General features: G+C 43.3%; 1 protein-coding gene across 3 annotated transcripts; it reads right to left on the reverse strand.

Annotated features, from left to right (window-relative positions):
* Nucleotides 1-362: 362 nt before the first annotated feature.
* unc5a (unc-5 netrin receptor A) lies at nt 363-191,935 on the reverse strand. Of its 3 annotated transcripts, XM_064326453.1 has the most exons (17): nt 191,558-191,935; nt 191,347-191,408; nt 83,675-83,896; nt 57,550-57,693; nt 54,231-54,334; nt 51,641-51,821; nt 45,639-45,806; nt 36,988-37,152; nt 31,979-32,200; nt 30,230-30,529; nt 26,857-26,944; nt 26,318-26,486; nt 20,023-20,256; nt 13,208-13,357; nt 10,867-11,031; nt 8,584-8,762; nt 363-6,019 (listed from the first exon to the last, which is right to left on the reverse strand). In XM_064326453.1, the coding sequence occupies exons 2-17, from the start codon at nt 191,390-191,392 to the stop codon at nt 5,854-5,856; spliced, it is 2,703 nt and encodes a 900-aa protein (XP_064182523.1). In that variant the 5' UTR covers nt 191,393-191,408; nt 191,558-191,935; the 3' UTR covers nt 363-5,853. The 3 variants fall into 3 exon arrangements, with proteins under 3 accessions (XP_064182523.1, XP_064182521.1, XP_064182522.1); XM_064326451.1 differs by having other exon boundaries at nt 191,347-191,935; XM_064326452.1 differs by having other exon boundaries at nt 32,012-32,200; nt 191,347-191,934.
* Nucleotides 191,936-288,358: the final 96,423 nt, after the last annotated feature.

The following is a 288,358-nucleotide window of genomic DNA, read 5'->3' on the forward strand; positions in this document are numbered from 1 at the left end:
AAATGGTAACGGATATCTTGAGCTGAGAGGTGACAGCGCGAGTCCATTCGCCGGAACCGCAAATCTCCAAACCAGGAAATAAATCGCAAGGATTTTTTTATCAGAAGCCTAACGAATTGGATATACCCACGTCCATAATGTCCATAATGATTCAACTGGTCAAAGGCATGTCTGACTCTCGAGATAAGTGCCTGAAATGGAGACAGGCCGGCAAGTGCTTAACGCCTTGACTGAGCATTTCACAAGCATCCGCTGCATCATGAATCCGTCCATCAAGCTTTCAGACGTAGACTTAAGTAAATTATTTGTTATCACAAATACATAACGGACTTCTGTTTTCAAAGCAAACAAATCAGCCCATGTTTTAACAATATATAATTTATTTACATCCATTTCAGGTTGAATTACTATACATACCTTTCTGAAATTTTCATATATATATACATAAGGCCAAGTAAATACTTGAATGCACTTAGAAACGAATTTTCAAAATTCTACCCACAAATTCATATTTGTCCAAAAAGTACAGAAAACCTCCCTTGACGGTTTTCCACTTGCACGAAACTTTTGACGACATGTAATTTACACTGACAGAAGAAAATAAAAACGAAAAAAACTATACAAACGATACAATTGCATAAGCGCTGTGGCAGATAAATACAGCATTTTCGACTTACAGAAAGGCAAGGAAAAATTCCGAATTAAGAGAACATTCACAAATACATAATTCCAGTATTCTCAGTATTTTTCTAAAAAAATGTGGCGGGGGGGGGGGGGGGGGGGAAAAATAAAGGACACACAACACATAACGGCTATGAATAAGACTGAGAAAATGTACTGTCATTGAAATAAATTGGCTTTTCAGTCCAGATGGGTGACGTAATAGCTGAAATCCTTGGTAGCTGTGCGTCCACGCCATGAAAGAGTCTACCAACTGGTTGTCGTGCTGTGGAGGATGTGCCGTACATGGAAAGCACCATCCGGCAGTTTAATAACAGGTAGTGAGGAAAGATTGCACCACGAAATAAGTTACTTAGCCGTGTGTGCCACCGTACGCGTAGAGAGCTTTGATTTTCAAAGTGGAAATGCACAGAAGCATGTGTGTTCCGAAGCATGTCATGGAAAAGCCAGAGGTCCACCTTACTAAAACAAAATTCATAATGCTGCTTCACGCTGTACAGTGGTTCTGTATCAGTATGTATGAGCGTGACCGCGCATTTCTATCATACCGTTTTTTAAGCATCTGCATTCATCTATGGCTTAAGCAACTCACTGGGCAGGAGTAGAACAGACCTTTTATACATTACTCCCTTTCACGCTTTCCGTGTGTGGTATCATTCGATGCTGATTGATCTTCAAAATGTCTGGTAACCATGTATGATATTGATACATGTATGTATGTACAGCCTTAGTACATAATTAAAAAAAATGAGTACAAGCGTCCGGCAGAACAGTCTAAACCCTTAACACAGCATAAATAATCCATAAAACGGTATATCTCCAATGAACAGTAGGCAAATACTTCACATGTTATGCGTTGACAAACACTGCGCCAGATATATTTTTTTGGTTACAACTTTCCATATTAAAATATCATTTACATTTCTTTACAAAGATTGACTTATTAAACGTTTGTATTACTGGTTAAATGCTGGGTAAGATAGTGCTCTCATGACGTCTGAGGTTTATTGTAAAAAAAAATATGAAGGGAAAACTGTTGTTTGATTGACATGACTAGTGACGCGTTTGTGTAAAGATGGGCTATGCAGCTGGTAGGCGCAGCATAAAGGTACAAGACATTTATCTGTCTTGTTTTGAAATGCAGAAAACGATACCCCTATACCAGACTACCAAAGATAATCTTAAAAATGAGCTCAAATGTAATTTCATAAAACTTTGGTTACCAACAATTGCTCATAAATGTACTGCGTTAGTGTCTTACTAATTTAGAAAAAAACTGTTATTTACAAAGCTCCTTAGAAGAAAGTCTTGCATTTCCACATGGCAAAGTAGTTACCAGGAGGGTGTTTAAAACCTGCATGAAGTGAAAGGCTACGCGATTCTTGCGGTTTTCTGCTGCTGGCTATCTATTCCCACGGAGACTCCGAGATTTACAGCTACACGCGCCGTAAACACTTTGGGGGTAGTCAATGAAAACAAACTTTAAATAAATCATATTAAAAATTAATAAACTATCGACCCGTGTTGTTTTGCTCAATGTGATTCACGTTTGTTTGCAGGAAATTACTTCATCCATTCACAGGAATCCAGATTCCATTATATGACCCTTGAAACTTTGTTAAACCCCCAAAAGCCATTAACGTTATATGGCGCAATGCACAAGCAAACCGCAAACTCAGATAACTGGTAATTACAGTACTCAATAACATAAAAACAAAAGCTTTAAATGGCTTTACCCATTTGTATAGGGAAAACTATTTTAATGCCGCACATTGTCATCCTGAACTCCTCTCCTCTTCCACATTCAAGAAACCGGACAATCATTTTACACAAACCACCGAGCCAAAGACAAGCGAATCCTAATCTAAAGCAAACCACGTTGACAAAGAAAGAAGCTGTTCTTAACATAACGTGACGATATAAAGCCACCGTGAACATAATTTTCTTTGCTTTCTCCTCTTTTCACCAGATGCGTTAAACACGACAAATTTACACGCACTGAACGTGTTCGCGTGTGCACACAGATAGAGAAATTGTCATATCTACTTTTACACGATAGCAATACAATTTACGCACTCGGAACTCACTAAGGCGCGGTGAAGAAAAATAGTTCAGGGTTACAGTGAAGTTGGGAAATGGCCTGCTCTCCTGCGAGATGGTTCCTTACTTAAATCAAGATAATATCAGTGTTGTCTGTTCGGGGCAGAGGCGATCTGTGACGCGATCGCGACAAATGAGGTCAGCCACTATAAATTTTTATAGCGGTCTTTAAAAATAGTCAGTGCCATCACATAAAGAGCAAAACTTTGCGAACTTGAAAATTACATTGGGTGGCGATTGAGCCTGGCGACGTAGAGGAAAAAGTAAAATAACTGGGCCTGGACGAACAGGAAAGAATTTGCAGTCCACAATACAACCTGTATTGCCTTGCCACCACTGTGACCACGCTGTGCATGTACTGCTACACGTGTGACAGTTTTTGTGGGTCAGACGCTATTCTTTGTCTGGCTTTCGGATTACACTGCTGGGGACTACAGGTCTGAGTAATACAAATTATCCAAACTATGCTGTTGGTGCAGGATCAAAAAAAAGAAAAAAGAACAACACTGAAAATAAGGAATTTATGTCCACACGATGCTTGCGTACATATGTGTATGTGATATGTTTTACAATGTGCACACACAGGCAATGTTTCCATCGAAAATGTTCCAAACAAAGTCCTTGTGGACTGAAACGTCAAACGTGCACGCGATTCCCCCCCACCTTGTTCTATTACAGCATGCCTGCCCCCACCCTCTAATAAAATATAATAGAGTAGCTTTCACAACTGCTAGATTTTAACTGTGAAACAGGCCTTTGAACAAGTGCCTTTGCTACCCACTACACGCGAGACTCGTATGCACCGACCATGCAGGGTGAGGGAAGCCAGCACCTGTCTGTCTGTTTGTTTGTCTCCATTCTCACATCTGCTGGCGGGCATTCATCACTGCGACCTGAAACAGACAGACAGGGCTTACTGTAAGGACACAACCGCGCTGTCTTTCTCTGTCGTAACGAATGAGTTCGCCTTCAAAGGTGCGGCTTTGTGAGAAATTTGCCGGCGGAAATAAACCTGCCATCAGCCGCCTCCCAATTACGTGAGGACTATCGCTCATGATCCACTGTTATTGTTGCTTCTGTTTCTCTCTGAATTATTAATAATGAAGGCTTAAGACCAGAATCTCAAATCCTTCCAACATTTGGCTGCATCCACAGTTCCAACTGTACGGTGTCCCCACAGAAATAATGCAATAAGAAAGAAATTCATATTCAGAAGTGTGTTATGCTGCATAATATTAGCATTTGAATGTTTGGTGGACACCCTCCAGCCAAAGAGCTACATTAGAAACAAAGTAAATTTTAATATAGAAAAACAAGCAATGGTACATTTGGTAGCATTGCATCTGAAATTAAAAATGACTTGCTGCTATAATCGATTCAAAATAACCTCATTACATTACATCCTAGAAGTCATTTCTCATGTTCTCCTTGAGAAAACTTTTAAGAATAAAGGAGGACAGAATTACATATTTTATTATGAAAAATATTATAATACATATTACTGAAACATTGTAAAAGATATTAAACGTTCAATGACAAATAAACCACTGAAACTGCGGGTTATTTATGTATTTCTGTAAAACTGAAATTAACCAGCACCGAGGAGATGAGACTCGCCTTCATTCGTTTGTGTGGGCAGGAAAGAGAATTAAAAAGGGATTTTCAAATAGTTGTTCAGGAGACTTTTAAGTAAGTCCAGTAATTAGGCTTGTCCCCCTCGCGCCCCCAAAATGTAACACTGCTTTCATTGTCACAGGGTTCCCAAATTGGAAGTCACACAGGCTGCTGCAGTGAGCATGTGACACACATACCAGACTGGATAAAGCTTTTAGAAAGGCAGGGGCATTTCACAGATTCTCAGATTAGCGTGCCCGTGCACTCGGTCTGGCTCCAGAGCCGTAATGGCTGCTTATCTGGGGCCAGTTGCCCAAGGCGGCCGAGTTTAAACAGAGTCAGACCTGGACTCTGACTCAAAGGCCAGAGGCCTGCATGTACTGTAGGCAGCATGACGTTTTTGTCATTTGTGACTAAATACTAATACCTGTACTTAATTCTGAGGCAACGTCAAGGATGAATATTGACTGAATGCAGGCCTATGGATTCATATGGCCTGCAAAAAATTTGTAGAGTGATGCAGTTGCTTCTGTCTGGACTCATTATAATAGCTACAAGACCCGAGGGTTCAGCTGCAACACAGCTGCTTAGAGCCCTACAGAAATGTTTACTGTGATTCTTAGGAGAAATCCATGCACAGAGTGACAAGGACAGTGTGTGCATTCATATACAACCACAGGCACCACCAGGGAGTTTGGGCCCCATGAAAAGACCTCACTCAGGCCAGAAAATTCAATGTTCTTATATTTCCCTGTCAGTCAGGGCCCATGGAATTGTCCTGCATTACCCTAGCTAGTGTGGAAAAAACCCAGAGCAGGGGTCCTCAACCCTGGCATTGGAGAGCCAACTTTTCTGGTTTTTGTTTTCACATTAAAAACCAGTAAGCAATTTAGACCTAATTAACCAGGTGAGGTAACTTAATAATCACCTGCTTTAACTGATCAATTAAGAGCTGAGTAACAATGAAAATGAGCAGATCGCCTGGCTCTGTATAGCCAGGTTTGGGGACCCTTGCTCCAAATGACTGCAGGGTTCACTGCAATCTGTGAAATGCCCCCCCCCCCTCCCCTGGGTTTATTAGTCATGGGAGTGGAGGGAGTGGGAGTGATATTCAACCGATACACTTACTTTTTTGGTAAAAGACAGAACAAATGTATAAAAAAAGAAAAAAAGCTTGGCCGAGTCGTGTGTCTCACTCTCTCCCTCCCCTACATACATTCCCCCCCCAACACTCCTCCTGCCCCCGTGCTCTTGATTAAAAACACCTCGCTGACAGAGTTACCACAGGTGTCTCCCAGACATGGGCTCCGCTTAGGGGTTTCGTGTGAGTTATTTCGAGGTCAGGGGGCGGGGGTGGGGAAAGTCGAACCCTGTACTTGATTTCTTCTCCTCCTCCTCATCCCGTTGGTGAGTTTGCCGTCCGGGCTCCTTCGTCTTCCTCTCCGAGCGGGAGGGGGGTTAGCACTCCCCGTCCGTCACCAGGAAGATCATGGCTTCCTGCTTGCCGATCTCGGCCATGACGGCCGCCAGCTGGTTGAGATTTCCGCTGTGGAAATGCTGCGCTTCCCACAAGTCCAGGATCACTGAGGTGGGGCTGGCTTTGGACGCAAAGAAACTGAGGTGCCTGGGAAAGGAAGAGAGACCAACACGAAGCCGCTGTCAGCACTGTTGAATGGGCCACTCTCACTGGGTGCGATGCATAAGTGGTTTGTAGTGCACTGATTGGATGGATGTCATGTTCATGTGTGATTATCTGATTGGAGGTGATGTTCAGATCATATGTGACGCTCTGATTAGATGTGATGTTCAGATTAGACGCGGCATTTATTGGATTGACATTCAGATTTTATGCGATGCTGATTGATACCTGAGGCCATTGGATGTGACTTCAGATTGTATGGATGTCTTAGCTGTGATGTATTAATGTAATGAATGTATGTATGTTGATGTGACTTTCAGATTTTATATGATGCTCATATTCTATGTGACTTTAAGACTGTAGGCGATGCTCTGATTGGATGTGACTTTCAGATTGCATGTGACTTTAAGACTGTAGGCGATGCTCTGATTGGATGTGACTTTCAGATTGCATGTGACTTTAAGACTGTAGGCGATGCTCTGATTGGATTTGGCTTTCAGATTGTACGCAATGCTCTGACTGGATGTGATGTTCAGGTTATATGTGATGTTCAGATTGGTCCCTTTGGTCCGGATGTGCTGGGGAGCACTGGAGCGGAACGTGTAATGTTTTTGGGACCGGGGCTCTTCCTAATGGGTTTTCCCTGTTCTTTAAATGTCTCAGGCTTTTAGCACCATCACTCACCACACAGAAACTGAAGGACCAGGGGAAGCCAGAACAAAACAAGCTTTCCATTTTCATACACACTAAGGAAGAGGGGTTTCTTTTTTTTTTCACTTTTTCGTGAAAGTGTTTGCTTTTGCACCTGCAAACCGGAGGTAAAAAGAGAGCTTGGTGATTTCTGATATCTTGTCTGAACAGTGACTGAAACCAGCCCAAATCTGTGAAGAGCACCTCTGGGCAATGTGAACACATTCTGGGGGGGGGGGGGAGGTCATTTATGGGGCAGTATCTCCTCTCCTCTGGGTGGGATGGTGGGAGTTTTTGTCTGGCTGCATGACCATCCATATATGTCTACGTCCCCCACAAAGCAAAGCCATTCAGATCTGCAAGAGCAGCCACTGGAAACGTTTCGCTCATTGGTTGGTATATATATTGTATATATAGTAAGGTCCATAATGTTAGGGACAAAGACTTTCTTTCCTGGATTTGTTTTCCTTGGCTAAGCAGACTCTTTGTGATTTCTGAGCTCAGGAAGAAATATGTTTTTATGTCTCTCTCTCTCTCTCTCTCTCTCTCTCTATATATATATATATATATATAGGGGTGGATTAAGTTCAGGTCAGCTGACATTTTTCATACATCTCAGTGAGGAAGTATTTTATGGGGTGCAAGGTGGACACAAACTGTCAGCATCCCGCTAGATAAAGACAAGGCCGTCAAAATGCTGAGTCGGCACCATCTGCTTCTTGAACGCGCCTGACATCAGGTTTCTGCTCTACTCTAACCCCGTCCTTTATTACAAATCATTTGGCCCGGTTTAGGCTGGTGTAAAACAGTGGCTGTCATGGAACGGAAACAGGAAAACATCTCTCTTATTATTATAAAACAATAACAATAAACCTGGCCTGAGAGAATGTGGCTGAGAGAAATGGTGAATGGTGATTAAAAGAAAGGACATTAAAGCCCCGTTCACACTGGAGATTTTTTTTTTTTTTATGTACGGAAAAGCAATGCAGGCGGTGAGTTTAATCGGTGAAACTTGAGCCGGAATTGTCCTTAGAATTCCCCTCTCTGGTGGAGCAGCCGGCTTGCGGAGATAGCACTCCCACAGGATAACATTTAAATCCTTAGCCAGCTTAATTATTCAAACCCTGTACTCGAGCTGATATGTCCTTGAGGCCAGAGGCTTAGAATCCCACCGTGTCTCTCTCTGTGTAGGCTGGGGATAGGATTTTAAGCATAACTTAATAGGAGCCCTACATTTACCTGTTGGCACATTGGGCTTCTTGCATAATGTCACAGTTGAATTGCATCCATAAAGCTCTTTTCCCCATTAGTTTATTTATTTATTTATTTGTTCATTTATTTATTAAAGTTGAATAAATGTTATTAACTTGGAAAAAGGAACTTCACAGCAGATACTGAAGACGGCTAATTGCACCTGCCCAGCACCAAAAAAAAAAAATCATATATAACTGGACTGTGTGTGTAATTGGACAAACTGAATCTAAGCCCTTAATTTCACAGTTTAATTGGAATATAATTAAACCTTTATTAAATCAAAACAGTGACAAATCTTGAAAATACTAATTTATTTATTTTGTTGGCGTTTCTTTTGAGCTGCGCTCTCATCTCATCCACCACCTGGAATGATCAATTAGGCTACACTCGCAGTATAGAGATTCAAAGATTTGTGTGTTGTCAGATGAGCACCCCCGATCATTTTCATGAGTTGACACCTATGTATGTAGCTAGCTACTTAGCTAGAGGTGCTCCGGAAACAGAAAGCAGTTTTTTGGTATAGAGATGCTAACTCTCAGTAGGGGCAATGAGGTGGGTGGGCGAGGAGGGGGGGAGGGCAGTTGAAAGAGGGGCAGAAGGCTCACCTGTCTAGCTGGAGTCTCTGCGCCAGCAGTCTCCAGTCGGCTCCGTGTGGACAGGGCGTGTCCAGGCTGCTACAGATCTTCTGTCGGATCAGATATGGAATCTGGAACGCGCTGGGGCCCGCCAGAGCGGGGGCGCTGTTGTCCATCATCAGGAAGTCGGCGTCCATCGGCCTGGTGTCCTGTTCAGGGCACAGTGTCAGTCAGAGTCAGCGGCCAATCAGGTTCTGTCTGTGAATAACCAAGAGAGCGATTAGCCAATCGGCTCCTCTCTGAAGCTGTGAGGATGTGCACACTGTGGTCAGGATCCGTTGACAGTGAATATAGCCTGTAAAGTCAAACAGCATTAGTTTAAAGATAAGAAAAACCACTGGGTTCTGAAAGTGAGTTGCTGTGAAATAATACAGACACTATATATAAAACTAGAATTGCACTCAAAACCCTAACCTTATTTCATATTAATATACTTGCTCCAGCTGAAATGTATAAATAAAGACTATGTAATTTATACATTTATATCCACTTTGATAATAGTATATATAATAGAACTTATACCAGTTCCTTTTCCATTTTCCAACAGTTACACCAGATAATTATTTTCTTCAGCAAAAGCACATTTTTCTTGCACATTTCAATGTCTAGTGTTGTATATTCAATATTATGTGTTGTGTGCATTTGTATTTGTGTAGATTGTATATCTGTATGTTTTTATTTGTAACCTGCCAAGGGACCGCAGAAGAAAATTAGCTCAAAGCTAAATCTGGTACAATACATCAACTGGTAACATTTATGTGTAATATTGCACATGGTCCCTAATAAATAAACAAAAAAAAAAATGTGTCAATTCATTCCTTGCAAGAACTTCCTATCTGTAAAAGTCACTGCGTTGTTTCTGAAAGTTTCACTGATTGGTTAAATGTGTCACACTGTGGGATGCACTCCACCAGAGACACCACTATTGTTTAAGATTATTTTCACAGATACAGTTATACATATTTTAGTTTTCATAGTGGCGTGACCAGGAGTACAATCCTTATAATTTATTGACCTCTGTTTAATGAGAACGGTGAGGTGAGGACTCGCTTCTCTCTTTACAGAGGTTACCTGGGAAACAAGACAGGTAGGCTGGGAAAAGGAATGTGTGGCCAATCAACTGTAAGGAGGGTGATAAGGTTGCCAGATTGAGAGCAAACCAGAATTTGATGAGGAATTGGGTTATTCCATAAATAAGTGCTATGCAATCGTTGATGACCACAGCAAGTCATGATCTGCAGTTTTAACGTCCTGTCTGAAAGATGGCTGTGAAATTCAGCAGCTTAATAGTTCTATCTTCACAGGGTCTCAGTAGGGGCTCTAATGGTATACAGAAAGAACCGTTCTAACAGGGCTCTTAGGCGCACCTGACAGATACTGACTTAGGTATCCCAGCAGCATGACTATTCAAATGTGACAATGACTTCAAACGACTTCAAACTGCGCCTCTGTTCCAACAGCAAACGGGTTCAAACCGTGCCCCCGCTCAACACCCGAACCGCTTTGAACAGCGTCCCTATTCAACACCAAACAGTTCAGACCCCTCTCCGACACCACACAGCACGGGCCCTTCAGCTACACCCGCCTCTTCCCTGATCTCTCTTGGGGGAAAAAAACAGCTCTTAGGGTCAGCGAGGAACCTGGAGAACAATGAATAAATAAGTGTGGCGAAAAACGCTGTTTTCATTCTGCATGCCAGTTATGATTTATAGAAATACCAAACACACCGAGTTCTCACGGCTCTGCAAACCGGTTCCACGTCTCCGCTTTAATTAAAACAGCAGTGGAGCGTCCAACAGGAATAACTAGCAGCCCTCAACGCGGGGAGGAAACTCTTATGTGAGAGATGCTTTTCTGGCCTAAACTTATTAAACTGCGAATCGAAGTTTGCTTTTTTCTACCTGTGCTGCTCTCTTTTGAATACAGCAAGCAAACATTGAATGAGATACTTATTATGACTCGATGTTTTCCAGACGGGGAAATTGTATTGAGCCGGCTCCATTCTGTTTTCGGATTTTGCCGGAAAATTGCTACATGTTGGCAGATATGATGCATTATGATTTCAGCCTGCTTCCCGTTGTGCAGGTAAAAAGATAAAAGAAGAGGGAGAAGAATGAAAAAGCTAAAATGAGCTCATTCTTCCACACGGATTCGAGCAGTTGTTTCTGGATTAAATCGAGCGGACCATGTGACACGAGGCGTTTAATTCACGGGCCCGTCGGGCCCCCAGTTGCCGTGGAGAGCGGGCGTTACCTTGGCGATGTTGAAGTCGAGGTTGAAGCTCTGCCCCTCCCCCTCCACCTGCCACACGCAGAGCTGGCAGGTGAGTTGGCACGTGCTCAGACTGAGGCGCTCCAGGGTGAAGGTGCAGTGCAGGCTGCGTTGGGAGCCGCTCCAGATGTGGTAGAAGGGGATCTCCTAGGAGACGGGGGGGAGGGAGTATGTGAGATCTGAGGATCTGTGCCTTCATTATTAAATACCTCGGTTTCTAAGGTCTTTGATAATGAAGACATTACAATACATTACAGGTATTTGGCAGACGCTCTTATCCAGAGCGATGTACAACAAAGTGTAAGACACAAACCTGTTTAGTTTTTAAAGGTATTATCTTTTTAGCCAAGTCTGTACCTCCATTATCAAACAATTCAGAAACTAAGCAGGTCTGCAGCATCATTATCAAATACCTCAGAAATGACACAGGTCTGTACCTTCATTATCAAACAATTCAGAAACTAAACAGGTCTGTGCCTTCATTATCAAATATCTAAGAAACTAAGCAGGTCTGTCTCTTCATTGTGAAATAACTCAGAATCTAAGCAGGCCTGTAGGGTGTAAAATAGTCACTGGCTCTACTCTGGTAGTGTGTGGCCTGTAGGCTGGTTGAAAGAGTGAATGCAGTTCTGCATCTGTACTGCATGCTCAGCCTCAGGCCCCTGGTTGGTGTGGGTTGTATGGCAGTGATGCCAAAGCACAGTAAATCTAGCAATTCTATAACGGGGACAAAAAGGATAACCCCACCTCTGTGAGCTGCAGCACCCCGCATTGTGTTAACATTTCCATATTAACATTTCTAGCAGCAAGCGCGCCTTCTCCTCTCTCTGGTGGGATTTAAAAACAGAATCCGGAGCCTTCTACTGGGTTCTGTCCTGCTCACAGGAACTGCAGTGCAGGACAGTGTCCAACAGGGGGAACTCTCACACAGGCCAGCAGACGGTGGTTGGGCAATTTGGATGCGCGAGCTTGGATTTGCGTGTATTTGTTTAAGTGTGTGTGCGTGTGCGTGTGCGTGTGTGGTGGCACCCGGGGGTGCTGTTTCTGCGCGCTCAGGATGATTCTGTCTGCATCTGTTTAAGTGTGAGATAGCGTGCTCAGGTAGCGGGAATCCAGCCCGCTAAGCTCTGACTGGCCTGCTTTACTGGAAGCACACGTCAGGCGGGGGGTTGGATTGAGTTCACTGAATTTAAAAGACCTGAGTGAGCGATGCTGCCAAGGTCACCGAGTCCCTCAATGAAAACATTCAGCGCCCGCCTAGGCAACGCTGCCACTCTTCACACTAAAAAATTAATTCATCAATTAATAAAACCACCCTAAAATCAGCTTGCAAGGTTAATTACTATTATCATGAGTTGTTTTAACGATGATAATCCTAAAATATGCTGCAGATGAGTATGCTTAGGCTGGTAAGTGAAATTACGTAAAAATGCATATATCACACAATGTTGTGCTCAGGAAACAGCTCCAATGGGTAAATCCGCTCCAAAATGGCACCTGCTCGCTGTCTAGAGACCCATCATTGGTGGAATCACTCACCCACTCATTCAGGTACTGGACCCATTTTACCCTCTCGGCTCCTTACTGTTTTTGTATAGAGTAATAAATTATTTCTCTTTGAGGACAGAACATTTCCTCTCTTCATTAGCTTACTGATTTATAGCCTGGACAGGGCTTGCCTTCAGTGATTTACGTTTTATTAATACGTATAACATGCATGTTGGTGCAATGACAAACACAACAACAATGCAACACAAATAGATGAATACAGATTAGCATTGCGCCTGAAGTCCCCATAACACCTCCAGGCACTTTATCAGTCACAAAAACAAGCCACTCTGTCATCCAAAAACACGTCCTGTTAGCTGTCTACTACAGAGCTGTTTATTCAACCTTGGATATATGTAAATGTGCTTCACAAATAAAATGTACTATGATGATGTTTATTATTATTATTATTATTATTATTATTATTATTATCATTCATCTATATCCTCTTATTTCTGGTCAGGGACACAGGGAGTGCTGGAGCCTACCCCAGTGTGCATTGGGAAAGATATTATTATTACTATTATTATTGTTGTTGTTGTTGTTGTTGTTGTTGTTGTTGTTGTTATTATTATTATTATTACTTGTAGTAGTTGCTGCAACAATAGTTATAGTAGTAGTAATTATAGTAGTAGTAGTAGTAGTAGTAGTAGTAGTAGTAGCAGCAACAACGATAGTAGTAGTCATAGCAGTGGTAGTAGAATAGTAGTAATAGTAGTGGTGACATAGTAGTAGTAGTTGTAGCAGTAGTAGTGTGTTGTTAGCTTGTGCGTACCTGGTATCCTGCCATTAGCTTGCTCCTCCAGTGTGTACGGGGCATATCGTGCAGAGACAGGCGCAGGTTGTGGTAGCTGTCTTTAAAGAGCAGGACCTGGGGCTCCTCAATCAGCCTCCCACCCAGCTGCTTCTCCATCTGCATCACCTCCTGCCCAAGACCAGACACACACATATCAGGACCGCGCCTATTACGACCACACCCATCAGGACCACGCCCATTACGACCACACCCATCAGGACCACATCTATCAGGACCACACCCATCAGGACCACATCTATCAGGACCACGCCCATCAATACCATACCTGTTCAGCCCCACACCCTTCATGCAGGACCACACCCTATAGGACCACACCCCACAGGAGCTTGGGCAAGGGAAAGGGCCATGGGAATGGCACATCTCTGAGTCAGGAGAAACTGCAGGGTGTTGCCTCACTACTTCAGTCGGTCCGCTCCTTCTTCCACTTGGGAGAAAACAGGTGGCAGCTGGGAAAGTTGTGACCCACCCCCACCATCAGACGAACAACATGTCTTACACTGCACCCTGCCCTAGTTTGACTTTCACTCTCTTCCCCACTCTCGTTTGAGAATGCGCGTCAACGCCCCCTCTATGCATTGCAGCTTAAACGACCATCTGGAACTCGAGAATAATGTCCAACAGTATTCCGTTTTTCATTCAAATGCAAAAAGAAATTTCAGCATGCAGTTCCATCACCGTGCTTTCAGGACAAACATATGGCTGGTTTCAGACTCATTTAAGAATACAGGCCCTGAATGACTGCACTACCCCCCCCCCAAAAAAAAAAGAAAAAAAAGAAAAGAAATACGCATGCAAGATAACGTGCGATAACATGATTAACTGAAATAGCTGTTTGGAGGACTTGCAGACCTTGCCAAAGAGCAGATGACTCTCCTCAAGCATGAAACTAAATTGTAGCGAGCGGCAAGAAACAATTATTGTGAATGTAGCGGTAAATAAATATACCATGGGAAACGGCAGGAACAATGGCTCACGAACGTGCGAATTACGCATGAATAATTATCACACGTTTGATGGAGGTGCACCTGATGTGGGTTTTCCAATGCCGATCTGATTGAGACGGAGGGTCTCGGCGAATTCCATCCACACACCACCAATTCAATTTTCTGCTCTTTTTACCCCGTCTGAGGTGGAATGATTTCAATTAATATGGTAAGAAACCTGTTAATTACCAATTAAGGAAACTGCCTTCTTCTCTTTTTTTATTTACAAGATGCGAACCGTCTTTGTCTGAGCTGGTTCGTGGCATGAGCATCTTGTTTTTGTGCCATCACTGGCAGCCAATCACAGAGCTCCGCAGGTATTTCTGTGCATCTCTGGGCCAGGTTTGTACGCCATCTGTTTTTTTGTTAGTTTTTTTTAAAGAGGGATATTCATCTCCATTTTCATATTTTCATCATGCTATTGATGAACAAGTTTTCAGATAAGAAACAAAAGAACAAGCAGCTTGTCTAAATCAAAATGTTCTACCTGTGCCCACCTCCACCGACAAAATCAGTGAAAGCTTTTAGTTTTTTTGTTGCCATATTTATATTTTACATGGCAGCAATAACTTTTTGTCTTGTCTGCCTGTTTTGTAAAAGTGTCTTGGCAGTCAGCCATGTTCTCCGTGAGAAGGACTGATCCAGAGCTCTGACCCAAAATGGGGTGAGGTGGAGGGGTGGGGTGGGCGGGACTCAAGGGCCATCTGAGGAAGGAAGAGCCGCCACCTCGCCGTCCCTCTAATCAGCGATTAGCGCTGGGGTCAGAGGTCGCCTCTCGCCCCCTCTGCATTTGTCTTGCTTCTCGCCCTGAAACCGCTCGTTTCGCGGGGTCAACGACGGCGGCTAATGGCGAAGGGCGGCCAGCTCTGGAGAGCTTCTGCGAGCACTTCTGAAGTGTCTTTTTTTTTTTTTTTTTTTTAAACAAAGTAAAAAAACAAGTCTCTTTTACGGGCGCTACGAAGAGCGGGCTCGTTTGACACGCTTCCCCGCCGCAATTATTCTTTAGCCCAGATGATATCGTTACCGTCGCAAATTGCGGCTCGCGGACTTTCTGACCGGTCCCTGCCCTATCCGCGGGGCCGCTAATGGCCGCGACAGAAGAAACCGTCAATTATCCTGTTACGAATATCCAGGAGCAGAAACGCCAATCGCCCGCTGGCGCTCGCTCTCCGGGTTTAACGGCGCGGGACGGCGGTGCGGGGGAGGCGGAAAGCTGGCGCATTTTTCCGGGGCTCCGTCTTCGCGAGTTGCGCCCGAGACGGAGCTTAAATACGTTTGATTTCAGCATATGTTTCAGGCGGAGTGAATAATCACCCAGTTTATGCCCCATTATCTTTTCCCAATTACTACGTGATGAAGTGATTCAGTAAAAAAAATATAGCACAAAATTTCAAAGCAAGGATTCGCTATTACCATATGCAAATGAACCGAAATTCTGAACACAGATATCGTCAGACCGACAGCAGTCAATCTACACACTTGCATCCATAATCGAATGCGTGCAAACTCATGCATGCACTCACTGACCCGCATGTGCATGCACTGTATGCATACACCCAGCCACACACACATACACACACACACACACACACAAAGAGGCAGGGTTAAATTCAGCGCAATGCAGCGTGGTGGGGAGAGGTGGTACCATGAACGGGGATTAATTGCTTTTTGAAGGAAGAGAAGCCACGCTACAATTAAGACCAAACCAGCCCAGCACATCCGCACAACAAAGAACTTAGATACAGGCAGAGAAACAGAGGGAGGGAGGAAGGGAGAGAGAGGGCGAGAGAGAGAGAGGGATAGGGGATAGAGAGAGAGATGCAGACAGAGGAGGAGGAGGGGTACAAAGAGACGGAGAGAAAGCAGGAGGGGAGAGAGAGAGAGTGGGAGAAGAAAAAAAAGACACAAGAGGCTTAACGTTCTTGTGTCCAAGTCAGGAGGGTGCCAGGCTTGGGGGCCCAGATAACAGGATTAGGGCTGGATGGCAGGAGGCCCGCCGCCCACACGGCCCCTCACGGGTCTCCCACTCAGCCCATTACAGACCTCCCACTCCAGCAGAGAGCACCGTCTGTGCTCCTCTTCATACCCAATCAAGACTAATGCCTCGCGTCCTCAAATGGGAGAAACTGTAACTTCTTACCTCCCTCGGTTTTTTCCCTGAACGTACGCTACAGCAGGGACTGCCTGCAGGGCCACTCAACTCTGATCCCGGAGGGCCACAGTTCCTACAGGGCCAATCCGCACTGGTCCCGGAGGGCCACAGTACCTACAGGGCCAATCCGCACTGGTCCCGGAGGGCCACAGTACCTATAGGGCCAATCCGCACTGGTCCCGGAGGGCCACAGTACCTACAGGGCCAATCAGCACTGGTCCCGGAGGGCCACAGTGGCTACACGGTTCAGGTGTACAGGTGTGGGCCTGACAGGCAGGGCATAGCAGCCCTGGGATGAAGTGCAGTGCCAGTCAGGGAAGCTTTTAGAACATTCTCCCACTGAGTGATCAGAATGTGATCCCATCAGGGTGAGAGAAAATGAGCTTCGTTTTCAACATCTGAGCCCTCAGTGAGGAAGAGGAGGAGAGGAAAGCATTGTTCTTCCAGGCAGGAACTACTGCCAAAATTACGTTCATGGATGCCATTCTGCAAAAAATAAAATAAAATAAAATAGGCAAACGAATGGAAAACACTCTCTGCTCAGCTAAACATTACAGAGGCCTTGAGCCATGAATGACAGCTGCCTGGCCTATGGAAAAAGCACAAATGTTAGACGGCGCATTCTGAATCCTTAAATACAAGGCACTCCCTGAATAATGTTGCTTTATGTTCCCCACGGTGCCTTCGGTAATGACATCGGCAAACGCCACGGCCCAATGAAAACGCTGCTGCCCGCTGCCACCGATTGGCCGATCCAGGCGAGACACCACCTGCGTTGCCGCGGCAGCTCTTCAGCCCTTGTTAAGCAGCTGGTCCGGGGGGTTTATGAGATATTTAGGGGTATGGTGCATACGCCCCCCGCCCCACCCCCTCCCTCCCCGATACGAGGGGCAGCTGGCGGCGAGAGGGGAACAGCGTGACGCTCGCAGTTAGCGGGCGGCGGCGGCGGCTCCCGCGTCGGGGGCGCTTTGAAATATTCATTTTATGGGCCTCGCAAGAGCGGCGGCGGCGTTGGTGGCGGCGGCGGCGGCGGGCGGGCTGAAATACCGCCGGCTCCCCGAGAGAGGCCAGCCCCTCGCCATCAAACGCGGCGACACGGTTTTTAATCTGTCTTAATAGGGAGATGAAAGGGCTGGCTCGGCGTGCGGCTGCAGGCCCGACGCAGGCCCGACGCAGGCTTCTGGGCGGGCGCAGGGACGGCGAGCGGCGAGTATTCCAGCGAAACCCTCTGGGAGTGACATCATCGCACCGGGACGGGTACTGAACGCATTGGGACCTGAGCACCGAGAGAGGGGTGAGGGTTGACAAAAACGCACAGTGTAAAAAATAAAAAACGAAAGGGGAGAAGAGAGCCCGTCAGGGGAAGGCGTCTGAAGTGATGCGTACGCCTTTTCTCCAGCCTCCTACAGACGGGCTCCAGATGGACGGCGTCTTCCGCGAGCAGGCGCTGCGCTCCTTCAGCTCGTTACCCTTCCACGGAACAGCGCAAGACCGCGGCTCCGTCAGGCGTCCCGCACCGGGGCGAGCGCTGAACGTTCGACGGGAAGCGACGTGCCGGCGCGGCCGAAGACAACAGACGAGAGCTCGAAAGAAGAGGCGGGAGGAAAAACTCCCCGGCTGCTCTTTCTTTGCATTTCAGCCGCATGAATATTCAAACTCTGCCCCGGCGCCGGGGATGATGTTTATTAATACGGAGAACAATGGAAGCATTAATTCGGAGATTTATCTCACTCTTCTCCTTCTTTGTAATTATGCTTTAAAAGGGTCTGCACTCTGCGGTAATGACACGGCGGTAAATTAGCGGGTCTTTGTTCGGTGATTGCCTCAGTGCACAGTCTGTTAATCCCCCGGCATAATTTACCTGCTTCCACCACAAAATGGCAGGAACACCCTCATGGATGTGTTAATACGGAGAGGGAGAGAGAGAGAGAGAGAGAGAGAGAGAGAGAGAGAGAGAGAGAGAGAGAGAGAGAGAGAGAGAGAGAGAGAGAGAGAGAGAGAGAGACAGAGCGGGATTTTGCAGGATGAGAAAGCCGTCTCCTGGGGGGTCAGGAACAAGAACAGTCTGAGCCGCAAAAGCAAACTTATTTTTAGACAAAAAGCTTCGGAGTGTCTCACCGGGCCGGGCGGACAAAGGAAAGTGCATATTACGAGCGCCGTGGCAACCAAACGGCCCATTTTTCAGACCCCCACCCACCCCCCCACCCCCACTTTGTTTCGGAGCCACTACATTCATGTCTCGAAGCTTGCTGGACCAGCCAAATACATCATTTCTGCAATTTTCGATTCCATAAAAACACCCAAACAACAAAACAAAGGCAGGATTGATAGAGAATACATGGCTTATGTGGCCTGAGTTGTCGCATTAGTGAAGACGGAAACAAATATTTAACTTTGGATTTGATTTTAATCGCGGTTTCCAAATGCGTCCTGCTGCACCAAGATCATTGTACACAGGCCCTTATATACACTACATGGCCAAAAGTATGTGGTCACCCAACATCCAACATCTCATTCAACATTATGGCCATTAATATGGAGTTGGTCCACCCTTTGTTGCTATAACAACCTTCACTCTTATGGGAAGGCTTTATATTAGATGTTGGAGCATTGCTGCAGGGATTTGCTTCCATTCAGCCAGAAGAGCATTAGTGAGGTTGGGCACTGATTAGGCTATTAAGCCTAACCCCCAAGGTGTTGGATGGGGTTGATGTCCAAGGCACGGTGCATGCCATTCAAGTTTCTCCGCACCATTCTTGACTAAACCATTTCTATATAGACCTCGCTGTACGCAGGCGGGCATTGTCATGCTGAAACAGGAAAGGGCCTTCCCCAAACTGTTGGGGAAGCACAGAATCATCTAGAATGTGATTGTACGCTGTATCATTAAGATTTGCTTTCACTGGATCTGAGGCCTAAACCATGAAAAACAGCCCCAGACCAAGGGGTGTCCAGATACTTTTGGCCATATGGTGTATATAATCACAAAACAGTGCCCTCTAAATCTTTTTACTTGTTTTTGTTATTTATTTTAATTGTACTCATGAACGTGGCTGTGCCTTGAGTGATATCCCTCACACATGCACATTCTGTGAAAGACCTTCAGTGAAAGTGGCAGCCAACGGGGAGGGGGTAGTAGTGAGAGAGGGAAGGGGAAAGGGCTCGGGGAGGCAGTGTTTTTCAGTCACTAATTAGCCATGCAAAATGAGATCTTGACAGCTGATTCACAGCCAGCCTGGAGGGCAATGCTAACTCTGCCTGGTAAAGGAGAAAACCTGGCAAGCGTTTCAATTAGCAGCACGTATGTGTCCAGGACACACACATACATCTACACACACCTGCTTACGTGGACATGCAAATGCACGCACACACACATGCACTCACACACCACACGCACACACACATGCATGCATGCACACACACACACACACCCCACACACACATACACACACACACACATGCAGGCACACAGACAAACACATACACACACACTCCACACACACATACACACACACACACACATGCAGGCACACAGACACACACATACACACACACCCCACACACACATACACACACACACACACATGCAAGCACACAGACACACGCACACGCTGCAGTGGCAGATCGTAGCCCCTCACCTTCAGCACGTCCTGCGCGTCGTCCATGCAGTAGACGCGGATGCTGTACTCCAGCGAGGTGCAGTGCGCGGGGGCGAACACCACCAGCCTCAGCCGCTTCCCGGCGGCCATGCTGAGCGACTCCCCCACCAGGGCGAAACGGCCCAGCTGCTCCGTGAACACCCGGCACGTCTCCGTCTCCAGCTGGCAGAAGAAGGGGTCGGAGGGAAGCTCCTCCCCCACCTGCAGCACGTCCTGGCGACAGAGCGAGGGGGGGGGGGGGGCGGGGTCAGGAGCCGCGTTTAAGTGCCGCTTCTCGAGGGGCGTCTACGTACGTCTACATTCCAAGTACCGTTATATCTCAAGCCCCCGTACTCTCCACCCACAGACTCCATTATCTACCCATAAGAATGTTTTACGATGAGAACGCACCGTTCAACCTGTCTAAGCTCATCATTTTCTCTGCTGTCTAGAACCCTGCTGTTCATTTTGCCCTTGGCTATGCCCGGTATATACAAGGAGCCATTTCTTTCCTCCACCTTAAATTCAATAATCAATTTAGACCTTAGTAGCCTGGTGAGGTGAGTTAACTGTGTAATAAACTGCTTTAATTGACCAATTACAGCCTGAGTGTAAATCCTGAACACTGTACCGCTCTCCAGTGGATGAATGAATGAACACCACTGTTCTGAAAGAGTGAATGCCTAGTGGTGCACAGCCATTGCATTAGAGGACATCACTACAACCTCTCCTTCTCCCCATAGCACCCCATCACAGTCATGCTACAGCTTCTTATACACTTTCGGCCATCAGCTAATTATACTGCTGTTGAGCTGCTGCTGAACCTACAGTACCACAGCATTACAGTACTTCTGCACGCTAACGCTACACTCTATTTACTGCTGATAGTGCAGGCGGGGAGAGAAGACTGCTGGACTTCTGTTCACTGCTAGCTTCACTGAACACGGACGCCCTCAAACAATTTCGGTGTCTGTCATTTTAATACGTCTCACTACCCTACCCACAACACAACCGAGAGATCCCAGCAGCCCCCCCGGCTGCCCCAGACGTTCACGGAGCAACAGGGACAGAATTCTATCGGAGACGCTCCCTAAAGAATGCCGGCGCAGCGCTGGTGCCAAAATTGGAGGCGCAACCAAACAAACATGTTTACTTCCTGCTCACACAGCTCCTGGCTACTACACCATCTGGTGTGTGTGCGTGTGTGCGCGCGTGCGTGTGTGTGTGTGCGCTTGTGCGATCGCTTCCTCGCTAGATTCGATTATTCCACCACTCCTGCGAACACAGACAGGACCGTGCGCTCTGTACCCCTCCCTCTACAGGACCCCCGCTGTGAACCGTGCAGGGGAGGGTGAACAGGCAAGATAAACCACAAGCAGAGCGCCTCCCAGTGGAGAAGCGGGCACGCCGCAGTTTTACGGTGCTCGGCGGTACTGGCGGGGTGCTCGGGGCCCGCGCTCTTCGGGGTTTATCAGGCTGGTAACGGGACGCGTTACACGCGCCGTACCCGCGGCGCTAAAAAACGAGCCGGCGCAGGCACTCATTTTCCAGCTCCGCGCCGCTCGTTTTTTCCGTCCCCTTCCGGAAGGTGATCCCACTTATTACCGCCGCTGCTTTTAAGGAAGGCGCTGTCAGACCGCATATACGCGCGACCTTGCCTCTGAATAATGCGCGGGTCGCTCAGGCGGAGACGAAACGGCTCCCCACAGACTTGTGGGTATACAACAAGTCCGCGGAGGAAAGAAAAAGGGGGAAGGTAACGTCCTCGTCCGACTGCGTCCCATTAACCACGACTTCCTCTCTCGCCATAAACCTCTCGCAACGCTTGCGGCAATACGCAAATTAATTCTAAACTGACTTCAGCTGTTAATCACCTCTAAAATCTTGCTCCTACTGGTCTGCCTGCTAAGCTAACAGGAGGGCAGTCTTCTTTAGGCTACCTGCTATGCATCAGAAAACTTAAACAGAGCTGGAGGGGGATGCTCTATCAGTCAGAATGATTATGTCCTTGTTTGGTCCGAGGTCTTGTTATTCTGGAAAAATTTTTTGAATGTTCAAGAGCAATACACAGTGAATCTGTATATAACGTTTTTCATGATACGGCTATGCTTTTATTAAAACAGTCAGTAACACTTGAGCAATACTCGAGATGGGTCTTCATGGAACATGGAAGCTTAAAATAAAATGTAGCATATATAAAAAAACATTATTCACATAATACAGACTTGGGCCTTTAGGAGATGCTCTTATCCAGAACACTGTTTTACTGAAGCAATCTGGGATAAGCACATTGTTAACGGATGAAGTGGCAGTGCCACACCTGGGAATTGAACCAGCAAACTCACTGTTACAGGCCCAGTTCCCTAACCACAATACTGCTCTGGCACTAGCACAGATAAACGTCACTGTGTCAGAGCGCTTGGATCATGTTTTTACCGGCCGCCTGTGTGCTAGGCCAGTGGAATGAGTCTCCCTGCTGTGATGTCACAAAGAGAGAGGTCCCACTGTGATGTGTCACATGATGTGGTCCCTGATCGTCAAGCAGGTGAATGTCACTGAGCTTCTGCCAGTCCCCCGTGCGCCAGTTCTGCAGGATAAAGTTTCCTACCTTAATAGCACCATCTCCTCTCCCGCCGAAGAGCTCTCAGGTTCTCTTTAATCTCAGCAAACTGCTCGCTCAGCGACTATAAGACAGATCTGCCCGCTCTCCAGTTAGCCCGGCCATTCGGCTGCATCAGTGTCCTCAGCACAGAGGATACAGCCGTACACCCAGGCGTTGGGAAAATTTTCAATTACCGTAAGGAATCACTGGAGAGGCCCCGGCTCACCCCTGTGCCGCCGTAGAAGTCGGCGGGAAGCCATTTCCCCTCCCCTTCCCTCCCCGGAAGCATTAACTGTACGAATCGGCCTCCATCTCCGCAACAACGCCCCAGGGAGTGGTAAAGCCTGTTGTTAGGGGCGCTATAATCGCTGCTTTCAAATAAGCGCCCATGATTAATGCCGCGGGGTGGCGGAGGACCCCCCCTCCTCGCGGAGTGATACCACGTGTGAACCGGAGGCCGCCTGGGGTTGCCGGGGTGATGGGCGGGGGACAGGAGCGGGGATCGTTCGGGTAACGGCGGCACCCTCCCCCCCCCCCCCCACTGCCCCCACCTCTCTCACACTGTTCTGAGATCAGCTGCCGAACCTCGCTCTTCGTTTCTAATGAAAACGCTCGCTCCCCCTCGGAGAGATGAGGAACCGCTGGGTATCTCGACTCCTGCTGCTTCTGGACGTCTGGCTATTCGGAGGAAGTCATTAAGCACTCGCTAAATGAAACCCATGAAGCGCTTTGCTTAATATGCGCCAAGGACATTACAACCAGAGCAGCCGTAATGGAATTAACTACATTTATTATGTATGAAAAACTAAATAAAATATACATATAATAACATTTCTACCTGAAATTAGACAACGGATAGGGAGGAAATCACCCCGCGGCTATCTTCCTTCTTGGACGCTCCACAGTCCAGACCTGCTAATGTGTGGCGAAGGCAGTGTGGAGTTAACGGCCGCCCTGGTTCTCTCATTAAATCATGGTTTGTAGGGAGCCTTTCGGGATCAGTCATTCCTGTGATATTTTAATGACAAGCCACCGGATCCCAACCTCGCTATAATAGTAGCAGCATAGACCGTAGCCACCGCTCACATCAGAACACCTCCTGAGGACACCAGCACATGCGATGCGGTACATTATTCACACATGGTAATGCAGCGGATTCTACAGCCCCTCAGCTCTGCTCTGCTCTGCTCCACATAGTATGAAATAACGATCCCAAAAAGAGATCCCGCAGTGATGTCGCAAAGAGCTCCTACTGTGACATCACCAATCGCCTCTGCCTTTACATCATAAAGCTCTCCTCCTGTGCTGTCAAAAACACTCCTACTAAGATTCCATGAAATGTTCCTACTGTCCTGTCACAAACGTCACAAAGATATCACAAAGGGCTTTGCGGTGCGTCTTGAGGAATCCATAATTTGATGATGGTGTGTTTGTTCTGACTCTGTCAGCAACTTGACTTTGGATGTGACGTGGAACGGAACAAATGCAATATCCAGAAATAAAATGCATGGACATCTGCAAAAAGCCCTCAGTGTCCTTGGAATTGATGGAATGCAGCCGTAGATGATGGAAATAAGGGTATCTGGCAAGCCGCTTGATATCATTTTTTTTCCAGCTGGCACTATTAACCACAAAAAAAAGATAATAATAAAAATAACAAAATAAAACAAAAAAAAAGAAGATAAAATTACAAAACCAAATGTTAACATGTACATAAATGCATTGTTAAAAAATATAATTATTACCTCAGTATAAAGGTGTGTCACTCACAAAATAGGAAGTGGAGTTGTTACTTTATTGTGCACTATAGAAATACTACAAATTTATTTGGGGGCTATGCCAATAGCGTGGCAGACCATGCGTCCTACACCATGAGTCGAATCACATTTTTATTTTATAATGCCTGGACCCTGGACGAGTGGGTGTGGCCGTGTAGGGTCATCCCCGTCTGCCGCTCTGCCAGTAGCCCAGAAAAAGACCCCGGGGAAGCTCGCGACTGTGATCCGCGATCGATAGAACAACCCGCTGTCCTTCGTCAGCCAAAGCGGCATGGGCACTGACGCCTCTCTCCACTGCGCTGCCCTGACGCCTCCTTCATCCTCATCGTTTTTATTCTTATTAATATGGTGGAGAGAACGGTTCAATCTTAATACAGACGCTCCATGCCTCTCTGTCCAGTTCTCTTCCTCTTCCTCCCTGGCTCTCTCAGTCTCTCTCCCCCCATTTCTCTCTCCTTCTCTGTCAGACTCTTCCCCTCTCTTATTCTCCCCCCCCTCTCTCTCCGTCATCGCACACGTTCTCCGTTTCCCTCGCTACCATGCTAAAAATCTGCATTTCCCAGTGAAATAAATGACTTTCGCCAGCGGGCCAGGGTTCCATCTTCTGTAGGACAAACTCTGATTTGTTATCTCCCTCTCCACCCCTGTCCAACCTGTGGCCTAGGGGCTATATTTGGGGCGGCGGATGATTAAAAGCAGCCCTCCGAGCGGCATCTCAGACAGCCCAATTCATCCTGGAGACGTCCCGCCGCTGCCCCACCAAGGAGCCTGAATAATTTATACACAATATCCAACATGAAAGAAGACCCCCCTCCCGCCCCGACCCGCCCGCACCCCCCGCCAGCCCGTCCCACCAGGAAGCCAACCGCTTGCTATCCGCGCGCTGCGGCCTTCAAAAAAACTCGCCCCGCCTAACCTCCGGAGAGAAACTGCACAAGCATAAAAAAAACTGCACGTGCCCACGCGTGTGCACGCCCAAACGCACACACACACGTGAAGGACGCGCAGAAATTCATTCCTTGTTCATTTGAGCGAAAAGAGAAGGTGCTTGTGGTTGAATCAGTGCTCAGTGAGCAGCCGTGTCCTGATAAAGCTGTAGCAGTCACCTTTGACCTGGATATAAATTTAACACTGATGAGCACCAGGGCTGACATAGTTCAAACTGCTCTCTGATCTGCTGCGCCACTGTTAAAACCATGACCTTTAGTACAGGAGTGGAGAGTGAGGCTCATTAAGATGCTATCAGCTGACCTCCCGTTTGCCCTAATACAACTGACCTCGCCTGCTCACCTCCCATGAGCCCCAATAGGGCTGACCCCACCCACTCACCTCCCATGAGCCCCAATAGGGCTGACCCTGCCCACTCACTTCCCAGGAGCCCCAATAGGGCTGACCCCGCCCACTCACCTACCAACTGCCCTAATAGGGCTGACCCCACCCACTCATTTCCCATGGGTCTGAATAGGACTGACCCTGCCCATTTAACTCCCATGTCTCCTAATAGGGCTGACCCCACCCACTAACCTCCCATGTTCCCTAATCGGGTTGATCCTACCCACTCACCTCCCATGTGCCCTCATATAACTGACCCAACCCACTCACCGCCTATGTGTCCTAATAGGTCTGACCCTGCCCAGTCACCTCCCATGTGCCCTAAAAGTGCTGGCCCCGCCCACTCACCTCCCATGTGCCCTAATAGTGCTGGCCCCGCCCACTCACCTCCCATGTGCCCTAATAGGGCTGACCCCGCCCACTCACCTTCCATGTGCCCTCATAGGGCTGACTCCACCCACTCACCTCCCATGTGCCCTAATAGAGCTGACTCCACCCACTCACCTCCCACGTGCCCTAATAGAGCTGACTCCGCCCACTAACCTCCCATTTTGCCCTAATAGGGATGACCCCGCCCACTCACCTCCCATGAGCCCTCATAGGACTGCTTCTTCAGCCTCATGGCCCAGTTTTCCGGGTTGGCATCGGAGCAGTGGTCCATGCTGAGGATGACAGGCCGGGTCAGAACCACTCCGGGAGGGCCACAGCTGATGATGGGACTGAGGAGGGTCTGGCAGCCGGCGAGGGGCAGTCTGTAGGGGGGAGGGGGGTTGTGGGTTCAAATCCCCGCTTGGATATGATTGTGTCTTTGAGCATAATACAAAAACCCTGACCTGATCCAGTAAACATGCTTCTGTCCTGGATAATACAACAACTGGGGGCTTAACAGTGTTAACCACATTCTGCATGTTCAGAATAATATATCATTTTGATATCATATCAAGTTTTAACTGTAAAAGCATATGAAGCCTTTTTATTGGTTCACACAAATATGTGATTGACAGATTGATGTTGCACCCCACACACCCATTCATGGAGGTCCATGGAGCCTCAATCTCCCATAACCAGCTGAGTTTTCTGCTCGCTGAGGAGAGAGACAAGCTCCGCGGCGGTGAGACCTACCTGATGTCCTCCTTCCTGTGAACGGTGAGATAAACCTCGTAGATCTTCCCTCTGGGAATGGCCTCTGGAGGAATGAGCAGGCTGATTCCTGCAGGAAGAGAGGGCAGAGTGGCAGGTGGCCTGCTCATTGGGTCTATCAGTGAGATCCAGGTCGGGGGTGGGGGAGGAGGGGCGGGGGTAGGTTTAGCAGGGTGAGTGGCAGGCTATTGTCATTTATTTGCAAAGAGGCAGCCGCGGGCTGCCAGCAAAAGCGAACGAGGCGGCTCCATTGTGGGAAGGTCAAAGATATCCGTAGCAGGTATATATCAGCATATCTGCCCGGGCTCCCCATTACTCGGGCCCCCCACCCTGAGGAGCGTGGGGCCCTTTCATCAGGTTTCCCTCCATCTTAAAAATGGCCTGAATGACAGCGCCGTGTGGTTAGATGACAGGGCTGCTCTGAGGTCTCAGCTGGGCTAAAACGGCCCTGATTCAGGCCTTGGTCACCCAGGGGCCACTGCTGTGAGAGGGCATGTAAACCTGTGAGAAAGAGGGTGAGGGGTGGGGTGTGTGTGCACTCTGCCCCTTCAGTCGAGGACACGGTGAAATGCATGGTGGGACAGGGCAGGGAAATTTGAAAAACTCCAGAGGAGAAACGTCTCTGTACCGTGTGTGTGTGTGTGTGTGTGTGTGTGTGTGTGTGTATGTGTGTGTGAAGGTGTGTGTGTGCATGTACCTGTGTATGTGTGCATGTGTGTGGTGTGTGTGTGCATGCGTGAGTGTTTGCATGCATACGCTTGCAAGTGATGGTGGATGTAGTTTTCTTCGTGAGTGCATTTGAGTGCATGACAGAGTCAGCATGTATATGTGTGTGTGAGAACACGAGTGTATTTATGTGCCTGTGTGTGTGCTAATACGAGTACATCGTGTGTTTGCAGGGCTGAGGTTAAGCCTGTGTGTGTGCTTTCAGTATGGGTGCGTTGTGTTTACGCCTTCATGCTCATGTTTATGCTTGTGCGTGCATTTCTGTGTGATTGTGCATGGCATCGGTTCATGTGGGCCTGTGAACAGATTGTGAGTGTCTGACTGCTTCGGTGTGCATGCGTATCAGTGTGTGCACTAAAGGCTCACCCTGTGAGGGGTCATATGGCTCCAAACGCATACTCAAGGCCCGTGCGCAACACAGCTGAACACTGCCATTGGCAGACCTGTTGCCAAGGCATTTAAGCAGTCCCACTGCCGTAAAATGGGAACACGTCACCAGTCAACCTCAAACTGCTCCACCGCATTCGGTCTTTCCAAGGCTTTGCTTCCTCACTCTCCTTTAAATATAGTCCTAAAGGTATGGGAAGCTTAGATGTGGAGGAAGTGAGGTCATCATCTGGACACTCATTGGAGTGGAGCACCTTGGGATTCAAAAGGTAGCATAGAAATAGCAAAAAGGGTCCTGATTGAGCAATAATAACAAAAAGAAAAATCACAGAATGGATATAGTGCCCGTAATCTATCTCAATGGGGATGAATCACCCCAGACTGCAACAAAGTGCAACATCTATCAGCAGACACTTTGAACAAAAATGGCCACCACATTTTTCAGAAAAGAGGAAAACATTCAAGAATTGGCCGCAAGAAATTTTGCCGCCTGACATGAAACCTGGCCCGGATATGGGGGGGACTGTCTACTTGTGATAAGCACCAATATACTCTGGGTTTTTTAATGGGAGCAGGGAGTGCAGCACCTCAATTTCACGTCATTCCAACAATGCTTTCTCTGACAGCACAGCGCTGCCACCACTGCACTCGATTTATACGTGGACCAGACAGGACTGACCCTCATGGACCCAGCAACACCTCTTCCAGCAACAGCTTCATTTTTTCCAGTAGGTTTCCCATCCACGTACTGACAAAGTGTGCACACCTGATTACAGGTCATAGGGCTGTGTGGCTCCTCCTCCTAGGTTGAAACACGTTGCTGTTGCTCAGTTGGAGAGACGGCGTCTGAGGACGAGGGTCAACAGCCGTACGCGTCCGGGGGATTCGGGGACGCTTGAAGGGCCCTGGCTCCATGAAACACGGCTTCTGCCGTATCCTCGCACTCAATCTTCCAACTTTATATTTTCCCTCCGCCCGAACCACGCGTCCTTGTTTACAACAATGCCGCCGCTCGCCCGCTCGCGGGCAACAAGGACGGCTGCCAGCGGCGTCTGTACAAATCGGCCATCACCGCGATTCTTCTCCCGGCTTCGCTGCAATCAGCCGCGCTTTGTGCATGAAAGATGGATTCGAGAAAACAAGCGAGCTGTCTTGTTTGGCGGTAAAGAATAATTTTGCGCCGGCCGGGGTTTTTTTTTTGGAAGATGGATGCGGAGTCCACTCGTCTCCTGCAGGTGAGGCGCTGGAGTAAACGATGGGCGTCTGTCACAGAGCGCGGATTAGGGTAGGCTGTGCCTCGGAACCCAGATTCGGCACTGCTGTCGCGAGACTACCATCAAACAAGGTACTTAACCTGAATTGCTTCAGTAAATATTCAGCTTTATAAATTGACAGTAAAAAAAAACGCAAACTATACTGTTGCTCTGGGTAAGAGTGTCAAGTGACGGCAATGGAATGCAATCATGGCAATGAAAGAACTAATGGAAAAATATTGTCCCACGAAAAGAAAGCATCTGACCCAGGGAGGCTGTGCAGTCTGTGGGACTCTGCAGGGGGTGGACTGAGAAAATGACTTGTGGTTGTTGGTTCTATTGCCAATCTGTGGAGCAGGAAGAAAGGCTGGGACGCTGCTGCTGCAGTTACGTCAGCAGAATCACTGGGCTCGCCGCACTAATATGTTTCTACGAACAACATTCCGTCTGGTCCCCGACGCCGCCGCAGCGCGGGCGCGTTTAAGTCAATAAAAACCCCCCCGAACCACATTCCGTCAATACCGCAAAATTAAATACAGTAAAAGACACAGAATCCGGCTCCCCAGAGACACGGGATAATCAGACGAATCCTGTCGCCGGTCTCTGATGAACACGCCGCACGCTCCCCTAAATGAAGCCCTATCCAAACACAATAACGCAGTGCAAAATGGTCCTGTCAAGAAATTCATTTAGAGAGAGGCAACACTCCGGATGGCAAAATGCACTACACTGACGTGTGCGCTCGAAAGCAAAGTGCGTTAAAATACCTCTTAATAAAACCTGAGGATCTGCACTTTAGCGACATGTGCATTGTCTGATTGCAAATCTAAAATTGTGGAGTACAGAGCCAAATCAAGGAAAAGAAAATGTCTTTGTCCCAAACGTTATTTAAGCATGCGTGCGCAAGTTTGTGAGTGTTTGTGTGTGTGTGTGTGTGTGCGCTCGAGTGTCTGGCGTGTGTGTACGCGGTGACATTACGCGTGACTCACCGGTGTTGGGGATGGTCAGCCTCCCTCCCAGGAAGTTGAAGGTGCCGTAGGAGGTGTTGGCGGTGTCGCGGGGCAGCGTTTTAAAGTAGCCCTGCGCGGACAGCCGGTTCATGAGCTCGGCAGGGTCAGACGACAGCTTGCCGTTGTGCAGCGTGTGCGAGCCGTTGGGCAGCGGGTCCAGCAGGGGCCCGTTGGTCACCGACAGCTTGCCCGAGGTGTCGTGCCGCGATCTCAGGCTGCCCTGGTAGCTGCTTGTGGTGGTGGTGAGATCGGGCTGGATGGTAAGCAAATGGGAGTTCTCTATTAGAGCAAAAAACAGACAGACCACAGTGAAAATCACCCCGGGGTACCGACGGCCAAATGATAATACACCGGACAGCCAAATCAAACAGTCAGACAGCTTCTCTCTCAAGGACATACAGAGACCAGAGACTCACACTCACACACACAGACACTCGCACCCACACACACACTCACAGACACACACACACCCATACAATAAAACACACACACACACACACAATAAAACACACAAATGTATGAAAGCACACACACAGGGATTAGAAGTCCATTCTTCAGCTCATACATTAGTTCTTCCTCATCACCCTCTTCAGAACCCAAACAACGTCGGGGAAGATAAGCACTTCACCTCCAAATCCAAATCTATCAGCTCACGTCTACCCTCCTTTCTCCGCTCTCTCACTCACCCTCTCACTCGCTGTTGTACTTCAGTGCAGGCCAGGTCATGGTGTGTTAAGCCAATGGCATCGTACCAGTGCAGATTTTAAGAATTGAAATTCCTGCCTTCCAATAAATCATAACTCACTGCAAAACTGCTGCCACTCAAACACTGCGGACAATAATGAGGGGAGTATATCCCTCCTTCCGATGCATCTTATATGGACTGAGCAGAACAGCAATGTGCAATACATTAATGCACTATAACTCCAAACTGCAGAACTGAGAAATGTATAATATACTGCGCCTTCGTACCGCAGAATCATTTCATTATTTCCTGACTCAGTCTTGCAGTCACTTCTAAACCATCTTATTCCAGAGAAAAAAAGAGCCTTGGGTATAATAAATCCTCCCTAAATACTGACAAGGGCACCGACCTACTGACGAATAAGCACCAAGGCACAGACAGATGGGCACACACAGGGACACAGACTCACTGACAGACACAGGCATAGACAGACAAGCACAGACTGACAGGCATGAGTGCAGATGTACAGACAGACAGTCAGGCAGAGACAGATGGGCACATATACACTGACAGACACAGGCATGGACAGACAGGTAAAGACACACTGACAGGTACAACACAATCTCATTGACAGACAGTCAGACAAAGACAGATATTTACAGACTCATTGACAGGCACAGAAACAGACAGGCGGGCACAGAGTCTGACAGACGGCCACAGACTCTGACAGACACGGGCACAGACTCTGACAGACGGGCACAGACTCCGGCAGATGGGCACAGACTCATTGACAGGCACAGAAACAGGCAGATGGGCACAGACTCATTGACAGGCAGAAAAACAGACAGACGGGCACAGACTCGGGCAGACGGGCACAGACACCGGCAGACAGGTACAGACACACAGACAGACAGGCACAGACTCTGACAGATGGGCACAGACTCCGGCAGACAGGTACAGACACACAGACAGACAGGCACAGACTCTGACAGACGGGCACAGACTCCGGCAGACGGGCGCAGGCGGGGCGGAGGGTATCGTACTGCAGCGTGGCGGCCGGCGCGGTGCCCACGCACCTGGCTTGGCGGGCTTGGCGCCCACGGGCTGGAAGCCAGTGGTGAGGATGGAGGAGTCGGCCACGTCAGCGTCCAGCCCCTCCTTCTTCCTCCGGTACACCAGCACCACCACGATCAGCAGCAGCGTCAGGCAGATCGCCACGGCAACGATCCCCACGTACAGCGCCACGTCCTCAGGGCCCGAAGCAGCTGGTGGGGGGGTGGAGAAGAATGGATGAAGGAAGAAAGAGAGTGGGGGGGGGGGGGGAATTACATTATATCAGATTAGAATGAACTTCCTTCCTGTGGTGGCAGGTACGCAACACAGAACAGACACCCCACATAAAGTCTTGAAATGCTAAATAAATTATAGAATTTAAAAAAAATAAAAAGGAGGGAGATGGGTTAGAGAGAGAGATCTATACTCATTCCTTGGCAAATGGTTTTGTCCAACATGACCTACTGTACAGTCCAATGGGTTACATTATCATCAATAAATGATGTTTCTGTTACATTTATATAATAAAAAGCTATATGAATGTATTAAAACCGCAATGTAAATGTCATATAAATGTAACGACTGTCTTCAGAAAAAGCTTCAGGACAGCACTATGAGGCTCTCACTGGCTTGGTGCTTCAGACACATTTAAAACGGGAAGCACTGCAACCGAAAGTCAACGTGGACATGCTCTCCCAGCGACAGGCTTCTGGGCGGCGCTGGCTAGGTTAGCGAGCTGGCCAGTGCCGCCCCACATCTCGCGGTAATCCAGGGCTTTGCGGCGACTCTGTCGCGTGTTCAGAATACAAATGCTGCAGGAAGTCTGGAGGAAACGAAGAACCCAGAGCTTTCAATGGGATGGGGGAGGGGGGAGTCGCAAGGCGAGGAACGTCGAGGAGGACATTCTATGGTGGCTTATTAATGCCAAAAATCATGAAATTTACATGCACAAAACTCTAGGAACCATTTTGGTGACGGAAGTCCACCTTTGAGTGCAATACTGTAGCCTTCGAGGAGAAATCCAGGTTTTGTGCATGCACATAATCTGAAGGAGCACACAAAATTATTCTCCGAACACAACTACTCCTTGCCCTCAAAGTCTGATTCAGCTCATCCACTCTATTTTTATATTCGATATTAAATTTTTTTGACAAAACAAAATAAATACAACTAGTTTTATATATATATATATATATATATTGTAGTATCTTCTGGAAGATTTCATTGAAAATGACTTTCTACCAAAGTACGCCAACTGTGTATATCTGTCTCAACTAAAGCATGCCAGTATTCTGGGACGCGGTGTCAACATTGTTTTAACACATTGCTTCAGCAGCTGAAGAGAGAACACTTACAGAGATGCCTCTACAGAGAGTAAGAGAGAGAGAGAGAGAGAGAAAAAGAGAGAGAGCTCTGGAACCTGCCATGTGCCAAAAATGTACTTGTACGAACGTGTGTGTGTGTGCGTGCGTGTGTTTGTTCATTTTCACGTTTCAGACAATCTGTTCACACCTTCCTGAGCACTGTACCCAGCACACCTGCCCGGAGAGGCAAAGTGCCTTCTGGGTAACCTGGCGGGCAGTCTGACTGCCAAAAGGGATGAACTAAACTGCCCCAGCGACCTCACAAAAAAAGCCCACCCCCCCAGCACTGCTGTTCTACCTGACCACAGCTGACAGATCCTCTTTGTTTCCTTTGTTGGGGATGCAGTGTTATCTCTGGCTACTTATCAGCCAATCAGGGCCCAAGGTGTTATCAGACCACAGAGATGCCTTTTAGACCCAAAGTCATCGCAGATTATCATCCAGAAAGTCAATAACTCAAAGTGCCATTCAGCTTTAATTGGTGCTGCTAATTACGTTCCATAATTGGAAGATGGATTCTGTCTTGCTGGCCTCTTTCCGTGATGCCTTTTCCCTCCAGTCGCCCCCCTCCCTCGCTCCATCCCGCGCTCAGAGGAAGGATGACGGTGTTTCTGGTCCTTGACCCCATTCAGCTGTCATTCATCTCAGTGCTATCTCTCCGCACCACACACCTGACACAGACATGCTCCATTTTATGATGGACATTGCGCTTCCCGCACCTCTTCAAGGTTAGAGGCGGTTTCTTTTCCCCAAACTTTGGATTGGGGTACTTCTGGACAATGCAGAGCTTTCTTGAAGCTATTCTTCATATAGCACCTCCTATGCAGAGACTCTCGATCCCCCATTGGACATTTTCTTGAGTCCTTGGGATCTGTTGCTGTGTACTAATCCTGGCAGTTGTAGGGCTATTAGGTACACAGTTCTCGGTTTCACACTCCCTGATGACCAGGTGACTGATGTTAATCCACCATTCCCCAGGTGCTGTTGATTTCAATCCCCCACCCTTTAAAAAGCAAGGCATGGGGAAAGGCTGGCAGTGGAACATGCTGGTAATGGCATCATCATGGGATCACCATAGAAGCATCACGTCATTAGTGGCATGGGTGTGTGTGTCCATCACCAGACAAAGTGTTCAACAGTGGGTTCAACAGTGAAGAAAACAACTGAGAAACCTGAGAGAACTAGTTAACCAATCAAAGAACTGCCTATGTCATGCATGACCAATCAGGGCAGCCCACAACTAGAATTAATGTTGGGCCACAAACACCAGGCCACCAGTGCGTATGTGGCCAGTAATATCTATACGATCATTAAACCTCTTCAGTTTGGGAAGCAGTAAACTGCTGCATTGGAGAAACAGCCAAAGTGGACGTGTTTTTTGCAGAGTGCATCCTCTGCCAAAACGTCATATTTATTTGCTAAGCATGGAAAAAAAAGTCCAATTAAGCAAAACGCAAACAGCAGGCTTGTCTTCTGTGACTTGGATGTTTGCCTTTAAGAAGACCGAGCGAATCAAGCCATGACGCTTGAAGCTGTCCTGATGCAGGCCCTGCTCCCGGCACTGTACCAAACCACACAAATACAAACTGTATTTGGTTATGAATCCCTTTCATCCTTTCCTTCTTTTAGCTCCTCGCACCCGGCTGGGATTTGACTACTGAAGTCGCCTCAGATCCCGTAAGCATCTCCCCACCCTGCTTGAATGCTGGGACGTCTTATCTTCTGATCTCACTTCTCTGTGCTGTATCAAATGGACTGGGTTTGTCAGACCACTCCAGAGTATGCAGACTGTGGTTTTGTTTGACACCGTGTCCCCTCCCCCCTCCAGTGCCCCCCAGCCACCAACCAACCCCCCCCCCCCTCGCCACCCGGCAACGCTGGCTGACGAGATCACAAAGCCTGCTATGATTAGACACGACACCTGACCTTTTCTGGTTAACGAGTAGAAGGGGAAACGTCTCAGTGGTCAATCAACGGATTCTCCATACTCCGGCAGTCAGACATACAGGGAAGGGTCGCAGTGTAATTATGATTCACAGATTGTCAAGCAATAATAATAAAGAAAAAAAGATGACAAAAAAGATGAATTGTGCCTCTCTCCCTTTTTAGACGAAGTGACGTTCTTCTTGCTGGTGGGGGGTGATGAAATCACTTCTGCGTTCGTGGAGAAAGTGACTCATTGGCTGATCAGGCTGAAGAACGCGCGGCAGACTGGCAGGCAGTCAGGATGTGGCTGGCGTTCTGGCTAATTGAAGCTGTGCGTTGTTCTACCTCTCACTCTACAGCCTTCTGCCATTGTTCACACAAGCCCATCTGCTCCCAGAAGAATGAGACCACTACGCTCAAGTTCAGGATTATTTATACTGTAATATCACCCCAAGGAGTACTGTTACACTATTGTAAACGAGCATGTGTGTGTTAGTAGGTGTGAGGGAGAGTATGCATGCATGTGTGTGCGTATGCGTAAGAGGGAGTCAGAGCATACGTGTGTCTGTGTGGCTGTGCAGGTATGTATGTATTTCTGTGCATGTGTCTGTGTCTCCATGTCTGTATGCATCAGTGTGTGTATGTGTGCATGAATGGTCATGTGTGAGTGTGTGTCTGTGTGTGTGTGTGTGTGGTCATGTGTGTGTGTGTGTCATGTGCATGTGTGTGTGTGTGTGTGTGTGTGTTCAGCCATAACCGGTCTTAAGACATGCTTCTGACATTTGACCTCTTGACACTTGGCTGATTGGTGGGATCTAACCTTGCTGGGTGCGATCGTTATTCTTGGGAGCGGAGTCTGGATACTGTGTGAATCGAGCCCAAACAAACGGTCTGCTTTGATCCGTGGGGACGTGCCGGCTCCTCTTTGAAGTCCATCTGCTTAACTGTAAACCCTGCGGCGCTAACCGCTAATTTCCCCATGGCAGCCATCATTTGAGGCTTGCTGGTTTTAATTTGCACAATATGGAGGTTTTTAATGAGACAGTGGCTAAATATGGCGTGCTGGCACTTTCCTGGCCACCTTGAATGGACCAAAAAAAATAAAAAACTGAAAAATAAAAAACCCCAAAAAAATACACAAAAGGTGTACTGGGCGATAGTACAGTTGAGATATTGTGCCAATTTACAGTACACATTAATTACTTGACAAGCCAAAGATGACTGTTATGTCAGGATATTGGAATACAGCCATTATGTCTGTGTAATCCCTGTGGTTTAAGGCGTTTTTTTGCAGTTGAGTGTCATTGAAGTAAGGAATATATTCACAACATTCATGTTGTTTGCTTCAAAAAAAAAAAAAAAAAGAGACAGCATTTAAAACTCACTTTCTGTACAAACATGGTCTCCCGTATCAGAACTGAAGACATTCAGAATGTAGTCCTTTCAGTCAAGGATGTAATTTTTCCAATCATCCCCTGGTAGTAACTAGCGTGTTCCTGTGAGTGCGTGCTTATGTGTGCGTGTGTGTATGTGTGCCTGTGTGTGTGCGTGTGAGTGTGTGTTCTTGCATAGGTGTGCGTGTGTGTGTGTGTTTGTGTGTGTGTGCCTGTGTGTGTGTGTGTGAGTGAGTGTGTGTTCTTGCATATGCATGCGTGTGTGTGTGTGTGTGTGTGTGTGTGCGCGCATGTGTGTGTATGTGCAGTACTCACTCTGAGGGCAGAGTTCACTGGTGCAGTTTACAGACTGCAGGTCCAGGCCGTGGCAGTCTCTGCCTCCTGTCCCAGGCGCGGGCTGGCTGCACTCTCGACTCCTCCACATGGTGCAGTCTGCTCCACAAGCTGACCACTTACTCCACCCACTCCAGCCTCCATCTACTGGTAAACAGAGACCACAGTTACTACTCCACCCACTGCAGCCTCCATCTACTGATAAACAGAAACAACACAGTTACTACAATACTCACTCCACCCTCCATCTACTAATGAACACCAACATCACAGTTGCAACTACACCCAGTCCAGCCTCCATCTACTGATAAATAAAAACACCACAGTTACTACTACACCCACTCCAGCCTCCATCTACTAATGAACACCAACATCACAGTTACTACACCCACTCCAGCCTCCATCTACTGATAAACACCAAATTCACAGTATCTCCGTCCACTCCAGCCTCCATCTACTGATAAACAAAAACACCACAGTTACTACTACACCCACTCCAGCCTCCATCTACTAATGAACACCAACATCACAGTTACTCCACCCACTACAGACTCATCTACTAATAAACACCAACATCACAGTAACTACACCCACTCCAGCCTCCATCTACTGATAAACACCAAATCATCTCCACAACCTGTCCCTCCTCCCCTACATGTTTGATCCTTCCCACCTGTAAGAAAAGCCTTGTCACACACACAGGCACACACACAGGAATACACATGCTTGCTAAATCTAGCCTGTTGTAGGGAGACACTGACACACAAGGTCAGTGCTACAGGAAAGTAAAGAGCGGTAGCTCAGAGCCCCGCCCTGTGTCCATGCTCCGTCAGTGCCAGAGATTACAGCCTGTCTCTGCAAACCCATTATCCCCACACAGCAGCACCAACTGTCTCACCCTTCCCATGACTTCCCACTGGGAATCCCAGCATCAGGGAGGGGAGTTACCACAGGTAGGGCTCCCCTCTGTTCCCCCTCCCTTCCAAGCTCCAAGTCACGACCCACCCCCGTGCCGCCACATCGTCACGGAAACACGCAACATGCACCAGAGGCTAAAGAGAGGGAAACAGAGGGATGAGGACGGTGGGGCCGGAGGGAAACGAGGGGCTGCTTTATGAGGGGTTGAGGGGGATATACTGTAGATTCAGGACGATGTCAGGACGATGCCATCCGTACTACGGAGGAAAGCTGAAAAGCCGACGTGGTGCCAGACTTTTGAAGGTTACTGGTGGGCTAATGTGAACACAGACCATAATGAGCCCCCAGAGGTCACACACGGGTGTGAGGTGAGAAAAGGATGAGAGAGAGAGAGAGAGAAATAGACAGAGAGAGCTTTGGATTCTGTGTGATCTGCAGCATGAAGAATGTACATGTGAATGGAGTGTGTGTGTGTGTGTGTGTATGTGTGCGTGCATGTGTTAGTGTGTATGTATGTGTGTGTTTGTGCATTCAAACTCCTGTCTATGTTGTCAGATTGATAGATCAGTTCATGCCTCATAAGATGTTATTTTTTTTATGATTTTCAATTTATCTCTATTTAATTTTGTTTATTGCTTTGGCAACATTGTTTTTACCTTGAACAATCAAGTCAATAAAGCAATTTGAATGATCAGTGGTTCTTTTGTTACACAATTATCTTTATAGGCTTTGGTCACATGCATAAAATATGTCATGCCAATAAAGCATTTAAAACTGAATATAGAGAGAGAACAAGAGTGGGAGAGATGGGGAGAAAAATATGGAGACAGCGGAAACAGAAAGAGAGAGAGAAAGAACGAGAGAAAGGGGGGGGAGAGAGAGAGAAAGGGGAGAGAGGGAGGGAGAAACGAGAGGGAGAGAGAAAGAGACAGAGAGACAGAACAAAGCAAGAGAGAGCAGAACTGGAGCAGCAGGTTACAGAGCTGCTCAGGGATCCCACCAATCAGATAGGAGCTGGGTAAGGTGCCATTCATTAACCCCATCTGCCATGCTGGTCAATTTACTGAGTAGCAGGCAGGATTTCCTTATACAAGGCCGGAGTCCACAGTCTGTAAGCACCAGAGTTTGGGATGAAAAAAAAATCTCTTTCATTTTTCATTTGGGGTGAGGGGAGGGGCAGCAATCCACCCGTGACGGCCAGCATTTTAAAACAACGGCGTAATGAATAATACAGGTGTCTCGCCATCCCCACAAAGCTCCTGGCAACAGAGGGGATGAGCGACACGTTAGCGCACACGCGCTGGTGCGCACGCGATCGAGGGCGTGGCCGCCCTGCGCCGCGGCGTGGGCGGCCGCTCCTGCCCGATCGCCGGGTCGCCGGGTCTCCGCTCGGAATGTTCCGTCCGGCGGAGGGAGCGTAACCAATCAGGTAATTGGCCCTGTTTGCCGTTAAGTGGGAACCCGACTGCCAGGCTGGCAGGCTCTCCACTTAGGCTGATTACCCGAGACGGAAGCGTTCGCTTCATCAGCATCCGTCTAACACGCGTAGCCATATTTCAGGGGGGGAGATAAATAAAGAAATAAATAAACAAATAGGTAAATAAATAAGCAAATAAATAAAAGGAACAGGGACAGCGTTTTGCTTGGCGTACGACGTGATGAGCTGATCTTGTTTTTCTGCCACCGAGCGGAACTAACGAGCACATAAGTGACATCTCATAAACAGATTTAAGCACAGCAGCCGGGAGAGCCACCGTAATCAAACGACGATGGTGCGAGCGTCCCCGTCCCAAATTAAAGAAAGCCGGAGCCCTGGAGGATCATGGGAGACGCGCTACACCACACCCCCTCCCCCCCCACCTCCCCCCCCCCTCCTTAACAGATTCCTCCTGCAACGTGACAAGCCCCCGAGAAAGTGTCACAATTTAAATTTTTTCCCCGTCTGGATTTTTTTTTCTTCTTCTTCTTTTGTCACCGCGCTCGGCAACGCGGCGGCTCTGGGTGGAAACCGCCGCTGCTTTCCAATCACGCAGCGCGGCGGGTTCCCAGCGTCCGGGCCCGCGCCTTAATGCAATAACCCAGCGGTGCAGTCTGGTCCGGCGGCCGGCCGAGGGGCGAGGGGGCCGGAAAGCTTTTCAACCACGCGGCGGGGGCGAGCGCTCGCGCTCCCCTCTCCCCCAATCACCGGCCCCGACCCCGGCCTCTTCTCCTGTTGCTAGGCGCTGGCGACCGAAGGAGGCGGGCGATCGGTTTCGGGGGGGTGCGGCGGCCTTTCTCCCGACCGACGCGGCGACCCCCTCGGCTCGGAGGCCGGCGCCGGCGAGAAAGCCCCGGAAAGCGGCGTCGGAGGCGCTGAGGGGGGGCGGCCGGAGAGCGCCCCTGTTTAAGCGGTTTCACCTTGGCCTGTGCCAGCCCGGCCGCATCCCAGCCCCACGCTGCGAGAAGCCGGAGGAGAAATGACCCGAGTGCAAGTGAGAAATAAACGCTCTGACGCCCTGCCTTTTACGTGAGTGTGCCAGGCCGATTCATCACGCGCTGCCGCGCTGCTTCCACTGCGGCGCGGGCGTCCGGCTGCCTTTTCCCTCGCGAAAACGAGCCCCTTCCCCGGCCAGGAATGAGGCTCGGAGCTTCCGCGCCTCCTGCGCTAACGGCGGACCGCGTTCGCCTTGTGCAGCCGTGGCAACGGAACAGGAGGGAAGAGGAGGAGCGATAGAGCAGGATAGAGCAGACGCTGGTACTGAGCAAGCGGAGGGATACAGCAGGCTAGATCACAAGGCGGGCGCTGGGTTAGAGCGGGCTCTAGGACAGAGCAGGTGCTGGGTAATTGCAGGCTGCGGGATAGCGCAGGGGCTGGGTTAGAGCAGGAGCTGGGTAATTGCAGGCTGTGAGATATAGCAGGGGCCGGGTTGGAGCAGGATGTAGGGTAGAGCAGGTGCTGGGTAATTGCAGGCTGTAGGATAATGCAGGTGCTGGGTAATTGCAGGCTATAGGATATGCAGGTGCTGGGTTAGAGCAGGGTGCAGGATAGAGCAGGTGCTGGGTAATTGCAGGCTGTGAGATAGAGCAGGGACTGGGTTATAGCAGGCGCTAGGTTAGAACTGGTTCTGTGTTACAGCAGACTATACGACAAGGCAGGTGCTGGGTTAGAGCAGGCATTGGCTTAGAGCAGGTGCTGGGTTAGGAGCAGGTGATGATTCTCATTCCCTTACACCTTGTGTGTGTGTGTGTGTGTGTGTGTGTGTGCACGCGTGTAAGAACGTGTCCTATCGTGTACCGTAGCAGGCAGTAGGGTTGGGGTTGAAATGTGAAGCTCATTAGAGCAGAGTGTGACCCAATGCACAGTCAGCAGTGACTAGATGGGCTGGACCTGGCACAGGGCTGCCCTAGCACTGCCAGGCAAGCAGTTATATCCACCGGCACAGCTGTTTACAGAGCGCAGCCGTGATTGATGCCCTGTTTAACTGCCCTGCCTCCACCTTCACACCCCCAACCCATAACCCCAAACCCTACCCCTGCCAGAGAAAGAGGGGGGAAAACATCTGTGCTGTGATAATACCACTGACTGCACACACACACACACACACACACTCATACATACAGACACAGACACTCACACAACAAATTGCAGCACACGACACCTAGCACACAAACACACACTCATGCACACACACAAACACCAAGCCACCACAAACACACACTCACACATACACACACACACAAAACACACACACGCACACTCACAAACGCACACAGGCACACACACACACACACACACAAGCACACACATGCAGCTGTCATCAATATGCAGGTGATGAGCAATGTTATCCATGTTTGAAAAGGACGTGTGACTCATCTTGCTACAGGCCACAACTTAACAGTCTAACTGAAATATTGAACATTAAAACCCACTCAAAGCAAAGACCAGGTCAGACCAGACTTTTCAGTACGTGACCCTCCAGTCAAATGGCAATTTAAAAATCAGTATCGTACGTGAGTTGAAAAAATAAAATAATATCACTGTTTAAATGATATTAAAGACAGGCCAGGGAAGAGCATACATGACAGTAAACAGATCCAACGTCACACATTACACAAGGCAATGCGTGTGCTTTGTATTAACCTTGTGATAAAGACACTTAGGAGCCATATATCATCATTAGTCACTGGGGTGCGCTTACAATTTCATCCATTTTTATTTTGACTGCTTACTGAAAGACCATAACCATGGACCCAAAGTCTCTATTACAACGTTTGGGAAAATATATGCCGTAAGAAAAAGGAATATGTCTCAATTTTTTAAACAATGTTTTTTTTTTTCTGAAATCAGAACCATGGAATGTAATCCTTTTGTGAAAACAGCAACAGGTTCAGTAATACTGTGGAGCTGTTGCTACTCAGCCAATCAGAAAAACACTCCCCCTTGCCAAAGACACAGTGAAAATTCACCCCCCCCCCCCACCACCACAAACAGGCTGAATAGATGATGAGGCTTACAGGGCTGGCTGGGGGTGAAAACCGGAATGAACCAGTAATCAGCAATGTTTCTGCCATCAGTACAAGCATAACTCAAATCGCCATTGATTCCATTGACAGCCTTGACGCGTGAATGAATTATGCTCGTTTCTTTCCAAGGCGCCACGCTAGCGTTAAATAAATGACCTTCACGGAGAGCCGCGGCTCACGCTTCAAGGTCACAGGAGAAAATGCTCGCCGAACATGAGGACGGTCTCTGCTGTACGGAAACTATAGAATGCGGGGTCATTTTTATAGCGTATACTTTTTCTTTTTCTCAAAAAAGATACATTCCCTCCCAATCCACCCCCACCTGCCATATTGTTTTATTTGTGGACTGGTTTCTTCACCCACTTGCTCACTTGCGTCGCTCCGTAAATGATGATTTATGCCAGAGCTGAGCAGGAAGTGCGTTTTGATAAATCGGAAAGAAGTCTCGGATGGTACGGCTGTCTGGATGTGTCCTGCATGCGATGACAGATGGGAAATGAATGTGTGTGTGTGTGTGTGTGTGTGTGTGTGTGTGTGTGCAGTGCATGCATGTAAAAAAATTCCCTATTGTGTACCATAGCAGGCAGTAGTGTGCAGAGTGTGTGCGTGTGCATGTACGCTTGCGTGCAGGTGTATGTGTCTGTGTGTGTGTGTTTGCACGCATGTGTGTGTGTGTGTATGTACCTGTGTACATGTAGATGTGTATGACCGTGAAAATACACTTGTGTTTGTGTGTGTAAGTTGGTTTGTCTGTCCGCACTGTTGCAAGGTGGATGAGGAAGTAAATGTATGCACAGCAGCGTTCCAGGGTCAAATCCAATGTGTTGCAATATTTTTATATGAGGTAAGAAATAATCACGCCACATTACAAAATTCAGCTGCGAGCACCACGACACTCAGCACTAATCGCACCACACTAATTTATATCCACCTTAATGGCATTACACCAGTCCTCATTATGCCAAACTCAACCCTAATCACACCACGCGACAATATTAATCCCAAATCGTACCGCACCACAATATTCGACTCTATTTACGCCACGCTGCAGTCGCTCGACCCAAATCGCACCTCACTGCAGCACTGAACACATTGCGGAGCTCAGTGTTAGCGGCTCGCCGCCCAGCCCTATTCAAACCGGCCCAAGGCCCCTTTCCCTCTGATGCTCGCGCTCCCGCTCCAGTTTCTCCGCCGCGCTGCCGTCGTCCTGTCCCGTCCCCTCTCTCTCTCTCCACCGGCGTCTGCCGTCGTCGCCGCCGCCGCTCCTTTAATTCCCCGCAGCGCTGTCGCTGGAAGTCGCTTTGCTTAAAGAGCGATGTTCGCCGGGGCCCTTATTGAATTACGGCGCGTGCGATCGGGGGCCCGGCTGAGTGCGCCGTGAAAGCCGAGACCCGCCTGAGTGGAGGAGCAGCTCCTGGCTGTGACACGGGCTTCGATTTTCCCCCGCAGTCTCGCTGCTCAGCCCTGGAAGCTCTCTTACCAGCCTGCGTCCCCCCCCCCCAACCTCCCCCCAACTCTGCCCCAACCCCCATACCCCACCTCTACGCCATCCACCCCCTCCCCCAACTCCGCCCAACCCAATACCCACCTCACCCATCCACCCCCCCAACTCCGCCCCAACCCCCATCCCAGACCCCACCTTTACACCCCCCCTCACCCCCCAACGTCTACACATGCAGTAAACTCCATTGCCCCTCCCACTCCCCCGCCCCTGCAATTTCCTCTGCAGGTCGCTGAGCCCCGGATATCTGTTACCAGCCAGCAACGCCCCCGCTTGCTCCTGTCTGTTAGCACACCCCTTTCTCACAGCCAAACCCATCCTGTCCTGCTACTCCACTCGCTCCCCCACACCCAAACCCAACCCTCTGTCCCACACAATCCCCCAGACCCAAACCCAACCCAATACCGCCGTCCCACACCCTCCCCCAGACCCAAACCCAACCCAATACCGCCGTCCCACACCCTCCCCCAGACCCAAACCCAACCCAATACCGCCGTCCCACTCTGTCTGCCACACCCAAACCCAACCCAATAGCGCCATCCCACTCCTTCAACCCACACCCAATACAACCGTCCCACGTCCTCCCCCACACCCAGACCCAACCCAATACCACCATCCCACTCCCTCCCCCACACCCAAACCCAAGCCATCCTGTTGTCCGACTTCCTCCCCCCTTTTCCTGTGATACTACTCGTGTACCAGTGAAATGCCAACTGCAACCCCATAGTTACCAAGAGACTGCCGCCACCCCCACATTCCACAGCCCCCCCCCCCATGCTATCATTTGGCCACGTGTCTCCCTAAGAGAGGCCAAGGCAGGCCCTTAAATGAGGTTGCCTGGCTTCCATCACAAACAGCGAAGGATCAATACACACAGGCCCCGGGGGGAGGTGGGGGGGGATCGAAGATGCTTTAACTCCTGATGTGTTGACGTGCAGCATGACTTCCTTTCGGACTTTACCTGTGTACTACAGCTCAGAGCGCACGCTGATCTCACCTTTCTACCATCAGCATTCTGGGAGACAACGCAGGGAGAACCAGCCGCTGATTATCCCACAGGGCCGAAAAAGCTACGGTGGGGTACCTCAGCATAGCCGCACGGAACTGTCCTCCAGCCGGGCGTGCCAGCTCAACATAGCAACAGGACTTGCGCAGTCGGGCATCTCAGTACATCAACAAGGCCCCTATCATACGGCAGGGCACCTCGGCATAGCAACAGGGCCTCTATCCTACAGCACGGTAGCTCAGCATAGCAACAGAGAACTAATCTATAGCAGGACACCACAGCATAGCAGCAAGGCCACTATCATACAGCATGGCACCTCAGCATAGCAACAGGGCCCCTATGATACAGCATGGCACGTCAGCATAGCAACAGGGCCTCTATCATACAGCATGGCACCTCAGCATAGCAACAGGACTTCCACAGCTGGGCATCCTTGCTATTTGCTCTTTTCAGGGGAGGGCACATTTTGTAGCTATTTAGCAAATCAATCAATGAATCTATCTCTACTGGAAGCATAAAAAAGTGGAAAAAGGAAATAAAAGATCTGCAATCTGCGGAGAGAGATGGCACGCCCTTTCCATTAAGCAGTCGCTTGAAACAGCTGGCTTTTCACAGAAGGAGCGTGCCGTTTTTAAACTGAAAAAGCAAGCTGTTCTATCTACGGCTGTCCACCAGGGGGGGCCACACGGAGGGTATGTGTGTTACCTGGACAGGTGGCAGTGCAGGCGCTTTTCTGGATGTTCTGCCCCTCGCAGAAGGTCCCGCCGTTCAAGGGGGTGGGGTTTGTGCAGCTCCGACTCCTCTTCTGAAAGCCCCGCCCACAGGTGGCGCTGCAGGCCGCCCACCCCGTCCATGTGGACCAACCGCCGTTGACTGCCGGCGGGCAAAGGCCCGGGGGGGAAAAGTTCGGGGGGGGAGGGGGGGTGGGTGGAGAGAGCAGCCAGGATTACCCGACAAGCACAAGACCAGTAACCGCGACGGACACCGCCACTCACACGCCAGGGAGAACAGCGACGGTGGAACAGCCACTTCCTGCGCTCGTATGGAGGGGAATACGGGCCTGCCGGGGTTAAAGGTCACGCTAGGCCCTGCCGTGGCTGAAGGTCACCCCCGCAAACCCTCGCCTGCAATGGGCTGTGCAGCACGATGGGTGCATGACTCTTTGGAAAAACTGAAATGGCTCAAATAACCCTTGAATGGCTCCAGTCAATTCCCTGTCAGTATTTATTTATTTTTTTGATAAATGGCCATTTTGTCACCTTTCCAAAACAAACGACCCTGACCTCGCCGGTCAGTGATTCTATGCTGTTGACGTGAAGAGAGATGACAGAAAGACTCGGCCGAACGGGGGAAGTGGCTATTTTTTTTAACAAACGTACAACTCACCAGTTCAGACCGCAGTACAATACAAGCCTCACCCGCACCATATGCCTGTTAACTGCTCTGGTACCTGTGGCACTGCCGTGGCTCCAGGTGCAAACTCCCCTGGTAAATAGTGTATTTTCCCCCAAATTTCAAATGAATTGCTGGCTTTTCTGATAATGTCTCCACCGCAGAGTCATTTTAAGAGCAGTGCTCTGTTTTCCTGGTCTTGTCGTTTGTAAAAGGAGAGGTTATTATGCAGATTAAGATTAATTGCTACAGAGTCCCTGGACTATGAAGGGGGGGGGGGGGTTACATTGTGCCATCAAGACAGTATTATTCTCCTTAATGATGGGAAATGGACCTCTGAGGAGACGTCTTTTTTAATGCTAGTTAGCTTGGGCGAAGCGCACCTGCCGCGGTAACGTGTCAGGCCTAATGAAAGCAGCCGCAGCGTGGCTCCGGCTCTCCGAAATAAACGGCTTCAGAGGGAACGCCAGACTCACCGGCAGGCCAACAAAAAAAAAAAACTTAATTAAAACGATTCAATTTTAATACCATCTTATTAAAAACAGGCAATGCGGTGTAGTGTGTGGGGGGAGGGGGGGGGGAGGTTGCGGGGAAGCGATTTCACTGACATTTTAATCTGTTTCTGCTCGTTTACAGGTATTTACCTAATTTTACAGTCAAATCGAGCCGCTCCTCGTGCCGCTGCTCGTGCCGCTGCTCGCACGTGCGTTCCCGCTACAGGGACACCATACATCATCACGGTAATGCCATGTGTTTTTGCCCCGAATCAAGCTGCCTCTACTTTATTTTTTATTTTTTTATTTTTTGTTTTTTCTCATGCCGCTGCATACATTCGGGTTGCTTTGTTTGCATGTGTGTGAAATATCTAGGACATGAATTCATTTCATGCAGCCAGGGAGAGAGAGGGAGAGCTGGAGCACGAAGCACATGACTGTTACCCACACAACCAGCCGACTGAGCGTCTGTGTGGATTCTCCTGAAGCATCCTACAGCAGCAGCACAAATAACCTAAAATGAATGGGGGAAAATAGGGTGTTTTTCCCTCCCCTCCTAATGGACAATTAAAAAAAAAGATTTATGTTTTTTTTTTTTTTAGCAATGCACCCTACAATGTACACTCGAGTACATTATATCAAAACTGGCTTCATAAGTGTGTTTTTTAAAAGCAGAGCCATAAACTTATAATTATATCCCATAAAGATGCGTCTGAGAGAACTTTGTGCCAAAGCCATTTCGGGCATCCTCCGCTCTCCAGCTGGGCTCACGTATGCTGTGAGATGTCTGAATTAGGTTCCTCATTAAAACAGAAAAAAAAAAAATGCAAACCTAATGAAATTAATTTCATTCTGTCCATCAGGTACATTATCGTCCGGTTTTTTTATTTCCTGGTTTGAGTGAGTAAGTGGGAAAAGGGTAAAAAGCGGACGCATGCGACTCCGCCCGCCCTCCATGTTACGGGCGGATGTAAAAACCACTGCGCCGCGTGCTAATCATCAGAGTGCAGCAGCGGGGATGACATCACTGCTGCGTGGATGGGAATTAAGAGTTATTACGGAGCTGAACAGGAAGGAAGGGAGTGATTCATGAAAAAGAGTAAGGAGATGGTGGGGGGGGGGGGTGGGGGGGCATGGACTGAGGGATAAAATTTCAACTTGTCAGTGTAGTAAGTAGTTATCGGAGACAATCCCCTAATGGGCAAAGCTCTTGCCTGTTGCCAGTGGCTCCAGTGATTTGAGCTGACCAACGAGATTTGCTATGCAGAGCAGAAAGCCTTTAGATTGGCTCAAAGCTTGACACTGTCCGACAAAGCAACAGCCAGTGACAGTTCCATCCACTCCAGGGTGCATGAACTCTCACTCCCCCATCAGCAGACAGAGGCTATATGTTGGGTGGGTGAGAGCTGGAGTAGCTTTGTAGGGAGAGATGAAACCTATAGAATGATGGTAACAATGGGCTTGGGGAAGCAATTCTGAGATGCAAAAAATGAATAAAAATAAAACCCGACCCAGTAACTCACTCTAGCCAAAACCTCAATGCGCATCCATGGAGCAGTTTCGTTCCCCTGTCTCATTGCATACAGTAACTTTACCCTCCTCACATGATCTTGACTTTCGAGTCAGACACATAATTTTTAATTACTGGGGTTTGCGCATTAGGAAATTACAACTAAGCAATCACTGCCTTCCCCCCCAGCCGGTTGCCTCGGCTACAGCACTCCCACTCACGACGGAGCTGATTAGTGGTCTCGGAGCCCTAAACACTGCACCGGCTCACTCGCTCTCTCCCTCTCTCTCTCACTCGCTCTCTCCCTCTCTCTCTCACTCGCTCTCTCTCTCTCTCTCTCCTCACTCGCTCCTCTCCCTCTCTCTCTCTCTCTCTCTCCCTCTCTCTCTCACTCGCTCTCTCCCTCTCTCTCTCACTCGCTCTCTCCCTCTCTCTCTCACTCGCTCTCTCCTCTCTCTCTCTCTCACTCCTCTCTCCTCTCTCTCCTCTCTCTCCCTCTCTCCCTCTCTCCTCTCTCTCTCCCTCCCTCCTCTCTCTCACTCCCTCTCTTTCTCTCTCTCTCTCTCTCCCTCCCTCTCTCTCCTCCTCTCTCTCTCTCTCTCACTTGGTGCCAAGCACCAGTCTAATTTCCTCCTCTGTCTCCCTGCAGTTCCCCCCCCCTGCATCATTTCGTTACCCATTTTTTTTACACTTTTTTTTTCATTTCCCCGCGACTGATTGGCCACCTCAGCGAGGCAAATGGCCGTGCCTCTCCACCCCTGATTACCTCTTAGCGCGGCGGCCCGCCTCGCTAGCCGAGCTTGGTTAAAATGCATCTGTGCCCTCCTTTTTTTTTTTTGTGTGCCCGCGCTGAAAGGGAGCAATCAAAACAAGCCGTGTGGCACCAGCCTACACCTACAGATCAGGTGGAAAGACGCTCCTGAAGGCTTTCATTAGTACACAGCAATTTCCAACACCGAGCCAGGAAAGGTGGGAGTTTGGCAGGTGTGAATGAATATTAAGGGACTGGTGAAGAAGTACTTTTTCGAAACAAAACCATCTGATTTTTTTTTATATTTTTGTTTTGTTATATTCCCCACCTCCCCGAAGTCGGCTTTACAATAGAAACAAATTGCTTCATTATTTCACAAACAGTGTGATTCTGAAGAAGGAAATTGGAGTGGAACGGTCTTTCACATTACTGTACTGCCAATCTGCCAAGGTGACGAGCTTTACGAACCAGGGTGGTGTTTGAGGCAAACAATGGTGTAATAAAAAGTACATCAGACCTTTTGTCGCTCCACCTTCCAACACCCATAAACACATCGACTCAACTACAATCAAATCTTTAGCCTGAAATTAACAACACATTAATCTATATTGCTTAATTATATGTTTTCTTCTGTTACGCTTCCAAGTGCCGATTACCCTTTCTAGCAATCCAGCCCTTTGGTAAAATACATGCAACTATGCAACCCAGTAAAGCTGAATCGTTGCACACTCAAAATGAAGAATAACATTTGTGTACTATAGGGTCAGTCAGTGCTGGGGGAAGGGTGGTGTGGTGGGGGTTGAGGCTGGAGTGGTGGAGGGCACTGTGTCCAGTATTCAGTCAAGGGAATGCATTTTGTGCGTGTGTGTCATAGTAATTGAACAATGTTTTTAATGCTTTATCTCCTTAAAAAAAAAATCCATTCACCACTGTCAATTTGGGAGGTTGGAAACTTTTACTCTTCCCCGAAGCACACCACAGTCTACTTAATGGGCTTGTAGAGATATGATGTAGAGGAAACACTTCATAAGAAGCTCAGCAGGTGGACAGCAGGCACCCTATCAATCAGTGGGGTTCACTAGTCAGCTGGCCAACTGAAGTCCTCCCATCCCTGAGCAACACCAGTGCCAATTTTGTGTTGGTCGGTCAGCACAAAGCACCAGACTATGGGGTCCACCCATGCAATAGAACAGTGCCACAACAGGATGAGACATCCAGCAGCCCACAATTCATCACTGTTGCATAGCTTGATATGTTTTTCAGTGTGCCAGGACACCAGGGAAATCCCAGCTGATACAGAGCTATTGGGAATCCCAGTCACCAACAAACCACTTAACCACTGCCACTAAAACTGTGCTGAATGCTCTATATATTCTGGGCATCACTAAAACAAAGACACACGTACAAATACAAATAATTAAACAGAAGCATGGAAATGCCACTTTGCAGGAGGGTTTTGTGATAAAAATTTCATTTTCATTTTTCATTTTTAAGGCAGCAAGCTCTCCATTGAAAAGCCAAACCTGGTCTCGAGTACCTTAATTAGCACCTACATGGTTAGCCCCTCAGAACCCAACGCAAACACCCCGACGCACACGTGTTCCTGCTCATTCCCAGGCACATCTACAACCAGAAAATGCACCGTTCCTTTGCATTTTAATAAAGGTCAGCCAGCTTCTAATCCAATTAATTATTTCCTTTTCTGCTGTTAATTCAATAAGAGCACATGTGTCTGGACTGCTAGAGGGGCAGGTTTTTTTTCTCAATCAGGCATCGACCCCCTATGAAAGACTTACAGTGGATCGGAGGTCTGTTCGTTGGCTTGAAAATGATTACATTATGGTAAAACTGACTCTGTGTTAAGAAAAATCTGGAGTATGGAATGGGCCGGGAGTTAGTGGTCTTTCTTTGGGGGTTAGTACGCACTTTTTGTGGTTGGTTGTGGGTTATGTGGGTTAGAAGGGGACTGAATCCAGACCTCTTCAGAGTATGTCAATCAATCATCTTTCATAACATCAATCAATCATCTTTCATTTTTTTAAGGCACTCCATGGAATTATAGATACAATATGCTGTCACATTAGATGAACATGCTTTCAGAAAAGTTGAATTTGTTGTCAGTTCAGTTAAATGGGCTCATTTGTTTAACTGAGTACGTTCATCACTTCAGATGAACTTTCGTTTTTGCTAAATTGCTACTGGCTCTGTAGTGCTGCTGCTCCTTTCTTTCGCTATTTTGCAAGTGTTTGCTAAAAGAATGCAATGTAATGTTAGTTTGTTGTTTTGTGGTTAGATGTAGGTTAGCCAGGAATTATTCGGAGATTGGGGTTTAGTTGGTCGAGAATAGCTTACAGATTGTTTAGGGGCTGATTGGAGGTTATTTGGGGGCCGGGATAGGGGGAAACAACAGCATTTTAAGTATTTATTTGCATGTGCTATACTTACAGTGCTTGTTAAAACCCTTTTATATATCATGACTAATCAAGCATGGCCACTTGAGTGAGTGTTATGGGCAGTGACCACTGGCTGACCTCTGGTGTCGAGGTGTGAGGAAACATACCATAAACAATGACCGTGGCGGAGGAGCTTTTGCGGCGTGCCACAATGTTTTTAGCCACGCAGGTGTAGTTGGCAGTGTCAGCCAGGCGTGCCTGTTTGATGATGAGGTTGTGGTCCACGGTGATGTAGAAATTGGGGTCGCTGGCAGGGTCAACCACCTCTTCATTCTTTAGCCACTCCACCTGGTCGCACACAAGCAGAAGGTCAAAGATGAAAGTTCTGCACACGGTCAAAGTTTCAGCCAATCATGCTCGCTCAACAGACCAGTCCATCTAAGGGGCAGCTTGAATTATTTTTTCCATTTTAAAACATTCAGATTCTCAACAGTTCTGTCATGAACAGAACATAGTGAGAAGGTCTAATATACTGAGGTGGTACCTTGGACTGTCCTCCATTAGTATGCCAAATTTCACAAAAATCCACCAGACGGATCTAGGGGCTGCCAAAGACTTCCATAGAAGAAACATAGTAATAGTGAAAAAACCTATCGTGCTTGGCCCCTAATAATAATAGAAGAAAATACATTTTTTTAAAAGAAAAAATTATGTTAAAGAAAGAGAATCTGTGCATTGGTTGGGGAAAACTTAAACTGCTGGAGTTCTGCTAGGATAGAAACAGATGTGATGAAATTAGACACAGCAGGAAAGCATCCATTGTGCTGCTTAAGGAGATGTGCATTTACAAAATTACATGAACTAAAAAGAAACTACAAAGCCCATGCAGGCATGAAGTTCACTCCACCACTGGGGAGCCAAAGCGGTGAAAGTTTAAACTTCTCCTCCAACTTTCCATTAGTTTTGCAGGTTTGAAACCGAATAAAACATATGGGTGCAAGGAGAGCCCAGACAGGTTCAGTTAAAGGAAAAGAAATTTCTGAAAACTGAAAATAGTAAAGAAAGTTTTATAACTACATGCTGAACAAATCAGGTCTTATGAAAAGTGTCCCCTGTGCAGATTTCACTAGTTTAAATAAAAAACAGTATGTCCAATCTGTGATTGGGAGCCATGCTGGTGTTCACTAAGTGTGCACTAATGATCAAGAGACATGCTGGGGTTAAATCTGTGCTGAAGATCAGGAGCCGTGCTGGGGTTGAATCTGTGGTAATGATCACGAGCCATGCTGGGGTTAAGTCAGTGCTAATGATCAGAAGCCATGTTGGGGTTGAATCTGTGGTAATGATCACGAGCCATGCTGGGGTTAAGTCAGTGCTAATGATCAGAAGCCATGTTGGGGTTGAGTCTGCGGTAATGATCACGAGCCATGCTGGGGTTAAGTCAGTGCTAATGATCAGAAGCCATGTTGGGGTTGAGTCTGTGGTAATGATCACGAGCCATGCTGGGGTTAAGTCAGTGCTAATGATCAGAAGCCATGTTGGGGTTGAGTCTGTGGTAATGATCACGAGCCATGCTGGGGTTAAGTCAGTACTAATGATCAGGAACCATGCTGGGGTTAAGTTTGTTCTAATGATCAGGAACCATGCTGGGGTTAAGTTTGTTCTAATGATCAGGAGCCGTGCTGGAGTTAAGTTTGTTCTAATGATCAGGAGCCATGCTGGGGTTAAGTCTGTGCTAACGATCAGGAGCCATGCTGGGTTAAGTCTGTGCTAACGATCAGGAGCCATGCTGGGGTTAGGTCAGTGCTAATGATCAGAAGCCATGTTGATTCTGAGTCTTTGGTAATGATCAGAAACCATGCTGGGGATAAATCTTCACTGGTGATCAGGAGCTATTCTGGGGTTAAGTCTGTGCTAATGATCACGAGCCATGCTGGGGATAAATCTTCACTGGTGATCAGGAGCTATTCTGGGGTTAAGTCTGTGCTAACGATCAGGAGCCATGCTGGGGATAAATCTTCACTGGTGATCAGGAGCTATTTTGGGGTTAAGTCTGTGCTAACGATCAGGAGCCATGCTGGGGATAAATCTTCACTGGTGATCAGGAGCTATTCTGGGGTTAAGTCTGTGCTAACGATCAGGAGCTATTCTGGGGTTAAGTCTGCGCCGATGACCAGGAACCATGCTGGGGATAAATCTTCACTGGTGATCAGGAGCTATTCTGGGGTTAAGTCTGTGCTAATGATCAGGAGCCATGCTGGGGATAAATCTTCACTGGTGATCAGGAGCTATTCTGGGGTTAGGTCTGTGCTAACAATCAGGAGCCATGCTGGGGATAAATCTTCACTGGTGATCAGGAGCTATTCTGGGGTTAAGTCTGTGCTAACGATCAGGAGCTATTCTGGGGTTAAGTCTGCGCCGATGACCAGGAACCATGCTGTGTTTAGTCTGCAATGATGGCCGTGCCGGATGCACAGAAACAGCTGGCCGGAGCGGTCTCTGCACAGCAGAACTGCAAACACGCATGAATTATTGATGCCACTCAAGAGCTGCCAAATCATGAGTGAAATCTCCAAATCCAATTCCGCTCCATCTCTCAGGCCACAATAAAATCACAGCGTGCGGATGTCACCGCCGGCAAACGCCACGGTAAATCAGCAGCGGACAAAAGGGCGGGTCTGTGCAGAACGATCAGTGACGTAATCATTCTGGATGCCCTGCCCCCCTCACCCGCCCCGCCCCCCCTCACCCCCTCACCTCCGCTGTTGGCACGCCTTCAGGGGGATGGCACCTCAGTAGAACCTCCTGGTCCAGCGCTACTTCCTTGCCCAGTGGCTCCTCTTCAAAATTCTTCCGCAGATCTGCATGCAAACAGACGTCATACTTATTAACAGGGCGGGTGTCTCTGCATACAATAATGCTCCTGTATTCAAGGTGTTTGGCTCTTCTCTTGGCTCTGGATAGTGTGTGAGTGTGTATGTTTATGCTTGTGTGTGCGTGCATGCACATGTGACAGTCTATGTGTTGGTGGCTACAGCATGTGTGTGTGATGCGTGCCTGTGTGAGTGTGTGTGTGTGCCCATCTATGTGTGTGCATGTGTGCCTGTGTGTGTCCCTGTGTCTGTATGCGTGTGTATGTGTGCCTGTGAGCCTGTGTGTGTGCATGAGTGTGTGAACCTGTGTACCTGTCTATGCGTGTGGGTGTCTGTGCATGTTTGTGTCTGCTCACTGGTTGTCTCGTGTAATCTCTAAGCGCCATTGCTCTTCACTGTCAAAACATCGTCTACCTAACATTCTACCTAGTCTTCCCTATCTGACATTTTTGGGGTAAAAAGGGTCTTCATCGTGAGCTCTATCTGTTTACGCTCTCCCTCAGCTCCAGGGGGAAGTCTGGGCCCACAAACGGGAGGGCGGGGCCACGCGGTGCTTCAGGCTGACTGCGCTGATCCCGTCCGCTCCGCGCGGTGCCGCACATCTGGCGGTTCAGGGGACCGCGACAGAGTGAACCCGGGTGCGTGCGGTCAGGCATCGCTAGGCACCCACTCATGGCGCATATCCCACATCAACATTCCACAATCGCATGCACTGTGCTCGCGTGTCCTTTATGTTTCCACGCGACGGAGAGCAATGCGGTGGAGTACCTGTGACCGCCTGGTTCTCAGAAGCTGATAAATTGTTTTTTACTGCACACTCCAACAGCGATTAACAAGCCCACCCTTGCCAGACCCCTGTGCTATGCCCTTTGCCTGAGCACGCACTCTGAAAGAGCAAACAAATTGTTTCACTTTTACTGAGCAGGCAAATTTGTTGCATAGAAGAACAAACAAAATGTTGTCGCTGGTAGCCCGGCAAGTTTTCGTTTGTTAACATGCTTCGCGGTATCAGATCGGGGATCTGAATTCCAGAGCGAGGGCGAAAAACGAGAAGCATTAGAGAATGAAACAGGATAAAAAGATGACCTTCACCATCCTCTTTGTAGGCATAGCAGAGAAGGCAGGATTAATGGCGAGGCTATGGGCCACATCAATAGCCTCTTTGTGTTGTTGACTTTGCTCGCGTCTAAACGCGAGCAAATAGGAGAGGCATGAATATCTGCAGCGAGCGAAATGGATTGGTTCCCCCCCAAAGCGGAGTGAAAACGCTCCCTGGACCTGACGCAGTTCCAGACGCCATGCAGAGACGCTGTTGCCGCTAAATTTAATCCCAAAAACAGATGCTGGGCCCATCCAGAGCGATCACGGTCACAGGAACCTTAACGAGAGCCGAGCGCTCCTTGACATTTAAATTAATTAAAGTGGATATAATGGGGCTGCGAGGGACAGAGGACGTAATGCTCCTGGAAGGTTCAAGGATTATTCGGGTGTCCTCAAATCTCACATCTTCATGACACTGTGGGAACCGCACACACACACACGCACACAGACACATTCACACACATACACACACGCACTGTACAGCACAGGTGCGCTCTCAGTCACGCGAGCAGGCGCACACATGCACATACACAACCACACACACACACTCACACACACTCACATACTTATGTACATATGTACACACACGTGCGCAGACACACACCCTAATACATACATAAAGCAGTCTCACACACATACAGTACATATACACACTCACAGAGTGGTACAGAGAGCACTTTGTGTGTGTGTGTATGTGTGTGTGTGGGTGGGTGTGGTGAGTGTGTATGTGCATGGTGTGTGTGTGTGTGTGTGTGTGTGAGAGAGAGAGAGAAAGAGAGAGAGAGAGAGAGAGATATATATATTTAAATATATTTCCGTTCTTCTCTTTAAAATAATGTGTATTTACGAGTGGATTAATAGAGGGAGCGCCGTAAAGCACAAAGCCGGCCTATAAATGCCAGCCTTTAATAATGTATCCCGGGTTACGGCAGAGGATGTCTCTCTGTGTTTGCCGGGCAGATTTACGGCCACTGCAGGGTCATAAATCGCAAATCTGTTTTTATCCCACGTTACTTTCATTACTTTTCTCAGGGCGGACGTAGCCTGACCACATCCTTTCCCTCTCACTGATCTCCTCTTTTGCAGGGCTCCTTAGATTCCAGCTATACAGCCCTCCCTCTCTTCTGATAATTAAAATACACCCAGGGAAACTCAGCTTTATTTCAGCTTAGGCTCTCAGCCTCAGTTGTTCTGAACGCAACACGTGCTCATATCTCTAAGTAAAACACAAATACATGATCTCTCTTTATTATTTAGAACTGAATCTACTTGGTACATGCGTCTGCAATCGCAGGTCCATCCTGTCAGCTGCAGCTGTTCTATGTCAAGCAGGGAGAGCAAAAACTAAACCATGCTCTCCTCTGGAGCAGCTGACCAGAGGGGGCGCTAGCGTGCGGCGATGTGAGGACATTCCTGCCAACTGGAGTGCCTCCTCCCTTGAATGATGAGGTGCGGGCATCAAATGGAGCAATGCAGTGTGTACAGTGTACTCTTCTGCTCCCAAACATCACGTCCTCGCGCCCCCCTGTCCCACTCTCCGCCCAGCTGGCGGTGAATGTGGCACTTTGAGCTTTTCACACCTTGAGCCATCTGCATTTATATTGCAGCCATTTTGTTTGTGAGAAGCACTTCGCTGTGAGTGTGTGCAGAAGGCTGTTTCTTCTCTCCCCCCTTGCCCTAAAGCTCAATGCAAATGCACCCTTACGCGGCGCTCCTTCAGGGTTTCAGCCAAAACATGCCTCCCCTACCCTGTCCACAGCACCCACCCCCCCGCCCGTCCCTGCCAAGTTAGGCTCCCACACAGCCCGACAAAAATCACTCCAGTAAAAGTCAAACTCCTCTTCAACGGAAAGAAATGTGAAGATTTGAGGGAACAGACGTGTCCTGGGTTAACAGACTGCCCACTTCCCTCAGCGCACAAAACCTACACTCACTAAATTGTTTTTTAGAGAGCAGCTCTAAATAGCTGTAATGGCACAGGTCAAGGGCTGATGGACAGAGTTTTTTTCCTTCGCTCTATTTTGACGTGTTTCACGGTCATCAAATCAGAGAGGATGACAGGACAGGACTTAAAGCGGAACTGAGGCCGTGGGGGTACTCACAGGCTATCCGCACATATGCCTTTTGGCTCTTCTGGGTTCCCGTAGTGCTCCAGGCCACGCACTGGCACCAGTAATCCTCCAGCCCAAACACCTTCTCCACCTGCTGTCGAGAGATGTCGATTTTTACCTGCATCACTGGCAGTCCTGTGAAACAAGGGGGGGGAGAGAAAGAGAGAGAGAGAGAGAGATGTCAGGTACACAAAGCACCATGTTTCACCGCTCTAACCAGATAGGCATCAGTTCATTAAAGAAAACAGGACAACGGGCATTGGCACCAGAGAAGCAGGTCACACTCTGCTTGGTTTAAAAAAACAGGGCACCCCGAACGCACTTATTTTCCCGCTGTGAGTGTTTGCTGCCATCGTTTAACTTCAGCCTTATGCAGAGGGCATTTAAATTTCCCACAGAGCTCAAGAGCTCCTGTCAAAAGACCCTTTTCTGATTGATAAGTGTGCTGTCACGGAGCGCCCAACACGGACCCAAAAGGACAACAGCGGCTTAACATTCTGCCGTTCGCCTCCCGCTATAGACCGCTCGCTCCTCAGGTAAAATGGCTCACAGCAAAATAACGAGGTTTATCGTCTGCGAGGAGACGGCACGGCATGGGCTGTATGTTTCGGAGACTGGGGAACCGAAATGGCGTGCGGCTCGAGATGGACTGTTTCCCCGTTTAGCCCGCAAGCAAAGTCACCTCTACGCATTGGAGGAAGGGTCACGTTTTTCGGATAATCAATTGCCGTTCGCAGACAAAGACCCCGCTGCATCTTTCCAGTCGGCGCGCTCGCTGTCACCTGACAGCGCGCGGGATTCTCGGCAGCATTGCCGTGGAAACGTGTCAGTTACAGGAACGACTGTGGTGACTCTGTTGCAGTTCCAATACCCTGCTAACAAAAGTGCCAATTAAATCACTCTGGGAGAGAATCCCAGACTCCGCAGTCTGTCGGAGCCCCGACGACTGACTGGATTTCAATTTGTGAACCTGCCAAAAAAACTTTGATTTAAATACGTCAGGCAAGGCTGGCTTTGTGCGCGAATTATATTAGTGTGTGTTCTGCAGATTTTAACTGATTTATGGGTTTAAGTGCTCTGGAACAGCCTTTCCCAAATGGCAGGAAACAAAACAAATAGGAAAATAAATAAAACAACTCGCAAACTGACATGCTTTCCCTGTCAAATTACGCAAGCATTTGTGAACTTTTCTTTCAAATAAACAAAGGCGAAAATGGTTAAGAAACTCATAATCAGGTTTCAGATTTTAAATCCCTTTTGAAGCGTTGCAGCTGCACTTTACTTTATACAAATATATACATTCACATTTCATCACTTAGCAGATGGCTTTTCCACACTGACTTACACAGATTACATTTTTATACACAATCCCTTTACACAGTTGGGTATTTCAACTGAAGAAATTCCGGCTAAGTACCTTTGCTCAAGGGCACAATGGGCAACGTTCCAGCCAGGAATCGAACCCGCAACCTTTGTGTTTTGCATTACAAGTCCAGTTCCCTTACCGTTATATTACCATTATATTCACTGAACACATTAAGAGGTCATTGTTACATTAAAGATTAAAGGACACTGCTAAGGGCATCTGGACACACAGAGGTTATTGAGTGAAGAAACACAGACGCAAAGTATGGTATTTTTCACGAACTTCTGGGATATCTCAGGCTGAAGAACTTAATAAAAACTCTCTCTCTCTCTCTCTCTCTCACACACACACACACACACACACACACACACAAACACACACAAAAAACATAAAACATAATCACAAAACATCTCTCTTAACAGCTGGGATAAGGCCACAGCGAGTGCAATTACGCACAATCAGCAGCACGGCCAGGCAGACAGATGCACATGTTTCTGTGTACTTTCATGTTGCCTGGCTAGCAGAATAAATAATCGTATCCCCATAACAGCCTATTAAAACTGTGGGAGCTCCAAATGAGCTGAAACGGTAATGTGTGCTCCGTTCTGGAACAATGAAAAATGCCATGTTTGTACTGTACGTCTGGCACGCCACAGCAGCCAAATAAGTTCAGTACTGGCAGTCAGCTAGCGAGCTAGGTAGGCAGCAAACAGAATGATCTGTGACTATAGCCAGGCTTCATGCACACATATAAAAACAGTATGACGCGGATAACTGATATTTTAACAGATGGAATTTGGTCAGGAGAAGGACTCAAGCAAATTTAAAACTCCGAACTAAGTATGGAAAAAAGAGAGTTTCACAAAAAAATTCCTGTTACAATGACAATGCATTTCAATATCGCATGCAATGTTTTTAGTCAGAGTACTGGATATATATAATTCCTACAGTCCACAATTCTAAATGCATTTTTCTCTTTTAATAAAATTAATTATTTATTTATTCATGCAGGAGCATTTACAGGAACTATTTCTATAGTGCTTTAAAACCTTTGAGAGAATATCATGTTTTCTAACCTTTCAAATAAATTTTATGGGCATAGAAGGCTGGCACATTCAATTAAATTTTGACAAACATGCCCTAGCAGCCTCCACAACCCTTCCCAACATGCTTTGCAAGGTGTGTGTACACAAGGCAGAACAGAAGAACGAAGGCTCCTTACTCCAGGATAATGGCTACAAGGCCATACACAGAGGATTCATCTTCCTAGGAATGTAATATTTTCAATAATGTGTAAGAACCATAATAGTTGAATTAAGCTACACATGCAAAGGTCATACACTGTATAACAATTCACTTTCAATATTGGATTCCAGTAGACTGAGGTCAAGGTAAATGCTGGTGTTCCATTATACACATGCTGCATGCACACACGCGCATGCACACATGCACTCACGCACTCACGCATGCATGCAGTATGCTGCTTGATGCCTCAATTTGCGTGTATACAAGACACAGTACATTGTACTTGCAACAGGACTGATGATTTGTTTCATAAAACCTTTGGCAAAAATATGATTAAAGTAAACAGTATTATTTTTTGCTAATGAATAGCTTTGGCTAATTATAGTCTGGTGTTATGTATGACAACCATGTGGCTGACTGCAGAGTTAGGGAGGCAGTTTACTAGATGATTCCTCCTCTACCCACCAGCAAATGTCTTAAACTCAAGCTTACAGCAAAATCCTCCACCTATACATATTCACGTGCAATGTGCAATGGGGGCTAATAAAGGCAAACATTAAATATAAATCACTTCACATTCAAATGTAATCAACAACTGATCGCCATGTTAGAATACTGCACTGAGAAAAAGGTAAGTTTAACCAAGCATTTTTTTTTGGGGGGGCGGGTGCTATTTCGGCACCAGTTACGGTTTTTCACAAGGACTGCGGATGTATGCGGCATCTTCAGAATACAATGATCGCCCGGGTGTCTTTGACAACATGATGCTACAGCAGACATGGCTTAGCCGTCCAGAATCGCAATCATTGAGCCTAACTGACCTGACTGCAATCCCACACATTCTCCACTGACTTAAACCCATTTAGACCTAAGGCGAATAATGAATAATGCATTTCGCCTTCCCAACGTGTATTTCAGCGAATCACGATGCATTTCATCGGTCACGTGTTTTGAAAACGATGACAGCATCTAAAACGCGCTCACGTCGCATCCGGCTCTAAAGGGAGAAGCAGGCAAACGTCGCTCCCGGCAAAGGGATATACACGCAAATGTTGCATCAGGCCTTAATGGGTTAACAGCTAATTGAGCTTCAACTCTATCTGAATTTTATTTTTTATTTTTCACCATATCCCGGTCCGCAGTGCTACGTGCGCTGACGCCGCGGGGCAGAGAGGTGTTGGCGGTAATAAGGGCGTGTTAAGCGATTTTGGCGTGTTTTTCGAATGCACCCCCCCGCCCCCCCGGGAGAGTAAGAGGTCTCTGAATGTGCTTTTCTTTCCACCTTCAGAGTGGAGACTGCGGAGGCTGTGGAGCCTCGCGGCCTTGCTGTCATGGAGATGCCTTCCCTGTCAGCCTCCAGGCGACCGGGCACGGCTCGCCGGAAGCAGGCTAATTATCTGCAGGAAGCCACGAGCCGAACAAGCCGCAATTATCCACCGCAACACTCCGCGCACCGGGGAGAGAATGTGTGAGTGTGAGTGTGTGTGTGTGTGTGCATGTGTGTGTGTGTGTGGAGGGGGGTTCAGGTGCAACAGCTACACCAGTACTTTCATTTCATGTATTTAAATAATAAATTGTCTTTCTTAACCCGATGTTGCTGGAAAAAAAAATCCTCCAGGACAAGCAAAATAAATGTACTATAAGGAGAGATTGAGCTTACTTCGTCCATCAAGAAATACAAAACCTGTGATGAGAACAGGCATTTCAGCTCAAACAGGCTCATTTTATCAGCTGTCGAGAACAGCGGTACTCGATTTAGCCCCTGGGGACCTACAGCTGCAGGGCGGTTGCTATTTTTTTGTTTTCACCTTAAGACCAGAGAACCAATTCAGACCCAAAAGCCAGATGCAGTCAGTTATCTGTACAATTAACTGCTTTAATTGATCAATTAAATGCTGAGCAACAATGAAAACCAGCAGACCCTACATTCCTCCAAGGGCAAGAGTGCTCCAGAATGCATCCAAATCTGTGTGAAACCTGATTTTGAACACCCCAAGGGGCTCCGTAGCCACTTTGAGCCTTGGAAAGCTGTTCCACACATCACTAACTGTTTGTTTAGAAAAGAAAATACTTCTGACATCACTGCAAAACCTACCTTTATTTTACACCAGTGCCCTTTGTTCTGACCACAGAACTGGAATATATTCAGTAGTCTGCTTTATTCATCCTTTAAAAAAAATTGCAATAATATATATTTTTTAAATCCAATAACTAATCATTAATTCAATCCTTAATAGTGATGAGGGTGAAACCCAGCTTCACCGTGACCATGTCATAGTGGTTTAAAGACTTTTGAAAGATCAAACGCTTTTTCCAGTTTTTTTGGCAACAATTAATTTGCAATCAATGTCCCTCTCCAGGCAGTCACCTTTTGTGTGTTCTAATGAGAACAGAAGGCTGTCCCTCTTGCAAGCCTATGTGAGTATCTAACCCAGGTCCATGATTTCAAGGTCGACATTTTGTCTTGGCAAACTAAACACTGTCAACCGCACAATGCAATGCTAGTTTAAATAAGAATATAGCCCAAAACATATTTCATAAGAACGGTAGTCTTAATAATCATAGCAACAACAAAGATTACTGCTGTTATTGTTGTCACCGCGGTTGTTAGGCTGTGACATGCACAGTGTGAGTGAATACGTCCTGCCAGGGCATGTAATGAAAGCTTGGTGCGTGCCGGGCTTTTTGTTTTCCTCATCACACTACCTCGCGTAGAACCTGGTTCATTTTTTACAAACTAATAAGAAATCCAGTGGCAGCTGGAAAATTACATTTCTCAGGATAAACATTTATGGGGAGTGTTCAACTACCACGGGAGTGTGGCCAATGGGATATTATCTTTTCTGACCTTTCTTGTTCAAAAATCGGGGGTAGATTCAAGATTACGACAACGTGCGAGATGTAAGATTTCGCGTCTTCGGGGATTTCTGAAGCACATTTTCGATTCAGGGTCCTCGCGGTCATGTCGGTTTTTCTCCCCCGGATGTTTCCATCGCTTTCCGCGTGACGCTGAACGTCAGTCCTAAGTGCGCTGGTCAGATAGCGTTAGTGTTCAGAGGCCTGTCAGACCACAAACAGCCCAAAGACACGGTTATTTTATGAACTCTGCCTGCCTGTCTGACGGTACAGTAAACTGCTTCTCATTACAGATTATGGTGTTGCTATTTCGTCTACAAATCCTTTAACGACTCACTGTTACTTAAACAGCTGTTCGATATCTTCACAAGATTACATCATTTTCATTAAACAAGAAGAAATATTTAAATTTTATTGTTTCTGTAAAAATAAGAAAAAAGAAGTTTAAAACAGTAACAATCTTTTTTTTCGAAATTGCAAAGGATTTATATTTATATGAGTAGGCAAACCTTAGTTTTCACCTCTTCAGTGGGGAACAAAAAAAAAAAAAGCTGCAAAGTGTGGTTCACGATAATGATAATGGTTTTGAAGCATTTTATAATTCACAGCTGACAACATCAGTAATGGTTTTTGACATGGTTTAACTTTCTCCATACTCAATTAGGAAACCCGCTTTCTAATGAAAATAATGTTTCCGCTCGTTAAAAGGGTCCATTTTCACCTTTTCCCAGATGATTTCCATTTTCTTCACTGACAACTAAATGATCTGATATTTAATTGAGAAGCAGATAGGAGTATATGTAAAAAAATAAATAAATAAATAAAATAAAAAAAACATTATGTGCTGTACTCACCTCATATTTAAGTTTTAACAGACATGTTCTTATAGACATTGACATACAGGAAATGGACTGCAGCAAGTACCAGTTATAGAAAATGGATCCAAATTTAGAATCACTCTTGAAATGCATTCTCAAACCGCACTAGTAAGAAGTATAACATGCTTGGTAAACATACTTCGGAGGGGGGGTTGGGGGGAGGGGGGGGGCTAAAATGAGGATGGATTGGGTGAGTCTTTTCCCACCCCTGCGAAGAATGCATTTCTACTATAAAAGTAGTCCACTGTTTTCACGTTAAATGAAAACACTGCGGTTTTTACACTAACTGCTTGACATATCTTTAAGACAACGAGCTTTGTTGTTTCTATTTCTTTGAAACACGCAGTCAGTTCCTTTGTGCAGAATTATATTATTAAATGTGAAGTGTACTGCATGGTTCTGTCTGTTGATGCATTTAAAGAGCTTTTTAATAGCAATGTCTTGAACACGAATTTGATTGCCCCCATTTTGGCTGTTTTCTGCAGAGCATGTCATTTGTTAATTTGAAGGGTTTTCTTAAGGTGTCTAAATATAACGATTTGTGTAAATGTGGTAATTGGCCACACGGAAAGCGATTAGCTGGATATAACTGACACACTGTTAGTGACTGGCCTTCATGAGACAGAGGTATGAATACTGAATGTGTCAGTAATTTATTACCGACTTTCTTTTGCATAGACCTATTCTTACTGCCTGGAAATACCCAAAGGATTCTACGGCATGTTGTGCAAACTGTAAGAAGTCCAAATACCAGATGACACCAACCCAATCTAATACATTTGTAGTCTCCGTACAGATGACAGCAGGACTTGCCATAATTTTGAAAATAAAGAGTTCAATCATCGCAGATGATTATATATATATATATGAGCTCCATAATGTTTGGGACAAAAACTTTGTCACATATCCTTTGCATGCAATGACTGCTTGTAGTCTATGACCAATGAACATCACCAGGTGCTGGGCATCTTCTCATGTGATTCTCTTTCAGGCCTGTACTGCAGCTATCTTCAGCTCCTGCTTGTATTAGGGGCTAGTTGCCTTAAGCTTTCTCTTCACCACATGAAATGCATATTCAATTGGATTCAGATCAGGTGAATAACTTAGCCAGTCAAGAATTTTTTAGCTTTCAAAAACTCCTTTTTGCTCTAGCAACATGTTTGGGATCACTGAGTTGCTGCAGCATAAAGTGCAATCCAATTAATTTAATTTGGAGGCATTTGGTAGACTTCAGCAGGCAAGATGCTTTGGTACCCTTCAGGATTCATTCTACTGCTGCTCCCAGCAGTTACATCATCAATGAACACAATGAGCACAACCATAACACCCCCTCCCCACCTACATGTTTCACAGCTGGGGGGGGGGGTGCTTTGGATCTTGGGAAGTTCCTTTTGGCCTTCACACTTTGCACTTGCCATCACTCCAATACAATTGAATGCTTGTCTTACATGTTCACAAGATCTTTTTCCAGAACTTTGCATCCTACAGCAAGACAATGATCCCAAACAAACTGCCAAACAACAAAGGAGTTTTTAAAAGTCAAAAACTAAAAACTTATTTACTGGCCAAAGCATTCACCTGATCTGAATCCAACTGGACATGCTTTTCTTATGGTGAAGAGAAAACCCAAGGCAATTAGCCCCCGGACAAGCATATGCTGAAGAAGACTGCAGTACAGGCCTTGCAGAGCATCACCAGAGATTCTCAGCATTTCATTTACATAACATTAGCATGTCCCAATCATTATGGTGCCCTGACATGTTTGGGTGGCGTGGGGTGTGGGGCTATATATAAAAAGTTCTCTAATTTCCACATGGTGAAAATAGTGTATAAAAACACCCTTCAATAAAATATGTGAATCTTTAACTTTAACCATGCGTGAACAAGGACTGATTATAAATGTAAATTTGTGCAGTACACAGCAAAATCAAGAAAAAACTGTGTCTTTGTCCCAAACATTATGGAGCTCACTGTATGCACACACACGCACGCAAATCATTTTCTAATATATTACTGACACAAGAACACTAGGTTAGAGATGTATTTACACCACTTGACGATTTATTTGAACTGTAGCACTTTTACTCAAGTAACCGTATACTAGTATAACTACTTGAACATACATGCAATTACTTGAACATATACGCAGCAGATTCAAAATGCATCTGTCATTTTTTTAAATGATTTTGACTCATTCCATTCAATGCATTATCAGTGGTTAGCTGCCTCCAACTAACCATCTTTCAGAGGAATTATATCGCATTGCAGTGTATTGCCCTCTCTACCGCGCTTTCTGAGAATGGCAAAAATACGTAACATCGCAGCACGCATGTTTCATTTGATTGATTGCACCTGCCTGTAACGCGGTTGCGTGCTCTGTTAAAACAGTAACCCAGACAGCGTGGCGTTTGATGGAATTACCCCACTGGGAGAGGGCGGCCCGATGTCGTCCCGTAGAAGCCGCCACTGCCGCCGCCGCCGCGAGTCCCTCTGTGCCTCGTGGTGTTCGCTGGGAATGATTGCAACTCAATTTATCCGCTATTTCAGCTCTTCCATCAGACACAGGGTGTTATTAAGCTCTCTCTGTCATTTTTTGTTGTTTGTTCTTAGCTTATCATTTGCCGCGACAGCCCTCTATTCTCATTAGAACACACAAAAGGTGACTGCCTGGAGAGGGACATTGATTGCAAATTACCGTTGCCAAAAAACTGGAAAAAGCGTTTGATCTTTCAAAAGACTTTAAACCGCTGTGACAAGGTCACGCTGGAGCTGGGTTAAACCCTCGTGCTTTTGAGGGAAAAATATGCGTCACTCCTAGCAAGCCACAAAAAAAAAAAAAACTCATTTCAGAGATACGCAGACACAGAGAGAGCAGAGAATTCACTCCTCCTGATCCATGCAAGCACGCTGCAATGATACACAAGTCCGCACTACATTTACCCAGGCCAGAACCCCAATTTCCCAGGATCTTTCCAGAAATTCTTTGGCATTGTTTGAGATGTGAATGGAGCCCAAACCCCCCTTGCTGCCAGGAATTTTAGTTCCTGAAATGTGACAAATTTTACAGCATTTTTTTTTTTTACAATATGAGGACAAAACATTAAAAAAGGGCATTTCTCGGTCATGGTCAATAATTTCAACTGTGCTTTGCACGAAGATGTGCGACGTGAAGTTTAAGGCAAATCTACAGCTGCTCGAGTCATTTAAACGAGTGACAGGGTCAGCAGACATTTTGCCGTACACACTGAAATACCCGCTCAGCACTTGTTGTCACTGGTAATATAGCCGATCCACGAAAGAAAACATCACTATTCGCCATTCTTACTTTGAGGTTCTTTCTTTCTTGAGCTGCAGCGGCAACATGCAGTACAATGCAGGGACACAGCCTGACTATGGCATTTCGGCCTTGGGGAAAAAAACAGGGGCGAGGCGCTTCCCAGTAGAGTGCAGCCGGGGTTTATGGAGGCCACACTCCACTGGACGGTATGACTGATAGATATATGCATATGCGTCGCTAAGGTCACAAACTAATAACCGTCTAATGACCAGCTGGCAATGGATTCCGGGGCGCGTGCTCTGTGCCGCAGCGTCCTTGAGCCGGTTGGCTAAAGAGCCATATAAATGCATAATGTTTCGGGGCGCGAGGGATGCGTGCGCTCTCAGGCGACGGCGTCTCCGCGGTGACCGCATCGCGCCGATGGCGGCGATAAATCAGCGGCCGAAGGCGGAGACGCGGATCATGGCCAGGAGCCAAGCGAGGCTGCCGTAATCCAAACGCGCCGAGCCCCCACCACGCTCCAAACGCACTGCAGGCAGGCCGCCATCTTCTAAACTTACTGCAGGCCGCCATCTTCTATACTTACTGCAGGCAGGCCGCCATCTTCTAAACTTACAGCAGGCAGGCCGCCATCTTCATAACTTACAGCAGGCAGGCCGCCATCTTCTAAACTTACTGCAGGCAGGCCGCCATCTTCTAAACTTACTGCAGGCAGGCCGCCATCTTCTAAACTTACTGCAGGCAGGCCGCCATCTTCTAAACTTACTGCAGGCCGCCATCTTCTAAACTTACTGCAGGCAGGCCGCCATCTTCTATACTTACTGCAGGCAGGCCGCCATCTTCTAAACTTACTGCAGGCAGGCCGCCATCTTCTAAACTTACCGCAGGCCGCCATCTTCTAAACTTACTGCAGGCAGGCCGCCATCTTCTAAACTTACTGCAGGCTGCCATCTTCTAAACTTACTGCAGGCCGCCATCTTCTAAACTTACTGCAGGCCGCCATCTTCTAAACTTACTGCAGACAGGCCTCCATCTTCTAAACTTACTGCAGGCCGCCATCTTCTAAACTTACCGCCGGCAGGCCGCCATCTTATAAACTTACTGCAGGCCGCCATCTTCTAAACTTACTGCAGGCCGCCATCTTCTAAACTTACTGCAGGCAGGCCGCCATCTTCTAAACTTACTGCAGGCCGCCATCTTCTAAACTTACTGCAGGCCGCCATCTTCTAAACTTACTGCAGGCCGCCATCTTCTAAACTTACTGCAGGCCGCCATCTTCTAAACTTACCGCAGGCAGGCCGCCATCTTCTAAACTCACTGCAGGCCGCCATATTCCAAACGTGCTGCCTCCGCCACACTCCAAATAAACACTCACAACAAATTGCAGACACAATACCTTCATAATATTCCCAAAAACCCACGTGGTTTATACTCCAACAATGTTCCAAATGTACCACCCTTATCATATACCAAACACACCATGCCCCCCCCCCCCCAACATGCAATGGGAGTGCATGCGCTCTTTGTGTGACTGCCACAGGTCAGCAAACCTCAATCCCCCTAACCCCCCCCCAACTCAACCCCTCGCATGACGAAGATGGGCTTCACAGACTGCTAAATGCTTGAGGGGAGGTCACTGGCAGGCCAACAACAGTGAAACAAACAATTCAGAGCTTTTGTTTTGGATTTAAATGTTTTTTTAAAGCTTATTATTATTATTATTTGCCCCATAACTTCTTTTTCTCATGCCTCTTGTCTGTGTGTTAAATGGCCATCCCAGGAACCGGCGAAAATTAGCTAAAAAAAAAAAAAGAAAAACACTTAATACCAAGCATCTGATAATTTTATTGCATGCTGCATAAAAGTTAAAAGGGTTCATCCCTACCAAGCAAATTAATGAATTTCCATTTAGCGAAACTTAATTGAATCCTTTATTTCTGGAGAAAAAAAGGCTAAATGAGAAAGTAGCTGGGCTAATAACGTCCGTGCGGGTGAGCAGGAAGCCAGCGCTGTTCCCAGCTGCTTCCTCTTCCCGCACTCGACGGGTTTGCACCCCGCCCCCTTCCTCTCCGCCAAAAAAAAAAAAGAGAGAAAAAAAAACTTAGGGGAAAACAGTTCTGCTGGAGTTTCGTGACGTGAGATCCCCACTACCCAAAAAGCAGGGGTGCGAAAAGAGAGAGCAGTTCTGGGGGTGGGGGGAATCGGAGGGAACTGTGAGCGAGACCGAAGGTCAGCAGCGGGGTTGCCTTGTAGCCATGGCGATGAACATCTCTGAGATTAACCTGCTTCCGGAGACTGCAGGCCTCACCCGAAGGATTGCGGCCTCCTGTTCCGTTTTGTGTGGCGTACCAAAAACAGGAGCAGCCAAAAAGTTGTTCGCTCAACAGATGTTTGCTCATCCATGTTTTATTAATTGGGAAGTGAAGGTGCTATATATCTTAGCGGCCCGCTCCGTCACCCCCCCCGTTCCCCAGTGAGGAGACGATCAGAGACGGGTGACAACGGGACAAGATAGTAAGCGTCTCTCAGGTCGTTCTCCAGCGCAAGGCTATGCAGGCTTCTTTTGTCTGCGAGAGACTTTATTTTCTCCCTTTCTAGCTCTTGTTTTCTCACCCATCCTGACCTCAATTCCACGGGGGTCATTTGCTTATTAGAGGCAGGCACTGGAGCGGGCGGCTTTGAATGCGCTTCTATTGTGACCGGGGGAAATTCAATTAGGCTCTGACAACTGGGGCGGGGCACGCGGCTGCGGCCCCGCATTGGCTGTCGGGACGTACGCGAGGGGAGAGGCCGTGTGTCTGAGTGCCAATTCAGAGAGCTCCTTCTCCTGAAAAGTGGAAGACTTGCCCTTTCGACCCCAGTAACCCTGCTACATCATACAAGAAAAGACCTGACAGAGCCAACCGTAAAGTACTAGCACTTCAAATCATTCGTTAAAAGCTAAATTCCTTTGAAAACATGTCATGCCCTGCATGGAAATCATTAAATCTATGATAGGTTGAATATATAAAAATACAAATGCATAGAAATATCATCAGAGAGGAAAAGTTATTTTTCTTACAGGTAAGCTGGTGTCTGAAAATGCGACTGAAATGCTGCGTGTGGATCAGTACGTTCTTGGCTCTGGCTTCCGTGCCAGGAACAGGTGGAACAGTGGATGATGTGGGCCCTGGGGACAGCGGGTTGGGTGCGTTGATCCAATCATGTTGCAGTCACAGACTTTAAAGGCCCTTTAATGTCCCTGAACATAGCGATGGAGGGGAGTTTAGCTGTACCTGAGAAAGCAGATGAAGCTCAAGCGTCTGTAATTAGTGTCAGCCCTCCTCCGCACCAGGCCTCCTATTAGGAGAGAAAATCTCTTGGCAGCGACATCACAGACTGCACAGACTGGCGTGCACATATGTGAGTGAGTGTGTGTGTGTGTGTGTGTGCGCGCGTGCATGCGCTGAGGCAGGTGTGAGGTCAGGTTCAGGATATAGAGCTTATTTTCCAGGTCAGGGACTCTGCTTCAGTTACGATGGGCCTTTAGCCCGCTTGTTTGATTGACGTGTCCATTTTACACGCGCGCGCCTGACTCAAGGGCACCAGCCAGGCCCGGGAAGGCTCCGGATTACCCACATCGCACCTGTGACTCATTACACAATACCGCAGCACAGGTTGGCCTCCCTCTGTCCAATCAGACCAGCCCCAGGTCTGCATCCTGCCAGTTCAAGGCACGGCCCACGCAAAAACACACGCTCAAGCATGCACACGCGCACAAACACACACACACACACCACAGCCCTGCACCTAAATAAAACATACAGCACCAGCGATAGTGGTCTGTGATCAATAAATCGGGTGAAGAGTTGGCTCACACATGCAGCGCTGCCAGGCCTGTCTGTACTGGTAAACACTTTGATGCTCCGCTGTAACCATGAATAATTGACCTGTTCTGGGAGATGCTGCGATTTCGTCAGAGCGCTGTAACAGTTCACAGGGAAGGAATTGGAGACGATCAGGGAGAAACCGTGCCGATAGGAAGCGCCGCGAGAAAAGTCGGGTTGAAAAGTCGAAGCTGTGGAGCGAAGCAGACACATCGCGGGTTCAGGTTTATGCAGCCGGGAGGACAGCAGGCTGCTTAATTGGACAGGCCCGCGGACGGCACTGAGCTCCGCGGCTAGGGGGGACTGGGGGGGTGGGGGGAGTCTGATCCCAGAGGTCCGCAGGTTTGGAGCAAAGCGGAACGAGTTTTGCTTGCTGTAGCTCTGGCTGGCTGTGGGAACCCCCGAGGGACGGCCAGCTGGGAACCAGAGACCGGGGAACCGGGAACAGATGAAAAGAAGGCTGAAAAAAAAACAACCTGCAGACGGACGGAAGCTTCATGCGCTTACCTGCGCGACTGCTCAATTACTGCAGGGCTCGGAGCGCTGTCTGGCTGGGGAGAAACCTGCGCTCGCTGGCCTCGAGCTGCGGCTTCCTCCCCTTCCAGCTCCTAGCTGTTCATACCAGCTCATTCCTGCTCTAACCCGCTCCTGCCTGCTCACCTGTGCAAGCCAACATTCAGTCCTCTCCTCTTAGCCACGGGAGCATGTATGGGGCCAGCCGACACGTTCAAGGGCGCGCTGTTCTGATTGGCAGAGGTGTGCACCCGACACAGCTCACCTACCTAACCTCGCTAATACGTCCGTCCATGCTCCGGAGAGACACCTCAGCGCATGGTTAAGCAGTGCCCACGAGAGTCCGCGTTCACTTAACCCAAAAAAACCACACAAACACACCCAAGGAAATAATGCAGGAGCTTTTAATCCTTTAATTAATTACTTTTGGGGGCAGAAAGGGAAGGAAGGGAAGTGATTTAAAAAAAAAAAAAGCTCCTACCATAGCTGTTAGTGACATTAATCATAAGAAGCTCAACGCAGACGGGGCCTGCATCTCTAATGGTTAACAGCAGGAAGTGTTTTTAAAAGTAGACGCGGCTTATTAGATCCCTGGGTGCTCTTCGGTCTTTAATAAGGAAAACAAAATTACGGACAGGAAAAATGACCCATTGTGCTTACAGAGCATTGCACAATTGGGGCACCGGAGAAAGAGATTTTAGAGTCGAGAAAATGCATCACATCTGAGTAGACCGTAATGACAAACGCGGGGGTCCTCAAAGGCCACTCCGCGAAAGAACCTGAACACAAAAGAGTGATAATCCGCGCATATTAAGGCAAATGTAAACGCAAATACAATACAAATGCAAAAAGGTAAACACAAATGAAAAAGCCCATGGCAAGCCTGTTTGTGCTGATCACCACTCATGCAGCCCATTTCTAAATGATGTGAGCACACCGCTGGCAGTCGGAAGCCACGCCTCGAGCACAAAGACATCATTATCACTTTCTACTTTCGGCTAAAAATGTTTGTAAATCGCTCACCAACACAGCGTAAGTACACAGAGGAGGGCGAGGGTATCGCTCTAACAAGACACGGGGCACATTGTTTGTTGGAGCACGTTTGCTAAAGCTCCAGAACCTGGGGGATTTTTTAAACCAAGAACAAAAGCCTTCACTTCATCACTCATGTGAGTGTGAAGCAGTCATAATGTACGACGCATTCCCAGATACAATGCCCCGGGCATTTACTTGACTTTACTGGCATTTAGTGGATGCCATTATCCAGAGCGACTTACAATGAAAGCGCAAGTGCAAAGATCAGAGATCGAAGCGCGGTAAATCCCTAGAAGCACAGACACGATTGACAACTTGTCAGCTACCCTATTGAATATTAAACTGAGAAACAAAATCAACAACAAAACTACCCGAATGAACAATAAATTACATTAAATGAGCAACAGCAAAGAACCACAAGCAAGTCATTATTTAGAGCAGTGATCTAAGGCAGAAAATCCCACTTTTTCTTGCATCATTTGTTCCTGACACGTGTTCAAATGTTTTACAGTCTATATGTGAAATTAAATGTTCAAATGATAGCAGTCTGTGCACAGATTTGAACTTATACTACTTTCTCTTTGTTGTTCTCATTGTGTTATGATGCCGATTAAATGTATTATTATTATTATTATTATTATTATTATTATTAATAATAAGAAGTTTAATTACATGGCCCCCCATGACCCTGGCCAGGAGTAGGCAGGCTCTATAATGGATGGATGGATGGATGGATGGGTAATGATAATAATCACATAAACTAACAAGTCCGGAAGAAGAAAGGACACACTGAGCGTGGAAACAGTGCAGGATACGCTGCTGTCTCCAGATACAGACGCACTCCTGTTAGCAGAGAGCGAAAACCACGGTCATACATGACAGTGGTAGCCAATTATCACTCATCTAAATCTTGTAAACACCTGAGAGTATGATGAAAAACAGCTTGCCGTCTATTTCCAGGCTGCCGGGTACCTTTATTTCGCGAGAATGAATAAATAACGCAGCAACATGACTTCATCTTGTCTATCGCGCACGCACTCTCTCCCTCTAAGGGGGTAATCCAGGGCAAAAACCCGAAATAAATAATGACAGCAGGTCTATATAAAATGTCTGCCTCCTGACAGAATATGCAGATTTCAGTGCCAATCTGGAAACTGGCGGAGTTATATGCAAGCCAGGAGAGAATTACATAAAAATGCAAATATGCATTTGAGCTTTTGCAAATGTGTCTGTAATATTTAAAACACAAATTAGCTTCAAATGAGACAGCAGCACAAGGTGTCATATGCACTGAAATCAAATTTCAAAGCATTATTTTCTTTTGAATCTGAGTCTCGGATATTATTTACTTTCCTTTTGTTCTTCTCATACAGATACTTATATTAAGAGGCAATTGCACTGTTAAAAATATATGTAAATATATAACATAATATCACAGTTGAAAAATTCACATCTTACAGGCAACTAGTTTGACTATTTATCGATTTATAACCAACTTAATATATTTTGTTTATTTATCACAAACATCTTCCAACACTGTACACAGGTCCATTAAAATGGTCTAATTAAAGGCTAACTCGATAGAAGGCACCCATATTCAAATCCCATTATTTACAAATTGTTCTTACAGAAACACCTGAAGACTTAGCAGCATAGCAGCAGAAATGGTACAGTCTACACTTTGAACATTGGACTTGTATATTACTCAATATCATAATTATTTTCACTTTATTTTACTTCATCAATGTACTATCCCTGTGCTAACAGGCATACATAGTATAGCCAGCTTCATGGCGCATTCTAACTTTGGGCAGTCAGGAATTAAATTCAAGATAATTCCCCTGGCTTTTCAATTAAGATGTTAATGTTAAATGTTAAATGTTCAATGTTCAATAAAACATACACAGTCTACTCTATGCGCTTTGAAGGCTAATAGGCATATGGGAAAAGTTGAGCTGTTGCAGGGAGTTAGAAAGAAGTGTCTGTTAATCATTTGTACATCCGAGAGGCGGAATGCCACATAGTGACATCAGAACAAAAAGGAAATGGAGATCTCTCTCTCTCTCTCTCTCTCTCTCCCCACTCTGAAACTGTATCCAGACATTTTTTTCAACATGTTAACATTTTAAGAAATTTTTTTTTCTGAGAGTAACTTTTTACAAGTGTATAACTTTACTGAGATTTTTTGGTGAAGTTACACTGCTATAACATAATCTGTCAAAATGCAAAAACATTTGCAGATACTGATCTCTCGGTGTGCAAATGAAAATCCTTCTAGGCTAGGGAAACCAAATAATTGCTTTTTCTCAGGAAATGGAAACATCAAAATACCAACAAAGTGCATAAAATTCACAAGTGTACAAAAATAATGAATAAATTTGCATTTGATTGCAATGAAATATAAAATGCTTGCGCTTTTGGTTTCCAATTCTGGTTAAAACCCTTGAATTAAAAAGAATATTTGACAGGTACTATGGAGATCATGAATTACAATACCTGCCTCTTCACACTGGCTTAAGAACCTGCTTCTCAACACCTGTTTTAAAAATAGTAGAGTGAGGGGGAGTAGGGGGAGACAAGACTGCTAAATAGTCTATAGAGAATTTTGATTGGCAGAGGAACTCACCGGATGACAGCTGAGTCTTTGTGCATTGGCCCCACAGTGCTTCTTGTACAGACACATTCACACTGTGTTCAAACAAATATCAAATCACAGCGCTCCTCACTGTCAACCGCAAGTAAACCAGTTTACAAAGAAGCATGCATCTTCTACACCAAATTTACCTTCCCACGCACCACAAACTAATGTCTGACAGCTTCTGCACGCACGCACGCACGCAAGCACGCACACAAGCACGCACGCAAGCACGCACACACTTGTATTCTCCATTACAGACATCTGGGATATGTAGTCTTGACTGAGGGGCATTGAGGGACTAAATAGTGACAGTCCTGGTAAAGGCAACTCTGTGACCCACAGCATTAGAGAGAATTATTCATGGAACCCGGAACCAAGTTACACCAGAATGCCCTTGGCATGAACACTATACAACATGGATTAGCCATTACTATCTATGATCATGGTTTGGTCTCCCAGGCGATGCTGTGAGTTAATGCTGCCTGGCGATGCTGCAAGCTAATGATGGGAAGCTTAATATGGGAAGGGGGTTCAAAGGTCAAGGTTCAGGGGTTAGGGTCACATCCGCAGAAGCACTCTACCTGTTTGGAAACAGCCCTGCCATTACTCAGTTGAAACAGACTTTCCTCAGTTAAGACTTAATCATCATTCATAATAAAGTGAAAGAGAGGGTCAAAGACACAGCTGCTGCTCCTGTTTCATCCTAAATCCCCTCCAAATGTCTGCGTGAGGACACAGCCACCGCGTCTGGGACGGCAGAATCAGAAAATGGCCTGAATTCAGATGAGTTCTCCTGGGAGCGCCGCGCAGATTTGCACCCTTCCTCTCTTAATTATGGTTTATTTTATCTGACACGTTAACATATGATGATACATCTCTTTCTCTCTCTCTCCCTTTCTGTCTCACTCTTTCTGTTTCACACACACACACACACACACATTAATCTCTAGATTCCTCTCTCCTTTTTATTTCTTCCTTTCTTACTCTATCTCCCTCATTCCCTCGGTCCCTCTCCACCCACCCACCCCCCCATTACATATCTGTATCTGTTAGTGTGGAGGGGGTGGAGTTAAAGTGTTTCCTGTGTAATTTGTCCACTCGTATGCTCGCGCTTGCGTTGTGGTCCGTCTGAGTGCTGCGCACGCTTCGGGAGAAAGCCACTCCGGCCCCCGTCTCAAGGTCACTGCGACCTTCAGAGACTTTCAGATCGTCTGAGGAATGCCAGCTATCTTCTCTCCCTCTCCTCGAAGCTATTCCTGCCTTTCGGAGTATTTTGTTACATTATTACATTAATAACATTATTTATTTAGCAGACGCTCTCATTGAGAGTGACTTGCGCAGCTGACATTTATGCTATCCATTTGTACAGCTGGGTATTGGCTGAAGTAATTCAGATTAAGTATCAGTGCTCAAGTGTACACCGGCAGTGCTCAACCTCTGAAAGGAACCTGCGGCCTTGGTCATAAGCCCAGTTTCCTAAACACAGTGATACACTGCTGCCCCGTTTCAGCACCTGAAGTGTGGCTGGATGGGGGGGGGGTGGCGGGGGACAGGCCCGCGTTAGTGCACGAGCCGGGGGGAGGGGTGGCGGTGCACCAACTCCATATGCGATCCCGGGAACGGTTGACCTTCCCTCTGTTCTTGGGACGGCGCTGCCAAACACCCCTCCCCCCCCTCCCCCCATCTCCTCCGTCAGCCCCCTCAGACAGCCTGAAACACAAGCCACGCTATCAGCGCGCGGCTAATTCTGCATCGCCAATTAGTCCCTCCTGCCCCTGATCGATGGGTGGCAGGTGGAGAGGCCATTACCTTCCTTTAGGCCAGCGGCCCGCTCTTCCTGCCTGCTCCGGTTTCCACCGGTTCATTAAAAACTCCGGCTCATAGACGTATTGGATTTTGCTTAAATTGTGCCTTGATTGTTCTCCGATACCCCATTAAAGATCATGTTTAATCACGGACGGGGGGCCTCTGTATCGCCGACCCGCGCCCCGCCACGCTCCAGCATCGCGCTCAGGTTCACCGGCTGAGGTCCTGAGTCTTACAGCAGCGCGTGTTCCAGTACACCCGCCTGCCATTCCACACAACAGAGAAGTTTCCAGAAAGACACTGGGGGGATAGAGCTGGGGATTGACTGAAGGGCAATAGCGAGCGACTCACTGGCAGGTAGACGAGGGACACGGTGCCACACAGTTCAAGCCCTCTGCTCTCGTCCCTCTGCCCCTTTCTAATCTATCAGATATAACTGGAACTCACAAAAGACTGCCTCTGTCTCTCTCTCTCTGCCCGCTCCCCAGGGTCTGGTTAATGGGAAGTAAGTGGATGACATCTGCTTTGACACAATCTACCTCAGGCACGTGCGCCAAAGGCTCCCAGCTTCAGCCAATCATCACTGTCATCTTCCAGTATCTGCCAGCCCTCGGCCAATCGGAGAACTCTGTTGAGAACAGTGGAAACGTGCTTGACTGACACAAGTAGAGCAAATGGAGGGCGACCGAACACGACGACCCCCAGCTCCCAGCGCAAAATCCAAACACATCGAATGAAAAATGCCCAAGAGAGCACACATAGCATGCGTATGACAGCCAACGTGTCACACCTCACATAAAAAGCAATTTCACAAGCAAAGCCCTTGCAGAACTTTAAGTTAGCATGTTCCCCAGAAATTACTTTCCTGCCGCAAACTTGTGTCTTGTGTTTGCAGTCATGTAACTTACAAGGACTACATGAAAGACAATAAAAAACAACTTTGTTTCACGGATGTACAGTGCAAGGAAACTCTCAAATTTAATTGCTTGCCAATTATCATGTAGTTCAGTCATGAACAGTGGAATATTTCTGCTTAAGATCACAAGGCAGGTTCACTGTTATTATTTTTACTGCCAGGCAGATGCACAGAGGAGCTGGTTAGCCACCTGTTTGGTATCAGTGTCAATGCATGGAAGAGGCCCAGGTCACAAAAACACTGATTCCAGCAGAAGGCTTTTAATTAGTAATGAAAATGAATTTCATAATCACAACAAAAACATTTCCCAGCATGAACAGTAACCAACTGTTCATTTTTCTTAAACCTTAAATTCATATTATCATAGTTCAAATATTGTTTTTTATTGGTTTTCTGTAACAAACTTATTTTTTTATAGTGAAAGTCGAAAATATACTCATCAGTCATCTACTTACCTCACTCATTGCTTATCCATATTGTCCATATGCTTTCTGATATATTGTCTCTAAAGCTGTTATATTAGTGTATAAAATTGACTGATTAATTTAGTACCCAGCTTAGCTTGACACTCAAAGACAAAGAAATGTTCAGAAAATGAACACTCATCATATAGTAACCAAGGACAAGAAGCACTACAGATACACTAGCTTTCTGGTAGAAATTGGGTTCTTTCGGTCATTATTTGAATGTGAAAGGAGTCTTTATGGTTAATAATGCAGTTTGAAGTCTGTCCTATTTCCAGCAGGTTCATCATTACAGATGCAGTGAAGTGGGGAAAAGTTAAAGTCTTAACTGCAAACAACCTCTTTAAGGCATCCCCCTTGGACAAACCTGCTAAAATCTGTCAAGTCACACGTAAGTCTTCCAGCCACTTCCTCTCTTCATGATGGGCCAAACAATTGACTGACATTTGAAAAGCAATGCAGGGAGACAGTACAACCGTACACTCCCGGTCCTAATTCATGCAAATAGCTCCTCAGCATTGATTCCCCATGACAGGTAGTGTCTTTATGTGGCTTGCTAAAGACCTTCTGCATTTCCTTATTTCCATATAAAACGGGCATACTGCCGCAGTTTTTCTGGGAGATGGGAGAAGTTGGGGAGAGTGTGTGAGTTTGGATCTGGGAGGGGCAAGGCCATCAGCCCAAAAAAAAAGAGAAGAAAAACACAGGACACATAAATAACTGGGGACAGATAATGAGGACTGATAGACTCCGGAGGACAGGTCGATACCGCTCACAAACCCCACATGAAGAAGGACAAATTGGGAGATTATTCTCCGGTGAAGTATGTTTTACAGATGCGGAGAGAAGGGGGCAGTGGAGGAAGGGGAAGGGGATGGGGAGAGGGAGGGGCTGCGATCTGGAAGGAGAAGGAGGGATGAAGCCGTAGATAATCTGCCTGGGGGGGGATCAGGAGTTATGTGCGGCCCGCGAGAAGCGCCATTCGTTCAGCGATTGCGATCTGGGCGTCTGAGCGCGAGACAGAGAGCGTCTGAGGCACGGGGAGGAGGGGAGGAGGAGGGGGAGGGGGGGGGGAGGGGGCGCTCCATTAGGCCATCCGCCAGGGCCATGTTTCACTCAAACCGCCATCAGAGGGAATTTAAGCAACTTAAGCCTGTGTTGGCTCTCATTCTTATCAATTACTCAGCACATGGGTGAAGAGCACTGCTCAGTGCAACAATTTCTCTAAGGAAAGCAATCTTTAAAAAGCAAATTACTGAGCACCCAACAAAGTCAATAAAAATCTGCAATGCTATATATATATATATATATATATATATATATATATATATATATATATATATATATATATAGTGTGTGTGCGTATAGTATAATATACTGTATTATATGTGTGTTTGTTTAGTAAATTCTGCTTATATTTCAGCCTCCATGCAGCCTTCCACCCCTCTGATAGGAGCTGAATGATTAAATTATATAGATATTGCATATTTGCATTGCAATGGCATAAGGCTGCTGCCCTGATCTACCAAAATAAAGCATATTTGATGACTGATCATGGACTCATTATGGACACCAACCAAGAGAAAAACAGAACGCTGTCTAAGACACATTGGATAAATGGCCATACATAAATGCAAAATGTATACAAAATGTAAGTTCCCTGAATAGCAGTTAAGTCCGTCTTTCTGTCCAAAAGAATCTGTTTGATGCAGTTGCACAGATAATTCTTTCCTTAATCGTACTCTCTGGGGTTTTTGCAAAAAGCCCCATTCATATTTATTTATTTATTTACTGGTTTATTTTTCAGGGACAATGCACACCAATCAACAGTCAAACTGTAAATGAGCCAGAGAAAGGCTAGTTTTCATCTGCTGTCCCTGGCCAGATGTTTAAAAGGCAGCCTAAAATTTCAAATAAAATATAATTAAAATGCATGTGTTACAAAGATAAAAAAACAAAATAAATGACTCGAGAGAGACAATAAAACATGAAGAGACTAGCAGAAGATTAGCAGACAATGGCATGTAGACAAAACAAATGCACATATAAGCATAGCGTATATAAGACACTAAAGCAGTGCGGACACAATAACATAGACTATAGCATGTGTCGGTCAGAACAAACACACCTACAGTAAAAGCACATATATGACACTGAAGCACATAGCACACACATCAGCACGGACAACAGCACACACTGAACAAGACAAATGCACATACTAGAGGCAAGACAAGCAAGCAGGACAAGACAGTTGGCAAGATGTCAGCAGAAGCAGCGGCTGTAGTACTAATGTACAAGTCTGGCTATTAATAAGCCATAATTTTAGCTGCCCTGCGAAGGAATGGTAAGTATTAAGCTCTCTAATATGCGCTGGTACTGAATTCCATTCCTGAGATGCCTTAACTGAAAACACAGAGTGGCTAAAGGCGATTTTTCTAATGGGTACAACAGAGCCTCCTCGAGCTGAAGCTCTGGTTGCCAGATCACACTGTTCCCAGATCAGTCTTCCCCTAGTCCTGCTCTCTGGGATGTGATGCTGAGGGCCTCATTCTTACTGCATGCTTGGTAATGTCCCTTAAGACCCACCTCTCCTGCTTCAGTTTCTCTGACCGTAAGACACTTTCACCCTCCCATCTTCACTCTTCTGAGCTGGAGCTCCATCTGGTCTTCGGCAATGATTTTCTGGTAGCAGGTTCTCTCTCCTGCAGTAACCTGCACCATCACGTCAGGCGTCTAATTTTCACCACTATTTCAATTTCCAGAGTCGACTCCACTTCCTCTACAGTAACAGGTGGTGCGTGACTTCACAAGAAGGAAGGTGGGGGGTGGGTGGGGATTGGGGGGGAAATGAGCAGTGCGGCAGTGATTGGTAGTTGTGGTGGGGGGGTGGGGGGTGGGGGGGTGGTGAAACAGATGATGTTCCAAACCTTCTATGCTGCCACAGGTAACCATGTGGACCTGAAGGACATGGCTCTACTTGGTGACACGACTCATTCTGTGACTGCATTCCCATGCCGGCCACTAGATGCTCCCATTTCCCCAGTTAATCTATATATCTGGCAGCGGTCGTACCAGAGCAAGAGGCCTTTCCTAAAGGAACAGTATTCCAATAAAATAATATCTTTAAAAACATCTCTGCAGGACTGACAAAAAAAATCAAGTGCCCATGAAAAATGGGAAGGAAATTTGTATTTTATTACGATAAGGTAGACTTAAAAAACCAATAATAGACATTCTTATTTTAAGATTATCTTGTAATGAGAAAATGTATTCTCTCAAGAATTGCATTTTTTTTTTTTTACAACAGATCTCATTCAGATTAATAAAAACTCTCAAGCAGATCACTGAGGTTATTGACTCATGCTTTCTTACTTGTAGGCTGCAGCTGTGCATTCTTGCCAATAGACGAACACCCTTTAGAGCTGGAGTTTTTATTAAAATGGCAAAAAAGGAGAAATGTCAGCTTTTGAAGAATTCATTGTGTATGTAGGTTCCTGCCGCTTTCTCCTCCTGGATAACATGGAGTGTTTTAACGCTTCTGCTATGTTACAGAAATATTGCAGTGATACAGAAAAATTTTATCATACTGCAATCCTTCACCGATTCCCTATGGTTACCAGATTGTTGACTCTTTTAATATGCATCCTCTCCCCTGTCCCATTCTAGGAGGTTCTTGTTACTAGCCAGACTTTCTGGTGGTGTGTTACAGTCTATGAGCAGTCACAAGAATCCTCTTCCCAACAGCTTCCCTACACCCATCCAACACACTCACTACACCCTTCTACACCTTCCTTACCTAACCCTTCCCCCTCTCTCACTACCCCGCTCCCCCACCTCTACGAGACTGCTGTGCCATATATTTTTCATTCCTGCCATCACCAAGGAAACTCATGTTACAGCTCTAAGGGTCTGTAAGGAGCTGTGGGTTAGGTGACTGAATGGAGTTGCAGTTAAAGATCCAAAATGGAGCCCTGGGGATCAACAGGTGGCCCAGTTGCTGCAGAGGACTTACAAGCCATGAATGGCCATCATGCTACTGCAACGCATAGCTACAATTCAAACAGTTCCACATCACTAAAAGCTGGTGGAATGCCACAGCCACTGGACGTGCAAAGCTCTCGGCTGGCTTCAAGGCTTATTCATGCAAAATTTTCACATGAGCAGATCTGTTGATGACACTGCTCAAGTAATCCACTGAATCTTCACTCTAAGGGCATAACAGAACCCTTTCTGTTACGAATATGCACAGTGACAGTTAGTACAACCACATACCCAGGGAGGACAAATGTCATGAGTTTGACTTTTTTCCCTGAACATGATAAGGCTTAAAACTGTAAACAAACAAACAAAAAAAAGATGTTCTCTTTAAATAAAAATATGTTTAAACAAAATATGAGTAGCCTACTCGAAATGTCACATTGATAAAAACGTAAAATGAAGAATTAGGAAGGAGGAACTGTAATGGCAGGTACTCTTACTCAAGGCTGTTCTAATAGCTCTTGTCACATCTCCTCTTCACATAAACAAGCAAAGTGCGAATGCGCCTGGAGTTATTATCTCTCCCGGCTGTGTCAGCTACATGTTCGCTGTTTCCTGTGATCTGCCTTCATGCTATTTGTGAATAGCAGGTTTTAAGTTACAGTTCCGTAACGTTGTGAGTCACTGCTCGCCAGCGACACATGCATCTGTTACCGAGGGGTAAACAGTCGCCGTGGCCCCTCCCTCCCTCCCTCCCTCCTCCCTGCCTCCTTCCCCTGGCCACGCGCGCTTCTGCATGGGCGGCCTTCCGCGGGAGATAGGCCCGCCCCCTCCAGAGAGACGCGCTCAGTTGATTGCCGGAATGTTCCGACGGGCCGGGGGCTCGCTGGCAGATCAAAATTGATCAGGAGGGTAAAAGAAAAACCACGGCTCGACGGGGGTACCAATTTTCCTGAACCACACTGCTTCCGTTACAGCAGAAAGAAGGCTTTTAGCAGCAGATTATCCAGACATGTGACGGCACCATAGGAGCCACACAAAAGAAACAGGAACGGAAAAATACTCTCCCTCAGAAATGTTTTCTTTTTTTTTTTACTGTAGAGAGGAGGAGAAAATAATGTAAAACAGCACAAATTTTTATGTGACATTCATGGCCCCTCCCTCCCGCCCTCCCTCCCCCCCTCCCTCCCTCCCCTCCCCTCCCCATCCGTCCCCACCTGGGACGACCGCCAATCCGTGCGGCCGTACGCGCGAACTCGCGCGTGGGCAGAGACGTACCAGTGGCGGGATCTACGGTGCGCTCGATCAGGTGGTCGTCCTGGTGAACCCACTCGCCGTTGCATTTGAAGTAGATCTGCGTGGCGGGCGTGGAGCGGCAGGTCAGGGTGACCGGCTTGTTCTTCACGATGTAAACGTCGTCCGGCTCCACCAGGAAGTGGGGCAGCAGGTCTGAGAAGGCCGCCGGCAGGGGGTTGGTCGCCGTGGCGACATGCTGGGAGTCTGCAATGGAGAGAGAGAACGAGCAAAATCAAGCATTCAGAAGTAACTGTATATATTCAACTTTGCACTGCAGTTAGAGACTTGCATTCATGAATTATTTTCACTGTTACATTTTGTGACAGAAATTTTATTGCAGAAAATGTATTGCTGCTCATAGTTCATATTGTGTTTGCCCATCTATTTATTTTAAGTAATTTGCAATTACATACTCATTTTTGTTGTTTGGAAGTTACTTCTACGACAAAGAGAACTATAAATCCATCTGGTGGACCACAATGGAAATAAATCCTTGATGTTTCTGTGTTATCCTTGACATTTGTTACGGTATGTAGTGCTCTTGCCTTGATGCACAGCTGTACATGTGCTTTTAGTCATCCATCCATCTATCCATCATCCATCCATCAATCCATCCATCCATCTATCCATTTTCTAATCCACTTATTCCTACTCAAGGCAGTCTCCCATCCAAGTACTATACAGGCCCGACCCAGGTTAGTTTCCGAGGTCAGACAAGATGGGGGCATATTCTGGCCATAAGCCCTATCAATTATGCAATAAATGAATTCCTTCCCAGAACAGCGAGAGAACATTTCATGCAGACTATTTCGGTTGCAGAAATATTACTACACCAGCTATGAACAGCAGTATTATTGTTGCAACACAGGGCCCAGTCAGAACCCAAGTAGCAGAGGCTTTGTGTACAGAACTGTCCACCAGAAAAGTCTGAATGAACACAAGTTATACGGTTAAATAATGTTTATTAGCCCAGTATCTTCCATAAAGGCAAACTGGCTCAATTCAAATTATGAGCTTGTATTTATAAAAAGGCCACAGCCGGCTGAACAGCTGTACCAGCCCATCAGCTGTTGCACACTGATCCACACACTGTAGTGTAGCCTGCCGAGTGTGTCTTTGAGAGATGGACAGCACACACAAGTCCCTGAAATTACATTACATACAGGAGCTATGGTTGTGCCAGAAGTAATGGGGATTACAGCAGCATTCTTGCAGGTGGCGAAGGGTACATAATGCATGAAATAAGGCGCATAAAGGTTACTGTGCAGAGCTAACGTCACACGAAGAGCGCAGAGGATCATTCACGCAACAGAGAGGTCCCTTACAGCAGCGGCAGGGTAGAGAGGGAGCCATTCCATAAACACACACACACACAAACACATGCTCTCTGTTTCTCACACACACACACACACACACACACACTCTCTCTCTCTCTCTCTCTCTCTCACTTACACACACACGCACTTTACACACTGGCACACACATACAATAAACAATCACCCAAGCACAACAGATACACAGATGAATGTTTTGAATCCACAGAAAAATGAAAGGATTCAAACGTGTGCTACCTGGATGATGATACCTCTTCACTGTAAGGCAACAGCCATGCACCTAATCATTGCCTGAGACCTCAATTCAACAAAGTCCTTCATTTTCATTGGTAGTGAGGACCTGGGGAATCGATGTGGACAGGGAATGCGAGACAATGCATGACATTTACTTAGATGTATAATTTGAGGTTGAATTTTCCCTGAGCTGGCCACTGGCAAACAGTACACACTTTGCAGTCATTTAGGGCCACAACCATCCTTAGACCACACAAATTCAAGTTTTGCTTTTTTTTGGAGCACTTTGGACCCACAACAACACTCTTGCTTTGGGCCACCAATACCCTTGGGCCAGCACAGCATTTTCCACTGCTTATGAAGCTCAATTGCAGGTTTGATTTTTAGTGGTGATTAATGTGCACAAAGCTCAACTGAATCTGAATTTGCAGCCTGTGTTGGAGCTGCATATTCTCTTTGCATAATTCATATCACAGTGCCATGCGCGCACAGTTTCTTTCTAATTACTCCAAAATAAATTTGTAGTTTTGCAGCATATGCTGTCTTCCGACCATATTTCAGGATGCTTCACTCCTCGCACAAGGATACATTTTCGTTTCAGTTCAGTTAGCCCAAAGAAATGAATTGAAATTCAACACATTGACGATAAAATGCCGATAATATCCTAGGTGGTTTTTATAAACGAATTAATGAAATTTCAGTTCATTTCCTGATATGACTGAAGTGGAAATCAGCAGAACTTCAGCCGAGGTAGGAAATACTCTCCTCTGAGGTGTTGCCTCTGCTCGGGTTAAAGTGCATTAAAAAGGGAAGCTGGATGTGACAGATTAAAAAAACAAAACAAAAAAAAAACAGGAAATGCTATAGCCTACATTCTTCCCTTGGTTAATGAACAGCCCCCTATTGGCCCAACCCATTGCTCTCCACCACTGTAATACTCATCATTGTAACTCAAATGCGACTCACACACTCTGTGAAACTGTACCAGAACTAGAGATGTGCGGGGCAACAAAAATCACATTCATATCATGGCAACATCACGAGGATGCCTGTGCTGGGCTTGTCCAGCAACAGGTCTGAAAAAAGCAAGGCTGCTTTAAGGGAAAAATTAACTGGTCCAGATACGGCTTTCCTAGCACATGATTATGACAGCTTGGTTTGTTTTAATCCCAGAAAACTCACCACACTGACCTGCCTAATGTTGAGCACATCGTTGCCTGGAATTAGGCCTCATAAAATGCAGTACTCTTATGACAGGTCGAGTAGGAGTCCTGTGACACCCATACTTGAATTTCTCTGCCATTTCCCGCTCTTTCAACTCTCATATTAACTCAAAAATGTTTTATTTATTTTTGTTTTGGAATATTGCATCATGCTTAATATATTCTCAAGACTGAAAAGAAAATGATGCTTACAAATATCTGTGAAGACTTCCACACAAGCACATTCAAACACATACAGGCACACACTGACATGTGTGCGCACACACACACACACACATGCACATATGCACCATAGCACAGAAGTTCTCTCTCTATGTTTTTTTTAAAGCCTTCTGTGAAGAGGTTTTATGAAGAGCAGAGGGGCCTGTAACTGCCTTGAATTGGAGAAACTCCATCCACCCACACGCACACAATTAAGACAGACATCTAATTAGGAAAAGAAAAAAGATTAAAAGGAAATTAAACTGCACCATTCCACTCAAATTTCGTTAAACGAACAAAAGATGTGCGTTCGCGTGGGGGGTCGCTTGGTTGGAAGGAAAGAGAATATTTTCTTCTTGTTCCCAGACATTAAAAAACAATTCTTTTTTTTATTAATGACATTTAAGAAATATGACAGCATCATCCAAATTATGTTCTAATTAGGCAAATGAAGTTAGCTCAGCACAACAACGATTTCTGGGCTGGCTTCCAGAGATTCAGGACCAAAGACAAGATTGCTGAATGACCCTCAATCACCTCCCAGCCTGAAAATAGCCTAGTGGTGGGGAGGAAGCAGGTGGGGGGTGGGTGTGCCATGATAATAATTTTTTCGTAGGATATAATATATACAGAAATATAGTATACTGAACCGACAGCACTGAATAAATTAGCTACGTACAGTGCATCCTTTGTCTACCATGAATAACAGGTCAGAGAGATCAACTGTTAAAAGACAATGTGACAGCAGACCTAATGAATAACTGATAATGTAAACGATTAATAATTGAAAATAAAGGTTTTTAGGTTCAAATACAAAAGCAATAAACAATAGGAAGAATTTTAAAAAGATACCTAAAATATAGCACAATAATAATACAATAATAAAAAAATAATTACGGAAAGGAGTGCATTCTGCACTGCTAGCTAATTTTTATGAGAGCATTTCCATAGCAGTAACTCGAGGTTGCTGCGTAAAGACCACTGGACAGCGACCACTAAAGTAACGGCACAGCGGCTGCTATTTCTGCTGCGCGTGAATAAATACAGCGTTCAAAATTAATTAGCCTATGTCACACACATAATGAAACTCTGCCCAGCTGAAGCTCCTCCGATTGGCACCTCCCACCTCCAACTGTCCCCTTCCTCTAAACGCGGTAGGTGAGGTGTTGATGGGTTTCTGTCGGAACACTAACTCTGTCGTGTCCCATTAATTGAATTCTGTTCGCTAACATGTCGTTCTGTTGGTGCAAGTGGGAACACGGCGTTTAAAGTGTTTTCTCAGTGTGTATTACCCATTGTCATTGACTTTAACAACAAAGAGCAAGCCAACACCAGCACGCTGGGAATTTAACTTCTTTTTAATTATCCAGTTAAGCAAAGCTAGAGAAAACACGATCTCTTCAGTGATGCGGGACAGACGGCGTTGTTGACTTGAAACAGAAGAAACTCAAATGTCAGTGTGTCGGAAATGAAACGTTTCCTACACCCTTCACCTGTCCTCAAAATCTCGCTCTACTCCCAGTTCTCTAAAAAAGCTCATGCGCTAGCCTAACGTACCGTTTACAATCAGCTCTCGGAAATGGGCCGTCAGGCTTGCGAGTCATAATTATAATAAATGACTAGAATAACTATCCAAAGATAATGGGACACAAAGACGTGTTCTGAGTACCAGAATACTTTGCGCGTTGACGAACGCCAGTACAACTGCGCACGGACAGGTGTTTTGAGCACCGAGCTCAGCGGTCTCGATATTTTGACAGGCACGTTAGAATTCTCGATCAGACAAAGGAAAACATGGACAGAGACAGCTGCAAATTAAGCGCGTACGCGGGGCTTCTGTTCATTGCTTTACCTGTGTAAGAACGAGCGTAGAATTTGCAGATGGTGACAGTGACACTGCCTACACGTGTTACAGCGCACTCCAGACGACGTGCGAGTGTTTTACGTAGTCTTTAACAATATCTTACAGGTATTTAAAAATGCATGAATGAAAATACAAATTGGTTAAAAAAATAAAAAATAAAAAAACTACATTGTGCCTATATAATAAATATGTCTAAATAAATAAGACCAGGTAGCAGTTTTGACCATTGTGCTCGTTATACTTAAAAAATGGTAGAATACTGATGTTTTCAAGGGAATTAACATGATTAGAACACAGTTGCTATGCCTAATTAAGACAGGTCCGCGCACTCAAGTGCGTAAAAACCGGCCTACAATGTAAATATCTGCGATTTTTAATAAAATTAATACAATCCTTAACCATGAACTAGATTTATTATAAATCCGGAAAAAAGTTCTGCGAATAAGCCTATGCAATTAGGATGTGCACAAGCAGGAGAGAGAGGCTGTGGCCTGTGCGACAAGACCCGGTTCTGTATTGATCAACAGGGAATTGCTTGCACGTTAGCAAGAAATGCCACGGCAAAACCTGCCCTATCAGTCACTAGGGAGAGGACTAAATCCCAAAATAAATACCCCCTTTTAGTGGAGAATAATATTAATTTACTGCCTGGGATCCAATACCTGTGACAGACTTTACATTTATGGCGTCCTACATCATTTCCCTGTTCCACGGGAGGCGAAGCAGCGTCTCTCATAATGAAACGGCGGTGTCGGCGCTGACCTTTCTCGTTCCCTGCAGTTCGTTCAGAGAGCGCCGCTCGGGTCAGGGACAATATAACACCAGCCCCCGCACAAAGACATTATCCGGCTGGCACAACGCGCGTCATATTAATGTCATCCTTCCAGCTTCCTCTGTCATCTCCTTGCCAGCGCGTGGGGCTGCTAATTCATCAGAATGAAATACAGGGAGTCTCCGCGCGGCAGGCGCTGAACCCCCGCTAATGCATCATGTACGCGTTTAACTCTTAATGAAAACTAAATGTTCTGTGTCCAATGAAGGGCATCTATCACTTCGCACTACCCTGCCACACACGCTTTTTTGTATCCCTATTACAGTACATTTTGGCAAGGCGGTGAAATTAAAAACATAATTTTGTAATATACCCCTCTCCAATCCTGCAATCACCAACCCTAACTTAATGACTAGACATCAAACTGCGTTCCACTTGCGGTTGCTCTAATGATCGAACCGAAGACCAGGAACGCAGCAGTACGATACTACCTTTCAGAATTCCATTATGGTCTAAAGCGCCCTTATTTAGTTTAGGCCCTGCAGGAGGCGGCACGTTTAATGGGCTTAGTCGTGGTTACAGCAAGCAGGTCTGCATGGTGACATTTTTGCATTTCTTCTAAACGAAGAATGCGCCCAAAATAAATAAATAACAAAAAACAAAAAAATAATAAATAAAAACGGGGCGGAGGCGCGCTCTACCCTGCCAGACTCATTATGTATAGTGCTGCTCTATGAACGAGGAGACCCCCTGTCTTAAGAACGTACAATGAACGCAGCGAATGACTAACACCGCATTTAATTGCAATTTAGGACCGTCTACTCTCCAGACAACTCTCCCCGGCACTATTTAACTAACCTGTCTTTCTGTGTAGCTCTCTCTGCCTAATGTGTCTGCACTATAAGGTAAACAGATTTAACGCAGTGCAGGGTAATTCACCACTACATATGTGGATGTTGTTGACAAAGCCTATTGAGTGCTTATTAAGTTATTTCAAGTTTTACCATTTTTAAAAGGTTAAATACATAAAATATCAACCAGTTTTAGGCATCCAAGCCTAAATGAAATGCTGCAATGGGATATGCCACTGAAGATTTGACCATAAACAAAAAAACACAAACAATCCAAACAGCTAGTATCAGTTGAGAGAAAGGACATTAGGGAGAGGTTGCAAATCACAGAAATCTTTTTTTTGTCAGAATGATATGATAACAAATAATCAGAATTTTCTACCCTGCTAAAAGCCATTCAGTGCTTTAATACACTGCATTAATGTAACACAAAGAAGGATTTTGGCCTACCAGTCTCGCCTGTTTATAGTGAGTAAGGCATTAAAAGTTCCTTATAACTAACGGATGCTATTATGTGACTAATTAGTAAAGAGTCCCGCTGGGCTCCAGTTTGAAGCCCTGTCCATTAATTGACCTTTAGTTCTCCTTATTGGACACACCCCGCCGTGCACAAAGCACTTTATGTTCCAACTCAGTACGGTTTTACTCCACTGTCAAGAGCGCACCCTCGTGCTCACACGGTTCTGTCCACGTCCTTATGCAGGCTCTCACTCCTCTGTATTCTGCCAGAGTCTTTCCACCTGACAGTTCGTTTATGGAAGCTTAACTGGGTCATGCAAAGCTTTAAATCCAAGGAGTTCTAAAGGCTTGACAACATTAAATCTGTGGGTCGTGCGCCAAGGCTGAACCGCCCGGCTGCGTTTGGAGTATGAGAATAAACCCAATCATATGGCTTTTGTAGGCCTCCATTTTTTGTGGGCGACATACTGTGTGTATGCATGTATGTGGTTGTCATCTCCCCTTGCCTTACTGTGAGTTCTTAGCTAATCATCTCCAGTTGCATGTCCAAGCTCAACCATTAGTTCTAAAAACTGATGTGGCCTATGACAAGTTCAAATGAATGTGAAAAACCCCATGGATGGAAGTAAACCATCACCACAGGGTTCTTCTTCAGTTCCTACAGTTGTATACAGTTTTTATTTGTTCGTTTTAACACGTGTGCCTGGATAATGCGTACAGTCTGCGGACTGTTTAACTAAGATGGGGGAACACCTTCATTACTGACACAAGCAGCTCCTTGGTAGTCTGACCACACACTCGCCAGACAGCAAGGAAAGACAAGTGAGGGAGAAGGATGATGCAGAATTCACAAACACGAGCAGGCAAGCACACAACGCACACACTGGAGCCGTCTTACAACGGGAAGTGATTTTTAAATCTGCTGCTGCTACTACTACTACTACTACTACTTCAACTAATTCTTCTACTACTACTACTACTACTACTACTACTACTACTGTTACTGCTACTACTACTACTACTTCAACTAATTCTTCTACTGCTACTACTACTTCTTCAACTAATTCTTCTACTACTACTACTGCTACTGCTATTGCTACTGCTACTGCTACTGCTACTACTACTTTAACAAATTCAGGAATATACCCACTCGACATAGGCGACATAGCTCAGGAGGTAAGACCGATTGTCTGGCAGTCGGAGGGTTGCCGGTTCAAACCCCGCCCTGGGCGTGTTGAAGTGTCCTTGAGCAAGACACCTAACCCCTAACTGCTCTGGCGAATGAGAGGCATCAATTGTAAAGCGCTTTGGATAAAAGCGCTATATAAATGCAGTCCATTTACCATTTACCACTCTTATCCAAATGTATTCCTATCTGACTGGCAGCAGATGGTTGCCTTCTTAGAGAACCTTGGTTTTGGTTGCCAGTGCCCCACAGCAATCAGGAGGAGATGTGCACAAGCTGTCGGTGTGCTGACTAACGCACTGTCCAGCACACATTCAAGGCAATGAGCAGATCCTCTGCTAACTGGCTTGTCCTTTCTATTTCTGTTCCCTGCTTGCTCTAGGGCTTCCGGAACCATCCCAAATATCTGCCCAATACACAGGAGGAATGTCTACAAAACATCCACCATCCAACCACCCGACTCACTTGGATCTAATGAATTGGAAGCCAGAATTGGGCTAAATAATTATTGGAAATACTTAAACCATGAAGACATCAGTAAAGAATCCAAAAGATGATGGATACTTCAGAAAGAAGGGTCCATTTCCACTCACAGTGATTTTAAAAATATTTTGTACAACTGTAGATCTTTGTTGTCATGAATCTGCATGAGCACTTCTCCAAATTGTGACTAGAATCTAAAGAGTTAAAGCCAACCGAATGTGTGTTTGGCCCCGGTCTCCTGGTAACACATGCAACGCGTGAGTTGGCGACAATAGCGAAATCTCCCCAAATCCTGCGGCCTTGGCTCGGTTAATGACGGGAGCTTAGTAATGCAGACAACGCTCAGCGATTGGCCCGTTTCTGAACGGGAGCGGGCGCAGGTTCCTGGATGAGGCCTTTACACGGTCATTATTTAAAGTGAAGAACGGAGCAAGAGGAAGGGATGGAGGTGGGCATCTCTCCTAAACGGCCCCTCCGCACCTCCGTGCCCTTTCAGAGCCAATTAAACTGTTTTATCCCTGCTTCGTCCCTGAGGGGAGGCGTCATTGAGCAATCGGTGGGCATAATTTACATCACAATGATGAATGACAGCTATAACATGCATTTTATTACACCATCAGCGCTCTACAATGTCTTTAGCAATTAATTTAATTAAAACCGCTGTCCGGAATATTAAACCATTTCATGTTCCGGTGACTTAACAGCGTACCCACATTGGTTTTCACATTAAAACAGCTTTGCTCGCAGAATGTATTTTTTAATGGACTTTTTTTTCCTCCCACGCCCCCCATCTACGCACACACATACACGCACGTGCACACACACACACATGCACACACACAAATGCGCTCATGGACACACACAGGCACACACAAATATGCTCATGCACACACAGACACACACACACACAGGCACGTGAATACACTCTCACAGACACATACACACAAACACGTACATACCCAACAAACATAATTACTTCATTATTTTTGCATTCTTTCTCGCTTCCAGCTGGAAAGGAAGAGCTGAGTCTCGGGCCAATGCGACATGTTGGACGGGCTTTACGGTACAGAATTGTTCCTTAAACAGCCTTTCATGAACAGTGAGAATAGCATGACAGTGAATGCATTCCACAATGTAATCTACCGGCCGTTTGACAAATGCATGCTTTCTCCAACATAATGGAGGCCTGTTTAGCTCTCGCTCATTGCCAAAACACAGAATTGCTCCAGTTTCCAGCCTCTTCTTTAAAATATGCTGAAGTAGCAACAAAGGATTCCCCCCACCCCTCTTCAATCAATATTTTCTCCGTTGACTGTGTAAAAATCAGATGGGGATACACACTGTACTTTCAATGTATTGGTTTATTTGTTTCTTTTGCTTGTGTTTGATATCACTTGAGGGAGGGAATAACATTTAGATTTTTATAAGCTGACAAAAGAATATCTCCCTGGATTCCCTTTTTATTTTTTTTCCCTTCTGTGGTATGAAGGAGCATTGAACTTGATACACAAGGCTTGCTCAGTCGTCTCTGATTGCTGTCTCACACTAGCACTATCTGACATGATATTTCACATCTTGAACCATATTGAGGTGAGATTCCCCCTTCACTGAAAAACATGCTTTAAGATCATGAGGTGAAAAGAGATATAAACGTAAAAAAATATCAGGACCTGTTTTCATTGAAATCATGTCCTCCACGCAGATGTGCTTGTAAGGCTGTCGACTGGATGCTGGTATATATGACAGTGTCTCGATGAATGTCTGCATGTGTGTGTGTGTGTGTGTGTTTACGTGTTGATGTGTACGTGTTTATGTGTGCCTATACGTGTGTATACGTACATGTGTGTGTCTATGTGTGTGAGCGTGTGTCTATGTGTGTGTGTGTGTGTATATGCACATGTGCATTTGTGTGTGTCTGTTTTTTACAGTGCATGGATGCATATGAATGCGCACATATGTGTGATCCTGTGTGGGTGAGGCACAATGTGTGTTAGTAAAGATCTTCTGTGGCAGGTATGCTGAGGATGGATCATTAAAGAGATATGAGTATATGATAATGAATCTGAATTATATTCAGTGCCTTTATGTGGATATTCAGGCAGACAGCCAAGTCATGATGACAAAAAAATGAACAAACACATACACACACAAACACACACGCAATAATGTCCATGGTGAAATAAGTAGCCATGATATTTTCTAAACATTACATGAAGTGCTAGTAGAAGTGAGAACTTGCTAGTAGAAGTAAATGAAGACAATTAGCATATCCTTTGGTTACTCTCTTGGGTAAAAATAGGCAGCCGTGATATATTGTATTTACAGTAACCTATTCTATTATGATGACAAGAAGTCTATGAGATAAAACTGAGTGAAATGCTAATCCAAGGATTCAATATAAAAAAAAACAGAAACAAAAGCACAGTAGCCTGTTTTCCATTCATAGAACTGCAACGAGGAGCAAGTTAGCAAAAAGGAGCAGATTTTTATTTGATTACAAAAACCCTGAGGCAAGAACTCCAATGATTACATTGCAGCATGGAAGACCCGTGAGCTCTTCGTTCTCTCTTTCATATGCAACATTATTTGGTGTTTGTTTCATTATGACTTGTGCATATAGACTCAGAAAAAAAGAGATTAAGGAACAAACCAACAAATTATTTCTGTGGTCTAACTTTTCAGGAGTGATGCTAGTGCAAACAGTAGGATTAGCTAATACCACAAACTATAAAACGGGTTGTTTCGATCCGGGATGCTGATTGGCTGAGACTGTGTTCTACAGTGATTGTAAATCAGATGCTGTAACAGCTATTCAAACAGCCTGTTTGTGAACAGTATCACACAGCGCACAAACCGTTACTTCAAACAGTACTGCAAAATGAATTATATTCTGCAATCAATTAATCAAGTTTCTATATGCTGAAACATATAGAAACATTTTATAAAAGCAATATGGCACAAGACATCATGCTGTATCGTGAATACAGTTACAGCTAGAGAGGGTTGTCGGCACATCACTCCATTGTGCCTAACAACACCCCTGTAGCCGTGAATGAATTCACAATACAGTACAGACTCTCATGCCGTATTGCTTAAATACGGCATTACGTTTCATTGCCTGCATTTAGCAGACGCTCGTATCCAGGGAAACACTCAGCAATTCGCTGACAAGACAACAGAGCACGTCACTTCAGGAACGTTACAAACTACACCACAACTGACCACCAAGAATTGACTCAAAGCCTGATCTAACCAAACACAGTCACTGACCATGCATCTGATAAGATGAAGCCTTCTCACTTGGCAACTGTTTAGAGATTACATTCTTACAAGAAAAATGTAATCATTGCTAAACAGTAAGGGTGTAGCAAGGGTACACGTGTGAGGCACTTGCTTGGACACCTCCCGCAAAGCTTCGCCCAACAGCACCATGTGTGAACAAGACACGTATAAATCAATTACTCTAAATGCTTTATCATTTTAGGTACCAGTACATCTCCTGCAGATCACTGATGAGAAACATGTGTGTTTACCAATATTTTAGAGCAACTTGCTTTTATAAGATGGCATGTTTTGGTTACTAACTGTATTTTGTTGTAAATTCTCAGGGATATGCAGGAGTGTAATATCCTGTACCAGCATCTGAAATTAGTATTTCAGATATGTCTGACCCAGGCCTGATGCAATCACTGCAGTTTTCTTTTCTTTTTTTAACACAAAAGGTGATTGATTTCCATTTAATTTTGCTGTTGATATACTGTTGTCGGAGGGGCATTTAAAAACATAATACAAACCCCCATTGTAAACGCAGAGCCTTTGTAACAAAATTTCTACCCTTTTGGTAGTGAAATGAGTCCTCTTTCAGCTACTTTACCACAAAGAGCACATAACCAAATCCAAAAATGAATGCTGTAGTTCTAAATGTAAGGTTACATATTTCCCCCTGCCTGTTTCCATTGCTAGGCATACTTATGTTAACATCAAAGTGTTTCTTCTCTATTGGAGAGGGAATCGTAATGGGGATAATAAAGTTTTTTGAGTTTAATCCAGACATTTCTCTTTACCTGCTCTCTCTGTCCTAAATTGGCATCAGAAAGAGTTCAAAACACACGAGCTAGCATGCCGTCTTTACCCCAACTATAGTGGAGTATGGTATAATGCATTAGTCGGCAGGATGAAGTGCTACTGTTTTTTTTTAACCAAATGCTCCTATCCAAACGCCTGGGTTAATGGAAACAGTTTTTAAAAAATGTATTTATTCTTCTAATACGCTTTCACTGGAAAAAAACATGATTTCCCAAACTCAATTATTTATAGACCGCAGCAAACTCAATCAAAAAAAGTATAGGTTTTCAAGGTAGGCTGTTGCTGCTCACTTGTTAACAATTGAAGACTGCAAAGACATTTTGAGTCTTATCTTGTATTGCTTCACTGCATTCAAAGCCACTAACATTCAGAAAGAGAAGAGAAACTCGTGTTTGGTCGCGAAATAAAGTTTTATTTTGCGTTTATTTTTGGAATCAGTATCACAATTGCATTCTGGACTGGCTGTCTCAAGTTTTCCTTATGGGTTCATGGTAGGTTTGGCTAGGATTATCAAAATATTTTTTGGCTTCAGTTTCGAGTGTGATTGTGAGCTAGCCACAGTAGATAGTTGGTAAGCAAGGCTAGTCTGCTGTGTTAGGTAAGTAACTTTTTATGGTGGTTCTCCACTAACCAAGTCAGTGAGTCTGCTGTTAGCAGCAGAAGCGGGTGCCTTTCATATCACTGTTCATTCACCAGTTTCAAGAGTGTTCTTCACTTTTGTGATCATTATAGTGCGAAATGTCACTGGGAAACATGATGTAAACAAACGTGAAACGTTCCCCCCTCCATCCCAATGCTGATGCCAAGTTGGAGCTTGCGTGTTTGTGTATGTGCGTGCATGTGTGTGTGTGCGTGCACAAGCGTGCCTATCACAAAGACACACGCTGGGTGTTTGTGTGTGCCCACGCGTAGTTCTGGAGCCCCTTTTCAGCCTGCATAACACACGTGCGAGTGCGAAGTCGCCGCTGAAGTAAGTGTTGTTTCCGGCGGTGGGGAGCATTAAATAATCACAAGGTGATTGCAGCCTATCGGAGGCGTAAACAATCCCAGACAACTCCCAATTACGCTCCGCCCGGAGCATGGCCGGGAATGCCGAGCAGACGCGGGAGGCCGGCAGCAGCCCAGCGGACGCGCAGCGGGGGGAGGAGATTATTAGAAAAAAAAACTAAAAAACACACCAGAGAACGTGAGAACGACACCGAAACGCAGACGGCGAAGGGGAACCGTCGCTTTCTGTCTGGAAACTTCGTCGTTAAGCGTTTATGTAGGCAGGTTAGGGTTTGGCGGGGTGAGGTAAACGCGTCCTGTGTCTTCACGGAAGCGGAAGACAAACAGCCTGTCCGCCGAGCAGGAAGGAGCTAAACCGCCTCAGACCCGCGGTGACGGAGGGCAGCGGCGGTAAGTTTGTCACTTCTGCAAAGGGAGGGACGGGTTTTTCTTGCGTAGAATACACGCTGCAAAGCCAGCGTGCGTCATTTCTGGAAGGCCTCCGCTAGCCTCGGCCCAAGTCTGCTTTCCTGGAGTCTCACTTCACTAAGCTTCACGGATCGTCATTGAGCTTCATAGAGCCTCGCAGAGCTTCATAGCCCTTCACAGAGCTGCATAGCCCTGTGAAGACACTCACAGAGGATACAGGCGATGGGGAATTGTTCCTGTAACTCTGCGTCATTGAAAAAGGGAGGGGGCAGCCACAGTAAGCAACGGTGGCAGGGCACGGAACAGAGACGTGGGGAGGGCCCGTTTCCGAATATAGACCCCGGATCCGTTGCCGCAGAGCGCTCCCATCGCTGGCTGCGGCGTGAGCAGAGTGCTGCAGAGGCGCGAAATGCTAATGAGGACCCCGGCGCCGCGCAGCAGATGTCTGCATATCTTACTCACCGCTCGCTTCGTCTGCTCTTTTGTTTCCGCTCGCTCTCCGTGCGCTCTCTCTCTCCGCGCGCTCCCTCTCTCCCTCTCTCCCCGCCCAGCCGGGCGTCAGACCGACCCACGTGCCCCCCAAACGCTGACTCCTCCCACCTTCTGCTGACCGCCACACCCGCCGCCTGCCCCGTATCTGCGCTAACCCTACGCCATGTGCTTTCCCGTACACCGGTCGGCCTGTCCTGCCCTCTAACTGCACGGTGCTCCACCTGTACACTGCTCTACCAGTACACACAAATGAAATACATTTCTAATAGTTTCTCCAAAATGGCTCCATCAGCTAAAAAAAAGAGAAAAAAATTACAATGCTTGACACTGGAGCGGTGAGAAATGAGATAGCAGAAGCGCAGCACGGCTTAACATGCATGTGCAGCCGGCTATATTTCCCCTTTTAAACAATGCTCATAAGCAAGACAAACAAGCTGGTTCTGAAACGGGACCAAGGGCAGTCTTGTGATGCATGTTTCTGTCGTCTCCATAAATCTTCCCCCTCCTGGGTGTGTATTGGATTCCCAAAGACAGCGATTTTTAATGCATCTGCTTGAATCACGGTTGAGAGTACAAATTAGATGCGACTGTCAGTGTTAATCAATCATTTTTAAAAAATGAAACAAAAAAAAAAAATCAACATTCAAGTGCAATTTACAGAGCTTGACTTGTCTTATTGATTTGCCCCAGTTTTCCTCAGTGGCTTTCTGACTGGAAATCGCGATCACAGGGCGCTGTGATAAACACAATCCAATGGATTGATTGATTGATTGACTGACCGACCAACCGACTCTTTTTCAACATCTGACTGACATCAAGACTGACATAAATGGGAAAACTCAGAAATAACAGTTACTGCACGTGTGCGTGCACATGTATGCAATTGTGTGTATGAGTGTGTGTGTGAGTGTGCGATTATGAACGTGTGTGTGTGTGTGCGCAGGTGTGTACAAGTTTGCGTGTGTGTACATGTGTGCCGTGGGGGGCAGGATTGGGGTCCTGGTGGTAAATGATGTTCCCTGTGGTGTTATGCACCCACTTGTTTTCATTTACAGCATGTCAAATAATGACATTTGTAGGACAGAGCTTTGGCCGCGCGTCCTGTAATGTATGACACTGGCGTTAGCAGAACCGAGTGAATCAGGAATGCTCAAGTGTTTGATCACTGTAAATTAAAACACATGCATAAGATATCGCATAAAAATGTAAATATGAGCATGAATACGCATACAATGAGTAATGACCAGGAACTTAAATGCAGTGGAACGGTCGTGATAAATAAAGTCATTCTTTAAGAGTAACACATTAAAATACAACATGACAAGAATCGTGCAAAAAAAAAAAAAAAAAAATAATAATAAATTCCTCTGGCCAGACCATAGCGTCCTTAAGACTATATTCATATATACTATTACAATCAGCCATCGTTATGACTCTTCCTCCAGGGCAGAGCAAGGAAGTGAAGTATAACAGCATCCGTTGATTGGTTATGTATACGCATTCTTTTAGCAAAGGGTAAAAGTGTGGTAGTTATGGCGTGAGGGCCCATTCTGGTTTCATCACTTGACAGAAGGCTATTATTTGAACATTCAGACAATCTGGGGAGCTAGGCTCTAGAAGTAGACAGAGACAGGGCCCCAAACCATTGCTGAATATTTACCCAAATACACATCCCAGTACACTGAGAGAGGGCAGTGACAATGACCATGTTTTTTTTTTGGTGTTTAGCACTCTGGGCTATCCAGCATATTTGTCCGGGATATCCGTGGGTAAACCCTTGTGGCCTCCCTCTACTTGACTACATACTAACCAACCACCCCCCTCCCCAGCCAGAGTAATAAAAATGTTACGTAGCTTTCAGTAACGTAATTATATTCTAGTATCATTAGCAACAATAGAGCTGGTAGGGACACACTTGAAACAGTGAGTATCATTAGTTACAACAGATTGAGATGAAAAGTGAACAACAACAATGCCCATGTCTAACATATTCTCCCATTGTCATAAAATGAAAAGAATTATTTTATGCAAAGCTTTCATTCCTCAAAGCTTGGTTAATAATATTATTACATTTTTGCTGTGTGAAAATAGCGGCAGGCATTAAGTGATATTTGCCAACTGTCCAAAATGTCCAGTAAAATATCCAGAAAGAGATACACGTGTATGACAGCCAGGTCCCCATCTTCCTACCCCATGCAAACGCATGCAGGAAGAATCATTGTTAAAATCTGTCGCTCAGGGCCAACAGAAAACTAAGGGTAACAGAAAAGTTGATTATAGAAAGTGAGTGGGAGTGGGCACTGGGGAGAAAGAGAGAGAAAAAGAGGAAGATAGAGAGGGAGAGAGAAATAGAGAGAGAGTGTTGCCTGAAGTCTTTGACATGAACGGAACCAATAATGTAAGGAAACGGGGGGGGGGGGGGGGAAGCAATTTAGATTAAGGTCCTAATCCTTTATCTAATTATTGGTTATCCCTGGAGCTAAGATGAGAGCCTCCACAGAACGCACTCCAGAACAATACTCTTTTTCAAAGGACAGCACTCAAACGTGCCTCTGACTCCTCGTGAAAAAAAAAAAAATAGAAGAAATAAATGATCGTAAAAAATCTCAACGGCTCAGATATGAAATGACTCGGTGTGATGTAATCCCCCACGAGCCCCTCACATACTCTTTTTGTCCTGTGTTTTGCTCACTGTCAGGTGGAGAAGCATGTCTAAAAAGTAATTAACCCACAATGTGATGAGATGGGGTCAACCTAGAGTTTCAAAAGTGTACTGTTGGAGTGAAAGAGAGAAAAATCGTTCTCCACCCCCTCACCTCACTTTTTAAATAGGGGTTACTCCAATTCTGCTTGCCTTAGCTTTAGTCCCCCCCTCCCTACCATCCACCCCCCACCCTGGTTCTCAGCAATTCTTAAGTGAGAGCCAGGATGCTTTTTCCTTAACCGATTTCCTACCCTCCTGCATTTGTTCACTGGGGTGGAGTCTCATATAGAAATTTTGCTACGTCATAGGACATTATTATTGTACAATTTCCTTCAAAGTCTGCCTCTGTATTGCACTCCCCCTTCCTTCTCTCCACTGTCACTGATGTTTACTGAATATTGTGAATATCGTAACCTGCAGTCACCATAAGTCTCCAAAAAGCATGAAAACAAGTTTGGCATGGAGATACATGCTGTGCAATCAAATGCTTCCTCCTAGCCTTTAAAAGGCATTGTGGTAAAATGACGTCTGGCATTTAATTAGGGTCTGAAAATGGTGGCCAAAAACATCAGAGCAGGATTAGAAAAGCGCCCATCATATGATCTAAAATGAGAAAGAACTAATGGCACACCTGTTTGGGCTTTGCAATTATGCTAATTCAGAAAAATACTGCATCAGTGCAAATTTCTCTGTGAAGACTTAGCACACAAGGGAATTTTCAGCAAACATGTAAAAATAACCTCACAATTGTTTTCTTTATGCAAGTCTCAGCAAATTTCTTGAAAAATATAAATATGTACAACATGTACATGTTTAATTACGAGAAAGAAAAGCAAGCTGAATAAATGAACCTATCACACTGAGAGATCCATGTGATATATTGGTTGGCTTGCTGGATCTGGACTCAATATTGCGCGTGGAAAAGATAAGGATTAAAGTGACAAGAAAAAAAGTGAGCCTAGTCTAGACTTTATATTGCACATGGAAAAGATAAGGATTAAAGTGACAAGAAAAAAGTAATTGGCCAAAATGTTCTTGTGCTTTGTCTTTATTCTTTAGAGAAGCATGAGCACATCAGTTAGAGAATGTTTCTTCTCCTCCTACTCCTACTTCTAATCCCCCCATCATTAGCCTCAAATGACTATTTAACATTCACTGTGGAGCATCAAAGCTCAAGAACCAATCCTTCAAACAGATGTGGACATGCACACAAAAACACACTCACACGTCTGCACAAACATGTAGGTGCATACTGTACATTCAAGCACAGGGGATATGTGCCCACAAGGTCAAAAAGAAAGAAACACACAAACATATGTACATATACACTGTGCACAAACATACGCACATTTGCCCATGTGCAAACATACCCACATACACACATACTGTACATACATTCACACACATACATATACATTTGTGTGCATACACACAGACACATACACACTCACATGTGCCCTCATGTACATGCATGCACATGAACACACACACACACCACACACACACACACACTCACATGTGCCCACATGCACACATACACACACACACACACACACCCGCCCACATGCACGCACACGCTCACATGCCCGCACACTGTCTGACGTGCAGCTGAGTTGATAGCGAACATGCATGTCTGAGGCACTCCGGGTTTCTTTCGGTGGATAACTGTACAAGTGCACAGAAGCGGAGCTATCAAAGGCCAACACTGTCAGAACGTATGCAGCATGTCCGTCTGCCGCGGCAGTGAACTTGGGCTTATCTCAAATGAGAAAGAATGTGCCGTGAAATCTCCTCTTCCGAACGAACAAAACAACCAGAGGAAAAAACCAGAATCGCTTTGTTCCTTTATTCTCTGTACACAAACACGGTCGACTCGCCTTTCCCCTAAACAATGATACGGGCTGCAATCTTTAGGCGTTTATCCTTGACCGCACGCTCTGTGTTCTGAGAGAAAAAAGGGCCGCGGTCCTCTGGCTGGAATGCGATACCGACGATGTGAAAACCCAACCCCCAACCGCCCCCATCCTCGCCTTAATGGCAACATGCAAATGGAGCCCGCTCCTTCACGCCGCTCGCTGAGCGCTCTTTTCTAACGCTCTCTCTGATGTCCCGCTACATTAAAGATAGTGCGCCGATACGACTAAGGAAGGAAATAATCTCCAGACTTCAGCCGTGCTGTCAGACAGCCCAGGGCACCTCACTCCAAAGAGCGTGCGGTTTTGATTAACCTTTCAAATTTGCTTTTATAAAACGGCCCCCTCGCTCCCTCTTCCCCTTACCCTTTCCCTCTTCCTCTTCCTCCTCCTTCTTCCTCCTCTCCCCCTGCACAGCCCTGAGATTTAGTATATGCAAAAACCATAGCTGACAGCATGGTTCCTCAAAAACTACAACCGGGGGGTTCAGATCCGGGAGGCCTATGCTTACCTCATGTGAGACCACCACTTCGCTGAGTTACAGGAAGTTCTATATATATATATATATATATATATATATATATATATATATATATATATATATGCACACACATACACGTGTATGTACATATACATATAAATCAATCATTCTCAACCTACACATTTGCATATGTGGGCTGCCCAATTTGCAGACTCATAAAGACTTTTTATTTTCCTGTCAATGCAGGAACCAAAAGAAAGAAAGAAAGAAAAAAAGATCCTACAAGTGTCTGTTGCAGTGTCACGTAATATTTCTTGCTTTTGTTTAGCTGACAGGACAAGAAAGAGGCTTTATTAGCCAGCAAATCGGGCAGCATAATTACGCAAAAGTGAGGAGCAAGAAACACAAGTCATCAACCGCACGAAAGAGGTCTCATTCAACAATACAACACAAAGAGAAGCTTTCTGTCTTTTCAAACAAAACATTGCCTATTTATACATGAATCCCAGCGTCTTTATATTACGTGCCAATACGCCAACCCTGGTTGCAGGCCCTAAGGTACAGAGTATCGCCGCTTGCATTTCTCTTGGTCCCTTCCTCTGGCTGCTGGTAAATCATGGTGCCGCACACAATTTAGATGATCAAATGGCATCCCGTCCCACTGAGGCTTGGGGTCTAAAGGAGCAGCCATGTAATGCTGATGTTTGTCTCGGGCTGTCACTCGCTCTTAGCTCTAAGCTGCATCTGACAGAGGCTGCTGCTGTAAGCTTGGGAGTCCTGTCCTCCGTGGGAATGAATGGGTTAAAATAATAACGAATAACAAATAAATAGAAAGTACATAGCACTAATAGGCCATTTTGGAGAGTACATCAAATTTACGTCACGGCAGTTGCACACGCATTGTGGTGGCAGAAAACAGGCAAACCGATAAGGAGAGAGTTGGCTAAGTCCCTGAAACGCCGACAAAAGTATTGTTGTGCTATTGCCCGTCAAAGGAGAAATAGCAAAAAATAGGGCCTTCTTTTTCACTGAATACCATCGTCGAGTGCCCCATTTGAAGCAAAGCGCAGACATTTGTGGCCGCAAGCCATTAAAAGAACAAGCTGATGGTATCATGTTGTCCTTCTCGTCTCTGCATTGCCCATTTCATATCAGGTAAAGTTTTCTCCAGTGCTCAACACACACAAGGCCAGAAATGAATGAAGCAGGTTAATGGTTAATGGAAATGGTTAATGATAACTAAGCATCTTCCACACAGTTAGCATTAGCAGGCTAATTCATAATGGGAAACACCAACATTACTGTGTAGACAGGATTGACTTGTAAATGCTTATGACAAGTTTATAACGTCATTCAGATTATAAGGCAAACACAGAATTATTAAACTGCCATGTGGAACTATGGTATATAGGCTATATATGCATAGCCATCTGAGAAATGGCATACATATCACGTTCCCACTTTCTAGCATGAACAAGCGATAACTTAGCTAAGCCTAAATTAACCCTGCTTTCAAGTGATGTCGGGTTGTACTTTTCTCCAAGTTGGGAATATTCCAGAACTCCGCCAATTTGTGTTGCATCTAGAGTATTAATACGTGATTATAATACATAAAAATAAAAAATGAAAATCCAAGGCCCAGATCCATAGTTGTAGACAAGTGTGCAAATGCTCACCATAAAAAACTCCAGGGTTTGTTTAATTTTAAATTTATGTTCAGAAGGAAGGACCACACTACAGCATATAAGGGAATCAGTGATGTCATTTACTCATGTTTCCAGTTTCCACATCCCTCCTTTTCCCCATCTCAATTTAGCATGTATCCAGATTCCTGAGGGGTTGCGAGACTGACCAGTTACAAGCTTCAGAATGTTGCTCCAAGACTCCAAACCAAACACACTGACTAACCTCCCTACCATCTACACTAACTCTAACTCCAGCATTCATCCAGCTCCTTATCATTTATAAAGTGTGGCTCGATGTGATCCATACCTTGTGGAACTAGATATAGCTGTCTGATTTTATGTTGATGTGTACACTGATATTGTGCACTCAGCTCTGTGGAGCATTTAATTACATTTATTTATTTAATCAGTTTCCTAATGAATTCATTAATTAGCATTAATTGAATGCAGGTCTGGGTTTAAAATGGCCTAACAGGCATATGCTGCTAACCTCTTGCAAAAGAAGTGAATCCTATGGTTGGTGCAGTCACAAAGGTATCAATTTACACAAGTAGCTGAAGCTATCTGTGGCCATTTTGGCTCAAAATGTGACAAGCACTCATGGGAACAGCACCCTGTCTGCCACCTGCCTCTGATACACAATGTCCTCATTCACCGTGTAATGGCCATCACAGTATGCCAACAAGAGCACCCACAGGAAATGAACCATATATGATTGGCACCAAGTTGGCACTTTTTTTGTTCCTTTTCTTTTAAACCAGAAATCTTTTTTTTAAGAGTCATTTTTGAGCCCAGCTATTTAATGGTACTGTATGCGCCCTGACAGGAAAATAACGGGTCACCGAACCATTGTGGCTTTAAATGAGGCTTTCAGAAAATAAAAAAAAGCATTAAAGTTAAGTGCAGAGACTTGGCTACATATGCAAAGGACTCTAAATCAACATCTCTCACCTGCTGGTAGAAGCGAGGTGCACGATCAGAAGGCTTGCTGACGTAGGTCGGGAGATGATACGAGACAAAGCAGTAACCAACGTTGAGCGGCTAACGTGCTAATCACCAATTAAGAAATATTTCAGATAAAAAAAAAGTAATATCTTCAGTATTTTCTCTATTGTTCAAAACTAAATTCTTATTTCATTTTTACTGTGATTGTGTATTTTGGTTAGCAGCATTGTTGACAATGTATTATTATTATTATTATTATTATTATTATCATCATTTACTGCCATCTAAAGGGTTAAACTATTTCAAAAAGGTATGTGACTCAAGTCTGCTAATGACTCTCCCCAAAAGATGAGCTAGGGGGCCTGATAGAGAGGACTGAGCTATAGAGAATGATTATCTACACTCCCCCCCCGAAACTCTTTTCTTTCTCCTCCCCCCTCCATACCCCCAGGGACTTGGTTATCTCTCCTCTTTTTGCAGACAGTGATGTTTTGGGTGCTGAAACTCAATTTATTTTTTTTCTGCACTCGGCTGTCACATCAGTGACAGGTAATTTATGGCACCCGCACTGGTTAACCGATCATGTATCGAGCAAAGTGGGGGGGCGGGGGGGCGGCGGCGGTTGACTCTGTGTTTAAGTAAAAGGCTTGACAGGTGCGTTCGGGAGTGCATTAGCTACTCCAGGCGCAGTTTGCTCGGACTCCGCCTCTCTCTGCCTGCAGTGGCAAGAGGCAGGATCAAGGATGGAATTGCAGATTCCTATCAGAGTGTGGCACTTCTCCCTAATAGACACGAAAAACCATCTACACAGAGCAGAGCCTGCACATCTCCACTTTTAAACTGCCATTATTTTTTATACTCTTTCATCTTTGGAAAAATAGATTTAACGGAAAAAGAAATATTTCAAGGCCATTAGAGCAATTGCATTTCTACCCCCACCCACCACTACTCAACCAACAACTGTCATAAGTTTTTCCAGGATCCATCACATAAAAATTTTCAATGAATAAAAAAAAAATATCAAAAAAATACTTCGCTGCACAAACACCTTTGCGTTCAGCTGATTCATCTGGCTCCTTCCCCAGATGTCTGCACTTTACACCATTGTTCTATTGAAATTTCATATTTATTTAATATGTGAAATCTTAAATATACGCTTGCACACATTTTGTTTGATCTCTATCCTCAGCTGAGACTGTTAGTTAAAAGTCTTTTTTTCCCTCTCTCATTTTTAAAAGGAGGGCTTCTCTATCTCTGTCTTTTTTCAATTCATCAACCCTAACCCAGTTCTCTGTTGTGTATATATATGTATATATATATATATATATATATATATATACCCATATGCTGAGTCTTTTGATTGCTTCACAGGGGCTAGTAATTGACAATGCATGCTACCTCTGTCCTTGTTTGGGCAGCTTCTGATGGAAATGCTCTACCAAGTTTATCTTGTTGGGGAAATGTTCAGGTGATATTGGGTTGGGGATTAGGAGTCATGGCTTCATGCACATGATTCCATTTGCACATCATGCACCAAATCTCCAGGGAGAATGCATTGATGTGTTTACTCCCATCAAATGCAAAGACTCAAATGCAAGATGGAATTCATCCAGTTCACTTTGCCAGTCACAGGGGAGAACTGCAACCGGTGAAAGACTGATTCGGATAACCCGCCCCCCCCCCCCCCCCCCCCCCCCTCCCCCTGCCAATCCCAACACAAATACGGCTCAGAGCACCTATCTATACCAAACCAAGGTAAACTGTATAATCCAGCGCATTACCCAGCCTGAACCGCAGGGGTCCTGGGTGGAGTTGGACGGATGTGGTTCTGGGTGTGTGTGTCTATGTTGGGGGTGTGGGGGGGGATGCAAGTGGGTGGATATCAAGCTGTGAACCGACCTCTAAATCCCTCCTGCAAATGCTTCCTCATCTTAGTGTGCCTGTCAGCCCGAGAGGAAATAAAAACAACATATTTATATTTTGCTACAGATATCATAAGAGCAGTGCCTGTATGCTGTGTAGGCCTGTCACACTACAAGGTTCTCTTAATTGATTATAAACCATTTTTATTGAAACTGCATATGGAACTGCACTTTTAGGTTTATTTTCTCTCTCTCTATCTGTGTTTGTGTGTGTGTGTGCATGTGTGTGTGTGAATAAGAGGGGAGAGAAAATAGATGTTCATTGATGGTCATGAATCCTCTTAATCTCAATGAAATATTGCACATGGCAAGATCTACGCACAGGCACATGCACACGTACACAAACACCAGAAGAAAACAGTAGTTTGAAACCTGTCCAATTCCAAAAGAGGAAAGCAGTAGTTGGAAACTGTCGACCAATCACATGAGCGAAAGAAGCAACGGTAGTGACCAACTCCCCTTTCCTCACTATTTGAAATGCCCCTTCCCCCCACACGTATACAATATGAGTTGATGTGTAATTCATCATGTTAAACAAAGAAGTAGAAGTTCCCAGTTCAGAAAGAGGAGGAAAAAAAACAACTGCTGTAATTGTCTCTTTGGAAGACAAAGGAAGTGATGAATGGACAATTCTTCCACTGTTTCTACTTTCTAATTTTACACGAGTATGAGTTTCAGCCTGTACTTCCGTGACCTTTTCATGCTTTCCTCTCATTTCAGAATGGGTGCATATGGGTAAGAGTATTCTCATCATGGGAAAATGCATTCATGGACAATATCTGAGGCAGTAGATTGTAAAAACAGCCCTGTCACTTAACAGATTGGCAACCAGTAATCACTTTCATATTTCCTCCAGACTGCTGAAATGCTGCTATTTGGTTCCCAAAAACCACACGGACAAAGAGAAGACGTGGAGGAGCGAAAGAGAGGCAGAAACCCTACAGATTTTTCTTTCTTCTTCCAACAAATTCACCGAATGCAATAGGCCTAGACTTATTTCAGCAGACCTCATGAGGGGCAGAATTCTCCGTGACCTTGGCCAACCTGAATAGAAAGGTGGGGAAAATGGGTCTGCTTTATGACAAAGTGAGGGAGCGAGCGTCCAGTGGGCTCAATCAAGGCTGACCCCAGGAAACCTGCTATCTTGTCTGACATCTTCAGAGTTCACAGTGAGATGAGGCAGAGGGGGAAAGGGTGTGTGTGTGTGTGTGTGTGTGTGTGTGTGTGTGTGTGTGTGCCTGCATGCCTGTGTGCGCGTGAGGTTTGTTTGCAGCTCAACAACTCTACCTGAAAACTGCAAATGTATCTGATGAAAGTAAGACCCAAATGGCAGATAATAACTGCTGCAGTAATTATATAAAGCCCAAAAGATATTTCATAACCGCGGGTAACTTCAACATGGACTTGAGTAATACCCCATAAAAACTACCCATATATTCTGTCAGGCAATTTTTATGTATAGCTTGAGCAGGGACCCCAGTTATAATTAGACTCCTTCTTCTGCACATTTTCTACCTCAAAGCAGCTCAAACCTGTGAGTAAGAAGAGGTATTAATATTGTAAGAAATCGTTTTGGTGTGTCTATGACCAACCCATGTGTGTGTGTGTGTGTTCCTGCTTCCACAGAAGGCCAGAAAATTGGTCTCCTGGCACTGAAAGCCACGTTTAATCCAGAGGACATCTCTGCCATTCTGAGGCTGGAAGCTTTTCATCTGAGACCAGACAAAAGCCGTCCACCCAGACTTTGATGCCCAATCTGACCCCTGACACAGACGAAATTGGGAGGTGGCGGGGTCAGACATCTTCTCAAAGGCTAAAAGTGGGAGTGTATTTGAGAAGCATGCAAACTCAGCCAAAATCAAACTACAGCCGAGCATGGTGATGCACACAAACGTGTGTGTACTCACTGCGACTTCTAACTGTTTGTTTAGTGTCACTCCATGCCAGTGGGGGGTGCAGATTCAGATTCTGCAGTTGTGACAACCACAGGAATCATGGAAGTGAGGTTTAACACACCAGATGCAGTAAACAACAATGGCTGCAGTAAAGGAGTAGAAACTTTGATGGATGGACATTGAATATTTTGAAGTTGCTTTAGATTATTTAGCGTTGTAAAAAAAAAGTGTGTATGTTTGTCTGCTCAACCAGATGGGGAGGCGAGATGCAGGCAATCCAGATATGATGTTTCAAATGTGATTTTTTTTTTTACATCAATTGCACACAATCTATGCATTAACGTTGGTGTGTGAGCATCTCGGCTGGTTTGGCCAGCGGGGATGTGCTCAATGCGGAGTTCTGGTTTCTCCACAAACGTGTCATTTTACATCATTTTGTTTCTATGAACTAGCAAAAGTTTGTTTCCACAGCAGATGTATTCCCCGCATAAAAGTAAGGCTCACTGCCCCTCCTAATGCGCAGAAACACAGATGCAAAACAAACGGGAACACAAATGGGGAAGCAGCGCTGGTCTTCCTGAACCCAGGCTCTTTCACCTGACCCCTGGCTACACCATGCATCCTCACAGCAATGTTAAGTGCCTTTGTGAGTGGGGAAACAGGGGTGACAGTCTGGCACCATATCAGGTTGGCAGGATGGGGCCAGAGGTTGCGGGTCATGTGCTGACTGTGGCCAATCCTGCACCTGCACCAGCGTGCATTGTAAATCAGGACACTGCCGCTGCACCGCCACAGTAGTCGTTTAATCACAGACCTCCATATGTCTGGTAATAAGGCAGGTGCAAATGTTCCCAGGACCTTTATGGTGGCAGTGAGCAACTGAGCCAGTTGCTCATTTACAAGGCTCAGGTCCCATCTGTTCTCCCATTGGAGGGGTAGCAAGCAGGGGGACTGGTCCCACCCCACTTGACCTTATAAGGCTAGATTGTCCCCGCCTACGTCAGACTGACTCTGCCTCCCCATCTCTGAGAACAACAGTCCCCCCCCTTAATAAATGATTGACTGCTTGTGTCAATCAACATTCACAGTACATAGTTCCAGCAACACTTTAGTGACAGTCATCAGCTTATTTACATAACTTTCAGACTTGATATCTTAATTGAGTAGCAATGTTGGCAGGAGGAAAGAAAAAAAGAGTTTAATTGGTTATGTCGTAATAGTCTTAATCCACCGCCTGCCTTTGAAGGCTAATTGTCTCCCTTTGATCCAGCATTGCAAAAATACATACATAAAACATAATTCTGAATTTAAAATAAATACATAAACAAACAGTGGCCTTTAAGGTACCGAAGCAATTGAGTGCCACACAATTCAGGTCTTTAGTGCAAGTGCACCAAAGACAAAAGGTCTGGAATTACATGGTGGCCATGGTGGTGTAGATGCCCTGCACTTTGTCTGTGTTGCACTTTAAAAATGGCTACCTGAATGGCCATGCGTGCCTTACTGTAGCTCCCTCCAGATGAGGGAAAAAGTTGGGCTGTGTTCCCAATGAAACTTTGCCAAGGCAAAAGTGACCTTGCCCCAAAAATGAAGAAATTTGAGGCCTGAGAGAAAGAGCAGCAGACTTGCTTTATTATGAGGAAAGGGAGGCTATTAGGAAAGATCCAGCCTGTGAAAAGAAATGGACTCAGTAAGATGCACTAGAGAAATGGAGATAAGGAAGATAATGCTACAGTTTGCAGATATGAGAATTGAGAGTATGGGGAGAGAAAGAAAGTGAGCGAGAGTGAGACAGAGTGAGACAGAGAAAGGGATAATGAGGATGAAAGGAAGACGGCAGGGGAAAGGGGGAGAGTAAACGAACGGCACGGGTACGTCGTTGAGGGAGTGTGATAATCTCCTACAATGGAAATGACAAGGAATCAATGGAAGGCATTGGCGTGCGTGCCGCACTGCAAACAATGGAGGAGTGAGTCACAGTGTGAGATTGGATTAAAATGATGAGCGAACCTTTAAACCAGGTGCATTTCTCAAGGCCCATCGATCTGTCAGAGCGAGGGGAGGAGAGGGGCGGGGCGAACCGCTCTGCCGCAGAGCGATTGCGTTTGTGGACACAAGTCCTTTAAGGTTGATGGAAAACATGCCAGGAAGAAAATCAAAATTTTTTTATTTACTTATTTCAATTTCTCCTCTCCCTCTCTTGCTCTTTATCCCTCTATCTCTCTCTCTCAGTCCCTCCTCCTCCCCCTCCTCCCCCTCCTCCCCCTCCCCCCCTCCCTCCCTTCCTCCCTCTCTCTCACGCTCTGTGATTGCTCAGCAGAACTGGAACTCTCATATTCAAATTCCCTGGCCTGGCAGCACCTTCTCCACAATGTGTCAGAGATGATGAATACAGTCTCATCTATTACAGCGCAAACCTGGCTTGTTAAGTGCCAGCACTTAAATTAACAAAGGAGAAGGCTTAAAGTCACGCCGAGGGAGGACCAGGAGCGCGCATCGAGGAAGATAAGGCGTGGCGCGGAGCGCGGCCGGAACGTCGAGCGGGACAAACGGAACCGTCTCCTAGACACAAACATCGTTTCCGTGGTTTTTTGCATTCCTCCAAATTCCACCTGCTTTATCGTGTGGGTTTTTTTTTTGTTTTTTTTTGCAAATGAGGAAAACTCGTTTCTTTTTTTTTAGGTGTGAAGTCAGAAATTAATTGAGGAAAAATAAGCCCCACTGAGCGAGCGAGAGAGAAATTATAGCGGTAAACAATGGCCACTTATCCCCTGAAATTACCCAGCGGTCCACAAGCTGCTCAGCGAGAGACACTCCATGCTTCCACACTGGAGCGTGTTGTTTCAATCAAGACTGAATGAAAATGGAATAAAAACAACAAACATTATTATTTTTGAAGATTTTAAATGATCTGTTTGCGCATTTCGACATCAATAACGGATACGTGACTCACGTCGAAGCTAATGCGCTTGGATACAACAGATGCGACAGTTTTTCTTTTTTTCTCCCCCCAGATCCACAGGTCCTTAATCTTGAGAGGACACCAGAGAACACTTCAAGATCAGGCCAATTTGGTTCCTTTAACAAGGCCTGCTGGGTGGCTCATCCTGTTAGGCACAGTGGTAGTGCGTGGATGGGACCAGGATCAAATCCGCACGGTGCCAGTGCTGACTGTGGCTGGTGGTCCTGCAGGGATATACATAAACAGTGCCAGCTTTACCCTGGATTACGGAGGGTTCAATCAGCTGGGTTCCCCAGCTAATCACTCTATAGCGACCCCCACTGATCGATCACGAGACTGCGGCCTACTTACTACAGCTGCACAGCAAGTGTCTTCCTCCGACGCACGTCTGCGCAAATTTGGCTTCGTCACGCGCGCCAAAAGAGGGCGCTCACACGTCCAAACTCTCCTGTACAAACCGCAGCATGGGTGGCTGTGTACGATTGGGCCATTCCAAATTTGGGTGAAAAGGGGGAAAAAACATGAAAGAAAGCCTCCTGAGAGAAGATTGCTGGAACATATTTGGAGTCTCGTGCTCCAGTGGATGTTTTGACATGTCTCATTTTCCCATTACATCATCGTTCTGCACTGTTTGTATATGCATATGTGTGTAAAAGGGAAGATCGTTTCTGTGCCTGTAATGTAGCAGGATTTTCACTCTCTGGGTGACCTGCCTTTTCAGCAAACAGGTGCCAGTGAATTAATGTAGGCGGCAGATTTGTTATTACTGTAGATCAAAACGTTTTTTTTTATTTAAAGAATTCATGCTAATCACTAAGCAGATGTTGCAGAGTCCTGCTGCCGGTTAGCTGGTTAATTAGCACCGCTCCCGGGCAGCAGAGGAAATTCAAATGAAATGAGAGACAGGCACGCTGATTCCCCGCACCGCCATGGTCAGGCCCCGTAACCTTTCGAACAAACAAAAGACAAAGACGTGCAGCGATAACAAAAAGCTGCGCTCTCCGTGTTCACGGCCGACACGAAGGCCTGAAGCCCCACGCCCCCCCCCCCCCACTGCGGCACTATGACATCCTTCATTCCCCCCCCCCCCCCATGACATGATTAATAACAATGAGAGAACGCTGTCTTCAGAAAATCGTCCCAGACATCTCGAGTTGCGTAGGTCTTTAGTTGATTTTCAAACAGGATTACAGAAAGATCCCACGTCTCCATGCTCTGCTCTTTATTTTCCAAGCTTTATTTTGCCCGTGTTCAATGGTGGCGGTCTCCTTTGATGTTATCAGATATTAACAGACAGACAGAGCTGGATGTAAAGAAGAAAAAAAAAAAACTTTAATCTGAGGTGACAACAGGAAAATGAGAAACCGGGAGTGACATGGCGTTAAAATTAAAGCAAGCGATGCAATATGCAAGGCACAGAAAGCTTTATGGGTGTGCCAAGCCTAGTAAGTGCACTGAATAAAGAATTGAGATGTCTGCCTTTAAAAAAAAAAGCATTACCTTCAGTAATTACCAACTGAAAATACTGTCTAAAGAAACACCGGGTTTAAAGGTTCTGGTTTCAAACGACACATGAAAATGGGGGGGACACAGTATGGAAACTGAACTAGAGCAGCTTTTGGCTTCAAAAATATATTATAATCTGTTTTTGCTTACATCTGTCTTTTTGGAAAGAGGGATCTGAACTGAACAGGAGGGGAAACATGGGCGAGACTCCAGGCAGCTCGTGAAGCCGTACCTACACAGCTGGATTGAAGGCTGTACTGCCCATTAAATATCCAGCAAGTGAGATTCTAAGTGAGCATTCAGCAGCCATAGAGGCACGAATGCAAAATTACCAGCTTGAGGGAGATGAATGCAGTGTGACACAATATCTAATCACATCTGCTGTCACTGGCCATTAAAGACCCCTGCCCTGCATGAGCAACTGGAAGAAGACCATCTTTGCTTTCTAGTTTAGTGGCCTTTTTTTCCAGGATTAAGAGGTGTCACAATTTATTTAGACCTTTTTACAAGGTTACTGATGTTGTGCGTGTGTGTGTGTGTGTGCGTGTGCATGCGTGTGTGTGTGTGAGGTTGTGTGTCAGTGTGCGTGTGAATGCAGGGGTGTGGTGTGATGCGTGTGGTGTGTGTGTGTGTGCGTGGTGCGTGTGGTGTGATGCATCATGCGTTGTGTGTGCGCAAGGTTCTGTTTCAGCTTAAAAACATGACCTGAAAACTGCAAATATAAGAAGCGAGACCCGAATGGTAGTTAATAATTGCTGCAGTCATTTTAAGAAGCCCGAAAGATATTTCATAACTACGGGTAACTTCAACATGGACTTGAGTAATATCCCATAAAAACTACCCATATATTCTCTCTGACAATTTTCACATACAGCCTGAGCAGGGACTCCAGTTATAATTAGACTCCTTCTTCTGCACAGTGTCTACCTTAAAGCAGCCTGAACCTGTGAGTAAAGAGAGGTATTAATATCATAAGAAGTCTTTTTAGTGTGTCCATGACCAGGCCATTATTACTGCCTACCTCGTCCAAACTGAGGCACAATCATTTCAGACAAGGCGATGAAACAGATAGATTTGCCCCCTGCAAGCACCCACAGAAACTACCTCTCTATTTTTTCCCCTACTAAGTACACAGGATTTTTATGGAGAGTTGCCCGTTCTCCATTAAAGATCTATTCCATCCTCTTCCCTGCTAGTTCAAAGCTGGGCTCCTTTCAGAATTTACTAGTGAGGCCCAATCGCATTCCGGAAAAGCGGCGAATTGATTTTCCGCAGGGAATCATTCAAGACAAATCCACACCAAATGAAAAATGGGGTTGAGAAAATGAATTGACTTCCACCACGTTCCCCGTTGCAGTCGTCACTGCCACCCTGGCTGATCGGAGAACCGCCACAGAGAGAGCTAGCATCTTTCCACAAAGTGCTTTGTTTCTGGCCCAGTGTGCTACAATTACAGAGACTGTAAGCAGAGGGACTTGGTATTGGGTAACTTGAGGGCCAAAAAGAGAGAGAGAGAGAGAGTCCCAGGTCCACCTGTGCACACTAAGGCAATACCATAATGTTAAAGGTAGCTGAGTAAAATCAAATAAAACATTCTAGTTGATTTCACCTAACTAAAAAAAAAAAAAAAGTTTTAATTCTAGCAGATAAAATGACTGCTATGTCCCTTTGAATATTAATATACACAACGACGTGACTTTGGACATCTGTGCCGACAGCTCTCAAAGCTTGTTCCAGATGCACAGATCTAATGCTCACTTATTTATGCAACAATTCATGCAGCGATCAATGGCAGACAACTCATTTAATTGTCAGACAAATAGACTGAGTGAAAATGGTAAAAAAAGAAAATATAAGATGCATGAATAATTGATTGTGGTACGTAATCAGCGAGATGAGAAAAGTGTACAGTACTGCAGAACTAATGCCCCTTGTCGGCCACCAAGGTGTCATGACTACATGGCTATAACCATGCAGCTTGTGATTCATGGGATTTCAAGTAAACATCATTGACTTCACTCAATACAAGGCTAGCTTTGCACGCGAAACCTGACCAACTTTTGAAATCGTCTTTGAGCTTACTCGGGACTGTGTGCGTATGGATTGAGAGATTCTACCTGTTTGTTCTTCATTTGAAACGGGACAGAATATATGAAGGTCTGCTCACAGCACTGTAGGAGAATGTGCTACGGGGATTGGGTTTTGAGGTTACCGTGCTTGCTCTCCATGTCAATCGTTCTGTAGTGAGATATGTATGAGAGAGAGAGAGAGAGGGGGAGAGAGAGAGAGAGAGAGAGAGAGAGAGGGAGAGAGAGAGAGAGAGAGAGAGAGAGAGAGAGAGAGAGAGAGAGAGAGAGAGAGAGAGAGAGAGAAGCACTGGGACTTTGGGATTAGCTCCCGTTCTTTGCTCACTTTGTGCTGATTGCTAGCAGGGAGAGAGGTCATTGATTGCACACCTCTGCTCCAAGCATTTTCAGTTCCTATCAATAGTACCAAAGCACTGGAAGTCAGGAAACAGCATGAGGCGATTGTTGAAAAGATGAATTATTGCTGAAAGCATATTTAATGGTTTTTTCCCCCCTACTTTGAGATGCTGGCCTAGATTTGCTAGATGCAGCACACAATGACATACACAAATGAAAATCTTTTCATCTTTTGCTTTAAAATGATTTTCTTTCTTTAAGTTAAAATTTTCTTGCAAAAGTTCTTAGTACAAATAATCATGTGTATAACTGCTGACTAACTGGATTTCAACTCAACTGCTCTGAAAATATATTTGGAAAAATAGGAAAGTAGATATACAACTTGTAGCAGTTGTTACGTGATCCATCATTGTAAGCTTTGTTTTGCGAATTGTTGCTATGGTTTCATGGACTGATTGTCCATACCGTACAGTGCATCTCACAGGACGTACGTGAGTCTTGAAAATGGAAAGGGATGGACCCTGATGTTAATGCAGCGGCTGAACTAACACCTCATTGCTGATTCTACAGGACGTGAACAGGCTGCTTCCCCAGGACTGCTTTAACTGAAAGCTGGTGGAAGCAGAATTAAGCTCCCTCCTCCGGGAGCCTTCAGCGACGATGTGTAGAATATGCTGCTCTCTAGGGCTGCAACTGCGGGGCTGGAAAAAGGGAACAACGCTGTCTTCTAAAAACATTCAGCCGGCCTTCGATGCCATGCACTGCATCTGCTGAGCCGGGGTGTCCGTGTGTTTAACAGGGACCATGGAGAGCCAATCAAGATGGATCTCGTTTCCTCGGTGGGGGGAAATTGACCAATGGAGCAGCCCGGGTTACAGGGAGATAAGAGGTTATTTAACAAGGGCCTGTGGAGCAACATTAAGGACAGCTAAGCTTTGGGGATGTTCCTGCCGTTGTCGGGGGCCTGGAACATCCATCTGCACGGTGCTGGCCAACGAATCGATAGATAAGTAATCTGCCGTGGCGCTTGGGGGGGGTGGGGGGGAGGTGGGTAGTGTGAACGTGATGCATCGCTCATGGTAACTCCAGAAAGCACCGAGGAACTGAGCGGGGGAGAGAGCGGCGCCAGATCCATCACCGGCGACTCGGTTATCGCCGCCGCCGCCATCGCACTGACCTCGCTGACCAATCCGGTGAGGCTGCACCACGAGGACCGGCGTCACAGGAGATCCCGGCAGCAGGCTGACGAGCTACCACGCCCAACACAAGGCCCTTCCCATCCCCGGAGTACCGTGAAAGCCCTCCCAATAGCACATACACATTATTGTCCGTTATCCAAAACCACATGCTTGCCCAATCGTCTCCGATATATGATTACTGTTGTCTCCCCCGGCTTGCTCCTTTGTAGTTAATGACCCAGGAATCCCTGCCACGGTGCGAATCCGGCTGGATTTCCTTTGGGGTTTTCGGGAGACGTGGGCTGACTCTTTATGGCGTGTTATAATGTGCTAACGTGCTTACGCGCTCGAGTAAACAGGCGGGATCTTTGCGTGCATGCCCATCGCGCTTCGTCCACGCCGCGAGAGCCGAAACGCACCGATAACACCCTTTCAGCCCGGCGCTGCACCTGTACGCGCTCGTCACCGCTTCGGCGTGCTTCACAACGGAGCAGAACCGACCGTGTTTACCTGACTTAACGCCCCTCCTTTCATCTGTACTTCTCAGTTCGGACCCCTTTGGTCCTGGATTTAAGTACACAACTGCGGATAAAGAGCTGCACTAACCAACAAGAGCGGTGAGGTGGTATTAGTATGGGGGAGGTGGGCGTGGGCGTGGGGGGAGGGGAGTGAATCTTATACTTCACAGCTGGTATTAAAAGCATGCTATGCCACATATACCTGCATATTTTAGAGAGTGTCAAGCGTGTGCACCTTAAGCTGTTCCCCTGAACGGCTCCAGTCGGAACAAACTGTCTGTTATCACATTTCCTTTTTTCAGCCTGAAGCTGAAAATAAACCATCATCTGCACTTAACTGACAAAATCTCTAATCTGCGTTTAATACCTTCACACTGCACTTGGTAAATTGTTTCCCAGATGTTCCAGTAGATCTTCGGCGGATAGTATTTTATGCCCCGTTAAAAGTCTATGAACAATAAATGTGCCAAATTAGCACCCAATCAGGCGATACTGAAATCTTATGCAGACTTCACGATTGGTGACCTGGATAAGCATGACGGATGTAACCGGGGACGTGGGCGTGGCCAGAGATGGACGTAGGCAGGTACTTCCCAGTGTGTGCAGAGACTCATAAAAGTCTCCTGCCTGATAAGTGTGCTAAATGTTTGATGAATGGACGCATTCTGTCAAAAGTTATTTGTGTGCAGAAAAAAGACTTTGGCAGCCATACTTGCTATGTGACTGGTGAACTATGGTGACAGAAGATATTTTATGCATATCCTGGGGCTATGATTTATTACACACCGCAAATCAGACAAAAGATATGCATACCAGAAAACAAAGAAAAAGGAAAACTGAACTATTAGCAGTTAAAAGATATTGGGCCAGATGTACTAAGCCTTTTGTGACTAATTTCAAGCATGGATAAAAAGCATTCTGCCCCAGAAATGTGTGCTAGGTATCAAACAGGCGCACAGGGCTGGAAGCGCAGTATGTGTGTCATCTATACGAGTTATCACAAGGTGCTTATCTCTTCTTAAATGCATATACATTTAAGGGAAGATGGGGGAGGACATGTGTATAATACATAAGTGTGGTGGAATATGTATTCTATTTAATTTACTAAAGTTTGCACAATTAACAAGGATCAATTTTTTTTGTGAATAATTAAGGAATAATTACGGCTGGATGTTTGTCATGGAAAATATTGACTAACGTTGCGAAGCAGTCATGGCAAACTGTAAAAAAATATTTATTGAATTAACGAATAAATCTCATTTGCAGCGGTGGGAAATGATTAAAATAACATGCACAACTGTAGTGACAGTAACAAGTGCTTGAAGTTTCAAAAAATCAGTGGACAGTTGCCACTAGTAAAAAATACCAGTAAATGCATTGATGGGCTGGTGTATTTAATTGCTTTTGTCTGTCAACAAAGCATACTCAAACTGCATTACTGAAACAATACAACAACAGGGTAACTGTGTGTTTGTTTTTATTTATTTAAAGTTAAATTTGGTACAAATTGTAGCCTACATTGCAAGGTTTGCGTCTTTGATTAAGCGTCTGTTGCCACGGACACATTAAACGTAGCTACAGGAAAGGAGCGAGCAGCATCAACACTGTTGACAGGGGCAACACTGTTGTACATTTGATTACAATAACTGACTGTTGGCTGCTTTATAGTTACCATCCAAAACTGCCTACAAATCACGAAAAGCACTAAAAATTGGGAATTTTTAAGATAAAACTCATGGAATCAATGACACCTTCAACTTCTGTGACAAACACACAGCCATAAAAATAATTAATAACTATAATAATAATAACTCTCCTGGAAGAAATGAGATGACCTAGAACCTCCCACACAATGTTCCCACTCCATCCCGGCAACATTACATTTGCACATCTGGATTCATTCAGTGACAATTGCTTCCACAGCTGGAATATGACAGTCCACATTTTAACATCATAACATGTGCTACCCAAACTTGAATTGACACTACATGAACAGTCACAGACTCATTTTCATTGGCAATGTTCCAGTTGTGATCTAGTAGTCTATTTAAGTTTAAGCACAATAAAAAACAAAACAAAAAATCAAAACCATGGATCTCTTATTATTATTAACTTATTCAAGGCTATAAAAGTTGCATTTACTCGCTATGTTAAAGTCAGACATATTTGAAACAATATTCATTTTTACAAACACCCTCCATGTGCAGCTACTCAGTGGAAGCCCACGGAGGAGAGGAAGCAGTGCGTGGTTTACGCGTTCGAGTACACGGATGCAAGTGCTGCTAGCATAGGGGATCACACAGAAGCACAAGGAAAAAGAGGCAGGGGTTTATTTGTACAGCCTAAACGGTTCCAGAAAGTGCGTAAACAGCCCGGGCCCCGTGGTACACGACGCCGTTTCCCAAACGTACCCCCTCTTTGAGGCGCGGTTGGAGACGCCGGTGCGCATCGACTCATTTCCGGCACACAGACGAACAGATGTTAGGGATTCTCACCAAGAAAAATGAATATTTAATTTCTGCTGTAAGTAGATTACCGAGCCCTGTGTGCATTCTTGGTGGTGGAGATGAGGAGAAAACAGGAGCTTCCCTCAACAGGCGGCATGAGTGGGTTTTCTTTGCCTGAAGTGTTTGTGTTTAGATAAATGCTTTAAAGTTTAGAACTTCCACTGCTAATTGCCTCCTTCATTCCCGGATGTAACACATGTAATTAAAGACTGCACGCTGACTTAAACAGATACATGCACTGCAATGCGCTGGAAGCAGAAATCTTCCTTACCCCCTTTTTTTTTTCTTTTTTCTAGTTCTTTTATTTTAGAACAAAAGTAATGTGCCTGACACTGTCTATAAAGGGAAAAGGTCAAATCTCCCACTGATTGGTCAGCTGTTACATGAGGAGGCCATGCTTTGATTGGCAATTGGCCAGTAAGGATGCTGGTCTACTTCCAGTTGCTAGACAGGGCAGCATTTAAATACATATTTTTTAATTCAGCCATTTACCGGCAAAAACATAAACATTTTAACTGTCTGTCATCCATTAAACAGATCAAGTTAGCATCAAGTTTTTTTCTCTCTTTCTATCTCTCCCCGCCATTTAATGCAGCTTGTGGAATCAAGTTCGATAAAGTGAGCCTGCGCTCTGTAAAAGTGTCACAGCAGATAACAGCTGGACAAAGGCCCCGTTGGGGAATGCTAAATCACTCTCTAACCGTGCTAATGCCGTGCTCTGAGGGTGATGTATTTCTAGTGTGGCTGTAATAGCAACTGTAAACTAACTCCCCCGCAATTGGCCACTTAGTGTGTTGCTCAACACTAAAAGTGCATAGCATGAACTTCTCTACATGGACAACAACAACAGAGGCAATTGCAGTTAATTTTAAGGGGGGGGGGGGGGGGGGAGCTTAATGTGCGTGTGTGTGTGTGTATGTGTGAGTGAGAAAGAGAGAGTGAGAGAGTCTGTATACATTTGTGCATCTTTGTGCAACTATAAAGTCTGAACTCTATAAGTGCACCCTATCACACACACACACACACACACAACCAAACACACACACACAAAAGCACCTCCCAGAAATACATATATGCGCACACATGCATGCACACCCGCACACATGAAAAAAGGAAGAAGCCTGAGCATATCTTTGCTTTGCCAGCACAGTTGCTATGATCTAAAGAGCTCTCGGCCATGGTAAACGGCTCACCCACACTGTTCAAAGATTCTGGATAGGGGTCATCACTGCACAAGCACCATAAATAACACACACACACACACACACACACACAAAAACTAAATGAACAGTGTTCGAGCTTCTGTTAATCCTGTTGACATTTTTGGCTTCCCTTAGTTTGCGAAAAATCAAACAACTATGAGCTGAAGATTGCTGGCACTTCACCCGCACAACAGAGGCTACCTAAAGCAACACTACTGAGAATAAATAAAGGTGGAAGACGGAGGCTTTTAAATCATGCCCTTAGCAACTGTTCAGGACCAGGGCTCACCCTGTTACAGTAGATTGAGTTACTCCAACTGCACAGGTTAAATGGTTCTGCACGGAAGATTAAAGAGGAAGCCGACTCGGGTGTCTGAATAGGTTATACAGAGAGACACAGAGAATAAACCGCCCTTAAGACGAGGACCAGGAAGAGCCCGCGTTTGTGGGTCCCCATGCATGCTGCTGCTGTCAAAGTGGACCAGAACACGACCGCGTAGACAACAGGGGGAAATGCAGCTGCGAGTACAACCACTGGGGAAACAGGACTGCGTCCATGACTGCAGGGGAAATGTGACCAAACACATGACTGCAGAAGAAATTCTTTTAGTCTTGGAAAAAATACTTGTTCTCAAAGACTTCCCCGCATGGAGGGGGGTGTGGGGGACCAAAAAAGAACAAAAAAAAAGGCTACCTCACTTAACATATGACAGTGCAGATAAGAAAATGACAAGTTTCACAATAGCAGGCATTTAAAAAGGCTGAACAAAACAAAAACTAAATCCATCTCTAAGTGCTGTCCCCTTCAGAACCGATGACCTCCCCCTCCCCAGCCACCCCCCATGTGCGCATCCCACCCAGTCTCAAAGAAGCTGAAAGGAAAATTGCAGTTTTCTATGGATTAGACCAATTGAAGTATCGGTCTGAGTTTAGATAATGCTAACTGGCCTGTGCTATTGTCCTAGTCCTACACATTGCTGTTCCTTTCATTTTGTAGCTGAGGATATTGATTAGCAAACTCCACTGGCTGTCGGCAGCATGTGTTTGGCAGTAAATGACGGCTGTCGTGGTTAAGATATTGAGAATACGAACAAGTACAGCCAGTACTAGGAGTTCACACATTTATGCTTCTGTATATATGCTGGTTCCTCACATATCTCACCCTGGTGCATGCTGGTTTCTCACAAATGCCGCCACCCCCACTCCGCTGCCCGCGTCCAGCTCATGCAAGAACCTGGACGGAAATTTACTGGAACGCAGTCAAGTACAAACATCCACTGATTGTGATTTTTTAATCCAGAGGTGAAAGCTGACACACCCACCGGCAGACGGGTCTCCGCCCCCTGGTCTTGGAGGGACTGACTCACAGAGACACAGCTCAAGGTCTCGGCCGGCAAAACGTCTCATTACCACCCGCCGCTACACCAAACATCCACTTGCTCATTTGCAGAGTCAGAGATGTGTCCATATGGCCTCGTCCAGATGGCAGGAAGGCTCAGGCAACAGGAAAGTCATATATTGAAATGAGGGAAAAAAAAAAAAAAAGGCAAGAGATCGGGGAGAGTTTTATGAATTCTGCATTTGAACTCCGCCCACTCTGTGGCACGCACGGGCCGTGAAAAGGTGACGGTTTTTCCGTTTTTTTGCACGTCGCTGTGCCGACGGGTAGCTCCGCCCCCCCGGTGTGACCTGTGCAATTTTCCCGGAAGGCCGCAGCCTGGCAGCGTTTGTATCCGCCTCCTGCCCTCCATTAACAATCTGCGGCGTCAATTAATAAACCCTCTCGCGGCGACGGTTTTCATACATCGCGGGGTTCCAATTACACAGTTTTTTTCCCCTTCTTTCTTCCGCCTTTCCCCACCTCATTAAAGCAAATGCAAATGGCTCAAGGAAGAAAATGTGTCCACTCCAAAAAAAAAAAAAAAAATGGAACGGTTCAAGTCTCCCCGAGGACACGCGGTCGTCCGTGGCCTGACCGCGCCTTCACCTTCAGGGCATGTCTAATGCACGTGGACGTCTGCCACGCGGCTGGACTTTGAAAACTTGGTCGCCTTCCAGCTCTCTCCCTCCTGATTCAGTATGACACTAACAGCTCTTACAAACTGCGCTTTACTACACCGCCTCCCTTCCTCCTTGAAGTAACTGGAGATAGCTGTTGATGGATTTGAGCAGCGGTGTTCCTCCAAATAGGTACTGACAGCGTAAAACTTATTCCTTATTTCTTATCATGCATCTATCGTGCTGTCAACCCCCCAACCCAATGCTCATAAAAAATGTATTCTCTCCTGCACTGGTTTATGAAAGGTACAAATAAAAATGTTGACATCACAGAAACCAAGTGCGAGTTAAAAATAAAAAATGAAATGGTAAACACTAAATGTAGGCAAAAAAAAAGTTGAAAAACTTGTCAAACAGAACAGGCAGCATTTCTGCGAAGACACAAAATCCATAATTAGATTGATACTTTAACTACGACCATAAAAACACATCTTTGCACTGACGAACAAGGGCAAAAGCAGAAGCTAGAAAATCTCAATGAAAGACTTGCCAGTTTATCGATTCCTTACATATTTCAATTAGCAGTCTCCATTTAGAGCTTGCAGACGGACGTCAGATTAACTGCGAATGGAGACACTATACATCAGATCAATTCAGATAACCCATAACATGTCAAGCATTCATCTACAGCATCTGTGTCTTATATATAACGTAGCACTGGCAAAACTCTTGACAGGTGCATGTTAAATGACTCCACAGTATGGCCTGAATCTCAACTAATTATAATCCCACTGATTTTGCTTACTCCAGTTGTGAGCATACTCTGAATGAGGTCATAACGGTGTACTGATATGAATCTTACGTTGTTATAGGGGGTGGGGGACAAGAATACAGTGATAACAGTATACATTCAGGGGCTCCATATATATATATGTATATATGCAGAGAGAGAAGAATGAAGGTGGGAGGGTAGAGAGGTATAGAGAGAGAATGAACAGCAGGTATTTGTGTGCTTTTTAAGACAGAAGGGAAATGCAGAGTGCGTCAGGTACGGCGCGTTTCTAGGACCTGACTGAAAATTCGCCCCCTTGGGGCCTCCAGGGCGCCCTCTGTGGGCCGTCCTTGACGTCACCGCGATAATGCGCTCCAACAACCCCAAACACACCAGCGGCCTCAGAAACACAGCTGTGTGTGTCCGCTTCAGGGGAGTTCTGCCAGTCCCAGTGTTCAGGCACACCGCCCAAAGCAGCTTCAGCAGATTACACACACACACACACCAGGTGAAGCTTTTATTTGTGTCAATGATTCATTCTTCTTATATAAGGGGTCAAAAGTGTACCGTTCTTTTAACAAAGTCCATTGCTTTGCGGTTAATTTAATTTGACCTACTATGCAAAAAAAGAAAAGTAGGCCTGCTGTATAATTTCAAATTCCTCCCTGAAGCGAAACTTTCTGTTTCATTTTCCCACGCACTGAAAAGGCTCCAGTACATACGTACTGTAAGTGCAGTACAAAATGGCCAGGGGGGTGTTTGACAAACACAGAAGGACTCATGGACAAAAGCGTGTTTCCAGTAAGCGAAGCCCTGCAGCGGCTATACACAGCTCCCATTTTACAATTCTGCACATTTCCTCTGAGCTTGACTGGGGGGGCTGGCCAAATTGGGCCTGAAACAGGACACTCTACTCTGGCTGAAAAGGGCCCTCGACTCCTGACCCTCGGCCCTCCACCGCGTGCTTCGCGTGCGTCGATTTACAATGTGCTGCACGCCTGCAAAAAGCGCAGAGGAAAGCGCTCGAGGGCACGTAGTCTAAATTCGAACCGCGTCTCGTCGCAGGCCTCCGTCGTTCGGCCTGCAATGCATCGTGGGAACTCCCTTGTATTCCACATGCTGAGAGAGGACATCCAAAAAAAACACTCGCAGACACAGAGGAGCATCTGCGGTAAAATACAACTCCGCACTAACACTGTAAATGACTCTTATATGCCCATAATCAGGGCTTTACTGTTATTGTTCCCAGCAAGTCATCAATTTCCATCACACAGCACATTTGGCTTGGACGACGCAGAGCATTTTGACGGGGTAGAAATTAAAATAAAGAACTATTTTAAAATAAAAGGGAACACATCTTTCTTGCTGGTGTCTGGCAGCACCGGAGGGGCACCGAGCAAGGAGATGTGTAAATATATGTCTGCCAAAATTAACCAGTGTGACTGCAGATGAAAAGGGTTTTAAAGCACATCACTGCAAACCACCACTCCGGAAAAGAACTTTTTCATCTGTGGAGGGATGTGGCGGGGATTATTCTTGGCAGAGAATTAAAAAGAGGGAAAAAAGAAATACACATTAGAATTTATTGAGAATAAATTTGAGTGCCCTCTCTCCAGTCCACTGACAACGCAGCTCTTTAAGATTAGCAGAGGAACAAACATTTCTTGGGGGAAAAAAAGATGAGAAAACGGCCAAGTTGAGAGCTAATAGGACTTGAAGTTTGAAGCATGAAGTTTAAATCTTCTCCTTGCCTACATTCAGTGCGCTTTCATGTAATAAAATCCTTATCCTGCCAGAGAGCTGCGGATGTCCCCTTGTTCTTGGGCTGGGTAATGAGTAATGGCCGTCTCTTACTAGGCAGATTGTAGCCCAACCGCTTCATCTAATCAGATCCAACCGGCCCACGCCACAACTCCGAAAGCTCCCCTCCCCAATCTGGCCCTCTGGGACTAGACAGCCTCTCTGAAAATGCAGCGCTGTTTATTAAGCAGCTTTTATTGAGATTTAACACCCGCTAACCCCACCCACTAGTTGCATCACCTGCTAGCCCCACCCACTCGTTGCATCACCTGCTAACTCCACCCACTAGCTGGATCACCTGCTAGCCCCATCCACTAGCCTGCCTGCCAGCCCCCTGTCCCACCCCCAGACCCTTCAGCTCTGTGAAAGCTTGTAGTGCAGAGGCGTTAGCTCTCAGTTATTGGCTGGGGACCATTTTGCGCTGTAATGATGCTGTGCCATATTTCTAACAACCTGGCAATGGACACACTGGCTGTCCTGCAAACACACATATGCAGATGCTCAAACACACACGCTCACGCACACACACATATGCCAGACATTTTAATCCCCCCAAACACAGACACACACACACACAATAGGTCTAGTGTTCTCCCACACAAACACACGCACACACATATCTGCAGAGCACACAACCCTCTCTCTTTTTAACAAAACAAAAGGATTTCCAGAATACAACCATCCGCTCTTCGCCACGTCGATGCCAATTTCATGATGCGTTTAAATACTTTAAACCACAACACCCCCCGTCCATCCTCCGTGGCCCCCTCCTGCAGTCTCCTCCATCTGCTGATGTGAGCTGAATTTCCTCTACCTGGATGACAGGTATTGTTATACCTCAATCACTGCGAGCTGTCATTTCCAAGCTGCGGCTCGGGTTCTGGGCCTGTCGGCCGCACGCGGGGGTGTGTGTGTGTGTGTGTGAGGGAGAGAGAGAGAGAGCGTGTGTGTGTGTGAGAGAGTGTGTGTGTGTGTGTGTGTCTGTGTGTGGGGGGGGGACTCCAGTATCTAATTCTGACCAACAACGACCTTAAGGCCTTCGGGCTATGAGCCGAAAGGCTTCCTTTCAGCGCTCGAACATATCCAGAACAGGCCTGCAGCCAGATTCTCACCATTTTATTTTTAAAATATAATAGCTTGCAAAAAAACCCTTTTCCTTACATTTTATTTTTTCCCACCACATGCGTGCCAGTAATGAAATGCTTATAATAGCTGCCAGCTATCAATCAGCATTCAGCTCTTATTCATAACCGTCCAGTAAATATTTTGACACCATAGAGACTGACGGCGCTATATATAACGCTACTTCCCCGGACCTGGTAATGGTTCCGTTATTGCCGTGAAACGTGTTTAAGTGTGGACGTAATGAAAATGTCCGAGGCCGAATTTGTGCCGGTGAAATCGAGGCTTCACGGATTCGGCTCGTGAACGCATTCTTCTGACCTCAGCAGAAGCCAGCAGGCAGCGCTCGCCTCATACGCTTCCGCTGACCGCCTCACAAAAGGAGGTCTTCCGTGTGATTATTTTACGGTAAGAAGTTCATTACTTCACGGAAGCTATGAGAGCCCATTCATCTGCGATCTGTCTGTGGTAGCGGGGAGAGGTTTCTGAAACTGCCCTCGTAATTCTCTCCGCAGTAGAGATATTACAGCTGCTTAAATTATCCAGGCAGAATTTAGGGGCCAGGAGCCTCAACCATGAGCAGCCGATAGGCTCCTCGGAAGTCACAAACGTGAGGAGAAAACGAGCACAAAAGAATAAAACGATCACTTGATAATGTGATTTGGTATAGTTGGAGACGGCTAGGATTTTATGGACCTAGTCCTTAATTCCAGAGTTATGAAAAGTTATATTCCCAGGAAAGTTCAGTAATAATGGCAGCACCCACGGACCCTCTTAAATCATCACCCACTGCTGGCAGAGTGGCCCTCGCCTGCCTGTCAGAACAGTGCCACCTCCCCATCAGTCACCCCATGGGAAAGATCTGCCTCAAAATCCAAAATGGTGTACATCTCCCAAAAAAAACTAGATGAGATTTCACTAACATAAGATCCCATTTTAAAAAAAAAAGACAAAAAAAATAAAAACGAGCCTATGAGAAGATCATTCTTTAATAAATTTGTATTTGCTGTAACCAACTGACAGTATGATCGTGTTCAGCTTGTCGTTCTGCAAGAGTGCTGGAACAGCAGCAGGGCTGTTTGATTATTATTATTAATACTCATGTTATGATTCGTATTCCTACAGATAATAATAATAATCATCGTCATCATCATCATCCTACTACTGCTGCTACTGATAACAATAATAATAACAATACTAATAAAGACATCAACATACAGATATCTTCACTCACAGGGATATCTGGTCCAACTACAGGGCTCAGAAAAGCAGTGAAACAAATTAAAAGCAAAGCCCCACAATGTGTCATGCATTCATTTGCCGTCATTTTTGTCAAAGCTGACCTGCATTGAGCACGCTCAGAGCAAAAAACGCTTTATCTCCACGATGCACAGCACCAACATTCATTTTTAATGGATCCAGCTGGTTGGGCAGGTAGGACAAACCACAGCAAGAAGAGAGACATTCATGAAAATCGAAGGGAGGGAAAATTTTAATTCAGTGGATGTTTTTTTTTTCCCCCTCTATCACAAAAGGATTATCTTTCACCTGCTGAAAAATGCCAACTCCCCGTTCTTTTATTTTTTCCTCTTTTTACTTCCGGTGATGTACACACTCTTCTGCTTATTTAAAAATAATCTACAAGCCAACATTGGCCTGTTTAACCCATATATGACCCAATGATGATTTTTTAAAAAAAGTATTAAAGTATTAAAGGATTAAAACTATTTTAAAGAAGGGTACTAAGTGCATCAAAATGGCAAACCACCAAAATTCAGTGAAGGAATATGCACATATTTCATATGAAAGAGTAAAATATTGCTGAATTTGCCTATTACTTTGTACTGCATGAACCCAAATGCTTGAAAGTCACATTAAAGTATATTTCCTTGGCCAGTACATGTGCGTCTGTGCTCGAGGGTCTCTGGCCCTTTGAGGATAAATCAGCCATAAATGTGGCCCACTTACAAGACTTGGTCTTCCACAAATGGTTTAACGGCTAAAAGGCTTTTGGTGCACAAGGACAGCTGGATTAAGCACATGACATTAGAGTGGAGCTCTCTTCTTTTTACTCTCAGCCATTTCATTGACAAGCAAATCACAGAAACGCAGCCGCAGTACTGCCCCGCACAAAATAAGGATTTACACAGCGCTGATAATCTGTCTGATGAAACTGAGGATTTAAATTGTTGATGATAAATATCCCCAAATTAGCCATACGGGTAATGTGCACAGTGTACGGTACCCTACACAGAAACAAGGCTCTGTTCATATCCTCTAAAGCTACAGTGCTAGACATACAGCGTGAGCCAAAATACCAATTATCCCCAATACTAGTTATCAATAACATGCAAGCAAATTACGTGTACCGGATAAACAATTCAGCTGCTCTGTGCCTGACGAAGTCCAGATACAGGCCGGTGTTTGATGTCTTTTGGCCGTCGTGACATTTAAATGACAGAAAAATAGAGGAGTTTTGGAGGGCTTAGGTGGGTTTTCCATTAAATGCCATGGTGGGCGTAAAACGAGGCTTCTTACAAGCGTCTTTTATTAATCTGTAAACAAAAGGTATCCGTCAGACTTAGCAGCAAAGTAAACTTTTATGCACATCGTTTACCCTAGAGTGCGTTCTTTTCATTGTGTTTGGAGTGTCAACAGCATGCCGGTGTAGGTCAATGTACACATTTTGTCTTTGAAAAACAAAAATGGTCAAAGCGCTAAAAACAAGGTTAATAGTTTTTTTTGGAATAGAGCGCATACACACATCTTGACATTTTCTTTTCCTCACATAGCGATGGAAACCCAGGTGGAGCCACAACAGAAGGATGTTGATATTTTAAGATTAGTCGATATCCCGGCCGACTCTTCCATAAAGCCAATCATTTCTTAATACTACTAAAATCCTTTCCTCTGCAGGAGTGCGGACATAAAAAAGGTCAGCAGCTTCGAGTCCAGCGAGCATGGTGAGAGAGGGATGAGCACGGTCAGAATTTGTTCACGGGGAGATCAGCAGATAGAGAGGGCGAGCGAGTGGGGAGTCACAGGAGGCTTGTCCTCTGGGCTGTGACTCATCCCTCTCCACCTCCCCACCTCCACCCCCCAGCCCCTCCCGCCTCCTCACACCAATGACCACCCCCACCCTGCTTGATCTGGCTCCACTCCTCAGAAACTGTACCACAGGACATAATGAGAGCTCTGGAGAGTAACCTCTGACTCCCCCCCCTCGCGAAACTCTTCCTTCACCCCGCTAACCCCTCTGCCTTTCGCCGCACACATTATGGAGGAAATCTGAATGGGTTCTCGACACCTGAGGCTTGTGGCAAAGTCATCAGAGAATCATACAAAGCATGTCACACTCCAGCTGAAGCCCTCTTCTAGAGCATATGAAGGGCAGTGTGCCGGATGTACTGTATATGTGGCATATTCTGAGAGAGAGAGAGAGAGAGAGAGAGATGTTTGGTAAAGCATCGATTCTCAAGCCATATGGATAATATGGGCTGCATGGACGAACTACAGTGGGCTAAATTGAGAAGACGGACATTGCACAAACCTTTTCCCATAAAAATTGCCTTAAGATCATCAATAATAAGAATAATAATAATAATAATAATAATAATAATAATGTATAGCATTCAAAATGTTAGTTGGTGACACATGAATTGTCTATTAAAGATGAAGCACTGATGCAGAGAGCGAGCGAGCGAGAGAGCGAGATTGGAAAGGCTCCTGCCACTGGGGGGTAGTACAGAGTTATGAGCCGTGTCCTACCCCCCGTCTGCGGCATCAAGGTGCATGGGCTCCCTCCTCGGTTGCCCGCTCCTGGGAGCAAGCAATTTCCCCACTCCTTATCCTGCCTGCTTCCAAAGGCACAGTTATTATTTTGTCATTCTGATATTTTCAACAGGCAGAAGCTATTTCCCCAATATTCTCCTTCTTTCTCTTATCTCCTGGTTTTACATATTCTTCTTTCTTATGTGGGAAGGTGAGGGTGTCATTTATTTCCCTGTCTCTTTTCTCTTGGTACAGGGCAAAATTTACAGAGGTTGCTCCTGGCTGCGACTACTATAAATTTTGTCCACACACACGATACACGCACACACACAGACAGACAGAAAACACAGACACACACACACACACACAGTGTGCGGTCTGAGATATGGAGATTATGGATAAGAAGCCTCAACTGCCACTATGACTATATTCCTTGATTTGTTTCAAAATTTTTTGACCATTAAAGGCAGTACAAACTGCTTGGTAACTGCTAATCATTGGCAGTTACCAAGTGCACATGTGTTCAAATAGACCTATCAAATATTTCCATTGATAAAACAACAACAACAACAACAATAATAATAATACCCTCTAGGCGAAGGACAAATACAGTCATCGATTTTTATATCTCAGTTGTTTTTAGTGTTTATAAAACTGCACGGTTTTATTTGTTCCTGTCACTCTGCGCATGCCATCTTTAGCTTTGAAATCTCCCCATCGATCAGGCTAAAAGCTCTAATCTGATTGTTAAAAGAGCTGATTTGACAAAGCCGTTATCAGACTGATTAGAGTGCCGGTCAATATCGCATTCTGTGGTTTTTGTGCTGGTTTTAGAGGGCAACTCTTCCAAGGATGCAGTTCTGTGTCATTAGACGACCTTTTCACGACCGACTGGGAGGTGAAAGATAGGCTAAACAGAGCACAGACCAGAGTCGTTGGCCTAGGCAGGTCTGTGCGTCCGACACTACAGTAACGGTACAGGAAGATGCTAAATAATAGTACGTGTGTAATAATTACTTGTGCAGGACGTAGTCGTACCTGCCACGCGTAAAGGCCAGTACACTTAACTGTCATTGATGCAGACGTGCTGCTCGGCGGTTTGTGCTCAAGATGAGAAAGACACACGGGACACTTTCGGCTTCATCCCCGGAGCGCACATCTAGGGCACTGTGCGAAAGCGCTGCGAGGATGGAGCCTCCGGAGGGGGCTCCTTTATTTATTTGCGATGCACGGTGGGCGCAGTTAGCTGTCTATTCTGCTTGCATCGCGACAGGAATGAGAAAGCGGAACCGTCTCAAGTGGGTTTAATTGGAAGCAAAATAAATACTATATGGTAGCCTGCGCTATCACACAGACGACAGGGTGCCAGGAAGATCTGAGCTTCGAAACACAAAGAGCGTTTCATCGAAGCCGGAGGAGCATGATCAGACTACACAAACAACAACAAAAGAAAACTGGGAACCTAATGAATAAACGCGAAGAGGGTGGACCTGCGCGTAATCGGTCGGTAGCTGTGCAGAGTTTGTGTGTTTCGCACAGCAGCGTTCATTAGCAGTTCGATGCAAATGCAGACTGAAAGGCTGTCACTTGCACTTCATTTCTGATCTTCAGATGGGCGGAGGACCGAGCTTGCCCCAACCCCCTGTTCACCTGGACAGAAATGGGCAATTAGGATGCCTCTGACGAGTTACCTTTCCCGGGCAGCAATTATGAGCCCCAAAACGACATCTCATTACCGGCATGAGCTAGGTCCTGGAGCTTACACCGCAGCGTTCTCATTTTTATGCCATTCATTAGAAGCGGCACTTACTGTACCTGTAAATTCAACTCTTTCTTCTTTTGTCTGTTTTTTCACCCCCACACCGCCACACAGTCATTAGATACAGTTAGTGGAGAAAAAGACTGGGCAGCTTTCTCTCCGTATTACGAACTCTCTACTCAGTTTCTGTGGCAGATCTGTCTCCCGTACAGCAATATATCTTTAAAAAAAAAAAAAAGGTTTCTGACAATCGATAGATGTACTCGCAAAATTCTCTCCACAATTAGCAGCTACTGATTTTCATTTTGTTCTGCAATGTAAACAAAAACCTCAGCTTGCTTCAGGTGTGGCATTTCTGTAGCCTGGCACATGTAGAAATATTAATATCCTGCTCTTCTATCCAGTTGTTTTAGATTGGCTATGGAATAAAGCCCTGTTCCTCATCTGAAATGGTTCCGGTGTACACAGCTGTGTACAAATAACGGTCAGACCTTTTGATTTAATTTCCCAGCCTGTAATACTATTTTGTCAGCACAACAAACACTTTGTGGTGTTCTAAATTAAACGAATCACGTGGCTTTCACGAGATTGCTGAAATGGTAATGTGCACTACGTTCCCTGCTGTGCCCCTCACAGGCAATTACTGAATCACAGGTTTTACTTACTGTATATTAACATCATTATGCATTTGCTTAAACTTCAATATCGACAGCGAAAGTGTGGGGAAGGGAGTAAATTGTGGGCAAGTGGATTCATTTTATTTAAATGTCATCTTGATTAAGGCTGCAGCAAACACGTCCTTACACAACTGTGCATGGTGCAACAAATGAATGTCATCCCACGCACTTTTCAGTAAAAGCCTCGAACCTAATAATCAAAATGCATAACCTGAAGTCAATGTCTGTAGGGTGTTTGTGTGTGCAAAAGAGAGAAAGAGAAAGAGAGAGATTAAGTTTACTCTTCAATAGCTTTACAAGTCTCAATGTAAGTGTTTATTTTAAATGCATTAATGTGTGCCCAATCGTGTACCACACACAATAAAAACAAATGACCTCAGGTACAAATTAAATCAGGGAATTATTATGCAAAAATTTACATTGTTAAGTCCGTAAGTGAACCTAATTCATTTTAACTGTTTAACAGTATGGAGTATATTGCCTGCTCAAGTGAGATAAAAATGGTATCACTTTTTAATGCCTAATGTTATTTGCCTATAGCTTTTGCTGGTGTTGTTTCCCTTTCTTCATTGTACCATGTGCATACTTATGGACCAACTGCTCAATAATTAACCAAACAAAAAAATCCCACTCTCTCATGCTGTGTTGACTCAAAAGCAAACAAACAAACAAAGAAAAATACAATTAAACTTTTTTGGGTATTTATAATATGTATATAATAATGAATGCAGAAAATGTCAGTCCTTAACAGAATCAAATAACTAAATAAATGTAGTTAAAGTGCTAAAGCTTGGATATTGCCTGGCAATTTCGGCATAACTGATTGAGCGGTTTGGGCTGGCATGGCAGACACCACCTACATGAAAATCAAACCAGAATACAATTACTGAATTTTGTGTGATTACTCATTTTAATACATTTTCTCATATAAATGGCAGTAAATTGGTGAGTTCTGTGGCTTGGAAGGCCACACCCCTTAACCTAAGGGAAGTTCAGTGCCTTTTTGTCAGCTTTCCCCCAGTATGCATACGTCAGCGTGAGCTCTGAAATGGGCGAAGTCATGTGGCACGCTGATGGCGGCGATGCCCTGCGACTGCCTTTCCTACCCTGACTGCGTTTCCCTGGTATAATCTAATTTCCTGTTTTCCAGAATTGCGATCACAGCGGAGAGAGGTGGCAGAAAGGGGGGGATTAAAAAAAAGAAAGAAAACAAAATTTCAGCAACTTTTTTTCCCCCTCTAGTGTGCATGAGACATGGGAGTTGTCGGCACCGCACGCCTCTCAGCCGACTCGCCTGAGCGAGCACGGCCTTCTGGGGATGCTCGACTACGCTTCCCAAGAAGTCTTCAGTCATCAGTTTCCCATCACCTCAAAGGGACACATGCTATCCAATCACGTTTCTGGCGAGGGCTGAAAAAAAGAAGACAAAGCCGATTGCAGTCGAACTTGCGCGGCGAGCGACATTTTGGCACGGACTCCGGGCGGAGGAAATGGAACGGTTTAAAAGCGTGACGTTAAATAAATCTCCTTTTGTAAACTGACACCTGTGCAGTGGAAGCTATTTGCTACGAGGAGGAAAAACTTTACGCAACAAATACAAGGGCAGGGAAATAAACAGTTTGTTTTGAGACTCGAGAATCTAATTTCAATCCAGGCCATAGTCCCAGCAGCAGGTTGGCTTTCTCACGTACTCCACCCACACGGCAGTGAACACCCCCCCACCCCACCCCCCAACATTTGGCACCCAAAGGCAGGTGGCATGTAATGTAGACCATATGGCACTTGCCGAAAGAATAACATAGAAGAATTAGGTGTAACTGGCTCAGAAAATCCCAAAGATGGAGATCGATGATAGCCACTTATCACTCGAGGACATGCAGAGTTTGTTATTTAACTGGCAAGGAACCACGACCATTTGCACAACACAAAGAAAAAAAAAAGAACAAAATCAATATTTTTCTCCTTTTTCATTGAGCGTGGGGTTGGGGTTGGGGAGGTGGGGCAGAGGTAAACAGCTGCAAATTAATGGCAATTACTCTGAATTTTCAATTCGATTAATCAATGAATAGGAATCACAAATAATACATCCAGCTAGAAGAGAAGGCTTAATGTATTATGAAGCAAATTCTCCTAACCTTTACAAATTATTAGGTGCCTGTGCACGTATATCACAAGGGACCCTCATTTGTTTCAGCGAAATAAAAATAAGGCCAGAACAGCACTTACTCCAAAAAGCCCATTCCCACAGTAGATCTGGAACCAGTCAGGCTCATTATACCCCCGTCCCACAGTAGATCTGGAACCAGTCAGGCTCATTATACCCCTTTCCCACAGTAGAGCTGGAAACAGGCTGGCTCCTTTCACCCATTTCTCACTGTAGAGCTGGAACCAGGCTAGTTCATTATTCCTCATTATGTGAAGAATACAGCCATGCTTCTCAACAACAGCCATGCCACTCATGTTACATGTTCCTCCATCCAGCACTTATTCTGCCTTGTATCACTGTCTTGATATTGTAGCTTGTAATGCCTCCTAGTTTGACTTAGCATAGGTTAGAGTAATATTCACTGTATGATCTGGACTTAATGTGTTCATGGCTATGAATAACTGTACAGAATGAGTATTGTACCTTATCGGACCTGTGTTTTGCAGTCGCTTTGGATAAAAGCGTCTGCCAAATACATGTAATGTAATGTAACACTGGTGGAAGGAAACATGGCTGAGACCCAAGTAACAGGAAGGGGAAGGAGCTTCAGTAGTGAGCTTCCTCCTCCAAAAACAAACAAACAAACAAAAGTCTTTTAGTCTTTCAGAGAGCATGGTATCATGGGTGCATAGCCGACCTTAAGGGACTGTGTTCCAGTCACAACAAGATTCACATCATCTCTACAGAATTCAAACGGCATCCATCCCCTAATAAATATTGTTAGCCTGCATGCCCACTTGTTTTTTTCTTCCCTCAAATGTGCTAAATTTGATTGGATAGAACAGGAGGCCTTGCTTTTTTTGTTGTTGTTGAGACATGTCATTGAAAAAAATAGCCCCACCCCAGCAACTCTAATTGATGCCCCATTACCCTTTATAGAACCATAAATAGTCAGCCTCGGTAGCGCTGCCCTGCGAGCAGGCCGCGTGCCTCGCCTGTCTGGAACTGCATCCGCTGACCTCACCCCTTACACCGAGGCCTTTGTGATTTAATCAGATGTACAGTATATCATTTTTACGGGTGCAAGAAGTGTTTCCACAGCAGTTCGATTGTTCCGTTTTAGGAAGCAGTCACACTATTGCACTTTGCATGTTGGTCGATTGCATTTAGCGGCCGGACACTAGATAGGATTAGAACCAGTATAAACGGCTGGATATTGGACAGTACTGGCCTGGTACCGATTCTACAATTTAACAGAATTTGGCTTGTCTAATACTACATTTTGTCTAAAGATCTGAAACCATTCGGTGAGACAAATATGCAATAATAGAGGAAATCAGGAAGGCACGTATACTTTTTCACAGCACTGTATATCGTAACTGAATAATTAATAGTCGGTACTCTAACAACCAGAAGGGTGATGCTGATTTTCCAGTCATTACACGCTGTGATTTGGTGGGAAGAAGGCTGCCTTTATTCTCAGGCCTAGGGCCATTGCTCTCCAGGCTTAACGATGGACCCAGGGCTGGCCGCCCGTGGGCGAGTTGGTAGGAGGTATCACGCCTGCGGGGCACAGCTGGCACTGGCAATCCCTAAGCAGAGATGCATCTCCACGGGTGCAAGATGACTGGACACCGCTGGTGCGCAGGGACATCTCCCCTGGTCCACCAGTAACAAAGTCAGCACGCTAAAGTTGGCGGGCTTCACGTGGATCCCGATTTATATCGGTTCAAAGAAGGCGTGGCCTGGAGGGCTGATAGGATATGACATCGTGCTAAACATGTTTCTGCTGCTGTCCTCCGCATGATATTTAGCACAGGTTCATTACGCGTGGAGATGGATAACGCTGTGCCTTCCCTTGGGCTAACTCAGGCAGCACACTGCATGAAAATGCACATTCATCAGATTTATTATTTTTTGCAATGCTCCTGCACAACCAGTACACCGGACAGGTGTCGAAACAGCACACATAGGCACACAGGCATGCAAGCACACACACACACACACACACTCCACATTTCCTGTGACAAGGCTGATGGGACCCAGGCTGTCTGATATAGTCTGATATAGCATGTGGTAAACCTATATAACAACATCAAATACTACAGATTTAAAGAGTTAATTACAAAATTTGTGATTCTGGAGCATGTATGTAATGTTTATTAATTAACCCTTATATGCATACTGCATTAATGCAAATAATTGGCACCCATGCAGAAAAATAATTTTGCCACTAGCAAAATGGCATGATATTTAACTAAAGCAAGATATGAAGATGCTCTCGCTCACCCAGTAATGAAACACTAAATGGCACAATGACTCACGTTATATCACTGTTAGGCGACTATGCAAAGCCAGTTGCTGTTTGGAAATGAAATGATCTTGTTTTTGAATTTTTAATTCAAGCTGTTGAATATTTTTTAGAAAAATGTTTTGATTTTGTTTGCAATGGAGGCATCATTAATAGATACTTTAACGTGTTTCTGAAGTAAGCATTACTGAAAATGGAGCTCAGGCATGGGTGCTCTGTGGTTGAGGGAAGTAACTGCGCGCACATTTTTCTGTGCGTGTCCATGCTACAAAGAGCATGCATTTGGCATTACGATGGATTGGTTAAAAACCGTCCCAATATTTTTCAAAGAATCTTTACTCGATGTCAGAGTGGTGGTATGGTATAGAAATTCCCCAGAGCTCATCTGACAGTTCTGTCACAACCAAAACAGGCTGTGTCTGCAAACTTCTTTGGGAAGCCGAACACTTGTCGTGTTCGTGACAGTTATCCCGTTATCCAGTGCATTGCTCCCTCTCTCACTCTCCCTCGCTCTCTCTCTCTCTCAGTCTTCCAGCAGAGCTCTCCTCATTTCTCTTTAATTTAGAAACGCAGTTCACCCACTGCAGAGCATTAATACCACAGAAACCATTATAGATATAATATAACTAGTATAGAACACAAATACCAGAGACAGGGGCGGAGCTAGCCTGTCATACATACGGGTGCGAGACATGATGATAACACCCCCCTCCCCTTTGCCTCACGTAAACCATATAAACCCTGAACATGCTGCATCAGTATTAGGCTGGTATGCGTCTGTTCTGGCTCATTGCTCAGAAGCAAATTTGAAACTACATTTCAGTGTGTGCATTGGAACTCAGAAATAACATGCAGCAAGGGTGTAATTTGCAGAGGTTACAACCCCCCAATATAACAAAACAGTCCAAATTTTCTTCCAGGGGGGCATGCCCCCATAGAGGGTTGCACTTTTCGGGGTCCATGAATTTCAACCCCCCTTTATTCAAACAAAAGTTGCGCCCTTGACATAATAGCGTAGGTCAAAAAGTAAAGCAAATGTTCAAACATTGCATTACCAGAAGGTTTTCTTAATTTTCTCTTTGATTTTTGCGCCAGATTTATACTATATTAATTCCTGTAAGGTTTGTTAGCCGCAGTGTCTTGTGTATAGTTTAATGGTCACATAACTTACTTGTTTTGGTGTAGCTAGTCCAGGATTGAACTGGGAAATAGCCAGTTAGGCTTGGTGTTCTGTTGTGTGGCATATTTGCATAAGGGCCACAGTTTATGTATAAAAAGAGTATGCTGCCAGCTGGCATGGCCAGTTCTACAATTACGTGCTTGTGTTTGAAGCTGCATTTTCTTGTGAAATAATAAATGAGCGCAATTGCTCAAAGCTTGTCAACATTCAACAATGTGTTTCATGAATTAGGCCTAAGTAGTGCTCGGGTACTGAAGGGCCCCCCCCCATGGCTGCTCATAATGGTGCACTGCACCCATGACATCCTCGCTAATTCTGCTTCTGACCATAGATATCAAGACAGAACAATGATACCATAGATACTACTACTGTACAAGGATTCCATAGGTACATGGATATTGCACATTCTAGTAATGCACAAAGATACCGAAGAATAGAATAATAATTTTGATACCATTAACTGTATAGTACAGGGAGCATTGATACCATAGACACCAAGGTCATATTGATTCCATAGATACAAGAGGTCATACAGTAGATAAAACGTTTTGTGTGTTTTCCTGTTCTGTATGCGCCACACACAGGATCCTCACAGTCAAAAGTAAACATGTAGGTTTTATGTTAATTTGATGCTTGTTAATTATGTTGCCTACGGCTGTGAATGTGCAAGACGCATTTCCGATGAGGGCACAAAAATGCTCGTTTCAATTATATCCTGTTTTGTCAAGAAGAAAAATAATTAACAAGAACAAACTTACCTTTACAGAACCAGTACAATCTGGATTTAACCAGAGTAATTAACCGGCTATATGAAACCATAAATTCAACATTTGGTTGTACATTTTAAAGGGGAGAATTAAATTAAATTGAGAGTTTCCATTTTATTATGATTATATAACTGTCATTTTGGTACAGTTTATCCTTTATTGCTCATTAGTGCTTGAATTATATCCTTTATTTCTACATTTAATGATATTCTGGGATTTCGTCCAAAATGCAACACACAATTTATGCTTATTGTCATGTTTTTATTTTATCTTGCAGGCCATGTTCTCATCACTTCTCAGTAGCTGTGTGTAACTTGAAGTGTTCACCTCTGAAAACATGAACACGCCAATATTTACTGCACCACTATTTATTTTACTGTGTTCCCTCTCCTATTGTGAGCACCGCAAGCCAGGAAGGACGACCCTTTTGTGAAGGGGCTGATTATGAACAAAATTGGATTGATTGGGGAGACATTACCGGTTTTTTTGCAAGTTATGACCGATGCAATTATTTATGTACATATGAAGACGGCAGCGAAAAGGGTTTTAATGAAAAGGGTATAACTTGGTGTAAACAGGCGTAAAAGCGTGCAAATGGGTGCAAATGCAGATCTCTCGCTTTTCTTTCGCACTTAATTTTGTCATTTTCAGCAGAAACGATTCCTAAAAGCCTCAGCATTCGCGGGGCAGTAAACAAAGATGGCTCCTGAGCACACATTAAAGACAAAAAAAAAGAACAATAAAGGAGGTTAGTGACTGTGAGCGGAGTGAAGAGTGCCGAACGGCCCAGGATACGGAGTTTAACCACCGCGCTCTCGCGCACACACACCCCCCCCCTCACGCCACCGGGGCGGCGGCACGGTCCGGGGGAGCCGCGGTCCCGTTCTCCTTCACCCGCTAATCACAGCCTCGGTGGCAAAGCCGGGCCACTCCTGCTAATTACCCAAACATGGGAAGAGCGGCCTCTCGGCCCTGATAAAGACGCGTTTTAATGCCATTAGCGCCAGATGCTCGTCATCAATCACGCCTTCTCTGCGGCGGCCGGACCGCCATGCACAACGCCGGCGATTACAATCCATTAACCACCAACATCACCCCCCCACCCCCCACCCCTCACCAAGGCAACGACGCCACTGCCACAGCAGCTAGAATGCAGTGAATTGGGGCGAGAGAGCGGTGGGCTGGGAAGTGTGGGGGAGGCGGGAGTAAAGCGGGCTGTTTAAGATTACATCCTGGCAGGGGGGAATGTCACCAGCCAGGGTAATTTTCCAATTTGTGCCCTGGATGAGCAGAGCGCAGGGAGGGCTGGCACAACACGCTCAGTGTTCTCCTAATGAACTGGAGGCTGTTTCCTCCTCTTTTTTTCTCTCCCCTCTGCTGAACTGGGCATGCAGATGAGGTGGGCCCCGTCCCCAGGAGCCGGAGGGCAGGGTGGGGTGAAGGCGGGGCGGTGGGAGGGGGCGTCTGAGAAAGGCCAGAGGGGCTTGTTACAGAGGCAGCGGCTCGCGCTCCAGCGTTAGACCGACTCCACCTAGCCCGCCACTCTCCTCTGTACTCCACTGCTTGACCATCTGTGAGGAGACAGATTTGGCTCATTGAGCACTCCAGTGCAGCTTCATCATTACAGTGTCTCCCTCCCTCTCTCCCCATCTCTCACTCTCTCTCAGCATTTCTCTCTCTCTCTCTCTCTCAACGTTCCTTTCTCTCTCTCTCTCTCTCTCTCTCTCTCTCTCTCTCTCTCTCTCTCTCTCTCTCTCTCTCTCTCTCTCTCTCTCTCTCTCTCACTCTCTATCTGATTCACCGTGATGTTATGTGATTTAACTGCGGTGTACACTGTTATGTGCAACTGGCAGCTCGGGCGGAGCCCTGTAAATTCCTCAAATACGGTGGGATAAATGAGAACACACACCAGTGATATAACACAGTGTAAAAATATCTCCTGAGTGCCACAAATAATCATGCATTTGTGAGGAAATCTGCCCTAAGACAAACTGAAATGAATTGGAATCAGCCTTCAAATCACCAGTCATTGATACTGCATTCAGTTTCTTAGGTTCACCTAGAAGTACCATCAAATCTTCCCAGAACACAACATAACATTGCTTGACCTCCTGGGTGTGCCTCTAGCAGAGGATAACAAATTGGTTTGATTTAAGATTCTACGGTGGCCTCGCTTGTCGATATCCTCATTGTATATGGAGAGACTGAGTCTGAGGCTGCCACTGTTTTGCTCATGCAGAGCAAATGAGAGCATACAGATGCTTTTCTAAATCCTACGTGCAGAAAAATGAGAGCAATTAACATCATCGCCGGCACAACAATACACCCTGATGTCATCTGCTTTTTTCAAACCTTGAAATACATTTACTTTCTATAATCTCTCATCCAGAAAGATAATTAGCAATGAAAGGTGGCATCAGTGCTTTTCAATGCCAAGTCGCGTTGCACTTTTTACCTTCAAAATGTTTATTAATTTTAACGTCAAATGAAATAAAGCCATCACTCAGTGTTACTTGACAGCCCCAATAGCTTTTTTTTATTTAAAAAGAAAATCTTGGCAAGTGTTAGCAAAAACACTTTGTGACAAGTGCTGTAGATCTGCATGTGTGCTATTCCATCCATAATTTTGCATTTATCTGCGTACATTAATGGGTGCTTTCCAAGCATGTTCCTCTGCAGAGGGGTCTATTAATGGATGAATGAATTGGCCAGTCAAGAATTTTCCAGTTTTTGGCTCTGAAAAACTCCTTTGTTCCTTTAACGTTATGTTTGGGATCATTGCCTTGCTGTAGGATGAAGCACTGGCCAATGCATTTGCTTGAACTTGAGCAGATAAGATGTTTTTGTACACTTCTGCAGCAGCTAGCAGTTACATCATCAATGTAGACAAGTGAGACAGTACCTGCGGCAGCCATACACGCCCAAACCATAACACCCCCCACCACAATGTTTCACAGATGCAGGGGGGTGCTTTGGATCTTGGGCAGTTCCTTTTGGCCTCCACACTTCTCTCCTCCTTTCACTCTGATACAAGTGAATCTTAGTCTCTCCTGTCCACAATACCTTTTTCCAGAACTCTGCAGGGCAGCTCTTTTAGGTCCTTCTTAGCAAACTGTCACATGGCCATCCTGATTTTGCAGCTAACTAGTGGTTTGCATATTGCAGTGTAGTATATACTGTATATATATGAAGATGTAACCAATGAAAAGGGTGTTGGAGGTACATTAATTAATAGTTACCTTTCAGAGAAAGCATGTTTTTTTTTTCTGGGAAGCTCTCAGAGAGGCACAGGATGGACAACATACTGGTACCTACTACAGCCTTTCTTCCATTCCAGATACGCTGTACATTGGTATAGATTTGTAACCTCATATAAATTTAAACATCAGGCACTGTATCATATCACACGCTTCACACCATGCGAGCAAATGATAAAGGGTGAGCTGATCCGCTGCGCGCTCAAATCAAAGGTTTAAAAGATGCATCAGAGTCAGCAAATAAAGAATGAATGAGACACAGGTAGCGAGCGAGAAAAGCAGAAACAGGAGGAGGAGGAGGGGAGAGTAGAGAATGTGGGAGAGTGAGAGACACTGAATTTCTTGGCACTAGAGCAGCCAGCCCAGTGCAGGAAAGCGTGAGAACCGAACGCATGGTGTGTAACAGGCCTAAGAGCTAAGCCCCACCCCCTCCCTCCACCCCTCCACCACAAGCCCCCACTTCCCTCCTGGTCCGTTGTGACCGCTCGCTGTTCTGAGAACGGCACAATGGAAAAGGGGCCAAACCACAGGATGCCCAATCCCTATTCATAATTCCACTGCATCTGTCCTCGCAGCACTGCTTATCTATGTGGGAATATCAGAGCCATAAGCATACGCACAAGATATCACGCTCCACAGGGAGAATGAGGAGCAAAACAAAGGGGAGAAAATAACTGCAATCTATCATTCTGTAAGAAAGTTCCATTTCTGCTTGCTCCGCCGTTCCAAAGCAAATATGGAAAACAGAGCCGGATTCTACCGCTGCTTTAAAGATTACTGTCATGATGGCGTTCTCATTATCGTGACCGTTATTTGTTATGTTTTTAGGAAATGGGGAGTTAATGATGTTACACTACTTTTTTACAGGCAAAAGCAGCGCCCTACTGTGTGAATATGCAAATAGTCCAGGAGGCAGGAAGCCAATGCGCTTTCATCTGCGATGCTGAGCAGAGAAGCGCGGAGGAACGAGAGGGGGATGAACTGAAATAGGCATCGGCAGAGTCGGCTCCCTCCGCATGACACTTCTCACACACGCTGTCCGACACAATGCCACGGAAAAATGATCCTAATGACATGGACTCTGAGCATCACGTCTGCTCGTCTTTCTCAGGTAAGAACAGACGAGGTGCCTCACTGTTAACGATCTACCTTCTTAGACAACAGGCCGAGCCATTTCAGTGGCCAGTGACAGATGAAAATCTGATTAGGAGAAAGTACCAGAACACAATTACAGTTTAAAGTAAAGAGGGAGGGGGGAGGCAAGGAGGGAGGGAGGGAGGAAGACAGAAAGAGAGAGAGAGAGGTGTGAACGTGTGCATACACATGCGTGAGAGAGAGAAGAAGAAAAGGAGCTCCGTTCCTGTTCGAGACTACATCATTTAAGGAATGTATTGGTTGCAGAACAGAATACTTCTTGAAATTTGTCTTGCTCATAAACTTGCAATGCATTTTCCACATAAGGGCTGTCCACGCTACAGCCTACTGCATTAGGCTGAGAGAAGAATGTGATCTTATAATAGCAATGCGACCTTATCAAAGTACTGCTATGCACAGAGTAATTGACCCAGAACAGAGCTGCCTCTCCCGGACTTTAGTTCATAGATCTAGAATTGATCCCCCATCTCAGGAAGGCCAACATCTGCCCCTTTCAGATAAAAACAGTTTTCTCTTTCTAGCTCCCTTCTTTTTCTCCCTCGCTTCTCCTCTTTCAATTTCTCTCTCCCTCCCGCTTGCAAATCCTCATCCTTCCCTCCTGGAATGCAGGGTGAGGGAGATGCAGTGTGGGTCCTGGAGAAAGACGATAGATAGACACAGGCCACAGAGGAGAGCAGGGGCACAGAAGAGGATCTCCGCCTCTCCAAAACAGATTGTTTTCTCTTTGTCCTCGTTCCAAGCCCACCGTAATTTGGGCAAGCAAATGGCTACTTCAGAAGAGAGGCTGCTGTCTGCGGCATTGTCGCCGGGCTTCTGTGAAACCGGCAGGAAGCAGCGGGATTACTTTTTTCCCCCTTTTTCATTCACCGAAAGCAGCGCGGCATCGGAAGGCCCGGTCCCAAGAACCTTCCAGAATGTCATCCTCTGTTTCTCCTTCACAGGAGAGGAGGGATGAAAGAAGAGCCCTTCGTTGGGATGAGGGCTTTCATACTTCTGTGTACGCCCCCGTCACAGCCCCCCCTCCCCTGCCACAGCCTACTGTTCTTACATGTACGCGAGTACACCCCTACTGTTCTACATGTACACGAGTACACCCCTACTGTTCCACATGTACGTGAGTACACCCCTACTGTTCTTACATGTACGTGAGTACACCCCTACTGTTCTACATGTACCGAGTACCCCACTGTTCACTGTCCGTACACCCTACTGTTCTACATGTACGCGAGTACACCCCTACTGTTCTACATGTATGCGAGTACACCCCTACTGTTCTTACATGTACGCGAGTACACCCCTACTGTTCTACATGTACGCGAGTACACCCCTACTGTTCTACATGTACGCGAGTACACCCCTACTGTTCTACATGTACCGAGTACACCCCTACTGTTCCACATGTACGCGAGTACACCCCTACTGTTCTACATGTACATGTACACCCTGAGTACACCTATGTTCTACATGTACGCGAGTACACCCCTACTGTTCTTACATGTACGCGAGTACACCCCTACTGTTCTTACATGTACGCGAGTACACCCCTACTGTTCTTACATGTACGCGAGTACACCCCTACTGTTCTTACATGTAGAGTACACCCTATGTTCTACATGTACGAGTACACCCCTACTGTTCTACATGTACGCGAGTACACCCCACTGTCTACATAGCGAGTACACCCCTACTGTCTACATGTAGCGAGTACACCCCTACTGTTCTACATGTACGAGTACACCCCTACTGTCCCTTACGAGTACACCCTATGTCTACATTCAACACCCTACTGTTCTACATGTACGCGAGTACACCCCTACTGTTCTACATGTAAGCGAGTACACCCCTACTGTTCTACATGTACGTGAGTACACCTCTATAGTTCTTACATGTATGTAGTACCTGCCCTTACTGGCCCTACTACATGGAGCAGAAATCGTTCTTACTCAGCGCACCCTATTTTCATGAGCTATTTGCTCCTGAAAATCGATGTGTGCTAACTGGAAAATAATTCACACGTACTAATTGAAATGCATTAGCACACTCCTGGTTTTCTGAACTAAGGAGTACGTGTGCTCCTTGGAAAAAAATGTTAGGGTAGAGCCCTGCCTTCTGTCCAAAACTGATCCATGGGATCGATGTGGTCCTGAAGACGTGAGGCGAACGCGAGCTTCGTCTCCATCGCATCAACCACGACGCTTTATTTACTCAGTACCAGCGTCAGGCCCGCGTCATCTCGCGTCGTCTCGCGTGCGTGAAAGGAAACAAACCGCGACGTGTTATGCATACAAGAGTAAACCCCAGGTAGTGCCTTCATAAAGGCATGCAAGGCAGGTTCGTTTAAACATTCTGCTGCATACGAAACACACGGTGAGAATTGTTCAACGACAACGTTCTAATAGCGCCCATTTGTGAACAGCTGTTGGGCATGGAAAAACACCAACGGATTCCACTGTCATAAACTTTATATTCATTATTAATACTACCCGTATTCATTATTAATATAATGTATTTGGCAGATCCCCTTAGAGTAAATAGAACCAAGGATGGCGTACAGTATAAATAACGATGTAAGGCGAGTCTGAGTATAGCAAGTCTTAGCATGAGACTAATCCACTTTACATTCAGCTTCCCTAATACATGTGTAATTACAGTACAGCTACAGAATTAGGGATTACCATGCAATTAATGTGCATGTACACTACACGCTTAATGTAAAGTCTGCATTGCAAAATTATATATATATTTTTTAGAACCACATACATTTACTGTATGGAAGAAGGGAAACAAACGAAACAGCTGGCACTTGCAGATGAGATTATAGCAATTAAATGTTCTAACTGCAGTCAGATGTTTTGTGAAAAACACCACTTGAAACTACACTGTGTTTGTGACTGTAAGTGCAGTGTTACACTGGGAACCTATCTCTGTATTTTAGGTTAGGTTGTCTTTGCTCAAGAGAACGATGGCATTGCCTAACAGTGCATCTGAACCCAGGACCAGATCCTGAACCATTACACAACACTGCCATCCTTATCAGTGTTCAATCGACTCAATTCTGCTGCTCATTACAATGTAATTACATGAGTATTAGGGCCAGTTTATGTAAAGTGGTTCCCTTCTGATGGCGATCAAATGAGACACACCCAAAACACCGCTATCTGTGATGTGCTTCCAACCCACTAGAGAAAAGAAAATGGCCGTACTGTTGCTGCTGAAAACTGTGGCACACTGTTTATATCTCTTTGTCCTTTTAATCCCAGGATCTCCCCTCTGACAGTACACTAATGAAAAAGTCCTGTCTCAGTGGCTACTTATTAATTTCCCATATTATATTTATGAACTATGTTCATGAATTTCCACAGTTAATTGAAATGCTAACGGGGGAGGGGTTTACATGTATATCCTAGATTATTTCCCCTCTCGCTCAGCACGAGGGGTTGTCAATATTGGCCCCCCCTCCCCCGTTGGGAAGTAGCAATCTACACAGGACGCTGCATAGCTAATCTGCACGTGGCAAAGTCTGCACGCAGCGAGTGGGACTTAATAGCTGTGGAGAGCACCTTTTTAAAACAATCACCCAGTCTAACAGACAGGCCTTCATCCAATTCAGCTTTTCTTTTTCTCTCTCCATCTTGGGCTTTTTTTGGGGGGTCATCGGGGTGTTTGTGGGGGAAACAATTGAATCTGCCCGTGTCCAATTTGACTTAATGCAATATTATCGAGCCGTAATAACGTTAGCTCAACGGAGACCCAGCTGAGCCGCGCGTTAGCTGTAGTTTAATTAAAGTGTCACACGTTAACCTCTCCGGTGGTTTCTTTTGCTCGCAATTAAAAATTACAGATCATTAGTTCACAGGTTTGTTGCAATTTTAGAAAAGGTTAATTAGATTCCAGATGCTCAATTTGAAAAAAAACTCAAACAAACAACAATAAAATGGTTGTCTCATCCTCGGATCCAGCTGGCACATAGAGGTTTAAGACAAGTGTGGGTTGAAACACCTGATTAATATCTTACCTGATTAATATCTCCTTGTACTGGGCTGACTAAAATACCACCCTTCACTTTTTGGTTGAAAACACAAGGCAGGGTTTTTTTTCAGTTTTGAGTGTCTCCTCACTACCTTCATCGAAGTGTTATAGATTTTTTTTGGTGGGAAAAGAGATAGAACAGACTAAAATGGTTAGCAAACTACAGTTAATTACTTCACTATATTCTATTCTGTTTGCAGAAAGATTAAAAATGTGCCTTTAATTCACAAGTAGTTATCACAATCGTTATCAATTCTAAGCTTTATTATCACTTCCATGCTTTAATAACATTCACAAAAAACTTGCAGTTTATCTCATTAAAATATAACATTTATTTATAGCAAAATTACATTCAGTTTATCGTGCTTTTATTTGAAGAGGTCTCAGGGCCTTTTGTGGGACGAACTTCTAACTTTTCGAATGAGCAGGGCTAGTTACTGAATGACAGAGGGTTTATTTTGTTCTTTAATTACCATTCAAAAGTGGAGGGAAAAGTGGTTATCACGGTCGCGATAACGATCGACCAATCCCAAAGGACCGGTAATGTCTCGGTGAGCTCAAGGGGAGTTAAATGATCTTTGCGGCCTGTTTCCGCGGCGGTGGTTTTGGCACGCACCGTGGTTCCCGTGGATACCCGCGGCTGGCATCTGGGCTCCGTTTCAGCTCAGAAAGCCCCCGGAACGAAGGCTCGTCTGAGGAATAGCCCACTCCCAACACGCGGACATGCTACGGCTAATTCAAGGGCATGGGAAGCGAGAGTTTCACAGGAGAGAGGGAAAAAAGGCAGTCCAAAAATAGCACCCAGCTCCGCAAGGCTTTAGCGGAGTTGAAGCAGGTCCAGCAGCTCGGGGCACCCGTGGCGTGGGACTGGACCTTTCGGTGACAGGTGCACTGTTAGCGGGGGGATCTGGGTAAATGTTTGCTTCCACGGTTCGAGAGGGCCGGGCGTTGGGCAGGGCCCTGATTTACGATGTGGCATTAACTTCCTATTGAGCGCAATTAAACGGAGCAGGAGGACACGCAGAAACAAGACCCTCAAAGGAGCGTGCCATGCTCACGGTCAGGAAGGAGGGCGGGCGAGAGGGAGAGACCCAGCGAGGAAGAGAGAGAGAGAGAGAGACAGAGAGAGAGAGAGAGAGAGAAAGAGAGAGAAAGAGAAAGAAAGAGAGGTGGGAGGTGGGATTTGGGTGAGTGGTAAGATCAGGAGGAAGATTTATGACCTGCACCGGCCCAAATCTAATCTCTACCGAGGAACAAGATCCAGCAAATAAACAAAGCCATTGTGAGGGTGCTAGAAGGCTTAATTACTGAGCAGTTTTCACTAAGTGTCCAAACTACCTTCTCTTTTCTGTTAACCAGGACTCTACCTCCACAGCATCAGTGCACACCTGACTCCAGGCTGAACACCCCCCAACTCTCCATTTACATAGCTCTGCATGGGAGCTACTCTTCAAAAAAAAAAAAAAAAGTCTAAAAAGAAGAGCTAATATCAATTTGCTAGTGCATAATGTACAAATAATTCATGAACAGACATTTGCATTCATTTATTTATGTATTTGAAAATTGAATTTATATATGACCCAACAAGTGACTGGTTGTTACTGGTTTAGCACTGAGTTTTCTTTTATCAAACTCTCTCAACCAAGTCCTTCTTTAAAGATTTTTCTTTTTTTTTTTGGAAAATGTCCAAACAGTCCTGAAACAAAGTGTAGGTCTCATTTTAATAAAACACCAACAGGACTATCACTACTCAAGCCTTCAATTTAAAATCTCTTCTGAGTCTGTAAGTCTGGCACAGAGACAAGTGACTCAAGCTATCAGCTACCTCACAGAAACTACAGCATGCTGTATAGAAACATTCACCGAACACGGCTAATGCAGTAGGCTGTAGCATGGACACCCCATAATTGGGAAATGGATCGCAGTTTTATGAGGAATACAATTTTAAAGAAGTATTCTGTTCTGCCAACCAATACATTCTTTATGTCTCTCTTTCTCTCTCATACACATGCACATGCACACACATGCACAAACACACACACACACTCACACACACAAAGGCATCATAAAACCCTGAACAGAGTGTCTGCCCTCCGCACAGTAAAGACCTAAACTTGCAAACAACTAATTGAAATGTGTAGGAGACCACAAGAAAATCCATCAGGGTGCAAACAGATAGAGCTGCATCATTCTCTCCTCTCCGGCGCTGGTGTATCGTTCACACTTAGAGGAGGAATCATGTTCTTGTTACACCACTCTCCTCTGAGCACAGCACATGAATTAATCCTGCTATTTTGACCTGATGAACTAAATCAATGAAAAAACAGCCAGGTCCAGCAATGTATCGAATTTCTACCCTGCCCTTCACATTTATGGAGATACTTTCCAATAAACCTGCCACAACAGCAATAACCATAACATATATTGATAATGACAATATCTCGACTGTGTGTGTGTGCTTGTATGTGTGTGTGTGTGTGTGTGCGTGCGTGTGCGCGTGCGTGCGCGTGCGTGCGTGTGCGTGCGTGCGCATGCGACTGGGGGGTGGTGCTTGGGCCCTGTCACCACCCTTCTGCATTACTCTAAAAACACATTTGTTGTACATTTATTCTGAGTCAGGTATAAGTATTCTCTAGACCAAAATGATAGCAGTGAAATCCAGAAAATAACTCCTCATCGAGCCATTAAAGCCTCCTGCTGTAATCCAGTGTAATTAATTATCACAGATACAAACAAACAGCAGCTAATAGAACACTGCAAAATCCTAGAGGTCTACTAACGGAAAAAGAATGTTTTTTTAAATTAAGTTGCAGAAAGATGGCAGGTGGGATTGTTTGCTCATTAAACTGTGACATTAGTGCCTTGTTTGTTTTTCCCCTTTTTTTGACACTTAAACAGGAAGCTATTTTCTTCCTTTAATTATAATTCCAACAAGTTTACTGGAACAATTACTGGCGCATCTTCCTCAGTTTCTGATTGGCTCATTAACATTCCTGGTCTGGGGAGGTGATGGCTGCCATGCAATCCAAGCAATTACCCATCAAAGACAGAAATAAGAATGTGAAAAATATTTTAATTTGACAAAATGTATAAATTCCAAACCAAGGAAGCGGCTCGAACCAAACAAAATGCTGTGGACGACGAACGGAATGCATCCCCTCACTGTACGGAACACAGTCTAGTGATGGGGAAGAACAAAAAACAGGTGGAGCCTCCACTTTTTCCTCAATGACTTGCTGATCTGAATTGGTTGCAGCGCCAGCATTATGACGCAACTGAATCGGTCAATTAGTGACTGACAACACATTCATGACCCTTTATGGTGCTCAAGAAGCCTTTATCCCCACCGCACACTAAGACATGCACACTTGAAATCAGAGGACATCTGAGTGACCGTCAAGGCTAGAGAAGCTCAACAATAAGAGAACACAATCAGTCAGCAGACCACTTTATCACAGGCCACATCCAGTCAGGCGCTCTGTGGCTTCTTTTCATTTATTTGTTTATTTCTGAAGCGAGTCGAAAATGAAATAAAAATAGAAATAATAAAATAAAACAGCCTACAGTGTGATTTGAGGGTTTGAAGAGCAGAAAGGCCAGGCCTTTGAAGTTTGGACTCTGCAAAATGAACCAGATTCTACTACCAGCCCACAGTCCAATAAATCCACCCAGTGAAGCGGCATGATTCCACATCGCACTGAATCATTTTCTCTGTGCTGTGTTTTTTCCTCCCAAAAGTGGCAAGTGGCTGGCTAAGGTTAAATGCGGTGCATCTTAATATCAAAATTAGTAAAAAATAAAAGCAGGGTTTGGGTGAGATTTCAGGGGGAGGGGGTTTTTATTAAAGATGCAAGTGCTGCAGAAATATTGGTTCAGTTGAGGATGAATAGGGTCAGTGTGGGTCAGCGTGGGCCAGGTACCTCCCCCACTCCAAACAAAAACAACAAAGAAAAAAGGAAGAATCAGAATGTCTCCAACCAAATGTGTAGGGTTTAATATAGAAACATCTTCAAAGACATTTTCTAAAGATCATCATTCTCCTCATAAAACATATATTAAAAATCACAGACTACTGAGCCCTTAAACTGATTTAATATCTTTCCACATTTTCTCACATTTCTGTTCTTCTCATGCCTGTCACGTCTCCCTCTCGGTATCTGTGTGCTCATTAAATGCAGGGCACAGCAGTGACACAGGAGAGGCCCAGGTAGACTAACTGCACTGATGGCTGCTCATACAGTCTGACTCCTGATTGGCTGGACGGTAAAACCTGAAATATTAATGCTGTCATCTCCTTGGCCTCGCTAATATCACATTCCTGTCCTTTTGAAATCAAATAAATGTTTTTATTAGTTCCGTCATATTCATGGACCACATTTGGTAAAAATGTAGACTGTTATAAAAATGAACTCTGCACCCTGCCCCACCAGATGTCCCGAGCCATCTGTCAATTGGATAGTGGTTCTATGGTGTTTTCTACAGTCTCGCATACAGTATAGCAATGGCTGGCCTCTGACACTGTGATTTATCAGTGAAGTGGTGTGTGGTGGAGAGCTGAATCAACAAGGCTGTTTTCAAGGCATTATCTGTTCAATCCTGATAATGTAATCCTATTACATCCTATTAACTGTTTACCTCCCTTTTACAATATAAAAAAAAAATATATATATATATATATATATATATACACACACACACACATGTGAATGAGAGTACATAAACATACATTGTATCCAAGTTTTTCCACAAAGGGCAACATCATCAAAAATCTACTATTGAATATGTTGCCGCTCACCTATAAGAATGGCAAGAAGACAATAAGAACATGAGCTACAGTAGTCTGAATTCCTTTCATGTTTTTCCAACCTACTTCAGGCTTTAAATCTCATACAATAGCCAGAATCCACTTTTCCTCCCTCTCCGTCTTTCTCTACAAAACCATACCGCTGTTATACATCCCCTAAAACACATAAAGACTCCGTGTCCAAACAACTTAGGTAAGTTGCGGAATTGCTTTACGTTTTGCGCAGTAAGCTGGTTTGTATTTCACTGTGTTTAACCAGCATTTATATCCATTTTATCAAACAGAAAAGATGCAGCCCGACAGCTTCAGAGCGAAGTCAAGGGCCTGGAGGCAGTCAGGTATGAATGAAATTGTAATAAAATACCTATTAAATTATTACTTATAAGATTTGGAGAAAAATCCATAATTAAGTAAAAAGCATGCACTGTGCTTTAGGACAGCCACCTCTACGTGCTTTGAAGACTGATGCGCAGGTGGAAAAAAAGCAGACTCTTTTGCAGGAAGATACAAATCAATAGCTTGTTCATCACTAGTGTTATTAGAGAGGCATGCTACACAGTGACATCAAAGCGAGAAAGAAATGAAGATCGCCCTCCACAGATCTCTGCCAAAACATTTGGGGAAAGAAAAGCATATTAAATGATAGATCTTTGGAAGTTAATTATAATGGTGTTTAATTATCGAAACAACCTCTGGGACCTCAAGGACTCCCCGGAGCAGAACCTTTCGCACCCCGAACGGGAAAGCGACCCTTCGCCTGGAGAAGCGGCGGGTTTGAGAAATGTCAGCGGCCTGTGCGGGCCTTCTGAAGCCTCTGATGCTCCGCGGCCGACTGACGCTCCGCACGGATATAAAGTGTGCCGGAGACTCAGCCCCAGGCCCTGAGTAATAACCAGCCGCGGTACTTGAATGGAGAGAGTCTGTTTATGGTGCTCCACTCCAACCCCCGCCCCCCTCCCCAATCCCCCCCTCCCCAATCCCCCCCCCGGGCTCCGGCTCAGTGCTGATTGGTAATTTGGACCAGCGCCCTGCAGGCTATCTTTTTACTACCGAGGCAACGAATATGTCTTTATTCCGCAGTTTGGGCCAAACACCCATTCTGTAGTAAATTGATTAGATGGGCAGTCCTCCCTCTGCAAGGAACTAGGCTCCGGGCATGTCCCACTTGCACCCAAAGTCTATTTCCTGTCTGTTTTTGTTTATTTAATCTTCTTTTTTTGGGTATGTTTTCTCCCCCCCACAGCAAGGCTCGGCGACAGGAGAAGCACATCGATTTCAGAGCAACATTTCTTTACAAACGCAGCTTTGAGACACTGGAAGCCGTTCAATTAACTCATATTTTCCAGACGTTATAGGCATAGCAGAAAGAGCCGTCCACTCTCTGGACTTATTTGACCATAAAGTGAGGAAAGGACAGGCAATCGATGCAGGTAAGAGCAGGACGTCGCACACTTGTACAACTTCAGAGCGACGACACAAGACCAAAAAAGGATTGCCTCCCGCTCTCTGACATGGAGATGGTCGCTTCTGCTTTGCAGTGGAAACGGATGTGGAAAGCCTGCATGTCTTACATCCATAAGCCTCAGCAGTGTTTCAATGGCTGCTTAGGATGATTTTCAGTTGGACAAACCCCACAGCTCTGGAGGCAGATTTCTGATATTTAACAGGCATGAAGAATGGCAGCCACAGAAAAGCTGAACTGACAAGACACTTATCTGCAAGTCAGCGCTGACTGCAGGGAAGGCATTAAACACACACACGCACATATACAGACACACAAGTTCAGACATCCTAACACACAAAAAGGCACGCACACACATGCATGCGCACACACACACGTGCGCACACACACTCACACACTCACGTGCACGCACACACGCACATGCACGCATGCATACATGCACACACACGCTCACACACATGTGCACACACACACACACGCAAACACATGCGCAAGGTTACAGCTGAGGAGAAGAGGCTGATAGCGTGTCAGTGTCAGACAGACCCAGCTTCATATCAGAGAGACGCTCAAATAAATCTGATTATGGGCAGAATCAGAATCCCCTCGGGATTGTTTTATCTGCTCTAGCCTCAGATAACCGCGCGGAAACTTCCCGCCACCAGCCCCGGCGACCACGCAGCTCCTTCAAGGCTCCTGACACTACAAGATGCCAGAAAATCCATTTCCTGTGAGATGTCATGTTTATTCCTGCCTAACCCTTCAAAGGCGGTGCAGACAGACCGTATAAAGCCCCGTAGCTAGGCACCGGCAGTCAGCTAATGCCTGCCCTGCTAACAGGATCATCCCCACCACATGTCGACCTGGCAACAAGACGCTTTGCATTATGTGGGTGCCAGGTGTGGCCATCCGCTACACTGAAACATCCGTGATTTCATTCACCTCAAAGGTCAAAGGTCAAAGGTGAGCACATACATAACTGACTGTAAATATGCCCTATTTTAGGGTCAGATAGAGGGTCTTATTTCTGGATGTATGAATGAAAAGTCACCAAAAAAGTCACCAAAAAAGAAAAATGAACAAAAAGTACTATTGAAAAGAGAAGAAAAAAAAGAAACAAAAAGTGTTTTAAATTGTATAGAGACACATCGTGCTTTAAAACAACACCTTCCTTGGGAGCAGAGAGGCAGAGGGACAAAGTCAGCTTTTCAGCTCCAGATAAAGGACTCATTTGCTACCATTTTGCCTGTGGTGCTTATCTTTGAATTGAAATAAGGTCAAAAGAGAAACAGGGCTTGTAGTCTATGATAAGACTCCACCAGAGAATCAACAGTGAGTGACCCCCTCCCACAACAACCCCCCTCTCAAAAAAAGAAAGAAAAAGAAAAAGAAAAGCCTCCAACTTTCTGAAATGGGGGTGCTAAAGTTGCCCCTTAATATCAGTCTCACTAACCCCTAGAACTGGCAGAATAAACTGCAGTAGCTGTGAATAAATAAGAGAAAAGGGCAGAGGAAATGCCAGACTTGAGCTTATCTGACCCAAAAAAGGGAAGGAGAGATTTTCCCTGGGGACCCTGATAAGGAGAGGCGCTGGAAATACGGTGACTTAAGAGAAAATAAATAAACAAAAACCATAAATCAAAAAAAAAAAAACGCTTTCCGTTTTAGTTTTGTTTTTGTTTTTATATGTCTACTTCCATCGATTTTTACCACCATCTAGAATTACGACGGTGGAGTTCTAACAAACGGAACTGCGTGGGCTAATCAAAGATTTTTCTTTTTTAATTTTTTTTTGCGGGGGGATTTAACTTTTAATTCCACCATATGCTGCGACGGGCTCAGACACTGTGAGACGGGAACCGAGGTGGGCAGAACAGAGCGGAGAGGAGCAGGGCTGCAGAGGGACTGAACTGCAGAGGTGGGGTTTAAAGACGAGGGTCCACCCGGGGACAGGTATCGCTGGGGCCCCAGACTGACTTGCGTGCGGGGGCCCCGGGCCGCCTCACATCTTGCTGCAGACGGGGGGGGGCGTGATGGGGAGGGCGGGACGTGAAAGTGGGGGGGCAGTTCACAGGGAATTTGCGGCAGGATTTATTTATTTTTCTTCCTTGGAGGGCAATTCAATGACATCTGTCCACTGTTTGTGTGCAGCTTTTAACTGGGAAATACTTAAGTTGCAGCCTCTGTTAATCACCATGGTGACAATGACCCTTCTCACTCTCCAATCACAGGGCATTCCCACAGCATGCAGGGAAACCATGATTTACCATTATGTACTGAAGCAGAACAATAACACTTGTTTTTTTTTTCATGCTGACACAACCAATGTGAATATCCAGCTGAATTTATATGAAAATCATTCCAATCTGAAGTCATTATTTTCCCATAAATGGGCAGAGGACCAGAGGCGGCTCTGGTCGATCAGATTCCTCAGAGCCTCCGTGCAGCTCAGCCAATAGAACGCAGGCTGAGAACTCAAGCAAAGACCCCACGTGTGTGACACCTATACTGTTCACTCCTCTGAACAGAGGAAGCGCCATGGAGCCCGTCCCACAGGTTCAACCCTGTGCAGCAGATTTGAACCTACAGAGGCCCTATCAGAACCCCTCCCCCCCCATGACCCACGAAGAAGCAGGGCGCTGTGATTCAGGCGGCTCCTGCTAACTGTCCACTTTACTGAATTCAGCACTCCGGTCGGGAAAGTGGGCGAGACACGCGCACGTGAAGCGTGAAGATTAGCAGCTGAAAGCGCAGGTCTGCTACAGTCCCGACCACCGTCCCACCGGCAGTGGGGAAACGCACCTCCCGATCTCAGGGACAAGCTAATGGGCCGAACCGCGGTGATTCTGCCAGATGCTGAGCAGGTGTGTGGCCTCAAAGCAGGTGTCAGGACAGAGCGGAGCCAGAGTGCACTTACGCCACTCTTGTTTTTTTATAATTATTTTTTTTTCGTTGTTTATTCGGTTTCTTGTTTTGGCTGTAACCGGTAAAAGCAGGCTTGGAGACCATGGGTTTCAATTTTTTTTTTTTTCCCATCGACCAAATGTTCTGCATTTGGCGTCGAAACACAGCGAGGCAATCACAACTCTCATGAAACATAAATGAATGGCCACAGATGGACTTTTTAGAGAGGTCAGACAGGGGAATGTAGCAGATGAGGCCAGGCAATGCAGTGTGCGAGAGAGAATGGAATCAGCATCTGATTATGATGTCACAACAAAGACAACGTGCCCTATTTATGATGTCACAATAAAGAACCTACTTCCCTCCTACCCTGGCAGGGGTGCATAAGTGACAATACACAATAGAATGTTATGCTCCTAACTAAATTAACCTCAACACTTTGGGGAATATAAAACACAAAGCACTTTACTCTCACTGTAAACTCTCGGTGCGAAATATGAAACATCTCACAGGAACGTTCCGCACGCGCTCAAACGTGTCACCTTGGTGGGCCGCCGCGTCGGTCTTTGCTCTGTGTCGTCGCCGCTTTAATGATGGAAGTGACCCTGGAAGGGCGGGTTGTCAGGTCATTAATGACGGTTAATGACAGCACTCTCTAATTGCGCGAGCCAGCTCTTTTTCCCCGAGATAACAGAGCCCGCAGAGTGACATAGTGATTAAGGCTACGGGCCGGGGAACCTGAAGGGTGTAGGTTCGATTAACGTTGCCGTGCCCTTGGGCGTGCTGCTTAACCCGAACCGCTTCAGTAAATCTGCGGCAGAGCAGAATGAACAGACAGCATGCAGAACACGAGCCAGAAGCAGACCAGTCCACTAAGCAAATACATCATTTAAAAAAATAAACTGAATACTGAATAAATACAAGTCAGACACAGGGTGAGACGCATAAGCACAACATTCACAACCTTTGAAAACAGAGAAAGAACAAAGAAAAAACAAAAATGAAAACAATGGTTTAAGGAAACAATGTTATTGGTAAATGGTAAATGGACTGCATTTATATAGCGCTTTTATCCACAGCGCTTAACAATTGATGCCTCTCATTCGGCAGAGGAGTTAGGGGTTAGGGGTTAGGTGTCTTGCTCAAGGACACTTCAACACGCCCAGGGCGGGGTTTGAACCGGCAACCCTCCGACTGCCAGACAATCGGTCTTACCTCCTGAGCTATGTCGCCCCCTATTATTATCGATTTCATTAATACCTATATATCATTATTTACACCTTACTTATCATAGCACATTTAAAGTTGCTAAAAGCTGCATTGCAATGATCAACACCAACTGAGCGCAGTTAACATTTTATTTTTAACAGCAAGAAATAAAAATATTCTCAATAGCACTAATTTAGCAAACTTGCCAGAAGTGCTCGAGCACTGTCAAATCTACCCGTGTCCATTTAAAAACGGAAGTTCTTGCATAGATTAAGTTATTAAAACAATTTTATGAGCGTCTCTGAACTGCTTTGAGAGACAAAATCGTTTAACCATGTATATTTACAGGACTCCAAGTGCCTCCGTGAAATAAACTAATAAGGCAGAACTAGTAAGAAAAGCAGTCCTCCTTTTTCTGTGATACGCTTTTCAAAAACACCTTTTTTCTTCTTTTTGCTGAGCTTGGAGGTTAATGTACTGTTCCCATGTACACAAAAAGCTCTGAATTTCACATGCGTATGGTAGATTTCTCACTGATTAATGTACACAGTGTTCTCCAGTAAGTTTGAGGAGAATCAGATTCCCTTTCTGTAGGAGAAATGAATTGGGACTGCTCGTATTGACCTCCCTCTATTCATTCAAGTCCATTCACTCAACGAGTTCCATTTCTGTTTGGCTCAAAGGCGTCTAGCGCGGCTCGACAGACCTGCTGGCGTTCGGCCTCAGTAACACATTACCCCTTGTACAAAATGAGGGCCGGTGCTTAGCCATAATCCGCTTTAGGGTTAGGTAAGCCTGCGCCCCTCCTGCAGGCCATACCGCGGCTGAGATAGCCGTGACCGTAGCAACCCGGTGAGACGCGAGTAATCGCACGCGCGCGCCCCGGAACACCGGGCGAGCGACCGCCCGCTCGTTTGACCCCTCCCTCCCACGACGCTGGTGGCCAGTGTTTATCTCCGTATTGACTGGGCCTGTCTTGTCCTGTGCGGGTAAGTGTTGTCTCGTATTGTAAAAAACCGCTGTTCCCCTGCATCTGATAATTACGTGCCGCGCCGCTCTCGTTGGCCGGAGAGACCGCCACACAGGAAGGCTGATAAGCCATCAAACGGGATCAATGGATAGTGGGAACGCCATCCGTTGGGGTGAGAGGGGTGTGGGGAGCGGGGGGGGTGTCTCCAGAAAGGTTGTGACCTTTAATGAATGGCATCTTGTGCCGGCGTGTTTAAGTGCTGGAGCGCACAAACCCATGGGACGCGATTGGTCGAAACTGTCATGTTATGTCCCGTACGGCATCCTAAGGGTAGAAAAAAAAGGGAGAGAATGAGAGAAACTGAGGAGAAAATAACGTGATTATCTGACATTGATGCTAAGCTTGAGCACACACAAACACACACACATTCCTGCACACGTGCATATGCACACACAGAGAATGAAAATGGTGGGGGACAGGAAAGGTCATCTTCACAACAGCTGTGCAAAGATGACCACACTCAGGAAGGACTTGTGTGTGATGACCAGCAGAGGACCGTAGCTACGGTTGGCAGATTTAGAATTAGTCAAAACTGGACAACATGCACAGCTGGAAACGTGATCTCGAACAAAGCCGGGAGCTGTCAGGACCTGGGGGGTGGGGATACATGTCGGGTCAGGGAGTCACTGACACGTGAATTCATTACAAACTACCGCTAAATTTATTCCATCAATTACTAGGGACCACAAGCAGGACACGTTCAAAAACCCGGATGCTGGGCAATTCTCACCACAGCTATGGGCCTAGAGTGATAAAATACCTGCATCCCAGTTCTCACGCCTTATTCTCTGCTCACAACACCCAGCCTAGTGTAGTATGATCAACTGCCAAACAGACAAACCAAATTGAAAAATGTAAAATGATTTAAAAATATGACGTGGTCTGTCCTCAAGAACAGCAGTTTGGGCCCTCAGAACAGTGAGAGAGATCTCAGATCCCAGAATCCTTTGCTGCAGAAATGGAGATCTGCTTTCAGTGGATCACTCTGGTAATGGCAGCATACTGCTTGGATTCTCCACCTCCTCTCCCTCGCCCCCCCTGACTCCCTACCCCAGGAGCGCTGGTCCGCTGTGGAGGAGCACGACAGGCCCAGTTAATGCCTCGTTCATCATCCCTCCGCTCTCGTCCCTTCTTCAAAGTCTGAAAGCCTAACGGCAATGAAAAGCCCATTGATTGCCACAGCTTCCTTTTAAATGTATTGGCTTTTCCCCTTCCCAACCTCTCTCTTTCTCTCTCTCTATCCACCCACCCACCAAGCTGCTCAACAGTAAAAAATTAAAGCTAGATTATCGGGGGACAGCCACTGATGATCCGGCATGCCAAGGTGCATCCTGGGAAAAGCAGGTAGCAAGACACGGCCAGCACTCCTGTAGTCTACTCTTCTCCAGGGTCCGAAAATCAGCAGTGAAATCCTGCACCTGCTTGCGCTCATGCTGTCCAATGACATTTCTTTAATCCGTTCTAATGAAAAGATAATTGGCTGCATTAGATTTCAAGGAGAAAACAAACTTTAAATGGCAATTATAAAGGATCTAATGAAAAGTTATGTCATGAAGCATACGTGTACATAAATGTCACACACACACACACACACACACACACACACACACAAGCTTGAAGACAATACCTGACCTCTCTATCAAGAGATCAGGAGCCTGGAAAACAAGAGCAATCACTGCTGTGTTTTTAAATTAAAGATAAGGAGATAGCAGGAGACTGCCAGCCCAAAGGAGTCTGGGAATTAAGAGGGGAAATTTATCAGCCAATCTCTGAGCCGGGCTTCTAGGGGTCAGGGGTCATTCTCCCCACGCACTTTAATTATTGTCAACTCCTCCTCTTTCATTGGCTGCTTGGCCTGGTGTTTGGTCAGAGACAGTCGCCCGGGAAACCCATTACATTTTCGATTACATCTCATTTTACCTTTATCTACCTTGGTAAACCACAGCTGCACTATTTTTATTTATTTATTTTGTTTATTTTTGTTGTATTTTTTATTTATTTTTTACATCAAAATAACACAGGTTCAAAGATGCCCCCGATAAGGGAGACCATTAACTTCTTGAGAGACAGAGAGAGAGAGAGAGAGAGAGAGAGAGAACCATGATACATTAAAAGCACATCTTCCAGAGGAGAAGCACATCCAAGGACTGTGCTCTCCGTGGATTCAAATAAATAATATGATAAAATCAATCTCCAGAAGCAGAAGAGGAAAAAAAATCACTGTTCATTAGCTTTTTATTAGCTTCTCATACACCTTACAAAATGTTAACATTTGCATAATCCTGCAGCCGGATCAAAGCCAGAAATATCAATATATCACACTAAACTTTTGACTATTTATGATCCCTCTTGCATTTTCCAGGAAAATTCCAGGCTGTTAGCAATTATAAAACTGAATAAATTACAACAGTATATACTGTAGCAAAGAACTGTTTAAAACTCAACACAGGTAATATCTAATGATTTCAAGACATCAAGTGACATCCTAGTTGTAAGCTATTAGTATAGTTTGATAAAACATATTTAGGTCAGTTTGCATTGCAGTCATTTAAGTTTGTTTTGTGATGGCCGAAGTTCCTCAGTGTTGCTTTTAATGTGAACGCAGCTCGCAGCTGAAGAGTTCCCAGTTCACCATAAACCTGCTCAGTTCTACAAAGAAAAACGTCAGGGACTGAGAGAAGCAAGCAAGCCAGCTTCTACATCAGGTCCCAAATTCCCTACTCTGGAAGGGAAATGATCTAAAAAGGGCCAACATACTCCGCTATATCTGTGAGCAACAGTAATCGAGGGAATTTTCTGATTTTACAGTTTAGAGTTTAGAGCTTAAGATCTCACACACACAATATATGCAAAATGCACTCATACAATACAATACATATTCATCTTTAACACAGCCAACGCCGTCGCCACAATGTAGCTCTGAAAAACTGCAAAGAGAAAAACAATGAAGGACAAACAGGAGACTGCTTCCATATGGACACAGACAGACACAAAGGGGGGGGGTGGGGTGGGGGGGGGGGTGGATGTCTCCAAATCAGAGAGCATTCCAGAGTGAATCGCAACAATAAAACAATCAAATAAATAAATCACCACAGATGACGAGACAGAGCAGCTGAGAGAAAACTGGATTCTCACTTCAGCAGAAACAACAGGATTTGCGCCTGCATTACACGACGAGAAGAAAAAGCCAGAGTGACCAGGTCCATTCCCCAATTTTGGGGAGGTTGTCCTTTGGTACCACCCACTGTTCCTGGGCACAAGTCTCTGGAAGAAGATGTAGAGGAAGCGGGCTACACTTTGGTCTCCCCACAACTTCAAGACAGAATAACCAGGATGCACAGATGTGATGTAAAACAACAGGGAGAATGCTGGCACAACACTGGCACAGCGCTGGGACAGCACTGGCGCAGGAAAAAGCAGAGCTGCCCTCAAGATGGCACCCCAGAGGCCGTGACCCCTCCCGCAAAGCTCTCAGCCAATTAGAGGGCACTGTACTGAAAAGGCTTTTCCCACCCCCAAAACAATAACCCAGGTCTACCACTCTTCGTGTTCTTCTACATTCTCAATCCCTCTCACTGCTTCTCCTCTCTCCATCTAACTCTACATTTCTCCTTCAATAATTTTTTACTTTCACCTTTTCTTTGTGGTTACAGCCATCTTGAAATGCACTTGAACATTTGCACTTGAACAGTTACACAGAAATAAGGTTTACTTGAAATGCACTACCTTTCAAGTGTCACATGTTATAGAGAATTAAGATTGATTGAAGACTGTATTTTCACCCAAACTTGTCAACATACCCCTCAACCCTAGTTCCTTAAGTAATTTACATTATTGTAAATGAATAAAGTGCGCTGCCAATTTCTCTTTGAGGAATTACAGACCAAAAGGGAGGGGAACTCAAACAAAGTCAACCATCTGACGGCCTTGCAGAATGCCATTAATTTCTCAGGCAAAAACGAGGCCCAACGTGGTGGCACGCTAATGAGCTAGCCCGGCAGAGAAACACAAGTTGGGTGGTTCAGCTCATCGTTTAATCCAATTTGCTTGCGGTGTCACATGTATTGTGAATTAGTGCGGAGAAAAAAACCATTAGCGCTGAGCCAGTGTGAATCACCAAGTTCATTGTTGTCGTATAATTTATTCTAATTTTATTTTGTAAATGCATTCAAATCAAATCACAATATGAAAGCATAAAAAACAGAGTCATTTAATATGGGATTTATTGACCTTTACGAGAGAGCTATTCAAGTTTAACACAAACTTTATTTATGTTAATGACAAGCACCATACTGCTCTGTACTCTTCTCATGTCTAACTGATGAAGCTAAGCAGGGCAGAGCTTGATTAGCACTCAGATGAGATACATCCTGGGATACTAAGTTTCTCAGAAACTGTAGGGTGTTGGTGTGCCAGTAAAGAGCACTCTACCTGATCCAAATAGAAAATCCAATACCTTAGCACAGCAACGGGGGCACTCTGCTGTAGAAGGTTCCATCCTTCGAGACATTAAACCCGACTCACCGTGGTCATTAGAGATTCGATTGCACTTTTCAGAGGACTAGGGGTGTTAACTCCGATGTCCGATGTCGAGGGGATGGGGACTGGGCAGGCGGTTACCATGCAAATAAAGTCAAACATTTTCACTTATTGCTTTTTCCACTCAGCAGACTCCTTCATCCAGGCCGAACCACATAATCCATCCTTTCATCCCTTTCTACAGCCGGATATTTGCCAAAGCCATCCAGACTCTGTGCTAAGGGGCAGTAGCCCCTCCAGAAGCACCCCCATTTGAGAAACAAACCCTCTATCGTGCACCCAAAATAATGTGATGAAATGATAAAGCCTTCTCATCCAGTGTGTCTAAGGCCATTTACATTCATATACTCCATTTTTACAGCTTGATATTTTACTGAATTTTTTTGTAACATTCCCAAGGGCACAATGGCAGTGTTCCATTTGGGAATTAAACCTGTTTCTTTGAAACTATAGCAGAATTAGAAACCCAGGGTGATTTTGCGGTAACCTATCTTTGAGCAGGACACTGCCAGCTGTACAGGCATTGGGCCATTTCAGAGCTGATAAGGGTGATCTGATTGGTTTGATCAATACTGGGAGTCATTAAATCAGAATCAGACAGAATTAAATCTTTGACAGATAGCCAACGCTCTGGGACACTGACCTTTGATGTCAATATGTTACCGGCTGACTTCAGGTCTAGTTACACCACAACCAAGGAGGACTCAGAGTTGCAAGGGAAAAACATTTTCCTCACATAGATTTTATTGGAGAAGAAAATAAAATCAACCAACACATAGCAGACCTACTGAAAAATACCAGGCCATTTTATGCGATGCTTGACTGTATACATTTGAATGAAAAAATAATTAAACTGGTTCTAGAATTTAACATATTAGATGTGCTGGACAGTAAAATTAAATAGTCTACATGAAGCAATGGAAATAATGAATAAAATTTAATAAAATGTTTCATTAAAAGCCCACACTCAGCACAACTATATCTAAAAATACTGCTTAATTAAATGGCACAATGTCAGAAGTGGCTCCAGTTAAATACCTTAATTTGACTAAGGAATAGTGAGCTCTTTGATATCACAGTCAAATATTTGCACACATTCAGGAGAAAACTGGAAAAAAAAATCGAGAGAAAAAAGCAAAAAAAAGAAAAATTAAATGACAGCTTGTGGTGGAGGTGAAGAAAGACCTGGAGGAGTAGACTTGTGGAGAAAAGGTGGGTTTTTTTTTTTTACAGTAGGAGAATAATGAATTGTTCTGTGTTCGCCACAGAATCTAATCTAACTTAATACACCTTCACATGTGATCTAGCTGATACCAGAATTAACTACAGCTTTGCACAAAGAACAAAAAATGTTAACAGTTGTGTTGTGCATTAAAGATAATCCTTGGAGTACAAGAGATAAAACGGTCCTAGGGAGCATGTGTGCAAGCGCATTCGCATTTGTCTGAATGTACGTATGTGTGTGTGTGCTTGTGCGTGGGCACATGAAACATGAATGTGTGTATGTAGGTGTGTAGGTGTGTGTGTGTGCAGGTGTGTGTGTGTGTAGGTGTGTCTGTTTGCGTGCACGTGTGTGTTTGTGTGAAGGTAGGTGTGTGTGTGTGTGTAGGTAGGTGTAGGTATGTGTGTTTTTGTGTGTGTGTGCGTAGGTAGGTGTGCTTGTGTGTGTGTGCGTGTGTGCGGATATGCCTGTGTTTTTATATTTTGGGTGTGGGTAATTTTGTATACAAGGATGTACATATACATTCTGAGGCCCATTGCAATGTGGTGCAGGCGTGACTGAAATACTCATTAGCAGAAAGGCTTGTTGTCCCTTCCCTCACTCTGCCCTGATTGCTTCCACCCTTCCACATTATGGATTTAATAGAAAGATGGAGATTTAAGGCCAGCTGCACATATCAAATGGAGAAGGGCTTCCTTCAGTGGGCATCGGGGCCTTTTCTTCCAGATTCCATTACCCTAATCAATAGCCTGCATTAAAGGGGAACGGTCGCCCCGGTGAAGGTGTCTCCAAGAATCAAAGGAAGAATATCGCGGAGGAGAAAAGAAGCCATCCGTCTCCTCGTTTGATATAAATCATTAGCTTAAGGGCTTGCGACAGACGCGCCGCACACATGCTAACGCCCACCTAGGATTTACTGCGCCGCGGCGGAGAGCCGCCGAGGCAAAAAACGTGGCGAAAAAATGAAAGAGCTCCATAATGGACGCCGGCCCAGAGAAAGACGGGCGACATCAGAGCAGGCCGCTAATTGACTGACGAGCTGATTGATGACCATCTTGTTTTACACAGGATCAGGGTTTTGAAAGCTGCATTCGTCAACAGAGTGTTTGATCACCATTAAGCAAACAGGCCTGTCAAAGATGGCGTTACTGTCCCGGCTCGATTTTCCGAACAGGGGGTGGGTGGGTGGGTGGGAAACCTGAGAGGAAGCGGTAGGTCAGACGGTCATATTGGTTCGCCCTGGCTGCCTTTTAAAAAGTCACACCCTGCGTCAATATCCCGGTAAAGCTTTTTCCTATTGGTGGGTTCTGCTGAAATAGCGTCCTGCTGATGTTTCTTTTCCCACGGGACTTCTGTGGTGGTCACAATTTCCTGTGGTGGTGCAGTCACATTTGTTTGTTTTTCTTTTTGCTATTTTTCTCCCATTTCTTTTTTTCTGTCCAGTTTGGAATTGCCAATTGCACCTCTTCAGTCACCTCTACGCCTCCTTAACCCTCAGACCAGGGGCACTTTATCTGTGGTGCATGCACCTGTCTCCAAGCCAGGGACAACAGGCCACACATGACTACAGGACAGACAGTGACCGTTTCATACCCAACTGACCAGAGTACTACAGGACACAGTGTCTGTTTTACACCCTACTGGTCACACAGTACTACAGGGCAGAAAGTGACTGTTTTACACCCTGAAGGTCACATAGTACTACAGGATAGGCAGTGACTGTTTTAAACCCAACATACCACACAGTACTACTGGACACAGGGACTGTTTTACAGCCTACAGGTCACACAGTACTACAGGACAGAGAGTGACTGTTTTACACTCTGCAGGCCATACTGTACTACAGGACAGGCAAGGACTTACATCCTAACGTACTGCAGGAGAGAGCTATTGTTGATCAAAGGAGAGTCATAACTTCATGTCTCTCACTGATGACAGCTGGGAGCCTGGGGGCCTTGTTGGAAGGAATAAACATAGCAGTGATCTGAGGACACCTGGAACCCACTGTACCCCTAACAGGATGAGGCCTGTTGTGGGCACAGCGTGACCAGGTCACACACAGGTGATGGCGTAGGAATTAGGAGCCACTCAGGTGCTAACTGTCATGCTGTTTCCAGTTCCCATCTTTGCGGATGCAAAACATAAATTATTATTACAAATTCAGAAGTTCCGTAAACAAGCATGACACAAACACAGGGGGATTCTCCGGATTTGGTGCAATATAGTGGGGCAAAATTGGAAATTAATAACAGGATGTTTTTTTTTAATAACAAGGAATTATTAATATGTAGAACAGCTTACCAGTATATGTAGTAGAGGCTGAGACCCTGTGATCAAGACCAGGATTGATTTAGAGCTCTAGACTGTGGTAAAATGACAAGTCTAGGTGGGCCTGGTGGGTGCATCATTATATTTTCGTATGCACTCATTCAATAAATAAGTAAAATATATAAATAAATAAATTCAAAACAATTAAAAAATAAATATTTCTGAAATGAATGTAAGGTGCAGCCCCCCCCCCCCCCTCCAAACACCATGTGCCCCACCTGGAAACTAAACCAAAGAGGCTAAATTGTCTGATTGGTAGTGCATCTTTCAACTTCACTCCATTCTTAGTGTGACAAGGAAAAGGCTTCCCTATCAGACTGTCCAGGTTGTGCAGTCCACCCCCCCCCCACCACCCCCACCACCCCCTTACCCACCCCTATCGGCTGTCTCTGCCACTTCAAACTGGGCCTCCTTCATGTTTTTGGCCTAACCTCAATTTATACGACAATAGCCCAGAACAAAAAGCTGCCACTTTGAGCAGAAAGGGAGAGCACGTGCTCGCCTAATTTGGGTCAGTTCCGGCAGTGTGTTTGACAAGGGAGGCTGGCGCTAAGAGCTAACACAGCTCAGACAGACACAATTAGCTCCTCACCTCCCCCAGCACAGGAACAAAGGTGATCCCTAAGAGTGTCCGGTGACATATAAGCTCTCTCTCTCTCTCTCTCTCTCTCTCTCTCTCTCTCTCTCTCTCTCTCTCTGTTTAATACAGTATGTCATACTGTTATTAAATTATGATGTTAAATATTACAATATGTAACACGTAGTAAACATTTTAGCCAAATTAACAGGCTACAAGGATATAAAACCATATAAATTATTAATTATACACACATACAATCACATATAAACTCTCCCTCTCATTCACTGTAAGTCCATCTTACAGTCCATCTCTGCATCACACACTGTACACTAAGATACATGCGTAACATGGGCACGGAAAAACATATACAGTACACGTGCACACACATGTGCACGCGCACATGCACACACACACATACACACAATGTCTGTCGCGTGAACGAGTCCAAAGGTAAAATGTTATGAAAGTGTCAGGCATGATCACCTTGAAAAGTGGAAGCCATATTTTATCATAATTTCCCACCTCTGCGACTGAGGCTTTTAAAAGACAATGCTCACAGCAGACCTCTGCACCATGTAAAACCTTCAACAGCTCAAATTCAAAACAGACTGGTCAGTTCTAGACCTGAAATACCCAGTAAACAATACTGGGCAATTCATCACCACAATCTACTGTGGCTCAGCAACAACAACTGGCCAGACCAAACTGGAGATGTGTGCACAAGAGAATAAAACCGAAGATATGTGCAAAATAGAATATGCCAATCACATCCGTGTGCCTTTGAACAGCCTCCTTCTCTAGCACTCTGCCCTGAGCTTGGCATCTCCAAACACTTCACAGTGAAAGCAAAATGGCACTGTGACAAATACGGTACAATTAAACAATAAGAAAAAAAAAGCCTTCATCCAGTTATTAAAAAAATAAATGTGCAACTGCAGGCTTTCCGTGGGCCCTGTTGAGGAACCTCAGCACCTCCCGTCTCCGTTAAAACAGTCAAACCAGATCCTTCCTCTTTGTTAGGCGCGGCGTGCCGACGTTCAAACTGAACTGAGTGCGCTGGGATAGATTAACCAGGGCCCGATCAATTAATCACGGGAAAAGCGAAGTGGAGTTCTGCAAGAACCGGAACTGGTGCTAAGAACCGCGTTGTCCTGGTAACACATTTCATTCACGCTCGCGGCATGCGGAAAGGCAGTCCCAGCTCTGGATGTGACTCCGGCTCCGGATCTTACTGAAGTCCAGCTCACTTACCCGGTGATAAATTTATCACCGCAGTGCAAACGTGCCCCCTTGGAGTGTGCTATCTGAATCAGCAGAACAGAGCAGGTATTATGCACCTTCTTCTGTAATTCATCAATTCCAAAGCTTCTAATGTGCTCCCGTGATTTAATTAATGTGCTTGCTTTAATTATCGGAGTATTCCTTTCTAGAAATAGGTTGTTTGTGCATTGAAACAGAGAAAAATAAATAATTAGAAATGCAAGTTCCATTAAATTCTCAGCACATATGTTCCAACTCAGGGGAAGGATGTGTTGAACTGGATTTATCCTATTTGCGCAATTACAAAAGCAACCAATTCAGAGATACTGTAGAAGGGCACTTTCCACCTGTGGCTCTATAAGATACATTTCAGGTGGTCGGACAATTACCTAACTTGTGTCATCATTGGGGAAAAAATACCCATTGTGACTCATACTCATACCCTTGAGGCCTGAGATATGGCAATATGAGATATGCTATGCGGCTATTCTGTTAATATAGGGAAAATATGAGGGATACAGTATAAACAACCAGGCTACCTGCATTGGGAAAAAACAGCAGATTAGATACTCTTTCTGAGAGTTATCTGTGTTTGTCCGGCACATTTATGAATGTATTTATTTATTCCTTTTTGTAAAGATAACTCTGTATGCATTAATCCCCTTGAGCTATAAAGCACTAGACTGGTACTGTATCACATAGCTCATAAGAGGAAAGAGCCAAAATTAGACTGGATTTTCCCAGAAGAGGCAATCGGCTGAATCCTTAAAGAACAAAGATAAAAAAAGAATAATATTTACAATTAGGTTGTGAATTAAAGAATGAAAAATGAACAATCATTTTATGTTCTTGTCATTCTTATTCAATGACATTCATATGCATTTCTCTGTTGTAGTCATTTAAGGCTGTGCAACATATAATGTAATACTGCTGCTAATATAACTACTGCTACTGCTGCTGCTACTGCTACTAGTACTACTACGACTAACAATAATAATAATAGTGCTAACAGTGATGTCATTTTTCAAGTAGATACTGAAAAGCTGGCAAGTGAGTTGCATGTAAATGTTCATTTGTGGCTAAGATGAGCCAGGTTGTATATCTTCACACATTCAGTGTGTTATTAGGAGGTTCAAAAATCACTGTTTTAGATGGGAAAGCTGACCAATGCAAGCGCGCTCAGTGTAATAACAGAAAACAAAAAAGCTACAGAAAAGTATTAACAAGAGAGAGGAACAGTATAAATAGGATGACTTCCTTTCACAGTGATATGTCGCACCTTATTAACAAGGCACAAAAAGAAACAGATTACAAAAATCCCTGAAGCATTCTGTGACAGGTACGAGGTAAAAACTTTTTGCATGATTGAGCGGATATTACCATGCCTCCTTTTGGTTTGCAGGTTTTTGTTTTAATTTAAAAAATTTGTTGATACTACAACATCTTTATTAAATGGTAAATGATTTAGACAATCTAAAGAGAAACCATAGGGAAGAATGAAACCAGTTTTAAGCAAACTTCCTTCCCCCCACCCCAACCCACCTCCACAACTACATTAGTCAGCATTGTGCTGTGATCTGTAATAGGAATGAGAGGGTGTCTGGACATCTATCTTCAACAGATTTGATGGCCAGTGGGATCAGATCCCAGTCATGCCAGAGCCAGGGGAAATCCAGTCTGGATTATTCGTGTTTTACAGGGGGGTTGAGGGACGGACGGACACATACCTATCCCATCAGCCTGATCCGTGAATCCAAATGCTAATACTCCTTTTTCACAGAACTGTCAGCAGAACACTCAGAACAAATGACAAAACAAACATTTCTATAAAAAAGCTAAAATAAAACACCTCTGTCATTATCACTTATACTGTTATGTCTGTCTTGCTTTTTGTGGTCCAGTATGAACAGATCTTCCCTTCACTTCTGGCACAAATATGTGGCACCTTCCATTCTTCAAGATGGGGTGTTGAAGAAGGGGGGTGTATGTATAGGAGGGGAGAAAATGGGTGAGCCATTTTTTTTTTCTTAAGGGAGCACAGGTTTGTTAGTGTTATTGTATTTTTTTTTTTCTCCCCAACACGTTTACTTGTCATGCAAGAGAGAGAATGAGAGAGAGAGAGAGAGAGAGAGAGAGAGAGATATGAGTTGACCTTGTGTGCTGGCTACAGTGGCCTGTGAAAATGATTCAATTAACACATAGATTACCACGCCTTTTAACCTTGGCTTTCCCCAGAGGTGACTTGGCCACGTGCGCATATAAATAAATAAATACCTGTGCAAAAGGATGGATGTGCAGCATGGGAGGATTTGCATATTATCTAAGCGAAACCATTAGCCTGGTCTCTCGGTCCCGATCCAGAGGACTCCCTGCGTACGCTGGTCTTAGCTCCGGCACGTCTTCTTAACTCGCAGGTTTGATAAGGCCTTGTAGCCGAGCACCGACCTGCATTATTCACCATTTCAACTTGACAGTTAATAAGCCTCGGTGCCTGTATGACAGAAGTGTGTTTACACAAGTTAAAGTGTGTATCCAACTTGTTTTCACTGGTAATATCTGCCCCCTGAACAAATATCTGCCCCTTGAACAAACTGTGGTTGCAGACTCGATTAATCTCAATTAGTCACCGAATGGACTGTTTCAAGCCTTAAAAAGAGTTAATTGAACATATTAATCGTAGAATTAAATGCATTAATCTTGACCAATTATACTGAATACAAATCTTTATCACCGATTTAGGGGGCGTACATGAACACAATTTAAGCAGAAGAAATACCTTATTTTCCCAGCCTTTCTATGAGCAATACTTTCCTATCAAAGGAATACTAGCAGATCGCTGCCATCCAGACCCATATTAAATTAGCTGCTCAATAAAACCTGATTAATTAAGAACTCGGCTCATACACAAAAGCCAGCATACAGGGAGCATTGGCAGGCTTGGGACTGACTTTAGACAATGTGCTAATGCACACTGGTTAATGGCCAATATTATGCTCGTGCATGCACTTGCATAAAATGTGTAATCCCTGTCTTACACACACTCACTCACTCATGCACACTCACACACACACATATTAATATAGCAATCATTGTACAATACACAGAATAACAGTACAGGAAAGATTGGATCTGGATGGATCTGTTATGGCTCAGAGTGCGGGTAATCCGATTCATGTTAATCAAATTGTAATTCTGCTGGATATAAGAGAAATGTAACCGCTCAATCCCAGAGATATGCCAGCAGTGACGATCCCACACTTCAATAACAATAAGAGGATTTTTATATAGACTTATTTTTTTGGTAACGAGGGGCAGCCAGCTGTTCTGCATTCCCCTCTGGGGTTGCGGTTGGGGGGGGTAGGGTATAGGGAGTGGGGCTTGGGCTGGGCGGTGGAGGAGTGTTGGCTCGACTTGACTACTTTCCTCGATCCCGGTGATCTGAACTGTAATGAAGGGGAGAGGTGGCAGGGTCTTCTTCACCCAAATCCCTTCCAGGGCATTTGTACCTGACTGGGCTTCCGCACGGCCTGACAGCCTCCAAGGGCTCTCCTACTGAAGAACAGCTCATGGCTCTGTGATTCTCCGTGCGTGAACGTCCAGCGTTCTACTACAATCATTCACACACGCTCATGGACAGAGAGCAGGAACACATTCGGTGGGGAAGTCTTGGGCTCCATTCAAAGAAAGACAGAGGATGGAAAAAGGACAAAGGTGCCGCAACTGTCACTGCAAGGTGCCCCACTGACACATGGCTTCAACCAGCACGCATACGCACACACATGCGCACGCGCGGACACACACGCACACACCCGCGCACACGCAGCCCCCCTGAAGTACAACCAGGTTCCTTCAAGGTCATTCTGAGATAGCGCAGCAAGATTCTGCTCTTTTGTCCCCACTATTGCATCTAGTGCTCTGCTCTGAGCAAATCACACGCATTTACAAACACGAAGCGCGAATGCATTCATATTAATGAAACAGTGTTATTCTCTGTTTAGAGGCAGACAATCTTGTTTCAGATTTTAGAACCCCCTAATGTGTGGCACCAAAGAATCTTTCCAGGTCAGCACACTGCTGGCTGTCGCTTCAATCTGTAAAAATCCACAGCAATTTGGCTTAATGATTTCGGCAGATTAAAACAGAGGTCACATATTGTGCACGCCAAGGCTTCTCAATCTGATAAAAAGGTTCACGTGGTCAGCGCTAAAATTCTGTATGCTTCCCCCTGGTGACAGGGGAGGGGGGCGCGGGGGTGGATGGGGGGGGAGGGGTGGGGGAGCTTGGGAAATTGCAACCTTATCCAAGGTCCCCCCTCCTCATAAACAGCTACCCCATTCTGAGGCACTACTCGCATTTAGCTGACCCAGGAGACTCACAGAGCAGCCAGAGACTGACCCCCCAGGCTTCCTATTGACCTGTCAATTCTCTTCACCCCCACCCTTCCAGAAGACACATTTTTGACCTCACTAAAAAACTCACATGCAACCATCCAATGTATATATATATATATATATATATATATATCTCAAGTAAATATCAAATATAGATAGCCATATATATGTGTGTATATATATATATATATATATATACATATATATATATATATATATATATAATTAAAAGAGCAAAACAATTAAATGTGAAATGTAGCACGTTTGATGCTCCCTCAAGTGCAAGATAAGTCCGGGCCCATCTGAAGCTGTAACCGTACACCACGCAAAGCAGTCTCCGCGAGCGCCGTTTATTTTATAGTCTTCTGCGGCTCGTTGTAAAGCAATATAGAAATCAGAGGAACAACAACTCCCAGAGTGCCATTACACGACGTCCCTTCCTCCTTTTATCTGGCTTTTCCTTGATGCGAGGAACGCGAGCCCGCGCCTTTGTGGCGGGAATTACCACCGCGAGGCCGCTCTGTCTGCAACGGAAATGCCCTCACCTTTTCTTTTTTTTTCCTCCTTTCTTTCGTTCAATGGCTACACCGCCAGATATCAATTAATTTTTGATGGCCGACATATCCGCAGCTGGGAAGCAAAGCAAACTTTAGAGAGTGTGCTGAAGAGGGAGGCGAGGGGGAACGAGGCTGCATAGATTAGAGCCTACAGTACGGTATATCCTTCAGAAAAGCACAAGGAGTAGAGATAGGGGCTTTGAAATCAGTGCGATAACTCCTGGGTCCTCCCCCCCTCCTCCATATGGATGCTCAGCTTATTTTGCTTTTGTTCCTCTTTGTCCTTGAGAAGTTGGTGGAACACGATATCATCAGAAAGGTGGTCATGCATAAGATGAGCAGCGTGAGAATGATGAAATGTGCTGGCTGTTTCTTCTGATGTCACACTTTCTAGTCTCAGAAATTACATGTTGCTTTTAAAGGATATTTTATTATACCTTTGTACACGTACGCAAACACCCAGAAGCTAACATTTCCTCTGTGCACCCGACAATATAAAAAATTATAACAATATGATTATTTTACACTTTTGATTATGAAAGTGAAATCAGAGTTTTATTTTTTGCATGAAACCTTTTTTAATAGTAGTTTGTCGGAAAATATTTTAATATAGAGCACCCATCAAGTTCAATCAAGAACAAAAACAAAGAATGACCCGCTGGTGGAAATTATTATTATTATTCGTGTTTGTCAGGAACATGACATAACCGTACGTGCTCCTAACTTCATCTCCGCTCTCCGTTAGGAACCCGCAACGGCTTCGACAAACCGCCGTACTGCCGCCATGTTCGTCACGGCAGATCCACCTCCGGCAAAGACGTTTTAAAGATCAAATAAAGTGTAAATGTCAGTTTCCGTGTTTTACTTGAATCTCGAAGCTGGGAAAAAGATCAAAACGGGCGTGTGATATTTATGTGTTATTACTGGATAGAAGAAAATATTACGGTAGAGAGCCTGCCTTCAAATAAAGCGTTGCATGAGACAAGTGTGATATAAGTGACATTTCTAATCCTGTAAGCTTATGGGCAGGCAGTGGGGATGTGGGGGTTGTTGCAATTCAAAAATTCAGAGAGGAAGTTTCTTTAAATGATAAGCAAAAAAATTCCTACTGGCAAGAAATACACAGCAACTGGATACTGCTATTTTCATGGTAATTGCAAAAATCTGGGGATATAAACAGGTGCAAGGTATTTAAATGTTATTGAAATGTGTTATTTTATTATTTTTTATGTTATGTTATTAATCTGAACGCAAAAGCACAAAGACAGAATGTGATACAAGTAACATTTTAATGCTGTGGGTGAACAGACCGGAGAGGTCGGTGATTATTTCACACCAAGTGAGTAGAAAAATTTTAAATATGCATAGCACACACACTTTCAGAAAGTCTACTGAACTGGCACTGGAGAATCAATCAATCTTAGTCACATAGATGTTGTATTTTAGAGAGCTTCGCCCACACGTGCCCTTTGAAGTGTGTGTGGGCATTAAAGTCTGTCACCCAAAAAGGAGCCATCTTTCATGGTGTCACCAAAAACCCAGCCATCGACAGAATCCGTGGGAAAACTTCAAAGCCTTTTTTTTTCATTTTTAAATTTCCCTTCAATAAAATAATCTGTAAAAAGAAACAATTAGGCTTTGGCTTGGGCTAAAACTATGAGAAATGAAAAAGATAAGCACGTGACAGATGTGATAGATGTGATGCTATGGCCAGCCGCATGCCTTCCTCGGGACTGATGGGAACACCTTTGAAGGGCATTGATTGGTTTGTCAGCAGGTAGCGCTGGGGGCTCAGCATATGGCTAACATGAAGCCGCGAGCACAACTGCCCATGCGCTCAGCTGCACGGGGGCTAAGCTGCAGGCATGTCATTGTGAAAGTGAGACTGAACTAAATAAATACCATTTAGTGTACATGCTAATTGGCTGATTAAAAAAAGAGAGGCTTCTTATTATATACACACACCTAGGCAACACAAATGTATGTTTGTCCTGCCAAGAGTGCAAATTGAAATTGAAAAACGGAATCAGAAAGAGTGAGAAAAAGAGGCATGAAAAAGAGGATGTGTGTGTGTGTGTGTGTGCGTGTGTGTATGTGTGTGTGCGTGCGTGCCTGAGTAGGAAAGAGAGACAGAGCGCAAAAAAGAGGTGAAAGAGACAGCGCTACGGGTGATGGCGAGATAGAGGGGGGGAGGGAGAAACAGGCCGAGTTTACACACCCTCATACAGCTTGATGATAAGGCTTAATAAAACCCGCCCTTGGTGCCAATGCGCGGGCACTGACAGGCCCAGATACACTGACCGATGGCCCATAAAGCGCTATGGTGGGGGGGGAGTCCGGGGGACGGCGGGGAAGCTCGGCTGTCGTTAAGGCCGACTGGGCGAGGCTCGGCGGAGATGCTGAAGCAGCAACAAAGCCCTGCGTCCGCGCCGCCCGTTCGCGTTCCGCGCCACTCCGCCCCTCCCGCCGTCCCGTCCGAAGAGCCGTCCCTCTCGCCGCCCGTTGGTCAGGGACGGCCGAGAGAGGCCGCGCGCCGCCGCGTCGTTCGGGGCCCGGCCTTCCGGGCCCGCCCCGGCTAAATAAGAAAGATGAGGCTTCGGCTGTCGGCCGAGGAGGCGCGCGGCGTAACTCTCCGCCGGAGCCCGCCTCTCTCCCCCCAATAAATCTTTCAATTTGAGTCGGACGCCGCGCCCGCCCGACGTAACTCAAAAAACCAAACTGCGGAATCAAATCTCTGGCGGCCGCGCGTCGCCACCTTCACGAGACGGCGAGGGATGAGGGGCAAAAACGGAGGTGTCAGCGAAAATGTTTTATTGTTTGAGGGAGAGGAAGAGAGCTAGAGAGAATGGGGGGGGCAGAGAAAGAAGAATGGAGAGAGGAAAACAGGTTGACAGGAAAACAGGAGGATGAGCATTTCTTAAGATTAGGGAAAGGAAGTGTGAAGTTAGAGTGACTGAGAGGCGCAACGGGGGAAACGACACGAAAATGGCCAATAAGCCGACACCCCTGCTGCCTATCGCAGAGAATACTGAGGTGCAGGGAGAGCCGTGTCCCACGGAAACAACCCCCCAGTGTCCTCCACTCTTCAGCATCGGCACCCCAGCTCCTACTCAAGCAATTTCAACCCATCAAAGACAAAAAAGGCAAGATCTCAGAATCATTGAAACGGAAAAGCAAATTCCGTCCTTCTTTCCCACGCATAGCAGCTCGGTTATGGGAACGCTGCAGCATATCTTCGCTGGGTCGGGCTGAAATCAGCCACAGCATCTGGTCACATGATCGCCCAGAGCTGAAGGAACACTGATATAATTAAGTATGAGACAGAAATAACAATAGGAGTAGGAACTAAGGAAGGAAGGGGGGGAACAAATCTCTCGTGACTATTAAACTGATCATAATTCATGAGAGACGCAGACCACTGCCACAGTAACTTCAGCACGCCAGCGTTCTCCCGGTGCAGAATGTGCAGAGCGGACATGTTCAATCAGTCATCAGTGGAAGTTGCTGTTATTTTCATTCCCTCTTTTCCTGGCTCTCTTTGATCCCCTCCTTTTCTATTGAAGTGGATTGGATTCCTGTGACCTTTAGGGAAGACTTAAGAGAACGAATCGATCACATGAGCAGATCTCATAAGCAGAGGGCTTTGAACGCGCCTGCTGCCGGACATCGATTCCATCTTCCATCAAATGAATGAGTGAATGAATTCATTAATAAAATAAATAAAAATAAATATACAGTGCATTGCATACGTGTTTGAGGCTAAAAGGGGTTATAGTGCAGACTGCTGGCTTTAATTTGAGTGTATTTACATCCATATCAGATGATCAGTGTTGGAATTACAAGACTTTAAATACATAGTCCCCGCATTTTAGGAGAACAAAGGTAATTGGACAATTGGTAGCTCAGCTCTTTCTTGGTCAGCTGTGGTTCTTTGCATCATTAGCACATGCACAAGATGGCTAACAAAATGTCTGGAGTTGATTCTAGGTGTGCATTTGGACTGTGTTTCTGTTGTCTCTCAATGCGAGAGGACTATATAAGCGTCAATGCCAAAAAAGCAGGCTACCACGAGTCTTTAAAATCCGAAAGAATCAGTCGGAAACAAAGCCAAAATATTTTTGTGCTAAAATCAATCTGCTAGGAAGCAGGAAGCAGGTAAGCTCAGCAATAGAAAACAACCTGGTAAACGACAGGAGACAAATGTAGTGGACGATCGAAGAAGATCTTGAATTGTAAAGAAAACTTCTTTTAAACTGTCTAACAGATAAAGACCGTTTTCCGGGGTGTAGGTATAGATGCATCAAAGACTACCATAAACAGAAGACAACACCAGCATAACACCGGAGGGTTTACAGCAAGATGCACATCACTGGAAAGAAAGGAACTGCTCATGATCCACAGCACCACTCCCCATCTGTGAAACATGGTGAACGTAGGATTATGGCTTGCTTGGACATATATGGCTGCCGCTGGAACTTGCTCACTTGTCTATATTGACAGCAAATAGATGACAGTTTGGAATGTACAAAATAATACATATCTGCTAAGAACTAATCAAATAGCTCATACTTTCCTTGGTGCGTGGTTACTTTGCAGCATAGGCAATGCCAAAGTAACAAATGCTGAGGTGATCTTTCAGGGCATGATATGCTGTTGACTAGAGAGCGACTTATAAGCTCAATGCAACATGAGGGTCAAGTTTAAATCGAAAGACAAAACAAAGCAAATATGCAAGATCAATCTCGAAAGGAGGCAGGTAGCCACATAGTAAGGAACCGCTGTAACACAGGGGAAATGTAGGGATTCGAATCTGAGTAAGAAACTGCTTTTAAAACTTTAACATGATGCTTTGGTATATAAACCAAGCTCTATAAATGGAAACAAGTAAAGTGTAAGAAAGAAACTGGAATCCAACTGATAGAGCTCTTGCAACAAGCTGAAGAATGAATGTAAACTAAAATGCCCCAGAAACAAACAGAAACTGAAGATGGCTGTAGTACAGGCCTGGCTGAGCATCACCAAGAAGAATACCCAGGGTCTGGTCACTTCTATGGGTTGAAGACTTCGGGCAGTCATTGAAGACAATTAATTTGCAATCAAATACTGAATATGATGATTATTTCAGTTTATGTAAATTTCTGTCCACTTACTTTTGGTCCACTAAAATATGGGAAAATGTATAAAAAAGGCTGTTATGCCTACCCTCAAATTAAATTGACATGATGGCACTTTAACCTCATATTCAGTGTTTCAGTTCAAATACAGTGTGCTGGAGCAAAAGAAACACAAATACTTATTCACTGCGCTCACAAACACACTCAAACACGCACACACACGCACACAGGCATGCACACACACACACGCATATATAATCCTTTGAAAGTCATTGGTTTTATTTGCTTTTTTATTGTTTTTACTAGGTTAGTGTAAAGCACTTTGATCTTGTTGCCTGAAAGTGCCCCAATAATAAGTTTATTATTATTACCACAAATCTGACAAAGGAGCCCGGATATACACGCATGCTGTCAGGGGAAAAATAAAGGCCCCGCCCTCCGGATTGAATTTTCCGCTTTATTCAGACGTGGGGAAAGCAGAAAGGGTTACAGACAGAGATAGCATCACACTACAGAATGCGTCATGGCCAGAAATGGAACCCCACATGGGGCAGCTCTGATATGGGCTGAGAAGGGGGCCCTACAGACAGCTCCATACAATCTCCCCGGGCCAGTTCTCCAGTCCAGTAGTTTATTGTCAAGTCGGCGTTGAATCGAGAGGTCTTTAGAGTACAGTAAAAGTACAATTAAAATGCAGCATAAACAGTAATTACAACTGTAAATCTAGCCCAATTGAACTACAGCCAAATGTACCCCGCCCCCCAATCAAATAGGGAATTTACAGATTAAAGCAAATCAATGGGCTAAATATATTCTGTCACAGAAAAATGCAGTTTTGATATGCAAAAGCAGAAAAATGAAGACATTCCTAGGAATGATTGTTTGTGCATATACACCTATAATAAAAATCTCCAAAATGAGGTAAATAGAGCAGTTAACGGCATGAGCGTAGTATGATTTAGTTCACTGTTACAGAGACATCTGCATACAGGACTGTCTCAGTTTTAGAGTCATGCATGCTTTGGGTCATCCGATTCATAAGAATGTCTCTTCCGAGGCAAAGATTGTTGTTCAGGTGAGGAGATTAATTTGACTGTCCCTTTCGCTGTTGCCTGTAGTTGTGTAAGGCTTTGTGATTCAGCAACCGTTCTGATGCAAAATAAAGCTTTTTTTTTTGTACGGGAATCTCACCATCAGAGCCCCATGTCATGCTCTGACACTCCGTGCAGACCCAACTCTCTCTGATCTACAGTTACAGTTTTCTACATGGCGAGGTGGCCTACATTTATGGTCCCGGTGACTGCAATGAAGGCTTCCTTGGAAGCACAGCAAACCACTGACATATCAAGTTTTGGCATTTAGCACTCTTATCCAGATCAAACAGTGCTTTTACACACAAGCCATTTACAGGCAGATATTTTACTGAAGCAATTCAAGTACCTTGCCGAAGGGTACAAAGGTAGCATCATGGCCGGGAATTGAACCCGCAACCATTGCGATACGAGCCCAGTTTCACAGGCATTGCACTGCACTGCCACCCATTACCCCTGCCCAGCCTCAAACCCCAAAATAGCTTGCCGAATGCTATAAGCTAAAAAGATGCTAAATGGACAAGAAATACACAGGCTTAGCTCTATAAAATATGCTTTCTGTTTTCCAGTCTGGTTTTCAGAGGCAGAATTCACTCTCGTTTTTATAGTGTCAAACAATGCTATTAACACTGAATTTTAAAAGAAATCTAATTTAAAAATAAACAACTGCTGTAGCTGCCAGGGAAAACTCGAGTTAAGTTCATTTTTGAATACGAGGAGAATGGCAGAGATTATTTCATATTCATTACTTCAGCTCATTTGTCTCGGCATGCCGTTTTCATCAAACATGACACCTACAGCCAGTGGTGTTCCAGTTAGTTATGTATTGAAGTAAGTAAAGTATATTGTTCTTATGTGTTTTTTTTTTTTTTTTTGGGTGGGGGGGGTGGGCTGTACACCTGGGATTCTGCTTCCTATAATGCCTGCAAGCAATTTGCATTGTGTCACTCTATCTTTTACGCACACTTAGGCTGCTTGATGTATCTGCAGTAATTACACCGCAGAAGCGGATGCCCTAGTCGTGGCTCCATGGCAACGGTGCCAGGTATGGCAGGTGTTGAAGTCCCGAAGTAAAAGTGCTGCTGGAGTCCACGATTCGTCAACAGAGGGCCAGGAGGTCGCTTTGCCAGGGAAGTCGATGCATTTGTGAACAGCTGTAATGGTTGTGTTTGCTTCACAACAAATCCATCAGTATCTGTTACAGTTTTCTGTTCTTTCCACTTTCCTCTTTCTAAACAACCTGCAACTAAAGTTTATTTCATCCAGTTTTCCAAACAGATTTTCTGCCTCTTTACAGCATTGGGACTTTGGATAAAAGCGCTATATAAATGCAGTCCATTTACCATTTACCATTTGGTGTAAATAAACACACAGAGGTCCTGGTGGTTTGTGTTATTAAGAATCCTTTTAAGCGTCCTTTAAGATATATACAACAATGTAGATGTTTTTTTTTTTAATGGCAATAACTCCAGAAAAAAAGAAAAAAAAAAGAATCGATCTTCGATGCGGAAAAATTAGCATTCCAAAATACATTGTTGCAATATTCTCCAACAGGACCACCAACATGGCAGCAGCAGACATAGTGGAAAAGTGACTGGTCATTTGTTCAAGTTTTTCTCCTTTATGAATCCTCATTACAGTATGTTTAATAAACGATGTGTGTCAGTTAAAGACAAGATGTTTTATCATTCGGCAATGGATTAAGAAATTTCATTATGAGATTTCGGGCGCGATTCATCACCGAGGCCATTGTTTCACTCCAGAGGTTGCAGACGGGTGATTAAAAACAAAGCGCTGTTAGCAAGATAGATGTTTACCGCAACATGAATGAGTGTGGGCAAGGAAAGCGCTGCGAGTAATTATTTTAGCATATTAAATCAACATGTAAAATTCTCCTCTCCGTCGTATGCCATCCTGCCTGGGATAAATCATCCAGGATCCCTAAATGCATAACTGCCGCGTTTCTCTCCCACCCTCCAAATCCACCGAACGCCCCCCTGGAACTGTCCAATTCTCATTCCCTCCTCCCCTTCGGTTCCCACCTTCCTGATCCACCCACTCGGGCCTCCACTGCCCCGCAAAAACAGAGCAGGGCTAGTCAATTATGGTTGAGACATCGCAGTATTTCTACTTACTGGAGCCAAATAGAAGTAGACTAGTCATATGAGCAAATAAAGCTGCTTAGTTTTGCTTTGGCACGGACCGTCTAATTCCCCCGCGGTAACTCCACTCACATTCATTCAATTGAAACCCAGCTATGGCTTCTCCTTTCACGTGAAGTTTGGCACTAGGCCTCTTGCACAAAAAAATAGCTTCACACACTGTAACAAGCAGATAGATAAAATGATACCAACAGCCAAGAACTGGGAATCATGAAATCATTGTGTGGTCCACCAGAACATCAGATATGGCACAATCTGATATCTATACAACACAACGCAGCTCAACACATCCCAACACAGCACAATTCAGCATATTAGCAATAGCTGGGTTTGATGTAGCAAAAAAAGGACAATTTCCCGGGGGATGTCCGACTTCGCAGCACCAGGCCCCCAGCTGTGGCCGCCACGCAGGGAAGGAAATCAAAGCACTCAGTGCTCCAGGACCCCGAAAAATGACCTAAATTGGATAATATTCACAGGAGGAGCCAGACAGAGGTTTGCCACCACTGCAGCGCCCCTCCTGACTCCTGCTGGGGCCAGAGGTTCCCCCCCGCATTTACCCCCTCCGCCCCCAGCACCCTGTCCCGTCCGCTCGGTCTCCATCACTCCGTCTCTCCATCTCCGGGCCAGTTTGCCGAGGAGAGAGGGGACGGACGTATTCCGCCGTGTGGAAGATGGGGAGCATCAGCGTTTGTCATAACACAGAGAGTGCAGGGGGAGAAGCAGTCAAACCTGACCAGCGTCAGAGAGCAGCCCGTCTGCCCTTCACCAACTCACACCGATTCCCATTTTCAAACGAGACAAGGCGAGAAAATTAACAGCATTCGACAAAAAGAAAGGTCAGAACCAAACAAACAGTTCAAAGAAGCAAACAATAGCGGAGTCACTGAAAAGGAGATGAATTGTTGGGAAAACTAATGTACGAAAGAAAAGAAATCCTATAATGAGGTACCAGTTTCCATCGATTTTATTATTGTTAATCACACCAAGTGAGAATTAGCCACATTTTTTAAAAAAAGAAAGGAAAATAAGGCAGCACAGTAAGTTGGAATTGGTTACTGATAATAGATACAGATGTATTTTGACGTCACTTTCAGGAAAATGTTCCAGACTTTTGAACCAACCCCATTCCCAAACCATTTGTATCGCAAATAATTTTACTGTGCCGTGATGCCCTCTTCACTCGCACAAAAGGTGGACACTGTGGCAGGTTCCATCACAACTTTAAGAGGTGAACGGTGCCTTAATAACGGTCCTCCCACCCACAAACAAAGCAGATGAAATGTGGAAGTAAATGCATGCATCAAAGCGAGAAAGTGTGTGGAAATGATAATTGCTAGGGTCTCTGACTGCCTTCCGTTCTGACACATCAATGCATGACAAAAATCCTAAATCACAACTTGATCTCTGGAGAATAGAATCCCCTCAAATCATTTTTTCATTTTGGTTTTTATTTCCTTCACTGCATAATTTCTCTCTCTCTCTTGTTGCTCTCATCATGCTAATTCACTGCGTTGGTACCAAGGGTAAAACATAAAGGAAATCAATTTATGTTAAATTCCTCACACACAGTATAGAGCTCATCTCTGCATGCATCTTTGGAATTCATTGCTCACAACAGAGAGGAACTGAATCGGGTTTTCTTTCTCTTTCTTTTCTTGTCAAATTAGCACTGCTTCATGTGAACGACCTTGCCCTGAAAATACGCAGAAATAATTTGCCATTCATTAGCAATGGGACAGAAAAAGACGTGATTCCAAAAGTCTTTTTAAACCGGGAGGCAAATTGTACTATTTTCCTCCAATAAATTAGACTAATTTAAACCTTTCTTCTTCCATACCTGATTCTTTTGTGACTTAATGGTGCGAAAAAAGTCCAAGAAGAATAAAGCTTTGTCAGGGACAATACCATAGCCTGATTCCAGTCAAACACTTTAAGACACGCACGCAATCTCGGTTGAGATTAGGCACTTACTACAGAAATACAGTTTCTACAGTATTTATGTTCTTCTCAGTTGCCCTTTTCCAGAGTAACATAAAGGTGACAAACTATCCATTTTCTAAAGCTGGATGTTTACAGAAGCAATTCAGTTTGAGTGCCTTACTCAAGCATACAGGGACACAACTAAGAATCAAACCTACGGCCTGGTTATAAGCCCAGTTCCTTAAATTGACTACCAGTGCCACCCCATAGTAAAATACAATCATTCTGTGTTGCGGGAAGTGGGAGCATCAAAAAAATTACATTAGTGGTGCATCTGTAATTTTGAAATGTGGAGTATTCACACACACACCTTCAGTATAAAGTCCCAACAGCACAATAATAATAATAATAGTAATAATAGTAATAATAATAATAATAATAATAATAATAATAATAATGTTTGGGACATATTATTGTTCTGTAAATTAAGGTAGTCATGTTTAGTCATTTGTTGTATATCCATTACAATGCAATGACTTATTGAGGTCTGTGAGCCACAGACATCACCGAGCGCCGAGTATCTTCTCTGGCGATGCTCTGCCAGGGCTGTGCGGCAGCCATCTTCAGCTATTGCTTGTTTAGGGGGCTAGCTGCCTCAAATTTTCTCTTCTACATTTGAAACACATGTTCAATTGGATTCAGATCGGGTGAGTACCTTAGCCATGAAGAATATTTGTTTTAGCTTTGAAAAACTACTTTGTTGCTTTAGCAGTATGTTTGGGACCATTGTCTAGCTGTAGGATGAAGCACCATCCAATGAGTTTGGAGGCATTTCCTTTAAAATGAGCAGTCAGGATGGTCCTACACCTTCAGAATTAATACTGCTGCTGCTCTGAGCAGTTACATCATCAGTGAAGGCAAAAGAGCTAGTACCTGTGGCAGTCATACTGTTTAACAGATGGGGGGGGGCATGCTTTGGATCTTGGGCAGTTCATTTTGGCCTCCACACTTTGTGTTTGCCATCATTTTGATACAAGTCATCTCATTTGTCCACAATACTTTTTTTTTTTACAGAACTCTGCAGGCTCTTTTAGGTACTTAGCAAACAATATGACAATAAAACTGGCCATCCTGTTTTTGAGGCTAATTAGTGGTTTGAATCTTGCAGCGTAGCCTCTATAGTTGGATCTATGAAGTCTTATGTGGACAGTAGTCACTGACACATCCATACCTGCCTCCTGAATAGTGTCTCTGATCTGTTGAACAGATCAGTGGTTTGGGGTTTTTTCTACATTATGGTGAGAATTTTTCGATCTATTTTGGCCTACCAGGCGATTACTGAGCTCACCTGGGTTCTCTTTCTTCTAAATGGTGTTCTAAACAGTTGATTTTATGAAGCCTAACGTTTGGCCTCTGTCTCTGACTGTTTTTTTCATAATGAAAGCCTGACATTTGGCCTATGTTTTTCTTTTTTCAAGCCCCATAATGGGTTCCATGCCTTTCATTAGCGCAACTCTGGTCCTAATTTTGCAGGTAATAAAAAGCCTAGAATCAAGACTAAATGCTGAAAGCTCTCTTATACCTGCACTAAGGAAACAATTGAACACACCTGACTAATTAGAAACACCTGTGAAGCCATTTGTCCCAAACAATATGGTGCCCTGAAACGGGGAGGACTAAGTATAAACTCGGCTGTAATTTCTAAATTGTGGAACCAAAATATACAAACATGCAGTTTAATAAAAGCTGAGTATCTGCACTTTAATCACACAAATTATTTGATTACAAACCTAAAATCATGGAGTACGAAGTCAAATGAAGAAAAGATTTGTCTTTGTCCCAAACAATATGTAGCTCACCATGTATGTGTGTGTGTGCATATATATATATATACATGCACACACACCCATTATATATATGCACACACATTATATGTATATAGTTTTTGAGTTCTGGATGATGATTGCCTGAATGTATCATTCCAAGGCCCAGATGGCTCACACAAATGCACTCTCATTCATTCATGCACACACGCACACGCACATACAAAGAGTCATTGACTACTGCACACTCCCTGACCTGCTGAAGCACAATGATCGAGGACAAACATGCACAAAAAATGTACATGCTTATTCGCAGAGAGAGAGAGAGACGCGTGCACACACACGCACAAGCGCACGCACACACACACACACACACACACACACACACAGTGGTCCTTTGTGTCCTTTCTGCATACACGTCTCTCCTGTATTAGCTTGCCATTGCTGATTCTGCAGGAGACGGAGGAAGAAAGCATTCCAGTGTTCCAGAGCGGCTTCCATCGGCTCTAATGCAGAGTGACTGGATTATCTTTTGAGGTCTTTATTTTTTAGCTGAATTCCTTTCCTCAGTGAAGGCAAGCAGGCTCTGATATCCGTGACCATCCGGGCTGGGGCTTACCCCTCCACGCAGTGCACCACTGTGGTCTCATTTCAGCTTGGCCTCCATCCCTGATGCTAAAGGATATGTTTCTTCTCCATGTTTGTGCCACACCATACTAAAATAAAATGCACCCCTCCTCGTCCCCAACGCTATCCATTGCCTGCATCTCATTTCAATTTGGTTCACCATTAATGCATTAAATATAATAACCACTGTGTCGATACTGTAAGCTTCATATCAGATAACAGATCAAGACAAATAAAGACAAATAAACAATTAATATTGTTTTCAGTGTAATGTGCTGTTTTTTTTCTCCTGCTGAGTATTCTATAATACACCGCATTAAATAATAATAATGTAAATCTATCCAAGTCATTAAAAAAAGGTTTTAAAAAATTCACCTTGCTGAATCACCCATAAAATATAAATGTATTAATTCCAACTGTACTTTTAGGGTCTTTTGGTAAGCTGCATGTTTGCCTGTAAACAAGGTTGATTTTCTACTGTATCCATAGGGCACATGGGTACTTATCCCATCACAAAACCAAGATACATAGCAGAATTTCCTCTCCCAGTTCCAATCCACATGTTTCAGAATTACAGACAGAAAAAGCACATGTTCTTCAGGTTTCCTTTACTCACCACCTTTTGTTCATCTGGTTTCAGAATTAAATAGGATAACCAGTGCGGATAACCAGTTGAGGAAAACGTGTATTTGGTTAGTGTGGAATAAGATCTCCCTGGAGCAGGGCTGTTTATTTTATCTTAATTTATTCATAATTATTCAGTAATTAATGCAACAGAAAAGCCCCCTCAATTCATCATTGCGTGTATTTCAGAGTCCTGGGGCAAGAGCACCAATTACACGACTTTAACAAGTTAGCCCCTCTGTCCACAGCTAGGAAAAAACAGTAGGAAAAACATGTCCGATGTAAACAATGTGTGATAATTCAGCACAATTCGCCAGGCTCATCGTCAACACACACGCGGAAGCCCACCCCCACCCTCGAGTGCTTTATATTCATCCAGCAGCACAGACGTACTGCCTTTCCAAGAATGATATTCAGAGCGGTTCTTCGGATTATTCTATAATATTCTGACCAACACAGAGAAATGTTGGAGTGGTTTTACTACGTGGCCTCAGCTTTGAGCACTGATCCTACTTTATCGGGTGCGCTGATCATTTCCAGCATAATTCCACATATCATTTCCCCCCTATGGTAAAAATACAGAAGGTCAAGTTCATATTACATCTGATTTTAGTCTTTAAGGAAACCACCAGTTTCTGACTGTCAATTTTATCCAAAGGGGGGAAAAAACAGCGAGATGCACAAAGATTTTAAATTAAACACTACTCCATTTCGCCCAATAAATACCGACCTTGCATCCTCATCACTGAAATTACTAACACCTAAACAAAATAATGAAGGTAAAATTTGCATTACGTGCAACAAGAACAAAATGGTAAAAAGGGCGAATCTGAAAACATGCCACAGAGGTTTTGCAGAGGCGCACTATCAAAAACAAATAATTTACACTTAAATTAAACAATAACAACGTATGTTTTGCATTTGTTATGTTCCATACGTTTTGTTTTGATTCTTTAGAGCACAACAACATGCGCGTTTTCATATTACTGTACAAAAACAACGTAATGTTCTCCCTATTGGCTGACGGCATGATCTGCTTCTATAGCAATGTATGTCCTCGCTGTAAGTTTCACTGAAGATAGACTAGCCACAAGTCAGCCGTTGCAGTGACTGAAGGCATGAGAATACACTTATCGCGAAAACCGAAAAATCGGATCAGCTGAAACAGCACAGAAAAAGCATTATCGCAGAGAAATGTTGACATTAAGTTGCCAAAATTCAAAACGCCTGCAAAATACGAACATTATGCGTGTCTAGAAATCGAATTTTACTTCCAGGTCATCTACTTTCTTGGGGATAACATGTCTTTGACTGAAAACTAGATTACCACATTTTTTCAGGTCTACAGATGCGTGCTGTTTAGAGATTTTATAGTACAGTAAAAAATGGGCAAAGTAGTAAACCTTGCAGTGCGATTGATCATTCATAATATTGAAAGACACGATCATCAAGAGATGGTGGGGAGACATATTCAGGTTTAAGAGCTAAAAAGACACGCCTGTGAAGAACACAAAGAAAAAGTAACTCATTTAAGTTGCCGTTTGGGTTCCTCGCCATAATGTTCGCAACCGCAGCGCAACGAAGAGAGCAAACTTGCCATTCATAAGTCCGACTGTTTTGGCAGGTGCAGAGCATACGTCTCGTTCTGCTGGTGTATAGCTACGGCTCTCGCGATGGTGATAAGAAAATTAACTATATTTTTATCCATGTTTTTATGCATGCCCGCCACAATATTACTACGAACATGCGAGTGCATTCCGCCACAGTTTGTCGAGGTACTCTTAAACTGCACTTTTTATGCACCGAAAGCATGTTTCGTTTTTAGGTCATTTACATCAAGTCGTCGCTCGCTCACTCAAGACAAGTTGTCTCACACACACGCATTACCTTGGGATCAGGCGCCTACAGGTTTACCTCCATTGACAGCTAACAACCTGTCAGCGAGAAAAGATGCAGGCTACTCGATATAAACATATCTGAAATACTGCAAATGCAGTAAGGCTGTCTGACAGAGAGGGGAATACGCGTTATCGAATGCTTGATCTCGCCAGCACTGACAAATTATAGCGGAATGCAGCGCGGCGCGATCATGCGGGAGCAACTCCAAGCCCCAGCAGATTTTTCACGAGAAGGCCAAATTAAAACTATAGCTTTTCCGTTCGTCCTCACAAACGAACAGTAAGTTTTATTTACCGCGTATATTTTTCTGCTTAGAAATGTATGGTGTAAATTACTTGGTCTGATGTAAATAAACGGCGAGACACATCCATAGCCTTCTAGTCGCCTACGTCTTCACAGAACTTTACCAACGTGTGTACAAAATATGATCAGCGCTCCCGTATTCAGTGCGCACAGCAGCGGCAGATAGTCAAATGTAGCCTACAACGATGCTAATCATGGTCAGTAGGCTCCTTTGATGACAAATAAAGCTCCGCACAGCACCGCGGGTAGCAGCGGGCTCACCCTATGCGCTTAATGCTGACATAAAAAACGTTTTCGCGGCATGATCATCGTAAGGGTGTAGAATCAATTAATCAATTGTGACAAATGAGTCAATTTAATTGAAACAGACTCCATTAGATAATTCTCTATCTTAATTAAATCGGTCTTAACGAGAGATGTTTGGGGGAAAAGTGAAACTGACATTAATTTAAGAAAGTGACTTGACTTCGTAATAATGGATTGCCTCGTGTATCCCTCCATCCAAAAAACGACTCTCGAATATATTGCATAAATGAATGTATGAGCTACTGATCTTGTGTGAGCATTTACATTGATCAACTAGAGGCATTGCCAATTTAACATGTAGGATACAACTTACCGATGCAGGTAAATCCGGCGAAAAGCAGCAAGCTACGCGCGAGCATTACTCTGGACCTCCAGCTGACAAAGGAAACCAGGTAGAACACCATCGTAATTATCACCTTTCCGATTAAGTTTCAACAAAGAATGTGAACACAGCAGAAATAAGACTGGTATCTCTAGCTCGTAGGTCCAAAAAGGCAGTTCTCGCGCTCCTCAGCCAATCTTACTGCGTTGCATCTGTGCTCTTTCAACAAATACCCTCGTCCGGAACCTTGTCCATTGGTATCCCCGCTGTGCGTCTTCGTTGCTCAGAAACGGCTCATCGCAGGTGTGGTAAATACAGAAAGGCTTGCTGCGCCGTAACAGCCAGCGCTTTTTATTGGTCTAAGTAGCGATCCGCTCTGTTCTGAAGCGGAGGAGCGGCGGTCAGACTGCCTGTTCTTCTCTTATATTCTCTCTTGATTGTGAAATGCCTCCTTCGTCGGTACAAATTCCGTATGAACTGGTTTTAGCGAAGGAACATCTGCTTGTACAGCAATGCAGGAGTGGAGAGCGAGACAGAGGTAAAGCGAGCAGAGTGTCAAAACCAGGAGCGGATCACAGGCTCTCCAATGGAATGGAGCGACCTTAAGATCATTTTTAGATTTTATTTTGCTTTTTGATGAGTTTTATTTACTTTTTTATTTTTTAAAATCAGGATCACATAATATTTTATGCCTATCAGTTGCGTGTCATTGTTGATATCGTTGACGACTATGTGTTGTTTCTGTGGATCACATGAAACAAAAATATCCCATGACTCAAGTTTAATTCTGTGTGCGTTGGTCAGGTCGCACATTTCGTCAGAGGCACACTCTTCTGCTCTTGCCTACCAATCACGTCAGTTAAAGGAGAAATTAATTTCATAAACGGCTACGATAATCATTTCACCAACGCATTTCTGGACGAAAACACTCCCGTCTGTTGATGAAAACCAACGTTCGTTTTATACAGGTGAGGCTATTGGGTAGTACGATTCTAATTCGCTCGGAGGAAATCAATTTAATGTAAAATCATTAGGGATTTAACCCACCCCCAAGTCAAGGCCAGGTTCAGTCGTTTTTCTTTTCGCCTCTTTACATATTCCTGTTAATATACATTAATCAGGCCTGTTATAAAATAGTCGAAGCTGCATCAGCGGTCGTTTTTGTCTGCAAGTGACATATATGTAATGCGGTTTGATGGGAGCTGAATAGGTCTTGCCAGCTTATTTACGTCAGTATAATGCGCTTTGAAATTGGCTCTCTTACTTGGATTTTGCTCTATACCACGGCCTGGTCGTTCTAAAGCCTAGATTTCTCAATTTACAAATATGTTGCTGTCTGTATTCGAATGAAACACTGAAATGCAGGGGCGTTATCAGGCTCCGATATCAGACTCATAGTATTAGAGTACTATGAGTATGAACAGGTTCACGGTGTCAATTTGGCATTGATATGAGAGAGGCCGGTCAGACTTCCGGCTATGTGCTGGAATCAGTATAACCAAAAGTAACTTATTTATCCAGATGCTGTTGAGTTAGGAGAATGCGAATTACAAAACAGCAGTCCATTCTGACATTTTGAGAAGTGAATTTGTGAATTTAAAAACATTGCCCCAGACACAGGTCCCTGCTCACCGTGGTTACCTTGATGTTATCAGGCACACTTTGCCTCTAGCTAAAAGAAAAGGCATGATGTCAGATTTTGCCATACTTTTTTTTACTTTGCTATATAGGACAAATCAAACCTGCCTGTATCAGGTGGTTTTGTTTAATTTAATCTGTATGTCATATTTAAAACAATACTTTTTGAACACCATTGTGTTGTTATGTAGGTGAAACTTTCTATAAATTTAGAGTACTTAAAATCCCAGGATGATAAACTTATTTCCGGGCTTCAATAACTATAAATAGGTAGCCTATATCAACAGGGGATTTTAAGTACACTACATTTACAGAAAAGTTTACCTACTTAAATTTCTCATCCAGTGTATTCAAGAAATATACTCAGTAGCAGGCAAGTGCGTTGATTCGGACACAGCCCCAGAGTGCTGGCTTGGCTCTGTACCATAGACATCACCAGTACGCCTTTGGGATTGCCATCAGCAAAATGTGAGTCAGCGTTCAGAGACTGGACTCATTTACGTTACATTTAGGCAAAATGCTCTTATACAGAGCTACTTAAACATAGCAGACACAAATATGAATATGCAAGCATGCACACAGATCAACATTAAAGTGACAATACAGTAAAATGGTGACGATGAAACAAATAAGAAGATTATATATATTACACATTGCTTTCCTAAGAGGATACTCTTTCCACTGCTGGTTGTTTGCCTGACTAACATAGCCTGACATAATGCAATGTCAACAAATAAACAAATATACTTTAGGCTAAATTGCATGCAATGTTCAAAATGTTTATGCAAAGTAGCACAAAATAGCTGCTGAAAAACTTTTGTGTTATCCCCTTCTATAGATCTCCCTTAGTTGGGCTGTGGTCTGCATACAGTTAAATACTTGTTCGAATTGCATAATAATTTCTGGCAATAATTGGATTTCAGAGAGGGCAGAAACCAATGTTTACACGTCATAACTATTAATACCTGTGAGGCTGTGGAAGGAATGTGACTCCGCTGCAGACCTATTCATTTATTTTTCACCCATGTCTAAATCATTAAGCGGTTTTGTCAAATCATACACTCCCTCCTAATGATCGAAGGCAGAGTTTGCTTGCATCTCTGCACCTCTGCATCTGTTCAGCTGGCAGATTGCCTTATCCATAGCAACTTACATCCTTTACCTTTTAAGTTTAAATGGAGGCGTACAGTCCTCCAGTTAAGCTCAAACAGACATCTACTGTAGTTGGAGGAGGACCCATGAGATATAGGTTGTGCAGGCGGTCAGGGGACACCATATTAACCAATGGACTCCTGGCTGAACAGGGTCAATGGGGCACGGTGAGACACGGACATTCTGCCAACTGAAATTTTGTCTCTATGGGTGATACTAGGGCAATTATGTGCCGTCCTAGGGAGCTGCCACCTGCAGAATCTCACTGGTATAATCCAGATTCTATGTCATGTTGTGGGGCCTTTCGTTATGTTATAACAATGCCTTATCAGGACAAGTTGCCACCCATCTTTCAAGTTTTATTAAATTTATACAGCCGGATATCTGGGAAACTCAGCTACCTGCTCAATCTTATGATGACATCCGACGACCTGACTTTAGACATTTTGGGCTCCGATCTCTGACTTTGGTCCCTTACCATTTTAGCCAGATTATCTGTTCTCTTAATGCTGATGCCCTCTCCTCATGCTCCTGTATCTAGCTCTTTGTGTTCTCATTGCACCGGAAGTAAGAGAAGCTGGGTCGAGGTTTTTGTTCATAAAACAAACTGTGGTGCAGTAACCACCAGCAGGGGTAATCGTCTCAAGGGCGTTGGGCCTCTGGTCATCAGCTTCCCATCAGTGCCTGTCCCTTAAAGAAGAAATAAACAAATAAATAAATGGTTGAAAGCTCAAATAAACAGCAGAGCAAAACAATCAATCAGTAATAAACTGTAGCTCCAGAGACCTGACACACGCCACAAATGGTTAGATTAATCCGCTCTGAGCAAAACCCTGTGCTTCAACTTTCCAGAAGAAGTGGACAGAGATGGATATTCAGTATTCCATGTGAATGGATAGGATGGATCATTGTGAGTGGACAACCACAGCAAGACTCACAGGGGGGTGGGGAGAGGGGGGTAGGCAGAAGTTCTTGAGAGCGCAAGGGGAGGAACAGAGAAAGTGAAAGAGAAAACGAGTAAATGCACAAGTGGGGGTGAGAGAGAGCCTAATTGAGTCTCATATTTCTCCCTCTTCAGTCCTTTCTTGGATTATGTTGAGGAGGGACTGTTTTACTGTGAGAAGGGGCCCCCGCAGTGTGAAGTACCTAGGATGTCCTACACAAACATAAGTTATGCGTTTCCTCCAGAGATGTGGGTAAATTCCATTTCAACGGAGGAAATGAATTGAAGTTCAATAAATAGGTTTTAAATATGTACATTCATGTATTGCATTTCAGTTCAATTCCTGGCTGGCTGAAATTAAAATGTAATCATCCCCAACCCTGGTATTCTCACTGATGAGTATGGTAACATGCACCCATGAGATCATGTGCTCATCTAGTTAGGACAATATTGGTGCATTTTCACCAAGATAAACATAGATAAAATAACATGACTCAACACTGTCACGTTTAGACCCGTGGACTGAGAGACACATGCGGGTGCAAGGCCAGCTTTTTCCACCCTCAATGCGAGGCTCAGGCATTCTGGGATTGTATTTGACATCCTATCCTCTCTGCCGTTGCCTCTCACCTCAGCCTGTATCCAGCCCCAGAGGCTCTGACACCAGAATGTCGGTCGTCTCTATTGATTAGTTGTGATTTAATTAATTTTGAGGCCCGTTCCCTTTGGGATGAGAGGTCGGTCGGATAGCCCCAGCCGTGTGAGTTTTCGACACCGAGCAGTCTGCCTGGCCGTGATCAATCTCCAATTTCATATTCTGCCATCATATCCAATCAACGGCCTGGAGAAGTGAGAACTTAAAGACTGCACTCTCTCCGACTGCTCTGGCGGATGATAGAGGCTGCTGAGGTCAGCAAAACTGTGTTTGTGAAAAAGAAGAAGGAAAGGCTAAGGGAGTCAAAGGTAAGGACAGCTGTTAATTGGATCCAGATCAGTATTTGCCACGCACAAAAGTAGATAAATAATTCTGTCACATTGTGATGATGCCTACAGCATTAGTAAGATGGCGAATGGGACTGGAGTTTTGAGGAAGGCGGTATTATGTGGGTGAGTGGCATGGGAGTTGGCAGGGCTGGGGTGTGTGATGTGGAGTTTGGGGACTGATGAAGCTGGGGCTGAGGGTGGGGAGGTTATTCCCAGCCAATGAAGGACACTGGCTTAGAGGTGCAGACTCTCCCGGTGAAGGAGGTTTACCCTGCCGCAATCCGCACTGCAGTTCCATCGTATCCGGTTCTCGGCTCAGAGGGAACATATTAACTTCCATATTGACCACAGCTTCACAGTCTGTTGTTCTGTTTATATCCAATTAAACTGCAATGCCAGTCCAAGGAGATCTAATTGACCACAGTTTGAGATTAAGTGACAGTCGGGTCTTAATGACCCACTGGTGGATTGTATATTAAGTTTCAGGCCGGTTGTGTTGTTGTTAGTGCAGTATGCTCTGGGTGTCAGAGGAGAAAAAAAAGTGCTGTGTGGTGGTTTGAATGTGCATGGTAATAGATCCACCTAATATTGATCACGTAAAGAAATGCAGAAACAGCATGTTACTGTTTTACTATGTAAAAAAAAGTTTAAGCACATCTGGACAGTGGCCTTCGTAAGGGTGTGAGGAATATGCTATGTGTTTCTCCAGATATTTACAGACCCTTTGCCACATGAGGCGGGCTGCCAATTAAACAGACAGCAGCATGCGTGGTGACATTACAATGTTCGCTTCAGTATTTGCTGGTTCCTTGGTAGCCTTTCCGACACTGAAAGAGTTAACGCATGGAAGTGTGTGATATTAATTACTGTGGAAGCTGGTGGCAGTGCCGAGGGTGTCAGATGCATTTGGAAACCAATATGCAGCCTGCAAACGAGGGCATACATAATTGTAACAAAGGGTAGCCATTTTGACAGCTTTTTTTGGCGTTGATATCGATCAGAATGTGCTCATTCTCATTCCAGTCTCCCTGCCACGTGGAGCTGAGCGCGTTTCTGGTGCTGTTGGCTTCCTCCTGATCACAGACTCACCGCAGACACACGACCAACACAAATGCACTGCCAGCCAACTGCGGAACAGGGAAAAAAATACATATGCATACAATATAGAAATACAATATATTTCTGGAAAAAACAGTGCAGTGGTATTTGGGGAGTTCTGCTATAAGTTATTGATATCTGGTATCTGGTGGGTCTAAAGGGCCAGGGTACCCACTTTTTTCAGTGCGCAAGAAACTGGAAATTCTGCACAGGAAATGACTTCACAGGAAGAGGTCAACATCATGATCCATGTGAGGGAAGAGACACAGCCAGATACCACAGGCCTCCAGTGGCAGGGGCGTCCAGAAGGACTGCCCGCAAGCACTTCCGATGTTACCTCTCGACACCGCTATTTCTCTCTTCCATGGACTGCGACCAAACACAAGCTGGACTAAGGACCAGGTCCCACAACCATTTTAATTTAACCAGCCCTGCCTATATGAACCATATTTTTATCCAATTCCACAGGAAGACACCAGAGAAAGAGAGAAAACAACCAATGGCATCATAATGCGGCCATATTTCTTTCTACCATAATAAACCCAGTCTGCAGTGGTATTTGAATAATAATAAGAAAAACAATCCATTCAGGGAATGTGTTTTGTCTGAAAATAGATTTCTTTAATCTTAAAGACTGAAGGAGTGTTTTAAATGTATGCTGATTTAATTTTCTTCCCGCCTCTGGTCTCGTAAATACATTTGCATTCGGAGAGTAGGGAAGGCCATTGGTTGATAATTCATCAAGTTCATTCTGGATCGTTGAAACAGTTCAGCACAAGGTTAGCACTCTGGGGGGTATATACTGTGTGTTTTGGTATGGTTTCTCATCTTGAGATGTGTAATAGACCTTAAGTGACAAAGTGAAGATATTATAGGGACAAGATGCAATTCAACAGACGGGGAATGAAAATGCACAAATAAATCAGATATTTTCAATTATATGCAGAAGGAATATAGTGCAACCATCTTCGCAATGCAAATTTTATTTGCTCTTCAGCACCTCACCAAGAGGAAATGCATCATTCTGCGATCATTCGGGTTTTCGGATTTAAAAAAAAAAAACATTTTTATGCCTGGCATCTACGCATTACAGAATGGCCAGAAATTGCCATACACGGAGAACCTTTTCCGGTTTGTTTTTCTCATGCTTTTGACAAAGAGAACAAAAATAAGTATCTGTGTAATGTCCCTCTGGTCTGTTCTGTCAGCATCCCGGATTGTTTCTGCTTCCTGTGTTAATGGGCAGTGATGCTGTGAAAAAATACAGGAAACTCAAAATGGCTAATTTTCTGTCTCCCTGTGTGGACTCTTGTTTACTTGCACTAAGTGTCTGAACAGAGGGAAGGTCAGCCAAACAATGAGATGACCAAGACGCTAATGGCTTTCAAATGGAAAAACCCCAAGCAAACAGCAGAATGACTAATCGCAGCAAGTGACACTGAAACAATTATTGGAGCGATTAAGTACCCACAATGGAAGTAAGAAAGGCAGGCACAGGCTTCATTTTTTACTTATTTATTTATTTTTTGGGGGAGGCGGGTGGTTGGGGATGCAGTCCTCTGTTCCCTGTCCCCCATAATTATCAGGAATCGTCAAAATCCTCAGGGTTGGTGTATGTGTGGGTTAGTTTTTTTCAGAAGCAATAGCTCCCTTCTCCTGCCCCCCACAATGTTGACACAAACCCAACACCCTGGAAGACAGGCTCAGTGAGGTTCTGTACCAGTTGAATCACAGATCCATGCTAACCCCAGTGCGACTAAAATCAGCGGCGTCTCATCGCTCCGCTCAGAATTGGCTAATAGCGTGTGCCTGCGATTTCTAGGCCACAGGCCTCAGCCAACGCTCCTGGGAGTCCCTTTACCGACTGAGGTACACAGAAGCCCAGACTTTATTAAATCCAGTTCATTTATCCAGCACATTGCCCATGCTCAAAGTGCCAACCCTACAGTATGGGTTCTTAAAATAATTTCCGACCCACAACGCGTGCTACCTCTGTCATTGCTGCGTCGCTGCGAGTCTTTCTCCTCAGAAGATTCGATTATGGTGATGCACGTCAAGCCTTTCACTCGGGCCAGAGGACCTGTTTCCGTGGTGACCCTGGGGTTGGGGAGGAAGTAAGATAATCCATTTCCAACTGCATAATTTTCCTGGAATTTATATTTATTCCATTGGCCCACCTCACAGCAGATTGGTTCCAAGAGTGCTCAGAAACTTACTGAGCAGAACCCTTGAGCCGTTCGAAATCTGCGTTTGCTGAGTTTGTCAAATGCAAAGGGGACGCGAAACTCTCTTCATTATCCCCACGGGAGTTTACAAAAAATAACGAAGAGAAATAGATAAAATTATTACTCGCAGCACTTGGAAGGAAATGTTTACTCAGATTGTACTGCTATAAGCAAACATATGCCTGAACAGCTGAGGGACCATTATGAGACGTTTCTTTCCGTGTCCATGTGATGAATGTGACCGTACTTTAGAACCACTTATCACGATAACGCGTTGGCAGCTTGAATTTTTTTGAGGCTTTTTTTTTTTCTTTTGAAAATACGCCTTAACAGCTGAGAGCCCGAGACGAGATGCCTCGTCTACGTGACGAACGTGACCAAACTTCAGAACAAATTATCGTCATCTTATCATTGGCAGCTGTAATTTTGTTTTGCGTCTTTTTTCTTGGGAAGTGGAGGGCGGCGGTTACCGCTGGCAGTTGCTGAAATGGTCTTCCTGAAATATGTTTCCTTCACATCGGTATCTCTCTATTGAAAGAATTTCTTATTGTGTGAGAGCAGGTGTAGCCCTGCTACGGGTGCTGAAAGTTTTATGCCTCTGTGCTTTTGTGTCATGCTGCCGCCCATTGATGTCTGCAGTACAGGAAGTGAATACATATGGCACCATTTGCAGTGGGAAAAAGAAAAAAAAAACTCACAACATAATAGTAACAATATAAAAAAAATAGGTGGTTGACGTTGTCATCGGGTGCTTTGGAGAAGAGCATGCACTTGTTTGTGCTTGATAGCAGAGTTTGCAGCAGTGACTGCTGATGAATGAGAATGGCCATTCCAGATCTGGAGGAAAAGAGGGAAAAGCACTACAAAAAATAACAAACAGTATAAACATAGGAATATGGTTGACAGATTAATGCGACGCGTTGCTCTGTCTTCCCTAAAGTACAAGTCCAATTGTGTCTGAAAGCTACAGAATCCAAGGCCAGAGTTAGCAACTGACTGAGCTAGCATAGGGCCTAACGTGAATGAATTACCTGCCTTTTACCTGCTACGACCCTCAGGAACCCTCTGTGTAGCCGTAAGTATTTGGACAGTGAAACTGTTTACGTTGCTTTGGCTCTGTGCTCCAGGACATTGGATTTAAAATGAAACAATGAACGTGAGGTTGGTGACTGTCAGCTTTAATTTGAAGGTATGTACATCCATATGGGAAATATATGGCTCCAAAAGTCATTGTTTTCTATAAGACACTGCCTAGGAAAGAATTCCAAAGTGCACTGAGTACATTGTGAGGGTGTGCAAAGCACCTGAAAGACATTTCCAAAAAATGTGAGGAAATATTCTGCCTTGAAGTTCTCAAAAAAGTATAAGAGGAGTTGCCCATAAAATCATTCAAATTAAATTCCATTTTTTTTGTACACACATGCAACTGACTTAAGTGGTTAAGTAGTTATTGTACATAGAGGCAGATTGACATAACACAACATCAGAAAACATCAGAAAAAACATCAGCTGATGAACAAGTCGAAAATATCTAAAATATAAAAACAGACACAGTAAGAGAAAGCACCTGTTCAGCACAACCCAAATATGTCGAGTATTTCAAGTGTGTATTTTACCCACATATGGTATGTAAAATACATCAGTCAAAATATCATTCAAACTCTATACAGGAAGGTGGGGTTGAATGTCTGGTTGCAACCATCACCTGTTAAATACCTGTTGGAAGACCTGTTGGCATAAAGAAAATCATTGTGGTGTGCATGGTCAACCACGTGCCCAAAAGATGAAGACCGATGGAGTGAGGTTGAATCGGTGTGTAATCGATATAAATACATTTTAAAGACAGCTCGGAGAAATTCTTTCATTCTATTGATTGAAATGGCTGGAAGCAGATTTAAATCATGGCCACAGATCCATACAGAAGGCTTCGGACCACTTGCCATGACACAGGAAGGTCTATTTTTCTGTTTTTACTGTCATCCATAAATATCCTATAAAGGAACTCTGGGCTGGAGTGGCCAATAGATTCTCATCATACCATGAGGGAAAACCCAGTGGGATTTTAAAATAGCTCATACCTATAACATTTACCCAAGGGGCTGTCAACTGATGCTCTTTCTGTCCCAATGAAATAATCATAAAGTAAAATTGCCAATTATAACACACACACACCCAAAAACAAGAAAAAATTTGAGTGTCGGTTTTAATTAATGATCACTTGAAAACTTGGCATGATGGGATGTTATTCTCAGTGTTAGTTTTGTAATACCTCATTAATTATTAACATTGGCTGTAAAATGCTAGCTTTCAGTCTTGCCTGACACACAAAGGCTCACGTTTTATTAAAAAATAAAAAAAAACCTTGTGGATAATCTGATGAAGGTTATATTTTACTACTAAGTTCAAATCATGATTAAAAAAAAAAAATATATATATATATATATATATAGAAATAATTGCAATTTTTTCTCTTTATCAAAAATTTCTGGGTGCTAATAGATGTAGTTGATACCAGAACTCTGACTGATTAAGGTCTCAGTCAAGCAAGTCCATTATCAACAAAAGGAATTCATTTAGTTCCAGTTTAATTCTCAGAGCAAATTATTCCCCTGAATAATATGCCAATTATTTATTGCGCTATAATTCTGTGGAAACAATGACCTTGATTGCCCCCCTGAGGTGGGGGCTGGGGGTTGGGTTGGGGGCGGGGGGCAATCAAGGTGGAGGAGGCGGGGGGGTGATTCCACTCACCCGCACACACACGCACACTTACACACGCACATACACACATCAGAGCCAGCTCCCACCTGGAGAACTCTGGAAGGCTGTGATGACTGAACACCTCTCATTATCCTCCTCGCCCTCTGCCTAAGTGTCATTTGCTGGAAATCACCATTGCTACAGCCACTGGGGACACTCCTCTGATATGTGCCAATGTGAAATGTTCATTCTGTCCTTCTCACTCCAACTTTTAGGCTGTCTGTGTACATATCACCATGATGAAGGGGAAGTTATTTCACTGTACACAAAAGGAAAAACGATGCTGGTGTCTCTCGGGTGTGGCTCCCTCACTGAGTCAGTGACTTGCTCACTCAGTCACTGACTCAGTCACTCTAAATCGCACTCACTCATTACAGAAAAATTAACTGTAATCCCTGGTAGATAACAAAAGTTAGTTAATTCAACCAGAAATAAACAAGGAAATGGTCCTTTTCTCAAAAACAAGAATTGAACTGTTTGACTGTTGGACCAAGCTACAATTTCATTATTAAACTGATTTGACGACAATTATTCTTTTTTGTATCGTCAGGTAGAGAGATTACGGCAGAAGAAGGCGGATAAATGTGCTGATTAATGCTCGGGTTTCTGTATTTTGCCCTGCAGCGAATCACAGGCTCCTCAGCTCCTTTTGGACTGCATTCTCAGTGCCCTGCCCTCTCCGTATTTTCAAAGAAGCACTTCCCTTCCTGACTGAACGGGAGATGACAGCATCTGTGTCATCACCTCAGACGAGAGACACAAAGGTAGGGGGCTGGCCCCGCCCACAGCGCTGACGCACGGGCGCACTCAGGCGCCTCCTTCATCCTGTCCCGCGCGTCTCCGGGGCCCTGCTTCGTTTTCCCGAGAGTGTGTCATTACGGCTAATAATGCGCGGGCTCACCTTCGCGGCGTGAGGCGCCTTGCGCTAATACGATGCTTCACAGAGGCGAGTCGCGCCGTACGTACAAACACATGGACTGCGGCGCAGGGAAAAAAAAGAACAACCCGGACCGAACGCAACGAGGTGTGAGGGGGAAAAAAAACAAAAAAAAACGACTAATCATCTTTTTTCCTCTGCTGTCGCACAAGACACAAAATGGCCCTTAAACCTTTTTCGGCTTAGAAGTGCAGGGACTGCTGGACTTATTTAGCAGAGAACACAGAAAAACAGGACGGAAAATGACTTTGAGAGGGCCGTTAAAGCATTTCCCAGAGCGATTCTTCTCCGCTCCACCCCGCCTCTCTCTCTCTCTCTCTCTCTTTCTGCCAGGCCTGCGTCTCCAGAACCTCGACCGTCAGCAAAAAGCGCAGCATCAGCGCCCACACTGCCCGCACAAACACAAACAGACGGGCGGTTTATTGGAGCCACGGGTAGGCCGCTGGGCTGAGGGTGTGACAGAATTAAACATGACCACTGTCACCAGGGCTCGGCTGTCCGTCAGGCCAAAACAAAGCTAATGTCTCCGAGTTGGTCGGGGGGGGATTGGGAGGATTGTTTGGCTGGTCCTCACACAGAGCACAGAAGCTGAACTCGGGCGTTCCTGCCGCAAAACTCCTCTTTTAAGCGCATGGGCTTTTTAACGCGGGTGCTATCAGTTAAAGTGTCAGTTAGACATATTCCTTGCACATTGTATCAATTACCAAGATATTCAATTTAAATTGCTTGAATTAAAAGCTACTATAACGCTATCCAAAGGAAGTCTGGCAAATTCAAACACATCCTACCCCTAGTGGGATGAGGCCAACTGTGTATAGGCTTGCCAGCATTCTTATGATGAGTTCCTTCTATCTTTTATTTTGACAGCAATTTAAACACACGAGTGACGTTAACATTCAACCTGAATTTCCAAAAAAAGTGTTGAGGCTGGTGTGACACACCATAAGTCGTATTTCCGCACAACGGGCCCGCATTTGGCAGAATATCTCCGGTGGGACGACAGCGCGAGACATCATCCAGCGATCGAGCGCATTATCTGCGGGCCGCAAGCGGGACTGGGATTGATGGACGACTTGTCTGCGAAGGACGTGACTGAAGCTCGCCGAGACAAGCGGCCCCAAATAGATTTGGGGATCGCGTGTCGGGCGGAAGCGGAGAAACTCTCACCGTGGGGGCGGGGACCGTTCGGGGGGAAATTTATACAGCCTCCCGGACCGGGTGGTTTTCTCCTCCCCTGCAAGCTTGCGTGATAATGGATGAGGGTCACAGGAGAAGCCATTAGGACTGAGGTTGCGGTTGTGACTGATGCATATTTATCAGCAGACACAAACTAATTCTGAGCGAGTTTTTTCACGTTAACTTCCGGGGCCCCCGTTTGCAATGCATCACTGTTGCTGGAAATCTCCGGCATGGGTTTTTGCATTTTTTTTCCCCCCAGGAATGATTTTTGGTAACGCCTTCAGATCATTTGTAGGCATTTGGTATTCAGGAGTGGGCCCAACACAAGTGGAAATCTGATCAAGTCCACCCACTTTCGAGTGGGGTGTAGGGCTGATGTGTGCATGACTTATGTGTTGATGAAAATGCGAATGTAAAAAGCAGTGCTGTGATTGATGAATGCTCTCTCGGAGCAGAGCAAATGGTCCTCCCTGGTGTTTTGTTAAGACTGCCCTACTTAGGGCCTGATTCAGTCTAACTGCAACATGTATATATATATATATATATATCTGTGTGTGTTTGTGCGTGCGTGTGTGTTTGGGACATAATGTTTGGGACAAAAACATGTTTTTCTTGATTTGCTTGTGCACTGCACAATTTTAGGTTTGTAATCAAACAATTCACATTGATGAAGTGCACATTCTCAGCTTTTATTTTAAGGTATTTTAATACACTTTGCTTTCGATTTGCTTGTGTACTGCACATATTATACATCGCCCCCTCCCTGCTGCCCCTCCCCACCCTTTCACAGATGTACATGAATATCAGACTCCTTTGTTGCTTTAACAGCATGTTTGGGATCATTGTCTTGCTGTAGGGGGAACCCTCATCCAATCAGTTTGGAGGCATTGGTTGAATTTGAGCAGTAGGTATAAAAAGTACTGTAATTTATACATGCTGAAACCTATTTAAAAATAAACTTAAATAAAAGCTGAGAATGTATACTTTAACCACGTGAATTGTCGACAAATATAAAATTGTGGAGTACAGAGCCAAAACAACAACAAAAAAAATGTCTTTGTCTTTATATACATATGTTACCCACACTGTCTCTCGTATACATTATGGAATAGTTGATGTTTAAAGTTTTAAACAATAAATGCATTATGCATAAAGGCTGTTTATTATGTATCTTTTTTGTATCGTTAGTCATTGATTTGAATGGTTTCTTTATATTTAGCTCATTCTTCACCTCTTTAATTTTGCATTAACAAATTTCACAAATGGTAATCAAAATAATTATGAAGCCATTTGCATTCTTTAGCTGCCAGTATATCATTTTTCACAAGGTTAGATGCAAATTGCAAAATTTACACATATAATTAGCTTATCCTATTGTTGCTTTTTACCTAAGCTTATTTTTCTTTTCAGGTGATATGTGATGTTAGCTTATTGCTAGCTATTATTAGAAAATCACAGTACATTTAATATGACACAGGAAGCATTTAGACCTGTTTTGTTAAATTATCATGTCATTGTTGTTCATTCAGACACTTTGAAATGTGTTCTGGAGAAATGGCACAAACGCAGTCTCTCTTCTATCCTGGCAGTCTATCCAGAAAATGAAAAAATAAGAAATATTACCATTTAAAATTATTAGTTATTTTTACTGGCACAACTTATTTGAATCTATTTCAAGCCTTCAAAGAGGTGTGAATGTTATAAATACTTCTGAGGTCACTTGTATAGAAACATCCAAAAATGCATGTATAATAATAATTTTCTGCTCTCAGGCATTTAACGTGAGATATTTTCAAACAACAGAAATCCCTTGAATTTCCAGGTAATTATTCTGAGACTGAGCTATTAATGAGCAAAAACAAAAACAACAATACAAACATACTGTATTCACCTTGAGAAAATCTTGTTCTCAGAGGTAATTCAAGTAATCCATTTGCTTTGGTTGAAAGATGCTAATGAAATTACACCAAATTAAACTTTTTCTGATCTTGGCCCAGATATTGTTTTGATCTCTGAACCTAACCCTAAACCTGATTTTGGCCTTACCGCTCACCCAAACCCTCATCCTAACCCTGTCCCTAAACCTGAGCCTATCCCAAGTCCTGTCCATGATAGCTTTCAGCCTAATTCTAATCCTTTGTTTGAATGCCACAGAGACTGCGACAGTGGCCATTGCATTGTTTTGCAAATAGATCTGTACCTGGCATGTGTAAGAAGTGTTCTCACTGAGATACCTGCTGGAGTTAAACAGATTACTCACTGCATAATGCAGGAAGGGGCCATCCTTAACTAGGCACACCATATAGACACACACACAATACCTGAGTTTCTGTGTCTGTCTCTGTGTGTGCGTGTGTGTGTGTGTGTGTGAGTGTGAGTGTGAGTGTGAGTGTGAGTGTGAGTGTGAGTGTGAGTGTGAGTGTGAGTGTGTGTGTGTGTGTGTGTGTGTGTGTGTGCGCGAGTGTTTGGGGGCAAAAAAGGGAGTGGTTAATCGCCAGATCGCATTTGTGAAAAAGGACCCCAAATAGAAAAGTAATAAAAGCTTTATTTATTCACCCACCATCAGTGACTGGCTGTCAGCAGCACAACACCTGAGACCACTAAGAACAGAGGGGCATAAATTCAGGCCTGAATCGCTAAAGACAGGTCTGACTCTATTACAGCCAATATGTGCCACTTAGCATCCAATTTACACCCCATCTGCCTTGCGTTTATGTCACCAGCACTACGCTTGGCCCTCCCTATAAATCACACCATTAGGCCTTACCATTATAATGCAACGCACCCATTATCAGGAGAACAATCATCATAACTTGCGTGCTATATAATCCTCTTTTTATGAATGCACCTTACATTGACATCTGTTTATTTATCTAAGACTGATGCCATTTCTATTTTGGAAGTAATGTTTTAATTGATTATGGTGACAAAAATGTTATAGTCACACGTAAGAAAACTATTATTATGAACAGTGCATACAGTATACCTATGTATACATGCATTTATATCTTGGTAGAATCTATGGACTGTTAATAACAAAACTACTCATCAAATAATAGTGGAATTTTGTCAATGTTGGAATACTGTGCCAGCTTACAAGCAGCTCAGAAATCTACTGGCCAGCTTTAAGAATTCTGAAAGCAAAACTTGCTGATGGACCCTCGAAAGCAATTCTATCATTAGTGCATTTCTGGGATCGCCGCTTTAAATCAGATCAGCTGTTTTATTTCTTCAAAATTCACCATAAACTTATAACCAATCACTCACTGAATCAACAAAAACACAATTGCTCAATCAATCAATCAATCAATCAATCAATCAATGTGTTGCATTTTCATGAATGAAATATAAATGGGAATTGTTTTCCAATGGAAGTTGACAAAGCAAAAAAAAACAAAACACATCTGGTAATAATGGATTAATGGATTAGATATTTATTTACCAAATGTGTCAATAATAAAAATGCCATTGTTGTCATTTTAAATAACTAAAACCACAGAAGTATTTCATCTTTAATCTCTTTATTATTATTATTATTATTATTATTATTATTATTATTATTATTATTATCTTAATAATCATCATCATCATTTTTCTTCAACTGCTTATAAAGTTTGAGTCTGGAATACATTTAAAAACCCTTCTTTCTAATTCCATTGGTCCAGTGCGTCGTGGCACTGCGGTAAAAAACGTGAAGTAACAAATAGATTTTGATTGATGGCTTGATTGGTTTAAAAATCAGTGGAGCATAATTGTACCTAATTTTGAACAGCGTGGGGCTGTTCGGCTATGCTGCAATTGTTTTTCTCCCTTCATTTGCCCATTACAATATATGACTGGCCTTTCAGAGCAGCTGCTTGATTCAATTTTCCTGTGTTAAAGAAAGTTGTCTGCAGTCTTTTATTATCTTGAAGTGTTTTGCTTTTTAGCCATGTCTCTGAAAAGCTCAGCCAGCACAGCCCTTTTGCTTAAAAGAAAAGAATAAACTTTAACAATATAAGAAGTCTTCTAAAAGTTTTCCAAGTTTCTGCTGCCATTCTTTTACGCATTTGAGATTGTTTTAAATTTTATTTTTCATCTTGAAATCCAGCAACGCTCATATTATATTTGGTCTACATCTTTGCTTTCTTACATTTAGGACATAATTAAACTACTTTTCATGCTTTCTATTGACAGTTTTCCCAATTAATGCAAGGAAGGATCAAAGGACTAAGTTATGATTCATTAAGTATCATATCCATTGTAAACACATACTGGTATGATGAAGTATGTCTTTAAAAAAATCAAAAAAAAAAAAAAAAACATTTATTCAATCACTCCCACAGTCCAAAGACATGCAGGTATTCATAGGTGTGAATGTGTGAGTGAATGGAATGTGTGCCCTTCGATAGATTGGCAACTGTCGCCCAATGTACGCTGGGGTAGGCTCCAGCACTCTTGTGAACCCGTCCAGAAATATGCACATATAGATAATGGATGGATGGGTCATACAATCAAGTTTGCAATAGTTGTAATAGTTCACATCAATCAAAAAGCCTTCACTTTGTCAGATATCAAATAATTTTCCACTAAACATTTTGCTCATTAAAACATCAAAACACATCTTTATATGAAGATAAATGCTCTGTATATTGGAGAAGATAGACAACATTCCCCTTTAAAATTGTATGTATAAAGGGTTAAATATTTGATCCCCGGCCCAACATTTACTATGACAGGAAGGACAAATTACATGTCTTTTGAACACTTGTTTAAGTTTCCTCATGACTTCAGTTAAAAACATTGTAGGACAATAGACACTGGAACTGTTAACGCGTGTCATTATGTGCAACTATAAGAAAACTAACAGCATAAGTTTGCCCTATAATTTTTTTTTCTCCCTCTATGGGCTATGAGATTGAAAAAGGGCTAGGACATTAGGCCTCTCTCTGCCGCGATTTCACGTAGAGCAAGTGAAAAAGGATGTTTGTTGGACACGGTGAACAGGATAACTACTGCGCACATATCCCCTGTGGCAGTGCACCACTTTCAGCTCACGGCGGGGGCGTAGGGTTAGCAGGTGCAACAGGTGCAGCTGCACCTGGGCCCAGAGGGGTCCGGCTATGCCACTGGCCCATGGTGTTTGCAGCTTTGTGATACCTTTCATTACCCATGCTGCTTCTGAAAGGGGAGGGGCATGGGGGGCATTATGGGAGTAAATTGTAAATTACCATAAAAGAAACCCCCCCCCCCCAACATTTTTTCTGCCAGCTGTCAGTAGCTCCCCCTCCCCTTATTTAAAAAAAAAAATGAATGCAATACACTGTGTCTAATGCAATGTGAGCATGTCACGGCAGGTTTGAGTCCATTGTCACAGGGAACCTCTAATGAAAATGAAAAACCATGAACTCAAAAATGCGCAGGATGCTAATTTAAGACCATATAGAGTTGAGTTTCTGTTTCCCCCCTAGGGGAAAAGAAAACAGAGAGGCAACATGGGTAATGAAAAGTGTCTCAAAACGGCATTCTCACCACGGCCTATCATTGCAATACTGCCACAGGGGATATGTGTGCTATAGTTATCCTTTACAGTGTTCCCACAAACATCCTTTTTTTTTTACTGTAGCTATGTGAAATCACAGCAAAAAGATGCCTAATGTCCTACCCTTTTTCAAACTCATAGCCTAAAGGGGAACGGTTTGAGAGTTGTTTCGCATACATAATGAAAGGGAAAAGAATCATCTCCATGCCGTCTGTATGGGTGATGCAAATTCAATATTCAAGGTAATCAACAAGGGCAGGCTAAGAATGACAATGGCAATGATGACAAAGACTGAATAAATAAAGAAATAAACGTTGAAGCATTTGAAGGAGATTATGTTGTAAGGAACAAAATGCATCCCCCAATATGAATTGATTTTATTCAATTTGTGACACCAAAATTCACTCCTGCGTGCCTAATTCTACACGTACCAATGTGCTGTGCCTCTTGTGGGCTGACTGGACTCAGCCCACAAGAGGGACACAGTATTGTGTCATTGTATCAGTGGACTGTCCTGCAGAGCACTTTGGTGACACTGCAACACTCCAGAACCTTCCCTTTCAGAAGTGTGCGGGAACATCACCACTTTCTGCGAGACAAACAGGAAGGTGTAAGGAACCAGGCCAACCTGTTGTGTGGGCTGCTCTGTTCTGAATTAAGCTGTATTTTTGTTCTTAGTTCTAACAGGTTGTTTGTGGGTCTGAATCCACAAGCATGGCTTACCCGTTTTCTGGCTCAGTACAGCCTGCAGTGGATTTTAATGAAAACAAATCCCTTCTATCTGCAAAATGCATGGTTGGCAGGCATGTTAACAGGCCACTGGGCAGAGATAAAGTGGTCATAGGCTCTGTCTGGGTGCAGATTTCCCATCATCCCTTGCGTTTCCCATTAGGTTCCAGCTGCTTTTATCTCCCTCAGACGAACGGCCTCACTTCCGGAGCCCCTCGAAGCCAATGAGGCAGGGCAACGATGGAACTCATTAGAGTGTTTATTATAACGCACAACAATGGTATTTATAATCGCGCTTAACAAATATGGATACAAGTCTATTTATAATGTACTTAAAAGCCATACCATTGTACGGTTTCCTTCCTCTCCCTCATCGCGAATAATCACATAGCCCTCCAGACTGCACAATATGCAGCTACTGTATGCTAATATCCTCTTTCTGCATGACAGCCTGCCCCAGAATTGTCTATCACTGTAGTCAATTTAAAGCAATAAATAAACGTGTTTGACTATCTGTGTGCGTGTGTGTGTGTGTATGTGTGTACGTGTGAAAGCAGTAGCGGCGCCAGAGTTACAATCATGGGTGTACCAGAGACATTTGCGAGAGGGGTGGGGGGTGCGATCACAGGATGGTGGCAGCCGGGTGGGGGAGGGGGGGGGGGGACTTTCATTTTTTGAATGTACTTATCAAAAACTGGGTGTGCCAGGACATGATACAGTGTGCTGCTGCCATTGTGTGATAGGGAGAGAGACACTTTCCTTAATTACAATTACTGCATATTCATCTCATTTCTCTGACTATGCTTTTCTGTGTTTGTGATAATCAGTATCTTTCTATTGCCATAAACACCCCCCGTGTGCAATGCTACACACATGGGAAACGTCTGGAAAGTAGCAGTTCATTAAAAAAAAAAAAAAACGTCTGGGAAATTGAAACGGCAATCAATAGTCAGGGGGGGCAAGGTTTCTGCACCTTGTGTAATAGAATTTCAGCGCACAGTAACCTGAGATATTCTAACATTTTCTCTTTTTTTAAAATTGCGCCCTGAAGCTCAGGTGTTTCTGGCAAAGCTGGATCTGCCTCTCCATTCATTTGGAGGAAGTCCATGTTAAGACTCTTTAGTTTATTGGCTCTTCGGAAGGACTGAAGGAATACAATCTCAAATGAATCTAAATAAGCAAACAGAACAGTATTTCAATAGACATAAAAAATGATTTTTCAGGGTTTTTGTGGAAGAAAGCCACATCTCTTATTTCTTATTGTATTTTAGTCTGTTAGAGCCATGCATTCTGTATATATATATATATATATATATATATATACATATATATATATTTATCATTACATATTGTGTATGTGAAATGCATTATTGCACTCCCAGGATGAACAATGGTTCCCTGCCGACGTCCATGATTTAAACAAATAAGCAAATACAAAAAAATAAGAAATAAAAATAAATTTTGCCCCTGCCCCAAAAAATGTTTGTTTTTTTCATGATTATTTTAATGAATTTTTTGGTGGAATGCTACAGCAGTATAAACATGAGCAGGTGTTGCCTCTGCAGTGCCGGGGTTTGCCAGGTTTGCTCAGAGTGCTGTACGGAGCATTAAAACCATTAGCGCTGTTTTACCTAGAAGGCCAGATCAAGTTAATGTTGTGTGCTGTAGCAGAAGGAGAGTCAACGACGCTCCGGGAGGGACAATGAGACGTGGAGAGTCCTGGCATTATGATTACATCATCAATATATTTCCCCCCCGCCCGCGATGTGCAGCCTGCCAAGGGTGACCGACACTGCAAACTGTCGACTCAGAGGGAAAGAAATAATAATATCGCAATACTGAATCGACAAATTCATTAACAAAGGAAACCAAATTCTACGCTGCTTAAGTAACAGAGGAAGCAAAACGGGCGCAGCTGTGGAGAGGGGTGAAGGGGGAGACCCGTGTCACACATTCTGATGGAGGGCCGGTTTTGAAGCTCTTTGCTAAACCGCGGCTAGCGGCGGCTGTCCGGTGGAGCGGGCTGTTAAAAAACTGTTTACAGGGACGCCGACGCGCCAGCTGTGCGAGATGCGACGGCCGCCGCGGCTCTGCCGCAGGGCTGCGGAGAGCAGGGAATCGCCGGCTGGCTGCGGGCTTTGCGGGCTTTTCAGAGGGGACGCATCAAAGTCCGCCCGTTTCCAATTGACAGCGCGCGTTGCAGCCACAGGAGGGGTTTCGCAAATTGCGACTGCGTCAACTTGTGTTACAAATCGAGGATTAAATCATAAAATGGAGATAAAACGCTGTTTATCCAGGTATCACCGTTGATCCAAAAAAACAAGAAAATCAGCACTGGGAATCAAACCCTTGTAACACATTATTAGATTATTAAAAACGTCTAAAAGGCTTGAATAGAGAATACTCCCTGGCGCGATGGGGATCTGCTACAAATGAGCTCTGTCTGCTGTAGTTGGCGCTCGCCCCGTGGAACACTGTAAACATTGTGCAATATCATGTTACCTGACCCAGAATCCCTGGCTCGGGAGATCAATGATTAAAGCAGCCTCTTAACACAGACAAGGTTCCAGCCAGCGGTGTAGAAAAGTGCTTATGACAATGGACACTTAACCTGAAGGTCATAAGTTTGAGGACCGATGCTGCAGAGAGAGAGAGGCCCCTGAATTATTCCTGTGAAAAAGCAGAGAAAGAAATGCACAGCAGTGTGGTAAACATAAAATATCCGTGGGCTGACAAACAGCCTATGGCAAAAGCATGGAGATGCACACACATAAAGCAACGCGTGTACAAAGGTGTTGAAGTCGCTCTCAGCTGAATACGTACAGTACATACAGGCAACGGTGATTAATTAATTACACAGCAGGATTGCCATAAGGACAAATAAATGCAAGATCTATGGGAAGGGAAAGGCAGAACAGTGCAAACCTGTACAGAGTGCCTGACATGAGCAGAGTGCAGTTCACAAGCTAGCAATGTTCTGGGGCTAACTGAGGGAGCCTATAAATGTGAACATAGAAAAATGCTGCTGCACCATGGAAATTGGTACCTGTGACAAAAAAATAATAATACGAAATTGCTTCTCTTCTTGTAACATACAGTATTGTTCAAGTTTTGGTTCAGAGTGGGATAATTTAAATTATTTTTTAAAAACATCTTAAAGTTGTTTTTGGAATTGAAAACATTTGGGTCCAAATGAAGTTCTATTAAGATGGTAAGAGAACCATCAGTGAAAGAGTAATGGCAAATGGCTTCCTTTAGCTTACAGTGACAGGCTTCCAAAAACATTCATTCTGACAACACTCCAAAATTATGCCCAATTCTCCTCTCTGTTTTATAAAACATTCCAACAGGAGGACAGCATTATGAATTTTAACTAAAAAAAGACACCGTGGTTAAAGGCTCGTTTTACATTTGTATTTCTTTTCAGAAACAATCAGGGACAAATAACGAGTTGCATAATTTCCTTTTTTAATATTTTGACTGACGGCAAGTTCTGCTAACTCCTTAATTTAAGTTGAAATAGCACATCAATTTTTCATTATAGAATGCTACCTTTTTGGTGTGCTGCAGGGGTACATTTCATGTCTAACTTTTTCATTGCTGCATCAAAGAAATTTAATTATTTTGTCTTGACTGGTTCATATTAAGAAATAAAGGCCTCTTTCTTCCATGTTGGAGAAGTTATGTTGAAATATGTCAAGACTATACAAGCTACCCTTCAAAACAAATAAGGTAAAAAAAAAACAAACGGTAACCTGAAATGAAATAAAAGTTAACAGCTTTTTGAGCCATCCAGCTGGTTTTCTATAAATATGTTAAAGAAGAAATTAGAATATAAATTATAATGACTGAGATGCAGGCGGTAAACAAAATAGAACAAAATAGAGTCTACTAGTGCCTGAAGGAGGAGGAATGTGACACCACTCATCCATGAGAATGTCAATCAACTCACATTTAGTTAATGGAAGTGGAAAGGACATGGTTGTCTCAGACATGGTTCCAGAATGCCTCATAAAATGCGAGGCTAGGTTCTGATCTGCCGACTGAGAAGGCTGTGACAGATATGGATAACGTGTTTCTTCTGAAGCTATCGGACGGCTACTCATGGTCTATGGATGTGTGAGGCATTGTCATCCTGAAAGTCAGCCTCCTGAAAGTCAGGAGAAACTGCTGCTTTAGCAGGAGTACTGTTGAGTAACAATTGACACCAACCTTGTCTTATACGTGTTTGAGTTCTCCCAAGTGATGCCAGGAAGATGTACCCCAAACCAACAAGGAACCCCTAGAACCCTTTCTTCTGTTATCTCACTGGTTTGCTTACAATTTTGTTGATTATTTGTCCTGCAACTTCATGTTCTGCACATAGCTGTATATGAAGAGATAAGAACCATAAACCAATGTTATTTTTCTGGAAATTATTCCCATTAAATGACAGGCAATGGAAACTTTGAGTCATATGTTTGTTAGGTTCTTTGTTGTTCCACAGGTATAAGCTAACAATAGCACCGTTGCTCATGGAAACCGCATGGATGCATACCGTTAAATCACATCATTTCATTGGAGAGATGAAAGAGAGAGCACAATAACAATTCTGAAAAAAGCACACATTTCAGAACACTGAAAAAGCATTATCTGGAAAATATTATTCACACACGCACACACACACACGCATACGCACACATGTATGCGCACACACACACAATTTTGGTGCTTTGGCATTTGCTTTGGATGAACTTAAACAATGCCAAAATATAAAGTGTACTAAAATCTGTTGCATTGCAAAATATTATTAAAATCTCTCTTTTTCGCTGTAAATGATACATACAACAAGTACATATCATTTACCAGAGATTTGAAACACTGTTGGATTGTTGAGTCACTGAGGCTATGGATGTAACCCTTAGAGTACTGATTCACCAGAGTACTGTTTCCTCAAGACAAAAGATATCACTATCAATGTTAAAAAAGCAAGCAACAAAATCAGTTGTTGGCTATATCCTCAAAATGGAGTCCCAAGTATGTATTTGGGTATACAACCATTGAAAACACATACGCGTTTATTAGATTATTAAGCATGTCAAATCCTAAATAAATGGAGCTGTTACTATGGTGACCTTGTGGCCTTCAGCTTTCTCCCCCAAGGTGAGGTGGGGAGGGCTGGCGGGTTTGGTTCATGTAATTAAAATTCTCTGATGGAACTGTCTGATGTAGTGCGCTCATTACACCTTTTTTTCCCAGAATGCTTTGTTTGTTCCTATCTCAGTGTGTGCCCGCCTTTCTCCGCCACATTTGCAAGCCTGAATGAGAAATCTCAACCGCTCGCATTTCATACAGCCAACTGTGCTCGCTGAGACAAATGTGTTTATTTTCAGTGACTTGGCAGCTTACTGCAGACTAGACTATTACAATTTATCTCAAATATGGTGCCATATGACACACATGTGGCTGGTTAACTGGCTTTCGCAATGTTATTTGCCACTAGTGACGCGCATGAAAAATCCTTACTTAATCCTGTCTTCAAATTGATCAGTAGTGTTTTTTTTCTTTAGAGTAAAACGTTGAAAAAAAAAAAAAAAATTCCATTCTGGTGTGAACACAACCTGAGCTTAAATAAAAAAGAGTTATAGTTGTTTTCTTATCCATCCGATAGTAGTTATTGCCGCTGCTGCATGTGTAACTTGTATTGGACATTACAGGGAAATACTTCCTAAACTAACAAATAGGGCATTTTGGGCTGTGAAACAAGCACTGATGTAATTTGGGTTACTGACTAATGTCAATTACCAGCATAAGCATCAAGCCAGTTCTAAAATGACTAACAACAACAGCTAGTAATACACTGATAAACACAAGTATATTTACAAACGCGCATGAGTAAACACACACGTCGTGCATGTGTGCACACGTGCATACATGCGCATGCAAGCATACGTGCGCATGTGTTCCTGTGCATGTGTGTGTGTGTGAGTGTATGCATGTGCATGCGTTTGCATGAATGTGAGTATGTGTGTGTGTGTGTGAGTGCATGCATGTGCGTGTGCGCACATGCGTAGGAGGGCTCTGTATTGATTGGTCCACTGCCCAGCCATGTCTCTCCTGCTGAGTGATCTGCAGACGACGGGCGCAGACTTACCCCCTCACCTCTGCCGAAGAGCAGCAGGTGCACAGCCAGCTGTCATCAGCTCAGAGACGGAGAGACCTTGCGTTTGAAGGGCAACTGCATCCGGGAGACGATGATGTCACAGTAGGTCTCCTGCACTGGGGGAGACAGCTGCTGCTGTGGCAACACAGGTCACCTCATGGGGCATCATACCAAGGGTGGGGGGGGGCATTCCAACTCTGTTCCCTGTACATCCAAGGCCAATTGCACACAACATAACGACCATGAGTAAACTACCTCTGAATATTACACATGGTTGCACAATGCTTATGTAATACCAAGATCATACTGTCAACAGCTAAATAAATAAATAAATAAATACATAAATAAATAAATAAATGTCACACTATAGCTTAGTGGTGGCAGTGAGCAAGTTGGAGTAAGATTTTTTTTTTAAATTGCTACACCTTGCCCAACCCCTAACTCTTCTCCGGCTCAGTGTCAGGTTTCTATGGTGTTTATGGTGTTCGATCAGACAAATACCAATAATATGCACTTGGCTGGAAAATATTTAACACAAAACACTAAAACATAGTTTCAAGCTGAGTTTTAATATAAGAAGTGATGAAAGCTCATTAACCTATTCAGCATAATTAACAAAATAAATAGTAATAATAATAATAATAATAATCGTGCATATTTTTAAGCAATGATACATTATATCATTGTTTATGATTAAGCATGCGTTACTTTACTTAAGGAAGTATAATCTGTACACAGATTTATTTGTTTCAAGGTGAAAAATGTATAAAATGCAAAAATCTCCCACCTTTATCTAAACATGAATGCAACAAATGCACTATGTTGTATTGGTGTAGAGAATGTGCTGTGGTTATTGTTTCCAGTCTAATGAAATAAAGAGAGGCTGTCTGAGTTTACAGGTCAGGCGGCATTGGTCTCTGGAGTGTGTCTCACTGAGCCTCGCCCTTTGGCACATGCATCTCTTATTTACCCAGATACCAGCCTCCCGGGCTTTCCATTGGCATGGCGACGGGTCCCCCTCGACGTTCCGCCTGCCATTCGCTAAGAGACTCTTCCTGTAGGCTGACCTGTTTACTGTATCGTTCTCAAGCAGTGCTTTGAAATATCTTTTATGTATATCTGAAACAGCAAAGTAGAGCAAGAAATGAAGACTTTCATATCACGAGACATTTGGTACGTGCTGTTTATCGTCAGAGTGAACAGAATTTATAAATGTGTTATTTATACATTTAGTAGGCAGACGGCCTTTCATGAGGGCATGTTGTCTATTTAAGTCTGCACTGCAACCTCATCATATCTAGAACATGTGAATTGAAGCTCGTGATTCTGGGGCACGAAATACATTTTTTGAAAAAGCAACATTTGGGCAACATTTGCAGGCTCACGTCCCCTGCAGTACACTGCATCTGCAGACAGGGGCACTGTTGTGTCAGTCTCTATAAGAAAAACTTCACGACACATTCTGTCTAAAAATATTTACTGAGGCTTTCATGCCATACCGCTTGCCCTTCAAACGTAGAAAGCTTTCTAAAAATGTATCATTTAGTAATAGATTTGCCACTTTTTATGAACTGACCAAATTACAATTCAATATATTTGTAACTTTCATAAATTTATATTAATATCTGAAGCAATCTGAACATAAAAAAACATGCCAAAATTTTAACTGACAAGGCAAATGGAGATGACATTATAATATTATAGTGGAAAGGATAGTAGTCAGTGAGTTCCATAAACATTTTGTGACAGTTTATTAGGCCTTTCTGCAGAAACATCACCCCATGCTTAATATTTCACCACAGAGCTGCATTCCTATACAATATATCCAAAGCCAAGCTGTGTATGTGTGAGAGAATCTCAGACTGAATTATTGAATAAAACGGCTCATGGTAGGCCCTGCTCTTTGAATGAAAGAGGAACGCATTATTAGCAGAACTGAAGTCTGTTTTAATTGGCTGATTCCTTATGTATAGGACCAGTGTGCAGGTGTACAGTAGCATTGACCTATATATTTCATATTACCAAGTCCATAGGAAAGGAGATACAGAAAGTACACTTATTCCCAGAAAAGAGTGTTTGTAGACACACAAATAAATAAATAAATAAATAAATAAATAACACAATGTGTGAGAAACATATTTTCCAAGGCTACGCTTAAGCAAAAAAGTATCAAACAAGAATGTACATACATTTTCCCATTTACAAGTTTTCCCCAAATTCTACAGTAGACATTCCTGATACCACTTTTCTTTTTAATGTACAGTACATTTCAATAAATAAATAAATACTGTCCATATATCTCATATGTGTTGAAATCAGTACTATATGTTTGAGATGAAGTCAGGAAATATTTTAAAAATTCAACTCCTAAAGTGTAGGAGTCTTTAAAGCTAGTGTTGCTATGCGCTGCTAGAGATTATTAAAGATAGTCACACTTTAGTTTTTAATTTCATTCTGGATTCCTTTCACCGAGAACCAGTTTAGTTTTTGCATATTAATGGCTAAAACACATTTGTGCATGCATGTCATTCTGCTTCAAAACCCGGCCCTATCTATCAGAATGCCCTCCGGTCCTTGTTAAGTCACAGCAGTGTTCGTCCTCAGTTTTACAGATGCCGTTCGTTCAGGGGTCTGATTTCTAACAGACACGCTTAGCCCAGGTGGGAAAAAAAAGAATAGAACAAAAGAAACAGCTGCGGAAGAGAGAGAGAGAAAAAAAAGTAAACTCCCGAGGGTGAGAGAAAGTGGTGAGAGAACGAGTGTAGCTATTTATTCCCCTCCTGCACCCAATTCAGCAACTGAAAAACCAGAGGGAAAGGAAGATTAAAATAAATAAATAAAAATCAGCCAAAAACCCTGATGTAGACAGCTCACCCTATCTTTAGAACAGGGCAAGGGAATAAATCTATTCCACGCATGTCTCCCCCTAGAGGACAGAGGTATAATTGATAGTGGTGTGCTTCCCCTCTGTCTGCTAGACAAACTCTTTCAAACCCAGAAATTTTTACAGACAATTTTACACCAACTCTCTTTATAATGGCTTTGCCTTAAAATGTACTTGATTGGATGACATTTCCAACACTATTTTGCACAAAATGACTGATTACATTTTTCCTTTTTTTGAATTGTGAAGTAGGCAGTGGCCCCCTTGCCATCAAAGCAGAGCGGAGAACAGAAACTTCCTTGTAAATTATATGGTAATATTAGACTCCCCTGATCTGATCTAATATTTTATTTGAAGACGACAACACATACATCCAATAAAATATTCAAACGCCACTTGACCCTCAGTGCAGATAGGAATGCCATTTCTCTGCTCACATCTGAAGATATTAGTTATCAAAACAACCATCATCATATTTATCTTTTGATAGAAGCCAATAAATAAAGACTATGCTTCAAGCGCTAGATAGCCCGGGTGAAGAGGCAAGGACAGTCCTGGCAGGGCTCCAGATAATGGTTGATACAAACTGGATTAAAACAGATGCTAGCCATGGCACTGTGTGTTCAACCGCTCAGAAAAGCAACAAAAATTGCCTTTCATATACACTTAAGGAAAACAACAAAAACTCCCGGTCAACTTACAGTCAAATGCTAGGCAAAGTCCAGAGCTGGAATCCCACATGATTTCTCTGATAAAAAAAAGCTCTTCTTTGAATAGTATCATCATGCAAGACAGCCAATTAATCATTACATTTTCTGTCTTGGACTATTGGACTAATCAGGTGTAGGAGACAGCAGTGTCCTTCAGTCTTTGTCTGACTGCGGAATGAGTATCTCCCTCTAAGAGGTTACAGTACCTAGGTTTAGCCACTGACACTGTTACAGGCACTATTAACCCACCATCTGCATTGCTCGGTTTTCTTTCTTTCTTTCATTATTTATATCCTTTTTATCTTCATTGGTTACCATTGAGGATGGTTTTTCTGAAATGTTAATGAATGGGGCAACTGGCAAGCATAAAAAGCAGAGGGCAGGGAATGGAGTGAGGGGGGGGGGGGGGGGGTTGTTGGGGGGAGATAAAAAGGAACATTCACCTTTCACCAAAAGACAAAACTGTAGTTGCTCAGAGTATCATGCCATGGTACACTTGCTCATGGCTGTGTTCCACCACCACAATGACTCCAAGAGTGCGTATGTGTCCATGCGTGTGTGTGTGCATAGTGTTAGAGACAGATAGATACAGAGAGAAAGCGAGAGAGAGAGAGAGAGAGAGAGAGAGAGAGAGAGAGAGAGAGAGAGAGAGAGAGAGAGAGAGAGAGAGAGAGAGAGAGAGAGAGAGAGAGAGAGAGAGAGAGATTAATCAAATGGAAACAAAATACAAACACCACTGATTAATGGGATTAAATGTTATGAAGAGAGTGGAACTGCATCATGAACAACATCTTTTTTTGTTGAATTCCGAAGGCAGTTGGGGGGCTGGGGATTCTTATTTTTGCTTCACTTTATGTTCTTTTTCTCCCAGTTTTGATATATTGTTCGGTCACCAGATGCATTCATCTACACACTCGCTTTATCATGTACACACAATATGTCGGAATGTAGAAAAGTTAAGAAAAATATAAAAAATACCTATAAAAAAAAAAAATAATGTTAATAACCCGAACCTTGCTGCCCTTGTTGTTGTGGATGTTGGATGATCCTTCCAAAGCCCCTGATTCCCTGGATGCATATGGTAAAGAAAATAGATTTTACTGCTCTTTGATTCATGCCCTAAAATTAATCTTGGACTTTGCTATGTTGTTAAAGGGGATAAATGCATTTGGGCCCCTGCATTTAAAGGGCCCGTATAGACGGAGACATCAAGGGTTTCTAAAATACCAAGATGCGTTTGAATTTTCTTTTGCTCGTTAGCTGTTCTTCCAGCCAAATACTTGATTTTGCAGAAAAAACTGCCAGTTGAAATCATTTCATTAAATCTGTCCTCTATGTGTAATCAAATTCTGTTTCAATTACAGTGTGCATTAGGCATGCTGCCTAGTATTTAGTTGTGCTTTCCTGTTGCAGCATACCTGCTGTGTTAATGATGCAGTCAAACTGAAATTCACTTATTAGCTAGCGTCTTATGAATAAATAAATAAATAAATAAATAAAGACACAAGACAGAGACAGCCATGAAAAGCCTTTTCAGAGTCCCAGGAAGGAGCAAGCCATCCCAAGCTACATGCACAGCCCTATATAACTCTGAATAGCTGGACCCAGCCTTTCAGAGTTGCCAGAGGAAAAATCCCCCTCCCACAGGTATGTTAAATTTGTGAACTTTGAAAGAAACATTACACATACAAAAATACATTTTTGTCACATTTTGGATTCCATTTGATGCGCCCAAATCTTTTCTTTTCTTGTTGTTTTGTTTCCCCATTTCTGAAACCCTGACATGTTTATTTGCCATCCTTACACAGGCTGTTCTGGGAACACCTTTTAGCGATCTATAACCATGTCATGCTTGCTTGAGGGAAAAGCAGAGCACCTGACAGGCAGACTACAATCACTACACTGATAAGTGTCCTATCAATCAAAAGTATGACCATACTGAAAGTCAATAGAAGCATATTTTTTTCATTATGCTAATGTAAATGGAATATCTTGTCTAGCTAAATAAAAACACTTGGAGTCTTCCAAAAAACATTGCTGGGCTGCCAACATGAGGTAATTCTAATAATTAGTTTATGTGATAAATTTATCTTCTTTGATAAAACATTTACAAAAACCATATAATTAACAACACAAATCATAGCGCTGTAAACACATAATGACAGTAAATTAGATAGCCAAAATGGATTAAAAAAAAAAAAAACAAAACAAAACAAAAAAGTCAAATAAATAAATAAATAAAAATGATTTTCTAATTAAAGTATGAAGATTAAATTGTTTGTCATCAGCATGATCAAAAAAGTAGCTGTCAGTATACATGAAAGTATATTAGACAAAGAAGCTGTACTTCAGTGCTTCATGTTAATAATATTATGGGACATGTATTTCACACTGGTGAATGCTACAAAGTCATTTGCATGTTGAAGGCAGCCTCACAGAATCAAAGAACCGCACTACGGAAGACCAAGGCAGGGAAAACCCCAAACTAGAGACAGGCGATGTCTGTAATATGCTTATACATTGTTACATGTTTCTGGCCCTCCCTAATGGGTTTTGTCTGTCTTTTGTACCCCCCCCCCCCCCCAGTCTTGTCCTGATACATATGAGAAGAATATCACTCTAGCTACTGATGGCTGACTGCTGAACACGAATATGGATTTAGGTTTGGAATCTCTGTGATAGAAAACCACATCTCTCATTGCTGATGTTCCATTTCTTACAGGCTGCTTTGATGTGTAGGCCCACTGCAGAGAACTCTCTTGAACAATGATCAAAAGAGCAGACCCCAGCTCTTAAGGGAATTGTAAGGAGGAACCAGACATTTATGTGCTGATGGCTTTAAAAAAACAAATTTAATCATGGTTTATATTAATATACTTACAATAATCCTGGCTAATATACTTAGCAGGGAAAAAAGTGAAATGTGTTTTTTAATGTAAAAAGACTGACATTTTATTACAGTTTCAATGGGCAAAACTCCTTCCACCACCAGCCACTAGAGGCAGAATGTCAGTTTCCACAGCATTCACAAAATGAAAGACTACTGTGCTTCAACACCATTCTCTCTTAAACTGGGATCCAGTTAATAATACACACCAGTGACTGCATCCCAACTCCCCCTCTCACTATGCTATGTGATCTGAGCAGTTGCTATTGTCATCACCAGGTTGTCACAAATCTTGACTCGAGTAAGAAATTGTTCATAGCAGTGAAAAGTAGAATAGAGCTTCACTGATCCAGAGCAAAATGGTGTTGCCCATTCAATTGTATCAACATGCATGAAGCCTTGACAGAGGACCTTAATTTCCATTAGAAATGGTAGAGTGAAGCTTTCATGGGCCTTAGAATGGACAGAAAAATCATTTATAATTAAGAGCTCACTAGCTTGAGATAATCACAAGGTGGCAGTGTTCAGAAATAGGGGGGCTTTTAATTGATTAGCGGTGATGGACAGTGCTTAGTAAGAATCGCCCTATAGGTTTCTCTGTTAGTCTCTCATCCTAAATTCAGCACTGTTAGCTTCATCTATGCAAGAAAAAGGCACAGGATGTATAGTTAGTGGCCATTTATATCATAAGATTTAAAAAAATATGGTATTATTATTTATGCAAGCTGTACTGCAGATTTACTGTAATTATACTGAATATTATGCATTATTAATGCATTCATTTAACATATTATAAATAAGAAATATAGTGTGCGTCTACATTTGCAGCTTTATTCAGTTTTATTATTTATTGGATGATTTGCAAAACACAATTTTGCAATGACCAAGCTCAATAGATGGGTTCTACTGTATTTAAGTCATTAGACTGTCCACTGTGATGTTTCTGATACAAAGCTGTCTCAGGCCTGGTACATGGCACATGGAGTGACATGACTCACCTGCAGTATCGGATGAAAGGACTAAAAAAGGCCAAATGTAATGAAGGTTTTTTTGATAATGCACTATTCGCTCAAGCAAAATCCAGGATTGTTAGGAACTCTGGTAACCATGGAAGCTCAGAGCACCCCTTGCAATAACTATAATCATGACAGTTGCCAGTGGATTAGCTGGATGCTAAATCCAGCAGGGTTTCAGAAACCGACAAAAAGACTTCTGACCCTCAGTACAGGGGACACTGTTAGGCATCACATCCACTATTCACTAAACATTGTGTTAACAGCAGCTGCCAACAAAAGGTACTTTACTTTAAAACAATGCCTCAGACCTGTTAAAAAAAGAAAGAAGAAAAAAGATGTGTATTGTTCATATTATTGACTGTTCATTTGAGCCAGTTTCTGCTACCTGTTAGTATTCCTTTTGTCAGTGCAAAAATATAAGGATCGATATATATATTTTTTTTTATTGTAAAAAAGGCAAACCCCCAAAACCAGAGAACATTGTAATTCAATCCAAGGCTTTTCCTCATATATATTATATCACTGTGGTGAGCAGTGCCAGGGGCAAATCTGGCATGGGGCCTAACCTTGAAATCTCAGTTGAGTTGCCCTTTACAGGAAGTTATGGCTCCCGGCAGGGGTGAAAGGTCAGGCCGTGGCAGGTGACAGCAGCCTGATGGGATGAGCCGCTTTGAGGAGCACGGGGAGGCTGTACATACAAGCTAATGCTCTGTTGAAATAGGCAAAGCAAGCCAAGTCTATCCTCAGGACAGTGGCACCCTTCCAGTGGGCCTGCGCTGCTTCCTCATTGGCCGGTTCTTTCACTCTGCCTTTCCTTCTGCCAGAGCGAGCCGCGACGTGAAGATGACTCAACGTCACGAGAAGATACATGAACGGCTCAACTCTTCCATTTTCCGAATGATCAACAGCCCCTAATCGGGAGCCCGGGTGATGTGTTCCAGGCTCTAGATTCTTCTTTGTACCCACTTTGTCCTTCAACTTCCTGGTGTTCAGCATTAAAGCAAAGCATCTATCATCTGAGACGGTAGCCACGCTCCTGGCTCAGAGACTGGCCCAGAGAAAAAAGCAAAGCCCATTGTCATAGCATGTTTGCGTAATTTATTTATTTATTTATTTAATTCATCCATCTATCTCTCTTTTTTTCTTTTCCAGTGCTGTCGATGCAGTTCACACACATTTCCGAGGGTGAGACGAGGTTGCAGGAGGAATCCATTGTGTTCTCTCCTCCGTTTGAAAAGATCTGAGGAATGTGAAAAGGGTGCGGATTAAAATTCCTCTTCGTGTTTCTGGAAGTAACTCTTATCAAACACGAGTCAAGTTATTACGGAGGAAAAGGGCACCGGCAGACAGCTTTTCATTTTCCCCGTGCATTGTGATGTGGAGCTGAGGACATGCGCTTCGTCAGGTGCCTTCCCCACTATGCTTTATTGCTTTCCTGTCATAATAGAAAAACAGGGATCAGACGATGAATAACAATATTTATCAGAGCCGTCTCCCGGTGTAACACCGGCGGAATGAATTCCGCTTCTCTGAAAAAGAAACGGAATGCACAGGCGGCAGAGCCTTTTCCGATGGTTAGGAGAGAATGGAAACTTTTATTAACCTTCGAGCATCACCGAAAAGCAATGCGTTATATTCAGCAGAAGCTATTAATGTAACCATGTCACTGAATCAAACAAAACTGAGCATTGACACAATATTTACAATAATTTGACATGAGAAGCTTCTGAAAGAATCCTGTTGTCACACAACACTGCAGTAACCACAACAAAAATAATAATAATAACACTAGTGACAGTCTCGATGGCCAAGGACAAAATGGCTGCAGTCAATAGCATGGACCTCATGACAGCTAAGTGAAAAAGCACTGTGTAAGCAATAAAGCATAAGATTATAAAAAAGTGTTACCAAACTGTTGTCACAGGGAAACTAAGACAAAGGAGAGATGATAATGTTAAGTTAGTGAACACAGCGTTAGTTGGAGTTAGGCCATGATATAAACCAGGAGTGCTTGTGTCACATGAACCATCCTCCATTTACACGCTGTCTGCTCCCAGGTGGACACTGAATGCACTCTCAAGAACTGTTTCCAAATTTGCTGCAAAACAAACAAGATGCAAGTCAGATGCAGAAAATTATAACAATAAACAGAACCCCAACATGCCCACATATAATTACAATTATGAAAACAACTGCAGTGTTGAAAGGATAATTTTTTATTTATAAGTTGTGGTTGTCTATATATCTTTATTTTACCTGGGTTAAAATTCAATAGCTCATAGTCCCAATGTCTATTGAAATGCTAAATGATAGGTCCAGTTGGTTACACCTGATGTATTCACTGATGTAGTCTACTGTGCAATTTATTTCTTATTTTGACATATCAAAAAACAATCAGGAGCCCGTAAACCAGTCAGATCAGTTTGGAATGGTATCTCATATCTTGCAAGTTGCGATGTTCAAGACAAAATGTTTTTCTTACGATTTGGTCCTGATCAGAAAAAAGAACAACAGAGGGCTCACAACTCGTGTAACGTAAGCCCGCCATAATTGGATTGTTTAACTTCATTTTGCTCGAAGAGTTCAAAGAAAATTCATGAATGTTGCATGTCTGAAGAATAATCGCTGAGGAGATTTGTTAGAGCATTTGACAAAAAAAATAAAAAATCTAATATATGTTAAGTCATAAGAACCAGTTTCCAAAATGCCTATTTTATCAAGTTTCAGGATCCAGCTGTGATTGTTATGAGTATTCAACAGCATGGGCAACAGAGGCTTACATAACATACTGTGCAATCTGTAAGTATTTGGACATTGACACTATTTTTGTTGTTTTGGCTCAGTACTCCAGCACATTGGATTTGAACTGAAACACTAAATATGAGGTAAATGTGCAGACTGTCAGCCTTAATTTGCAGCCTGCCACACAACCAAAACGACGTCACACTCACCATGAACAGAGGCACAGAAGAAGGAAAAAACACTCATTTCAGACAACAGAAGAAAGAGGCTGTTTCCGTCAGTAAACAATAATATTTTATAATGTTATGCTATAAAATTAAGTTACAGTATATATGTTACAGTATATAAAATTACAGTATTAATTTATATTGTAAAAAGGACGATAATGTATGATGTCCATCTTTAAAAGCATATCAATGATGAACATGTCTGAACATTGAAAAGTTTTGTTTGGGACTCAATTACGGCGAGTCAAAGATATTTCTTAGTATATCAGACGCTGGAGGACTAACTAGTCCCAATATTTAACAAAATTTCACATATTTATCCGATGATTTGAATTTTGAAATTTAGTTGAATAATAGATCTGATCTTCAGGAAAGCAATTCTAGTATTAGCTTAATTATGACCAGAGAGTGATTTTGTAATGTTTTTTCACCTCCCCTGTGAAATGGTTGAGTATGAGACATGCATCTCTACCTGGTGTTGGGTCACATTTGCTGCTACACACCCCGTGCTCAGTGTGCCTCATACTGAAGCTGAACACGTGCTTGTGAAATTAGCCCCATTCCCACCACAGCCTGTATTCAGTCACACACAGCTTAGAAGCAGCTGTTCCCATGGGACTTGCTTTAAGCACAGACTGCCATTCACCTGACCATTCAACGTATACCTGGATCCACTCTTCTGCCACACACCACTCATTTTCCCTGCAAGAAATTTTAATTTAGGTTTCCTGGAGTCCATCAGTCTGTCAGACATCAGAGAGAACAAGCAAACAATTTGCGGGGGTGGGTGGTTATTTAATCATTTTGTTGTGTTGTCTTTCTGCTTTAAAAGGCATAGATTAGTGTGTAGAGGTAAGTGAGCTCCATAGAAGCATTTGGAGAGTAATTAGACATTTCCAGCACGCAGTCATTCTTGAGTGCAATAGGGGAAGCGCGTTAAGTTCCGTGGGGCGCTTCACCAGCTGTTTTCATTCGAACTGACTCCCTCCACTCTGCGTACGCCGATGTCCACCAAGTCCTCGGGGGGCGCTGGCGTGTAACATTGTCTGGCGGAGCCAAGACATGCCGAGGACAGGCTGACACCCCGCCAGCAGCGTCCATGCCGGCCACAGACGTGACCTCTGGATGGCTCCTCTGGCACTGGGTATCGCCGGTCAGATGTTTCCACGGCGTGTTTCTGACAGCTCTTGCCAGAGGATGCTGGGAGGATGCTTTACCTGCTGCCAGCATGTCTCACAGAAAGAGCCGTGCGTGTACGGTGTTGGGCGCCTGGTGTGTCAGCGTCGGCAAGGGAACCACAGGCACCTGACACTGGAAAAGAAAATGTTGTGACAAACTTGACAGAAGAAGGGAGAATGTTGAACTTCAGGTCAAGCTGGACCAAGCCATAAAACCACAAAAAAAAAAAAAAAAAATCACATCATACACTACGAGGTCTGGAAAATACATATATCTACAGATGTCTGTATCTAACTGTTGAGAATCTGACAGCAACAAGTGGAAGACCTAATGGATCGAAAGCCCAGTTCAGTAATTTACGGCATCAGAGTAATAATAATTCACAACACGACAAGCTGTATCTGGTGACTCTTTGCAGCATTCTAAACCTCGCCACCAGCTATTAGACAAGTTGAATCGCCGGCAACAGCAAGCGCCAACATCAAACGTTCTGAGATGGGTAGTTTACACTGCCGAAACTCCGCTGCTACATTCTAAAATGGTTATGTTGCATCTTTGGTCTGAACTGGGATTAAGTGTATAGTGACCAAGTCAGCTGTGTGTGATTAAAGATATGGAAAAGTGAGAGCGTGACTCAGCTCTTTTGTAATTCCACTGACCCACTATAGCCGCAGGTCAGCTATACCCGAGTTTCCATGACAAATTGACCCAGGCTGACAATATCAGGAAGGTAAATATACTGTATTAACCATATATAGCAAGCCCATCCTCCTGCAGCCCCAACACATAATAAAATAAAATAAAAATCTGAATCTGGCAAGGTGATATAATCTTCAGAACAAACAGAAAACTTTCTTATGCAAAAGTATTAAAAAATGAATAAATGCAGATGGAAGCACCATGTAGACCGGGGATAATTCATATATATGGGATTCCAAAAGCAATTCCTAGGTTAACTCTTGTTCTTGAACAAGCCCTGTTGGCTTGTCTTTTTGCTTTGCTGTGTATGTGCCATTACAGGAGCTAGCTAGCTATAGCAACAAACACTCCATTGATATCTGATCCCAAAACACAAGCTCTGTAGCTACACTCACCCCTTTCCACACAGAAAAGAGCACCACACCCAGAAACAACTCCAAACACATTTCAGAATAACAAATACAGGTGAAGGTGCACAAATTTGATGAAAGTATGCAAAGACAGAGCTTGCCAGTGCATCATATGCAAGCCATGGAATGCTTATTTAATAATATTTTAAAGTTAAAAATCCTGCATAGTATGCCTTTAAGTTTGATGAATTGACATTTTCCTCGGTTTTTATGTGCATTTGTATCTTTTTATGTACAGTTTGTAATTTCAATTTGACAGATCTCAGCTTGTAAAACGTCACTGAAAAAGAGTAACTACATAATGCACGTGAAAGCTTTGCGGGATGTGACAGCTTGCAATGAAATTTGGATTCCAAATTAATGTCCTGAATAAGTTTAGAATTCCTGCATTGTGCACAATCATACTGTCGAATCCAGGAGGAGGTGATTTGGCTCTCTGAGCTGGCCGGCTCACGCACAGCTGATGCATTGTGGGAGGGAAACTGAAAGAGACGGTTGACATTAAACGTATCTGTGCAGTGCATTTAGGGACTGCCACTGCTGATGCCGACATCAATAAGTGCTTATTAAAATTCAATATTTACTCTGTGAAACCAAAAAAAAAAAAAAAAAGCATAATGGCATTCCAAATAACTGTGTGCTACGATACTGGCTGTCCATCATGGTGGCTCTCAATGACTCTGATACTGCGTTAACAAGGAATTTCAGTGTGAAAATGATGGCAGTAAACTGCTGCTCTAAAGAGTTAGTATGTGTTTGTGAGATATCACAAACTGTCTGTATGCCAAAAAGGCTATGTGTACCATATGTGCGTGCATTTTTGTTGTATACTATACATGCATGTGTGTGTCTGCATGTGTGTATTTGTGTATATGTGTGTGTGTGTGTGTGTGTGTCTCTGTGTATTTTCAACTGGGTTGAATCTGCATTCACCACTGTGCCCCCCTCCCAGCACTAAACCTCCAATACCTGTGCTGCAGGAAATCGGCAGTGATGCTGATGATTGATTTTATGGGTCACTGAACCCCACTAAGTGAATGTGTATTTTTTTCTATTTCTAAAAGCAAGCTTCCAAGTTTCCAATTTTTTTCCCCCTCCTTCATTTCTTTTAAAGCTCCCTAATTCACCCCCTCTGTGGCTTGGCTTGCTTTCTTGTCAATTCACACAAGGTCGAAGCAGAATAATCTAAGAGCATGGAGGGATGGTTTTTATGAAAATTATATATGCGGAACACTTGCACAGCACTGCGTTTTTTAACGAGCTCGTTGTTCAAAGTCAGAGATTCATTTTAACCCAGTTTGTGTAGCCTGTTACTTCAGACTCATCAGCAAATATTACAGATTCCAGCCCTCTGGGTAAACAGTGGACCAAAGAGAAATTCTGAACGTAGATCAGAATTCTTGAGGATAAAATATCTGAATCCAGTATTTTCTCCTGTGAGAAGGGTTGTCCCGCATTCTCCTAAAATCCACAGATTGGATCCACGAAGCTGAGTACTTTGGCATGAGCATTGTGTCTGTATTGTGAAACTACGACAAGAAAAAGGTCAGCAAACAGTGTTGCCAAAAGTAGAGAAGCATCACATGTAACAAAACCATCGCAACCAGATGTGCATTCAAAAAAACTTGTTTGTGGCTATGTTCCCTCATTTGCTGTTTATTTTTGTACTATTTTAATTGCAACAGCAGTGTGGGAATATGAGATCTTTCAAACACAATTCAACAGGCATCTTACATTTTCAAATTTGCATGCAAGAAATGTCAGTGTAGTGTGTATGCAATTCAGCTTCATATTTTAAACTCCAAAGATATGCTGACAGTCCCTTAATGTTCATTTCCTTAACGCATATATATATATATATATATATATATATATATATGTGTGTGTGTATGTGTGTGTGTGTGTGTGTGTTGGCTGAAAGCTGACAACCGTTAACCGCATATTATTGTAAAATGCATGGAAAAAATGATAACTAAAACCATTATGTACACATATGAGACTCAGCTAATTATAGTTCCTCTGGTTATAGTAGATGGTACTAAGGTTTGGTACATAGTTTAAGCTTCAAAACACCTTGCCACTCCCAACTGAATTGGAGTGTGAGCTACACAGGTGTGGGATGATTTATTACACTACCAGAGTATGGTTAAATAGTGGTATTTTTTGCATACTGCCAACTGCATACAATACATAAATCCTTTGAGGACACAGTAGTTAGGAGGCTGATTCAAATATAGCCTTAAAGTGTGGCCGTTGAAACTTTTGGAGTTGCCGTGGTAGTTGTGTGGTAGTAGCACCGATCCTGAAGGAGTGGCCAGTTAAGAGGCAGCCCTCAGCGTTGGCAGAGAAGACACAGAACCAGGGGCTGGACACGGTGTTGGTGGCATTAGTCTTGAACCAAGGCTCATGAAGAGTTGTATTGTGAAGATGAAATTGAATGCCTGTCATAATGCCTTTGATAGAGAGCTGGAATTTTTCATGATTGAAAGCAGTGAACTATGAAGGTACATACAATAGAACAGAATAGGAAACGCAGAAAGAGAAAGAGCAGGACCATACAATCATATGACTTCATATGAATTTTGACTTCAAGTACTTAGCAGCAGCAGACAAATAGGCTGACAGAGAAGGGTTTAATACAGAACAATCTGATGGCTGGGCAATTCAGACAAGTGGTCCCAAGGCACACAGCAAAGAACTCCTGCAAATGTATTTATTTTATTTAAACTTTATTTATGCAGGGAAGGTAGCAGGTACACTGAGCACACATTCTCATAATTTGATATGCTTTTGACTGCCTTTTCTGATACAATTGAGCACCAAGAAAAGCCAGACTTACTCTCTGTGGAACAGTGGAAGTGTGATGGATGGAGAAACTCATTAAAATCATTTAGGATGTACAGCATCTACAGCACAGGCTCTGTTTTTACCCTTCTGCTTCATAGCAATGTGGCTGCAATTTAAAAACATTTTTTTATACAATATAAAAATGGCTTGCCCGGTGAAAAAAAGATAAAAATTAAAAAATCCATTTTTTTCACAATAAATCAAAATTTGAACCCACGTGACTACATAGGTGCATGTGCTACTTTTGCCAGTGTATTTCCATTTTATGAATCACCTCAATGACATACAAATGTCAAGTTCTGACATTAAAACGATAGCGATTACGAAAAATGCCCTGGGAACCAGTGTTCATGAATGGAAAAGTTCCGGTGCTGAGCAGCAGCCCCTATTGCCAAGGAAACAGTGACCTTGGCAAAAGCTTGGCAAACTATTTTCATTTAATTGTGTCTTAAAGTTATGTACAAATGTTGATTATGGCGGGTCAGGACATCTATATCTATATCAAACACATACCTCAAATAGCTATGGAGTATGTATACATTGTATATATATATGTATATGTTTCTCATGTATTAATTGTGATTCAAGTCCTAAATTATGTTTATATTTGGAGGGCCAAATAAAGCACAAATGCAGGTATTTTATTGGCTACTTGAAGAATACCGGAGGATCGTAGATCTGCAAGTGCTGCATGGTGATGACAGTATCTGTTTCTATAGTGATGTTACACCAAAGCCTTGATCCATAATAAAGCATAAAAATCACATGCAAGCACATGACAGGTCTTTCCAGGTTGCATTCTGGCAGCCACTTTTTGCTTCCTGCATGCACTCACAGACATGAAATACAATAATAGCAAAAAACATGAAAACACTGTGTGGATGAATTTGGTTAAACATGTCCCCAGGTTAAAAAAAAGAAATCAGTAACTTTCTGAAGCTTACATGGAGGTATAATCATCAGCGATTGTATCCTCCCTGATTAAGGTTTGGGTTTACTCTAATATATAGGGATGGTGCTGACACTCAAACAATACGTTCTCACCGAATGTTTTCACATCCTGAATTTGGCCAATATTATTCGGATTGGGGTCTTTTTTCCCACCTCTTTAATGCTATTTGCTCAGACGTCAGCACCAAGTTTGTCAATTAGACACCCACATGTACCTGCAGAGACAGCAAGTCAGAGTTTCCCTTAACACTAGATACTGTAGGACCGAGCGACACCATCAGTGTTTGGGGACTTTAAATTAAAATGACTCTGATGCCGTAAATACTATATCAAAGCAACTTCTCAGTATAGCAGGGGATGTTGTTCCTTGCCATCCCTTTACAGAGTTCCCAGCTCATGTGCAGGAGCATGTCTCCTCAAAATACACCTTGGGGAAGGTTTGAGTAAGAGCATAATAGCTGAAGATGTATTCCATCCAGATTTTTTATTTTTTTTAAAAATTATCCTAGCTGAAGCAAATCAAGCATACAGGTAAAGTGGGGCTTTAACAAAGAAGGAAGAAAAAGCATTAACAAATGAAAAACAGTAAAACATGTTAGCCTCACAATCTGTTTTTTATTTCATTAGGAGTTCATAGCACACAATAGTTGTTCAATGAAGATGAGGAACTATCTTTAGAATTGTAAAAGCATTTTTTTCAGCTTGTAATTGACCCTCAGGTAGAGGTGGTGGTGGGGTTAAAGCAGTTCGTACGATACAGTTCAGAGTAAGGGCTCATTTATTCATTTGGAATGGTGATCCGGCTATTTTTGCTTGAGCTACTAAATAAACATGAATAAATATTCAGCACCCCCTTGGCCAGTCAGAATGCAGTATTAGGCTGTTAGAAAATAATCTTATTAAGTATAATTGTATCTAAGTGAATAGATACGACACAATAAAATGTACTGTGTGTTTTACTGTTGCAGTGAAGACTGGATCCAAACACAGCAAGAGACCTAGATGTCCCATCAAGCCTGCTCTATTCAAAGGGAGAGGCTGTAAGTAACAATTTGGGCATCGCTGTACGGCAACCTGATGCTGGCAGCAACATGACAGTTATCGTGCTGCAGGAAATTCTAATTTCACGTGGTTTGATTTGACCATAGACTGTTTAAAGGATGGCAGCGGAAAGACTGGTATTAATTTGACGTATGGGGTTTCAGATACGACGGTCCTGATTCATGACCTAAACCTAATATGAACATCCTGTACGTTCTGCAGTACTAGCACAATGTAATTATTCTACCGGGAAATAAATTATTCAACAACCCACAAGACTTTGCCTTTATTCGGTTGCAACATAAAATCTGAATCAGACAGGTGTATTGTGCAGGTATGCCAGTGTGTGTGTGTGTGTGTGTGTGTGAGGAGGGCTTCATTTTTTATGCTTTGAGAACCACATCGAGGTTTTAAATGATTGTAGTTCTCAGACTTGCTAAAGAGGGTCACTTTGTAAACCCACATGCTGTGAAAGGTAGAGAATCCTTATTTTTCTGGTGATAAATGAACACCATCCTGTCTGCTCTCTTTATACCCATCAGAAACTCTGTGATTCATAAGCTTGTTGGCAAGGCTCAGTTTAAGTTGTTGCTGAAATGTGATGTCGCCACGTGTCTGTGAACTGTATCATGTGACCTTGAGGAAAATGGATACTCATCTCTCAGTCTGGCCTTGAGGAAGACCAATAGAAAATCAGGACAAGAATCCTTTTGATATTAGAGGAGCAACAAGATACAGCAGCAAGATATATTTTTCATTTGACATAGCTGTTTTAACTGCTTGCAGTTATTTGCCTATTTATACTTACTTTAAAGTCATTTTAATAAAATGTGTTTACTGTAGAAATATAGACAAGGCAAGTCAAGTTAAGCTGTATGTATATGTTGTATCTTCAAATTATAATGTTCTTCTTAGCTTAGCTATTCTTCATTATAATGCTCTTGTGCCCCTCTGTATCTGATTGAACCAAATTCATACTAATTGAAACATTGAGGAGACATATTTAGCATAAGCAAAATTATAAATAAAATATTACAATATAGATAATTCAAAGTATCAAATGAGACAGTTAATCACAGCAATCTCATTTTTCCATTCATCAGATTTATCTGTCTGTCTTGCAATAGTTTCAGTTAGTTTCAAGAAAAAATATAATAAGTGGTTTAACAGGGAATTATTAGGAATTAAAAGGACTTAACAGGAATTAAACACTGGTGTGAGTTCCTGTCTGATAAAGAATTATGCACACACACTCAAACACACACACACACACACACACACACACACAGAAGCACGCACACGATATGTATAAATATAGATAAAGGAAAATATCAGCAATCACAGTAAGATGTTCAATGTTAAATCAACTCTTACAGGGTACATATGGTCCCTATTGGATTCATTCATATGTACTCAATTGAGAGAGGTGAATTAACACTGGGTATTTTAATGTGATAAGTACTGTACACAAAAGAGCACATTGTGAGCTTGTGCAGGAAGATGAATTGTGAATAAAAAAGGAATTGGAAAATGTGTATGTCTTTCAGCACTGACTAAAGTAAATGAACAGAATCTGCGTGAGCACTGCAATTCAGTCAAAAAGTATGTTTTTTTCCCAAAGCTAAAAGTCTACATTTCTGCTGCAAACAGGCACATGGTTTTCTGGATCGTCTCCTTTCTATAAGTACCATTATTAAGCGAGAATACTATAACTGCTGCTCATCGGCTGGTCAGGAGGCAAAAGATACTAATTGCTTGTTTGACAAGAGTTATGTGAGTGAAAAACTGGAAAGAAAAGTGAAAAATCTACATTCTAGGGCAAGCCTGTGTCCCGTGGGAGTTCTCCGCCGCTCTACAGCGGGCGAGAGATGTAGTTTCTTTAAATTTCGATGAGCCGCTCTGCCCGAATTCAAGAGAAAAGGGAAAGTTTAATGTTGTGCTCAGCGCAGCGGGCGCAGTCGGAGCGGTAAGCAGCGAGGGGGGCGGGGCATTCGGGTCCGCTGGAGCCCCGTTCTCCTGAAGGAACCCTCACGGAGACGCGGTGTCATCGCTGGAGAGCTCATTACGGAGGGAACCTGGAACCTTCTCCCCTCCCCTTCATCAGTACCTCAGCAGCGCGCGGCGCAGAGAGAGCTGCTCCCGCCTCGGAGCAGGGAAAAGACTCGTCTTTCCGAGTCGGGTTACGGCAGCAGCCGAGCCCCAATGGGAAATGAGACGATGGAAAAGAAGAAGCTCTCTCGGTTAGTACACCCCCCCCCCCCAAACACTGAGCATGTGAGAAAGGGGAGGTCTCTGAAAATCTTCCGAAAGTGTTGACAGCTTATTTCCGGTGGGAAAGAGACGGTTCCCAGCAACAGGATTTCACTGGAACACGTGGCTCAAATTAAGACGTAAAAACTAAACTGCTGGCTTTCACTAACTGATCAACCAATCAATTAGGCGAAACAAAAATCATTATCCATATTCGGGGATTTGTTTGACCTATTATACCTGCAGTAGTGCACTTAACTGTATTTCACAGTCAACACTACATTTCTCAGTATAATCAAGTATAAACAAAACTATGCTGCTTATGAAAATGCTAAATCTCAAATGATTTATCATTTTAAATGTAAACTTATTACAATTAATCATGGCTGCACCAGTTCACTAATAGATCTTTTATGTTTTTTGTCTGAATGTTTCAGTGTCCTTCAGATACACTACATGGCCAAAAGTATGTGGACACGTGACATCCAAACTGTCATAAAAAATTATGGGCATTAACATTGAGTTTGTCCACCCTTTGCTGCTATAACAACCTTCAATCTTCGGGGAAGGCTTTATACTAGATGTTGGAGCATTACTGCAGGGATTTGCTTCCATTCAGCCAGAAGAGCGTTAGTGAGGTCGGGCACTGATATGCGATTAGGCCTGGCTTGTAGTTGGCTTTCAAATTGATCCCAAACATGTTGGATGGGGTTGAGGTCAGGACTCATTACAGGTCAGTCAAGTTCTTCCACACCGTTCTCGACCAAACCATTTCTGTATGGACCTTGCAGTGTGCCCGGAGGCATTATCATTCAGAAACAGGAAAGGGCCTTCTCCAAATGGTTGGGGAAGCACAGAATCGTCTATTCAATTCAATTCAATTTTATTTGTATTTACGCTTTTTACAGACAACATGACAGTTATCGTGCTGCAGGAAATTCTAATTTCACGTGGTTTGATTTGACCATAGACTGTTTAAAGGATGGCAGCGGAAAGACTGGTATTAATTTGACGTATGGGGTTTCAGATACGACGGTCCTGATTCATGACCTAAACCTAATATGAACATCCTGTACGTTCTGCAGTACTAGCACAATGTAATTATTCTACCGGGAAATAAATTATTCAACAACCCACAAGACTTTGCCTTTATTCGGTTGCGACATAAAATCTGAATCAGACAGGTGTATTGTGCAGGTATGCCAGTGTGTGTGTGTGTGTGTATGTGCGTGTGTGAGGAGAGCTTCATTTTTTATGCTTTGAGAACCACATCGAGGTTTTAAATGATTGTAGTTCTCAGACTTGCTAAAGAGGGTCACTTTGTAAACCTACATGCTGTGAAAGGTAGAGAATCCTTATTTTTCTGGTGATAAATGTACACCATCCTGTCTGCTCTCTTTATACCCATCAGAAACTCTGTGATTCATAAGCTTGTTGGCAAGGCTCAGTTTAAGTTGTTGCTGAAATGTGATGTCGCCACGTGTCTGTGAACTGTATCATGTGACCTTGAGGAAAATGGATACTCAGTCTGGCCTTGAGGAAGACCAATAGAAAATCAGGACAAGAATCCTTTTGATATTAGAGGAGCAACAAGATACAGCAGCAAGATATATTTTGCATTTGACATAGCTGTTTTAACTGCTTGCAGTTATTTGCCTATTTATACTTACTTTAAAGTCATTTTAATAAAATGTGTTTACTGTAGAGATATAGACAAGGCAAGTCAAGTTAAGCTGTATGTATATGTTGTGTCTTCAAATTCCTAATGTTCTTCTTAGCTTAGCTATTCTTCATTATAATGCTCTTGTGCCCCTCTGTATCTGACTGAACCAAATTCATACTAATTGAAACATTGAGGAGACATATTTAGCATAAGCAAAAGTATAAATAAAATATTATAATATAGATAATTCAAAATGAGTATCAAATGAGACAGTTAATCACAGCAATCTCATTTTTCCATTCATCAGATTTATCTGTCTGTCTTGCAATAGTTTCAGTTAGTTTCAAGAAAAAATATAATAAGTGGTTTAACAGGGAATTATTAGGAATTAAAAGGACTTAACAGAAATTGAACACTGGTGTGAGTTCCTGTCTGATAAAGAATTATGCACACACACTCAAACACACACACACACACACACACACAGACGCACGCACACAATATGTATAAATATAGATAAAGGAAAATATCAGCGATCACAGTAAGATGTTCAATGTTAAATCAACTCTTACAGGATACATATGGTCCCTATTGGATTCATTCATATGTACTCAATTGAGAGAGGTGAATTAACACTGGGTATTTTAATGTGATAAGTACTGTACACAAAAGAGCACATTGTGAGCTTGTGCAGGAAGATGAATTGTGAATAAAAAAGGAATTGGAAAATGTGTATGTCTTTCAGCACTGACTAAAGTAAATGAACAGAATCTGCGTGAGCACTGCAATTCAGTCAAAAAGTATGTTTTTTTCCCAAAGCTAAAAGTCTACATTTCTGCTGCAAACAGGCACATGGTTTTCTGGATCGTCTCCTTTCTATAAGTACCATTATTAAGCGAGAATACTGTAACTGCTGCTCATCGGCTGGTCAGGAGGCAAAAGATACTAATTGCTTGTTTGACAAGAGTTATGTGAGTGAAAAACTGGAAAGAAAAGTGAAAAATCTACATTCTGGGGCAAGCCTGTGTCCCGTGGGAGTTCTCCGTCGCTCTACAGCGGGCGAGAGATGTAGTTTCTTTAAATTTCGATGAGCCGCTCTGCCCGAAATCAAGAGAAAAGGGAAAGTTTAATGTTGTGCTCAGCGCAGCGGGCGCAGCCGGAGCGGTAAGCAGCGAGGGGGGCGGGGCAGTCGGGTCCGCTGGAGCCCCGTTCTCCTGAAGGAACCCTCGCGGAGACGCGGTGTCATCGCTGGAGAGCTCATTACGGAGGGAACCTGGAACCTTCTCCCCTCCCCTTCATCAGTACCTCAGCAGCGCGCGGCGCAGAGAGCGCTGCTCCCGCCTCGGAGCAGGGAAAAGACTCGTCTTTCTGAGTCGGGTTACGGCAGCAGCCGAGCCCCAATGGGGAATGAGACGATGGAAAAGAAGAAGCTCTCTCGGTTAGTACCCCCCCCCCCCCCCAAACACTGAGCATGTGAGAAAGGGGAGGTCTCTGAAAATCTTCCGAAAGTGTTGACAGCTTATTTCCGGTGGGAAAGAGGCGGTTCCCAGCAATAGGATTTCACTGGAACACGTGGCTCAAATTAAGACGTAAAAACTAAACTGCTGGCTTTCACTAACTGATCAACCAATCAATTAGGCGAAACAAAAATCATTATCCGTATTCGGGGATTTGTTCGACCTATTACACCTGCAGTAATGCACTTAACTGTATTTCACAGTCAACACTACATTTCTCAGTATAATCAAGTATAAACAAAACTATGCTACATATGAAAATGCTAAATCTCAAATGATTTATGATTTTAAATGTGAACTTATTACAATTAATCATGGGTGCACCAGTTCACTAATAGATCTTTTATGTTTTTTGTCTGAATGTTTCAGTGTCCTTCAGATACACTACATGGCCAAAAGTATGTGGACACGTGACATCCAAACTGTCATAAAAAATGACGGGCATTAACATTGAGTTTGTCCACCCTTTGCTGCTATAACAACCTTCAATCTTTGGGGAAGGCTTTATACTAGATGTTGGAGCATTACTGCAGGGATTTGCTTCCATTCAGTCAGAAGAGCGTTAGTGAGGTCGGGCACTGATATGCGATTAGGCCTGGCTTGTAGTTGGCTTTCAAATTGATCCCAAACATGTTGGATGGGGTTGAGGTCAGGACTCATTACAGATCAGTCAAGTTCTTCCACACCGTTCTCGACAAAACCATTTCTGTATGGACCTTATCATTCAGAAACAGGAAAGGGCCTTCCCCAAATGGTTGGGGAAGCACAGAATCGTCTATTCAATTCAATTCAATTTTATTTGTATTTACGCTTTTTACAGACAACCGTCACAAAGAAGCTTTACAGAGTAGCAAGCAAAGATCTGACTTCACAGGAGCTAAGGGGCCTAGCCCAAACTATGAAACACAGTGCAGACCAAGGGGTGTCTAGATACTTTTAGTCATATACTGTCTTTTTTGGTATGATAAGAATGTACTGTACGTTTTCTCTGAGAATTCACAGGCAATGCTTGTTGAGTCCAGGTGGTGCGTCTCACTATGAGGGCCGCAATGTCTATTTGAATGGAAAGGCTTCACATAATCACAACATTGCATCCGTCCTTCAGATCCTTTCACTGGAAGGGCAAGTTCAAACCAAATCAAAATCAAATGAGTGCCCCTCTAAAACTATGAAAGAGTTCTACATTTTTTTTTCTGTGAACACTCTGTGTTTTTATTCCCAATAGGTAAGCTGTAAATAAACTTTTCTGTCCTCCATAATGGACTTCAGGCCTATCTCCTGATGAATGTCTCCTGATGAAGTGCCATTGGTTTTACTGACAGTACACAGTACTGATACACACAAAATGAATCACTTTACTTGGGGGAACGGAAAATGTAGTTTCTGAATGCAGCTGCACATTTGAGCATTCGTACAAGACCAGAACTCACCTTGGGGAAATTTCAATTACAACAAATAGAAAACATAAAGAGCACGAACAAGTGGATGGACCTGGGTGAAATGTTGGAGATGGAACATGGAGAATCTCATCATTCCTGCAGGTTCATTGTCAGAAACCCATATCCTGGGCAGCACACATGCATATTACCTGTACTAATACATATCTGAACCCATATTAATCTGGTTGCCTATTTTAATTCTTTACAGGGCAGGGCAGTTGGGCAGGGCCATTTCATTATCAATGAAAATAAGCCACAGGGGCACACACCAGAATCTCTCTACAGACTCTGTAGTAGCCCTGAAACTTTGCAGAATAAATTAGCATGTGACACCTGTAGCATGCAACTGCTAAGAGCTGCCTGTCATCTCAGTATGAGTGCTGTAACTGCTCCAGATAATTCATGACAATCATTCTAATGAGGTTCTTTGGCATTTCAATCTCATGCATTTTTTATTGTCATTCAAAAAAAAAAAAAAAAAGACCAAATGAGAATGACAAAACAAATATGTAAAGAATTTTGGCATCAATGTTTTGTTCTGGCAAGGTATGAGATAACTTCCTGAGAAAACAGGAAGTAACTAGTCCAGATCATTGAACATCCACCAATAAGCAATGGCAAAGAGATATGCAGCCTCCTTATAGTAAACCATAAAGATGAAATGCAGTTTATATACATTGAGCTGCTTCTACAAAAATAACATACTAGCTATACTATGCTGATGAAATATCTATTACAAACAGGCTGTTTCACAATGAGCATTATGAACATGTGTGCTTTACTTATGTGATGTGCTGCAGTCTTTCTCTGTGCTAACCTGTGTTTAAGGTAAGCCGCATTGCATTTCCAAACAATAAACTACACCAATGAATCAGTGTAGCAAGGATGCTGCTTGTTTTGAAAATTACCTTCAGATCTTGGAAGAGGAAAGAAAGAAAATGTGCCCCCACAAGTTGGATTGTATTGAATACATGCTGTATCTTACTTTTTATTTAGAGCACATTACTTTTTAATGCTTAGCAGACAGCATGATCCAAGGATATGTAAGCTTTATTTAATTAATTTCTATTGAAAAAGCAGATAATTTACTCAAGCATGTCTGACATTTCACCTTTGCATAAGGGTCCGATGTCCTTGCCCTACCTGGGAATGGAAACTGCAACCGTCTGGCTATAAAACCCAGTTCCTTATCTCAGACTCCATATTTCTGTCCTAGTTCTTTTTATAAAATATTCTTAAATATTGTACTATTCTCTCTCTCTCTCTCTCTCTCTCTCTCTCTCTCTATATATATATATATATATATATAAATCAATACACAGTATGCTGCCCTGAAACCTTCATCAAACTTGTATAACACCTTCATGAACATGTATTACTGTCTCTATGAATCATTCCTAAGCAAATGTTATTCTTTTCAACACGAGTTATTTAAATAAAATACAATTCTCATGTGATTAAACACATGCCATCTCTTGGCTTAAGTTAACCTTCTGACCAAACAGCTTTAACAAATTCTTATGAAAGATTCATATAGATCTTAACCTCCAATGACAAAGCTGTTATAAATGCTTCATGAAGGCTTTATGAATATGCATATTGTACACAATGAGGCTTCTTTAAAAGGGAAGAAAGCAGAGGAGATGCTATGGGGTGGCAGTGCAGGGGCCAAATAAAGTATGTCATATTTAATTCAGATTTTGTTTTGTCCAGTAATTAATGGCGGCATTACTGTCACTGTGGGCCCAAGGCTTGCCATTGGCCCCTAAAACCACAACGAACCCATTCAGGATGGCAACATTCACTCTCAAGCTAGCAACCCTCACATGCATACTCCAAAAAATTGAAACCAGAGGAGTTAAAAATGCTCTTTGCTGCTGGAACTTGGAAGTTTGTGCCACACATTACTTAGCGTTAATTACATTATCACATTACTTTGTTGCCGTAGGCACAATTTACAATAATAAATGATTGGCCCATTTAAAATAAGGATACATTTTTTATCAATAGTTCAACTGGCATCCTAGCTATAGCATTTGTCATTAGCCTGCCCCCTAGCGAGTGAATTCTGTTACAGTATGAAGCATTTCATTCATAATTATTTTGAGTAAAAAAAAACAAACAGAAAGAAAAAAAAAAAACATTTGCTTTACTTCTATGGTTAAACAATTGATAAAATCTGAAAACACATATTTATGAAAATGCTGCATTTTAGCATGGTTATTGGCATACCATTGAAATGCTTGAATGCTTGTGTGACATTGGGAAACACAGGCTTGAGTTGCAAAAAAATAAAAATAAAAAATACAGCACTACCAGACAAGTTCAACGCTTTTTAGTTGACACCTTGGCTTTTCAAAACATGTGTTCTCCTGAATCATCCTTTTATCATTCTTTTACCTTTTCTAGCTTTTTTTGTTTGGAAAAAATGGCGAGAAGGCAAAGGCGAGGGGAGACATTTCTTTTCCCTCATATCTTTTAAATCAGCATTGTATTGCCGGTCATGCAGCCTACGCTAAACACCAGCGATTGGCTCTGACCTTTTCCAAATGAAGCTTTCGATTTCAAATTGGGTGGGCCCGAGTTCATGCAAGTTGAGTGCTCGGCTTGATAAGCTGTGCGGAACTTGCGTCAGCAACAAACGGCGACGCGTCCGACGGATGAGGGGACATCTCTGACGGTCGCCAAGCCTGGCCTGGCCCCGCTGAATCCGGATTTATAATGTGTTCCAGTCTGGGGCCCTTCACGGTTGGCTTCGGATGAGATGAAAACGATGGGTTTCCTACCATCTGGGCGCTTTATCTGCTCTGTGCCATTTCTCTTTCCTGAATGTGTGCCCCATCGCTGGGGGACGCGGGACTCCTAATCTCTTCCTGTTAAACAAAGTTCAGACATTTTCTGTGCTGAGCGCAAGATTTTTACCGGCCACTGAGACATGCGTCTGGCTGTTCCTTCACGCTCCTGACAGCAACTTTAAAGGTGAAGGTGGAGAGTATGGACGTTAATTACCTCTACTGTTTTAACTGATGTCCCAGTTAGCGCTGAGTGACTCCACGCTATAAGGGTGGCGATATGGAATAGTGTTTAAGGACACAAGGTTATTAGGGTAAAGGAAAAACATATAAATCCATAACAGCCATGTTACGAGCATGAAGGGTTCCAACACATTATTCTGGCTTAATTTTCAAAAAAGCTGTATACACCAAAGCGGGTTCCTATGCTGGACCACAGTGAAACACTTTTTACAAGAATTCATGGGCAGGGGCTATGACTATCAAGAATGTCAGATCAAATAAATGATTATGCTTAATTAAATAACTTGATTGAATTATTAAGTGCAGAATTTGACATAAAACCCTGAAACAGACTGGGTTTACGATTCCACTTAAACACACATTCCTTACAAGAACAGAAAGCAAATCTAGCGGATGCCTTTTTTCCGTGAAAAGGAGGGTTGTTGTAAAAGAAAAAAAGAAATGCAAAGTGACCTTTTTTTACATTAGCGCCCCAGTTCTGTCCTCTTAAAACTGGTTTTTCAATTTGCACTGGGAAAATTGCTTTCATTGTGCGCAATGAGAGGGCCGTGTACAGTCAGACAGGAAGTACAGAACTGACAGGACCCCACTGACAGGTGACAGGGAAGCTACAGCAGCTCTTTCATTTTGCATCAAAAAAAATAGAAGGAGAGAAGCTTCATTGACGAAGACAAACAGATTAACAGTAATCTGTTATGAATTGGTCCCACTAGCAACAATGGCCATAACAATGGAAGTTATTTCATAAAATGAATAGGTTCTATTTGCCTTTTAAGACAGCGGTTTGTGTGACATTTGAACATCCAATCAAATAATCACTGATGGAGCACACACCCTCACAGTGCCCTGCCCTAGTCTGATTTAAAAATAAATAAATAAATAAATAAAATAATTAGGCTTTTTAAAATTTGACTGAACAAGGCAAGATTTGTCTGTAGTGTTGATATGCTATACTGTGTATAATATCAGTTTATAGGCCTTTTACTGGGTGATGGGAGTTGGCCCATGTCCCAACTCTGTGGAGATATGTTAAGCTGAAAGTATCTAGATTGCTCAAGTATAAATAAGCAGAGCTTTAATACTGTAAATATTACTGGGCAACTCCAAACAATAATGAATTTGTTCTGGTAACACTTTCAGTCTAAAAGCATTTCGGTGATAAATTGTGTCAAACCAATAACTGTTAATGATTCAAAGCTAGAGACTGACAATGAATATGTGAAAGGAATTGATTGACAGTGCGTTTGAAGGATAAACCTCTAGCGGAACTATTAATAAATGATGGATGTAATCATAAAGGTTTATGACTGCAGTTATGATTACGGTTATCTCACTCAGTGTGAAACCAGCACTTTAGGCAGGGCAACCTCCTAAATCAGCTACAGAGGTTAAATGTTTGTGTGTGCCCATGCTGGCTTTACAAAAAATTAGAACCGTTGATGCCTTAATACCTGATGACCAATAAGGTGACTACAATGTACTCATACTTATCATTTCTTAAAATGTAAAGTACTGCTGTTTTCCCCCTCTAATGGAATGCAAATATTTCAGCGGATTCCGTTTGGATCTTCTTTTGGGATTTGGCTCCTGACAGGAAATGAAAGCCTGGCATCAGCTCTGGCTTTTGGAGGGACAGGAAGTGGAAGCGCCTCGAGACGTGTGGCGTTCTCCGTCTGACAGCTCTTTGCTCCTCTTTTCCTGTTTATGCTGGCACCACTGGACCCTTGTGTCTGATATGATAATTCCTTATCGAGACGGAGAGCAATTGTGACAAAAAATATGAAGGAAACTCCGGGAAGGAAACGATCACGAGAACACAGTTGTGTGTGTGCGCGTATGTATCTGTATGCTCCAAATGTTTTCTCCTCCTGAATTTGGCCAATATTATTCAGATTGGGATCTTTTTTCTCACCTCTTTAAAGAGACGTCAGCACCAAGTCTGTCAATTGTATATATATCCTGCTAAATCAAGCAATGAGTTTTTCATGGCCAGAAAGCGCAATGCTCTTGACTGACTGAGACAATCACCAGTCTTGATTCCAAGTGAACATCCGTTTCACTTGCTGAAAACAAGACTGAAGGCAAAACTCCCCCAAAAGAAATAGGAACTTAAGATGGCTGCAGTACAGGCCATAAATACCGTCAAATTACAGTTGGCAGTCTGCACTTTAGCCTAATCATTGTTTTATTTCAAATCCAACAAAATTAGTGTAACTGTCCCAGTACTTTTGCATATATATATATATATATATATATATATATATATACACACACAATGAAATGAAAGCCAATTTCAATCACATAACACAGAAGACACTGAGAAGATACACGGCCAATAGCATGAAGTGTTCTGGCATGAGTTCTGCTTTGTACAGGATCAGATGTGTCAATAATGCAAAATTCACCTTTTGTATAGGGTCCTACATGACCCATGATGCTATTTCAAGCATCAGAATGCAATTTAAATTGACCTTTCAAGTGCTTCTGTTCATGGTGGGTAGTTACAGACATGAAACTAGAATCTTGACGTGTTCACACACCCAGACCACCCAGATTCGACCTGAGCTACTCTCACTGCAAATCCATTAAAAAAATTAAAAATAGCAACCTGGCCTCTTTCCTGGCCCCTTCAAATTGAACAAAGGAGTTAGCTGTGCCTTTCCTGACTATTTTTGATCACAGATAGTTGGCATGCTTCAGTGGTGCTTCTCTGTACCAGTGTAATGTGCTTTAAGATCATGTTATAAAGGCACTACCATGAACTACAATCCAAAATACAACCATGGCGATGTGCTTTCCTGTCTGGTGATGTTTGCGGAAATGAAATGTATAATGAGAAGAGTCTGGCTTTAGGCCTTCAGGACAGTCTTGACAGGACTGTGGGTCTAAAAGTGTACTAGCGCTATGCATATGGTGGCAAAGACTTTATTTTCAGAATCCCTGTCGCTCCAGCAGCACACTGTACAGGTCGTCATGCGCTCAGTCCCTGACTCCAACGATAATCGCTGCACTTCTGATAAGTTTGTTAACCTGATAATTAAAAGCCTTCCTCAGGGAACCGCTGAGGTCTTGTCAACACATGTGTTTCCTGACACCGTCACGTCTGTTCTCCCCCAAAACACCTCGCTGGCTCACTGAGCCGTTCCCCCACATTTGAAATGTCACAGCATCACAATGTACTTGTAAGAAATGCCATCACGGCAATTAAGCAGAAGAACGAATCGTTGGCTCGTTTCTCGCTGAGAGGATGCTCGCCGCCGAATGAATTGCGCATAATGAATTGCTCTGCCGCGTCTGTGCACCCTCAAACCGGAAATGGAGATTAAGGTAAGCGATGAAACAAACAAACAAATGAAATCAAAATGAGTTTGTTTTATTTTACCCTCGTCGGCAGACTCCATTAGCATGCCGTAAATGAGCCTCGCCTAATCTGGGATGATCCATATTAATCACCTAAAGACAAGACATTGTGAGACAATGTTTATTAAATTTCTTTATTGACTGATCCATCAAGGCCGATAGACAAGAGAGAAGGGATTGTTTTGATAAATGTTAATAAGAGTGAAGCATCTCTGATTCACTATCGACAGCATTCTCCTCCTTCCTCGGGGAAGAAACCACAGGTGTGCAAACAGCCCCTACACACAGAAATGAAAATGAAAACAGGTTTTAATTTAATTTCACGTCGCCTGTAACCAAGTCAGGTATGCCAGTTTAAGGGGCTGCCAGAGTTGTTCTCTAGGGAAATCAGATATTTACCTGTAAATTATCACTGAACACTGGTAGCAATGTAATATGAAGGTTAGGAGATTGGGCTTGTGATTTAAGGGTTAAGGATTAAAAATAAAAGGTGGGGCATTGCCATTACACATTTAAAGAAGGCACTTAACTTCAATTGCTCAGTAAATATCCAGCTATATAAATAGATTGAGTGTATTATAAAAAGTACATTTTTACACGATTTTTCTCTATGTGGCTTCTCGTAAAGGTAGCCAGAACATACACAAATCTAATAACAATTACATCTAATTGTGGCTTTGAAAACCTTGTGAACTTTCCTGGATTATAATAAAAAGCTCAGGAAAACCAGGGAAATAAATAATTATATGAACAATTAGTTGGCCATTTCAAACGAACAGCAGTTCAGCGGGTTTGTTTTCCCCAGCACTAATTTTCCCCATGGTACTGTCCTTGTTTCTTTGCCTGTTTTATTTCATTATTTGTTATGCACCTAGGTCACTTAATCAATTTACCTGAAACAGTTATGTGCGTGTGACTCAGTGGTAAATAAATCACGCCGTGTTAGCACCAATGGCTAAACCCTCTGTTCAGAAAGGCCCCTGGACACAGAGACCCAAAAACGCCATCTGTGAAAGAACTAAGTTAGTCTATTTGTAGCTTTTAGTGCCAGCAGTATGTTTCATTGTAATGATTTTACTGTGCACTAATTGAGCAGGAATTCTTTTACTATTAACCTTCAGGGCCAATATGGTGGTTCAGTCACTACAGCGGCACAAGGCAAGCATGGACTGGGCTTTGCAGACTCCAAATGCAGATTCCACACCTAAAATCAACTGAAGACCTTTTGTTAGCTTTTCTCTGAAATAATGATGCAAAGGCCCACAGCTGGTCAAGAAACACATGAGCAGCCAACTGTCCCATTACCTTTACTCCCCTAAAATGAGGGTCCATATATATGGCAGGCTTATCTGATATGGATGTAAATAAAATAACCTCAAATGAAAGCAGGCAGTCTGCACTTTAACCTCATATTCATTATTTTATTTCAAATCCAATGTGCAGGAGTACAGAGCCTCGAGCCAAAACAACAAAAGTATGTCACTGTTCCAATACTTTTGCATTTAACTATATATATATATATATATATATATAGTTATAGACAGAAATGGAAATATTTGACAGCCTTGTAGGGTCCTATTTTATCTGATTCATACTGCTCCAAGCCTGAATTTAGTCTTTGGTTTATGAATGTGATTATTGCAATTTTCATCTCTCCCTACAGCACTGCTTGTGAATATTGATGTTGACCATATTGACGATACAAGTCTATGAGATGATCAGCAGTACCTGCTGGGCTACTCAGCTCGGATCCTGGAGGACAATAATGCCTGTTGGGCTAGTGAACTCTAGTCCAGGTGGGCCACAGGGAAAGCGTGGGAACAATGTACTGTGCAATGGCTCATACTTTATATAGGATTATAGCGGTTTCAACTCAGTGTGGAAATAAATGAAATACTGAACCTAGTATTTTGTGCATACACAATATATGTGCATTTCATATACAATAAGCAGCCATACTTTTATTTGTGCTTTGTACTAATTTATCTTTCCTTGTCTCTGCATAAATGCATAACATATACACGCGGGGTGGTGTCAAGCCTGGAGGCCTACACTGCTCCTAGCTCTACCTAGGGGCTCCTCAGTTGAGAACTGCAAAGCACAGAACAGGAGAAGGAACCAATAAAATTGTCTGAACATTTTATGATGTATACAGGTTCCTGAGTATGGTGTGATTTATACAGGTTCCTGGGTATGTTCTGATTTATACAGGTTCCTGATTATAGTGTGATTTATACAGGTTCTTGTGTAAGGTGTGATTTATACAGGTTCCTTGGTATGGTGTGACTTATACAGGTTTCTGGGTAGGTTGTGATTTATACAGATTCCCAAGCATGGTGTGAAGCTTCCAGACAAAGACCTAGATGTAATAAGACTGCTGTCTTATTGGAGGCACCGTTTACTTTTAATGGTCACTTTGGAGTTTCCCCCAACTCCTTTATTCTGAGTGAGGACAGGAACACAGTGTATGTGTTACAAATGGATACATATGTGAGATTTTAGCAGCAGCTGTCAAGTTATTTGTTGCAGTAATGAAATTTTTATATAAAATATAACCTTGGAGGCTAACATTGACAGTAGATTTGTTATTTGTGTGGGGTTTAATACCACGGCATGAGTGAACTAAAATAAATAGTCAATGAAAAACCATCCTTTAGACTAACAGGAGCTAACTAGAAAGGCAGCATGACGATTGTAAATAATATTGAGATGGAGAGGTGAATGGGCAGGTTGTATTTTAAGAAATATATTTATTTAAATACTTGCACCATCTCTTTGGGGTTTCTGGGTAAATATGTGTAATTAGGCTACACTATTGTAAAGAGCGTATCTTCTGATATGTGTTGGCAAATGTAAATGTGTAAACGTAGCCTATATGGCATTTGCTTAATTTCAGCAGAAACACATCTGCGTTATTTGTGTGTTATTTTCACAGAAACAGCAGTTATGACTGGAAATCACACTAGTACTTCAACAGACTAATTTTTTTTTTCTAACTTTTTTCAACAAGTCTTTGGAAAACAGCCGTTATTTACAATCAGGAAATACTAACTACATTCAGTCATACCCCCAAGACATAAAAATAAATCAAATAAAAAAAATAAAAAAAACTGGAATTTAACCCAACAAAAGTAAACCTTCCTAAAATATTCTTTACTGGATAAAGCAAGAATAAAATAAAACATTTCAAGCATTTTATTTAGTATAAGGTATTTACTGGATCATTGGAAATTTCTCATGAAAAATAATCATTTCCCCAATAAAAAAGGTCAGTTCTGGCTACACCTATTCCTTTTTTTGTGAATATAACCTTTTTCAAGCATTTATTTATTTTTGGATGTTTTGATTAAATGCAGGGGTTCACCCAAATAATGAAAATGTATTTCACAATGGTGGCAACAAATGTCTTTTACCCTTTTGCCCTACATTAATGGTTCAATCCATTTGTAGATTAAATGGACACTACTGAAAAGCAAAAAGCATGAGGGATTTTGTAAAAAAAATAAAAAAAATACTGCAAAAAAATAAATAAATGTTTTGGACAATAACTGCACTCATGCACAAAGGTGAGTAAGTACCCTCAGCCAATTATTGTTCCATCCACCTTGGTTGTCTTGGCAACACACAAGCTGAGCTTCTAAAGGTCCTGAATTAAACAATATCTTCTACTCTCGCATGAAAAATGTAACACCTCAGTTATTTGTGTTGCAGAAATCAATGATTGAATGAATGGAACAGAATCTGTCCTTTTTATGGAGTCGGTGGATTTGATTGATTAGGCATGTTATCATTACAGCCACTTAGCGGCTACAATTAAAAATGAAAATGTTGCTCTTTAGCCGTTTCAATGCTGGGATAATGGTGTCAAACGATGCATATGCAGATGTCGGCAATTAGAGCAGGGTTATGTTAAAAGGGATACAATGAGAAGAATAAATCATTTATCTCCTGTCATTTACATATTTCTGCGAAAAGCGGGTTTTGTCTTGCATTCCACAGCCCTTCATCGCTACGGTAAACAGCTGCGCAAACAGAAAGACCCTGGTATGAGCGCGCTTCTGCTTACTGCATGACATTTTTACCGCTAAGTGAGACAGACAGTTTAAAATACAATTTTCAGAAACTGAAGAAAAACGGAGGAGAAGAAAAGATGCGTATGGAACACCCTTGACTTGCATTTTTGGAATGACACAATCAATAGGAATGGAAATATGAAGCAGCGAAGCGAGTGATTTTAATCTGGGACTAAATATCCAGCAGTGGATTAGTCTCACAGGCTTTCATACCTCCAGTTCATGAAATATGGATAAGGCTGAAAGGATTATGAAAAATGAAGGCATTTTTTCCCAAACCTTGGAAGCTAGATGAAAAGTTTTGGTGGTAATGGGCATGGGGAGTGTTCCTTGGCACTTTGCATTGCAGATGTGGCAGGGCCCCACTCTCTGGCACTAGATTAATTAGAAGACCCCCTGGAAGCGATGTTTTCAGTGGCAGCATTGCCGTTTCTGAAGAGAGGCCTTGTTTTTGTTTTGTTTTTTTCCATCTCTCTCTTCCTTGTTTCCCTTTGTCACTGGATGTCTTGTGGTCATCTCTGAAGAGGCAGAGGCAGCTAGGGGTTCATAAAAAAATCTATTTGAAGTTATATGTGAAAAGGGCCATTTATATAAAAGGACCATTAATGCCACAAGCAGATTACCCATCTCGCTCTCTCTCTCTCTCTCTCTCTCTCTCTCTCTCTCTCTCTCTCTATTTTCCTGTTTCTGTTTTTCGGTTTCTGTTGTCCTGTCCTGAACATTGCCATCAGCTACAGCTTTTTATGCTCGGTCACCAGTGCAGGCATGGTGCAGGTGCCCAATTGGCCAGAGGAGGTGCTATTGTTCAATCAGACTCCCTCCTGGGCTGCGCTATTGCCGATTACATATCGACCTGCAGGGCTCCCAGCTGCAGTCCACAATGGCACAGCGAGAATTTGATTCTGAACTGTGGGGCACATCAACGGACCAGAGAAAGAAGTGCTGTAGCAGGATGTGACACCAGAGAGCTCTCTTCTTTATTACAGAGAAATATTAGGTAGGCTGAGCGGATGTAGCTATAGTGTCTTAAATGTGTCATTCACAGTTATGGCTCAATATTTTTGTAGTTGGATTGAGTCCCTCTCCTAGTACTCCACACAAGATTCATTTGTATGTCACCAAAGGCAGGCCATGTATTGAATGTCAATTTATTGAATTACTTTCTTTGCAGGGTTTATCAATTTCTGCTGAAAAGGGAAACCGTTTTACCCCAATTTGGAATCTCCAAGTCACCACTGTGCTGCCCTCGATCTTCACAGTATGCTAGGCGGATTTATTATGAAAAAGGCAATCTCATACAATTGTCGTAAAACAGAAGATGGTCATTTCATTCCAAACAGTGTAGCGGCCCATACTGGCTTGTGGAGGGCACTTGAACTGGTCAAGATTTTGATTCACAGGTTCATTTTTTTAAACAGATAATAAACAGAGCATAGGCTGAAAATACAGTTACGGTATGATTCTTTTTACTGGAATAAATCCAAATTCCAAATCAGAACACACCTGAAGTGTGTTTTGAAAACACTTTTTAAATAATTTCATGCCATTAAATTGGCTAATTAAAATTAAAATGCATATCTTTTTCACATTTTTTCACATAATAATAATAATAATAATAATAATAAACTGCACTAATAACAAAATCAAGAGCCAATGCAGTTGCAGAGACACAGACATACTCCATAGCTCACATCTTCCCTCAATGCCCCCATTATGCTCTATTTACATAGAAAATTTGTAAGCATGAAATAGTCCACTTTGGACACACCAAAGAGTAATCTTTGACCCTGCCAGGCATGCCAATGGCCTGTATATCTCTCAAAGTCATGCTTGTCACCGTTTGAATAGCTACAAAGGCATATTTGTTCATTTAAAAAGTACTTGATAGGGGTGCATACATATGTACATAGATTTGTACAGTTGAAACAAAATAATAATCGGATGCATTATATCATACAACATGCAACCAGAAGGTTTTTCTCTAATGCATTCATATATTGATACCTTAACATCACTGGAGCAAAATTCAGAGGGGCTTAAAATCTACTAACCATCAACATAATTTGCATACCTTGAAAGGAAGAAATTTATTTTGTAATTCCAATGAATTAAGATATTATGAGAAGAAGAGTTTAGTAGTACATTTGATTAACAAAATTAATGGAGAAAGTGGTGAGCTCAGTGTTGGTGTGGAATTATTTGATTATGTTTCATTAAGTACCTTCCATTCATTAGTTTCCCCCTGTAGAGTAAACAACTGGCTGTTTCCTCTCTGTGGCGTACTCATTTTTCATAAGTGTTGTGTTCATACAATGCAACACATCACCAGACATGGCGATACGGAGGAATACAAATTCTTCACATATTGATGAGAAGTTATGCATGTAGCATTATTCATAGAGGAGTGGGAGAGATGATTATGACAAATATAACCCCAGCCCTTCCCCACGCCTTTCCTTTTAAAGGAGCACCCCACACCTTATGCTCACTCACTCACACACACACACACACACACAGGCATGCGCACATGCACACACACACACACAGGCATGCACACACACACACACACACACATTCGCGGGTGCACGCACACACACACACACACACACACACACACACATGCACACACACACAAGGAAATGAAATCTATGCTGCTGTTCCTAACATTTTTCATTCTTTGTTGTCGTAGACACCATGTGGAAGAATTAGGTTTAGCGCTGTATACAGGACAATTCAATCAACAACAAAAGCGTTCCACCGTAACTCATGTTGAGCTCCATAATGAATTTAAAAGGCACTCATGCTTGCTATTTGTGAAAAGAAAGTGGTTGGTTGGAAGCAACATTGGGAACATGTTATTTCACTTTATATCACAAGTGAGAAAAAAAAAAACAATTCTGAGGACATGTGATGCTAGTCAATGTTTTTTGTTGGTTACATCATCACATTTCCACATTCGTCTCAACGGTCACTCACTGTTTAGAAAATAACTTTGCTCAATCAGCAAAGGAAGAGTATATGCACAGCATTGGGCTCTACAGACATGCAGAATTCTGAGTAAGCCTGACCAATCCTCTTGGCATAAATACATAAAAACCCCAAACACCTGTCCGATTCATTCTGCTGCCGCTATCAGCAGTTACATCATCAATGAAGACAACTTAACGATGTTGATTTTTGCAAGCCTAAGGTTTGACCCATGTCTTTTTTCTTCATATTTCTTAGCCTCATGTCTGTCCCAAACATTATCTATATATATATATACTGCATTTCACAGCTAGTAGGGGGACATGCTGAATCTGCAGAAGACAGACGCTGTTGTTGTTGTAAACACCAAAGCTCAGGGGAGCTCTGTCAACATAACAGTACAGGAGGTGATGGGAAAGTAAGGCTTCATTAACGTCATAATGGTTTAACTACTATGTAAAAATGGTCCAATCACACCACTCCACTGTGCTCCATTTTTTTGGATCCTTTAAACATCACTCTTTTGCTGTATTTTCTGTATCGAAATCTTTTTTTTTTTTTGATAGTTTGCCAGTAATCAATGCTGTATTTGTCACTTTATGTTTTTAGATACATGCAGTAAGAGAGGGAGGGGAGGCGCCCGTTTTCTCACATGCAGTAAATGAATAAATTAGCATTTTTCTCGAGTGATGCTATTTTTACAAGTAAAATGTTGTTATTACGGGGTCCAGTGTAGCACACAATCGAGGAGAGGGATTGGCTGGAGCTTCAGGTGAATTTATTTCTGGGAAGAATGCTCATATTCCGGCTGCTGCCCTGTCCTTCAGCCGTACAGCTGTACCTCGGTCACAGTGTGCAGGCGATGCCCCTTGCTCCAGAGGAGCGCTGGGTCTCACCTCGTATTTGTCCAATTTGAATGCGGTTCTCCAAGCGTAGCTAAATAATGACATAATCTCTTGACAGGTGGCAGGGCCCCACGCCTCAGTGTGCCACATCACAGTAACTCCAGGTAATCACCATGCTCGCTGCACTTTAGCATTGACATTTCCGGCCTCAGTAATGTTGTTTAAATTATATACTAAAGGTTATGCAGGGGAACTCAGCCTGGATGTCATCTGAAGCCCTTCCCTCCCCCTGACCCACACGCATACATACATAGACACGCACAAGTCAAAACTATTTCCTTTGCATCCCCACCAGTATGGCTTGCCCTACTGCTGCTCTGTTAATAAATGTGCGTGTGCATAGGGATTTTTTAGACTCCCAAGTGAAGCATAACCACGCATGTTACAGATTTTTTTAATCAATGTCACGTGAGCGAGCACCTCCTGTGCAGCTGCCCCGCTGCTACCCTGCTTGTCCGGTGGGAGTCCTGCCCAATCAGAACGAGCACGGGGGGAAAGCCAGGACCTTGCTGCGTGACGGAACTGAGGGATTCTCACATTCCTGCTGATCTGTTTATAGGCCCTGCGTGGGACTGCAGGCCCGCCAGCACCATTTACAAATATATGTATTTTCGGTGGATGGGCGGGCTGGAGGGGCCAGGGGGGGGATACAGCTAGAGCAGGCGGACGGCAGAAGAATGAGTCCACCTTCGCTCGTTCGCCGCACCTCTCCAGCAGAGGGAAAACTGTGCACCCCGGGTTACCGTGGGGGTTCTCGTTTGAATTTACCTGTTTCCTCTTGAATTAAAGAGCCACTCTTTATTTTAAATACCTGTCTGTGTTGTTGCTCAGACTCCCTGGTGAAAGGCTAAACCACCCAAAACATCAACCACTGGTGTGAAAAACTAACAACAGAAAGCTAACACAAAAACAGAAGGAAACCTGCAGGAGGCAGAGCACAGGAGCTGTTTGTTCAATTCGTCTTTTTCCCATCTCTTGCACCGGTAAAAGTAGCTTTTTTATTGAAATACTTTCGCCCCTACAATTTGGAATCATCAGAGTGCCTCTTTAAGCTACTGCTGTGACACCCAATACCTCACCCGGAGTTTTGCAGATGTAGTGAACATACTTCTCTGATTCACTCGCCAGCAAACTTGGCAGTTTTACTCCCTACAGGCCACACATCACTGCAATAGAGCCAGTGATTTTTTTATTTTTTTTACCAAATAGTCCACACTGTACTACATGAGTGAGCTAGCATCAAAAATAAAACTGGTGTATGTATCACAGATAACACATGGTAGCCTGTAGGTTCCTGGCAGGTCATTAAGGGGATCTATCATAACAATGACCTATTGAACCCAAGTCAACATAAAACTGTCCAATGCTTGGTGAGACCAACTTAAAGTCCAACTTTAAGCTCTTGTCTCCAACCTGCAACTAATGGCTCAGCCAACAACTGACATAAGGTGCTTCCCTGTGTCTACTAGTTATCCCGCCCCCACACAACAATAAATAAATACAATTTCACAAAATATTCACAGTAATCACAGTGCACAGTGATACTCAACAGCATTTTGAAAGATTATGACATCATTAGCAGGCCTGCAGATTTTGTTTGTGAGTGAGTGTGAGGGCCATGGTGGATCATGAACTGGCCCTGGAGCTAGACACGTGTGGGCGGCTGCACTGTTTTTGCCTGCTGCCAGCCTGCCTACATTCGGATGTTGGTGGGTAGAGGGTGGGGGCAGTCTGTGGGCAGACTTCATTATTTAATTATTTGATTTAACTGTTATTGTTGTTATTTTATTTATTTATTTATCTTTTTTTTTTTTACAATTTTGAACAAACGTATGTGTATATATTTTGTTCTGGAAAACAGACTTTGTTTTCATCGAATTTTACTGCCATGTACTTGATTAATCAGTAGCCTCCTTGTGAAGGTGGGGTGTACTAAGCACTGAAAACAGGAGTGTTGATATATGTGACATTTTTTCAAAGTTAATCTGTAAGTACCTTGTGCTATTAATAAGTGCTATTTTCTTTGACTCCATTGAATCAGTCTTGAGGTAGAACGACATGTACTTATCGTTGTTTTAAAAGTGAAATCCATGTTCAAAGTGACTCTTTGCTAAGGCGAGCATGCCGGTGCTAAAGAAGACTGAAGTCTACCAGGTTCTCTCTCTCTCTCTCTCTCTCTCCTCTCTGTCACTCTCTGGAAATATTTCCTCATAGCATTGCACACATACAACAATACCTATTAAATATACCCTTTGCATGGATTTAAAACAAATGGTGTGACGTGTGGAGCCATGCCTTAATGAATAGATGATGGAATAGTGGGATCTGTGTCCAGGGAACCCAGCGGAATTGGATAAAGGCCAGATCTACAAGTGTGCACAGAAACGTAACCTCCACTGTTTAATGACATTCCACATCCAAATTGCACACAGGAGAAAATCCTACCAGACTCCTTTATGACAGCCACAGCAAAATTGTCCCTCCTCTGTTAGACATTGATAAAGAGAGAGTGAGAAAAAAAAAACAGCCCAAGAGATCTGGCTGGAACATGCATATTGCAACAAGCAGACGCAGTCCGAGGTTTTCCTGCTACTGCATCTAAATTACATTTTACATGGAAAATAAAGACTCTGCACAAAGGAAACACAACAAAAAAATCACATTTAGTGCCAATAAATGTATAGCCTTTAAAAGAAATTGGTAGGAAAATGTCACTATATGTAATGAATTATAAATGAAGCAGGTAATACTGTATCTGGAACATTGGGTTTCTTTAAATGCTCTCTTTGCTGTTTGGTCTGGTCCTGCTATTAAACTTGGTTTAGCCATGTAGCACACTGTGTCCTCATTTTATCACCTGATGTCCAGAATGAATGTCCAGATGCAGTTTTTTTAAGTCCAGATAGCAACACCCATTGATTAACATTACAAAAAAAGCAACATTATCATTATTAATTCACTAGTGTAACATTTCTGTTTAGGATTTGGTGTTATGCTGTTTTATGTTGTCTTTTAAATTTAATTAATGTCATCTTCCTTTTCTTGTTATTTATTTTTTTATTTAGGCCACAATCTGATAGGGTTTTTGGTTCATGAAAAGGAAATGATTATTATGATTATTCTGTGGGAGACTGAACAGATTGCTATATGTTCTGATTGGGTACACAGCATACAATGTTCTCTCAAAACAAACACTCTCTTACCATCCTTTTAAACTTTGGATAGCCCTGAAATCATAATCCAAACACAGGCACATGTCACCATGTCTCATGTGTCTATGGATCACTCAAAGAGACATTTGTACTGCCACTCAAAACATACACCCAGCAGATGAACAGGCACTCAGAACAGACAGAAGATTTAGACGCGGAGGGAGACACATTCAGTAAGCTCTGACAAATAGTCTATCAAACCCAGATAACAACAGGGCCTTTTGGCTGTCTTGGACGACTCCTGAACCTTTTTGCAAGGTAAAGTAGATTTGTCAATGGAGAGAATGGGGGATAGACTTAGCCCTCCTACCCGGACTCCTATTTCAAATCGGGCAGAAGAAAAGCCTGTAGGAAATTCTTACCTGCCAATTCTACGGCACTCAAAATCCCCAACTGTGTGTTGCTGCAGTAACATTCTGATTGGTTCTAAATTCTCAACAGAATTAATGCAGAAAAAGGAAATAAAAAACAATGAGGCTTGTGAAACATTCAGTGTTATTATGATGAGAACAGAGGCACACAATCACAAGTAAAAAAAAAAAAGAAAAAAGTCCACAGTAAAATCCTACATAGCCTACCCCTACATATCCAGCACACCTGCCGCCCTGTGTTCCATTCTCCCTATACTGTACAGCTCAAATGGCAATGCCTGCACCAAATTGTTTCATACATCAGGTAAGCCTTGTAATAAAAAGAACCAGCTACCATTTCTTAACATGAGAATTCAGACTAACAAAGAAACGTGATATGAGGTACATTACACTGAGCACTAAAAATGTTTTTATGGGAAAAACGGGGGTACCGTCCATTAAAAGAAAATCAGAAAACATTTTTGTTTTTGTCTTTGGAGAATGGAGTGACTAGATATGGGATAAGATAAGATATCTCAGTATTTTAGCACAGGAAAAGCTACCATAACTGGTCTAAAAAGTAAGGAGATAAATTATGCCGTGAGGGCCAAAAACAGGAGGGTAGGCTAAGCTGTGCACTCCTGAAATACTAGTTCTTATCAAAACTAAGTTGGGAAAGTTATGTAAAATTATAAAAATTATATTGTTTGTTTTGAAGTCAAGGTAAAAAATGTTTGTCTGCGTTAATATAATTTCTGTACTTCTGATAATTCAAATTATTATATGATTACATATTTAATTTCACATCAATAAAAGATTAAAATCTAATTAAACATGAACACTAGAGGATACAAAATCATTGCATTACTGCACATATAACAGAATTTGAATGTGCTTTAAAAATAAGTTCCAAATTTGTTTGAGGAAATTGAGTGTTTAATGATTGGTGAGTTGCTACTTTAAAATAAATAAAAAACACATTTTACCACATAGTTGGGAAAATTGCATCATTAATTTATTCTGCTGGAGAATAAAAAACAGCACAAGACCAAATGAAAGCATATGGTTGGCATCCTGTTGGCTCTCTGCACTCTGAGGGAACTACATTCAAGGTATGGAACACAAACCACAGCATCTGTGCAGGGTGAATTTTGAGATCCCATGACTCCTAATTTGGTAGGTGTTGTGTGACCCCTCTGGCCAGTAGCCGATTGCAAAACATACAGCAGTTTCTGTCGCTAGTTCTTCACCTCTCTCCTTCCTTCCTTTTGTTTTCTTCATTGGATTTCTCTAGTAATTGGGTGACTTGGCACAAGAAGCTGACAGATGATCCAATGACAAAACACACACTGACATATTAATGTGATTATGTCATTAGGCAATGATGTAATTCTATGCACACATGTCAAATGTACTTATCCATACATATTATAAAATACCTTTCAGGGTGTAAATTGTTCCATGAATGATATTAATTTTAATTAGCATTGCAACACAGGCCCGAACACTGTCTCTACACCAGTGATTCCCAAACAATGGGTTGTGGGAGGGACTAGGAGGTTTCGCAGTTAGGTTTCGAAATGACACGTAAGAAACAGTACAGCTTAAAATATATGAACACGTCCTACTGGAATTCATGGAAGACATGTTCATCTGAATGGTAGAGCACAGGCACTGCAGTAGTTAGTGTACTGTGTATGTAAGTTTTTTATAATAATTACACACACACACACACACACACATACCTATATATATATATATATATATATATATATATATATATATATATATATATATATATATATTTTTTTCGTATTTTAACTTATGTTTGGCTACACTTACATTAATATTCATAGTTAGGACTTAATACTCATAGAAAACATATTTTCTCCTTTTGTGACATATGCACTCTGAGAATCTGCTCTATGCTATAGGTATATTATGAGCCACGATGGGTAGAAGTGCATGTTCTTATTCTATACTTGATTAATCTATAATTTTGTGTGCCTGTTTTGTTGAAGGAAATATCTTTGTGCATCTTAAAAACTCTGACATCAGTGCTTTGCTGATCCTGCTCAGGCTATTACTGCAGGCTTTTGAGCTTCAGTCTGGATTAATAAATTGATGATTGCTGTCTGCACTGCTGAGTCTAGACCAGTTTGCAACGCTTGATCTGAGGTATTCAAAGAAGAGTGTATATCAACAGCTGATGTACATCATCTTATTCTGTCAGCATTTCTCTCTCCTGTTTTCTGTCTCTCTCTTAATTTTTACAATTCTCTTTGAATTTCAGGTGACATGCTGCAGATATGTATGAACTATGGGGTATTATTGAATAACACTATGGGGCCTAACAAACATAATATTTGTCCCCTGCACCAGATTTGGTAGTTTTTTGGTCTCCATTTAATCTGTTTGTATAAAAAAGGATTGGTTGGTGCAATAGGGGTGTCAGTAGGAATGTGGCGCCGTGCAAGTTTTGTGTTCAGTAATACATTTGCAACCCAGACCAGATAAAACACTGCCACACTGTACTGTTTTGGTGGTGTTATGAATGTGCTGCACATATGAACACATAACACAGATGAAAGGTTTCGTTTATTTCAATTCAACGTGGCAGCGTTTTCATTTAAACCTGGTTTGGGGTGTAATTAACAAGCAATGACGAAAGTCACAACTTAACCACAATAGTATGATGGATTGTTAAAAAACATTACATAAATATTACATTTACATAAATATTACATTTACCATTTACATTACATTACAGGCATTACGCACGTTGTGTTGTGAGCCATTGCACTGGCAAAGTGATATTTTCGTTACGGATGTTTGATGTGCCTGAGCCGTTTGATAATTTCCTGACTTGCCGTGTGCCGAAGTGGGAGGAGAGTCGCTGCTGGGGGCGCATCAGTCAAGATCGAGCAGTGGACTGAAATAGTAGTGCAGCTTATTGCAATTTTTGGGTCTGTCAGGTCTGCGATTTGTGCCCTGCCGCCTGTCTGCTCAGACGAGGTCTATGGCGTAAGGCGTAGGCCATCGTACAGCGGATTGCTAATTTCTGGAATTTCTAATGCAATGAGCACATGATCACAGCCCATTCAAAAGCCAGTCAATGTTTTTTGTGGATCATATGCTCTCTAATTTGATTTTGATATAAATCCCACTTGCAAGAAAAAGTCATACTTTGTTCATTGCCTTTTTTCTTTTTTTATAATTTTATTTCCTATATTTATTTCTGTTTTTAATAGTTCATGGCAGTTCTTATACTGAACCTTGGTTCTGTATTCTATTATTCTTCTTACAAACCATCTGTAATGAGAAGAATGACAATAAGTACAACTTGAACAATCTTTCAATTTTAATTATGTGCCTGTAGTTAAAATGAATGTGCTCCGTGATGCACCAAGAACAACATTGTCATGAATATTTCCAAAAAAAGTTATCTTCATAAAATGCTTAACGATTGTCTAATTAGACCGGTACACCTACATGTATCAGTATCCGGCCTGATATAAAAGTGGGTATGATTAAGTGATTAGTGCATGATGCTCCTAAATTAAGAAGGCTATTTGCAGAAATGATTCAAGGAAGATTTGACTAATTGCTCCGGAGAAGGATTAGCTTGTTTGGTCAGACAGAAAAAGCACTGCTATATTTCTGTGATTTCTTTGATCACATGTCTGTTTGAATAACTATTCTTTATTTCAATTTGTAGGCATAATGGAATACATTATTGCTCGCAGAAGGTATGAAACCTGGATTTTTTAGTGTTGTCATGCCTTTTGTGACCTGACTGAGGAGGAGAGCCAAATATGCTACACCTCTCCCATCCCGTGCTGCAGGAGGTCAGTGGGATAGTTGCAGCTGACATTGAGGACAACACAATGGGTTCATGTGCCCCTCCCGTTGGTCGTTTCAATGCACAGATTAGTGGCACATTTTAATATGTGTAGACCCACCACCATCACTGATTAAGGAGACTCAGCCACTGCTGGAGTTTTGGGATGGACTGAACCAAGTGAAGCAGAGGGTGTTATTCCTGCCCGTGGAAGGCGGTGGATGGGCTCTGATTGGCTTTGGCAGTAGGACTTTTGTTTTTAGACTACAGTCACTTCAGAGGCGTCTCTTTTTCCCAAAGCCCTTGTTGCTGAAAGATTTTGAATTTAGTTTTCTGCACTAGGCAAACTGTTTTAGCTCTGACAGAGAGATATTTTTAATGCAAATGAGTCAAACAGTTTCATCTGATTTTCCATACTTTTATTGGGGAATGTTGTTAACTTGGCATGATATTGCTCAGAGGTCAAACTTGTGAGGAGCAAGTGAGTTGATGACAGGAGATGGAAAGGTGAAGAGACTCTGGCTGCAACACTAGGGATTAGGTCATTATGGGGAATGAGCACTCTGTTAGAACAGGCATAAACAGCTCTTGGGGGGAAATGGAGGGAGCTGAGTTTCGTTAATTGAGAAAGGGATCTGGAAAGACAATTGTCTGGCTTTGAGTTGCATGCCAGGCCTAACATATCTGACATTACCAATATTCCTATGGAGATTTTACTGTGTAATGCTATTAAGACCTTTGTTTTTAACACTTTCGAGAAAGGGCAGATCAATCAGGTATGTCTGAAAGTTATGCTCTACAGATCTATTAAGGCCATGGGGACCCCTTGTGTATGCTGGTTAAGCAAGCTGTTAACTTTTCTTAATTAGGTGCTTTTCATGCTTAGAGGGATTATTTACCCACTCAAGCCATATCATGTCAGAAATAGTTCTGCATGGCATGAAGAATAAAAATCCAATGTTCACATTGTGATTATTGTGCTATATTGCAAATAATTACATTAAAAGGGCAACCTTTTTTTTTTTTAACTGATCAAATTTTGTAAACCAATAGGCTCCTAACTTGATTGTTCAAAACGTGTGTTGCAGTTCATTCATAATTTTTTCCCTTAAACTTATTAACACAATGCAGGTTTGGCTTGTTATCATTTGCTTTGTCTTTGAATTCTTAATTATTATTGTGGTGCCCACAAAACTACCAAACCTGCCGCAGGCGACAGGTATTCATTCTGTGCGAGACAAAACTAGCAATTCCATTTGTGCACAGGTGCATTTACGCATACGTTGTCACAAAAATAGGGTTGAATGTCGAATGTTATAACCACAAACTCAATTGAGTCAGTGTGCGTCTTTGATATTTTCATTGTGATTCTGTCTGTGCGTGTGAATGTGTTTGTAATTGGAATTTCTCTTAGGGGTGACATTACTCTCAGGGGTGACACGTGATTTATGTTGTTAACATCCTATTTATCCAGTAAATAAGCTGACTTGTAATTAATATAGTGACAATGGAAGCCAGGTAGATATATGCCAGCCAGTAGTTGTGGAGCACAGTGGCCTGGCAAGAGTGTAAGGTTTGATGATGGATTGCTGGTGCGTTTACTGCACCAGAGGTCAAGGTTTAACCAAATTAACTGAATTACCGCTACAAAATGACTGTCAAACAAATAGTCCAAAACAAATGGCAACACAGCACATCATCCTTTAGAGTGATAATACTCCAATTCAAAACTTTTTTTTTGTTCTTTTCTTACAAAGTTCTTCCTCTAGCAATACTCGTTTATTACCTGTTTTTCTGACACCTTGTGTCACATATATCATAGTCTTTGTAAATAAAAGCAAAGACAAATAAGCATAGGTCACATGGCTTACGGAAACTACAATGGCAAACCGCCTCCAGTCTGAACAGAGATGTGTCTTGATAATCCAATATTCAAGAATAAGGTGTCACATTAAAGAGACTTTTTATCATTATTATTTAAGGCACTGCTCTGAGCATGACATGGTATTCATGAGGTAGCTTCAAAATAAATTGTTTTTTGAAACTGCCGATTGGCTGTAGGCTGTGAATTATAACACAGATGAAGTATTTTATAGCCCGTACAGCTTTTCAACTGTGACAGATTTTCTGATTGGAAAAACAAAGGAGATTCATATCTTGCCATGCCAGGATGCTTGATCAGAGATGGTACCTCAAGATCCCAATCATACAGATAAGTGTTTACATTTATTCTGAGATAAAGGCAAATTCTGGGCACAGAAACATCCCATGTCTTAAGTCTAAATTAAACTAAATCTAAATTAAAAATATTTTTTGGCTTGTTGTTTGATTATAATTATTGAATGCACTGAGTGGTATTCAAGGTGCGGACACTTCCTACAGAAAACAAATGAGGTAAATGGATTCCTCATCATCATCTGCTCATAAATGATTATTTAGAAATGATGTCTTCCATTGTTTTCTGTTCAAAGAAAAGAGAATGTGCTCATAATCACAAAAATCATGATTTTAAATGATTTTTAAAATTGAATCTTAAAAAATAAATGAATCCAAAGAAGAAAAGCTCTGCTGCAACACTGCTTTCTTGCAACACAGAAACTTTATTACATTATTCATCACAAAGTTGACAAAGTTTGTGATAACTTTCTGGGAGTTTATGACTAAGGCTACATAAAAATAAATCTAAAGATTAATCTGAAAAGGTTCAAGTGTTTTATATATATATATAGTTATACGTTCAGGCCCCACCTGCTTCTTTAACTCAAGCCTGGCAGCTAAATGCTAAGAACAGGATTTACGCACAAACACGATTTGGGCAAATCTACCGCTGTGTGTGTGAAACCGTATTGTGAGGCTACACCTTTTCGGTTTAATTGATAAGAATTCTCACCTGGGCCAGACTGAAGCTTGTTAATCTGTTGGTGGGCAGGTGTGTGAGCTGAGGAGGAAGCTCACACAATACTATAAATAAGGTGAGAAGACGCCATGATGGAGCTTTAATTATCAGGACTGTTTATTAAGTTTCGTGTAAGACGGTATGAGACTTAACACCCTTTTATGTACTTTCCAAGGTTTGTTTGTTCTGCAAAGAAAGCGCTGGCCAAAAAAGCAACAAAGTATCATATAAGGGTATCATTTTCAATCTGTAATAATAATAATAATAATAATAATAATAATAATAACTATTATTATTATTATTAATATCATTAATAATAATAATAATAATAATAATAATAATAATAATAATAATAATAATATTTTTTATTATTATGGTTGTTGTTGTTATTATTCTATTATTATTATTATTATTATTATTATAAATATTTTTTATTATTATTGTTGTTGTTGTTATTATTCTATAATAATAATAATAATAATAATAATAATAATAATAATAATAATAATAATAATAATAATAATAAGTATTATTATTATTATTATTATTATTATTATTTAAGTAATAGTCTTAGTTTCATGATCCCAGAGTGCTTTACAGGAACAAAATGCCTCCAGCACCACTGATGTAAGAAAGTAAAAAAAAGTTTTCTCTTGGGGAGGACTCGCTGAGTTGTGAGACTGAAAAGTAGTGGAGTAAAAAGTAAAATATTTTATTCAGAATGGATACTAAAGTAAACATAAAAGTATTCACATTTAAAACTACCCAAAAAAAGTACCATGGTTCGAAACTCAAATAAAGTAACAAGAGTATGCATCGGCACTTTCCTTTTTTTATTTATTAAGCGGTCTCCACACTGTGGTGGTGAAAGTTAAGAATTATTCTGACATTCTGCATTCAAACAACCAGAGCTCACTTTACAGCAGTAAAAATAAATAATTAAACAGACCAAATTTAAAATGTGCTTTTGACTAAACGCATGGAGACTCATAAATGCAAACTCTCTCTGACAAGTAATGTGGGAGCAACGGGTGCAAAATAATGTATTAATATCATAAAGATCTGAGTGTCGTAGGAGAAAATCTTGCTTGTGGGATGTAAAAGATCTTTTTTTTTGAGACTACATGCTGTAGATCAGTGGTTTGCAAAAATAGATGTGTTGAATATCAAAGAATCAGCGAGTTTAATCCCTGTTTTTCATAGAAAATTGATACATGATTTTCTTTCCTCTGTTATATTTATGATTGTATAAAACAGTTGTAACCTTCCCAGGGGCTGCAGATGAAAACTCACAATGACTAAATGTGGCACAGTACATGAAATTGTCATTAAAAGCATGCACCATCACTGACAAATAGATAAATGTAAAGTATATTGCCATGCTCTTAATGTGAGGTAATGTGGGTGCTGGTTAGATCTCCACGGAACAAGTTTATTTAAGATGAGGTTAAAATACTCAAAGGTTTTATATTTTGGGAGTCTAATATACCTAACAGCATCACTACCGGTGTGAAAACTAATTACAGAGGAACTTCAGCACTTTGAGTTAAAAACCCAGGTATACAGATCTAAAGAATTTAGTAGCAATATTCACAAAATCCACAATCAATTATTTTGGTTAAGGTGAGGCTAATAGATTCAAATGTTCCAGTATATTTCCTTCACCAGTGAAATGGAGTTGCATGCCAATGGCAGTTACTCTTATGTAGCTAGCTCTACAATGTCACCACAGGTGTACAAACTAATTAGAGAAGAACTACCAATCAGAGCCTCTATTTTCAGGTAGGCTATTAAGGAGTACTTAACTCATGGTAGCAAACCCATTAGCTGGATTTCCTGCCACAGGTTCAGTACACTTCAATGGCCAGTGTGAAAACAGATGTCGATTTAATTGATTTAACTCTGAACATTTTGCAGTGTATATGCAAACCAGGGTTTTTTCGTTTAAGCAAATCTTTCCTGAAAGTAATATAGTGAGTTTGCATTCGGGGGCTTAAGGCACAAATTGAAGTAGTCTCTAATCTATTTAGTAATTTCGAACAGTTAACAGCCAATTCACCGTCTTTGTTGCAGTGCCTGGCCTTTAGTTTAAGCAAGAGAAAAAGTTTATTCAGGTGTTGATTATTTAGCTGTCTTTTGGAGCTTAACTGGCCCAGGTTTAATCGATACAGGTCAAAATTGTGTCTGCCAGTCCCAGGAAATGTGTTTCAGATGAACTGTATTTAGCTGAACCTCACAGTGTGTGTTTTACATTCCTCCTAAGCACTTACCTCCGATGGAGAAATGCTTCAGAAATGACAAAAAATGTCTTGTGAGTGCTGTTTGCACTCAGTGATTATTTAATGCTTTTCAGACAAAAAAAACTGGACAATTTCAAAACGGTAAAGATGATGCTTGATGCTCAACACTGCAAGTTCATTGCTGAAAGAGGTATATTTGAGGTATATTTGGAGTATATTCTGGGTGCTATTCACAGCATGGTTCAGATACATACAATTGTGAATGCAGATTTAGTGCTATAATTATTTCAGCAATGGTACAAACCATATGTCTATTTGCTCCCTAAGACATTCCAATAGCAATAGATGAGAATTGTTATTGATGATTTTTGTTGAGGAGACCTTAAAAAAAAAAAAAAACAAGCACGTAACCGTCCAGACCCACGGCGCAACTCACGTCCGCAGAAACATTTTAGCTGGCACCACCTGTGCATGCGTCCCACAAAACGTCCCTCAAAGGTCGTCCGTGAGTGAGTGAGTGAGTGAGTGACCACAATTTGCCATGCATAGCCCACAGCGGCAGTTCCTGCGTGCTGTGGGAAAACAGAACAACCTAAATATATAATAAATTTGGACAGTCATCCTAAAATTACTTGTGACATTAATGTTGTCCTAAACATGAAAAATACAGTTATTAGCACATATTAAGACCCTATTAAGCATTAAGCTGGGTTGTCACAATATAAATGGTTCAGGCATTTCTGTATGAGCATTCTTTGACTTTTACTTTACATACAATAAAAATAAAATTCAAGAGACTTCATGTTTTTTTTTTGTTTTTTTTTTCATTTGCAAAGGAATTGCAGCTGTACATACATTGATCCATGGAGAATTTCAGTGGGAAAATGACGTTTAATGATGGGAAAGAGTCGGGCATCAAGCTGTCAGACCACAGACAACAGCAATGGACCTCCAGAGGTCTATCGAGGTATTCTGGATGGAAGAAAAGACATTCCACTCCCCAACACTGAACTTAATTCAATTTAATGCTCCAATGCAGCTGTAATGCATAGAATCCGATGAGACTGGAGGGTAGCTCGCATGGTGATGCCAGTTATGAATATGCGAATATATGTTTTCTTTTTCCACTGATTATTTCATGTGAAGGCTAATTTATCTCTCCTCTGTTTCGTGGGCTGTCTTAGCGTTGGCAGGTTTGCTCATCCTCTGTTGGCAGTGAGAGCTCATCTGGTGGAAGGAAATCACTGCCCAGTGGAGCCAAAGATTAAGCATGTGGAGAATGGATTTGTCTTGCCGTTATCTGTCAGAAACACCAGAACTAAGAGCGGCTCAGGCTTTGTGGCCGCTGCTGGACCGGGAGTACAAATTAATAAAGGATTCCCATGGCTTATCGGAGGCATATCTTTATAATGGTGAACCTCTTTTTTTTGGGGGGGGGGGGGGTGGGGGGCGGCGGGCGACAGGAAAAGGGGGAATATTTATCTTGGGACAATGGAGATGTTAAATCCATTTCAGCTGTAGGCCTGGAAAAATGAACATCAGTGCCTATTTACGACGCTGTCCCCTAGTCATTTACAACTAATAAATTTGTGAAATTGTTTGTTAAAAACCGCCGCTCTTGGAAAACAATTTAGAGGCATTCCTCAAAGGACTCAGACGCTGGAACGAGCCTGCCACTGTGGCACTGCTCGTTTGGTACGTCCAAACCCGGTTATTTATTCTTGCTGCAAAATATTTCCGTAATTAGCTGAGCCACAAATTACAGTTAATATCCCCACTGTTTGTCAAAGCATTAGAATTACTCACAAAAACAGCCTACCCGTTTATTACATTTTTTTTTCAGAATGTGCTTTAAATTGTGAATAATTGGCATAATTATTTGAGTTCAAAGTCCTTTGTGTTTTTTTCATCACCAAACTAGATAACAAAGTACAGGACATGGGTGGACTGTCTTAATTTAGCTGTTTAGTGCTTATTATTTTGCTCATAATGTCCTTACCAGTTCTATTCTACAACCAAATTATGCATGCAAACAATCTGTCCATAATAATGATCTCACAGTCATAACAGTTGCCATCACCTTGTAATCATAATGCTATATGATGCACTATATTACATTCAATAATAATATAACCATAAAAAAGTAGTGCCTAATATATAACTGGTGAATATACTGTACTTGATAAAGTTTAAAGCTTCGGAGAGTTTTGGTTTTTTTATTCTGTGAGGGGACGGGAGGGGGGTTGGTTATGTATTTGCATAGCTGACTCCAGATGGCAGGACTTGACGTGCTTAGTGCACGTTGATTCACCGTCCTCAGGGGCCCTGGAAGACTCAGAGGCTCATTCTCCAAAGCAGGAGGTCCTGCGGTGGCTCTCTGCAGTGAGTCAGGCCCACCCCCCAGCCGGGGCGAGGGCGGGGGCGGGGTGGAGGGGTGGGAGGGGGTGAGAAGGGGACGCGCTGGGTGCTGAAACGGTTCTGCTGGTACTCGCGCAGATGGCGATGTCGTTCCCTCCCGCTGCATCGCGTGTGCATTCCCAGTGACCTTGACTGCTCCCCGCCAGCCTCTCCCACGGACGTGGACCGGTGACCTGGGGGGAGTTTGTGTCATCGCTGCCCATGCCTGTCCTTCCCTTAGGAAGGCCGTTCACGGCAGGCCTGTCAGTCACACTGATCCCTAACAGGTGACGAGACACGGCCCTGAAATCTGGCCACGCATCCATGCCCTGAGCTTACAATCACCATAATCTGCAAAAATTTCACATATTGAATTATGATATTTACTACGGAAGCTTATTGATGCCAACAAAAAGGCAGCAATAAGCTTCCATAATTAATTCATTTTTCTGCTTTTTTAAATTTGTTGGTACATCATTGCATTCCCCTTCTTCTTCTTATTATTATTGTTATTATTATTATATTTTTTGTGTGGGCACTGATAATAAGCTGATCGTATAGCTGAAGCAGCTTCACACGCCATGGCCCCAAGCCTGCCCAGTGATGTGTTTCACTTTACTTTTAACTGAATGCTCTTCACGGAAATTAGCACTTAGGATGCTAATTGAGAGAATTAACGATATCCCAAATGGTTGTGTGTGTGAGGTGTCAGCGTTATGGCCAGGAACATCACTAATGCGGTGAAAAGTGGTAATGATTTAGGGGGGCCCGGGCTTGACAAGGCCCAAAAATATCTACATTCCCAGGGAGGGATATTATCAGTGTCATCAATGTATTTCTTAACGGAGCCCGGTGTCATTTTTTTTGGCCCAGGAATACCAGGTTTTGGGCCTTGCCTTGGACCCCGTAGAAAGGTGTGATGTCGAGTGCCACACGGTCAAATTCCCAAGCTGTGGGAGCTGTGTATGAAAAAAGTATGGAAAACAATGTTAATATATTTAAGTGGATGAGGAGACGATTATTTTAATATAATTTCATTGTTATAATTCAGGAACTGGGGGCAGTGGGCTACAGCATTCATTATTAAAAGCTCAAGCCCCCATTCAAAGGTATGGCCTATAATTATACATTGCAATGCCTTCTGAAATTTGTTAAGATTAGATGTGGTTATTTCCACTGTTGGCTTTAATTGCAAATCTTTGCTGCATGATAATGTGGCGTCACACATGGCTTGTACGAATTGCAGCAGATGGAGTGGTCCAATAGGGACCCTGTGTTCTGCAAATCTTCTGATGTTACAGCAGCGTCTTCTGGGATACTGGGAGTGTGAACGCAGGAGAAAACTCTCCACCACCTCAAAATCTGGCACTTTGTCCCAGCCAGCACAACCACGTTTATGTAGCATGGTCACCACGGGAGATTTAGACGTATGAGATGCAACGAGGAACCAAGAAGATTAAAAATGCAAAACCGGATCAGTGAGGCAGTAACACGGCATTGTTGTGCTAACACACGCAGAGCAGTAGCTCAAATCAAAGAGTGTATTTCCCAGAATACAGTTTTGTTTTTTTGAGAGATTTGTAGTTAATTATTACTATGTAAAAAAAAAAAAAAACATATTAGTAGCTCTAAGACACCACGCTAATCTTTAGTGTGTGTTTGTATCTCTAATGGAAAGAAGTTGTTCTTGACTTTTCTCAAGATGACAGCAGATAATATGATATAAAAATATTTTTGGTTGCTCCAGGTTTGTGGGATGTAAAAACTGAATAGTGCCCTCCCATGAATGACTGATTTGCAAAAAGCTATTTTTAATTTATTTTATAGCCGTTGGATCCTCTGCTGAGCTCATATCTATTTTCTATCTCAAGGAGAGAGAATAAGCTCAGGAATATATCGAGCACAATATATGCATCTCCATCGCAAGAGATGACACCGGACGACTCATGTCAATCTCACTCCTTTTTTAAATCACATCAGCATCACATCACTTGCTTACTTATAACATCCAATTAGAAGCTCTTCATTTAAAAAAATGTAATCAAAAACTATTCTGAAAATGCAAAACACCTCTTTTTGATGATAACTGCCAAAGCATGAATGTAATATGATTGTAACAGATTTTACTACCAGATTTCCTTTATGATTCTCCAGTCCTGTATCACCTTGCCAAGTTCATAGAAACACAGTGTTTTCTTTCTATATTTTTAATTTGATTTTTTTTTTGACTTTCCTTCATTTTATGCTTAAGCATAATGACAGAGAGTGACATGAGTTGCGTTGTTTGGACAGGATTAAATCTGCTTATATTTATTAGACTTTGGAACTCAGGAACACTTATTTAAGGAAGGATACTCAGTCAGAGTTTTAAAATAGAATTAAATAATGTTTGTAACCCAAAGCAACATATATACAATATTTGATCATGTAGTTTGGTAAATGACAATGACCTCTAATGCAAAAATACTCCCTAGTGATGGACGCAATGTAGAATCCTGAAAAGATGGAACCGCCCGGCAGTAAAAGTGGCAGGGAATGAATACTGAAATACTAGGAATTTATCTACCATGCCTAAGGAGGGCCTTTAGTAATCACTGTAAATCCCACCTCATTGCAAAGAAGGGCCCAGTGAGCTGTTTAAAATATGCTTTTTATCTTGATGTTGACAGATTGCTCTAGCCAACATCACATACATTTGGATGAAGTGGATTAGTCTGCGCCAAGTGGATATTCAAGATCCAATGCAACCAAGAACAATTCTTACCTCTAATGAAGTAAAAATTATACCAACGTTTTTCAACAATTGACACCATCATTTGAACCAACCCAATGTATCATCTAATCAAACAATAATTTTGTAATTGACAGATAATCAACACGGAATTGGAAAGTGATCTGATGGACACCAACATTAATATATTATAATACATTCAATGGCTTCAAATTCAAATGCATGGACTCAAAATTGATTTTTTGCAAATTCATGTCTACCGTGTGTAATTCATATGGTAATCGAGAGGATTTGAGGCTTCATGAAGAATTCATGAACAGTATTATTAAACATTTTAACCCTCCTTATACTCCCTACTTCTGTAATTCCTTTTTGGCAGTCAAATGTTTACAAAGGACAAAAAGCACAAATCAAATCCATGATATAAATTCATTACTATTCACTGTAAAAAAAAAAAAAAAATGCATTGAAAAATGAGGCCTCAGGCGGACAATCCAAACTCAATAATAAAGACAGTGGAGGACAGGGCTCTAAAGTGCAGAATTCATGAAAATCTCCCTTGAAATGTCAGTACTGTTCAGAATGTGCCTGTTAAGAATATACTTTGGAATTTGAAAGAAAACTGCACAGCAGTAGTGGTGTTAACACTCAATGGTCCAGAACAGAGGGAAGCTAGAAAGAGCCCTTTGACAAGGTTAAGTGTAGCACTTAATAAAGCTCCAAAGATTCTCGTCTGGAATTCAGATACCAAGGAGGGTGATTTTGCCATGGGGTGGTGCAAGCTACGGTTTAAATTCCATTTTGGCAGATTAAAATTCAATTTTTCTTTTTTTTTTTTTTCGGTAAGCACTAGTGCAAGGTATTTCTCAGACCCAAGTCAAATATTTGATCTGAAAGAGTTTAAGCAATATATACAAATTCTCAACGTACTTGGGCATAAATACATTTTGTGTCAGAGGAAATAGGTGAAAACAGTACTTTTCTAGATTTCCATAAACAGAGCCCTCTTAACAACCACATGAACCTGAAATCAAGATGAGACCCTAAACATGCATCAAAAATCGGAAGGATTTAGAAGTGTGAAGCATACAGCAAAACAGATGTGCAAGATGCAGTGGTATACAGGTGCGTGAAATTCTGTGCGATGTGTTCTTCGGTACTTTTACCCGCTAATGACACATTACACTCCTCCATGTTACTGTGGGAATTAGACACCAGAGGTGGCGCTAGATCATTTGCATCATCGCTTTATAGGATTAAGGTGCAGCTGATGTGAATCGAAATGAGTCACCCGAATCCTGGCAGCTGTTTGTACCGACTTGGCCTTCCAACGCACCCCAAAATCCGGAGAATAAAACCATCACACATTTGCAGACAAATTGCAGTGTGCAGGATTCAGCTGCTCCTCATGTAATTTAATCATCCTGTTACCTCTCATCCCCAGCTGAATGAAGCCTGCTCATTAATCCCACTTCAGATAAGGCCAGACTCACCGATCACCTCCCAGAAAATCCCACACAGCCAAAACAGTTCGCAGTGCAGTAAATTCTCTGCAAAGGCAAACAACAATATTTTTTTTTGTTTTTCATTTAGAAAAATATTTTTGTTAATGAAAAGCTTGAAAGACTCTCCAGAGCTTTCCATCTAGAGTAATGAGTTCAACATTTTAAAGTAATACAGTCAAAAGCTGACCCTGAAACAGCATCTCGTACAATATTTGACTACAGCGTCACCTGTACCGCTGATGAAGCAAATTGATAAAGAATCACCATTATCAACTCCCCTGAAGATCTCCATGCAGCATGACAGTATTGAGCACTAAAAGTAGAAAGAATCAACCAATAACTACAGAGCTTAATGTGAGATCCTTTTGTGTTACTTGTGTCCATGACAACAAGGAAAATCCTTTCAGAAGAGGTGAACTGTAGACCCGAATGCATTCTTCCTCCTCCACTGAAATTATCACGCTCTGGCTGATCACATCCATGTCTCCATTCTGCGCTGAAATCTCTGTCCTTCACCTATCTAGCTTCACGGTACTATTTAATCTTTTTTTGTTATTTTTATTTTTTGGTCAGAACAAATCACTTTATGATTCATTAATGGCAAAATTAAAAAAAAAGAGAAGTGGATTTATGGATTTCATGGAGGGTGATAGGTTCATTCTCATAACTGTAGCTCTGTCAGTCAATCTGAGTCATTCACTCATCCTTTCTCATTCTCAGGTACAGTGAAGTGGTCATACAAATGCACAGCATGCTGTTTTGCTGCTTTAATTTTGGAGCATTTGTTATTTACCAGATCACGTGGAAACACATATTTCAGAAAATCCACCAGTGCTCTGTAAATAAGTCTTGAATTGAGCTGTGGTTCATTACCTGCTAGGTTGGCCTCCTATGGTAGTAACGTTAATACGCCATTCAGTAACAGTAATTTGGTAAGTGGTTCAATGAGTGAGTGAGTTTTTGAACAAATGGTACAATGAATAAATGAGTGAGTGAGTAAGCTAATGAGTTAGTGAGGTAGTTAGTGAGGAGTAAGTGTGTGATGCCATGAGAGAGTAAGCATTGTTGTGAGTTAGTGCAGTAAGAAACACAGTTAGACAGTGAATTGGTCAGTGAGTGGGTGAGTGTTCGAGTGATGTGAGTGAGTTGGTGAAGAAGTGAGGTCAGTGAGTAATGTTAGTGTGTGATGCAGAGAGTGAGTGATCCCTCACTCATTTCAGTTTGACAATAAATTAATTTATATCCATTGTAAATTTTAAAAAAATCAACAGAAATATGAATGCAGTCACTGAATAGGATGTCGAGCCATTACCATTCATAATGAAACTGGGTGCTTTTGCCCTAGGTTGTCATTTTTAGTCTATTGATCTGCAGTTGTTTTCCTGTGTTGCCTTCACTTTACACAGATATTATGATCCTGGCATATGGAGTTCTGCTTACCATTTCCCTTTTCTGATATCCTTCCTTTTGAGCACCCTGCTGACATCATCTTAGACTCTCGTGCTTATGATGAGCTGTCTTGGTAACAGAAGCTCCTTTTGTGTTATTTGTGTCCATAAAAAGCCCCATTCCCCCCAAACAATAAATGCTCTTTGAAAGTCACTGTGGTCTCCCCTTGAAGTCATAATTATGGGCAGCCAGGACGATCCAGATTTTTTTTTTTTATACCTGACACTATGAATGATGGGATGTTATTTGCTCATTTAATGGATGAGCTTCACCTGTGGTAGCCTCTGCATTGCATATCCCTCCTCGCTCACATTTACCCAGGTTTTTCTATTTTTTATTCCCTGCCTGTACATCAGTACAAGCCAGTAGAGCAGCAGTATTTTAATAATGATGGCTGCCTTATGAAATTTATGAGGAAATGTTTGATTGTCAGGGGTTTTGGAACTGGAGAGATGTGATGGAGGAGCTATAAAAGTGAACTTTGAGAAGAAATATCAGAAGAATCTCCCTCCATGCTCAATCGGATCTGTGTTTCTGGAGAGACACCTATGGACCAATAAGAACTCAACATCAAGCCTGTGTTCCGTTGTGTCAGCTTTTAGCTGCGGGCAATCCATCCTGAAACCAATTTTCTGAATTATTAAAATCCAGCTGAAAATTACTGTGCATATCCACAGAAAGATGATATACAAGTGACTGGCATACAAATGATTTGTTTCTCAGCGCTGGATTACAAAACTATTTATGAAATGCCAGAATTGTCGGGCCAAAGATTGGCTCTTTCTGGTAGCTGGAGCCATTTGAAGAAAATTAATAACCCTTGCTATTGTTTTCAGAAGCAAACCTCTGCATAACGCAATGGAAATATTAGGCTAATGTGTTCATTCTGTGTAATTACTTACACAACATTTTAATTTTATTTCAGGCTGAGATAAACAAAACATTATTCTGTCAGTAAAAGAAAAAATGTAATGCTGGAAATGTATTGGTCAAATTGAATCACCTCCCAGTGATCCTAATACAATACCTATTGACTTGGGTTTCATCCAAGCAGTGTTTTCAGAGCTTAAGGGGGATGGTGTTGGGGGCCGGTTAATAGTAAACAACACCCATATGGCCCCATCTTTAAGATTAAATGAGTGCTTCTACAGCATTCAAAGTATTTCAGAATTTAAATTGCTCAGTGGGTGACACATATTTTACCTGTGGACAGTAGCTTAAAAGATGGAGGAGAAAACAAATAAAAGGAAATGTTTTATTTCCAAAATAGGCAACAGCTTTCCACTAAAGCCAAAGTTAGTGGGAATAAATGATCTGGTAATTTTGAAGACAAAGCTAGGTAAAGAAGATGTATGATAAATATTAACAAGCTGGTAGTAAACAGCTTAGTTGTTAGTATTTATTTTAGCCCAGCCTGGAGAATGGCACAATCATTCTTACATGTACTGACAGGCATACACGCACACATGCAAATAAAATCACATACACACACACACACACACACACACACCCAACACAGCCATACACACTCTATTATGGAGAAAAAAAGGAAAAAAATTGCACTTCTAAGCCGGTTAAGTTTTATTGCCTAAAAAGTGGTTTGAATAAGTACATAAAACCTCCTTGTTGAAGTTTTTCATATTTAGATTCATCATTTTTATTTACTGTGGACCCAAAAGACATAAACAAACTCTTGGTCCCATGAACAATTAGTATGGTTGATGTTGGCTTAGGGGTCTTAGGGGTATTTCATCCATGAACACAAAATGAATACACTTAATGATGATAAGGTGTATACTTTGGGTAAAGTATTCAGTACAATTGCAGTGCATTGACATCTTTTTGTACGTACTATGATTTATCAAAGTTAAAGTGCTACAAGGTCAGATGGAATCTTGGCTCTTTTCAGTCTGCCACATTGCATGTACGTATGATCAGTGCATTTTTTGTAAATTTCAAGAGGATTACTGGAACGCATCTCCTGCAAACATTCAGGGGCTGGACCCTATCCCAGCGTGCAATGGGCGAGAGGCAGGAATACACCCTGGACAGGCCGCCAATCTATTGCAGGGCACGCACAACATTCACTCACACACTCATACCTATGAGCAATTTAGAGTCTCCAATTAGCCTACCTATATGTCTTTGGAGGTAGGAAAACTCTATACCTGGTCAGATTCAAACGCTTCTTGCTGTGCTACCCACTGCACTACTGCGCTATGCTCTCATGCAAAGATCAAGAGCCAAAATAATTCTGGTGATGATCAATTCTAAATTCCTGCAAACAATTCCAACAATAATAATGGGGGACTTCATTTCACCTTGATCACAAGTATAGATTGGCTTTTGGGCTGAATGGACCCACAAACAATGAAATGTCTGCGTATTCAGAAACCGGTCATCACAAGCTGACAAGACCTGTTTAATAAGGAAGAAGTAAAGCGATCAGCAGCAGAATAAATAAATAAATAAATAAATAAATAAATAAATAAATTTGAATGTGAATTTATTGAAAATCATTGCCTTCCCTGTTGGCGCTGACACGGTGTCCTCTGTTTAAGCACTGAAGCAGAAATCCAATCAGAAAGTGATGAAAACACAGGAAGATCCTCACCCAGAGCTGCCCTCCAGCTCGGCTCTCTCCAGCTGTAATTGAATCGAGGGGCTCTGTTGAGTTCCCCCCTATTTCTGATCCCAGTATGTGGCTATCACACAAACACTCCATGGCTATAGAGGAGGGGGTGGGTGGTGGTGGGGGGAGAACACAACTGAAGAGGAAGACCAAGAGAACGGCCCTCACAAAGAGAAAAGTCTGAGCACTCAAAAAGAGTATGCAGTACATTTCCTCAAGTACACCCACAGAGAGAAAGATGAGAGAGAGGGGGAGGGAGGGAGAGAGAGAAAGAATGAGAGGGAGAGAGATGAGCGAATAAAGAGATTAAACTAAATGTTAACTGAACTGAAAGATGGAGAAAAAAGAAACAGAGATATGACCTTTTCTCCAACATTGTAAGGAGTACTCAAAATTTTAAATAGTGAAACGCTATTAATAATTCCATTTTCCTTAGTGGGAGTCAGAGAGCTGCAGTGACTACTCAACATACAAGAGAAAGTATAAGTATGAGGGACAATAAGTGAGCACGAGGGCATGTTATTTTGAGGATAAGACATACATTAAATGAATTACAAAAACAAGATAATACTTTGAAAAAGTACTATTTGCCAACTTTTGCTTGCAATGGAAGGGGGGAGAGGAATGGAGTACAAGTTGTGCAGGTAACAACCACAGGTTTATTGTAGAAACCAGTGGAAAAGAATTGCTGCTCACGGCTGCATTCATTTTTCAATGTATAGATGCTAATGCCAATACATTTGTGAACCTCCGTAGGATAGGACAAAGGAAATGGTTCAGATTCAGTCAACAATTTTTCCGAATTTTGACTTACAGCTAAATCCAAGCGTTCGCAAACATAGTTTGGTGACGTAGTCTTGCTTATTGCCAAAAAAGTAAGCCATAAAACTCTTGCAAAGCACTTCATCAATACTCACAGTGCTAAACAAAACTTTCAAAACACCAATTTCACAGCCTGCTTAAAAAAATACAATAAAATAAATAAATAAATAAAAACATGAGAAAAAAACCCCTCTTTTACACTTCTCAGTGTAAGAACGATTCCCCTGCCTCTGGCTGTGTTTATGATGGGAGAGGAGTGTGAAAGCCAGATACTGCTGCAGCTTAATCAAGGTGTACCAGAGCTTTCAGCCCAGGTTTCACATTCCATCTAGTCTGCGCTTCCAGGCAAATGACTGGTCTGCTGGAAATGAGGCTATCAGCATAATTAGTTTGTGACACCTTCCCATTCCCTGCCAGCTCTCTAAAGACGTCATCAGCCTGCAGACGGGTATTGGCTAATTCCTTTTAGAGAGCACCTGTAAGGCTGTTACTGTGACGGGAAGTGTTGTTTGGATAGGCTTGACTGGACCACTTAACACTTGCCACGAGGGCAATTTTTGCTAACTGTGTGTTTATTTTGCATATTTTTTTCCCTTTTTTTTTTTGCATCGTAGCTAAAGTTAATTTAACGTTCCAAATGCACATTAATTGTCAATGCACGTTAAAGGTTAATTGTGATGTCACTTAAAATTAGAGCTTTGCAATGAAACTTCCTAGTGCTTCCGTAGGATAAACCTACATAACAGTAAAACTGAAGTGTGAGGCATGGGACAGGGTGACTACAGTAGAACCTACACACTCATTCACTCACACACACACCCACACATACACACACTCACACATGCACATACATAAACATACAGTACACACACACACAAGCAAATGTAGGAAGTTTGGGTGGCATGCAAGGAGGGGTTTGTAAGTGGGTTAATAGCAGACAAAGGGAAAGGACGTAACCCATTAAGTGCTGAATTATAGAATGTTTCAATTAAATTTTCTTTAAAAAAATAATAATAATGGTTCCACAAATCAGTAAATGAGGTTTCACAAATATGTAAATGGTGCCACAAATCTGTAAATGGGGTTTCCCAAATATGTAAATGGTTTCATAAATATGTAGAACGGATTCGCCAATATCAGGGTATACAAAGGAGACTACAGGCGCTGACCTCAAATTTGAAGTGTGTTTGTGGCTCATTTCTTAAATAAATAGTGGATATTTGCTTTGTTACCATTCTGTGGGCACCGGTGCCCATACCGCTAGGGGGGAAGGAGGGATAGAGCTACATACTGATCAGACATGCCAGTAGTATTAAATTATTTGAAGGTGATCAAGCATACCAGTTATGCTGGTTAATTTAAAATAATTAGGCTGGCCAGTTATTAAAGAGTTATTTATATATTATAAAGCTAGCCAGTTATGCAGTAGTTATTTTAGTATGATCAAGTTTGCCAGTTATGCTATTGCAGTTTTTTAAAATCATAGGCCTGACAATTATGCTACACTTACTTTTACCCAGATTGGTATGGTTGTCTGTAACAAGTCATTTGAAAAAGACATTTTGAATTTGTGTAAAAAAGACAAAGGTATTTCTTAAACCTATTTTTATCCATTTGTGCCTTCAGGAGGAATTTGGTAATACAGATTAGCATTCAATTTAATTAAGATTACTTTTTTCAATTAATTGTTATAGGGCCTAAGATAATTAATTGAGCAGTCAATTAAGATTAATTGAGACACCAGGCCCAACTAAGGCCTCTGAACTGTTAAGGGAAAGATATTTGCAAAAAATATGTTGAAGGAACATCTTTTACATTAAGTTTATTAATGGCCACAAACATATCTCCACCCATTTCATTAACCAGGGACTTACAGCTTACATAAAAAATATACATCAGCATTTGATTAATTACTTAATTATACTAACTGATCAAAAAACACAGTAAGTTCCCAGGGCTGGGAGTTGGGAAGTGCTGTAGTAGAAGGTCACTGTTCGTTGTTTTTTTAATGAGTAAACAAACAAAATCTTACGAAAATCAGAAGCAATGACTCGTAGTTCATGAGAGAAAAGATGGCTGTGTCACAGGGCAGGGTTGTGCCAGGGCCAATGAGATAAGAGCTGCATCAGTCAGAGCTGTGCATGAGCCAATCAGGACAGGGCTGTGTTAAGGTCAATCAGGGCAGACCTGTGTCAGTCAGACCTGTGTCAGGGTCAATCAGATCATGGCTGTGTCAGGGCCAGTCAGATCAGGGCTGTGTCAGGGTCAATCGGGGGTGTTTCACGGCCAATTACGGCAGGGCTGTGTCAAAGCCAAACAGAGCAGGGCTGCTTCAGAGCCAATCAGAATATGGCTGTGTCAGGGAAAAAGTAAGATAGCAACTTGCAGTGGTCAAGTATGACTCAGGTCAGTCAGTATTTCTCCAGGGTCTGCCATGTCACTCTGTGAAAAATAGGGCAAATGTTTTAATGCAGCTTCTGGGGAGGAACAAGCAACCTCGCCGGGGCTCGTTACTGTGCTGGATACACTGGCATTAAGACGCCAGAGACTGCACTGTGCTAAAATAAAACCACAGGTAAACAATGGGGTTAGCACTGCCGCACCATAATGATGGCAGTAGAGTTGAGTATACATGCTGGCACAAACTTGCAAAAAGGACAGCGCAAAAAATAAATAAATACATCGCTAAACAGGCTATGCTTTCATACAGAAAAAAAATTAGCACCTAAGACCTGAACAGAGTATGTCCTGTGGTTTTGAGTTGTAACTTCAGTCTCAGAAGATGTACAAACTGGCTAGGTAACAGAGGAAGTCAACCTGAATGGTGCAGGTTTGTTTCCCAGGTGGGGCAGGTGGTGTTGTACCCTTGAGCACAGTGCTAGAGTCTTTGAACAGCACTGAGCCCCCTGGGAAAGAGGAATAATGTGGTACCTGTCATATATACTGAATTACCATCCTAAAGTCAGCCTTCTTGGAAAACAGAAAATGGCTCAATTTATTCTGATTTGACTTTGTAATAGAAATACATACAACGATAATTTGTCATCCCTATTCCTTTTTGTTTATTTCCAGAACAAATATTTTTGTTTGTGCCTAAATACGCTGATGGGATTTTTTTCTGCCTAAAACGAGACTTTGACGTGGTTATTCATCACTTAGTTAAGCGATGCTTATGTTTACGTAAGCGTTCGCTATGTGAAATCAATTTTATATAATTATATTTTTCTGAAAAGTGTTTGCTACAAATTGCTACAGCTGAGGACAGGGCAGTAAATGGAGTGGATGCTTTCAGAAACACTGTGCTGGCAGGAAAAAAAAAACAGAGCAATGCAAGGTTTTAGGCACTCATCGCTTAACCTGAGTTGCAGCGATAAAAGGATTTTGCACCAGATCTACACTGAATATGTCGGCCAGGATATAAGCATAATATGTGCACATTTGTGTTATCAATAATGGTAATGAAGAGAGAGGGAGAGAGACAATATCAATATGACATGGAAAAATTTGGAACAACATCTGCCGTGACATATTTTATATTTCCATGTGGAAATCTGTGCCCAACGTTGTGTATCCTGTCCATACAGCGAAGCGCTTGTTCCAGCATCACACGGATATATCCCTTCTCGCGGCCTACTGGGGAATGCCTTCTTTCTGTCTGAGACAGAGGAAGCCCCTTGGAGCTTGGCGTTCAGAAGTTTTTAATTAAAAAAGCGCCAGGAATCCTAAACTCTGCCTTTGATCTCGGAGTGTCTCAAATTAATGTGATGAAACAAACGCTGTCGATGATCAGAGGCTTCCTTAGCCAGATGCTTCCGGATTTCTGCACACAAAGGTGATTATTTTAAGGGGTCGTGTTCATGTGAGTAGCAGTGATAAAGCAGGTCACAGCAGTAACACAGCAGCTACAGTAAATCAGTGGTTTAACAGATTGATGAAAGGGACGGCCTTCTGGGAACAGAATCCGGATGGTGCCAGTGTGGGCTGTGAGGGACAGTCCTGACTGTGCCAGTGCAAACTGTGGCCCGGATTCCTGACCATGCCGGGGCTGGTTCTTTTTGTAAATGAAAACAATTATGAATTTTTTACCCGTAATGATTGTCACAAAAGGTAGTTCTGCTGCTCTATTTTTCAGGGGACCACTATTCTTATTCAAATTAAATGGGAATAGTGGCAATAACTAAAAGAAAACTAAAACAAACAAAAAGAAACATAGGCAGAATGGTCCTTGTCTTCTGCAGTTCAGAGCCCAGATGTACATACATGTGTGTTTTTGTCTGTGTGTATATACACATGTGAATTTCTGTGGGTGTGTGTGTGTGTGTTTGTATAAGTACATCACAGTGCATTTGTGTCTGTGCATATACATATAAATGTGTGTGTGTGTGTGTGTTTGTATGTGTACATCCTTGCATGTTTGTGTCTGTGCATATATGCGTGTGCGAATTTGTGTTTGTGTGTGTGTGTGTGTGTGTTATGCAAGTACACATTCATTTCTCTCATTAGGATGTGTAATATTTTTTTGGCTGCGCTGCTTTTGGTGGTTTAAAGGACACTTTCACAGGAGATCGGTAATTGTATCTACATTTCAGAGGTGCACTCGGGTAGCTGTGGATAATGCTTTTGGGGAGGTGTGCCTGCAGGCGGGACAAGAGAAAGGGCCATTTTCTCATCTTAATTACCCTCCCAAATGACAACACTTCCTAAACCCTGAAAGAATGGAATTAGAGTCACAAAAATGTTTCTGCACTTCTAAAAAGGTTATATCTTGGGTTATTAAACTGCTACTGCCATTTCTCCATCTCTCTCATTTCATCTTAAAACAAATGGAGCTTTACTCTTTAATAATTATCTAATTTTGTTCATTCATTTCCCATCATTTATTTTAGTATAATGTATCCTTTTTAGACCATGCTTTCTTACGTTCATAAATCAACAGTTAAACAGGTGTGCAATGTCGTTTTTACAAGCACACAGTAACATTTGGCAGTTTTCATTACCAAGCCGTATAAGAAAAGGCGGTTTATTAATAGCTGTTTTATCATCGTTTTTATTGATGGATATCAGCATCTGACAGGCAGTTTAATTTTTAGAGATGTGTCATCTTAAAAGCCTCCAAAGTTTAGGATTTGCTTCACTGGCGATGAGGCTATAAAAAAGTGAAGAATTTTCTTGTTTTTTTGTTCAAATTTGAAATTACTTCTGACATTTTAGTTTTGACCATCTGTTCAGGATAAAGATAGTTTCTCGTGAAATGAAAATATTAATCATTGTGTATGGGGTACAGAATGTTGCATGGGTGTGTTGGTAAGTGACACTGTGCCATTTTTAAATGATATAATCATCATGGTGATATTTCTTTAGACCCATCATACGTATTCTTTTCGCACAGTGATCATCGAATGAGGCACAAATAGCACAGAAATTACACAATGGTCCAGTTAAATTATCCAGGGAACTGTGCCTTGAAAGCGTTATTTTCTGAAAAATATTATGAAAACCGCAAGACAGAATAAGAGTTCATCCGGGCAAAATTTTAAAAAAAAGAATAAATAAATAAAAAAATTTAAAAAAACAAAAGAATCAACCGTGTGCCTTCACGGAATGTTCTATGACTTTCTGGCAGGCTGTGACGGGAAAGATCCTTGACCTTAATTAGCTCTGTTCTCTGAATTTCATGAACCCATTAATACAACTTTACAGCATGTCCTTCTCATTTTTCACAGACTGCTCTATTTTCTTTTGGCGGGGCAGGGCGGGCTGTAAATCGGATAAAGCGTTTCTGAGGAAGCTTGCGGGACGAGAGGGCCCAGGAATGCGAAAGCATCGATGACCGATGACAGAGCCTGTGTGCGTCTGACAGAGACCGAGCCCACATTCAAGCACGGCGAGCTGTAGCTTGCTGACAACATAAGCCATCCTTTGAAAATTCTAATGCGCTCATCCAGGCTAAAATGTTAATTAGTTTCATCTGTAGACTGCATCACAATTAGACGCAGCCGTTTATGAGTATTAAAAGGCAAACATGACACTCCGATTTGTTTTGATATTAACATTTGTTTATTTCAGTGTCTTGTTTGTGTTTTTTTATTATAATATTTCCCATAATCCCTGGTAGACAAGTGCTTTGCGGATAACTGAAATATGACAACCAAGGGAAAGAGGGAGTAAACCGGGGAGAGTGACAGAGACAAAGACATATTGACATTGAAGGGACAGGCAGTAAAATGCATGAGACAAAAATAAGCTTCCAAAAAGACAAAGAAACTATGCAAATAACCAGTTCCTGTTTTTGACTGCAAAGGTTTCAGTACACCCTGACATTCCTAGACCAATATTGCCATACCTGGACAATGACAGAAAATTTGGGCAGCCATCCAATTATGGTTGTCTAGATCACTAGGTACCAATTGTACCACTTACGCAGGCTGAACTGTGCTCTCAAGTACATTACAATGTAAATTGAAGCCCATATAAATATTTAGCTTGCATTAAATATCAGAAATATAGGCATGGAAGAGAACCATGGGATTGAAACTTGGGACTTGGGAAAAGAGTGAACTTAAAGTGAAATAAAGTTCAAAATTTCCATTCAATTAGAATCAAATCATTTACATGATTACTGTAACCAGGAACAATTCCATTCAATTCAAGTACACTTTATTTATACCCGAGGGGCAATTAATTGCTGAGCATATTATCAATCAAAATCAAAAACAGACGGGACATAATAAACATTTGACGATGCAATTACAGGTGCGGTATGTACGTTTGTTTTCAAACACTTTTGTTCATATTTGCTTAAATGTCCTTCACATTCTGACAGATACGAATAAATTAAAAGCTCTAAGAAAAAGTTCTGTTCTCTCTGACTGCCCAGGCTATGAAATCAGCTACTCCAAATTAACAAACAATCAGGACAGATCTCTGCAAGGAGGCTTCCCTACCTGCCTGCCAATCCTGTTGCACGTCCACAGCACTGCCGGAGCACAGTGTGGCTACACAGATAAGAGCAGATCAGATACACTGCTAGTTGAAAACAATAGGTTTATATACTGTATATCTGATGCAAACATAAACAAATTGTCAAGTAGCTAGGTAGCTACTAGCTAGATCATTTCATTACTTTAAGCTGCTTTGTCAACAAATGTTATGGGTGAAATTTGACTGTACACTGTTGCTAGTTTTCTTGCTATTTGTAGCTTTGTTGCGACAGGCAACAGCACTAACTCTGTCGCCAGCTAGCGAGCAATACTGCTTCAAACTCAATCCATTTTTGCCAATGACATCATGGCTGCTATGGTCCATGGCTGTAAAAATAAAAAGCATGCAGTTTTGTTTAAATGCTACTGTACTTACACACCCTAAAATGGGAGGTGATAGCCTAGCTGTTAGATCACCGGCCTGCAAGGCCAAAGATCATTGTTTGTGACCTATCACTAAATTCTGTTCAGGCATTTCTATGTTTTACTCTTACAACAAGAATTGCTTCTCAAATTACATTTGGAATAGAATGCTTTCATTGATGGTGTATAGTATATTGCTTTTCAATTCAAAATGTAAAACTTTTGCATTAGCTAAGTATTGTGTGCCTTCTGGTGATTTCCTTACAATACAAACACTCACTTGATTTTTTTTATTTTTTTGAAGCAGTGAACACGGTTTTATGGATACACATTTTGAAAGGCATGTCCCCTTTGCTTCCTTTGCAGTCTTAAACTATCAATCAACAACTTTAACACGACAGGTCCTGTCTGAACAGAGATCATAATGTACATGCAGTCTAACTGCTGTCGGTTACCCTTGGCTTTATGCAGGGGTTATTCTGCTAAGCTCCCTGCCCACTAAAAACCTAAGTGTAGTGGTAAACAATGCTAAATTGTGCTGTTATCTGACAATATTTTATGTGATTCGATCACATCAAAAGCACAAAACAAACTCAGAAGGGAATAATGCCCTTTTCCTACCTATTTTTAACTGCTACATTCAACTGATGAGTAAAACAACAGTAATACAATCAAGGAGTAACCAAGAGCAGTTAGATTGCATGTGTGTAATCATCTCTGGTCAGACCAGAACTGTCATGTTAAGTGTGATATTTTACACATCAAAATAAATGAGGCAAGCAGTGGACCATCTGCTTTTAGCTGTTTAATAAGAACTAAGTTGCAAGGTAGCAAACAACATGCATATCATCTCTCTATCAGCCGCATGAGAGAATGAACAATGATCAACAACTCCCTGGGCCTTTGTCTTGACATAGGCATGTCTTAATTGGTGCTAATGGCTGGCCATAAGGTGCAATGCCTCACTTTCCCACATTAAGGCTGTTGTTTGGAAGCTTGGAAGACCGTGAAGGGAGCACAGCAGACAAGAATTTCAAAATATTTAGGTACAATCAGGTGGATGTTTGTATAGAAAAGCAATCGACAGCAGCCACGGAACACTTTGCTAATGCTACATACAGATCTATGTTTTGAATTGAATAGCAATATATCATCCATCCATATAAGTTGATCAGTAGTTCTTGTTCTCATAGTAAAACATGACTGAAAAAATGCTCCCACAAAAAAATAAAATAAAATAAATACATGAAAAGAACTGAGTGATACTGTAGGTTTTATATATAGGGACCCCAGCTTGTTAACACAAATAGCCTGCTCCTCCAAACAGTGAATCAAGTGAACAGTGTTCAATCAACTATCAAAAGAGAAATGAAGCATTTTGAGATAGCACATTTAATATTTACACTTGTCATTTCAAGGATCATAAATGTAGGAAAAAGGGACATTTTTTCCTTAAATGTGAGGAATTTATTTTG

This window comes from Anguilla rostrata, chromosome 3, assembly GCF_018555375.3.
Source record: "Anguilla rostrata isolate EN2019 chromosome 3, ASM1855537v3, whole genome shotgun sequence".
Classification (NCBI taxonomy): Eukaryota; Metazoa; Chordata; class Actinopteri; order Anguilliformes; family Anguillidae; genus Anguilla; species Anguilla rostrata.

Bases quoted from the DNA above. Each gene is read 5' to 3' on its own strand.
- unc5a (XM_064326451.1), bottom strand. From the start codon at position 191,437: ATGGTGTTCTACCTGGTTTCCTTTGTCAGCTGGAGGTCCAGAGTAATG. The intron at 32,201-36,987 runs GTGAGTACTGCA...CCCCCCCACCAG, and splicing joins CAGTGAACTCTGCCCTCAGA to CTGCTTCGGGCCCTGAGGAC. The intron at 11,032-13,207 runs GTACGCACAAGC...CCCGTCTCCTAG, and splicing joins AGCTAATGGCAGGATACCAG to GAGATCCCCTTCTACCACAT.